Genomic DNA, 288,358 nt, shown 5'->3' on the forward strand with positions numbered 1-288,358 from the left:
ACAGTTCCAGGTGCCTTCTTCTAGTACGCTTTTAGGGCCTCCCCAAAGTAGATATCTATTCAACATCTTGAGAGAACATGTGGCATTAGGGGCACAGTTTTGATAAAAAATGTTATTTAGTAGACCCTTTCCTCCTTGCTGCTTCATCCATTTCATTCTTTTCTCATTGCTTCTGTCTTAGCAACTGCAGGTTCACATGGTCTCCTTCCACTGACCAGCCAGTTTTCAACTTGCTAGCTTTCTGGAAACATTCATAGATCTCTAAATCCACATTCAGGTAGTTATGCTCTTATGTAGATACAGACAAATTCTTAGGCAATTTTGCTAACATGTCAAGTAGATATCTTAAAATAATGCAAAGAACTGTTTAGTATGTCTGCACCATAATGTTCAGATTGTAAGCTTATACACATTTTCATTAAAAAAAATAAAAATAGAAAGTCTTTCATGAATCATCATAGATAGCATGGTGTACATCCATTACAAAAAGATGTTAGAAAGCAGGCCTTTTAAATTCTGCTTCCCCAAATAAAGGCCCTTCCCAGAAGAGAACTACTTCAGCACCAAGACACTGTCTTTCAAATATTGCTCCAGTGGAGAGCAAAAATTATAGTTAATTGGATTCTTCATTCATGAATCATGTATCAGAAAGAAGACTCAGAACAAAGTCTATTATGAATGAAAACTATTGACACATACAGTGACGTAACACACACACTGTAGTGGAGTTATATACTCATAGTTATGTAATTATACTACATAAATACACATACTAATATATATTAGTGTGAATATATTATATACTTTTTAGATTTGTCATATTTAAGGGCAGATTATTGAATCATATTCAGTAGCCATGAAATATATAGTACAGTTTAAAATACCTCCTGATTTATAATTCTAAGGTCTAACCTTATTTCTATCTTATGCAAAACATGCCTTTTTGACTAGTTTCTCGTGAATTCTTCAATTGTACAAAATATTTATCCTAATAGTTTTCACTTATTTTTAATAGATCAAAAGACTGTTGTTGCAATCCCTTGAGAAAATAATGTACATTTTTTTATTATCTCCCACAAACAATGTAAGTGGTTTCATTTAGTTTCAAAAAAGCTGTCAATTTTATCAATGAACCTTGAATTTATAAAATGTTTTCCCTCAATTCAATTGAGTATGAGCCAAAAACAAGTTGTGTGAGATATTTTCTTCAATTATTCATTCACAACAAATTTTTATGTATATATGTATATAGCTCACACTATATGTGTGTGTGTATACATACATATATATATAGAGAGAGATATCAATTTATTACTGACATTCTTTAATTTAAGGCAATCTCTGTGTATTCATCTAAAATTTTCAGTGCAATTTCTGCCTATTACTTACCCAAGCATTGGTGAATTGGAAGCATGGTCTTTTGATATGCTAATATATCACTTTTTTTCTTACAGTATGAAAATCACAAAGAGACCATGACTATACACATTCAGGATTTATCACCTACAACCCAGTACCTGAACCAAGCTAAGCCTTGAATTTTTAACTTTCAAGTGCCAAATAGTTGAACTCATGTATTAATCGTCAGGACCCCACAGTTGCTGCCCCGTTAATGAGATCAAATTCTCCATGGTTCTAACCTTGCTTAAAATGGAAAAGCTTTATAGTACAAACAGGTTTGAGCATATGTAAATGTGTTCTCCATTTGTTAGCCTGTCTTTCAATCTTACTTCAGAAATAAGTCACTCTTATCACAAGCTTCTGTGACTTTCTTGTTTCTGTTACTTCTCACTTGTTACCCAGAAGAAATCTATCCTGCTGCAATGGGTAAAATGTTCTTTATCTATTTCAAAACAGCTTTCCCTATTATTTGCATTTTTAAACCTTTTTCTGAACACATCCAAGCATCTACTCAGCCGTTTCCAAAAAGATGTGCATTGGGGAACACCTTCATTGAACCAGCATGTTAGTAGTAAATGTCTTACCCCTCAGAGAATTTGCAAGTTCAAAACCTCATGGTATACATGGAGAGTTTAGATTATAATTTTTCAATATTCCTTCCTGTACATTTATCAAAAATGAATTTCATCTGCCACTGGACTGCTCAATTCTCCAGTATGATTACAGCCATCTGGAGCATCTCCCAAACCTCATTAGTTTTTAACTAACGAAAATAGTTTAGTGTTTTCAGAATATTTCACCACTTCCCTGTTCATGTTGTTCTCCTCATCATTAGCAAGTACATTGAAATACATAGGTCCCAACACCAAAAGCCATCAATACATCTTTCAAGTCCTCACACTGCTTTATCAATCGTTGTTCCTAATCTCTTAGCCTCTTTTCCCAAAAAGCATATATACTGGTTCATTGCTATGATGCCTTATACATACTCCTAAAACCTGGAGAATAAACAGCTGAGTTAGTATGATAGTAAAGAAGCAACATTTCATTTCCTCCTGACATTTTGGCAATTAGAAATCAAAAAACTAAGAACTTAGTGGAAAGACAAAGAACATTTGGAAAATATTTCTCAAAGAATACTTGGCAGTTTCACAGTTTCTTTTCACCTCTAGGAGCAGCAGGACCTTCTGTAAGACCTTGAAGCTTCTGTTTAGTTATGACTTTAGTTTTGGATATACATTAACTCATCTGACATGTATTGATACTTCTTTTAGTTTATTTGTGATAATGTTAGCTCAGGATATTATCATTTTAGCTAATTAACTGTTGTAAAATACTTATTTAAAAATGTATATTATTGACTTTATCACATTCTAAGATGAATTATTATTTACCAGAAATGCCAATATATCTAATCTATGTATATATAGATGTATAATAACATATACAATAAAATATATACTATATATATGCTAGTGATGCTGTGAAAAATATCTTTATCTATATCCCTATTACCAAGGGAATAGGTGATAATTAGGTAATTATTTAAATAGTTACCTAATTTCATTGAACTTATTTTGAAGAGATTTAATTTCTCTTTTGGATCAAATAAATATTTTGGTCCTCTTATTTTAAAAATCAATAAATTGTTATAGTTCTTAGTGTGTTTACAATGTATGTTATTATTATATTATTGTTTTTCTTGGATTATATTTTTCATATTTTAGGAAACTCATATAACTCATATTTCTAACAATTGACTAATAATGTGTAAGTTTTACAAAGTTCAATCCAATATACATTACATATATGATATAATACATAATTATATATATTCTATATATGTAATAACAAGAGTGAAACGTTCTGCATAACTTATGCCTCCATGGTATCCAGACCCTACGTGCATTCCTATAATGTATGATGGGATGACATAAAAATCAAATGCTTAAATGTCCAATTCATTTTTATGACTCAGTGAGTAACCCATTTTGCACTATATGTCGAAACATGAATTTATATTACTAACTCCTTTGTACCTGGTCTTTACTGCCACTCATTATTTATTGGATCATGTATTTTAGAAATGATGTCTGATGGTCATATTGAAACATGCATAGGTAAAGACCTTAGATATTTTGTGAAATCTTAAACAAATACAAATTAAAAACTAGTTAACAACGTTGATGTGCCCTTTACACAAGAATCATCCAGTGGAAAAAAAAAAGAAATGAAAAGTAAAGCTAAACAACGAAAACAGCAATATTCTAGGAGGAAGTGTCCTTTAGAAGTCTAAATATAGTTAGTTGGATTTTTAAAAGGAAAGCTTTCAAAGTGCTAATAATATGCCACTTATTAACATGCACAGTTTAGTCAGATTTTTTCATTTTCATATGCATTCTCATTTCCAGCACATCCAATATGCACTGCTAACCTGTTGTCTTTACCTCCTTAATTATAAACCTTTGTAATTAAAAAAGTCAATCTTTACAATAATTAATTTAAATAATTTAATTTAATGAATGCTTCTGAAATGGAAGACTTAAAATTCCAGAAATAATTTTCTGGGGCCGCTTATAAAGTGGTGAATATTATAATAATGAGTGCTCATAAATTCATTGTTCCTACTTCATGTATTTCCAACAATGTATTTTATAGCACTTGCTCTTCCTGCTCAATGAATGTGTTATCCTACTCACGTCTGGCCAGATGAAGGTAGATTAGTCATCTAGATAAACAGTATATCCTCTATTACGAACAAATTAAAAAAACTTTTTAAAAGGACATCATACATGACTTGAAATTTGTATGAATTTACCTTTTAAAAATAGCGTATTTGAATTGCTTCCCATGTTCAAATCTTTTCGTTTGCTAAATAACAATAATAATCCATCATAATTAGGGTTTCTTGAGGATTAAATAAGTGTGTGTGTGTGTGTGTGTGTAGTTATCTATCTAAATTTTCCAAATTTCTACCTGTGACTATATAATTTATTTAACATTTTCTTTGCAGAAGCTTCAATCAGACAGAAAACTCAGTAATGACCTCAGAAAAACTCAATTCAGTTTCCATTTTTTTCTTTTCACAAAGACTGAAGTATTAATATTTTGATAAACTATCATAAAATGTTTTTTTTCCCATCATGGGAGTCCTTCAGAATATGGGTGAAATTATTGAGTAAGACCTTAATTGACTGTAATCCAGCTAACCAAAATCTGCATTAAAGGAAATTTTGTGCCCTTCCCTTTTAATGTTGTTATAAGAAACATAATATTATATAAAATATCATAGCCTCTTTTATAATATACATATTCAAGTAAACCACCCATATCTTCTTCATATCTCCTACTGATCATTTAAAAACTTGAACTACATTTAGCATACATAGTTAATATGTTATGAATGGCAGGGATTATACATACAATAAAAAGGTAAATTTTAATACACAGATTTGCTACCAGAAAATTCAACTATTTACACCTTTTTTTCTTCCATCTGATTATTAGCTTATTTCTTGGTCTTAAATTGCACAATAAAGCATGTGATTTCAGCTGTATTAGAATTGAATCTCTGTCATTATCTTTGCTTACTAAAGTAAGCAACTGGATTTCCTATAACTCAAAGTCTTTATTTGTTCTCAGTAGTGAAAAAAATTTAAAATTCATCCACAGTTTTCCATTTGCCTGATAAACGTATGCATTATCCTCACTGAACATTATCTAAGTATAAGTTTTATTTATTTATTTATTTTTAATTTTTTTAATGAGGCAAGGTCTGACTATGTTGTCCAGGCTGAACTCCTGGGCTCAAGTGATCCTTCCACCTCAGTCTCTCAGGTAGCCAGGATTACAGGTATGTGCTACCATGTCCTAATGTTTGCATTTTTTACCCCAACTTTAACTTTGAAATATTTCTGACTCCAGAAAATACACTCAGGTTTACCAATTGTTAACTTTTTATAACATTTGTTGATACATGTGAGAGTTAATTAAAGGTGCGGTAATATTTTACTCTCAATATTTAAGTATGTAACTCCTAAGACAATAGCATTATCCTGCATGAATGCAGTAAAACTTTCACAGTAAGGAAAGTTAACATCTAGTATCTAATATACAGTAAATATTTAAATTTTCCCAATTATCTCAGTAAAGCTTTTTGTAGCTGTCTTTTGCTTTGTTCTTCAGTCAAGGATTCAATCAAGGGTCATTTTGTAAAACTTAGTTGTCATGTCTTTTATGTTAGAAACTAAAGGAGTGGGCCAGGCACGGTGGCTCATGCCTGTAATCCCAGCACTTTGGGAGGCTGAAGCTGGCGGATCACCTGAGGTTAGGAGTTCGAGACCAGCCTGACCAACATGGAGAAACCCCATCTCTATTAAAAATACAAAATTAGCTGGGCGTGGTGGTGCATGCCGGTAATCCCAGCTACTTGGGAGGCTGAGGCAGGAGAATCACTTGAACCCCGGAGGCGAAGGTTGCGGTGAGCCGAGATCGCACCATTGCACTCCAGCTTGGTCAACAAGAATGTAACTCCATCTCAAAAAAAAAAAGAAAAAGAAAGAAACTAAAGGAGTGCTCAAAAGCGTGTTAGGCCACGTTAAAAGGACATAGGAAGTAGAAGAGACCTTCTTTTATTGGTCAAATTATAGACAACTTGCTATGAAATAAAAATTGACAGAATTGGATTATAAAACATTGGTCAAGTGACAGATCCATATGTCCTTATGTATTCTAAAAAACAAATTATTAAAACAGGAGCAGGTGGGGTACTTTACCTAACAAACTATCTGCTGATAAATGTAGAAGGAAAAATTGAAAGAGTAATGGAAAGTCATTCCCTTGCCACAAATATGGATATGATTCCTTCAAGTAAAAATTGTCTATGGTTGCTAAAAGACTATCTGAGAACCATATACTCAGATTCAATGGTCATCCCACAAAGTACATATTAACACGCAAAGAAAAAAGAATTGAAGATTTCATGGACTACATAAACAAAAATATCAAACTTAGCATCACCAATAATGGAACAAACTGACATCCTATGCCCTCTGATGTGATACTGGGAAGGACACCACATCAATTTAATAGCAGGATGAAGAAAGAATTATAATCTATTTTGCAACTGACAGCAACATAACAGCCCAAGAAATTTATCAGAGATGGAACAACCAGCTGATTTAATTTATCATGCTCATTTTGTTATGATGACACGTGTATGGAGTCTAATTCACAATTAAAAAGAGAAATAAGACCCTTTTACTAGTTAAATATCTGACTCCTTGACTGATAGGTTTAGTAAAACATTTAGATATTTCTGAATAAGCAGATGTTCTATATGGGAAATCAATCCAGGTGTGACTCAAATTTTCAGTTTTCCTGGATTCTTATTTTTTAAAATGTCTCTATATAATGAAGTTAGCAAGTTATGTGATTTTTGAAATTAGTTTTCTTTCTTACATAAAAGGGTAGAAATGTGTGGTTTTTGAATCATAAGCAATGGATGAGTGACATGATGCTTGCCAATTTGTCTAATCATCCCACACCATTTACATATTAACTTTTATAAAGATACTTGAAAAATAAATTGATGTAACAGGTATGTCTCTTTGTTTTTAAAACACACCAAGAGAGTCAACTATACTCATATGATGCATACTTATGATAGGAGGAAAGAAAACACCTGGTTTCAGAATAAGATCACAGAGGTGTTACATTCTTACCTCATCTACCTTTATATGCCTTGTTTCGTAGGTACTCTTATTTTAACAAAAAAGAAAAAAAAAAAAAAAAGAACCTCTGCTTTTCCCAGGCTGCCTCAGTACTTTGGCAAGTTAAATACAGAAGGAATTATTTTTCATGGTGAAAAGACTATACAGCCTCATGAACACCAGGGTTTATGATGGCCTTCAGCAACAGTACTGTGCTTGGCGCCTCTATAATTTTATTTGATCCAGGGAAAAACAGCTTAAGTTATATAATGGACATTCTCTTCAAATTTCCTTTCTTTGCAGGCTTGCACATGTATTGTTTTATGTACACCAATATCAGTCTTTGTGATTCAATGCTGCCAAAAATACTCTTTGATGAATGCTAATAAATAATATTACTCTGTAGTTTTTAAGGTTGGGAGTGGGAAAGAACAAAAGCCAAGTCTGAATAAATTATAGTCTACATTTGACATTGAAAATTGGACCAAATACACATGGCATCAAAACATGAAATCTGTCCAGTCAGAATATTTCCTTCTCCTCCTGTCCATGTTAATCAATGGGACCGCTTAATATAAGAGTCTTTATAGTGCATACCAGCAAATATGGGATCATATGTTACAACACAATAATCTATAGTTAATGGATTTGGAGGTTTTAGCAAAATTCCATGACATGTTGGAATGCATATTGTAGCTATGTTTCTTACACACGAAATGTGTAGCACATGCTCTTGGGATTCTGAAATATTCATCTATTCTGGCAATAGAACTCCATCAAGACTTTGCTGTTGATGAAAAAGGTAGAACTTTCTAGTGTCTATTTGTTATTAACTAATTATAAAAGTGATTATAAATTATTAGCCAAGGGAAAAATGACTCACAGATAATAACTAGTAACATGGTGAGTACTCATTTTGAGTATACCTTTCAAAATTGTCTGGCAATATATTTTTTTCATGATCAATTTCAGGTATTCTGTCAAATAATTTGAGGATCCCATGTATCAATGCTCAAGATCCATGAACATTTATCAAAGTGTAACATGGTAAGATTGAAAGAGACTTAACATACATAGGTTGGCAGTATAAATTTTCATCCAAAAAGGGGCACTTTTGAAAGCAAAAGAGAATGCTATCCAGAAAGGACACTGGGTGACTGCAACTATCCTGCAGAAGAATGGGACCTATGGCAACTCAATTAAAACAAAACTGAGGACATTAAAATAGGTCACTCTATCAGTGTCAGACCTGCGTCTCCAAAGACCTTTGCTTTATATTTTCCTATATGTCATGACATCAGCCCAAACTTAAAATGTCTAACATGACAATTATCTACAAATTTGGCTTCACCACTGGCTTGCCTATTTTTGCCAGTGTTAACATCATTCTCCCAACTACTCATTTCCATAGGAAAAAAAAAATCTAATTTGGCATTGTTAATTTTGCTCAATGTGATTGTAATTTGCACTGCATTTGTTAGGCAAACATTTATTTATACATATTATTTATATGGCAGATATTGTAGACATCTTCTAAGTCACATTTGATATTGTTAGATTTCATAATTTTCTAATCTAATTTATTTATAATCATCTCTTACGGTAGTTAAAATGGGCAATTGCCTGAATGCTACTGAAATTCGGTACATTTACCTACGTTTATTGGCCATTTGTGTTTCCTCTTCCGAGAAATACCTGTTCATATCTTTTATCAGGTTTAAAATTTGTTGTTTCTCTTATTCATATTTGCAGTTCTTTTTGTATTTTTATATTAATTATTTTCAGTTATATGTGTTATAAATATGATTAACCCTTTATTGCTTGTGTTTTCACTTTATTCCTGACTTCAACTGAACAGAAGCTCTTAAATTTAAAAATGTCAAACTTGTCAATATTTCTTTTTATGCTTATTATATATTTAGGTGTCGTGTTTAAAAGATTATTTTATAGCCTGAAATAATAGAAAAATTCATCTATGCATTCCACTTAAATTTTAAAATATATCTTTAACTCATCTGTAGTTAGTTTTCAATTTATAAGTGAATATATATTAGCATGGTGAAAGTTGAAATTTTTATAATATTGAGATATTCTTTTTCTTCATTTTTTTAATTATTATACTTTAAGTTTTAGGGTACATGTGCACATTGTGAAGGTTAGTTACATACGTATACATGTGCCATGCTGGTGCGCTGCACCCACTAACTAACTCGTCATCTAGCATTAGGTATATCTCCCAACGCTATCCCTCCCCCCTCCCCCCACCCCACAACAGTCCCCAGAGTGTGATATTCCCCTTCCTGTGTCCATGTGATCTCATTGTTCAATTCCCACCTATGAGTGAGAATATGCGGTGTCTATTAAGAGCATAAGCACCGGGAGATGGTTTAATGGTAACTGCCTTTTTTGATGTCAGGCTGGAGCTCCAACTAGGAACTTGCGTTACATGCAAGATTGATTGGATAGGGAACACTCCCTGACAAAGAGCTACATAATTAGAAATTCCATTACCTTGATATGTCTTTCTATGTATTTGTCTTTTTTAGTGCTTGGCAAAATATTTTATAAAATTCTTCGTACAAATTTTAGTGTATCTTTCATTAGATTTATTCCTAGAAATGCATAGGGTTTTGTTACTATTTCAAATTGTATTCTTTTAATTTTTTTTTGTTTATTGCTGTTGAATAAAAATGTCATAGATTTTTGTACGTTTATCTTAAAATATCTAGAATATATTACTACTAATAATTTCACTGTAAATTCACTTGGCTTGTGTATATAAACAATCATAGCATCTCTGTGTGGGCGTTTTTCTCTTAATACTTTGCCTGTACTTATTTATGTTTTTCCTTATTTTCTTTTTCCTGTGCTGTCTAGGGCATTTAGTATACAATTGAAAAAAGGTAGTGATAATGGGCAACTTTATTTTTTATTTTAGAGAAAATGCTTTGAATATTTTTGATTTAGAGTAGTGTTTACTGAGAGTCTTTTGGTAGATACCTCAATGGGTTACTTTGCTAGAAGATAGATGATAAATAGGTGTTGAATATTATCAAATACATTTTTCTGCTTCTTTTGGATTTATCATATGGTGATTATCATATATTTCTCCTCCTTTAATCTTTTTATGTGGTAAATTAACATTATGTATTTTCTAATGTTAATCCAACCTTTAAATCCTGGAATCAATTCAACTTGCTCATGATGGATAATCATTTTTATGCACTGTAGGATTTGGCTTGTGAGTATAAAGACTTTTGATCTATATTCACAGCAAGATTGGCCTGTAAATTGGTTTTCTCATGCTAGCATTGTCTGGATTCAGAATAAAGATTATATTGGCTTAATAGAAATGATTGTGAAGTATTCTCTCTTGTTTATTGCATATAATGGGAATTATCTGTTTGTTGAAATTGTGTAGAATTTGCCTGTAAAACCATCTAGACCTGGGTTTTTCCAACAAGGTCTTTTAAATTACTTCTCCTATTTCTTAACTAGTTGTAAAAACATTGATATGGGCTTTTTTTGTTTGTTTTTTTAATTTGGTTTTGGTAATTTTTAGTTTTCAACGTATTTGCTCATTTTATCTAAGTGTTCAGATTAACTGGAATACATTTACTAATGCTGCTTTTCACTGCATTGTACAACTTAGGTTCCCATTTTGTGATCCTACGATTGTTTATTTCTTCCTTCTCGTTTTTATTCATTAGTTTCGTAGTGTTTGCCTATTTTATTAGACTCTTCCGAGCACAAACTTTTGCTTTTTTTTATTTTCTATGTGGTTTTTTGTTTTCTTTTTAAAATTTCAAGTGTTACCTTTACTTTGTCTTACTTGTCCTTAATTTAACTTTATTTTGCAGTGTTTGTAGTTTCCTCACTTCTCTAGCATTATGTTAGCACACTTAGTTTTCAGGTTTACTTATCTTCAAATCCATATTTAATGCTATAAATTTCCATTTAATATCCCTTTTGCTAAATCCTCCAAGTTATAACATATAGAAATATCATAATAATTTATCACTAAGCATTTTTGTTAAGTGTATACCTAAGTATTTCTTGCTGTGATGCTATTGAAAATGATGTAATTTTCTATTTCATTTTCCAATTGTTCATGATTAGTATATACAAAAGCAGGTTTTTTTTGTTCATTGATCTCATATATTTGTATCTACATAGTTTTTATTTCTTTTTTGACCTCATTTTGTATCATAAGTTATTTGGAAGGATTTATTTACATTTCCAAATATATGGGTATTTTAAACTTTATATTTTTGTGTGCTCTAGTTTTGTGTGGGTTTTTTTCATTGTTGAGGATTGATAAATGGCTATTCTTTATAAATATTCCAAACATACTTGAGAAGAATGTATGATCTCTAACTGTTGCACACAACAGTGGTATTTTTCTATTTTATTTTCCAAGTGTTCACTACTAATATAGATAGATTGATAAGTAGATACAGATAAATGATAGACATATCTTAATGTTTCATCATGAAATATAATTGAATACATTTAATGAACTGGATTAAACACATTACTTATGCATATATCATATGTATACTCATATGCATATGTTTACAGTTGTGTTTATGTTAATCCACTCTAGGTCATTAAATATATTATTCAAATATTATTCTATGGCTCTATTTTTTTTTTGCCTAACCTATCAATGATTGAACAGATCTCCTGTAACCTCAAACCATGAAATTTTCACAATTTCTTCTTGTACTTAAATCAATTAATTCATATTTGACTTTATGAAGATAATATTCAAGTTTAAATTCATTTGTTTTCTCTGTGAATATCTTTAATAATTATATAGTGAGCCTCTCTATCCATCATAATGCTTTTTCCTTAAAGTCTATTTTAAATGATATTAATATGACTACATCAAGGTTTTGGGGGGACCATATTTGTGTTGTACAATTCAAATAATTTTACTTTTAACTCTTCTATGTATATATTCTCAATAGCATATATATATATAACATATAATAGCATATATACAAATGTATGTATACACACACACACATACACACACACACACCACACATATAGAGTATCCTACACTAAGACTTTACAATGGTGATTATGACCCACACTGTTTCTATTATTGTGGTAGCATCTTCTTCTATTAGTTGCTCTATTATTATATGCTTATTAACTTTAGTCTATTATCATAGTCTACTGTGGAAGGGTGTCATATATCTCCTTCTGGCAAGGCATTCAAATTTCAACCAACTAATCCATTACAAAGAAGTATGAAAGTCTATGTTTGTGTCATATGAAAGTTCTTTAAATGCAGACTATTTTATTAATTTTTATATCCCCAGAATCTAATATAATGCCTGTTTCATAGGAGTCATTTGTATGAATAAATGGGTTTTGAATGAATATAAATGAATAAAGGAGGTAAGAAAAGAAGGAAGGAAAGGGGCAAGGGAGGGAGGAGAGAAAAAAGCAAGGAAGAAAGGAAGGAAGGGAAAAGGGAGAGAGGGTAGGAAGAAACAATGTTCAAATTCCTCAAATAAAAGCCCTTATTTCATACAATATATAGATTACCTAGTAAAATGTGTAATACTGTAACACTGTATTTTCAAGGTAGTTGCTCAGATATAAGAGTTAAAAGTGAATAGATAGTATAATGACATCTTTATTGTGCATTCATTAGTTTTATTGAATGATGGTGGATATACCCCTTTGGACCTACCTCTGAATTACGTTAGTTAGAAGTAAGGTAAAGGTTTAATAAATGCAAATTTAAGTAAGATTTCAAAATAGTTGCATTAAAATGTACTATGTTATCTGTTTAGTGTATTAAATCTACATGGAATGATGATGTATTGTGGGAAAAGCAGTAAAATGTCAGGTTTTTTGAGTGAATTCATAACCCGTCATTATTATTCCTTTACTTGCCTTAATTATTCATTATACCCACAGCTAATAAATAACAGTTTATAAATTTGCTGATAAAAAAGACCAATTGGTTAGGATATAGCCCAGTTAGGATTACCTCTACTTAGTTTAATAATAAATATAATCTCAATTTAATATATGATTATAAAATTTCAAAGATATTCTGGAGATCCTACAATAATTGTTTCATGCATTTGTGTTTTACTAGATTTCCTGTGGCATATCTTTTAGGAACTGATGCCTATAAATCATATACAAGTGGACAGGGTGATGTGAACTCACAAAAATATTAGACAGTATTAATAACGCATTTAATTCATGTCTGTCAAACTAATATAGAATTTCACCACTCCATCACTGTCAAAAATCAATTTAACACATTTTGGATGGTGATAAAACCTTATCTATTAAGTCCTGGTCGATTCTGCTGATTATATGTTGGGGTGTGTCTTGTTTTGTCATCAGTATTAACCTTTGGTTTTTCTTGAATCTATGAGTTGACAGGTCTATTCATATAGCTGGGACCCACTTTACTTTAAAGATAAATGAAAGTTGTCAGTGGGCTAAGAAATTCTGGATCTTTAAAGCCTATATCAAAAGAGGCATGAAAAAAATAATACTAGTGTTTCTTTGGAGTCTATAGTTTTAGCTCTTATTCTAAATCATATGTAAGAATTGAAATCAGGATTTCCAAGAGATATCTGTATGCCCGTATTCATTGCAACATTACTCACAATGGCCAAGATAGGAAAACCACCCAAGTGTCCAAGGACTGATGAATGGGTAAATAAAATGTGGTACATATATAAACGGAATATGTCAGCCCTAAAAAAATTTGCCATTTGTGGCAACAAAGAGAGACCTGGAGGATATTATGATAAATTACATAAACCAATCATAGAAGGACAATATTGTATAATTCCACTTATATGAGGTATCTAAAATAGTCAAACTTATAGAAGCAGAGAGTATTGGAGTGGTTGTTAGAGGTTAGGGAATGGGGGAAGTGGAGAGTTTCTATTCAATGGGTATAAAGTGTCAGTTATGCTGGATGAAAAAATTTTAGAGTTCAGTACAGCATCGTGCCTATAGTTAACAATAGGGTATTGTGCACTTTCTTAACAGGGTAGATCTCATGCTAAATGTTCTTAACACAATAAACAAAGAAAAAAAACAAAGTGAATGTAAGAAAATTTTAAGAGGTGTTGGATATGTCTATTATCTTGATTGTGGTGATGGCACCCCGGGTGTTTGCATATGTCCTAACTCATCAAGTTGAACACATTAAACATAAGCAGTTTTTCGTATATCCACTCTACTTCAACAAAGCTGTTAAGGAATGAATGAATAAATAAGTGAATAAAAGGCATATTGAGGGCAGATACAATTCCTAGTGCAATGCCTTGTGTTTGATAAGCACTCAGTTACTACCATTCCAATTTTGATTCAGTTCACACATAATTTACCATTCTCTTATACTATTCTGTTCAATAATTTAAGAAACACTAGTACATATACCTTTAAAATAACATTTTAAATTTATTGCAGTTCCAGGAAATATAACCATAAATTTATAATCATTAGTCTTAAATACTTCTCAATATCTTTTTAAAATAGGAATTGCCATTAAAACACATAATAATGATTCCTGTGAAAACACTTACACGTTTGTAAACTGTTTTTCAGCACTTACTAATCTCATTTGTTTCTCATAGCAACTCTGCGAGTTTGGCTGTTGTCACCAAAAGTTTCTATATTTTTCTGAGGTAACAGATATTCAGAAGATTTACATAATGTGTCCAAAATCATACATACCTAATTAAGACAGGCTTTATGATTCAAAACCCATTATACCTTTCACTAAAATATGCTTATCATATTTCTCTCATAAACTTCAATAGTCTTAGAACAAACTATTCCTTATACTATTTGATCTGGCATACTCCAGTCAAAGTCTGCATGGTCCATTTTTCTTGAAAATTTCTGGAACCCATGCATTTATAGATAGATTTTTGTTGATTACATCTTGCATATTTATTACTAACAATAGGGGATTTTATTTTTCATGGCCCCATTATCTATGACAATTAAGAGTCAAATGCTTATAAAAATATTTATAAAGTATAATATATTTTTTAGGTTCTTTCTTCTTGTAAGACAAACCTGATAGTTTTTTTCACTAAAGTTGCAAATGTGAAAAAAAATACTGTTTTCTATTCTGTCTTTCTTTTCCAGCATTTGTCTTTACAGGCTTTTCTGGAGTTTTGTTTCTATAGAAGCACTTTGGATCATAATTTATGAGGTAGGTTGAATCAGATAACTATGTATGCCATTTATACTTTATCATACTCACATAGCTTTATGGGTGTGTACCTTAGAGGCAGAGAGGCAAATTTTTATTAACACATGTTTATACATAATTGACCAATTGGGAAGTGGTAAGAAGTAATGGCTGTGATTTACATAGACTAAGATATGTCTTAGAGCACCTCACCCTGTTTGGAGCCCCCACTGTGACAGATGAGCCCATGCCTTTGGGGGATGACAGCATGCTATTTATGGCATTTCCTTCTGAGACAATTAAGTAACATATGCCAGGACCATAGGGATTATCTTTGAGCTACACAGTATGTAACTCTATCTGAAGAGAAATATAATATTTTACAAATTTGACAAACCATAAGAAAGCTTACATTGATTCACCCATTTTAACAAATACAATAACTTCTTTGTGCCTTAGTAAGATTTATCTCCTGATAAGAGTATGTTATAAAACATTAACATATTATATATATATATTATTCAGAAAATATGGCATATTTATTTTGTGGGGGTGTGATCTTCATAATGAACTCTTACATAGGCCTCTTATTTTAACAACTGCTTTATCTTCCTCTATTTAAACCAAGTCAAATGGAAAAGTTGGTTTATTATAGAAATAAAAACTAATTTCTTATGCTGCTATTGCACTATTACCCTGCATGCTACAGTTTGGAAAAGACGATGGGTTGACTGGGACTAATGAGGGCCAAGGAAAGGAGGAATTAGATGTCAGGACCAATACACTGTAAACTTGTCCTCAGTAACATAGTGACTCAATGCAGTGCTGTGTTTATTGGGAGCATTTAGGTGGTCTAAACTATGGCCTCCAGGAAATTTAGGTTTATTGTTTCTATTTTATTATAGAAGTCATTGAGGTCTAGCAAGATTTATTTAAAAATTCAAGTTCCAATGGGAAGTTGATTACAAATTAGAAATTACACATTAGGAAACGCTGGGATTAAAAGATCCACTACAGGTTAACGAAGCAGCTGGTCTTTGGCATGATTGCTTCATGAGGTTTACAGATCTCCATAGTTTAGCTCATTTTCTTGGCACAATATAGTAGCTGAAGAAGTATTTGTTAAATGCATGAATAAAGAGGAAAAGTTGTTCTCCTGGATCTCTTCTCAGATTTCTTATCTCACTCAAGTTGATTTATGATCTGATTCTTCTTGTGTTTCTGAGGTTCATGCTGCACACCCATGGCCTTCCACAAGTAATTATACTTGTAATTCTTGGTATTCTATGGCGAGGTGTGTATGAGGTCATCATTTGTAAATGATTTCAATTATGGCCTAGTTTTTAAAGACCTCAATAAAGACCAGTTTCTGGAAATTGTTAAAAAACAAAAAAAAGAAAGAAAAGCAAAAACAAAGAGGAGGGAAAGAAGGAAGGAAGGGAGGAAGGAAGGAAGGGAGGGAGGAAGGAAGGTAGGAAGGAAGGAAAGAGGGAAACAAGGACAAGTAGATGTGAAAAAGCAACTGTAAAAGAAGTTAACTGACTTTTCTGGCTGCCCAAGAAGTTCTTGTTTGATCTTTCAAATGGTATCAATTTGGTAGAGTTACTTTATAACAACTTTAAGCCTTAAGGATGTGTATACTACATCATTCCTATGATACTACACTGAAATGATATTCCTATTTTGCCAATTGAACAGGTGAAGGACCATGAGACTGAGTGGTGAAATAGTGACAGCATTAGATTTGAATATCAGACCCATAGATCTTACAGTGGGCTTTGTTGGGTTTATGATAACTTGATATGTAATAATATCTTTATTTATATAGTGCTTTGCCATTGAGAAATTATTTTATAAATATTCATTTAATCTCTGTCTCTCTTCAGTAGCAATTTTTTTGCTAGAATCTATGCAAACTTTACAATTCATCAAAGAATAAAGAAGAAATTCCTTCACATTGTGTTATTCAAAAATCCACCTTACATGCATTGTTTATTCCTCCCTGCCTTCTCCTATCCTTTATTCTGTATTTCTCTCTCCTTCCTTCTACTCATATTTATTGAGTTTCTTCTCTGAGCCAGAGCCTGCAGTAAACACTACTCTCCTTCATGCAGGCAATTCTGGACAGTTCCTCCTGGTCCCCTGAAACCCACACCCTTAGAATCACAGCACTCCTTTGGTTCCACAATCCCAAACATTTTCATACAGAAGAATAAGACAAAGTAGCATAGAAAACATTTATTGGCTAAGCTTCATCCTCATTGATTTTCATTGCTATATCTCCTCCCATCTCCAAGAGATGGGAATCAGACAAAAAACAAAGCGAGGCTAGCTATATTTTTTACTCTAAGAATAGTCTAATATTAACGTACAACATCTATAGTGAGAGAAAAAGAGAAAGGGGTGGTTATACTAAAAGTCATAATTTGTTGAAAATGAATATATCAGGCAGTGCAGTTAGAGAGCATTGTAGTACCTGGCACACTGGTGCAAATACAGGGTCTTTTACAATTAGGATGTCATGAATGTTGTCCCTCATATATTAACCACTTAAATAAGTGGACTTCCATCAATTATTTCTAATTATATGCACTTTCATTCAATTAACAAAAGCTGACAATGATGTCGTCTTGCAACATAGGGTTTCATTTTCCCAGCATTTTTCACCCTTCATTTTCACTCTCTTTCAATAGAAGCCTTTCTTATTTTTAATAATTACTCCTGTGTTAACAAGAGTAAACTTCCTAAGAAATAATGACTCACTGGAAAGGCTAGATATAATGCCTAGGAATCCTTGGATGGTAAGTAATATACAGTAAATGTATTTATTTGAAGGATATTTGGGGTTCTCAAGGTTGTAGGAAGACTGGAGAAACAGTAGTGGACAATGGTTAGGAAAAACATAACTCTGAAGGCTGTGAAGTGGGAGGCTCAGCTATCAACACTCCACTGGAATGGACAGATAAGAACAGAGCCTTCCATTAATTATTCAGCTCTTTTCTGTTGAGTCCCTTGAGATACAAGACCTAGCTAGGGTCATTCAGCTGATCCTAGAACAGGGTTTAGTGCACTGGCTACCAAGAGGGGATAGCAAGAAGATTTCCCCTTTCAGTTTCTAAAGTGGGAGGGAGAGCATGGCCTCGAAGCTACTGTGGCAAGGGTGCTGGAGGCAGGCAGTGACAAACCCTAAAAGAGAAAGAGAGGTAGATACTAACAAAAAGGACTATTTATTAGAAACTATAAAAAATAAAAGGAATGTGAAGTGAAAGTAAACTTAATGTAATTTTCAGAGTGCAATTCTGACCTAGGGAGAGAGAGCATGGAAGGTAGCAGAAATAAGAGATCATTAAAACAGTGTAGAGTCCCAATTCAGTGTCAGCCAAAGACAACCTGTCATTCACAGTAGTAATTTTATTAACAATTAATCTGATATTTGGGATGACATGATTTTAAAATTGCCACCAGATTGTTTCAAAGAAGGACTCGGGGGCCGGGCGTGGTGGCTCATGCCTGTAATCCCAGCACTTTGGGAGGCTGAGGTGGGCGGATCACGAGGTCGGGAGATCAAGACCATCTTGGCCAACATGGTGAAACTCCATCTCTACTAAAAATACAAAAAATTAGCTGGGCGTGGTGGCGCGCGCCTGTAGTCCCAGCTATTTGAGAGGCTGAGGCAGGAAAACTGCTTGAACCTGGGAGGCGGAGCTTGCAGTGAGCTGAGATGGTGCCACCATACTCCAGCCTCATGACAGAGAGCGATACTCTGTCAAAAACAAAAAAAACAAAAAAAACTCGGATCCAGTTTTGTGATATCTCTTTCAATGCTTATTCACATTTCCCCAAGATAGCAGGCTCATCATGGATCACAGAACTTCCAGGCCCTCTCCTCACTTATTCAGTGCTGCTAATGCATCTGCAGTCTCACTCGTTGAGTCCTCAGGAACTCCTTCAAAGCAGCAGCCAAAGATCGGCTGATCACAATTAATAAAGTGTTGGGGGAATGCACCTAATAGGTTTACACACAAACTCAGATTTTAATTATTTTAATTAATTGACCATTTAACAACTGGATATTAAACTAATAGTTTTTAAACAAAACTTTTTTCAATGTCTATGTTTAATTGTAATTCAATTTATTTCACAGGAATGTTCAAAAAGCTTTGCCTCTTTATGAGCCTTTCTTTACTCCTCTAAACTGACATAATACAATATCTTTAGTTTCTAGAAACTTATTTTGTTTCTAGCCTATGCAAGCTTGAGTCAGAAAGTATGCCTTGTTTATGTTGGCATATTTGATTTCTCTCTCTGTCTCTCTCTGCATATACATATATGCCATGTAAGCACATTGACATATTAAAGAACTCCATCCAAATCCCCAATCATGTTCAAGCAACAACTTCCCACTAAAACAACAAAAATATTGGACACTCATGAAAAATTCTCAAAGATCCAACAGTCTAAAATAAAATGACTATTTGTAGTATTGAAAAAATTATTTATTTTTTGCTTTTTAGGCAAAACATTAAAAGTATACAATGTGTAGAGAACAGTTTCTATCCTACTCTGAGGACATATACAGTGCTACAACCACATTATAGGGAAATTTATCAAAGCTAAATGCAATTATAAATGTGCCTGTCCCTTGACTCAGGAATTCTGTTTCTGGGAATTTATTCTACAGAAATTCTGTTACCAGTGCATAAAATAAGAACATAAGCAGATTCACTAGGTCATTGTTGGTAATATCAGAAACTGGGGAGCCACTGCTCTACGTCTTCCCCTAAGTGGCCTGAGGTGATATTTGAAAATGGTTCACTATTCGATTGACACAGAAAACCCCACAAAGTCATGCAAATCAAGAGATTCAAATCGTATTCATTTAAGAACACTCGTGAAACTGCCCAGGCCATCAAGGATATGCATGTATGAAAAGCCACTAAGTGACCTGAAAGATGTCACTTTACAGAAACAGCATGTACCATTCCAACATTACAATGGTGGAGTTGGTAGGTGTGCCCAGGCCAAACAGTGGAGCTGGACATAGGATCGGTGGCTTGAATTTTTGCTGCACATGCTTAAATATGCACAGAGTCATGCTGAACTTAAGGCTTTACAAGCAGATGGTCATCGAGCATATTCCGGTGAATGAAGCACCCAAGATATGCCTTTAGCTAATGGTCAGATTAACTCATACATAAAGAAGCCCTCCTTGCTGCATTGAAATCATCCTTACTGAATAGAAACAAATTGTTCTTAAACCAGAAGAGGAAGTTGCACAGAAGAAAAAGATATCTCCGAAGAAAATGAAGGAACAAAAACTTATGGCATGGGAATACATTCAGCATAAAATAAATGCAATTAAAAGTGAAAAAAAAAATCACTGGAAACAACCCAAATGTCCAGCAATAAAGTAGTAGCTTAATGAGTGTGGTATATTCCTATAATAAAATGCAGCTTTTAAAAGAAATGAAACAGACCTCAATGTACTGATTTGGAAAGATAGCCAAGATATATTATAAAGTAAAAACACCACACTAACAGTATATGTAACTATATTATATCATCTATATGGTTGTATATGTAAAGAAAATATTTCATAGAAATATACAGAAAGCTAAAATAAAAATGTTCCCTGAGGAAAGTATTCAGTATATTTCTTCATTTACATTGCTGCATTTTTTAACCTTTTCAACATATATATATATATATATATATATATATATATATATATATATATTAACCTTACAATCAGAGGAGTTTAAAAACAAAACAGGTATTATAGTGTAAAATGAACAAATCAGATTACAAGACAATGAATGCAACATGTTTCTAATTTTGTTAAAAAATAAGATTAATTAAAAACCATTAGTAAGGTATAATCAAAATTTAACAATGTTTGTAGGAGAGGGGAACTTATGTTTCCTATGCTTCTCTTTATTTCTAAAAATCTACATAATAGAATTGCGCTGTTTTTATGATAAAAATACATAACAGCACCCATTTATAAATGATTTAGGTATTATTATGCATGTTATAGATTTTTTTTTTTTTTTGACAGGATCTCACTCTGTCACCCTGGAGTGCAGCAGTGTGATTATGGCTCATTGCAGCCTTCACCTCCCGGGCTCAGGTGATCTTCCCACCTCAACCTCCCAAGTAGCTGAGATTGAAGGTGCATGTCACCATGCCCAGCTAATTTTTTTTTTCTTTTTGTCTTTTTGTAGAGACGGGGACTTGCCATGTTGCCCAGGCTGCTCTCGAGCTCCTGGACTTAAGTGAGCCATCCACACTGGCCTCCCAAAGTGATGGGATTACAGGTGTGAGTCACCACACCCAGCCAGGGAATGATTTGTTTTAAATTCATTGTAATAATCCCATGGAGGTTTTAGAGACCATTTCAATAATTTGTGATAACTTTAAATTTTTTTTTCTCAAACACCTATTTTAGTTTACTCACAATATACACCAAGCCATTTACACGAAGGAAATCTCAATATTAATATCCTATAATGAAGGTCAACAACATGCAAGAATTTAGATTCTCGGTATGCTCAAGAAACTTGAAAATTAACTCAGCAATTGGACAAAAAAAAAAAAAGATTCTCATTTATTCTGGCGAAATAGAATGAGAAGGCAAATATATTAAGAAAGACAATGGTGAAGTCAATAGGATGCCAGAAAATGAATGTGTTCCTGTGAGTATCGTTCATACACATGCAACATAACAGTGTGCCAGCATTGTTCTAAGCACATTGCAAATATTGAGTTACCTCATCCTTATAACAATCTTAGGAGTACATATCATTAAAATTTTTATATTTTCTGAATGAGAAAACTTTGTTTAGAGAAATTAAGTAGCTTTCTCAATGTCAGGATTCAAAATAATAAAACACGTTTTTGATTGAATCAACAAAAGGCCATAGGAACCACTTTAAACAAAGAAGTATTTATTAAGGAGTTTGGTAACTTGTAGATACCACAGTGTTCTGCATGTACTATGTTGTTCCACAGGACAATATCTACACTTGGTGTCACTTAAGTTACCTACTTGCCCCTCTCCAAGTCCCATGCTGTAAGTTTATCTGTCAGATGAGAAGTTTTCTATTAAATAATTTGTAAGAATTCTGAAAAGATTTACCACTCTGAGCTATAATCTCAATATATTTCCCTTATTTAACTCAAGTTTCTTTAATGTATGGATTGTAAAATTGAGTGATTATTTCAAGTCTTGTGTATAATGATATGCCTCCAGGCCAACTTCACTGAGGAGATAGTGAATAAATTTGATATGTCTCCTCTCATCTTCTTTACTAAATGTTGACATTTCAGTCTTTTCCTCTGTTGTTTATTTGGTGTCACAGTTTCTCCGACATGAGTTTTTAGTTAGAAGCCAGCTTGAATATGCCATTAAAATGTTCATTAAAAAGGTTCTTCTCTCATGTATGTACATTTTTGAAATTTTATCTAGAACATTTGAAGACAGAAAATTTAAAGAAATTATTTTCTAACAATAAAAGTTAGTAACCATAAGATGTCTTGGTGTACAGTGGTTTTTGCCATATTCCATAAAACCCACCACACAAAGAAATCTTGTTAATATTTTCAGAAGAATCTCATTAAAATTATTGGTTTTAAATTTCTGGCAGGGTTATAACATGAATATTTGTCACATACAATGTCTTGCAATCCAGAGGAAAAACTACTTCTAATTTTTATTCAGATTCTGGTGCATTAAAATAAAGTAGCAATCCTCAGACTATATCTAATTAGTCTTTGTCTCCTGCACCTTTTCTTACTGTTTCTTCCCTTATCCCCAATCTGGGCAAAACACACACATTTCATTAGTGAATTGAGCAAAACAACTTGATTTGAAATCCACTTCCTGTTCATGTTGGCCATGTTGCCTTGGGCAAAGTTCTTTAACCTATCTGTACCTCAGTTCCCAATTCTACAAAAAGGGAGCAATAATAGTATCCATGTCTAAGGGCTTCTGTGAGGATTAACTTAATATACATAAAGTAATTACTTAGAGGAGTACCTGGCACATAAAATAGTTACATAGTAGTTTGTCATTTTCATTTTACAAAGATTAAAGTAGGCATACTATAGTTTAATGCAGTTCTATAGAACTTATTTTTAATTATTATTTTATTATAAAACCAATACATACTTATTACTGAAAACATGAAAAAATACAAACACAAAAATTAGAAAATTTTCCTTATTTTTTTCCCATACACGGGTAGGGTCAATACTTTAATCTTATTGTTTACATGCACATACAAACAGGCATATGCCATTTTTTTCTGGAATAAATAAGTACAGCTTGAAAAAGACTTGGTTAAAATATGAAATGTGAATGACCATCTACTCCCACTCAACCTGATACGGTTTAGCTGTGTCCCCCCCACTCAAATCTCATCTTGAATTTCCACATATTATGGAAGCGACCCTGTGGGAGGTAACTGAATCATGGGGGCAAGTCTTTCCCCTGCTGTTCTCATGATAGTAAATAAGTCTCATGGGATCTGGTGGTTTTATAAAGAGGAGTTCCCCTGCACAAGTTCTTTCTATTTGTCTGCCACCATCCATATAAGACGTAGTTTACTTCTCCTTGTCTTCCACCGTGATTGTGAGGCTTCCCCACCCATGTGGAACTGTAAGTCCATTATAAGCCTCTTCCTTTTGTAAATTGCCCAGTCTTGGGTATGTCTTTATCAGTAGCGTGAAAACAAACTAAAACAGTAAATTGGTACCAGGAGAGTGGGGCGCTGCTGAAAAGATACCTGAAAATGTGGAAGAAACTTTAGAACTGGGTAACAGGCAGAGGTTGGAACAGTTTGGAAGGCTCAGCAAAAGACAGGAAAATGTAGGAAAGTTTGGAATTTCCTAGAGACTTGTTAAATGGCTTTGAAAAAAATGCTGATAGCAATATGAACAATAAAGTCCAGGCTGAAGTGGTCTCAAATGGAGATGAGGAACTTGTTGGGAACTGGAGAAAATGTGACCCTTGTTAGATTTTAGCAAAGAGATTGGTGGCATTTTGCTCTGGCCCTAGAGATTTGTGGAACTTTGAACTTGAGAGAGATGATTTAGGGTATCTGGTGGAAGAAATTTTTAAGCAGCAAAGTGTTCAAGAAGTGACTTGGGTACTATTAAAGGCATTCAGTTTTATAAAGGAAGCAGAGCATAAAAGTTCAGAATCTGAAGCCTGACAATGTGATAGAATAGAAAATGCCACTTTCTGAGGAGAAATTCAAGGTGGCTGCAGAAATTTGCATAAGTAATGAGAAGCTGAATGTTAACCCCCAAGACAATGGGGAAAATGTCTCCAAGGCATGTCAGAGGTCTTCACGGCAGCCTCTTCCATCACAGGCCTGGAGGGCTAGGAAGAAATAAAATGGTTTCGTGGGCCAGGCCCAGGGCCCCCGTGCTGCATGCAGCCTAGGGACTTGGTGCCCTGCGTCTCAGCCACTCCAGCCATGACAAAAAGGAGTCAAGGTATAGTTCAGGCTGTGGCTTCAGACGGTGCAAGTGCCAAGCCTTGGCAGCTTCCATGTGGTGTTGAGTCTATGAGTGCACAGAAGTCAAGAATTGAGGTTTGGGAACATTCACCTAGATTTCAGAGGATGTATAGAAACACCTGGATGTCTAGATAGAAGTTTGCTGCAGGGGTGGGGTCCTCATGGAGAACCTCTGCTAGGGCAGTGCAGAACAGAAAGGTGGGGTCAGAGCCCTCACACAGAGTCCCTACTGGGGCACTGCCTAGTGGAGCTGTGAGTCCAGTATAAACCTCTTTCTTTTGTAAATTGCCCAGTCTTGGGTATGTCTATCAGCAGCATGAAAACAGACTAACACACCACCCGTGTCCCCTTCCTCTCAAATGTCTTATCAGTAGAAAACATGTTTTTTTGTTTTGTTTTTGTTTTTGTAAATATCATTAACAGTCTAGGGAAACAAGCAGTGTGCCAAAGACTCTCCTAGATATTATGATGAGCTATTAAAGACAGAAAATTAAAAGGGATCTTGTAGAAAGAACAGAGAGAAATTACAGATCTTGAAAAACTTTGGGGAAGGATAGAATATATCCAGAGAAACTAAACATGTGAAATCAACACATCCATAGAAAAAGGTGGGCCTGGGAATAGATGAGTCACTTTCAGTTATGTATTCAAAAGAGCAGCACTGCTTCTCCAAACCCCATCTCATTACCCACAAAAGAACTCGCCCACAAAGGCACTGATCCTGAGACCTGTGTGGAAAGTGTAAAGTGCTTCCCAGGTGGTCACTTGCATGAGTGAGAGAGAAGCTTGGATAGTTACATATTTCATAACAGGTCTAAAGAAAAACAAAGAAAGCTCTATGGAGGGGATAAATACTTGATTTCCAATAGCCAAATCAAGCCATCCTCACTTTAGAATCTAGGGAAGGACAGAAATTGGTGGCTATCTTCACATTTAAACAGCATAACACAAAATCTACAACTCCCCACTGCTCTCTTTATAAGGCGCCTGTTGGCCTTGCTTTTGGAACAGTCTATTTTTGGAAACACTTCGATGAACTCCTGAAGAAATCAACACCACTACTCATTATAATTGACTTCATCATTCATAACTATAAATATGTTGGAAACAAATCTCTTGAAAGAAAGGATCAAAATGAGAACATAGAATAGTAGATATGTGCAAAAGAAAGTAGGCAATAATTAAAAGCAAAATAATAGCTGGCATCTTTAGAATGTTTGAGGGGACATTTCTTTTCAAATAAGAACAGGCTGCTATGAAGACAGAACATTCAGAAAGCAAGGGAGTTACTAGGAAATAAAAACTTCAAGAAAATCTCAATAGAAGAATGCACTTACTAGACAACCTAAAGCTTTGTATTGAAAATGTTCCTTAAGTGCTGGTCGGACTGAATTTAAAAGCATATGCTAAGAGATGGAAAAATAGAAGTAAGGGTCAGACTTCTTATTAGGTAGCTGCTGGATAAGAACCAGCATTTTAAATCTTAAAAAAAGGTGGCTGGGCGCAGTGGCTCACGCCTGTAATCCCAGCACTCTGGGAGGCTGAGGCGGGCAGCTCACAAAGTCAGGAGATCGAGATCATCCTGGCTAACACGGTGAAAATATAAAAAATTAGCTGGGTGTGGTGGTGGGTGCCTGTAGTCCCAGCTACTGAGGAGGCTGAGGCAGGAGAATGGCATGAACCCAGGAGGTGGAGGTTGCAGTGACCCGAGATCGTGCCACTGCACTCCAGCCTGGGCGAGAGATCAAGACTCCATCTCAAAAAAAAAAAAAAAAAAAAAAGTTTCTCCAAACCCTAACATAATGACTTCTGCTTATATTTATTGGCCAGAAGGACATCACACCCCTTTCTGCAAGGAAGCTGTGGGGAAGATTTTGTTTCTCTATTCTGAGACATCGAATAACCACTAGGTAACCTGTAGCCTTTCCATACATAGTATACAATAAAATTAGAGGAAAATAAAGGTCTGGACAGTTCTCACTAACAACATCAGTTGCACCTGGGAAAGCACTGGGTTGTTAGGGTTCGAGAGCTGAAAGGGGATAGGAAAGGTCAAGACATCCAGAAAAAGTACTTTGACATTTTATGCTGTATTTTTGTTGAAAAACTTTGCAACAAGAAGAGATTTTTGCATTGCTTACATAAAGTAAATAAAAACTTATTTGTATTGTGTAAAATGTGAAGGCTATAGAAAAATCAAAAGTAGTAACTAAAATCATGCAAAATTCCATTGCATTTTCACAGGTGATTTTGTGTATAATTTTCACATTTTATGTAAATACCACACAAACAGATAATATACATGTTGAATTTTATTCATAGTAAACACAGGAATGACACGGGTTTTTGAAAGAATATTATAGACACAGGTTCTTCCCAGCAGATAGTGTTCACCACTTGGTAGTCTTTCCAATTAAAAACCCATAAACCCAATTTTCGATGAGTTTTAAGGATGTAGAAATACATTATTTAAGTCCCTTGAAATAAAAATCATCCTTTTGTTACTATAAGTGGTTTTGCTTTGGGGAGATACTTGTTTGATAACTCCATCTATAATGCCTCAATTGTGTAAACAGATAAATAATTTTTGTTCGTAATTTAATAATTTGTGACTACAATAAATATTTAAAAAATCAAAATCTCATGCTATCAAAATTTCTTACCCAGTAAAAAGAAGTGTGTTAATGTTTAATATAATATCAGCTGCAAAGAATATATAAAAGAGATTTTTTTAACTTAGATTGTCATAAACAATTGTGGTAACCTTAACGTAAACTATTAATCCCAACACTAGAGCATTTTTCTCTACTTTGGATTGTACCCATTGGACCCAGTATAAAGGGTGTGACTAATGCATAGTGAAGTATAAAGTCTCTGTCACCTGTTTCTTTCTACTTCCTTCCCTCCTACTCTTGTTCTTTTAAGACAATGGTTAAATATTTATTTCTAAATATTTCTCTATCTCTTTAACTTTATAGTCTTCTAACTTCATTTGAATAAGAGACATAAAAGTAAGACATGAGAATTGGAAAGATGCACTAAAACTGTATTATGTTTCCCTCTAACTTCCCACCCGTCCTCATCATCCAACCAAATCCCTAACACAAAAGAAAACGAGTGCAGGGACTTAGCCCAGGAATTGTCTCTCTACTGTTAGCCTGAGAGGGGAGGATGAATTTAAATCCAAGGGAATTTGTAAAGACCACGTATCTGGGTAATTTTGGCTCTGGCCATGTATAGAAGAATGAACCTCTAGGATACGGTTAATAAGGAATAATTGTGAGTAAGAACTGTCTGATCAGTACTTGGCAAAGTAGCACAGACTAGGCAGTTGCTACACTATGGATTGATGTGTTAATTAATGTTAAGTTAGTGATATATTGTAACTTTTTTATTTTTCAGGTAGGAGGTATGTGTCCATATGTGTCTGGGTCTGTGAACTGTTTATTCAGGGGAGACGTAGGAAATTAAGCCATTTCTTTCTCTGTAGTCACATTAAAAAAAAAAAAAAGGCCCTGGCAATGCAATACACTAGGAAAATATTTACCTTATATTTGTTTATCACAGAAAACTTTAAATTTGCATAGAATTTCCCTAAATTTAACCACAAATATTTTATTTCATAGAACTGGAATTAATTGGTACAAATGGAAACAGTAAAGAAAATGACCCTTTACTTTTATTTCTATCAATATTGTTTCCATTCTAGATTTTAATAATTGGATTATTGTTGTTCTGTGGGATGCAATGTTCCTGCAAGAATGTTTTCAAGTGTTTTTATTTAAAAAATTAGAACTGGTTTAAGAACTAAATGATGCATAAAATTCTTGATAAGAAATGGAAAACATTTCTAAAATTTATTGATAAATTATGTTTTTACCAGTGTTCAACATTTTGAAGAAGAATCTGAGGAATAAAATTATTACCTCTATTATTCATTGATTATTGTCTCATTCATGTTTTAAAAATACACTTAATAATCTCATGATTAAGAAAAATATTGCCAAAAATGAATTCACTTTTTATCTTTCAAGCTTGGACAGTGTCTTCAAAATCTACTGTAAATATTCATTTAATGCTTTTTATCTTATAGGCGAGAAAATTACATACTTTGCCAATACTATGTTTTTAACATGAGTGCAGTTATATCAATATTATTATAATTAATGATTACATCATGCTTTAGGAGGAAAGTACAGAGAAGGTTGGTATTAACATGCACGGTACACCATTGTGATATCAATACTCATTTTACTGTTCAGATTTTTTTAAAGCTAATAGCTGTCAAAAATACCCATTATAGGCTAGTCTATAATTTGTAGAAGTCAAGTAATACATTTTTTCTGAAGGTATAATGGATGCTCCATGGAGCAATTATTTTAGAAAGACAACTTCATCTCAGCTGTCTCGTGCCAGCAGAACTATTTAAGAGCCTGAGATGCATAATTCAACATGGAAGGGCTGTCAGAGTTGAGAATACCTTTAAATTATAAAAACTTAGCACCACGAGTCAGTTATAATTATAATGGAAATGTAGTTTTCTGTCATTTTATCATGACAAACATCTCTCAAGAAGCAATTTTGCGTGTTAAAATATTTTGGCAAAGTGACTTTTGATTCCAAAGGGATACAGATTATCTGGTTTTATACCTGATTTTTTTTTTTTCACAAATTGAGTTTAACAGCTTGCACTGCTTAAGATGGCAAACATCGGAATATTATTAAAAATCCCATTGGAAAATCTTGCAGAGAGACCACAGGCTACAGTAACTCACAAAGGCAGGTCAGGTTATGCATAAAAATATATTATTTTAATAGCAAAATATGACAGGCAGTTCTTCATCTGACATTCAATTATTTTACATGGCAAATTTCTGAATATAAAAATGGTTGCCATTGTAGACACAGTCTCTTTTCCAAGCAAATATTTCCATGATTAAAAATTAAAGTAAAGGGTAATAGTTCAAGATCTTCCTGGATTCTTAGGTTCTTTGCCTTTGATGGCTTCCCAAAACGTTCTGCTCTCCAGATGGTAGCTCTTGTCTTCCTCCTCTTCTACAAAGCTTTTATTATTATGAAAGATCAAAAGTAAAAGAAAATTGTTTTAATAAAATGAGCTGAAGAATAAAAGCACAGTAGCATATATCATAAATTTCAAGTACTCTTGTAAATTCCAATAGACGGAATATTTAAGTGAGTTCAGATTCCACAGTTCTTTCCTACCAATTTTGAATTACAGGACTTAACAGAACACTCAGTTTTGCATACTGTCATCAAAAATAATTCCCTAAGACAATGAGTATATTTGTTAACTTTATGTAAGTTTTCTTTTCATGTCAGCCATGGTAGTAAACTAATATTCTTTTTTCCAAATAATTGGAATGAACTTTAGGTTCTTAATTTATTTCTAAAAATGAGTAGACTGATTCAAATATTTTTGTTTCCCCAGTCCACTTATTGACTTCCTATTATGTGCATCATTTGCTCCTTTTTGTAAATAATAAAAATAATTTTCAATTATTCAAAATATTTAATTGTCCATTTTTAATAAAATCAAGCCAAGCCAAAACTATATTCAATTAAAGCAGACTAAGAAGAATGTGCTGCAAATCAAACTTGATTATACTTTCAGTTCAACAAATGCTTGTTGGGTGCAAAATATGTCTGAGGTATTTTCTAGACACTGGGGATATATCAATAAAAAGGGAAGAAAAAATATTTTCATCACGTGGTTTATATTACTGCTCTCAAAAAAGAGAGAAAATCCAGCAAGCTAAACACAAACTTTAGAGGTAATATATTTAATTGATGTTATTTTATTATAAGCCTTCAATAGTTTCTTAAAATGAAGAGATAATTCCATAAGACCAAGGGCAGTCATATTAATATTCTTATTTTAAGAAGTATAGGAAAATAATTATCCTCACACATATAAAATCCCTAAAAATAAGGACAAACTCATATCTGAAAAAAAGAGAGCAAGAAAGGAAGAGAGAAAGCATACTTATTTATGCTAGTTGGTTTAACTTTTGTTATATCATTTTATCTACATAGTAACATTGAGAAATGCTGTCCTCATTCTAAGGAAAAAACTGAGAATCAAAGAATTAACTTTTCCAACAAATTGTAAGATTTTTAAGAGTAATTAAACTTATATATTTCTAATTCTTCAACTTCTACCAAATTAGTTTTAAAATTTTTCACAGATTAAACAACCTGAAATGATATTTAGAGATGCATTAATTCATTTCTCTGCCTCTGGAGACAATCTATTGTTACTAACTTAAAAAAATGAGTTTTCCAAGAAAATGTTTTATCAACTATTTTATATTATTTTTCGTTACACATGGAACACAATCTTTTCTATTCTGTATTAATTTTTTGCTTAAGCACATATACACTACACACACATGCACATTGCTTAAAAAACATGCTAACAAGGATTTAAGCTAATATTGGAATGCCAAATTTTTCCCCTGGTCCTTATTTTGCCTATTGTAATTCAAGATGATATAATACTTGCAATCAGTCGCTGACTTTTTTCATATACAGATATTAAAAAAGGTATAAATACTGCATTCTTCTTGTTCATAATAGTACAATCTTATAGACATTGTAACGCACCGATTTTTAAATGATTACCAGAATTAAGTGTATTTTGCTGAAAAATTGAATCTAGTTACGGTATTATTCTATAGTATCACAGATGTAATCATTATCTAGAAAATAAGAAATAATGCATTACAGTAATGCACTACACATATGATTACTTTTAGTATAATGCAGTATAATGCTTAAATTAATTCCAAGCAACTTCCTAATTTTATTTCAGTACAACTAGATTGCAAGACACAGGGAAGAAGAATATAAAACATAGGCAATATTTTATTTGATTCATTTTGACTGAATCATGAACTGCTGTAACACATGAAGATTCTGAAAACGTTAACTGCTTTAGAAGTGAATTTAATAATTTGTCTTTACTCATCATTGTGAATAAATGAATGGAATTCAGAACTGACATAGAAACACGCAAAGTTCTATTTGTACAGTACTGGGGTGGAAGAACATTTTCAAGAAGGGATACGGAGGAGAGAGAAAAAAAAATGGAAAGAGGGCCAAAGAGAGGGAAATAGATAAAAAAGAAAGAAGGTGTCAAGTTAATTTGCAGGGTGGTATGAGCTTATTTGTGTGTTCAGCAAATTGGAAAACTAAATAGGCAAAGCTCCCAGCTTAACTTTGAGATTTACCTTTTACCTTTTTTGTATTCTTCTTTAATATAACAGTTCAAATGAGGACTTAAAATTAATGCTATAAATACAGACTTTTAATACAGTGTTGCATTGTTTGGAATATCACATTAGGTTTTCCTAATGAGTCAACAAAATTCCTACATTGCCCCCTAATTGTCTAAAATTAAGAAATTTAATAATAATTAATAATAAATATATGCATTTTAATAGAGGAAGAGTTAGTTGTACAACTTTTATGATGCCAAGCTTTGTATTCAGCACAAACTGCAAGGCAGAGTGTTCGTGGCGTGGGATCCTATAGATAGTAATCTCTCTTTTGAAGACACAGAGACATTTTGAAGCTGACTCACATTCTCATCAACTAAGGGAACAGTGTGTCAAGATTTCAATCTGGGCATAGGATCTTGCTGAATATTACTAATATATCTTTCTCTCTTTTTTCCTTTCTCTTCATCCAACTCTACTTCTGCCTTTCCATTTCTCCCTCCCTTGATTTCTATCCCATTTTTTTCTCTGCCTCTCAAATCATTAAAATATAATTTAACTATTAATTCAGTAGAATTAAGTATTCACATTTACTATCCAATGTCTGAAGCCATTAAACTTACAGTAAACAATATTTTATTCTGCTTTACTTGTGCAATTTATTTTAATATTGTTTAGGTGGTTAAATTGACCTTAAACCACATTTAACCCCAGTTTATCAAGTATTGTGATGCCATATCATGTAAGTTTTAAGATGTCAAATGACAAAAGTATCAAAGACATATTGTAGATAAGAGAGTGGTATTAAATCACAGAAAATTCAAAGATGGTTGAAACATTTTGAATAGCAGACTATTTCGGATGACCTCTTAAGTAAAGCACTGCCTTCCTATGACCTGATCATTATGCTCCACCATATCCTTGTTTAATTAATCTAGGCACTTTCAAAGTTTACTTCTTCACAAGAATGCTTTTGAATTTTCTGAAACTCTGGAATAATATGTATTCAAGTAGAAAGTTTAAAAAACACATAAGGTACAAAGGCAAACACCCCCAAATCACTTGATATCTCACTATACTTCCCCAAAATGATGAGCACCATTCTACTAGATTTTTCCATGCATATATTATGTGTGGCTGTGGGCTAACATACTTTTTTACACATCTAAGAGGTTTTCAAATAAGAATTTTGCAATGTGTACAGAGAAATCATGAAAATGAAATAATGCCTGTTCAAAATCAGCATTTGGATGAATGGTAAGAGACAGAAACAACATTTTATTATTGAGTGGCAAACAGTAACAGAAATTATTTCTCAAACCAAGTTCAAAGTATAGTAAACAAATATGATGTAATGGTGGGGGAAAGGAAGTGGAAGCTGAATAGTACAGAGAAGGTTGTAACTGACAGAAACCTTGGACACTTAGTTTACTATTATTATTTTTGTTTGTTTTGATTGGTGTCTGATTAAAAGACGGCATGTTATAGATAAAGTGGACTTGGTGACTATTCATTTATATCCAGCTTTCTTTGTATCCCAGAAATGATGTTTAGGATTTTCTCTCCCTCTTGACTCCACTTTCTTTGCTTCTCTCCATATACATATACTTCTTAAGTCCACATAACTTTTTAATATAAACTGTAACAAAAATTACAAGTATCTAAACTCTCTTGTGACTCAAGGACTGGTAAAATACTTTTGTGGGCTAAGTTGAGGGAGCAGACCCATCTAAAGAGAACCTTATGCCAATCTATTGTTCTGAAATCAGTAGTTTTAACATGAGTTTCATTTATGAGACTATGCTAAAGCCAGATCCCATTATCCCATCATAGCCAGGCTCAGGCTTTCGCTTTCTGCCTCTTTTCATGGAGGCTTTATGATCTAAAAAAATGTCTTGGTCCACTATTCGTGAATTCTATTAGCAGAGGCATTCTTGCACTTACGTCAAGTAATACTGCATATAAATGGAGGATAAAAGGATTACCAGATTATAAATCAAACAAGAGTTTCTGGCAATATAAATCTTGGTTATGTAGGCTCTTGTGTTAATGGAATTGCAGAATTCCATTGGCCAGTAAGAATTTAAATTCTGTGTTAGAGACCTCGCTAATTTCTCACAGGAGTCCCTCACTAAAATATACTGAAAAATAAAGAGGAAGGCTTGCAAGCAAATTTGTATCAGGTCTTGAAATTATTTTCTACGATAGTGCCAAAAATATTCCTGGCATTTGAAAATGTATTGTCAACATCCATGCTGTACAATTCTAAGACTTGTCTTGGAACTTATTTAGTCACTTTAATCACTCAAATAAATGCAGCCAAATTGTGTTAAATGCAAACCAGAAGTATATGTAACATTGAGATAAATGGGATATGTTAGCCAATGGATTAAAGTTCTGTAAGGTAGTATCTGGCTCAATCAAATGACTGAACCTCTATGTTCAGGTTAATCAACCAATTCAGTCAAATGACCGTGGTAAAATTTCTGTGTTTGTGGTTATGTTTTTTTTTGTATACATAAATGCAAAATTAACTGTTTTTGAGAATTAACATGGTTTAAGCAGTTGTGTTTGAATAATTAATAATTGACTTTATCTCTAAATGTGAATCTAATACAGATACACATGGTAGTATTCTCTTGATTTATTAAAAGTGATATTTAATATGTGGTGGTTATATAATGGGATGGATTTTGAGATGGTGAAAACAACCTTCATATATGGTAATTGTAAAACATTCTTGTTTCTTCAAAATAGTCTAGATATATTTTAAGACAATAAATATTCATTTATTAAACCTATATTTGTTGAGCATCAAGAATATGAGGAGTAAGCTAGGTGTGGGATTATGACACATAATAGGATATCATGTCTATGCAAAAAGCGAGGACATATTGTTAAGGAGACCCTTCAAAAGGAAATGAAGCCACTTCCTTTCCATGTGAGAAATGATGGTCAGATATAATGTCTATATTTTTACTTTTTATCCAAATTCCCTGTAGGGTTAAACATGTGACACGCCATTGTCAGTTTGCACAAGGCCAGTCCCTGATATTCTTTAATTTTATTTTCTGTAGGATATTTCCCTTTATTTGTCCTCTAATATTTAATGGTAGACAAAGTGGAGGGGTCCCATCTATGGCTAACCCAGAAGTACAATACAGCCTAGATCTATTAGTGCATAAGAACAGTGTTGCAGATGTCAAAAATTCATCATAGGAGAAAAGTCTTGGAATACAAACTTTGCTAACTCCTTGCCTCACTACACCTCTTTAAAATTTATTTAAAGCATGTTTAAATCTGGGCAGAAAGCATTTATTACTTTGGGTCCCATGATGAGTCTTGGATATAAAATGTGTTTAAAGAATGGACAACTCCTGACATAGGGTTTTCTCCATTGTCTCCAGGCCTCAAAAGACCATTTCTCCAAAAGTGCATCCTGGCACTGTACCACACACTGGCAAATATTAAAAATAATATAACATGACAGTGAATGGAAAAAAGTTTTACAATAGGTTTCATAATTTAAATATTTACAAAGACTTCAGAAGCACAGACCATATTTTAATAGGCTTTAGAGGCTAGTTAACATGAACCTTCAGGAATAACAAGAACATCAGGCATTTTAGATGAGGAAAGACATCGCAAGTTGAGAAAAGGGAATAGTCAATGGCATCAGGTGGGTGTCAAATTATGGCGGACTGTAATACTGGAAGATCCCATCATGTGGGTAGAGCAGAAAGGGACATGATGCAATTTATGATTTACAGGGCTGTCTTTGGAAACAATACGAAATGAAGAACTGAGAAACTGGACTCAGAAAGAGCAACTGGGAAATTATTGCAAAAATTCACACAAAAGATGTAGAACCTGGCAGTTAGAGTGAGAATGAAAAGGAGTTAGATTCAATAATTAGTTCAACAGAGGAACTGAGAGTGATGATTTCACTATTGCTCTGTACCATCATTTGTCTGTTAATGTAGGAAGGCAAATGGCATAGGAGTTGACTGAGGTCAATATACTGATGCTGCTGCTTATTAGATGTGTAACCTTGGACAAGTTACTTAATCTTTCTAAAGTTTTCTTATAAAAAATGTGAAGATAATAGACCTCAATTTCATGGAATTTTGGAACTTAGCAAGCTATAATAACTTTTATATATTTCCTTCCTGCTATAAGTATCTACACCTGGACAATGGTAGCAAGAAAAATTACAGCTGTTTTTAAAGTTAGTATGGATAATTTTACTTTATCACTTTTTCAGAGAAATCATATGTTTGTGTGTATGTGTGTGTGTGTGCACATGTGTGTGTATATATATACATATGTACATATCTATCTATATCACATTTGAAGTCGATTGGATTCTGTAAAAAATTGGAGGAGACACATCATATATAATGGTGCTAACTGGACTCTAAGTTGGGAGTTGTCAAACTTGGCTACATATTGAGCTCATCAAGAATTTGGGAAACAAAATTTCTGGGATAAAAGCTGAGCCAATGGAATTAGAGTATCTGGAAATGGAAGACAGGAGTCATTTTTTAGAGGATCACAGGTAATTCCAGTGCACAGCTTAAATTGATGACCACTGCTCAAAGTGTTTCAGGTCAGCACTTCTCAAAATTGAATGTGCATCAAAATCACCTGGGAAACCTGTTGAAATGCAGGTTCCATAAACCTGATATGGAGTCTGAGATTCTGCATTTCTGCAAGATCTCAGTGGCTGGCTTGTCACTGATGAGTAGACCAAACTTGGAGTAGAATGGATCTTGATGATTGGATCAGAGATGCTTCTGTAGACCAGAAAAGTTTCCAGGAGCTTGGGCCAAGGGTTGTTGGATTTCAACAGCTGGTAAAGCATGGAGATTCCATTCAGTCACATGGATCAAGAAGAACAGAGGGTACATGGGGGATGCACGGAGAACAACATGACTGATACACAGTCAATTTTGAGGGAGTAGTAGAGGATAAATCTGAAACATGAGGAGAGTGTGAGAATAGAGTGAGGCCTTGAAAGCTCTGGGGAGATAACCAGGCTTTTACTTGCAAATGGTAGTCTCCCTCTAATACTAAAGAGCCTGGGCAAGAGTACAAATGCGGCACTACTCACAATAGCAAAGACTTGGAACCAACCCAAATGTCCACCAATGATAGACTGGATTAAGAAAATGTGGCATATATACACGATGGAATACTATGCAGCCATAAAAAAGGATGGGTTCATGTTCTTTGTAGGGACATGGATGAAGCTGGAAACCATTATTCTGAGGAAACTATTCCAAGGACAGAAAACCAAACACCACACGTTCTCACTCATAGGTGGAAATTGAACAATGAGAGCACTTGGACATAGGGCAGGGAACATCACACACGGGGGCCTGTCATGGGGTGGGGGGATGAGGGAGGGATAGCATTAGAAGAAATACATAATGTAAATGATGAATTAATGGATGCAGCAAACCAACATATCATATGTATACATATGCATCAAACCTGCACGTTGTGCAGATGTATAATATGTGCACATAATAATATTATTAAATATATTATTATGTATATTTAATAATATTAAAGTATAATAAAAAGAAAGTATATATTTTGAAACAGTTTTAACAATTGCAATAGCAAAACATTGATTTTATATATGGTAGGCACTCTGATAAATACTTCATGCTGATTACGTGGTTTTATTCTCATGACAGTACTATGGGATATGTACTATTATCCCATTTTATTGTTCATGAAACTTAAATAGGCAGAAATCAGTATCTTGCTCAAGGTCATATGGCTGATAATGAATTCAGACCGAATTAGCTCATTCTTTCATTCTTTGTCAGTTTTTCAGAGATGGTACTATTCTGGTTCAAAAAAAATCAAGTTACCAAGTTTATAATTTTATATTCATATACTGCTAAAATGGAGTTTTAGTCCAAACTGAGTAAACTATTACAAATTTATCCAAACTCAGCTAAAAAAGCAACAATATCTTGCATGCCTTAGTCTGTGAAACCATATAATTCTCAATATGTGTATGGGTTTATCCAACATGGTTTAGAAAAGGCAATTCTGAAAAATAATATCAATTTATTGATGCTGGGATTACAATACCTACTTGTGTTGGAGCAGATAGATCATAAAGGATCCTTCCTTAAATGATCAGTACATGTATACTGTTCCAGGAATGTGAAAGACCAAAAACAGAGTAAAATTTTCTAGATAATCGGATTCAACATATCTGTCCCCAAGGATCCAGAATCCAAAATTTTTGCAAGTACCCTATGTAAATATTATGGTATGCCATACAACTTGAGAAACACGAATGTAGTTCAATGAATTCTGGCAAATAGTGAGAATTTTAAGACATTTTTAGTAATAGTTATTTGAAAAACATGATCAAGCTAATGGGACAGTAGACATTTTTACCCTGAGAACGGAGGATGATTTTACTATGTGCCATGTATAGTGATTACTATAAAGTAACTACACAAAGTGTATCCTCTATGCCTCTGAATCTCTCTGTCAGTGGCTATCCAGCAAGAGGGTAAACACTGTCACTTTCCTGTGCTGTAACAGTCCATAGACCATTCCGGCTACATATGACAGGGAAAATAATTTAAATAAAAATGTTCCCGAAAACTGCAAAACTTGCCAGCCTAAGGTATTTTCATGAAACATTTTTTTTCCTTCTATCAACCCAACTCTATCATTAAAACGCAATTTTGACATCCAAACATAATGTATTCAAAATGTTTTCTTGCTATTCCTCACTATCCCCTAACTTCTCTTTCAGTATACTGAACCTTAATCTAAGACTATACATTAGAAAGAGCTATCTTGAAAAGCGTCAGTAACTAAAATCTGCATGTTATTAGTTTTATTCCAAGCAAATTTATAATTGCTAGAGAAATGGGAATGAAAATGAAAGCAGTCCACAGAACACTCCCCATTTCCCAAATAAAATGTTAATATTATAAATATAAAATTGTGGAGAAACTTTCACTTATTCAAAAATGTATATCATAAGTCAAGGTGGATGATGGTCTACGAACTGAGAAGCTGTGATCCTACAATGTATTTTACTAGTTCTAGGACAAAACAATTGTCTAAAATCCTTCCACATGAATAGTTTATGAAGAAATTCGGTAGAGTTTATGGCCCCCAAATTTGTCTATTATTCCTAACAAAAAATGTGAAGAAAGAGCTGAAGCTGAAAATTTTTACTTGTTTAATAGCAACTGTTTTTAAAATATCTGATTATTTGAAACTTGAAAAAGGCAGAGTAGAGGAAATTGTCATTAAACTGTGAGCTATATCTTTTCTTGCAACTCACAAGGCCAAATAATGTCAGACGTTAGAAACACAAAAATGAAGATAAACGGGAAATCAGTGTCTTATAGATTCTTCTCAAGATAATAAATTTAAGACATTTCTGAAATCACATTGTAGGGTTTTTAGGAAAATATCTGACAGCTAAGATGATACTTGAAAGAGAAACTAAATGAAAAATATCTCCAGAAAACAGAGAAAGACAAATATAAATTAGTGACTCAAGGGCATCATGAACTTCTTGCCTTGTGATTTTGTTCACAATAACACTTTTTTGCTGATTATTATAAGAAATAAATGTCAATGAGACAATATGGCAGAAGTTGATTCTGCTAGGTTGGTAAAAATGTGAAGGATATTTTTCCTTTGAAAAGTTGGCTGAGAGTTTACAAATATGGTTTCTGGACAGATTGAAAACAAATGAGCTTCAGTGTGAGACATTTCAAGGCATTTTTAATGCTTTTTTGATCTATCAACAATCAGGTATTTAATGTTTAACTAGCAATTGTACTCTTTATTGGGAAACAGGGATAAAATTGAGACTTTAACTTTGCTTTATTAAAACATAAAACAATGGGAAAATCCTTGGAGTGCTATATTATATATAAAATATTTCCAACAAGGAAATTTTGGTAGGTACTTACAAATGTGTGCTATGTACTACTTGAAATAATGACAATGCATTGAGAAGACATGGCCCTAAGCAACTCGGGGAGTGGGGGCAGCTGAAGAGGAGGGCGGCATAGGAGATATTAAATCATGCTTCCCTTTGTCATTAACAATTATGTATTCGGGTTCCAAGTCAATGTTTAATATATCATCACAGCAATGCATTATAATTCTAGTATGGCTGGCACAGCCAAAGTAACATCACTCTGATGTCATATTAGACTCTGGCAAAGAGCCACAATGAGCATGAAAGTTTAGCCATTCTGAGAAGCATTTCTAGTTTTTTTTTTTTTTTTCAAATAAATGATTAACATTAAGCAAACTAAAGAAACAACACATTTGAAGAAGTGGAGGTCATTTTCCAACTGTTACTTCATAGTGTACACTGGATGCATGCCAGAGAGACAGAAGGGAAAGTCCTGTCATAAAATATGTTTCAATAAATTATTAATTTTTTCATAGGCAGGCTAAAGATTTAGAAGGAAGATGGCATTTTCCAACTAGGCCATAGGCTTATTGAGGTTAAAACTCTTTTTCTTTTGCCCAACATTGCAATATGGATGAGTCTTTGCTCTAGCTTATCGTAACTGCAGTGCCCAATCGATATTTAAATCCTGAAAGATCAGCAATAATGGATGCAAACTGAACAGATCAATATTTAGCCTTTTGTGGACTGTAACTTTTATCTTAGCCCCAATTACTCCATGGCACAAGAGTTGATTTTCAATGTCTTGGGTGTTTGGAATCTCACTAATTTTAATTTTAATTTTAAATGTTAAATAATACATTGTGAGACACTTGTAGAAATAATTGTTAATAAAAATATTCAAAACATATGCTTAAATAGGTTCAATGTCTTTTCAGTACCATTTAATAATCATAAATTTCAATTGTGACATGTATATCATTTTTTTTAATTAGAGGGTATCAGATTATTTTTAAATCCATGAAAAGATATTTCCTTGTAATGTCCTTTGGCAATATTGCATGACTACTTGAGAATGATTTGACCAGTTTATCTTTTTAGGATAAAAACTAATTACAGATCTGATATAACATTAACGTTTAAATATTATTTAATTTATTCAGGTATCACAGTATAACTAATCAAATGTGATCATTTGTCTTTGCAGTTCTATAAAGGATCTTAAGGAAATCAAGATTCTGAAGAAAGAAATAACTTTCTCTAGAAATAGCAATTCTCATTTATCACTCAGACCATTTATTCATAAATGTGAGCTCTATTCCCAAATGCCCAAACTTATCTGATGCTAACAAAAAAAAAAACACTGTAACTTTTACCGCTAAGTAAATTAGAACATTTGCTATGAAGAAGTACAAAGTACTCATTCTTTTTTTTTTTTAGGACTTCTCAGTGTATGTGTGCATATTGCCTCAGAATTTAAAAAGAGAGGAGGTGAAAATTCCACTTGATGGAAACACATTAAGGTTGATTACGGCTTAAAAACTGACAAAACACAAAAAGCAACCACCTGAAGAACGTGAAAAGTAGATGACAACAGTAGAACTGGGAAAGACATGAAAACTTGAGGAACAACCAATATGGTCATGTTTGGTTTCATGTAGTTTTTTTTTTTTTTCTTCTTTAGCTCCCCATTGCAAGACAAATAAATCGAAATCTCTTAGTAATCTCTTTCTGGCTAGCAGACCAGGGGGATAAAAAAGCCCTCTATGAGCTGAAGAGAGTAAAGAGAATTGTTTTTCTTCTCCTGTTGTTTGTTTGTTTGTTTTTAACCTTCTAAGTTCCACACCAAATCCAGTCCTGTCACAGAACGGCAATGCAGTAGTGTAGCAGTGACACAAGTACCTAATGACATAAGAAAAAAAAAGTCATCATTCTAGAATCAGAAATGGAGAATGGGGTCCCCTTGCAGAAGATTTCCAATTTTTTCTCTATATTGTCTTTCTTTGCTTGCCCCGAAAGGTAGGCCCAGTTATATGGAACTGCACACCAGCTTGGGAGGCTAAAACACTGAGAGAATCTCATGATTTTGTCTAGACGAACCAGAACAAACCAGCTCATAGATACTGGAGTGTGTGGGAGAGATCTCAGAGAGGAGTGGAGCTGAAGAAAGATACCTAAATTTGTATATGAACCAACACAAGTTCTAAGCTCATCCTAAGCTGTCCATGTACAGAACATACCCTGAAAGCAGAGCAGAAGATTTGGAAAGTGAGTTACTATATTAAACCTGTGCCCAAGTTCTAGCTCATCCTCTGAGTTGCTCAGATGAGAGGCAGATGCAAAAAATATAGTAGGCACTTTAAAAATTGAACTTACTTTAGATTCACTAACTACAAAAGGCAGTTTGACTTGTATTCTGTACTTAAGTTGATTGTCTGCTAAAACTAATGAACAAAACTCAATAGCGTCCACTGGATTTTAAAAAAACCCAGTTTCTCACAACATAGCTTTCCATATGTCCAAGATACAATCCAAAGTAACGCAAACTATCAAGAACCGGGGAAATATGACCAACAATCAAGAGACAGACAATCAATAGATGACAATCCTGAGATGAACCAGATGTTGGAATTACCAAAGACTTTAAAGAAGTATTATAATCATATTTTATGAAATAAACATGAGCAATTCAAATGAACAGAAAGTTGGAGAAAGAGAAACCATAAAACAGAAGCAAATGAAAATTTTAAGACAGAGAAATTTGCTCATTTTCCAATGTGTAAAATAAAATTACACATTGGAATACTATTTAGCTTGTAAAAAGCAGGAAGTTCTGTCATTAGTGACAACACGGATGAACCCAGAGTACCTTATGCTTGGTGAAATAAGCCAGGCACAGAGAGAAAACTACTGTATAATCTTACTTATATGTGAAATCTAAAAAAAAGAACTAATAGAAGTAGAAAACAGAGTGGTGGTTACCAGAGGCTGGGGTGTGGTGGGATGGAGGAGTGGACAGGAAAAGGGTAATGTTTGTCAAAAGGTTCAAAGTTTCAGTGGAATAGGAGAAATAGGTTCCGCTGATTGATTGCATAGCATGGTGACTACAGTTAGTAATAATGTATTGTGTATTTCAAAATAGCTAAAAAATGGATTTTAAATATTCTCATCATAAAGAAATGGCAAGTATTTGAGCTGATGAATATGGTAAAAATCTGATTTTTTCATTTGATTGAAGCATCACATTTTGTTTGCCTCAATATATATATAATTATTATTTGTCAATTAAAAATAAAGAAAACTTTAAAAATAAATAATAAATCATTGGAAGGGATGAATAGCAGAACGAAGATGACAGAGGAAAAAACAGTAAAATTAAACAATAGAAATTATCTAACCTGAACAGCATAATGAAAAAATATAGAAAATACAATGAACACAGCCTTAGAAACCAGTGGAATAATATTTAGATATCTAACATTTTTGACATTGGATTTCCTGAAATAGTGGATAAAAGATTTTTTGCACAAAGTGTATTTAATGAAACTGTGGTTGAAAGCATCCCAAACTTGGCAAAAGGCATATATTTTTACATAGATAGACAGATAGATAGATAGATAGATAGATAGATAGACAGATATAGACAGATAGATAGATATGCAAGAAGCTCAACAAATTCCAACTACAATTCTCTTAAAAGTATTTGCACACAGAGAGCTCCAAAATATAAGAAATATTAAAAACAGATAAAATTAATAGGGGAAATAGAAAAATCCACAGGTTTAAACACTCTTGTCTGTATAATTGATAGATAATTGATAGAACAAAGAGAGAATATTTGCAAGGATATAAAAAATTATAACAATACCGTAAACAAATTAGAACAGAAGTTGGCAAACTATGGCTTATCAATCAAATCCAGACCACCACATTTTTGGTATGGTCTACAAGGTAAGAATGTTTTTCATACTTTTAAATAGTTGCCTTTTAAACGGTTCTATAAGTATCTACATAATGTCCTCAATTTTGCCTCTTGGTCTGCAAAGCCTAAAGTATTTACTGCTTAATAAAAAGTTTTCCAATCTCTGAATGAGAGCTTGATTGACATTTATAGAACATGCCACTTAACCACCGCTGAAAAATGTAAAAAAAAAAACAAAAAAAAAACACAATATTCTTTCAAGTACTCATTGACTAGTCATTACAATGGACCATATTCTTAACCACATAACAAACCTTAAAAAATTAGTAGAATTAAAACCAAATATAATATGTTCCATGATAATATCAGCATCAGTATAGAAATCAGATTAACCAAAATATACCTGAAAAATCCCCAAATGTGTTAAAATTAAACAGCACACATGTACAGTCAGTGGATATAAGAGTATGTCTCAAAGAAAAATTAAAGCATTTTTAATTACAGTATATCAAATGAAGCTAAAGCAGCATTAAGACAGACATTTATGGTAGTAAATGTTTATACCAAAATATTATAGGTCTTAAATAAAAAACAGGAACATCCACCTTGAGAAACTGGAAAAAGAAAAGCAAATTAAACCCAAAGTAAGCCAAAAAATGAAAAGAATAAAAGTAAGAACAAAAATAATGATGTAAAAACAAAATAGAAAATATTTAATAGAAGAAATGGTATTATCTTAGTAAATATCAGGAAAATATGTAAACTACTATTGAAACTGACAAGAAAAAAGAAGACTCAAATTCATAATATTAAAAAGGAGCTATCACTATTAATGCTAAAGATATAAAAGATGAATACAAGCATGTTACACACAAGCTTAAAAATCATTCTTAGAAGAAATTTTAAAAGATCAAAATATTTGTAAACATTCCATATTCATGAATCAGAAGACTCAATTTTGTTAAGATGGCAGTACTAACCAAGTTGATCAACAGATTTAATGTAATTCCTATCAAAACCCCAGCTTTCTTCATAGAACTTGACAAGTTGATCTTAAAATTCTTATGAAAAATCAAGTCACCTAGAAAAGCCAAAATCTTGAAAAGGAAGACCAAAGTTGGACAACTTATACTTTAGAATTTTAAACTTTAGTAGAAAGCTACAGTAATCAAGATAATGTGGTACTAGCATATAGGGTAGAATATAAATCAATGAAATGAATTTGAGAGCCAGAAATTAACCTTTGCATATATGGTCAATTGATTTTGATAAGGGTATCAAGACAATTCAATGGGGGAAAGTTTAGTTTTCAAAAAATTTTGTTGGGAAAACTGAATATCCACTTGCAAAAAAAAGAAAGTTGGACCCCTCTCACTCTACACAAAAATTAACTCAAATGAATCATGTATTTAAACTTAAGAAGTAAAACTGTAAAAGTCTCAGAAAAAAATCCACTGAGTGCATCGAATACACAGAACAACAGTTAATTGTATATTTTAAATGCACAATGTATCTTATGTGAACTATATAACAATAATGCACTTATATCAAAACAAAACAAAAACCTACACAGTGTCTATCGCAGCTTCCATTTGTAGTAACTAAAACCTGAAAACCCAGATACCCCTGAAATAGGGAATAAACAAACAAAAATGGAAAGAAACTTGATGTACGCAAATATATCAATTCCTAAATGCATTATACAACATCATAGAAGCCAGTATCAAAAGTCAGGATATTGTATTCCATTTATATGGCATTCTAGAAAATACAAAACTGTAGAAATGGCTAATGGATGAGTGATTTCCAACGTCATGGATCAAGGGAGATTTTGACTGCAAATGTAGCATGAGGGTTTCTTTTGAGAGGTGACAAAACTATTCAAAGTCCTAATTTGGTTGGTGTATGACTTCATGCATCAGTCAAAAATTATAGTACCGTACAACCTAAAGGAGTTTATTTTACTGTAAGTAAATTTAAAAATAATTCAATTTATAATGGTAAACTTTTCTGTGCCTAATATGTGCTAGCCATTCTTAGATCCTTTAATGTTACTATTCTAGGAAACACAATATGATTTAGGTATTATCATTCTTATGTTCATTTCACAGATGAGAAACTAGGGTTGAAAGTTTGAAAAACTTAACCCAAGTCACAAACCTAATACTTGTTGGATCAGGGGATTTGAACCCAGCCAACATGACCTTAGAAATCAAACTCTTGGCCAGGCGCAATGGCTTCCACCTGTAATCCCAGCACTTTGGGAGGCCGAGGTGGGCGGATCACGAGGTCAGGAGATCGAGACCATCCTGTCTAACACAGTGAAACCCTGTCTCTACTAAAAATACAAAACTTAGCCAGGCGTGGTGGCGGGAGCCTGTAGTCCCAGCTACTCGGGAGGCTGAGGCAGGAGAATGGCGTGAACTCGGGAGGCGGAGCTTGCAGTGAGCCAAGACTGCGCCACCGCACTCAGCCTGGGCAACAGAGCGAGACTCCGTCTCAAAAAGAAAGAAAGAAAGAAATCAAACTCTTGGCTGGGCACTGTGGCTCACTCTTGTAACCCCAGCACTTTGGGAGGCCAAGGCAGGTGGATCACCAGGTCAGGAAATCTAGACCATCCTGGTCATCATGGTGAAACCCCGTCTCTACTAAAAATACAAAAATCAGCTGAGCTTGATGGCGCATGCCTGTAGTCCCAGCTGCCCAGGAGGCTGAGGCAGGAGAATCGTTTGAACCCGGGAGACAGAGGCTGCCGTGAGCTGAGATTGTGCAACTGCACTCCAGCCTGGCTACAGAGCAAGACTCCGTCTCAAAAAAGAAAGAAAACAAAAAGAAACCAAACTCTTAAGCTTTGTACATAATGCATGCATTTCTATACACTATATTTTCTCCTACATGTGCAAAAATGGATTAGAATAATTATTGCTAAACAAATGGAAACTATAAAATCAACAATAAAATTTGTGGTTTTGATGATAAGTCATTTAAAGAGGCTAGAAAAGAACTTAAGTGACCTGAAGTGACTGGATTGTGTCTGAGTGCCTCACTGTCCAAGAAGCTGACCTAGATGTCAGGGAAGAATGAGTATCTATTGATGTGGTGCCAAGGTAACAGGTAACTTCTGCTTCTTTTTGTTCTTACCTCATGACATGAATTTTGTGAAAGTGTTCAAATTGTAAGTATATGTTTGTGTGTACTCTGCATTGTTTGTGAATATTTTTAAGATTACCTCCTAAATTTCCCAGAAAATGTATTTTTTTCTTAATTCATAAATATTTCATCTCATAACCTAAACAGTCAAAAGTTCTCCAAAATAATTAAACTGGCACATATGCTAGCTTTTTATCTCAGGTGTTTTGACAAACACATAACACTAAAGTTGTATATATTACACAATTATCTTAACTGATGAACACCAGTGTGTCTTTGAGTTGGCCCACCAGTAGTTTGATTAGAAATAAAGTTTCTAATAACTAACATTAATGTCTAAAGTCATTCAGGAGAAAATATATCTGATTTCTTCTTCCTTTAGACAACACTGAATAAGACTTATTTTAATTGTTCATTTATCTGAACCCCTTGACTCCAATATAATTTGGAATTTAAACTGATTAGACATTTATTATATTTTAATCTGACATTGAAGAGTTCAGAACTTATTAGTGTCCAAAGGTGGGGAGAGAAAGATTTAAAAAAAAAAAAAAACTTTGGAATTGGCTGTTATTAAGATAAGTGTCTCATCTATATTATTTGCCCTCTCACAATTTCAGTCTGATATAATTCTGATAAAAAACTATCAATATCACATTTTTGGAGACAAACTATATGAAATTCAAACAAATGTTCATGGGAAAGTCTAATGTGTGTTTTTTTCCACCAAATAAAGTCATTTGGACTTTGTCAGTAATCTATTTTTTTTTGGCTTTGGGTTTACATTCCATCTTTAACTAATTTCAACAACCTCCTTTCTGTGCCAATTAATAGATCATCGACATGTAGAAGTGAAGTTCAGTAACTGTTGGCTGTTTTAAATACGAGAGATGATGCATTTTAAGGAGATAAATAAAAATCATCAGTAAATCATTTTGGATTTTTTAGCACTTTGTGGCATAGAAACAGTACACCATTTTCATCCAGTGAAAGAAGTTTATGCTTTATTTATTTGTTTTATCATTAGGTTTCATTGTTTGTAACGATTTTTTACTCCCAAATCCAATTTTTGTTAACATTTCCTCATTCTTTTTGTGGCTATTTGAAATTTGTTCAGCAATGCAACCACCAAATATATCACTGATCCAATGGAATATCAATGTTCAAATTTCTTAAAATATAAACATATTCATTAACATAAGAAGCATATGGACTATCAAACTGGAGTTTGTCTTTATATAAATAAATATTATCTTTTCTCTTTTTGTGGTTACTGAAACCACATGGTATGCACCCATCGAACTGAATGTATTTTCTTTTCCCCTTCCTCAACATATCCAAACCTTGTATCACCACATTGTATTTTGTGTTTACTCCATAAGCTCTCAGCACAGTGAAGACAATAGGCAAACACAAGCAATTAAGAAAGAAAAAAAAAAAAAATCCAATCACCAGTATGCCTGAGACAAAAGGAAGTTGTAGTTAAAGTACATTTTTTTAATAATGATCAACTCCTGTACATCATCTCTGTTCCCTTAACTCAATAATGAACGTCATTTATACTCAATTACTCATTATGATTTTCCATTGGAGTAATTCACATTAGTGTTACTAAAAGACACTCTTCTCCATATACTCCCAGAGCTATGTGGTAAGAGCATATCACAAATCTTTCTGTCCATTAATTACTCCTTTTGTAGCATAAGTTGAAAATTTTTGAAACTTGAGAATATTTCATTCCACAAACCACAACTGTCATTAAGTAGAATAAATGGAAACCAAAAAAACAAGTGTTTCGATTTTTTTGAATATGTCTGAGAATCTGGTTCTTAATATGCTTGTCAGTTTCTTATAATTTTCTGGACCTTAATAACTTGAAGTTCATATGCCAGTGAGAATATTAGTAACATGAAGAAATGTTAAATGTTGTAAGATAATTGAATATATGGTGCCTCTTTTGTGTCAGAGCATCGTATTCCTTATGATTATTCTGATTACTAATATAATTGACTTATGTAATTATTCTGTAGCATATAAAAAGTCAGAATTCTGCACCATATATGCTTTTTCTTTAATTGTTGGAAAGAAATATACTATAAGTTCAAGTTTCAACTTGCCCTCAAGTTTGGTAGCTGTTACATATTATTGTCACTTTGAGGAGCAGTTTGGGATATAATTTACTATTACCTTACACAGGATTCTTTAAGGGCATAAAAGGTTTGAGGGACTGCTGAGGCGTCTTCCTGGAAACTCAGAAACTTTCTGTCTCTCTCTTTGAAACAAAATCCTTTATCACATTTTTTCCAAATTAATTATGAAAGCTAAAAATGAAATCTTACTTTTGTCCCCCACATTAATCCTAACTAGATCAAAGGTTTTTTTGTTCATATTAATGGGAGCATAGCACTAGTGAGATTTAATTTCAAACTTTTGTAATTATAGCTAAAATTAAATTTTACCATGGATGAATTGTCCATGTCTGTAGATGAAAGCAGGCTAGGAGGATTAGCAACTGGACCTCCAGTATAAGTTATGTTATCTTTGGTAATTAATTAAAATCAGTGTGTAGAGACCTATATTTGGAACATTAAGGAGTTTCCAAGCAGGGATTTTTCAAATTCCCTACAAGTTTAGTGTAAGAGGTGGGCAAGTAGCAGTTCTTTGAGGAAACTTGAGAAGATCATAAAATAGCAGGGTAAACCTACAGTATCTTATTCTGTTTACTGAAATAAGCAGAATTAGGAGCTATTCTTGGTGTACTCTAGAAATTTCATAAAGCTGAAAAGCATGATTTTTACTTCCACAAAGGATAAACATTTGAGAAGCCACTACAGAGTGTGAGAAGATAGATAATTTATCCTTAAAATTGAGCTTGTCCAGAGAAAATGGGGGAGGAAGCCTACTGACCTTGAGAAAGCTCTCTAAGAGAAAACAAATACAAAACTAAAATTACTGGTTAAATGCAAAAACAAAAATATTTTGATGCCAATGGCCAGAGTTGAGAATTGTAAAATATGGGTATGTTATAGACACATACTAGCAAAACAGCATTATTTCAAAAAGCATTGCCCAAGAGAAAGTTTTTGAAGCGTTTGAAGGGAAAGGTCCTATAAATTTCCGAAGTAGTATCACAGCAAACAACCATTATGAAGTCCAGTGACCTAGGCCACTAAAGAGTTTTCCTGGTTTTACCTTTTTATAAAAGCCATTCCATAACACAATGCATTACACAAGTGTTACACCATTAAAAAGTCCAACGGAGTATCTGTTTTCCTTAACCTGGCAGCCCCGTGCTTTCCAAGTGCAGGGTTGTACTTAGAAAGGCAGCCGCCCCTTTACACAGCCAGGGCTGAGGTGTAAGTATGAGTGTTTCCTTGGCAGTGACAATAAATGTAATTGGGACAGATGTACACTAATACCTTTCATCTCAACCCAGGCTGCTGTACCCTCATCCAGATTTTATCTTAAGAAAATAATTTTTTGACACTGCCAATAAGAATTTTTGAACTGTTTTTCATAAATCAAATACACTACAAATGCCTAAAATTGTAAGACTTAAGGTTTGCATGTAATCTCATAGCAATTGCGTTATTGTGGGAAAGGAATAGTTTTGCTCATTCTATCCTAATACTGTAGATTTGAGGGATTTATTTCCTTGAACTCTTCCCTTAATATTTTGTTATAACTTTTAGTTCTGATTATTTGAGTTTTCAGGGTGGGCCGAGCCATTCTCCACTACTAGCCTAACCAGCCTTAAATTTGACTTGAAAAATGTTATACACCCCGCTTCGACGCCTTGTCATTTGTTAATATGACATCTATTAGGAAGCACATCCTGAACTCCTTTGCCTGAGCTTTTGCGCGTATTGTCCAAGCTCTTCCTCCCCTCTCAGTTTCATCTGTCATTAATGTCAATGGTAGCCTCAGTCTTCAGAGAAGTGTTTCCAGTCCAGTCCAGGACATTGCCCTCTCTGCTAGCCTGCACTCAAGGGATTTCATATCCTAGTTCTTCCTGAAGAAACATTATCCTGAATTGCTCCGTGACCTCTCGTGCTGTTGAATGAATATCTGATGTTGGTATTTTACCCAGCTTTCCATGAATATGCATTCTGTCTATAACTAGACTGTAAGGGGTGTGATATGCATTTTTGTATACTGCCCATCTTTCCCCCATCCTACCCTCAGATGAACTAACATGATACGTTTGATATAATAGTTGTTGTTCAAAACATTTTTGCTAATTCCCTTTTAGTGGCCAATTCTAAGTAGAAAATATCAAATTCAATTCTCCATTTATAATAGTTTAGACATTTTTAATAATTTAGTCAGAAACAGCAAATACATAATCCAAGAGAATTGCAAAAAATCGTCTGTCGAGGAGCACTAACTGAGTTGGTATGTGTTACTATTTTGTCCAAGTGTATGATGATTCAGTGATCATCTGCCATTCACAGAAAATAGATTCACTCATTTTGTCCTAGAAAGTAGTAATAACATAATAACTTCAATAACATTTTTTTAATGAGAAGCAACATGGTAAAAGCCAAATACACAATGTAGAGATTATGCCCTTCCATAATTATCACCATCTACAATGTGATCCAAATCATCAATGTTACCACTATTAGGCCACTAATAATTGACATTTCATAGTCACAAATTTCCCTTGACAGAACAGCATGTCAGACATCTGTTACCACTCCACTCCATTGCTTCTGCATATTTATATTAACCTCCTTATTGACCTAATATTTGTCTTCTGCTTCCAGCCGCTATGTAAAAAGGTACTCTGAATACTTCTTCTGAGAGTTATAGGGCTCGCCGCCATGCTATGCAGCAGTCTGTGTCCTGAGAACCTATGCCCATCAGCTTGTTGAATCTTCTGTTAGATTTTATGCTGCATAGCTAGAATTTCACTCAAAAGCCATTGAACACATTAGAAAGATTACTTTGCCCCTTCTGACTCTAGCAGAAGCAATAAACCTGAACGCTATGAAAAGGCTATGAATTGATGGCCCCTGAGCTTAACAGTTGGAAATAATAAATGACCAGGCTGACTGTTATGACAGTGTCCATCACTGAAAGTCCATAGGCTCACCGTCTCTATGTGCACAGTTTACTTGGAGCAGACATTTTCCTTTTCAGCCAGAAGAGAGTCTTGACTATATACTTGCCTTTGACTTAAATGGTCAAGTTATATTAACTGGTGAAATGCACATTTCTAAATGCTGCTTCTTTCAGATTTTTTTCTACACTTCTCAGAGGTTTCTAGGGGTTCTCATCTTGAGACTGATTCCACTGTGAAGTTTTTATTTATTCCTTAAATTTTAACTATTTCATTTAATCAGCTGAAAGGGAAACTGTTATCTGTATTTTAAAATTAGCCTATAGAATTTCCTTTTATTCTAAGTGTCTGAATAAAGTTCCAGCATGGGATTATCATTTTTGTCGTTTAAAAAAATCATATGGCTGCTCTCTTGTGCTTGCTCAGAAATGCATTTAACTAATGGTACTTTCCTATGCTAACCTTTTTATTCCTTCTTTTAATCTATTGACCATTTCCTGTACCAGCAAAAGAGTTCACTGTCTCTCAGTTTTTCCTTCACTTCTCAGTCATTAATATTGCATCAAAGTTGTAGACCAAGCTTACACTTTTGCACCTGAGAATGTCCCTTCTACATATTTCCCAGGCTGTCTCGTCATTTACATGAGTCATATATAAAAATCAGTCCCCAAAGACTGATAAAATGGAAAGTAAAAGGTTGAAGGGATAGGCATAAAACCTCCAGACAAAATGTATGCTGAACAAATATTCATGGTTCAATGCTGTTGTCCAGACTATGCATCCATAAGACCTACTAGAACTTTGAAATGAGGCTATGAATGGGAAAAGATAGAGAAAGATTATAAACCGTGGCACATTCCTGTAACCTCAGCACTTTTAGGGGCTAAGGCTGGAGGATCATTTGAGGGCAGGAATTGAAGACCAGCTTGATCAGCGTAGCCAGACCCAGTATCAACAAAAAATTAAAAATAAAAAAAACTAAATGGGTGTGGTGGTGCATGCCTGTAGTCCCAGCTACACGGATTACTGGAAGACTGAGATGGGAGGATTGCTTGAGCATGAAAGGTCAAGGCTGCAGTGAGCTGTGATTATCGCACTATTGCCCTCAGGCCTGAGCGACAGAGCAAGATCCTGTCTCAAAAAATAAAAATAAAAAAAAGGAAAGATTATAAACTTTCAAAATGAATATGGGTGGCAGTCATTACCACACTCCTTCCTGTGCCAAGAATTTCCAGCCCTTGAGTAGAGTGACAACAGGGAAAGGAGCATCTTTCACTTTGTGTCAGGAAGGTTGGTGCCAGATGTAGACAGGGACTATCATAAAATACTTTCACATGTGCTTTGAAAGAGTCACCACAACTTTATGAGGTTTGTGTTGTCTCATTTTACAGAGAAAGAAAAATTAAGCATGGTGATGTTAGGTACCCCTTTTAAGGTCACAGAACTGGGAAGGAGTTAGGGATGAGAATTAAATGCTAGCAGGACTATCCCATCGCCAGAGCTTTTCATTGAGCTAATGCAACCACATTTTAGGGTGATTTAAATATCTAAAGATTGCTTTTTGTTTGTTTGATTTGGTTTTTACTAGATTATAAAAATATTTTACATAACTTTTTGGATTAGAATCTTGTAATGAAACAACATGCTTCCTTTGGTGCTGGCATGGAACGAGATCTTTTATTTCCTTTGTACTGTCTTGGAAGTGTTAGGAGAAAGGAAGATATTTTCCCATGCACTGTGTTATTAGGTGCACTATCTTTGGAGACCAATATAATTTTTTTTTATGTTTTCTCCAGAGAAGACATAATGATACAGGATTTTTCAGTTTGAACCATCCATGCACAATAGAAACAAAAATAGTTTCCATCTGTGTAAACTAGATGACACACAACTGGAATTACTACAAGCCAGGTACTTCCCAGGTTTAAATTAGTGAACAAATATACCTATGTAACAAACCTGCACATTCAGCACATGTATCCCAGAACTTAAAGTAAAATTAAAAAAAAAAAATTCTGTCGTGTCTCAATAGAAGTCTTTAAAAATAACAAATGTAGTAGCTTCAGAAAAGAATTATGTCCAAAAGAGGAAGTTCAAAAATGATAGAATCTAATAGAAAGTTTGAAATACTGAACCATCTATGTTAAAAGTTGAGGATACCTTATTTTATCCCTACCCTATGTGATTGCATATATGCATCTCAATTGTAAATGTTCAGCTGAGGTTTTATCTTTTTAATTTTGTCCCAGTCTTCTCTTTAGATGAATACACGAATAGAGAAATAAAGTATATGGGTTGGCTTACAGGGCCTGAGGGTGTACACAGCTTTCAATGATAGATTTAAATGGCCATGAATTTACATTGACCTTACAATGTCCCCGTTTATCCTGAAGTGCACATACCATTTTCTCCTTTGTTGCCTTGATTAATGACTCTTCAATTCTTTTCTGTAGTTTCTCTTTTCTAAACTTTCCTGTTGATAAGTATGTTTCAATTCGAAAGCAGAGTGTCACCACAGAGTTGGGGTCACTTCCTGTTGGTCTTAGTTACTTGGAATTGCCAGCCCCATGGGTTTAGCTTTTACAGTGCTGCAAATATTTCATCTTGGTTATGTGGTCCCTGTGACTGGACCACATTGTCTATTATTTTAGATTGAGTAGCCTGTGTTCCCTTTTTTGTATGGCACTTGAGTAACATTGTATGACTGCTGACCCTAAAGAAAATGAGATGCGCCACCCACAAGACAAGAACTGAACGCTGAAACTTCTAAATAACGTTTAAATAGAAGTCAATGCACTAACTCTAGACTGTAAATCTACACACACTTTCTAAGTTCCCAAACTTAATTTTCTTTACATCCCCCATATGCCAGTTTCACTTGTGTGAGTCCTGCAAACTATACTATCTTTACTCTGTTCCCTTTAAGCATCCGGGTGTATGGACCTAATTTTATCACAGAGCTGGCTCTACTTTAAAAATTATAACTCAACACAAGACTCTAGGCTGGCAGTTTCAAGTACTTGGTTACAACTGTTTGCCGCATACATAGGATAACCCCATCCCTTAGGTAAAACTTGGTATTTTTCATAATCTGAAAAAATAAAAATAAACTGCAAGGTCTTGTTCACTGTATTAGCAAAAAAAAAAAAAAAAAAAAAAAGAGAAAAAAAACCTTTTGAAGTAATTTGAGAATACCAAAGATGGCCTGTACGCCTGCACACATCTATAGGATCTCTCTTTTTCTCGTTCTCTCTCCCCCTCTTCTTTCCTCTCTCTTCATCATTCCCTCTCTCTCTCCCTTTCTCGCTCTCCACTGTGGAACATGCAATAAGAAAACAAATCTCAACTGCATAATTTGTAACATTTTTTCCCATGATGCAGTCTATCATTATTTGGATGACTAAAAGCTTTAATTATTTACTTTTGGGAGTCCCTGAAACCCATGTCATTACAAATACTGAAGAATTTTCTGGGAAAGGTTTAAAACACTTCCAGTTACACTCTTGACTTAATATCTCAAGAAGGAAAAAAAAATAATGTTTCTACCACATATTTTATTAAACCCTTTAGGTCCTTTTACAAGAGAGGAAATACCAATTAACGTATAATTTAGCAGAACAAAATATTATCCCATTTCAACCAGTGCCCACTTCCTTGAAGTTTATTCAAGCATTAATAACCATTTAATGCAATTTAACTACACTGAGGTATCCATTACATTAATATAATATATCCATCAGGAAATTAGAGTTTTGTCTCCATAAATTTTGTATTACAAGAAGGTCCTTCTAATTTTATTGTGCATTTTATGATGCTTAATTTTAAATCCTTAGTCTCTGTTGCAGGGTGAGATTATCAAAATGTTCCTAATGTTAAATGATGTTAAAAGATTACAATTACTTGATTTATTGGCCCACAAAAAAGAATTTTTTTTGTATATGTAGATAAACATATTATTAACATAGTGGAGGATTTAAATCACTGGATTTGCCAGAATCATCAAATCTCATTAGGAATATAACAATGTGACTACATTTTTGAGACTTAATCATTAATAGTGATCCTTTGAAGGAATACACATTATACACATTAGAATGGTGTCCATAAAGTAATATCTACAGAGTCTATCGATCTGTACAGTGTTTTCAAGGACAAGTTACATTACCTGTGTATGAAAAATTGCATCTGTATGTATATATATATATATTCTTACATGCTTTAGCTTAAGAAATATCTGATTATGGAACTTCAGCTACATTTCAATATGTAAGAAAAAGATGTAACCACATGACTGTATGTCAGAATGTGAGATATTTAGGGGACTTGATAACCTTTCTAATGGACATTCTTATTTTTCAGAGAATGCTTAGAGATCTAAAAAAAGAAGAAAAAAAAACACTTGATCAAAGTGCCTTGGCTATTTACTCTTGGGATCAGAGAACAGGGCTGTCTGTGTCCAGGTTTAAGCATTTCCTACAACCTTCCAAACTCTTATCCAGGTGGGGTATAAACATTTACAAACAGTAATGGCAGACACAAATTTATGCTTCAGAGTGTCTTTCCTTCCATGTCAGGAGGATAGAGGAAATATGCCATCAACCCTTCTGAGCCTTTTGCAAGTTTCCCCATATTGCAACAGCATAAAAACAAACTCTACTGTAAAGAGTTCAACCTATCTCCATGAAGAAAGGGTTGCGAACCTATCTGGGTCAGATTTGTCTTCTCAAGTAAAACTGGAACCTTTATCCCAGGAATTTTATTCTTTTTTCGTAATTATTATGATCTACTGTTTACTTTTTTTTATTATTACATAGCATTTGCTTAAATGGTGTCTGCCAAGAGAAGATTTTGAAAGTAATAATCTGAAAGGGAAAATAAAATGGCGAAGGCTCCTAAAGTCTTGTTAAGTGAATTGCTGAAGTTGTAAATTTGATTAATTCAAGAAAAAGTTTGTTACTAAGGAGGCTGTAATGGTGTTTACATGGGGAAAGCAAATATAAAGCCAGGGAGATATTCCACAAATTTCAGCAAGATAGACCAACCCAATGTACACATCTGACCCCTTATCCACTGCAAAGTTGAGACACTATCCAGGGAAACAGAATAATTTCCTAAGTTTTCCTGCCTACATTTCCTAATTGATTCAGTTCAAGAGGTTACTCACAAACCACTGTTCTTAATGCTAGAAGGCAAACAACTGTACAAAAGATAAATGAATTTTTCAGTGATTTTCAGCTTAGTCTATATGAGTAAGTGTTATGTCTCAAGCTATCGTTTCCTATTCCATCTTCTTTGTTATCTATATGCCTTGTAATGAAATAAAGTGAGATCATAAACATATGTTGTTTGGCTCTATTTATCTTGCTGATCAAACAGTAAGGATGAGGTCCTAAAGAGTAATGCCTCAGCAAGAATAGATCAATAGCTTTAAATTTAATGAGTAGGGTTTTCTTCCTTGACAACAAGGAAGAAGGAGAGAAGAGAATGAAGAGAGGCAGCCAAGTACTCACTTTGACAGAGAAATGAATCCTGGAAAGGGCTTCCGCTGGAAGGTGAGTTCGCTCTGTTTCTCTCATGCTTTCTTTTCTGTTTCCCATCTATTCTCTACCATTTTAAAATATTCTTACATCTATCGTCAGGTAAAATAAACATAAAAGCTCTTGCCTTATTTTTATTTTTAAATTTGTGTTTACCAAACCTGTAAGCAAACTTTCACAATATTCATTCAATAAACATTTATTGGGCACCTACTGGGTACCAAACATATCCATCTTATGGCTCTTGTGCCACTTCTTAGCATAATCATTGGCTTCCTGGCTTGTCTTCACCGGAAGATGTGCTCAGATGCTAATTCTGGATCTGTACTATCTAAACTTCATAGGCCTGGCACAGCGGTTCACGCCTGTAATCCCAGCACTTTGGGAGGTCAAGGCAGGTGACTCACTTGAGGTCAGGAGCTCTAGACCAGCCTGGCCAACATGGAGAAACCCTGTCTCTACTAAAAATACAAAAATTAGCCGGGCATGGTGGCAGGCACCTGTAATTCCAGCTCCTCAGGCGGCTGAGGCAGGAGTATCTCTTGAACCTGGGAGGCGGAGGTTGCAGTGAGCTGAGATCGCATCACTGCACTCCAGCCTGGGCAACAGAGAGAGACTTTGTCTCAAAGACAATAAAATAAAATAAATAAACTTCATGTTCAGGCATTCAGACACTATGCATGACCCAGGACGTCCAACTCAAAAATTATTCCTCACACTTTACCAACTCCACAGTTGTACAGAGGTTAATTTAACAAAGACTAAAAAAGAAAAGTATTACTTTATTCATTCAAAATAAGATGTGTCTGGCATATGAAAATCCTTACCAAGAGTATTTGTATTCAATTTTTTTAAATGTCTTAAATAATTTGTAGATGAATCTTTCACTGGTAAATTATCTCAAAGTTTTGTACAAAATCTCCCCACTACCACATCCTTGTTGAATCCTGAGATCCCATTTCTACAACTTTGAATTGTTCTCCTCTGCTGATGTTTAAAGTGAAAACTGACCTACTAAATCAGACATTTTGACTGGCTATACAGAAAATTGATAAATTAATTTCTAACGTATCTGATTATCTTATACTGGGATGATGTGGCCTTAAATTTGAGAGGAAGTTTTAAAAACAGATGCCAGATTTCATTTCTCATATAGAAAACAGGATCAGTGAAGAAAACAAAGCACAAACATGAAAATATTGGTTATCTCTATGGAACAAATCATGTGAGCAAAATTGTTTTTAGAATGTAGTGAACATTGTGTGTCAGTGTATAACAGTAAGGTCTATGTTACATAAATTTCATATTCTTCTTCACTGTTGGCTGTATTTACTAAGACATCTTTATTGGAACCCATTGATAGTTATTAAATACTTCTTATTTCACAGAATTTCTTCTTTCTTAGAATGATAGCAGTTCTGAATTCAATCATTTGAATTTACCAAGAAAAAATATTACTACTTCTGCATCTACCAATGGAATAAGCAGGTAGAAAAGTAAAAATCAACTAACACTTGAATCCCTGTTTCCCCAAATCAATGGGAAATGTGTTGATTTATCAATAGTTTTATGGATGATGAAATTGTACTTGACAAACATAAAAAAGATATTATTTAGTAAAATATTTAACTTTTTAAGAAAGAAGACGCATGCAATTCCAGTTTCAAGAGGCAGTGATAGATACTTAGAGATTTCATGTTTAGTTTGACTTGGCCTGTTTAGATTTAACAGTTAATTTCCAGTTAGAATTAATGTGGAGATGCGGAGATGCCCTTCATTTATGACCTAAAACTTAAAGGTTTCAGTTTAAATTATTTGTCCAAATTAAACAACACAAATTATATCCTGAAGAAATTAAAAATAGCTTTGGTACTATGTTCTTTTATGCAGTAATCTTTTACTTTTTACTCTAATATAATAATTACTAGCTTCCAAAATGTTTAATTCAACTCTTAAGACCTTCTGTAAAATCATAACTTTTATTCTCTGTATGCTTACAATGTACCCAGCATTGTGGGAGACACTATCAACAAATTTATCCACAACACATGAAAGACTTGTTATCATCTCCAATTTTCATTGTTCAAAAATAAAGCTTCAAACAAGTAAATTAGCCTTGGTAACCAATGTTATGCACTGCAGAATCGGACCATTCAAATGTGAATCTGGCTGTTCTAAACCTTGTGTATATTCAATAAGGATACACAAACTTTGGCAATTTGATGTCTGTGGCTCTGGAAAGTTATGCCCTGTCTTTATTCTAATTCTAACATATTTTATTCATTGTAAATGACTACTGAATATATAAGCAAGCTGTTCTTTATGACTTCATAAATATGAAACAGTGAATACAACAGAATGGATTCCCTATTACATGAATTCCCAATTAGAGAATCAAATACTGGGTATAGTAATCACAGTCACTGAATCAGTTTGCCTGCACACACTCTCTCTCTCTCTTCCTCTATTTGCTTCTTCTAGGCATCCAAACTGTAAGGTATGGCTTAACTACAGAAAGTAGAAATGTCTCAGGTTGATGTTAAGAATATGATAACACAGAGAAGAAAGTATTTTGCAAAAGGAGCTGTTCTGCTTTTCTGATGCTGACTTGTAACTGTTCATTCTTAAGTCTACTTTTCAAAACAGACTCAGTACATTTTCTCCAGCAATTTAGAAACTTAGAATTTTTTATCCTGAGGTTTACTATCCATTAAAATATAGAATTAAAACTATAATCAAACAACTCAACACGGCAGAAGTTGAAGATTTGTATTTACTTTTATATCCATTTCTTTCAGAATTAACAAGGAAAAAAATGTTCTTCAATTGCTAATATGATTTTTATCTTGTTATCAATTTAAATATCAATGGTAAATAAAAGAAGACTAGATATGCTGTTTTCACAAATTCTAGTTTCATTTTATTTTTTTTTTTAACAAGTAAAGCTATAGGATTTTAAAATATTTGTGCTCTGGAGCCAGAAAGACCTCTCCTGTAATTCTAACTGCTCCATTTATTTACTCCTACCACATTGAAACATTACATAATCTCTGGAGCCTCAGTTTACTTGTCTGTAAAATGAAGATAATGTTTACTTTTCAGCGTTGTCAAAAAGGTGAGAGACAACAGGTATGAAACATCTTCAGATCAGTAAGCATTCAGTAAATGGGTGGTCATTATGATCATTTAGGATTTAGTATAATGGCAATTTGTCTACTAGAGAGGTAGGAAAAAATAATCCAATAGAAATTTAACAATATGAGCATTCTATACCCTTTGAGAATGCCACACAAATATATTTTTTATATCACAGCTTTCTGTAGAAGGAGTCAATGAAGTATTATAGAGCTATGCTGTTTTTGTTTTGTCGTGTTGTGTTTTCTGTTAATATAGAATAGAAAGGCTAGAAGACAAGGTTAAAAGGGGATTGTAACTAAAAAATGAACTTATGCTTGGTGTTTCATTTCTCTTTCAGTTTCTACGATTTCTTTTTCTGGGTGTTCCCCTAAGTGGCATTAAATAAACATTACAGACTGCAATAGGATAAAGGCTGGCCTCTACTGCAATACAAAAACCATCTTAGGAAGACAGGGTGTAGCTATGCAGTTCCAATTGGGGCAAGGAAAAGTATATATAAAAGAGGGGAGTTTGGATTGCTGAAATGCGACTTCTCATCATCAAAAAAACATTTGTTAAACTTCCATACATAGGATACTTGGCGGACAAATGCTGCTGTAAATTAAATATCCAATATGCAGGTGCTTGTTTTCAAATACAGGTATTTAGGATTTATATTTCCTTGAGTTTATGAAATTAAATGAGTAGAGGTCCAGAATTTGTGTATAGTATTATTTAGCAAATAAGTCAGTGCTTATCTTCTAATCATGTTTATTGTCAATGGATTTCGGCAGGAAAACCTGATGAAAAGATTCTTACAGCTCACAATTGCCAAGCATAGAGCCTCTTCCATGCATTTTAGCTTGAAAATGATCATTTATGGCAAAAGCAATTGTCTTTATAATTTGATTGAAACAAGCATATTATGAGGAAAAGTTATCAGAAATGCAGAGACACTGTGTGTCCTCTCTATTTGAACAAGTGAGTGGATTATTGTGCCACAGGCTTTGGTAATCTTTGCTAATTGCCCTCACTACTTAGATGATACCTCACCACTTTTTGTGTGCAGTACACAATTATGCCTTTCATTCAGACAATTCGCTATTATTATCTGCTTCCTAGTTCTTGTTTCAAATAGGTGATAAGCATCTTGGGAACAAGGTTGTGTCTTATCCATGTTAATCCTGTGTACACCACAATCTCCATAGTGCTGAGCAAAAGACACTCAGCTAGCGGTTAGTTAATAAATCTTAAGATTTCTAGCCCTAGTGAAACATGTGGGAATATGGACCTGCTTGTGCACTATCAGTGGGAATATAAATTGATACAGCCTTTCTAGGGGGTAATTTGTCATGTATCAAACATAAAATGTTGAAGTCCTTCAACCTAGCAATTTCTAGCTAACATGTTTTTCTTGAGATCTTTCTCTGTGTATCATTTCCCCATATCACCACCACTTCATTCTCTACCCCACCTATTTTTCCAAATTCGTTAAATCTCAGTCTTTATTTTTTTTAATTCTAACTTTATTGAGGTATAAGTAACAAATTAAAATTGTATAAGTTTAAGGAGCACAATGTGCTCTTTTGATATAGGTATATATTGTGAAATGTTTATTAATCAAGCTAATTAACATATTCCTCACCTCTCATTGATGTGTATGTGTACATTGTGAGAATACTTAAATTCTGAGGTCAAATGCAACCTCCTATTGGAAGCTCTTCTTAATCTTAAAAATGTCAGGTGGTTTTATTTTGAATTCCCCAATATATCTCTTATCTCAGCATTCACTATTTAACTACATAACTGTTGTATCCTCTATGCTGATCAGAGTGTCTATCATATTGTATATACTAATACATGCCTATTAAATTAGTGCATAAATGATTGAGTAAATGAATGAATACTCTGACATGTTTGTATCCATGGTGTGAATAATTGTCTGTAAATATTTAAAAATTACTTTAAAACTTACAAACCACCATAAAAATACTTTTTACATAGTGGAATGTCCTTATTTTATTAAAGAATTATTAAAGTATAAAAGAGAAGAAAAAACAAATTTAATGTTCTTTTTCTATAATCACTTCATCAAAGAATAGTCCATATGCTTACTATAGACATTGTCTTAGCAATTATGATACAGATGTCTATAAATAGAAAATGCATGGATCTGGGTCCTCCATTAGTGAGAATAATAAAACTGAGAATGAATTATCCTGTGATCTTTGAATTGTTTATATCCGTGTTCTACTGTAGTCTAAAGTAGCTAGGATTTACTCCTTAAAAACGTTGAACAACAGCATGACTAATAAGAGGACCCTCTTGGATCATTCCAACCAAAATGATTATTCCTTTTTTCCACTTCTTAAACTGCTAAGAATCCTTTAATAGGAACCCTCTTATAAATCTATAGTAAAGATAAAGAAGGCAACAAAGCAGCTATTTGAAAGAAAGTTCATTTTTTTATTTAGTTTTCTTATATGTTGCACATATTGAGAATAATCACTTTACTTATCTCTATTTTCCTTAAAAAGAATCTAAGATACCACTTTGTAAAATAGTAGACTATCACTCCTATGTGTGTGTATGTATGTATGTATGTATGTATATGTATGTGTATGTATATGAATGTATATGTATATATGTATGTGTGTGTGTATATATGAAATTTTGGGGAAAACAATTATACCCTATCACATCTAATCCTTAGCCAATTAATTAAATGACTTTTATATCTACCCAGATTCTTAGCATTCATTTGATACAATTGCCTAATTTATAAGTGGGGAAACTCAATCACACAGAGAATTTTTTGTGTCTTTCATGGAAACTGAACCCAAGTACCTGATAGACATGCCACTGGTAACTACCTCCTCAGACCCAGTCCAGGGCTTCCAGCACCCATAAATTCCCTCCCACTTCAATCAGTGTGTGATTTTAAAGTATTTTAAGTGACAATTTAGATCTCATACTCTGTACATCTCAATCTAGTACTCACTTATCCCTGAATTCATTCTAGTAAATACTCACAAGTTGAAAATAATATTTTCCAAACTTTTATTATACTGATTTGCCAAAAATAACACACAGCAGTAACCAAAACACATCACAGACTCTCTTCTCTCTTTCATGCACACACACGTACACAATCTCTCTTTCTCTCTGTCTCTACTAAACCAACGGTAGTAATAGTTCCTGTCTAAAAGCAAGAAAACTTAAAAGAAAAAATATCTATTCTACAGCATGCAAATATTTCCTATGACTCTCTTATGCCATCCCCCCACCCCTTTGGTGAGATTAATTGTGTGACAAATGACATGAGATGGCCTTATGAAATTTCAGTCTGGAGCAATTTTTACTGCTAATGGAAATTATAAATAATATGTGCCTTTCGTCAACTGCATTCTTCAGTAATCTAATTGTATCAAGCTAATGAGACCTGGGTTAGGAAATGTTCTGAGGTTCCCATGCCCCAGGTCAGGGAAGGCTGAAAACATCTTGGAGCAGATGTGCTCAGTCTCAGGAGGATGGCGGCTGGAGCACTTGGTCACTCCACAAAGCACTGGCTGTGCAGGAGCCTGTGCACTTGACCTCTCTGCTAGAGGTAAAAAGCCTTCCTGTTGGTTAGCAGCAAAAATGAGGAGGGAGGAAGGGCAGAGGAAGATAAAATTCTCCCCTTCTTACCCTCTGTACCTCCATCTTTTATTAATTTTGTAGAAGATTATCTCCATTTCTTCCCAGGGATAATGGCTGTAAATTCTGCCTTTTCAGAAACTAACACATGTCTTGGCATCTGCGTGTGCTGAAGTGTCCAGGTCAGGGGAGGGTTGCATGAAAACTAAAACACCTCTTTTCTTCATTTCTCCAAATCAATATTGTTTACTCTACAATTACAAAGGTTGATGCAACACCACTCCAGGCTGTTATAGACTTCAACTGCTTCAAAGAATATTTTATATTATGGTTGGATGACAGGCATTTAAATAAAAAATTTCAACATGTTACTAAAGTGGCATATGCTATAACCTCCACCAGCCACACACACACACACACACACACACACACACACACACACACACAGCCTTGGGGTTAGGATGTGTGGGCAGCTGAGCTGAGATATAATTACCTACATCCTCCGAATGATGTCACATAAGGGCAAGATGATCTTAGAGGTTGACTTTCATATTTTGGTCAATATCCAAAATCCAATATGAGATTTTTTTCCCTCTCATTTACTCATAAGTTGCTTTTGTTTTGCTTTTTTTAGTTTTCTCATTTCAATTCAGCTGGAAAATAGTTTTCTTACTCTCTCTTTTTTCTTTGTGTTTTTATTTTAACCAAAGTACAATCATTCCTACTCTCCCATCTTTCCCCAACCCTATGTACCATGAGAGTGAGTATACACACACACACACACACACACACACACACACACACACATCTGTTACATCTGTGCTGCCTTTGTTCCTTTGACCCAAGGCAACACTGATTTCATAGTAGCATACTAGCAAAGAATTGTTCCTTTAGTAAGCCTCCTGGGGTTTTATTTAAGATGTTTCAAATGTCCAAGAATGAGGACACTCACTGCTTTTCTACGGATGTGATCAGTTCTCACGGTGAGCCTTTTTCCCTCTCTCTTCTCATGTTCAACCAAATTCTTTCCTTGCCCTTTGTGCTGTCCATTTGCAGTCTGCCAAAAGATTCTTCCTCTCCTGAGACATTTAAATCTTTCACATATTTGTAGACTGTTATCATGCTCCTCTTAGCAATCACTTAGCCAAAATATACATTACTTTGTGCTGTTTTAATCTCTCCCCATAAATCAAGCCTCTGGTCCCCTAGTCATTTTGTTGCTCATCTATGAAGTCACTCCAATTTGGCTTTGTGTTCTGAGGTGACAAAAATGGAAGACAGATATCCCTGCTTAGACTCAATTCTGTCATGTTGAGACACCATTACCTCCTGCTCCTTAACATGAAGCTTTTATGTATGCCAACTAAACCAATACTCTTCTCATATTGTTGGATTGCATTGCTGTCACATCCCTTTCTCCCTGAAGGTCTAACCTGGTGGGAACCTAGAAGTGGTTCATTATATTGTTTTCCAGCAACAATGAATATAGAAATCACATTTATATTTCTTTAAGACAGCAGAAGCAGACCCTCATGCCCCCACCCCAAATTCTCCAAACATTTACTGGAGCTATTAATTTTTCACATTTTTCCAGGGAGTTTCCGTTAAGAATGAAACCAGACATGGAAATTTCTAGGCCTAACATTTTAGGAGAGGGAAGCAAAAGCTTTTAATGAAAATACTTCTTGCAACTTTACCAAATATGCTTCAATATAGGCATAGAATCAAAAGTAGTTTCTTTATAAGCACTTGCTAAATTTCAGAAAGAAAATTAAATAAAACCTGAATACTTATGGAGTTCTTTGGAGGCACTTTCTTCCAAAAGTGTATCAGATTGCTTCTCTTAGATTTGTGTCATTCAGTGATAATCCTTCAGCTTCCTGATTGGCTAAAGTATTTGGAACCTGCTGGCTTTTGAATCACTCTTTATGCTGAAGGCGGGTGTGGCTGCTAATCTGTGGGTCATTAACACCTCATATATGTTAGTTCAGAGATGTGGGGTGTGCCTCTGTTTGCACTGCCAACATTCGTAGCATTTCTTGGAAATTCAGAGGTTTTGTTTTCTGAGGGTTTGGTTTGAAATATTTTCCACATAGGCATTTCACTCTCACTCTGAGTAATCAGTTATTTTAGAATTTGATTTTATTTAATTCTTCTTTTCTGAACTCATTGATTAGTAGGGATATGCACCAGCTGGAAAGTCAGAAGAGGAGGTATAAGTGTTGCTTAATTGCTCTCTGGAGATGGTATCTTGGATAAAATGAGTATATCACATGTTTCAGCTCCATCTTGATCCTGATTCCCAGTCTTTATCTACAACATTTTCATTCTTGTGGAACATATCCACTCCAAGTTTGACTCTCGTGATAAATCTGAGACTGTTGTTCTATTAACATTAGAAAACTGAACTAATTCTCTTTCTCATGCTTTCTTTGGCATTTGACCTTGTATGCTACCTGTTAAATTAAGTTTAGCTTAAAGCTGCCTCCTTACATATTTTAAGTTCAGCCTAAAGGTTTCTCTATACATAGTGAACTCTATCCTAACTGGTTGTGTAAACAGACTGTAGCCTACTCTTGTACCAATCACTGAGTTTTAGCCAATCAAAGGAGAACAACTGTTCAAACCGTGCTCAAATAAAGCAAATGCCAAGCTGTAAGCAATCCAGCTGTTTCCACAACTCACTTCTGTTTTCTGCATGTCATTTTCCTTTTTTTGACCATAAATCTTCTTTGCCCATGTGGCAGCTCTGGAGCCTTTCTGAACCTATTCTGGTTTGGGGATGGCCTGATTCTCAAATCATCCTTTGCTCAATCCAACTCTGTTTAATTTAATTTGACTGAGTTTTTTTTTTCTCATACCTCTTAGGCCATCGTATCTTTAATTTAAATGTTATACATAGGATATATATCCTAACATACAAATATATAGAAGCCTTGGGGTTTTTTTTCTTTAGTTCCTATATCCATATATATTAATGTATATTTCTTGCTTTTTCTCATTAGAATAAACATTCAAAATTATAATAGAGCAAAGTTCTTATCTGCTTTGCCCAACGTTTCTCAGAAACCAAAATAATTTATTGAAAAATATCAAGGTAGGGAATGTCAAACACATTGGAGAAAAGGTTTGTTTTGAAAATTTCATGAGTATATTTGCTTTTTAGGATATAGATCATTTTATGATACCAAATGAATGATACAGAACAATAGCAGCAACACCAAACTCAACTCCTTACTGCAGCAAAGTAGTAATCCCAGGCACTAACTCACTTAGGCAGTGGTTACTGCCACCAAGCTTTTGTAGTCGCTGTTCCTTCTACCTGAAATGCTCTTCACTCAGATACACGCATGACTTGTCACTTTTGCTCTATCACATTTTTACTTAAATGTTCCCTTCTATGTGAGGCTGCCTTTGGCCAATTTAAAACTGCAACATTGATACAAGCACTTCCATCTACCTTCTCTGATTTTTTTATTTCCTCTATCCCTTATTAATATTGAGCATGTCTGATGTTTGACATATTTATTCTGATTTTTTCTGTCTTTTCTGCTAGAATATAAGCCTATAAAGGAAGACATTCTTGTCTTGTTGTTATATCTTTGGAATCTATTGTCGTCTTTAGCCCACTGCAGCACTTGGTAGGTATTTGCTGAATGAATAAATAAAAATAAAATTCCAATACGACCCAGTGAATTAGAAAGCACCTTGGAGTTTACTGTAACAGACTGACGTCTAACAGACATATTTCTCTAAAGCAAAACTAAAAATGAAGTAAATGTAATTGAAATGGCAGAATTGAATTTAGGGAAATTAATATGTTAATAGGAATTTTTTATTTCCTGTTTACATTTGCATTATACATACACACATATAGTCAACTTGCAAATAAATCATTAACTTCTAAGTGATAGTCTAATCGGATGAGGCATGTAGCCCATTGCTAATGTTATATCTCCCAACATTCTATAAGATATAAAACAGAGAAGAGTATTCATTTAAGTAGGAGTGCTTACATAGAAGTAATGTTTTCCAAATCTCTCCACGTCTTCAGAAGTAAATGAAATCACATTTCTCCCATAAAACCACTGCCAACTACTTCAGTCCATATACATTATTCTATTCTCTACATTCATATTTCGGTTGATAGGTTTTGAGAATTTCTTTGTGCTAGATACCACTGAAGTGCTGGAAAGACACAGCTAAGGAGACATAATCTTATGAGACAGACTCTTGTTTAATTTAATTTTACCATGATCATTAAACAAAAATCCACTTCTTATTCACTTTCCCTGCTTTGATGTTTCTCCCTTGCACATATTATTATCCAACATACAACATATTTTACTTATTTATCCTATTTACTTCCAGCTTGTTTACCAAAATGAAAGACATGCAATCTTACAGCATACAGGACAAGATTCAGCACACAGAAGAACCTTCTCATCCTGCCTTTCGTTGACATTATGTGGAAATACAACAACTGTACTCCTGTATTTGTCAGGATACAATCAAAGAGCATAGACCATTCTGAGTATAAAAAACAAAAGGAATTTAAGACAGAATCACTGATTACACCAAGATTTAGAAGAGGCAGCAAAGGCAAACTGGGTACGATGAGGCAATCCAGAGATCAGCAACAACAGAAAGTGTCCATCATCTGTACATTTGAGGGACAATGGGCCAGGTAGGCTATTGGAGCCCAAGGCCATGTTCACATGGAAGAACTGGAACCTTACTGGGCTCCTTCAGCAGAAACTGAGCCACAGAAGAAATTGAGCTACTGCTGGAGATACTGCTGTGGGTCAAAAAAGGGAAATCATTCTGCTTTCCCCTCACATACTGTCCAACCTCTCAGCAGCACCTCCCACTGGTGAAACCTAAGCCAAAGTCACCCCGCTCTTCTTGTGGGAGACGGGCCAGAGGCAAACAAAACATTTGGTCAAAGGGGCAGGATGGATGCTTCTGAAGGCAAGGAGGCTCAGCAACTGACAACACCTAACATGGCAACACTTTTGACATGACAGTTTGAACATTAAATTCAACTACATTTTTCTTCAATGATGATTATTATCAGAGGATAATTTACAAATTGACATTAAGAAAAAAAAGTATTGGCCAGGAAAGGTGGCTCACACCTATAATCCCAGCAGTTTGGGAGGCCAAGGTGGGTGGATCACCTGATGTCAGGAGTTTGAGACTAGTCTGGCCAACATGATGAAACCCCATCTCTACTCAAAATACAAAAATTAGGTGGGTGTGATAGCGGGTGCCTGTAATTCCAGCTCAAGAGGCTGAGGCAGGAGAATTGCTTGAACCCAGGAGGCAGAGATTGCAGTGAGCCGAGATCACACCACTGCACTCCAGCTTGGGCAAAGGGCAAGACTTCGTCTCAAAAAAAAAAAAGAAAAAGAAAGAAAAGTCTTAAGGTTTAATCTCTTCTGCTTTTTACAGATCTCAACATTACCCAAGTAACAAATCTGTTTAATTTGATATTTATATTTTCTGTGTAAATAAGTAAGAAGTGGTAAGAAAATGACTACACTAGTTTAGCTTTTTTAAGGAAAATTAGGAATAAAAAACCTAATGCTTTTATGCCCTCCTCAGGGGAAAAAAAAATGCATAACAAAGAGAAAGAGACTGAAATCTGGAAACACCATATCGAAGGAAGAGCCTCTGTAAATACAGAAGTTTGGTGGGTATTTTTCAAGCTGCTTAATACTGCTGACTGGGCATCTTTACATGACAAACACCAGATGGAAAAATCAGTCGAGAGTCACAAGCTGAGGATGATTTCATTATAAAATGATCATTTACTCATAATTATCCAGAAAAGTCCAAAACCCTTCAGTGCTTTTGTAATAACATTTGTGTTACCAAAATATAGCATGAGTGTACTTTTGCTAAAAGTTTACACTCTAATCTGCAGGAGAAACCTAATTATTCTAATATGACACATAAAATGTCTGTCTAATTTTAAAATTGAAATTCCGATTTCCAGTAAAACATTTCACCATCACACCATTTGCAGTTTTTCCTCCTAAACTGCTGTCTACAAAAATACTGTAATAACACAGCTTTTCTGATTAACCAAACAACCAATAATCAAGAAGACAGAGTGACTTACTTTCATCCTTATGTAAATAAAAAGCTTATTCTCATTCTCTAATAGCTGCACATAACAATAAAACGCTTTTAATAAGTTTTAAGAGACTTAGACCAAAAAATCAATTTAGCCAATGTCACTTCCATTGACCACACAGCGTGTCTAGGGCTGCATCATGACATGTTTGCATTGTTATTTGGTGGTAAACAAAATGAAAAGATCTGTCATTGGAATTTAAATAAGAGAGACTGGTTACATAAACTACAGCATTCTAAATTTCAGTACTGTACAGTCAACAGCTTGAAGCTCCCCCTGCCAGCTAAACACAGTTGAATTGTTTTTCCAGAGAGGAAAGATTAATAGCTACAAATCACAACCTTTGACTTTTGACATAAATTCTAAGTGAAATGCAATTGGAAAAGCTGGTGAAACCTTAAGTTATTGCTATAAAGGAGTATAATGACCGCATATCTACAATAACTAAATATATACACCCAATTTGGAGTCAGATTTTCTCTCCAGCTTACATTAGAGTATGTCTTATGAATGTACAAGTTTTAGGTTTGCATCCCCACTGTACTTCTGCAAAGGAAAGCCTCAAATTGCTGACTCCTTCAATAATGCAGATTGTTTACAAGTATGATATCCAAAGAAAATAAACCTGTATAAATATAAGGAATATATTTCCTTTGACATTTTAATTGCCTTTATTTAAAAGTCATTTTGTACATTACTTTGTGGTATTGCAATTCTGAGCCTTCTCGAGGAACAGAGAGGCTGATGATTTTCCCTAAACATTTTAGTTAAAATTGGAGAATTACCATAAAGTTGGGATATATGTGTGTTCTTTGAAAGAAAAATATGTAGCTTTTATTACTGACCATGACATTCAACAGTAACTTATTTATCATATTATCATTACTAAAATGAGAATGACTTTATAGCTTAATTATAAAATGATATAATGCATTATATCATTCATAATTCATTTATGATAATAATAAAATATCAGTTACAGGCAACTACCAAAAACAGGTCAAATCAGTAGCTTTTTAATTGTAATTCAACTATGCTTTCTATAAAGAAACAATTAAATTAATACCTGTGTACCAAATGAGTGTGCAATAAAGAGTTAATGGCCCATTTCACTGCAATGTAAAAATGGAATTCCAAATACTATTCAGTGGCACAGAAGCACCACACCAAGCTGCACTTTTCATATCCCTTTAGGAATAAGAGTTATCCTATTATAAATTCTGGAGGAAAAAGATCCCAGGATTACAGAACTGATAAGTAACAAGCCATGTACTGATGGGTCAGATAAAAAGCTTTCTGTAAAACAATAAAACACCCTTTTTCATAAATCTCATAATCCTGGATAGGCCTATGCAATGTGACATAGGCAGTATCACCAGTTTCCAAAAGAAAAGAGAAACACACACAGACACACACACACACACACACAGAGAGAGAGAGAGAGAGAGAGACAGAGACAGAGACAGAGCCCATTTTTATGATTCTGAGATTCTAATGCTGAAATATGACTCATGCTTCATATATCACATTCATTCAGTGGTGGTTACAGACATGCACTAGTCTTGAAATGAAAAAAAAAAATTCCTTAAAAGGGAATTTCTGTTTGTTAGCTCTCTCTTAAAATTCATCATTTTGTTTGTAAGAGCATTAAAATAACTTGTTATAATCCTCTAAGGAGAAAGAGGTAAATGCTCTGCTGTTGTTAATCTTAAATGTGTGTCATTAATATTTAGTTGTTTCCAGATGATGAGCTATTAGAAACCTGAACATTTGCATATCTCTTCTTGGCTTTCAATTCTAGATGGTGTGCTGAGAAAATGGGTTCGTTTCCTTTTCCTCCTGAGACCTAGATGAAAAATATGACACACGTATTTAATAGGCACAGAGGACGTAAGATGACTGGGTAGTTATCAACATCATAATAGATACTTCAATGAGGTTTTGGGAGATGGAAAGTGGACACAAGTGTGTGAATCAATGAGCACTGCAGAATTTGCTACAAATAGGCTGCTCTGGGAGATGAGATCAAGTCTTCTCCTCAGACACTAAAGTGGATTGGGCTCAGAGGAGAAGAGTGCATGGAGCAAGAGAGGGAGAAGTAGTCACAAGTGTGGATGGAGTGAGAGAGGGAGAAGTAGTCATAATGATGACTTAAGGATCAGTATTGGTGATGGTTGTGTCAGGCAGCACAGTCAGCCCCTATGCAAAGCCTAGGCAGTCCAGCATTTGTCTCTGTGGGGACAAAACAACAGGAATTATTTACCAAAGAACTTAAATGAACTATCTGGGGAGGAAACAGTCAGAAGACAAGTGTGGATATCAGACTTCTAAATACAATTCTGACCATTCTGACATTTGACATGTAGCCACACACCCAGCACCTTGTTGCTAATCCTGTAATAAAGTATGACAGTAGTCCTGCCCCTCTCATATGCACAAGGCTGACTGCCTATTCAAGGAAGGAGCACAAATAGAACTATTTGCAAATTTGCCAGAGAAACCCACATCTGCTGACCAACTCTGCATTCTTAACTATGAACAGGCAAATAAGGATCATCAGGTGTGTGAAAAAAGCAACAGCATGAAAAATGCCAAAATAAACAGAAACAATGACCGCAGAAGAAGGAAAGAGAGCAGGTACTTCTGTAAGCAAATAAAAAGGTATAAACAACAAAAGCCTCTCTTGTATAAACAGAAATCAGAGGTGATATTATGTCAATATAACAAAAACATGATGTTATATAAAAGAAAGAAAAAATCAGAGAGTGAAATTAGTATGCTTGGATAATTAAAGATGTAAATATGATATAAAGAGAAAAAAATCAGAGAGTGAAATTAGTATGCTTGGATAATTAGAGATGTAAATATGATATAAAGAGAAACAAGAGGGGAAACAAGAGGAGGAAGAAGTTTGTCCCAACATGTAGAACAGAAAGACAAAAAGTGTGAGAGAAAAAATATTAGTCAAGATGAAACAGTAACATTCTACTAAAAATATTTCTTAAAAAATAAAATTGAAAGCAAAGCTGGAAGGAAATTATCTAATTATCAGAAGAATAACAGGGGAGAACTTCACGGACTTAAGACAGGAGTCTAGGTCTAAAGATTCAACGAGTGCTCAATACCTAATGAAATATATATTTCTAAACTATTCTTGTGAAAATTTCAGAACACCAAGGATAGAGATACTGTAAACTTCTAAAGAAGTAAAACAGCTAACATACAAATAAAACTGAGACTAGCATAGGCATTCTCCCCAGAAATACCAGATTGTAGAATAAAACACTGCAGATAAAACAAAACAAAACAAAACAAAACAAAACAAAACAAAACAAAAAAAACACAGGATTTTTATTTCAAACTCCATGTCATGCCAAAATATCACTCAAATGTGCGGCCCAAATAAGGACATTTTCAAACAGACATGATCTTTTAAAATGTACCTTGTGCATATCATTTTCTAGAAAGTTCTTTGAATATGTGTTTCAAAAAAAAAATACCTGCAAAAGAAAAAGAGGCAAATATTGGATCTAAAGAAGGGTGGACATAGCCCAGGCAATCCTTAAAGGCAAGTGTGGGCTGATGGCTGTACATCAGGTTTAAAAATGTGCTGGTCAAAATTGAAGCACACAGGTAGAAGGACTAGAGGGGGAGGACTTCAGGTAGAAAGAGGGTGTTAGAGAGGTTGGAAATAGGACATAAGATAGCATGTATGAGAGGATGGAAGTCTTGAGATTTTGATGAATTCACAGAGAGAGTAGCATTAAAGTTTTCAAGAAAATAAAAAGATGCACAAAATAATATGCTCCAAATAAAAGATCAAACAAAATGCTTCTTAGCACTTGGATGAAGTATAAGAAATGAGAATCCAGTTGTCCTCAATCCTGGAAATGTTTTTCTTTAAGTGTCCCAGACATCATGACACCAGACTTTCAGGAAAGAAAATTTAATCCCATTTGCTGTGGCAGTGAACAATGTTTATAGGGTCACAACAATGCAAACACTGCAAATTGGTTTCCAACTTCAAAAATCAATCTACGGACAAAAGATGAAAAGAGTACCAGTTTGATAAGTTAAAATAAATCAAAAGAATAAAGGAAGAATGAGGCAGATGAAAGGTGGAGGGAAGGGTAGTGTGAAATACTGACTAGAGCTGACGGTTTATACATACCAGAGTATGCATCCTATTCAAAGTCATAAACATAATGTATGGAAAAACTGAAAGTAATGATAAAACTGTCAAATATTGAAAGGAGGGAGCAGGAGAGAAGATGATATAGAATGAAATAAACCATATATATACTTTTTCTTTCTTTCTTTTTTTTGAGACGGAGTCTCGCACTGTCACCTAGGCTGGAGTGCAATGGTGTGATCGCGGCCTACTGCAACCTCTGCCTCCCAGGCTCAAGTGATTCTCCTGCCTCAGCCTCCCGAGCAGCTGGGACTACAGGCGCCCACCACCATGCCCAGCTAATTTTTGTATTTTTAGTAGAGATGGGATTTCACCACGTTGGCCAGGCTGATCTCGAACTCCTAACCTCATGATCCGCCCAACGTGGCCTTCCAAAGTGCTGGGACTACAGGCGTGAGCCACCGCACGCAGCCATAAATCATAGATTTTTAAGAAAGTGAACAGACATTGTCTCCAGTTGGAAAATTAAGAAAAACAGATGTAAACATACCTAGAGTTAAAACGATAACCTACAGAAAAATGAAAACAGAAATGATTAGAGAAAATTTTTCCTGGAGATTGGGACTAGGAGCAGAAAATAATGAATTGGATGACTCTGCTTTTCATTAGAAGCCTTTTTGTACTATTTTCTTTGCTATAATGCACATATAACCTTGACAACATTTCAAAATAAAAATAAATTTAAATTCTTTTAGAACATTTCCACCCAGTTTTAAATGACTGAAATTTAAAAACCACATTTTTAATACTAAAAAATACTCTACCAATTTTAAAAATTTCTTTGTGAAACAACTTACTACTCTGAACTGTAACATATATACTATTTCCACTAGAAACTTATTTCAGAATGTGAAAGAGCATTTAGGAGCACCCAAATTAGCTATGAGTTCAACCTAATGTAATTTGTTTGAATGTTTGGGAGCATGATCAAAGCGATTCATTTTTTTTTTTTTTTCAGCATCTGCTTGCATACCTGTAACTTTTTCAGAAAACTCAATATTTTATTATTTGGAATTATTTCACTTGACAAATTTTGTTTCTAGATTAAGATAGAAGGCTGTAATGGTTCTCGGAGATTTGTGATGATTTCCAAGATCTCTAATGTGTGAATTAAAGAGGATTTGTGAGTCTAAACGTGGCCTAACAGGTTAAAAAACACACTCCTTTAAAAGCTGCTACATATGAAATTGAGTAAATATAAGCATTTTTCACATTGAGTATACCCCCTGTTACTTGGTTTTTGAATCAGTAATACAGTGTCAATAGAGCAAATATTATGCCATAAGTTTTGTTTTGCTTCGTTTTAAGAGACTGGGTCTCGCTCTGTCACCCATCCTGGAGTACATTGGTGCAAGTGTAGCTTACTGTAGCCTTGAACTCCTGGGCTCAAGCAATCCTCTGATCTCAACCTCTTGAGTATGTGGGACTATAGGCAAAGACTGCCACGCCTGGCTAACTTTTTTGTTGAGACGGGGTCTCACTATGTTGCTCAGGCTGGTCTTGAACTCCTGGCCTCAAGTGTTCCTCCTGCCTCAGCCTCCCAAAGTGCCAGTATTACAAGCATCAGCCACCATGCTTGGCACCATAGTTGTTCTTAGACAGTCAGCAAAGGTCAACCAGTGACCTATTGCATTGGCATACTATTAACTACTTCAGGCCAAGTAGCAATCTGAGCTGGATCCATATTAATGATTTCAAGAATCATACTAATTATGGCGTTTGGTGAAACTTACTGCTTTTGTATAGGATACAATGAGTGTTACCAATTCATCTCTAGTCTCTCCTGATTTCACCAATGGCTAGAAGAGAAATCTGGTTCGTGTATATGTTGAAAATTGGACCATACACACACACAATTAGGATCAATATATAATAGGACCATATGTTAAAAAAAAAGGAACATTGTATATTTTACATATATAATATATATGGACCTTTCTATGCTATATATATGGTTCTATTCTATATTTAATAGGAACCTATTAATCTGCTGCAATCTTATATATCAAATCTATATATGTAAGTCTTGTAAACTTATGAAGTAGATTCTAGCTACTAAAATCTAGTGTTCTCCAGTGCTGAGCTGTTCAGTGCAATTTTGTAATACTTGAAGAATAATTTAGAAAAGTTATAATCCAATGGTATATTTACAGAAGTAGAAACATTTAAAAAGGTGAATTTACCTGCCTCCTGTGAAATTAAATTGTTTTGGATAATTCCATAATTGAGCTGATAGGAAGATGTCAGTGGACTATTTCAAACATGACGGATTTTCACGTATGGAGTCTTTTTTATTGGAATCCAGATGCAATACTATACAAATAAAAGGCATATTTTATAACTGAAATTTCAGTTTAGAAATCCAGAGATGCCTTTATTTGCTGATGTAGTCCTCATATTAAATAGAAGGAATTTCCAGTATATACTTGCCACTTACAGTTTTTGGTAGTCTGTCATCAAGGACTGGGGCCTCTGAACCAGGGTTACAAAAATGGTTAACAGTTAACAGCCTTCCATTTGTCAAAGATGGTACTATGCATTTTGCATGCTTTATTTCATTTAAACCTCACTGCAAACGCCTGAGGTTTGTATGGTTTGAATATTTCTCACAGAAGGAAAATGAGTCAGAAGCTTGTAAGTGACTTACCCGAGGACATACACAACTAATAAGTGTCTGAAACAGAATTTGAACTGAAGCCTCCCGGCTAGAGTACACAGTATCTCCTTCTTATGCTATCTCTACTGCCAAATATACCAAATCCAGAATTTTATCACTAAAGATATTTTTTAAAAATTTTTACTCATATAATTAGAAAATGTTTTTCATGCGTCTGACATAAAAATACTGAATAAATGTTATGTTTTTGCTACAAAAAAGTATAGACTCTGGTGGTATTCATTTCCTTTGCTTGAAAAATCTTTCTTACCATATTCATATGATATACTTCATTCAAATCTCCTAAATGTTACCATATCAGAGAGGCCTTCATAAAAATAAGCATATAAAATTTACTCTTCTGGTTGGGCATGGTGGCTTCTGCCTGTAATCCTAGCATTTTGGGAGACTGAGGCCAGAGGATTGCTTGAGCCTAGGAGTTTGAGACCAGCTTGGGTGACATAGTGAAACCCTGTTTCTAAATAAGGAGAAAAGAAAGAAGGGAAGGAAGGGGAAGGGAAGGAAGGGGAAGGGAAGGAAGGGGAAGGGAAGGAAGGGGAAGGGAAGGAAGGGGAAGGGGAAGGGAAGGGGGAGGGGAGGGGAGGGGAGGGGGAGGGGAAGGAAAGGGGAAGGGGAGGGGAGGGGAGGGGAGGAGAAGGAAGGGAAGGGAAGGGTAGGGAAGGGAAGGGAAGGGGAGGGGAGGGAAAGGAGAAAGAGAAAATGCTATCCTTCTGCTTCTAGCTCTTTTGAAGTAGTTTTTTGTTTGTTTGTTTTGTTTTTACCAGAGTGTAAACTCCATGAGGAAAAGCAATGCATCTGTTTTGTTCATCGATAGATTGTGAGCACATGGGGCTGTCACTGCCTAACATGTAGCTCGTGCTTAATAAATGTTTCTTGAGTGAATAAAGAATTTTAAGTCTTACTTTACCACTTGGGTAGAAAATAATTGTTTTGCAGTTGAATAAGCATGGTCAGCAGCTATAAACCAAACCAGACATTGATTCCATGTGGAAATGCTTGGGAGAAAGAGGAATGGTCAGCAGGATGTATCACATCTCTTGGAAAGAAACACCCAAAGACTAACTCCAACAAAAGAATACAACAGGAGTGTCAGGAGCATCATTATTGCAATAAAGGCAGAACACTTATTCTAAATCCATGTCTATCTCTGTGCATTCTGGATATGATAACCAGCAACTTGATTTTTACATATTATGTCTATGTAAAAATAAATTTTAGTTCTTTATAATACTAGGGGAAAGATTTAGCTCACTATCAGCCTAATATTAAATCCATGTCAGTTCCCTTCCTGTTTCTCACATTTTTCTTAGAGTTTATTATATTTTACATTTAATATTGAAGATTTCATAGAATATGCTTCTATACATGAAATTGTATTCCATGCAATTCTTCTTTGCACTGAAATGTTTTCAATGTTTAAAATATAGGAAATACATTGAAAGCCTATGAAAACAGTATTAGCATGCAAGATAAGGTCACTGGGGCTGTGGCTTCTCATTTTTTCTGATGTATTCTATAACAGTGGTGCATGGAGGACATAATTTCACACACAGCATAAAGTAAAAGAGTGAAAAGAAGCCCTGCTTTATAGTAGGACTTTAAGTAATATAAATGTAACTAAGATTTCTGTTTTATCCCATTGGGCCAATTTGATCAACTGGTGAAATTTACTATCTGATTAGACAGCTAAGAAAGAATGATTATTATTATTAACAGTAAGGAGAGAGTTTCAGAGCAACTGAACAAAATGAAACACACTTTAAATTAATTTGATGTTTCTCTAGAGTCTGGAAAAGTAAAGGATGTATATTTAAGCAGTCTAACAGCTGAGAAAAAACACCACAACCTTTCTCAGTCAATTGCATTACCAAGCAGAATATATTTGTAAATATCTTTTAAGACACTAAAATATGCTACTTAAATTAAAATTACAGTGTTACCATAATTCATAGCTTATAGTAAAACAACTAAAGGTAAATTACTGATGTCTACAGGAATCAAGACGAAGAAGCATGGTAAGATTCTTAAGAAAAGGTGTTTTGTCCTCTAGAAAGCTGTAGTTCCCATGCTAGGGCTGGAAAAAGGTAGATGGGCAGTAAATCTACATTGTGTGAATGAGTGTTAGATGGCTCATCTGTAATTACAAAGTGGCACTGCACAGTTAGCCTATCCTGGTTCAACTCCTGAATGAAGGATTTACTATTAACTGTGTGACTGGGGAAACAAAGTTTACATTTCTGGGTCTCAGTTTTTTCATATGCAAAGAAAAGAGAATGTAATAATTCCTACCTCCTAGGGTTGCTGGGAGAATTACATAACCAAATCCATGAGAAGTTGTAGATCTCTACCTGGCACAGAGTAAGCACTCAATAAATGTTAAATTCTAATTTTATGTATACCCAAGGCCAAATATTCTCAACCCAATATGCACTAAAATGTGTACTCCATCTTTGTGTGGGTTTTTTTGTTTGTGTTTATTTATTTATTTATTATTTTATTTTATTTTTAGTGATAGTGGCTAATGAATTTGTTTTGCTTTGGTCCCAAAAACTTTGTCCTAATATGTAGAGAAAAATGCTTAGAAATTCCAAAAGTATGCCATGCCTATATATTATCCACATATTTGTCTGTCCAGGCATTCTTTTTCAGCAAAATTTTCAAGAACTGACACAAATGACTACTTTTATTGATGCTGGATACCTTGGTGCCCCAGTGTTACACAGAGAGTGACATATTCAAAATTCTAGAGAAATGGCAAATTTCAACTTTACACACTGTTGGTAAATGTCCATCTATAAGATATAATTAAGTAGGGTATAACTAATACTTACATAGAGATACCATTTTATTGCTGAACTTTTCTATTCTCAATTAACATTGCTATTCTTATGTTTTTATTTTCTTTCTTTCTTTATTACATTATTTTTTCCACAAATATTAACTGAGTACATGTATTATCCTATCAACCCACTAATTAAAACACTTCAATTCCTTCCCATTGCTCTGAAGATATAAACTAAATACTTAATTTACTCTATAAGACCCTGCAGAATCTGTACCCTACAAATCACTCTGGCTTCTTTTAGAAACATGGTTTCCATTGCCTCCTTCTTTCAGCCCCTGGTCCCCCTTCAGTTCCTCCAATGTGCTATGTTCTTTTCTGTTATAAGATTCTTGAAGTGCTCTTTTTCTCCTCTGATTACTCTCACAGCCCCTTTCTTTTTCTTCTACAAGAAGGTATGTCCCATAAAATAAAATAGGTAGTGGCAACACTGTACCTCTCTCTCTTTTCTCTCCCTCTCTCTCTAAATATATAGATAGATGATAGATAGATAGATAGATAGATAGATAGATAGATAGATAGATAGATGATAGATTGATAGATAGATGATAGATAGATAGATAGATGTGTGTGTATGTACGTGTATATATATATAGACTTGTGTATATATAGATATATGTGATGTTTGATGAAGCAGAGATGAATAATAGCTTATGAGCCCCACTCAAAATTTCAGGTCCACGAACAAAATAAATTATTATTGTAGTTTTTAGGCATTAGGTATGAAAGTAGTTTGTTAAGTACCAATAGATAAACAAAACACCTTGCACCCATGTGGATTAACATCACTAGAAAAAAGCCACACAGCCATGCAGACTAGTTTTGATTTAAATTCCAGTCTACTGGAATACATGCATTTGTCTACTTGACATCTTCACTTTGACGCCAAATATGCAGTTAAAACTTAACATGTCCAGTTCAAATTCTTAATGCTATTCCTCTGAAAAGCTGCTCCTTGAGATTTTCCCATCTCAGTCGATTATAAATCCTCTTCCCAGTTGCTCAGGCCTAACAAGATTGTGGTCATCTTTGACTTCACTCTAATGTTCAACAATAAATCCAGCAGCAAATCCTGTTGGCTCGTGCATAATAATATATCCAGAATTTCACCATGTCTCTCTATGGCCAAAGCTACCAACATCTTCATCTCCACATTGATCTCTGTGTTTCCTAAAGTCTTGGGGTGCTTGGTGAGGGGTGGTGGGGAGGGAAGGTTGTGCTCAACACAACAGGCAATGTTATCATTATACAACTGTGAAGTCATATCACATCATCAGATCACTCCTCTTTCCAGCACCCTCCGGTGGCGTCCTAATTGACTCAGTAAAAGCCAAAGTCCTTAAATGTCCAAATAGCCCGTGTGATCCAGGTCTTTTATGTCTGACTCATCTCCGACCCAAGTTTCCCTCCACTCACTCACTTCTAGCCATACTGGCTTCCTTGCTTTTCCTTGAATTTACCTGCCTAGTTCTAGCTCTTGGGCTTCTTGGTGCTGTTTTCTATTCTACCTGGAATCTTTTACTTGCTGTTGGCTTCCTTGCCTCCATCAGGTCTGTGTTCAAATGTAAAATTCTGATCATCTTATTTAAAATTGGAACACTTACAGCCCATCTCTATCTAGCAACCTGCATAGGTTTGTTTTTCTCTATAACCTTTATCCCATCTGGTATTAAATATTTAATTTTATTCTTCACTTTCCCAAACCCTTAGAACACCGGCATCATGGCTTCTTCAGTCTGTTTTGTTTACTGCAACATCCCATCCCGCAGAGAAGTGGAGACGCCTACAGTATTTGCCTGATGAACAACAGTACATGTGTCAGTCTTGCCTTCTTCCTGATTAAAACCCAAGCTCCTCAAAGATTGGTCCGATGCCATGTGCTTCACAAATACCCTCATGATATCTAGCACATATTTGAGGATAGGGAAGTTTTATACACACTTTCAATGCTTGCAATTAAATAAAAGGATTCTCAGGAATTTAGTAGCAACCATAGGACTCTACTGATAGTCTTAAAAATATTTCTTCCTACATCAGTGCTCATTTACAAGAAAAATTATATTATAGAATTGTAATTTAATTATATTATAGAAATAGTTTCTTGCAGAAAGTTGGTCTAAAGTCACACAGGAAACGGCAGTTAATAATACTTGCTAACATTTAAACCATAAATCAAAAATACATATTTGTTATTATGTATTATTATATTTCGTTTTGCAGCAATGTTCTTCAGAACCACCTTTGGATGGTTAATTTTATGTATCAGCTTGACCGGGCAAGGGATACACAGATAACTGGTAAAATATTATTTCTGGATATGTCTGTGAGGGCATTTCCAGATGAGATGAACATTTGAATTGGTCGATTACAAGCTTAGGATATCTCCAAAATTAGTGATCTTCAATGTCAGATGATGTTGCTTCTCTAATATTAAACACATGTACAACACATCTCACACACATATGCACACATATGAATACCATTCTAGGAGTAAGTAAAAGAGATACTTACGTATTTTTTCTAACTGAATTATTGGCATATTAGGAATGTCAGAAATGGTACGACACAGCACAAATACGTCCTGTACATTGCAGAACTTTCTATTCATGGTTCTCATTCACTATGTGATGCAGCATCCCCTTCAGTCATCATAAGATCCAAAAGCCCCTCACACTTACAAATGCCTCTGGGATGGAGAATGCAGTGCAGCACCAAGCTTAAAATTAGCCCCATTCCTTAAGTTCTTATCAATAATCTTCCCAAGTAAAATTTACAGGTCAGCTGGGCGCGGTGGCTCACGCCTGTAATCCTAGCACTTTGGGAGGCCGAGGTGGGCAGATTACTTGAGGTCAGGAGTTCAAGACCAGCCTGGCCAACATGGTGAAACCCCGTCTCTATTAAAAATACAAAAAATTAGCTGGGTGCTGTGGCATGCACCTGTAATCCCAGTTACTTGGGAGGCTGAGGTAGGAGAATCTGTTGAACCCGGGAGGTGGAGGTTGTGGGGAGCTGAGATCCCACCACTGCACTCCAGCCTGGGCTACAGAGCGAGACTTCGTCTCAAAACAAACAAACAAACAAAACCTTATAGGTCAATGTGAGTCTATCTTAATTAAAAATTATATACATAAAAAAATTGTCTAGCTTTCCATATGGATGCCACTCAATGTTAAATAATCTTCCTGGTTAAGAGTCTCCTATATTTCTTTATTGAGTTATCCCATTCAGCTAATTGTATTTCTTTTTCCTCTATTTGTATTGAGATGTTAAAATATAAGGTGAGTATTACCCTGGCATGAATTTCATACTCATAGCACATTATCTAATCTGCATGTCTACTATAAACCCATATTTCATATGAAAACCTTCTATAATTTGTCATACTTCTCTCAAAAAAAAAGTTGATGAAAATAAGGAATAGAATTGTATTTGCAACCAAGCATCCATTCAATTAGGTGAGTGGAGTCTGGAAAGAAATAGAGTTTCTTTCACAAACACCTCAAACAGTGCTTAAAACAGATTGGGCTGACAATTCTCACAACCTTAGTGTCTCCTCCAAGATTTACAATGGCATACCTCCCCTTTTTAGCAAATTAAACCTTATGTCAAGGCTTAAAATTAAATCCAAACCCCTTCTTCTTTCTCTGCAGAAGGAACAAATTGGCCCCACATGCCAGTAGTCGAGGAGTGCTGATAGAAAACAGAGTGAAGTGAGAGCTCCCCAACCTGGAAGGCGTCACGTGGCCTAATCACCCGGGATAAACAGTCAATTCTACTTAAAGTTTTACATAAAAAGACTGGTAAAATACAGAGGATTTAAATATAAGAAGTTTTTTATACCACATAAAACTGACTGGATGCCAAAATTTTACATTTCTGTGCTGTGCAAGCACTTTATGGGGAATGTGCTTTTTATTCCACTTTTACATGTTTGTTATGAGTCTGTTTTGCAAAGATTGCTCCGAGCCTAGGTAATAAAAATAAAAAATGCACACAAATGGTCATGATTAACGCATAGAGCAATCTATGCTTTTATACATATGAAATGCATATCTGTTTCTAGATATTTCAATATAGCAAAATATGTGTAAGTTGCTCTAGTTTTCACAAATTCATTGTAACAGCAGATCTTGCTGTGGAATTATTCTAAAAGTCCTAGAACACAAAGTTCTTAGTTTTTTAGACTTATTTTGCCAGGAAAATATTCCGAGTCTGTTTCTTATATGTTACTTGGCATTAGTCTATATTGAGAATTGACAGGAATTTCTTCTCCATAGGAATCTGAGAATGTGGCATGCATATAAAAAAATCTCTAAATGTATCATTAGATTATCATCTTAAAATGAAATGTAGTATATTGATCACTACACATATCACACTAATTTACCAAATTAGTGTGAAGCTTTCCAATGACAGTGGAACAAAATCTGGTTTTAAACACTGTAACCAGTGAGAAATGTGGTGGATGTCCTGATGAGCCATCACTTTTTAAGGGAGTTTTATTTCCAGGATGCATTTCTAGATGTGAGTGTGTGTTTCTTTACTGTTAAGATAGTAGGGAGAGATATGCAAGCTCTTCATGGAAAACCTGAGGTATAGAAAATTAAAGTATAAAACAGCTGTATGCTATATTGTTTTCGAGGTTGAGCACTGCACAATTCTAAAAGACTGTCATTAATATGTGTGGTCATGATAGACTTTTATTTTTATTAAGGTCTTGTGGAAAATCTGCTCTTTTTCTTGTGCACATAGGTACCACCTGGGCTAGAGAAGACAGGTATTTTGCAAGCAAGAGAGACAACTATCTTTATAATCACTGAATGGCTGGGGCATAGATGAAACTAGAGAATGAAAATACTTCCTGTTTTTTGTTTGCATTCATACAGAATGTTTTAAATAATCTGAGAAGGTATTTTCTATTAATTCTCTCAATGGCATTTTGGGATTTTGAGGTAAATTTTTAGAAACTAGTATCTAAATGTGAGAGTTTATGAAAGAAGAAATAAAAAAAGATAGAGGCTTTCAGTGTATTATTACAATAAGTTCTTATCCTGTCTCTTAGTTCTTTCCGATTCTTCTGGCTTTCATTTGTAATTAAATCCCTGGTTTAGTTTATCTTAGCTCCATAATGGGCAGCATATTAGAAAGTATATGGTAGTTGCCAATTTATTTTGCAGCGATTTGGGTTTAGAGTTACATATGGATTAGTATGAAATGATTGATCTCTTTGTCTTATAATATATACTGTCTAAATTCAACTTCAGTTTCACAAACTCTTAGATGAAAAACAATATCAGGTTTATTTTACTATGGAAATTTCATGTTTAATAGGTAAACTAGTAAGATGTTTGAAGAAAGTGAAGAAACTTGATTCATCCCACAATACGCAATTTTTTTGTAGCTGCATGCACATATGCCTCTTTAGGACTAGTAAGTCAATTCAATGATGATCTATTTGTTGTGATCCAGTTCTATATAAGTCATCCTGTGAGGCTGCATCAGTTTCTGAATTGTCCCTGAACAAGTGACCCTGCAATTTCTTCCAGTCATTGCAGAGAATCCTGTGATTAAAACTGTCAGGAGTTCTGTGAATGATTATTTTCCATGGCTCCACAGCCTTGCACCCACTAAAAGCCAATTTTTAAAAAAATATTGGATCAGTTATTTTACGTATGAATCACAACTGCCTTAGAGGATCTATTTCAGTTTTGCCTATAAGTTGAAATGTGAGTAAAGTAAACCTTTTGCCCCAGCTTCTTCTTTATATTTAGACCAGATACATTCCTGTAAGATCCTCCTCCCTTAGGAAAAAGGTAAACAGAAGAATCATATACTACAGAATGCACTTTTTTCCAATTAATTGGTGGTAAAATGGAAGAAGATGTGTCTCCTAGCACTACTTAGGACAGGACATCAAGATAAAACCAGAAAATGTGAAGTTACGAATGAGACACACTGTCTGCAGTTTCAGCTGGTTTTCCTCTGGCTGTTTCTCCAAAACATAAAATTTCTATGTCCCACCAATACGGTGCATTGGCAGAGACATTACTGTTTCAATAAATCTTAATTTTGGAACAGATTCCCATTTGACATCTGAATCATTTCAGTTCATTTTAGTTCCATCACCTTTTGCTTCCTGCAAACCAGACACGGGTCCTTTAAATTTTTACTATTGCCAAAAGTCTGTTACTTCAAACTAGACATCGTCTGCCTGTTTTCAAAGGGCAGTGAGTGACTGCCTACTTGGGCTTCATGGCTCTGGGAAGAATTCCTCTGAGAATGGAAAATTCATTTGGGTTTGCATCCATTGTTTGGATTTCATAAAAGGAAATGAATTTTAGGATGATCACACACACACACACACACACACACACACAGTCTTACGCTGTAAGGCCTCAGGAATTAAAATATACGTTGAATGTAAAAATTGGACCATATTTCTGAAGTGAGGAATATACGTGAATGTAATTTGCATAGATTTTTTCTAAGACTAGTTGGTTCTAGAAGAAACTGCAAACTGTATTATTATCCATCACCTTGTGAAGCTGCATTTATATTTAACAAGTTTTTTAAAAATTTTCCAAGATTTGTTTTCTTGTACCTAGCAGCAAAACTAGTGTCAACAGAATACTAAGTAGAAATACAATTTATGAATTCCCAGGGTTAGCGATAGGATGTATGTGAGATAAGAGTCTCTATGAGTTTATTTTAGATATAATTTTATCAAAAATATTTTTATATTTACATGTCTGTTATAACTGCAAGTTTAATCCTCAACTTACAAAATGCCTTTATGATATGTAATATTCAATAATATTGCTTTATTAATTATAACAATTTTTATATATATTATATATATATATTTTTTTGAGACGTAGTCTCGCTCTGTCACTCAGGCTGGAGTGCAGTGGTGCCATCAAGGCTCACTGCAAGCTCCGCCTCCCAGGTTCACGCAATTCTCCTGCCTCAGCCTCCAGAGTAGCTAGGACTACAGGCGCCTGCCACCACTCCCGGCTAATTTTTTGTGTTTTTAGTAGAGGTGGGGTTTCACCATGTTAGCCAGGATGGTCTCGATCTCCTGACCTTGTGATCCACCCACCTCGGCCTCCGAAAGTGCTGGGATTAGAGGCGTGAGCCACCACACCCGGCAAAAATAATATATTTTTTAATGTTCTACTTGAAATAAATGTTTCATTTTACAGATGAAAAAATACAAATCAATATAATGTATTGACCAGAACAATAGATTTTTAAGTAGAATAGATTTTTAAGTATAATTTTTAAGTACAATATATTTTTAAGTACAACCAAATTTCTCATGAGTCAAAAAACTTCAGTTGTCAAATTTTTATAGTTCTCAATTCTTCTCTCATTCTTTCTCTTTTCCTCCCCTCAGTCCCCACCCCCCATTCTCCTCTCTCTTTTTTCTGTTATTTCTATAACTGCACTTGAAAGTGACTGCTATGGGAAAACATCTTGGGCAAATGCAAAGAAGATAGATCCTATTTTCCAGTTCCTCCCCATTTGCCATTACTTTTATCCATGCATTCCCCAGCCTGCCTACCATTATTTGCAATGTCAAATTAAAACAGTTGCCACTTGGAAAGACAATTTTATTGTTTTGAATGAGTTGTCAAAACATTTCTGTAAATAGAACAGATTATATTTTAAATAAGTTCTGCCAGAATCCAAGTGACTGCTTTAAAAGCTACACTTCCAGGCAGACCAATACATTACTATTTAGTTAATCTCCATATCATGGACCTAATCTAATATCTGGAGAAGGCTGCTTTGTTTTCAATGCCACCACAAACAACTGACTTTCTCAATTTGGCAAATTAAAACAAACAAACAAACATTGACTGTCATGAAGTGAAAACAATATTCTTGAGGAAATGCAATTTAAATAGCCAGTTGTAATGACCATGATAAACATAATAAAACTATTTTGGCAAATGAGATGTTTGAATATCTTTGAAGATCTGCAAATATTTAAGCAAAATAAGTTATAATAAGATTCTGAAATCAAATTATTTTTTATAAGTACTGTTTTGATCAGGGTCCTTGTGGGGAATGGATGGGAACATTTGAGAAAAGTATAATGAATGAACTACTTTCAAAGATATAGGCAATGTGTAACACAACTATCAGCAGAAACCTGGGGCTGATAGGAATGAGATGACAACAGCATTAGGCCTGAATGGTGAAGGGGAAGGGGGACGCTAGAACCCAGAGCCACAGAACACAGAGTGCCAGGTGGAGAGGGCGCCTGCCAAGAGCTGCTGACCTCAGATCCTGGAACTCTGCCAGCTGAGGAGATGACCCCAGGGCTCAGGTGCCAGGGCCGTACATTCCCTGAGTGAACTCTCCTCCTCTAGTCTCCTGCCAGTTCTCTCCACCAACTACCCCACCTTAAGCCAGAGGTCAGTGGACCTGATGAAGTGTGATGAATGATTCTGTATGAATCATTGTGCTGGACCTTAGAGCAGAGGGAAGAAGAGCTTGGATCACGAGAAGCAAAGAAGACATAAAAAGCTGATTAAATGCACAAATATTTATATTTTTGGATATATTAGGATCACTGATGGGATTGTTTCTTTTGGTGTCTATATTTGAGGTTGATATAAAGACTTACTTTTACATAAAGCTTGCTACATACTCTCCTAAGAACTTTATATCTATTAACCCGTGAAATCTATCCCAGTGATCTTGTTTTATTATCCTCATTTCACAGACGAAGAAACTGAGGAACTAGGTGGTCAAGTTAGATTTCACAGCTAGGCTGTCTAGCCAGAATTCATACAGTCCCTGCTGTGTAATTGTAGCAAAGTCCTTTTGATTATTTCAGAAATCTGAGGGGACCTGACAGCTCAAAATACTATCTGCATTTTTATTTACTATTAGAAATACTTCTGTATATTAAAACAATATTACAATACATAAAAGGCAATATATGTTTATTCAACCAAAGTTATTGATTATCTTTTATGTACCATATTTTCCACTAGCTAATTAAAAAACTGAACACATATAGAGTTCAAAGGCTTACTTATGGGGAAGATGGCAAGTTTTATTTATGGGGTATATAAAATCATTGCATGAGACATATACTAACAAATTATTCATTGTTTATTAGAAATTCAAATTTACCCACATCACCTTTATTTTTATCTGCTAAATCTGGCAACCCTGGAATAAACAGATGTGTGACCCTTGGAGAATGTGTGGAAAGACATTCCAAACGGAATGAATGAGAGAAAACCCTCGTGCATAAAAGTGTAGGTATATATTGAAATGCTTATTTGGAGAAGAGAGAAGCACGAGGTGATTTCATAGTGTCCAGAAGAAGGCAGATCAGAAAAATTTTACTGAAAACACAGATTGAGGTTAGATGATTAAAGACCATTTAGTCTGTCAAGAAGAAATGATCTGAATCACGGAGAGATTTTAAGTAGGGACAGGATGTGATCATATTTGCATTTTAAAACCATAACTTAGATGGCAATGTGAAGGATTAACCAAAGTAGAAAGGGGAGACATTGGAGAAAGCTCTTGGAATCCTCCAGAAAAGCCTGTAGTAGAATGAAAAGAGATTAATTATTTATATTAAATATGACAAAAGTTTTTCTTTTTTTCTTTTAACATTTTTGCCCATTTCCAGCCAAACTTTGGACCACCTACTGCCTCATAAGGTTGCTGTTGTTGTTGTTGTTTTTAAATCTCCACAAGTCTTACAAAGTGTGGAAACTGGCCTGTGGACAGTGACCCCTGACCCTTCTTGGATCTATGAAGAAAATGATAAATTGTCATTTGATGAATGCACTTGGCCCTGGCAGTTGGTGAGTGCTGTGTATTTGTGAGACTATCCAGGGGCTATCACAGCGAAATGGATGTCTAAAACAAATGATTAAATGTGTTAGCATAGTTTCATCTCTGCAATATTTTAAGTTAAATTTTCAAGATCACTTATTATAAGTGTACTCTCTAAAGGTAGTTTCATCCTAGTTAAGTATACCAAAATTGAATTTCTGTTATTTCCACCAAGTACCTTCTTGAATAGTCTCAAAATAAGCAGTTATTCTTTTTTTTTTTTTTTTTTTTTTTTTCAGACGGAGTCTCACTCTGTCGCCCAGGCTGGAGTGCAGTGGCGTGATCTCCATGATCTCTGCTCACTGCAAGCTCCGCCTCCCGGGTTCATGCCATTCTCCTGCCTCAGCCTCCCGAGTAGCTGGGACTACAGGCGCCCACCACCACGCCAAGCTAATTTTTTGTATTTTTAGTAGAGATGGGGTTTCACCATGTTAGCCAGGATGGTCTCGATCTCCTGACCTCTTGATCTGCCCGCCTCGGCCTCCCAAAGTGCTGAGATTACAGGCGTGAGCCACCGTGCCCAGTGCAGTTATTCTTAATTATAAAATTGATCATAGCAACAATATTTTTAAAAATAAATTTCTCGTATGAAATGGAGGCAATATTCTGTACTTTCCTTTTCAATGAAATAATCATTCATGCAAAACATATGTTCTTCTTATCTTACCCATACAATTCCTGAAAATTCACAATTTGATGCTAAATGCAATGGTTACAAAAACACCTTAATAAATTTGTGTCACATAATATTAACTCCTAAAGTTGCTCTTTTTAAAAGATGCTTTTTAAAAAAAAAAAATAGCAGAAATTATTTAAAGTCTCGATTTTTTCACACCGCAACACAGTATGACTTGAACAAGAAAAACCAATATATCAAAAGTGCCTAATAATAGTAATAAAAACACCCATTGTATTCAATCTATAGTGTAAGAGAGCATCTTATGTACTGAGAGAGCATAGAAACAGCGAGGGTCTATATCTTATTAATATAAAAGAATAGCTGAGTTTTACCCTCATACAGTTGAAATCATTCTGGATTGACTGGAAGTAAAGTTTACCTTATTGAATACATGAATGTTTCTTATAAGGAAAAAATAAATCAAGAGCCCACTATTTAAAAGCCTTTCCATTCATTAAAACAAACAAACCAAATACGAACATATTTGATATGATTCCATAAAGAATGAGACTTTGCTCTAGTTTGTCATGCAGCCATTTCTGTATGTGACCCATACGGACACTAAGAATGGATTCTATACTAACTACTGGTGCTTACTTTCCTTTAACGGTAATTGTCTTAATGCCTGTTTTAATCAGTATTAACTACTAGCAATAACATGCTTTTAATTATGTTTCAAGCGAGTCCTTTATTGGGCTGTTTTGGGAAGCAAATTAGTCAAAAGGAGCTGTTAATCAAAAACGTGTTACTGGCACAAAATAATTGTCCATTTAAGGAGCCATTTGAAATAAACCTGGCTCATTGCCTCTGACAACCTGCAAGGACACCAGGGCCTCCGGAGGATAACTTCTTCAGTACTCACCTCGATACGCCTTGCTGCTCAGAAGTTATAAGGAGAAACATTAAGCAGTTTAGGTCATTCATCAGCGAACTTTTACTACTGTACTCAAGAAAATGAGCCTCCTAGGAACTTCACAGCAGATCTATCCCTTCATTAGCCAAGCAATATTGAGAGAGATGTTCCTGTCACTTCCAATGGAGAAATCTATTGCACTGAATTTTAGTGGTATCCCTTTTGTCTATGAGCTGTCTTTGCAAATTCCAAGGTATTTATTTTCTGTTACTCTGTAGCCTTAGGATTGGGCTTTTTCACTATTACCCTCTATTAGCAAGCTGTAAATTGAAATACAGATCTGGGAAAATATCTCAGAGAAATTGAATGGATGAATTAATTCTTAAATTTTGAAATTAAGCTACATAAAGAATATTCCACCACATTTTGATTAAAACATTAATTTTAAAGTCTATGTATATTTATTTGTTGGCCAATCTACTTGTCCTTAAGGTTTTGGGTTACATTTTACTATTCTTCTCTACCCTCCATGTTTGAAGGTTAATTTTCCCCCTGTATCATAAAATATTTTTGGCAATCCAATCTCCAAAGTGGAAATACTCCTTTTGAAAAGATTATTATGTATGTGGCCACTATATTGTTCCTTATATGGCCAGTCAATTCACAACAGCGTCTGGTACGCAACGAATAAGTAGTTAATGTTTGCTGAATGTTTGTTCAACATGTACATATATGGAGCACCGACTATGTGTCCCATTAAGAAAGGCATGCGGGATACATAGGGAAGAAGACAGGGCAGCAATCCTCACTGACCCGTACAGTCTGGTATAGGGTTTCAGAAGTTTCCTACTTTCTCAACAATGACAGTAATCCAATATAGCATTAAGAAAGTTCCACAGGCTGTCTGAGGGTGTCACCATCTGTGGTATCTATTTGCCACTTTCTGACTTTCTGGAAAGTGTTGCCATATTCGTAGACTTCCCACCATGGACTTTTTGTTTCTTTTTAAATTGTTGTTTCGTGTTTCTTTTAGTTTTCTCTGTTTTGACTTTTGATATGTGCATAAAAAGAGTCAAACAGGAACAAGTATCCCCATAGACACCCAAGTGTGGTCCATTTTGAGGACTGGAAACAAATGTGAGAATCCCAATGTAGTTCCCAGTAGGAAAATGGAAAGGACAGGGCTGGTCTCGTTCTCTATTTCCTTATTCAGGAGGTGGCAGGAGCCTACAGTAAGGATACTCCAAAATAATGCCAGGACATAAGATGTAGTGTGATCAGGAGACAGAGCCTGAGAGGCTAAAACCCCCAGTAAGATGTAGAGGAAAAAAAAAAATCAGGAAATTTACTCTGAAGGAAGAAAGAACACTGAAGCCAAAACATCCTGGGTTTGGTTTGGCCAGCCCCAGAAATATCTGGCACAGAAAGAGAGAATCACTAACAGCATGTCCAGAGTACAGTACAGCTGTAAAGAATGCAGCTTTTCACTTTGACTCTCAGACACCAGAAGCTGCAGTCTTGGTGAAAGCAGGATGAGGAAGGTGGGTTTTGGGGGGTGAAGGAGGGTGAGAGGTGCTCAGGAAACATGGATGCAGTTTTGTTCCCATAAAGATTAGAAGTGAGAGAGAGCTTTGAGGCATCTTGCTTGAGTTTATTATTACCATACACCCTGACTTTTCCCAGAAAAAAATAATGACTCACATTAATTCACCTCACATTAATTGGTGAAAAGTGCTTTATAAACATTATCTCATTTAATTTTCTCTCTAGGTAGCTCTTATTTTTGTCCTCAATTACAAATGATGAGATTGGTAATTTAAAAGATTAAGTAATTTCTCAATCACACCTCAGAGATAGGACTTGAACCCAGGTCTCAAACCCAACCTCATAGCTTGGAGAACAACCAAGGAAAGACACAGATTTGCATGACTATGACATGAACTAGAAATGAGCATTTATTGTATTACTCTAGTGAGCTATTGCAGTTGCTATCTCTAAAACACAGCTTTATCTTATCCTGAATAATATAGGAACTTCTCCAGCGTCACATACACAATAATCTCCAAATAGTTGTGAGTTAGATGGGTGAATGGATAAGAGATTAAATAAATTTAAGCAGTTACCAGGAGTTAAACTTTTTATTTATCTAACATACCAGTTAAATATAATTAACCCTGGCTGCTGGTGGGGAGTGTGGCTCTCAGACTGGTCCAGACTGTATAATAAAGCTCATTCCTGCTGTCCTGGCTATATATCAATTTCTGCTGCTGTCTTATATCTATAAATTATTTTTCTTATAAAAATTCAGTGATGAAAATTTTATTATCCTATTTGTTTGTTTTGTTTTTACTGGTGAGGAAACTAAGGCTTAGGTATGGTAAGTAATTTATAAAAGGTCACATAGTTATTAAAAATAAAAGCATAATTTTAAATGCAGATGTTCTTATTCAAGGATTTTTAGGTTTTGCTTTCTTTCTTCCTTTTTTTCACTATTAATGTCTTCTCCAATTGTAGCGCTCAATAGTCTGAACATCCTAAAAAATAAATGAGGCAAAGGTTCTCTTTTTCAAGCCTTGTCTCCATTTATTAACTAACTAACGTTGCAATGTGAATTTGAGTGATTTAGAAATCATTTCTGTATATAATGGACAATTAATATATCAAAGGATTATATACTTAATCTGTACCATAACAGTTATTTTAATGAAAATATATTTCAATTTAAGTTGTGTCAATTTAAATCATGCTCTCTCTTGACTAATTCCTGTCATAAATGAAGTACTTCTATCATAAAATTTTTCTAACAGTAGAACTCTTTTAAAACACTTCTCCCTAAAGGATGTAGGCAGACGTAAGAGATGATCAGAAAACAGGTGAGAAATATGCAGAAATAGTCATAAGAATTGTACTTAATTTTCCTTTTTGTTTTCATTGGTCCCAATTCTACCCTGCCCCCTGCAAAGCACTGCTATGGTTTCTCTCTCATAGCTGTGAAAGGTGGTGGAGGGGAAAAGGATCCTTCTAATCCTTCTGCAGAAAACTATAGATGATCAAAGGTGGGATGAAAAGTTGAGTTCTTGTGCTGATACCATATAGCTGCTCAATTAACATGTGCTAATTGACTCAATATAAAAGAGAGTTAAGAATTGAAGGCTGGGATTATGGTGGGTGACCTGGGCAATACTGATTTTATTCATTCCCATTAAATTCTATCATGTATCTAGTCAGAAAAAAATGCTTTTAATTATTAAACATTAGAAGTTTAATTCGGCATTAAGAACGACTCAATTTTACTATATATTTAAACCTATGAAACATCTCTCAGCCAAATATTTTAATAAAATTGGAAATTACTGAAAGTTTCTGAAACTATCTTTATGAAATATACAAAGTTCTATAAATTAAGACATAATTTTGACGATTTTTTTTCTTTGATATTTAAAAGCTCGTTACTTTTTGGAAGAACACTTGAATATATCAACAAAAAATCTGGGGTTGTAGGAAAAGTGGATCTGCACATATGATAGAGACTGACCACTTAACTTTTCAAATGATCATTTTGTTCATTAAGTGTTATGTTAGACATCTCTAGTGATCATCATGTCACACAAGCCACAGTGAGAGATTACTCCTGACTCCACTCTAAAGGAGTTTCCAGTAAATGATACAACCACAATGTGCCTGTCTTAGACTTCTGGACCTACGGAAATACGATATTTGCAATATAAAGTAATTTCCAACTTCCTTGCCTATATCATATGATGCATTTATTTCAACCAGCACTGACGATAACTTTCTTTTGGTTTTAAAATTCCATCAAACTCTCCTTTTCTTTCTTGTGGGTATAGAGTCAAACAGATACCACTGGTGGAAGACAACGGGGAAGCCAAGGACTAAGCCCATGCAGGTCTCAAATTAGAACTACCAAGCATCCATTTATAGAGCCAATGTGGAACGAAATCTTATTTGGAAAATTTTAATAGCAAAATAAAAGCTTTCATTTTCAAAGTGACATGTTTTGGCCCTTCTGCATGTAATTCAGAATAGAACCAGATGTTATAGAAATTTGTTTGTGAAAATCCTATATAGAATTTGTTAGGCCTAACAATCCTAATTATTTATTAGGCCTAGTATTTAATTTTTTAAGTAGTAATTGTATCATTTGGGTTTCTCATCTTTATTTTTTTGGGTGGGGGGGGGGATAAACAACCATAGTTTTGATACTCCACAAAAATGAAATTTAACTGTCACATTAATTATTATTTCATGGATTCTCACAGGGGGTGATACTGCCCCGAAGGGGGCGATCATTCATTCTTTGGGAGGTGAAAGAAAAATTTCTCTTTTTGTATATGGAACACAGATATACTTACAGTATATAAACAGACATACAGTACATACACTAAAATGCATGAAGGGATTAGACAAAAAATGCATGACGGTATTAGACAAAAAAAAATTAGACAGTATAAAAACAGACACACAGTACATACACTAAAATGCATGAAGGGATTAGACCAAAAAAAATGTCTAAAGGCTTCTTAGAGGAGCAATAATAAAAGCAAGTTTGGAAGTTCCTGCACTATTCCATTACATTCAAAGGTCAGGGGAAAAGCCAACATAGGATATACATTTCATAGCAATTTACACAATCATTCAGTTTCCTGTTGCTGCATTTTGTAAACTAAGACAACATTATTATTTCAACTTTATTCAGTTTAAATATTTTTCAGTAAGTTATGTTCTAGGAACAGAAATCTGCCAGCTCTAAATAATCTATAAATACCTTATTTCCTTCCTTGGAGTTTTAAGTACATGTTTGACCAGTATAAAATATTTTTCTCATATTCTAGATATTTTTAAGGATAATTTAGAGTTTATAGGAATTTTTTCATCACTGTCCTTCTTCCTACATGAGTCACTTACTGACCTTGGATAAACAGTACACTAATGCACATCTGGGTACCACTATTTTCTAACTAGGTGAAATGCTCATTCAATATTCTCTTTTATGTGATATACTTACATGAGTGTAAATGATGTCCTTCAAACTCTTAGACAATAGACCCATACTGTTTAGTTCACAGAGAGTATAAATCAAGTATAAATATGGAGGTTAATCATCAGTGACATGTAAACCTGTTACCACTACTATGTTTATCTGCCTCACAATATTTAACCTTCTATCACTTCTGTTCATAACCAAATCTCCAAGAGTAAGATGAGCAAAGAAAAAAAGAAAATTGGCACATTATTTTGAAAAGATTACCAATACTTGTCCTAAGTCTAAGGATGAAGTAACTTTTTGTAATCTAAAATAATAAAAAGAAAAATCAAGAATGTCTTAATTTATATATGATGGAAATATTAATACAAATAGTAACACAATATATAAAATACTTTCTCACAATTTTTATTATAGTTAATCAAAGAATGAGTCATGGGAAAATATGTCAAACATATTACATCAGAAAATACTTATAATGCTCTCAATGCTGACTTAAGAAAATATTACATTTGGTTGAGGGTGATTCAGAATAAAATACCACAGTATTTCTATTATAAATCCATATTTTAAATGCTTAAAAGGAACATTGGAAGGAAATAAAATAATCTTTAATCTCACACAAATTGGAAAAAAAAACTACTGAAAGTATACATTTATAGTAACTATAAAGACTGTATGGCATATCCTAGACTGAATTTATGTGTTAAAAAGTCTAAAACAATCCTTTGTTTCATTCCTTGACTACAGTTTACATTCCTGCCAACAGTGTAAAAGTGTTCCCTTTTCACTACATCTATTTTTTTTTTATGGCCATTCTTGCAGAAGTGAGGTGTTATCACACTGTGACTCTGGATTTGCATTTCCTTGATAATTAGTGATGTTGAGCATTTGTTTTTGTTTTGTTGTTGTTGTTGTTGGCCACTTGTAAATCTTCTTTTGTGAATTGTCTATTCATGTTCTTAACCCACTTTTTGATGAGATTGTTTGTTCTTTTATTGCTGATTTGTTTGAGTTCTTTGTAGATTCTGGATATATTTGTCTTTTGTCAGGTATATAGACTGTGAAGATTTTATTCCACTCTGTGGGTTGTCTGTTTACTCTGCTGATTATTTCTTTTACTGTGCAGAAGCTTTTCAGTTTAATGAAGTCCCATCTATTCATCTTTGTTTTTGTTGCATTTGCTTTTGGGTGCTTGGTCATAAGTCCACCTAAGCCAGTGTCTAGAAAGTGTTTTCCAATGTTCAGGGAAAAGTTGAAAGCATTCCCCCTGAGGACAAGGATGCTCACTTTGACCACTTCTATTCAGCATAGTACTGGAAGTTCTAGTCAGAGCAATCAGACAAGAGAAAAATTTTAAAACATGCCAATTGGTAATGAGGAAGTCAAACTGTTGCTGTTTGCTGATGACATAATCGTATACTTAGAAAATCCTAAAGAGTCATCCAAAAAGCTCCTAGAACTGGTAAATGAATTCAGCAAAGTCTCAGGATACAAAATTAATGTACCCAAATCAGTAGCTCTGCTATACACCAACAGCAATCAAGATGAGAATCAAATCAATAACTCAACCCTTTTTACAATAGCTGCAAAAAATAAAATATAATACTTAGGAATAAACTTAACCAAGGACATGCAAGACCTATACAAGGAAAGCTACAAAACACTGCTGAAAGAAATCAAAGATGACACAAACAGAAGAAAATATATCCCATGCTTATGGATGGGTAGAATCAATATTGTGAAAATGACCACACCACCAAAAGCAATCTACAAATTCAATGCAATTCCCATCAAAATACCGCCATCATTCTTCAGAACTAGAAAAACAACCCTAAAATTCATATGGAACCAAAGAAGAGCCCACATAGCCAAAGCAAGACTAAGCAAAAATAACAAATGTGGAGGTATCACATTACCCGACTTCAAACTATACCATAAGTCAATAGTCACCAAAACAGCATGGTATTGGTATAAAAACAGGCATACAGACCAATGGAACAGAATAGAGAACCCAGAAATAAAGCCAAATACAGTCAACTGATCTTCAACAAAGCAAACAAAAACATAAAGTGAGGAAAGGACACCCTATTCAACAAATGGTGCTAGGATAATTGGCTAACCACATGTAGAAGAATGAAACTGGATCCTTATCTCTTACCCTATACAAAAATCAACTCAAGATGGATAAAAGACTTAAATCTAAGACCTGAAAGCAAAACATAAAGTATTTAAAGTTCAGGGGGATAAACACCATTGATGAGAGCAAAAACTTGTCAGAAAGCATGAAAACACTTTCTGTGAGGTTCAGTGTCATAGCGTGATAAGCACTATAATTTAATGCTGCAGTTTCTACCTACAGTTACACTTTCGGATTAACATATTGCAGTAGCTCCTTAATAGAAAAAAAAAAAAAAAAAAGAACACTACAAAATGCTGGGTGACTACTGGTTGCTTTTGGAGTGATCGTTTTTTTCTCAAACCTTCACGAATTACTGTAGGCCAGGCATTTAGGATCAAGAACTCACAGGGTTGCCAGAGACAGACAAGAAATAACCATAGAAAGAGAAATATCCACCTGTAATTGTTCTAGGCAATGAAAGCACTTCTTTTTCATTGTCAAGTTATAACAATGAATTTTCATAGTTTGATTTTGGATATGCCAAGGAAAGTTGATTAAAGGGAATCTCAATGGAACCATTAACCATAGTGTGGGATTTGGTAAGCCTTGGACCCTATCCATAGTGCTTTAGTGACCCAGGTAACAAACATTTTCTCATATTTTGTAGTGTCTCATCAGTCATTTAAGAAGGTTTCCAGGGTATTAAGTTGTAATATCAATTCAGTAGTAATGAATCCATTATACATAGTACTGATTGGATAAGCAATTTACAATACACCAGAAAAATCAGCAGATTTCTTAGAAAATAATGTTATTGAATAACATCAAGAAATTACAACAGAAAAAAATTAAGTTATTTAATAAAAGTACCTATATATTGTTTCTTTAAGCACAATACACAAAGTAGCTTTTAGTATAAAATGAAAAAATATTTCAGGGGATGATTTCTTAAAGTATTACTATCATATAACTAGTACTCCAAAATTATTCAGGAATGTGATTTTCAGAAAACAAAATAAAATATAGCACAATAATTTGAATGCAGCCTCACGTATCTACATATTCTTAATAAATTTACTTATTCCCATAATCTTGAAATCATATGTACTTTTTTATTTTAAATTCTGACGAGGACACATGACAATCTGATCAATACTTCACAGTCCTTGGTTATGGTTAGTGATTTTACAATAATTTATCTGTTAAAACAAAAATCACAAAAAGCCTCAGGAAGAAGCAGACTAAGAATGTTACAGAAAATGGCCATGGCATGTGAGGAGCTATAAAAAGTGTATTTTAACCAAAGTGATGCCATATTGAATTATGTGTTCTTTAGTAAATTTTTCTGCCTGGAGCACTATTTTCATTTTACACATAAATTATAAACTAGGTCTTACTGTCATTTCATTGTCCCATGTAAATATCAGTACTGGGAATATTTAATAACACCTATTTTACTAAATATTATAATTGTCTGATCAAAGTTTTGCCATAATACTCAAATTAAATACTTTATAGAGCTTATATTGAATAAAGAAATTACAAGGAATTAAACAGAAAAGTAATTATTGGGAAGCAAAACTACCTTTGTTTGGACTAGAACTTTTTGTCTCGCCATTGGCTTGCTTTTAATCAGTTTTAACCTCTATACTTTTACAAGTGTAAGCAACAAGGCAAATGTGGTAGGGAATATCCACCAAAACTTCTTGTGCAAACTTAAATTTTAGGTTCTTCTTTGTAGCAAAATAGGCTCTTCACTGTTTACAAAGTTATCCCAGAGTTTTGAAAATTCTTTCTGTGTTTCCCATGTATTCCTCTACTCAATCTCAGCTGCTACAATCAGACAGAAAGCATGAAAACCCTTTTTTCTTGTGTCTGCAAGTTGTATTAGAACTTTCTATGTGACAAGTTTAAAGTTTAAAGAAAAAACAAGGGTATTGGGGGGATAGAATAGAAATTCATCTCTACAATATGCTAAAGATAAAAAGTACTTCCACCGTTGTCATTTTTTTACTCTCAGTTGAAATTTTTTCAAAACTAAAAATAACTTTTATCATGATAATCTCCATTTTCATTCTTCTTTAGCTGTACTTAGTTCTGGTTGAAAGTAACCCTAATATAAGTACTTGGACTGAATCATACTTTTTCACATTTGTTTTGACACAAGTTACCTTATTTAAAAAACAAACTAATGGCCTAAAGTGTCTCTTATCCTCCCTTTGCAATAAAATTCTATATTGCTATAAACTTTACACACTTTTTAAATACAAAATTGTCACCTGAAAACATGAATTTACTTTTTAATCTCTATATATAGCCTACTAAGAGAAATGTAAAAATGAATCAAATCCATCATATCAAGAATAGAATTGAAAAGCCTAAATGGACCAAAGACATCGGTTAATTTTCTAAAAACTAAAATTAAACTGCAAATTACTGTAGAATATGCCAGAGTTGAAAGTTAAATCCACACAAGAGAAGACTGTAGCAAAGATGGGAATGTGACAGCTGGAAGGAAAGAAATATATGCTCAAGAGGCATATTGACTTTATGTTTTAAGATGAGAGACATTTGGGAATGTTTAATTATTGATGAGAAGGATCCAGCCATGAGATTATACCCAAATAAACAAAATGCAAAAAGAAAAAAAACTACTTGAGGTTTGTGTTAAGATGTTACGGGATTTTTTTGCATGAATTCCTCCACTTAAGCTGAGATACTTGGGCATGGGGCAGAGAATAAAGATTGCAGTATTTACCCAGCTTTGAGATTTCACTGAGTAAGCGTGATGAAAAGGCAGAAGATGGAAATTGATTACTGGCAAGAATGTTCTTAAAATAATAAATCTGGAGATCTAAATTGGATAAGACACGGAGTAATAAAAAGAGAAGATGAGGACAGATGAATTTAGACAAAGGAAAATAGTTAATAAACTGAAGGCTTTGAGTATGTCATTGAAGAAACACAGTTGCAGAGGATCTCGAAAAGGCAACTGAGAAGGTACCACATCTTCAATCAAGCATGAAGTTATAATAGTGAGTTTTAAACATGCAGTTATCTACATGTTTTTGTTATCTAACATATTTTTGCAAATAAAAACGTATTTGATGCCCTCCAGCAAATTAAATAAGGAATCTATGGAGGTCAATATCATAGGGACCATGAAGAAATGGAACTTACCCAGAAGTGTAAAAGAAAAAGAAATCCCAAACTGATTTGGGCCACAGGCATGAACTGTAATCAATATAAATGAGAACACGAAGACAGGGGTCTCTTAGTTGAATATTTTCTTGAAGAAAGAGGAAATTTTTTTTAAAGTATGATTAAGAATCTATAAATTCTTAGTTATATAAGAAATGCTTGTCTTAAAAATTACAGAGAAAGAAAGTGATTAAAATTTCAGGTAAAATAGAGTTGACCAAGATGAAGCAAATATGAATGAGATGAAAATATAATAATTTTTAACATTAGTATCTTATATTTTTTATTCTGCACTAAATAATATGTGGAACAGTAATATTATAAATAATGTATATTGGTTTTTCAATGTCTATGGGAAGTTATGAGTAATAAAACAGAATATAAATGGCACAAAATCTGACAGTGTAAAATGATCTATATAACTAAAATGTGTCTGGGGATGAAAAGGAGAATATAGATCAATATAGATGAGAGTGTAATAGAAAATCAAAACAATAGAGGTTTGATTTATGATCTAAAATAGGGATATAGTTACTAGAAGAAGTAGAAATTGTAACATAACCAACCCAACTTGAAGAATGGAAGAAATGAAAGTGTAAAGTAATGTACTTCATTTCACTTCCTCATCCACCATGTAGATAATGTGGCAACATTGATCAACTAGGATTCAGAGGTAAAATAATAATTTTTAGAATTATTTTTCCAAAATGCTGAAAAGTTTTAACATTTTAGTCATATGAAAGAAGATGAAGTGTGACAGAGAAAATGATGTTCAACTAATATCACTTTTAGTCTTTGGGTGGTTGTTTATAATCTATTTGTTTATACTTTACTATACAGAACACAGGATCTTTTTATTTCCTGGTTCTGGAAACCATTTTGGCTCTACTTTGGTTTATTGCAAGCCACTCTCCTTGGGACCTATCCATGAAGACCACCCAAAAGTCAAAGGCAGGAAATGGCATGGCTGAGTAATTTCTCAATGATTTGCATTATACTATAGCTCTACATTCCTTAAAAATTGCCTATTTTACTTTAGATAAAGTTCAAGGTGTAAAACTGTGGCTCATAAATCCCTAAATAACTGAGTCCTAACTGCTTTTGAGGTTGTGCTCCTCCCTGTGCTCATTGGGAAAATGATGATGATCTGCACTTCTGGCAGTTCCCAAGGTTCATCCTTAGGAAGTTAGACAGGATGTCTCTCATAACAGACCCTTCCTGTAGAAGTCCCTGACTTGGGCAAGCTTTAGTCTCTAGAGAAGCAGAATGAATGTGAGTGTATATGTGCAGAGAGGATAGGGATTTATTTTAAGGAACTGGCTTATGTAATTGTGGAGGATGACAAGTCAAAACTCTGCTAAGCAGGTCCTCAGACTAGAGACCCAGGGAAGAACTGATGTTGCAGCTCAAGTCAGAAGACAGTCTGGAGGCAGAATTACCTTTTTCATTGGGACTCAGACTTTTTTTTCTTAAGGCTTTCAACTGATTGAATGAGGCCCACATACATTACGGAGGGGGACCTGCTTTACTCAGAGTCTACTGATTTAAGTGTTAATCTCATCCACAAAATATCTTCCCAAGGGCATCTAGATGGGTATTTGACCAAATTTCTGGGTCCCATGGCCTAGCCAAGTTGACACATAAAGTTAACCATAACTTCTAACCATAGAAGACAACTTTTTGACTATTTAAATACTGTATATGACTTTAATTTTTAAATTGTTACTTAAGATATCTACTATAAAAAGCACAAGCTAAATGATTAATTAATTATTGCAAATAGAAGCAGTGAATTTCGGTGATCACTACACATAATACTAAAATAACACGAGGACGCAACTAACAAAAGGCTTGTTCCTGGTCTCCAAAGATTTTATTTTTCTTTTCCCATACTTGAAGATTATATTAGCCTTAGTTGTCAAGGCTTCTGGACAAATATGAAAAGGTTATTTGAAAATGAGTAAGTGGAAATTTGTTCTACTTTGTATTTTCTGCTATAACTTTTATAAAATTCTCATGCATGGTTTCTCAATCCCTGTTTCTTCTATGCCATGTAAAAAATTAGCTGTAAAAATAGGTCATCACATCAACTCTGCCTTTGACTTCACTTATTCCCATAGAAAGCTATTTTTAAAACTGTATACTTAACCTAAAATAATTCCAGTATAGTTTAATTTACATTGTTCTAGCTTACATGATACAAATAAATTTTTACTGTAAAAATATTATATCTTAATGTGAAATAAGAAAAACTGATCTAGTAATAAGTAGCCTTTGCTTTTTATCCACTTCGTAGTAAAATTGGCAAAAAAAAAAAAAAAAAAAAAAAAAATCCTACTGACCAGCCCACTTTGTTTTATGTGCTGACACTGAATTAGAGTTTGATTGGAGATTATTTCTTTCTTTTCCTGCATTGTTGATTTCTATGTATAACTAAATTGCTGTCATGTTCTGATTCTGGGAATATGAGTTTTAGGAGAGTCAATGAGAGAACAATGTATGTGCCCACAGTCAATTTATATACATTCTATTGTGTATTTATATGAAATACATATAAACTTTATTTATAATTTCCTTACTTCTTCTCTCCAGGCTCTATGATAACATTGAGCATGTATTCTGTGTCCACATCTTTGCGAAAAACATCTATACTCACTGTTTCAAATGATTCAAAAAATAAGAAATTAATATATAAATCTCTTTGTGTGGAGGAAAACATAGAACAGGCATCCTATCAAGTATGATTTATAACTTGGAAGATATAATTATTCAGTGATACATGTATAAAAGGTTGATGTTTAGAGAAAATATTCAAAGTATCTTGCTGAAACCACTAATCTTAAGTCCAAGGATTCTGAAGCTTGTAGAAGTTGAGTGATTGTCCAAGATCGTATGTGGAATCAGTGGTGGGGTTGAGATTAGAGGTCAACTTTCTTGAAGATTAATGTAGACCCACATCCCTATTCTTCTCTTGTGACTCAATTTTCCTATTACACTTCATACTCGATAGATTCCTATGTGCAAAGATATTTAGAATAATTCTAAAGGAATTTGGGAAAAAAGAAATTGTTTCTACAGAAACCAATACAGGTTTTTAATATTGTTAAGAATAAAAAATTAGCTAAATATATTAGACATAATTAACAGAAACTAGTGTAACTATGAGACTTAACTGATAAAAATATCCAAGCAGGAAACTTAAATCCTTAGTGCTGTAGGTTCTACCATGTTACAGAAATAGCAATGCATGTTCTGACTGACAAAACAATTAAATCATCTATTGGACTGAGCAATAGTCGGCTCTTTCATGAGAGGCACAGAGCTTGAAGTCATACAACAAGAATGAGTTAGTTTGAAAAGTCAGAAATTTACCAGAAGACTATAAAGATTATAATTAGGCTGGGCATGGTGGCTCATGCCTGTAATCCCAGCATTTTGGGAGACCGAAGCAGGTGGATCACTTGAGGTCTGGAGTCGAGTACCAGCCTGGCCAAAATGCAGAAACCCAGTCTCTACTAAAAATACAAAAATTAGCCAGGCAAAGTGACACAGGCCTGTAGTCCCAGCTACTTGGTAGGCTGAGGCAGGAGAAACATTTGAACCTGGGAGGCAGAGGTGGCAGTGAACCAAGATCACGCCACTGCACTTCAGCCTGGGTGACAGAGTGAGACCCTGTCTCAAAAAAAAAAAAAAAAGATTATAATTAGTTAACATATAAATGTTATACTGATGATTGATGGCTGGGCACGGTGGCTCACGCCTGTAATCCCAGCACTTTGGGAGGCCAAGGGGGGCGGATCACGAGGTCAGGAGATCGAGACCATCCTGGCTAACACGGTGAAACCCCCGTCTCTGCTAAAAAATACAAAAAAATATCCAGGCGTGGTGGTGGACGCCTGTAGTCTCAGTTACTTGCAAGGCTAAGGCAGGAGAATGACGTGAACCTGGGAGGCGGAGCTTGTAGTGAGCCGAGATGGTGCCAGTGCACTCCAGCTTGGGTGACAGAGCGAGACTCTTGTCTCAACAAAAAAACAAACAAACAAAAAAGTTATATTGATTTTATGTTTGAACAAAATCTTTCAGGAGTGATTTAATAACTATACTTTGCAAGTAGAACAAGGACTTTCATGAAGAATGATAACCAGCTATTTTCTAATACCATATATAAGGCATGTAATTTTATGATGATATACCAAAATAGAACATGTTAATGCAATACCATGAGGGCTTTGGCAGTTACACGAAAGCACTAATAATAAAGTTGGTTATATCTTGACGTCAGCAAAGAGAGGTGATTCTTTTGAGCTCTTCAAAAATGGGAGAGAATCTTGATGTGAGGAAGAAGTGTAAGGTTTAGCTTGATTTGCTTAAATCTACTATGACAGACTCCTGTTTAAGGTCCTTTTGACTCTATGATTGTGCCATAATTTAACAGTAATATGTCTCAAGAAATATTTTCACAGGTCTCAAATGGAAATTGAATTTGGTATGAACTTTGGCAAGATATTAAACTCTCTGGGCCCAGTTTTTAATACATAAGATTAGGAAGCTGGGCTAGGGTGAAATTTTCAAAATGTGTCTTCTTTAAGCATAGATACTGAGATATGCCACAGTGCCAACTGAGTGATGCTCACAACTCTCTCCTTACTTCAACCTGTGCAGGAAAAGAGATATTATTCATAACCTTGTTGGGATAACAACAGTAGCATGCTTATTATTTTACTGCCAGTATGCTTTCATATGGCTAGTTCCAGAACTGAAGTGATTGTACTGTATTATTTTTCTTTTTTTAAAAAAAATAATAGAGATGGGGGTCTCACTATGCTGCCCAGTCTGGTCTCGAACTCCTGGGCTCAAGTGATCCTCCCACTTTGGCCTCCCAAGGTGCTGAGATTACAGGCGTGAGCCACCATACCCTGCCAGAGTAATTTTTTTTCAAGTTTTTCATGTTGTTACAACATTTTTATTATTATTTAAATAAATGCATATTATTTTATTTTTATTGTGCTACTGGTAGATATTAAATTCATTTATTTATCTTTTTCAAAAAATATTGCCATGGATAGATATATCTGTAGCTTTTTCCATCTTTACTGGTTTTTCCATTTGATATATTTGCAGAAGTGGAATTATTAGGTTCAAAGGTGTGAACATTATATAAATCACCACATTGTTAAAAAAACTTATATATGATTCACCAACAGAGTACTGAAATCCCAATTTCATAGTATCTTCACCAGCACTGGAAATTACTTAAACTTTTCTTTGCTAATGTAATATGGAAAATAAATTGCACTTTGCTATGTTTATAGTATTTCTTGGGTTACTATATTATTTTTCCTCTGAGTTATATTTTGTCTATGATGATTCATATGAGTAGATGATAAGTGTTAACCAGAAAACAATGATAGTTAATATTCATAGTGTTTTGAATATATTAACTCACTTAATCCTTAAACATCCCTATGAAGATAGCACTGTTTCAGGTTTCTAAAATAGATATGGACATTTCGACATAGGAAGTAAAGTCACTCAGTTCATACATGTTGTAACTCTGGTATTTCAGAATTGTCCAAGTGTCTAGAGAACAGGATGGTAGGTGTGAATGAATACACACAAGATAAATGAGACTACTTAAGTCTCTGTGGAGTTTTACAAGTCTCCTAACTGAACTTTCATATTGTTTTATTTGGCTTCTTTGTTAGTTTTTTTTCATTTTTATTTTTTTTTAATTCCTGTATATGCTACAATCACTTCTTAAAACTCATATGCTGATATGTCATCTGATATCCTAAGGAAATCATAGTATGAAATTCTCTTTCTCTTCATAAACAATATTCTAACAATCTATACTAATTTTCTAGGTTGAAGAAAACATGGGATGCTTTAGTTCAATGTAGTAATACATTTTTAGCTGAATAGCTTGAGATCTAGCAGGTCAAGAGATTGGCCCAAATCTCAGTTAGCAAGTGATAAAACTGTGACATTTTGTTACCCCACACTTCATTTCTTTATCTTGCTATTGACTCTTCTTTGTCTAGAAATATGTTTGCTGTAATTATGGCAAGCATGATGGCAGAGTCTCTCTGTTTTAAACTCTCTTACAAGCAAGGTGTTAAATTCTCATTATTCTAAGGCCCCACCTGTGCATTAAATCCTCATGCAGAGGCAGAATGTGAGAGTACAGTACATGCTTCTGAGGAGGATACAATTAACCCCATTCCTATTTGTACTCCATGTCACATGGTCACATTAAAAGACTTTATTGTTTTGCAGATCAAGATTATTTGAGGCATCCAAAGTTAATCTTGAATTATTCATGAAATAACATTATTTATTCATTAGTTCCTGGGTAATTTTGCTTAGCCCAAGTACCTACAGTCTTTTGTTTCTTATATGAAGATGTGTTAGGACATTAGACTTATATGAGATGTACTGTATTACAGGGCAGCTTCTAACCATTTAACCTAACATAGATACTTGGAGATGGGATGCACAGTTAAAAGAACAGATAAGAAAATTAAGCTATGGGATGCTAATCAGAAACAAAGTCAAATCTTTTTGCAGTGATGGACAATTGCTCAAATGCTAGTATCTCACAATTATCAGTGCTTCTTGTAACCTAGTATTCCAATCTCTGAAAGGACTCAAATATTGAAGGGACTCAAAACATCAGTTCTGGACAAGGAGATTACTCAAAACCCTTAGCCTGAGAACATATCTAAATGCTCCCAAACAATGCTTTATCAACCTGTTTACTTGAGAATAGCATAGAAACTCTCTGGTAGCATATAAAGTAGTGTTTTAGGCATTATCATGTAATAAGAAATGGTCTGTGAATGAGAAATAGAGCAGGCGAAAGAAAGAGGATAAAAACAGAAATACAAGAAAAATAAGGTGAGGGTGCTCAAAAAGGTTTTTATGATTTAGAAGATATCCCCATTTATGAGAATAGAAAGGAGTTACAATTGACACACACAAAATTAAGCACATGAGGTTATAGCTGGAATAATTATGTGATGTATTTTTCAACCAATCCCTTTTAAAAGTGAAAGGGGATGGCTCTATTACACCAGGACAACAGATAGAATCCAAGACTGTGTTGGGTATATCAGGCCATGTCACTCTGCTAAATACAGAGGACTTAAGTGAATACTTAAAATGAATAGTATTGTATTTATCAGGATACACTGGAATACACACCTGGAACCTTTGGAGTACCATACTTTAATAGAAATAGTGCCAGTAGAGTACATTTAAAGTGAAATGTCTTGGATGGGGGTGGTGGCTCATGTCTGTAATCCCAGCAATTTGGGAGGCCGAAGTGAGAGGATTGCTTGAGCCCAGAGTTCAAGACCAGCCTGGGCAACATAGCAAGGCCCCAGCTCTAAATATATATACATATATATATGTATGTGTGTGTGTGTATGTGTGTATATATATATATATATATATATATATATATATATATATATATATGTATGTGTATATATATATGTATGTGTATATATATATATGTATGTGTATATATATATGTATGTGTATATATATATGTATGTGTATATATATATACACACATACATATATATGAAAAAGAGAAGAAAATAGAAAACAAATATAAAAATAAAGTTAATGTCCTTTAAAAATATATGTGAAATTGTTGAAGAAACTCAAAACATCTAGCTGGACTAAACAAATGAATAAATAATGATAGTCCTTTTAAAATGGTTGAAGATATATCAAATAACCTGTGAATGAGACTCACGTGGTCTAGATACATAGGCTATAACTGGAGCCAGTGTGTGTGATGCATGAAATATTTTAGTACAACATAAAAAGAGCTGAAAATACAGTGTCATGTTTTAGGGAGTTTGAGTTCACCTGGGTTAGATCACAGCTCTGCTGTTAGTTATGTAGGTGACCTTGAGGAAGTCACTATCTTTTTGTGTGTGTTTTCTCATACTAAGAGAGTCACTATCTTAGGATATGCATGTAGCCTTCTTCTCAGATTCCTCACTGCTAACCATGTCTGAAAAATCTTTGTATAAACAGAAGTAGCTACAACACCAACCCCCATACTTGGTTAACCAAGATGTCTCTTGGTTAACAAGATGAGAAATTTCTCTCTAATCAAGATTATCATTGTATATTGTTAGAGTTGGACACATTGGTTTTCTTTTAACCTCATAGTCTAGAAGTAGGCATACAGTCCATCTGACACCAGGCTAGGGCACCCAGAGAAAACCTGCATAAAGGGTAAATGTTAAAACAATTAAGGAATAGCAGGAAACAACGTGGTCTAGAATTCAGAAAAGCCAATATAGGTTCAATATAGCCCTACACCAGGAAATTCTTGGTCAGCCATCACTGAGCAAGTACCATCTTGAACCTACACTAAACTATAATTCCTTTATATATCTGAAAAGAACTCAAGGTTCTGATGCTAAAACTGAGTTTTTTCTCCTTCTTACCTGACACATGTGTTTCAAGTATAAGAACCATCCTTTCCAGATTTCTGAATGAAAGAACAATGCCACCTTCAGAGAACACCAAATCTAACACCACCAGTGTGTTTTTACCCTCCAGGCTACAAGAAAGGATTATTGTTTCAATATACTGTAAGGATGAGTTATATAAACATTTCCAACAAATTATCCTTGATAGAGCAAGCAGAATAGTAATGGAGCTTCCTGTGTGTACGTGCGTGTGTGTGTGTGCGTGTGTGTGTGTCCACTCATGCAAACTTTGAAGAAGGATTGTATGTGACAATATGTGTGTTTTCAACGATAGGTTATCACACTGAAATTGTCCTCAGAAACATCACATTTGTTATATTTTTATACAATATATTTTAATAATTTTGTGCATAAAATAAACTTTGTGTTAAGTACTTATGTGAAATTTTCCACTTGTGGCATCATATTGGAGCTTAAAAAGTTTTAGATTTTGGAGCACCTTGGATTTTGGAATTTTGGATTAGGGATGCTCACCCTAAATTATCTATCTATCTATCTAGCTATCATCTATTAATATCTATCTATGAAATTACTGAGTCATATGTCAACTTCATATTGAACATTTTGAAGAACCAAACTGTTTTCCAAAACAGCTTTCCAATTTTACATTTCCATTAATAATGTGTGAGAATTCCAATTTCTCTACATCCTCAGGAATATTTGCTATCTTTTTGATAATAGCCAATCTAGTTGGTGTGAAGTAGTATCTCACCGTGGTGTCGATTAGCATTTTGCCATGGCTACTGACTTTATCTGCCATTTATATATCTTCTTTGGAAAATACCTGTTTTGATCCTTTGCCCATTTGTGATTGGGTTATCTGTCCTTTTACCAAAGGGTTATAAAAATATAAAAGTATACCAATGAGTTTTATACTAATGGGTTATAAAAATATATAAATATACCAATGGCATTCTGCCCCTCTCTGCCTTCTGATCGGTGAATTTAATCCATTTATATTTAAAGTAATTACTGATAAGGAACAATTTACTTCTGCTGTTTTTCTTTTTGTTTTTGTATGTCTTTTACCTTTTCTGTTTTGTTTCTCATTTCTTCCATTACTGCTTTTGTTTGTGTTTAATTAATTTTGCTTTTAGTGTACTACTTTGACTCCCATGTAATTTTCTCCTGTATATGTATTTTAAGATTTTTTTTTGGTTGTTAACAAGGGAATGATGAGTGATAACTTAAACTTCTAACAATCTAATTTAATTTGTTCTCAACCTAGATTTCATAGCTTGTGAAAACTCTAGTCCTACACAGATCAGTTCATGTCTCCCTTATTTTACTGTTGCAACAATTACATCTTTGTACATTGTGCTCTCATTAACATAGACTTTTTGTTGAGCATTTGTCTTTTAAATCATACAAGAAATAGAAAAAGAAGTTTTAAACCAAAAATACAGTACTCCTGGCTTTTATGTTACATATATAATTATTTTACTGGAGATATTTATTATTTACTCACGTGGCTTTGAGTTGCTGTCTAGGATCCTTTTGTTTCACCTTGAAGGATACCCTTTAGTATATTTAGTAGTGCAGATTAGCAATGAACACCTTCAGTGTTTGTTAATCTAGGAATTTCTTAATTTCTTCATTTTTGAAGTTTTCTTCTGCATTTTGAAAATTTTGCCAAATAAAAATAATTGGTTGGCATTTTTTTGTCTTCCAGCACATTAAAGATCATCTCACTCCCTTTTGGCTACCACGGTTTCTTACAAAAAATTGGCTGTTAATATTATTGAGGACTATTTATGACAAGTCATTTGTTTCTTGCCACTTTTCAGATTTTCTTTTTGTCATTTGCTTTTGACAACTGGATTATAATGTGTTTTAATGTAAAACTCTTTGACTTTATTCTACTGAGAGTTTAATGAGCTTCATGTATGTGTAGATTCATGTTTTCCATCAAATTTGGCAAATTATCTGCCAATATTTTATCCAATATTTTTCTTCTTTCTTTCAGTGACTTTCATAATGTGTATAAGATATACTTTATGATGTTGCAGAGTCCCTTTAGGCTTTTTTTCTTCATACTTTTTTTTTTACTTTTCCTCATTACTTTTTGCTACTTTTCTTCGTTCTTTTCTTCATACTTTTTTTTTTACTTTCTTCTCTGCAGATTGAATAATTTCAATTGTCCTATGTTTATGTTCATGAATTCTTTCTTCTGTCTATTAACATCTGTCTGTTAAATCCCTCTAGTGAGTTTTTGATTTTAGTTATTACACTTCTCAGGTCCAGAATTTTTATTATATTCTATTTTATAATTTCTATCCTTTTGTTGATATTCTCATTTTGGGCACACATTGTTTTCCTGGTCTCCTTTAGTTCTTTATCTATGATTTCCCATAATTCTTTGAGCACTTTTAAGACAGTGGACTTAAAGCTACATCTAGTGAGTCTAATGTCTGGGATACTTAGGGTCTGTTCCCGTCAATTAGTTTTCCTTTCAATTTTCTGTAGTATTCTTTTTTTGAATGCTTTATATTTTCTTTTGGTGGAAACTAAATTACAATGTGGTAACTCTGGAATGAGATTCTCCTTCTTCCCCAGAGTTTACGGTTGTGGATTGTTTAAAGTTGTACTTGTCTTTTGTTTTGTGACTTTTCCATAGAATTTTTTCAAAGAATATATTTATTGCAGTATGTGGTTACTGAACCCTCTATTTCTTCATTTAGTGGTCAGCCAGGGACCAGGCAGATATTTCCTTAAAGGCTTGAAGTGAAAAACAGAGAGAGAAAATATTCTTCAAGTCTTTGTAGCATAAATCTGAGCTAGAACACTTTATCTTTTATCCCCTGCTTACATGGAGCCTGCAAATCAGCCAGTTACAAGCCTAAAGTCTTCTCATATTCCTTTGAGCATGAAATGTCTGGTATTCGGATGAATGTTTTAGTCTTCCTCCTGCTATATATAATAGATGTCTAAGCTCTTATTCTCCACCCATCTTAAATACTTTCTCCTCTGCCTCCTTATTCCAGGGGCTTTTGGGTCTGTCTCTATCTGGCCTCATCTGACAGCCCTTACCTCAGGTAGGCAGAAGAGGTATATGCCTTTAAATCTTTGGACAGACTCTGCTATCCAGAAATCCACTTAAGTGTAGGAGGAGGTAAACAAATATTCTGTACTGGTTTCCCAATGATTACCCGATGAGACAAAACTCACAACCACAGTATTTTAAGAACAAAGCTCATGGTAGCCTCTTGGAAACAGCAAGCTGTATCAGGAATGTGAGTTGTCATCAAGACTGCTAGAACACTTCTGGGGATGAGAGATGGTAAGTAGGTGAGCAAAAATGCCTCAAAGCTGTTACTAAAAATGAAGTGCCATTTTCTTATTAAGCATTCCTCTTATTACACATTTTAGATTAAATTACAGAGTTTCACAAATTTGATTCTATTTGCCTCTGCCAGTTTATGGTTGCTTTAGTGGAGGGACCAATTCTTTGAGTTCTCTATTCTGCTATATTCTGTGTCTTTATTTATTCACCACATTGATTTTTTTAAATTTTGCATTCTTGGGAAAAGGAGGGATCTGGACAGTTTCAGAGGTTTCTGTTTGGCTTTCCCCACTATAATAACTACTTCTCAATAGATGAATGGCAAATATAGAATGGCAAATATAGAATTACAAATACTGCAAAGTATATCAATTCTAATTAAGCACTCAAGGATTTGAGAAATACCACTGCATGGATCAGTGGATTCTTTGGGTTTAATGGAAGCAAGACTTAAGGCAATCCAGTGTGATTACTAGAAATCAGGACTCCATTGTTACCTGGCTACCAAAGACTCCTACTCTGTGATAATTTTTTGAATCTTCAGACATCACTGTTAATTCAGAACCTATACTGAATAATCTTTGAATAGTCTGGATATTCCCATTTTTTCCTATATATAGTCACCCAAGTAAATAGCTGTAGGCTCCTTTGGGGAAAGATGTGAGGTAATTAGCACAGTATATACCTGCCATAATGTTCAATGTTCTTATTTCTAGAGACATTTTTAAGTCAATAGAAATTGGTTCATATTTAGAAACTCAGCAAAGAATTACGATTTTTTTTTGAGATGGCATCTCACTCTGTCACCCAGGCTGGACTGATGTGGCTGCAACCTCCACCTCCCAGGTTCAAGTGATTCTCCTGCCTCAGCCTCCCAAGTAGCTGGGATTACATGCATGCACCACCACGCCTGGATAATTTTTTTGTATTTTTAATAGAGACAGGGTTTCACCATGTTGGCCTCGAACTCCTGACCTCAAGTAATCTGCCTGCCTCAGCCTCCCAAAGTGCTGGGATTACAGGAGTGAGCCACCATGCCCAGCAAGAATTGTGAGTTCTATTAGAATATGGATATCACTCTCCTTATCTTTCATTCTTGATTTTTTTTTATTTTGGTTATAGATGTTCAGCAGTATCTTTGTTGGCCATCTGTTTATTTTTTTCTCCTAGTTGTCCTGTAATCCATTTATTTAACTCTCTGTGGGTCAAGCCTCCATGGGTACCTCTGCAACCTTCCCAGTCATGATAATAATTGAATTCTCCTGGCCCTTAGTAGCTAAGCACAATCATTTCCTCTTTATTATTTTAGGGGTACCATCAATATCCCTAAGGATGGTAGCAAGCACAGTGTTGGTATTGCCTCCCCAGCCATCCTCCCCTGCAGAAGAGAACCATCAACATACTTAGTGATACTGGTGCCTCTCTTATAATATTTCTTATGGCGGTAAACCAAAGGAATGTGAAACAAGTCTAAATTAATTTAGAAAGTTTATTTTGCCAAGGTTAAGGATGCATCTGTGACTCAGTTTCAGAAGGTCCTGATGACATGTGCCCAAGGTGATCAAGGTACAGCTTGCTTTTATAAATTTTATGGAGACATGAGACATCAATAAATATATGTAAGATGTACACTGGATTGATCTGGAAAGATGGAAAAACTTGAAGTGGGGGCTTCTATGTCATAAGTAAATTTAAAGATTTTCTGATTGGCAATGATTAAAAGAGTTATTATCAGATGAGATCAGGTGCATCCAGGGTGATATGGCCATAGGAAACAGTTTATTATCTAAATAAAGGAATGTCTAGGTTACAGTAAGGGGTTATGATGACCAAGGTTTTATCTTGCAGATGAAGTCTCCAGGTAGAAGGCTTCAGAGAGAATAGATTGTAAATGCTTCTTGTCAGACTTAAAAGGTCTGTTTTATCAGTAATTCCAAGAGGGAGGAGGTTATAATGAGGTAATGAGGCATGTTTGCTGCCCCCATTCCCACCATGGCCTGAACTGGTTTTCAGGTTAACTTTGGAATGCCCTTGTTGAGAGAAGGGGTATATTTGGGTGACTGGGGGGCTTAGAATTTTATTTATGGTTTACATGGCCTTAATAAGTGTTGCATCCACTTGGTTTTCCCATTGAATATAATCCTTTGATGGGTCTTCTGGCCTTACATGATATATAAATTTTGCCATTAACTTCCTATTAATAGTACTCAGTCTCATTATTCTCTGCAGAGTTTCAATACAATGTAGCAGTAACCAGCCAACCCTACTGTCTTTGTAGGCATTGCTACTCTCATATTTTTCAAATGTTCACACCTGTATACCTGTCATAGAATTTCCTCTAAGAAAACATTTTCCCAGGTTACTATTGGTAAAATGTACAGCTATAAAGCCAACACATTGTGTTAGGTGATATCTATGCCCTATATACCAACCAAGATGCCATCCTGTTTGTTGGGCAGTGAGTGAGTCAGTTCCAAATTCCAGTCTTGTAACCTGTTTACTCAGACTACTCCAGTTGTGGTATCACTTGTGTTAGTCCAGTTCTTTCAAGAAGCAGGTATCAACATTAGATGAATTATACAAGAATTGTATTAGGGGACATACCTGTGAGAGAAAATGGAGAAGCAGCAAGAAAAGGCTGGGAGATCCAGTATACCAGAATGTAATTCTGGTCCTGAGTGAAGAAAAGGGGGAATGAAGACTTAGTAGAAGCATCAAATAATGTCATGAAGTTTAAGAATGCTGTAAAAAGACTTTCAGAGAGAGTTTGAGCCAAAGTCTACCATCAGAGGAGTCTACTCTTTCCAGGATTAGTTTCATGTTATTATTATATCCCTGGTATGCTTAATCATTTGCTGTTAGAAAGCTGTGGCCTTGGGAAGCACGGCCTTACTGCAGGTGAAGCAATGGATTCTGGAGTTCAACTACTCCATGGTGGTTGGAGGTCTACAGGCACTCTCATGGCAGACACACAGTACAAGGTATCAACTCAAGTTTAGCTATTTATTTTAAAAATTGATCAGGTTGGGTTTTATGGATGTATGAAGCTATTCAATTATATATACTCTATTAACATATCTAATTAAATTAATAATTAAAGAAACAAGGACAACATTCCTAGCATTATTGCTTAGCATAAAAAATACTGTAAGACTAGAAAAATAAATGAATGTGTATAATTCCATATATATCCACCTATGTATGGAAAGGAATGACCATTATGCCATTATTCATAGAGGATAAGACTGTCTGAATAGACTATTGAAATAATAAGAAAATTTAACAGTATTTATTAGACATAATCAAAACTTAAATTTGTTCCTGTAATTAAAACTAGTCAGAAATTGCCATTGAAATGCATAAAATTTCAAAGTAATTAAAAATAAAAATAAAATAAATATTAGAAAAAACACTTAAGAAATTTATTTTAAACATTTATAAATTCTTATAAGACTACTTTAAAAAATGGAGAGGAAAATTATGCTCATGAATGGGAATGTTTAATATTTTTAAGTTCCTCAAGTTAATTTCTAAATTCAGTGTAATTTCAATCAAAATCACAACAGAATTTTTTAACAATTTAAGCAAGCTAACTTTAAATTTTATATTAAAAACAGGGTTATGAATCAATAAAACAACTTTTAAAGAAGAATAAACTTGAAAATGCAATTGCTCTATTAAAACATAAAATGTATTCATAAGTCTATAGAATGAACAGACTGTAGAATTTGTATAGAGACAGATAAAGTAGATGAATAGTTCAGAACAGAAAGCCACATATATGGAAATTTAAAATATGACAGAAGATCAGCTGGGTGGGGTGGCTCATGCCTATAATCCCAGCACTTTGCGAGACCAAGGCGGGCGGATCACGAGGTCAAGAGATGGATACCATCCTAGCCAACATGGTGAAACCCCATCACTACTAAAAAATACAAAAATTGGCCAGGTGTGGTGGTGCACGCCTGTAATCCCAGCTACTTGGGACGCTGAGGCAGAAGAATAGCTTGAACCTGGGAGGCGGAGGTTACAGTGAGCTGAGATCGTGCCACTGCAGTCCAGCCTGGCAACAGAGTGAGATTCCATCAAAAAAAAAAAAAAAAAAAAAAAAGACAAAAGATCTTTCACTTCTAGTGAAAAAATGGTAACAAAGACTATATTTGCCCTCTGAGCCTAACACCACTAAAAAACTGAAAAATATGTGAGAAAATCATTTTCAGTCATCAGATATTAGGCAGTGCAGGACAGTCATCCCTCAGAGAAGGGAAACAAAAAAAGGGAGCTTGTGATTGCACAAGATTGGTGCCCAGAAAAATATATCTAAGCCTTGAAAAAAGCAGCGAAGGGGAGGACCTGGTAGAATCTAGCAGTCTCTTTGAGGTGAAGAGATAAAGTTGTGAGTCCAGGAAGTGAGTTGGGAGGGTAAATAGCTAGAATTCACAGATCAGAGGACCAGTAAGGAAAAAATGACAAAAACTACAAAAAGGCAGAGCTCTGAGCTTCTGTCCTCACTTACTCAGAAATTTCCTGAGGCTCAGGAAACATTCACCTGAGAAAATTAGGGAAAATAATTCCTGAAGTTGACAAGGAACCACGAGCAGTTTGTGTTTCCATCAACCAGACTGGAGAAAGCTTGTAATTAATTTTCCTTTTTTTGAGATGGAGTCTTGCTCTGTCACCCAGGCTGGAGGGCAGTGGTGCCATCTCAGTTCACTGCAACCTCTGCCTTCCAGGTTAAAGCGATTCTCCTGTCTCAGCCTCCTGAATAGCTGGGATTACAGGAATCCAACACGACACCTGGCTAATTTTTTGTATGATTAGTAGAAATGGGGTTTCACCATGTTGGCCAGGCAGTTCTTGAACTCCTGACCTCAAGTGATCCACCAGCCTCGGCCTCCCAAAGTGCTGGGATTACAGGCATGAGCCCCATGCCTGGCCCAAAGTTTCTAATTCATGAAAATTCAGGGCATATGCTTAGAAGTGTCTGCCTTAACAGTAAGTCAAATTTAATTCTAGACTAAAGACTACTCTGATCCTGATCCTTACAGCAAATTTAAATGTAGAACTTGAAAGGAATAAACTGTTTTCAAGCCACTTATGTGCACACCAATAAGAAGCTTAAACTTATTTGCAGAAATACAAAAGTATCCATCACTCAAAGTTAAATTCACAGTGTCTGGCACCACATAAAAATTTCCAGGTATGCAAAAAAGCAGAAAAGCATGATCCATAGTAATAAGGAAAATTATTCACAGAAATTAATTAGTATTGAAGGATACAAAAACAAATTATATAAAACATATATTCCAAATGTTCAAGAAGGTATATGGATCATGTTTTATATAGACATGAAAGATACAGAAAATATACTGAAACAAGTTTCTAGAAATGAAAAATAAACTAACTGGGATAAATAAAACACACACAGATTGAGATTAACAACAGATTAGACCTGTGAGCTGAAAGACTGGTGAACCTGAAGACACAGCAATAATTAGCATCCAAAATAAAACACACAAAATAAATACTAAAAGTAAGTGAGCAGATCATCAGTGAGCTGTGTGGAAATTTCAAGCAGCATAATATACAGGATATTGGCTTCCCTGAAGGAGAATGTATATATATACATAAAGTGTTTGCATATGGGCAGACATTTTATTTTTGCATTTATATATGTTTTTGCATTTATAAATGTGTTTGCATCTATATAAATATAAATATATACATATATATATAAAGTGTTTGCACATGGGCAGAGTGGGCAGAGTAGAGTGGGCAGAGAATGGGAAATTGTTCTTTACAAAAGGAAATAAAGAATTTGGGGATAACTGATAAGTTTATTTTCTTGATTTTAATTATGATTTTATTAATACATATGTAATAATATGTAAAAACTTGTCCCTTTATACAATTTATGCGCACTTTATTATATTTTATTGACAAATTTTAAAACTTAAAAATCAGTGGAGAAAAAAGTGACAAATAATCTGATGATGTGGGGACATCTTGCTATAGGCAAGAATACTTTACATTTCATACAAAAATATATACCAAGTTTGAAGTATAAAATTTGAAACATCAAGAAGATATCTTTAGAACTGTAAAGTAGAGAGCAAATTTTAAATAGGACCTGAAAATGAAACCATAAAAGTGAGGGATTTAAAAATTTAGTTAGATTGAAGCTAAAATATCCCATACATGAAAAGACTTCAAAAAAATGTGAAAAAAGACTGCAAAAAACTATTTACAATGCAGAGAATTAATATATGTAGCATATAGCAACTCCTTTCTAATTGATAACAGAAAGACAACTCATTATACTTATTACTAAAACTGATGAAATATGAAAATAGCTGATTCATTACAGAAATTAAATGTCCAATAGATATAGAAATGATTCTCAAACTCACTAGTAATAAAAAGCTGTAATTTAAAAATTACAGTAAGATTCCAATTATATTTCAATAAGTTTGTCAAAAAGTTAAAAATCTTGATATTATAGGAAGAATACAGGATAACTATAACTAACATTATTATATACTCCTAGTAGAACTGTAATTTTCTTTTTTCTGTTTTTGTTTGTTTGTTTTTGTTTTTGTTTTTGTTTTTTTGAGATGGAGTCTCGCTCTCTCACCTAGGCTGGAGTGCAGTTGTGCAATCTTGGCTCACTGCTACTTCCACCTCCTGGGATCAAGTGATTCTCCTGCCACAGCCTTCCAAGTAGCTGGGACTACAGGTGTGTGCAACCATACCCAGCTAATTTTTTTGTATTTTTAGTACAGACGGGGTTTCACTGTATTAGCCATGATGGTCACAGGGTGTAATCCCAGGGTGCTGGGATTACAGGCATGAGCAACCGTGCCTGGCCGAGTGTAAATTTTTTAAACACTTTGCAAAGCTATATGTCAATATCTATTAAACATTTATAATACATACTCTTTAACTGAAAATTACGCACCAAAACTTATACCACAGAGAAAAATCTATCAGCAAGAAATGGATTTTAAAATTGATGTTACAGATACAATAAAATACCCTACAATCAATAAAATAGATGAACTAGTTATGTACATCAACAGAGAACCCTCGAAAACATAGCACTTAGTCCCTATATATAAGTAACATGAAAAATGTAAAGCAAAATAACATGTACATACTACTTTATATTTGGACTTTATTTTGGATAATATTTTTACTAAGTAAGGGATTTTGAATTGGCTTTATTTTTAAATTTTGGTACTGTAAAGAAAACCATTGTCTTCAGGTTTGCATAGTTTCTCAGGAGAAGTCAGCAGTATTTCTTATATTTCTTCATGTGTATATCACTTCCCTTTCTTTCTGGCTTCTTACAAGATGTTCCCTTTATTTCCTGTGCTGTTTTTAGGAATGTGAATATTATATCTAGGAGTGTGTGTTTGTATCTATTTGTACATGCACATGCATGTGTGTGCTTTCCTAAAAGAAACCCAAGCTTCTTGGCTCTGTGTTTTCATATCTTTTACTATTGTTGGAAATTTCTTAGCTATTCTCTCTCAAACTTTTCTTCTGACATATTCTTTCTCTGTTTTCCTTGAGCGGTTCTAATTACATGTACATTAGAATATTTGGTGTTGTATTACAGCTGTAGATGCTTTCTGTTTTTATTTCATTACAGCTTTTGGAACCTTTGTTTTCTTCTTTTTCTTTTTTGTGATTATATTTAAATAATTTTATTGTCAAATTTTCAATTTTGTTTACCTTTCCTGAGCTGTTTTATGGGTTGGCCATTTAAGTAAATTTTTCACTGCTATTACCTTTTCCTTTCTATTATTTTAATTTAAATCTTTGTTCTAGTTTTCATCTCTGCTGAAATGCCCTATTTGTCCTTCATGTTGTATGTCTTTTCTATGAAATCTTTTAACCTATTAATTAGAGTTATTTTAAAATTTAATCCAACCTTTAAAAATCTAGATTTTATATATATGTCTGTATTTTTCATAACTTTCTTTCTTTATTATGGTTATTTGTTTTTATTTTTTCTTATAATTTTGATTAAATGTTGGTCACAATGTATAAAGCAGTAGTGACTAAGAGAAAGAGTAACATGCCTGAAAACAATCAATTTGTCAGGCTCTTAGTATGAGGTATTGGCTGGTTCCTTGGTATGTTTTGCTAAGAGTATGTTCAAGACACAACAGTCTTCAAGTCTTTTCAGCAGTGAAATTCTATTGCCTAAGCTTAGAGTAGGGGCAGCAGAGTCAAAAGAATTTTCTCCTTTTTCTTGGCCCATCCTCAGCTTTCAACCTTACATACATGCCTTTGTCACAGATGTGGTTTCTCTCCTCTTGCTTGCCCCTCCTCTAGTGCTCTGCTGCTCTTGCTTGTTACTAGATGGTTACTCAGCTGATGGGCAGGAGCAGAGATTTTATATGTTGTCCTGGTTCAGCCTCAGTCTTATGTGTTTATGCCTCAAAAGTGCGGTTTTATATTTGAAATATACAATATAAAACTAAATATTATATATTGAAACATACATATATTTTGAAGTATATAGCCATATATATTGAGAAGTATTAACAGTACATACAAGATTGTGGCTTACATCTGCAGAAAGAAGGAGGAGAATAAATTTCAGCAAGAAACCCAGAAATATCAATAATATGCATAATATGTAATTTCCTAAGCAGGTTAGTTGTTAAAAGAGTGCTATTGTATTATTATGTTTTTGTGTCCATTTTTTGTGAATATTATGCACACATAGTTTACATTTAATAAGATAAAAACTGCTAACTTAGTTTGAAATTTTATTCTGATTAGTTTTATTCCTTCTTTCAGCAATAATAAACATGTATTATGAACAGACACAGTATTCTTACCAAGACCACTCAGATTTTTTTCAACTTGACAGTAGAATATAAAAATAACAGTATATTTTAACCATCTGCGAAAGAATTGCATAATTGCTATTTCTCTACAAATACTTGTTCTGAGTGAAGTAAATTTTATTCAATTAATTGGCAGTCCTAATCTCCACCAAAAAAAGTTATAAGGGAAGGTATGACTTGTGAAGTATCATTTAGAATACAAAACTAGACCAATCTAAGAAGCTATACAATTTGAAAAGACTGGCCTTTAAAGTCAGCCCTAGTAAGATTAAAACCTCAGATTATCACTTACTAGTTGCATAAAAATGGGCAAGTTAATTAATTCTAGACTTCAGTTTCCTCAAATGTAAAGTAAAGATAGAACCAACCTTGAAATAGGGATGAAATAACCAGGGCAATTACTCTCCTTAATATTTTACTTTGTATGGAATGAAAATAAGAATTAATTATCAATTAGTTCGGTGATTTTAGTAAACTCACTTCCTTCTTATGTGCTTCAGTTTCTTTCTTTCAAACTGAGCATAGCATTTTCCACATATCTCTGTAATAAAAGAAGGATAAAACAAGACAACATACAAAAGCTGCTTGGAAAAAGTATGCTATTATATAGTTAATATATTTCAGTAATCAGGTGTTTGCTTTCTTTTAGAAAACTGAATACCTGGTTAGAGGAGCACTAACTTGAGAGAAATTAGAGACTTATCATTTTTCAGTGGTGAGATAAACACATAATAACTTGTTTCTCAGTCCAAAGGAAACAGAGCTGTGGAAAAAATTTAAAACACACACACACACACACACACACACACACACACACACAAAGAGCAAAATAACCTAGAAATTTTGGATTTTGTTGGTAGTGCTGTTGCTTTTTTTTGGCTTTCATTTTGGACATCATGATTGTATTTTTTTTGTGAAATAAATTTACGTCTTTTTCAGTTGAATGGCAGAATGACGCATAAACAGGTCTATAATAAATATCAGCCATGGGTCATACAATCATGTATATGGAACTGTAACGTTCCATAGGAGGAAATGTTAAAATATTCTTCAAATATATATTTTTGAATATCAGGAAAATTTTGATTGTATGGACTCAATGATAGATGTAATTTTAGAAGCAACATGAATGTGTATTTCCCAAATTTTAACCAAGGACAGCTTACTACTTAATAAGAATGTGTGATAATTTCTCTACCTTGAGAAGAGGATCATCATGGTGGATGGGAGGCAGGACTAGATTGCAGCTCTGGACAAAGCAGCTTGCAGAAGCTCGCATTGTGAATGTTAGCTCCAGATCTAATGCAAGAACAAACCAGCAGTCCCAAGAGGACCCACAGACCCTCTGAAAGAAGAAGACTGTTTCTGCAGGACCTGGGAGCCACCCCAAATTGTCTGAGTGCCCCGACTGCAGAAGTGGAAAAGAGAGACCCTCCTCTCCCAAACACACACCTACACTGGAGAAACTGGAGCTGAGCCAATTTAGAGAGCCAAGCAAAATGCAGGGTTAGAGGAGGCAGCAGAGAGGCCCTGGGAACTCTCTGTGTCCCCTAGCAGGCCATTCCTGCCTGGCACCACAGAGATCTATCAGGTGGGGGACCAGAGGGAAAGGTGGTAAAACTTCACCAGGAGAAGAAAATCTCTAGCTGAAATTTTTAGCAATTTGAATGGGGTGAATAGCCTCCTGGCCAGAACTCAGGGGAGGATGCAAATCTGGTGCACAGACTCCACAGGCAGGGAAAGAACCAAGCCCTTTTCTCTCACAGCTGGGAGGTGGGTAGCCTGGGACAATTTTTAAAGCCCATCATGCTCTCTACCTAAAAACAGACTCGGGACTGTTGGTGGGGCATGGTGGGAGTGATATCAGCCCTTTGGTTTGCATGGAGCTGGGTGAGGCGTGCGACTGCTGGCTTTCCTCCACTTCCCTGACAAACCGCATGACTCAGCAGAGGCAGACATAATCCTCCTAGGTACACAACTCCAGTGACCTGGGAATCTCACTCCCATCACCAACAGCAGCTGCAGCAAGACCTGCCCAAAGACAGTCTGAGCTCAGGTACACCTAGCCTCACCCCCACCTGATGATTCTTCCCTATTCATCATGGTAGCAGAAGACAAAGGGCATATAATCTTGGGAGTTCTAGGGCTTACCCACCACTGGTCCCTCTCCATACTACCACAGCTGATGCTTTCTGGAAAGCACCACCTCCTGGCAGGAGGCCAACCAGCACAAAAATAGAGCATTAAACCACCAAAGCTAAGAACCGTCACAGAGTCCATTGCACCCTCCACCACGTCCACCAGAACAGGCGCGGATATCCATGGCTGAGAGATTCAGAGATGGTTCATATCATAGGACCCTGTGCAGACAGCCCCCAGTACCAGCCCAGAGCTGGGTAGACTCGCTGAGTGGCTAGACCCAGAAGAGAGACAACAATCACTGCAGTTCAGCTTAAGGAAGCCTCATCCATAGAGAAAGGGGGAGAATACTACATCAAGGGAACACCCTGTGGGACAAAAGAATCTGAACAACAGCCTTTGGCACTAAACCTTCCCTCTGACAGAGCCTGCCCAAATGAGAAGGAACCAGAAAACCAACCCTGGTAATATGACAAAACAAGGCTCTTCAACATCCCCAAAGTATCACACTAGTTCACCAGCAATGGATCCAAACCAAGGATAAATCCCTGATTTACTTGTAAAAGAACTCAGGAGTTTAGTTATTAAGCTGATCAGGGAGGGACCAGAGAAAGGCGAAGCCCACTGCAAGGAAATCCAAAAAAATGATACAAGAAGTGAAGGGAGAAATATTCAAGTAAATAGATAGCTTAAAGAAAAAAAAACAATTAAAAATTCAGGAAACTTTGGACACACTTTTAGAAATGCAAAATGCCCTGGAAAGTCTCAGAAATAGAACTGAACAAGTAGAAGAAAGGAATTCAGAGCTCAAAGGTAAGGTCTTTGAATTAACCCAATCCAACAAAGACAAAGAAAAAAAATAAGAAAATATGAACAAAGTCTCCAAGAAGTCTGGGATTATGTTTAATGACCAAACTTAAGAATAATCAGTGTTGCTCCTGAGGAAGAAGAGAATTCTAAAAGCTTGGAAAACATTTTCAGGGGAATAATTGAGGAAAACTTCCCTGACCTTGCTAGAGACCTTGACATCCAAATACAAGAAGCACAAAGAACACCTGGAAAATTAATTGCAAAAAGATCTTCACCTAGGCATGTTGTCATCAGGTTATCCAAAGTTAAGATGAAAAAAAGAACCTTAAGAGCTGTGAGACAGAAGCACCAACTCACCTATAAAGAAAACCTATCAGATTAACAGCAGATTTCTCAGCAGAAACCCTGCAGGCTAGAAGGGAATGGGTCCCTATATTCAGCCTCTTCAAACAAACCAGTTAACAGCCAAGAATTTTGTATCCAGTGAAACTAAGTATCATCAGTGAAGGAAAAATACAGTTGTTCTTAGACAAACAAATGCTGAGGGAATTCGCCATTACTGAGCCACCGCTACGAGAACTGCTAAAAGGAGCTCTAAATCTTGAAACAAATCCTGGAAACAAATCAAAACAGTACATCTTTAAAGCATAAATCACACAGGACCTATAAAACAAAAATATTTGTTAAAGAGCAAAAACAAAAAACCAAAGTACACAGGCAACAAAAAGCATGATGAATGCAACCATACCTCACATTTCAATACTAACATTGAATGTAAATGGCCTAAATGCTCCACTTAAAAGATACAGAACTGCAGAATGGATAAGAACTCACCAACCAATTATCTGCTGCCTTCAGGAGACTCACCTAACACATAAGGACTCACATAAATTTAAAGTAAAGGGGTGGAAAAAGGCATCTCATGCAAATGAATACCAAAAGCTAGCAGGGGTAGCTATTCTTATATAAGACAAAACAAATTTTAAGGCATTAGCAGTCAAAAGCGACAGAGAGGGATGTTATATAATGATCAAAGGTCTTGTCCAACATGAAAATATCACAATCCTAAACACATAAGAACCTAACATTGGAGCTCCCGAATTTGTTAAACAATTACTAATAGACCTATGAAATGAAATAGACAGCAACCAAATAATAGTGGGGGACTTCAATATGCCACTGACAACACTAGACAGCCTATCAAGACAGAAAGTCAACAAACAATGGATTTAAACTATACATTGAAACAAATGAACTTAACAGGTATATACAGAACATTTCATCCAACAACAGCAGAATAAACATTCTATTCAACAGTGCATGGAACTTTCTCCATGGCCATATGATAGGCCATAAAATGAGCCTCAATAAATATAAGAAAATTGAAATTATATCAAGCACTCTCTCAGATCACAGTGGAATAAAATTGGCTATCAACTTCTAAAGTAACCTTCAGAACCATGCAAATATATGGAAATTAAATAGCCTGCTCCTGAATGAGCATTGGGCCAAAAACAAAATCAAGATGGAAATTAGAAAATTATTCAAACTGAATGGCAATAACGACAAAACCTATCAAAACCTCTGGGATAAAGCAAAGGTGGTGCTAAGAGGAAAGTTCATAGCCCTAAGTACGTACATCAAAAAGACTGAAAGTGCACAAACTGACATTCTGAGGTCACACCTTAAGGAGCTAGAGAAACAAGAACAAACCAAACCCAAACTTAGGAGAAGAAAGGAAATTACCAAGATCAGAGCAGAACTAAATGAAACTGAAAAATACAAAAGATAAATGAAACCAAAAGCTGGTTCTTTAAAAACACAAATAAAATTGATAGATCATTAGCAAGATAAACCAAGAAAAGAAGAGAGAAAATCCAAATAACCTCACCAGAAATGAAACAGGAGATGCTACAACTGACAACACTGAAATACAAAAGATCACTCATGGCTACTATGAACACCTTTACATACATAAATTAGAAAACCTAGAAGAGATGGATAAATTCCAGGAAAAATACAAGCCTCCTAGCTTAAATCAGGAAGAATTAGATACCCTGAACAGATCACTGAAATAGTAATTTTAAAATTTCCAACAGAAAAAGTCCAGGACCAGAGAGATTCACAGCAGAATTCTACCAGACATTCAAAGAAGAATTGGTACCAATCCTTTCAAAACTATTCCACAAGATGGAGAAAGAAGGAACCTCCCTAATTCATTTTATGAAGCCAGCATCATCCTGAAACCAAAACCAGGAAAGGATGTAACCAAAAAAGTAAATTACAGACTAATATCCTTGATGAACACTGATGCTAAAATCGTTAACAAAATATTAGCTAACATAATCCAACAATAATCAAAAAGATAATCCACCATGATCAAGTGGGTTTCATATCAGGGATGCAGGGAAGGTTTAACATATGTAAGTCAATAAATGTGGTACACCACATAAAGAGAATTAAAAACCAAAGTCACCTGATCATCTCAGTAGATGCAGAAAAAGCATTTGATAAAATCCAGCATCCCTTCATGATTAAAACTCTCAGGAAAATCAAGATTTAAGGGACACACCTTAATGTAATAAAAGCCATCTATGACAAACCCACCGCCAACAGAATACTGAATAGAGAAAAGTTGAAAGCATTACCTCTGAGAACTGGAACAAGACAATGATGCCCACCTTCACCACTCCTCTTCAACACTGTACTAGAAGTCCTAGCCAGAGAAATCAGACAAGATAAATAAATAAAGGGCATGAAAGTTGGTAAAGAGGAAGTCAAACTGTCACTGTTTGATGACGATATGATCATTTACCTTGAAAACCCTAAGGACTCCTCTAGAAAGCTCCTAGAACTGATAAAAGAATTCAGCAAAGTTTCCAGATCCCAGATTAATGTAGACAAATTAGTTAGCTCTTCTATGCAAAAACAGCGACCAAGCAGAGAATCAAATCAAGAAATCAATTCCTTTTACAACAGCTGCAAAAAAAGTAAAATACTTAAGAATAAAGTAGAATACTTAAGAATATACCTAACCAAGGAGTCAAAAGACCTCTACAGGGAAAACAACAAAACATTGCTGAAAGAAATCACAGATGACACAAACAAATGGAAACACATCCCATGCTCATGGCTAGGTAGAATCAACATTGTGAAAATGACCATACTACCAAAAGCAATCTACAAATTCAATGCAATCCCTATCAAAATACCACAATCATTCTTCACAGAATTAGAAAAAAACAATTTAAAATTCATATGGAACCAAAAAAGAGCCTGTATAGTCAAAGCAAGACTAAGCAAACAGAACAAATCTGGAGGCATCACACAACCTGATTTCAAACTACACTATAAGGGCATAGTAACCAAAACAGCATGGTACTTGTATAGAAATAGGCACATAGACCAATGGAATGGAATAGAGAACTCAGAAATAAACCTAAATACTTACAGCCAACTGATCTTCAACAAAGCAAACAAAAACTATAAAGTGGGGAAAGGACACCCGTTTCAACAAATCACGCTGGGATAATTGGCTAGCCAAATGTAGGAGAATGAAACTGGATCCTCATCTCTCACCTTATACAAAAATCAACTCAAGATGGATTAAGGACTTAAACTTAATACCTGAAACTATAAAAATTCTAGAAGATAACATTGGAAAAGCCCTTCTAGACATTGACTTAGGCAAAGATTTCATGATGAAGAGCCCCAAAGCAAATGCAATAAATACAAAGATAAATAGCTGAGACCTAATTAAACTAAAGGGCTTTTGCACGGCAAAAGGAACAGTCAGCAGAGTAAACAGACAACAAATATCCAGAATCGACAACAGATTCAAACAAATCAGTAAGGAAAAAACAAACACTCCCATCAAAGAGTGGGCTAAGGACATGAATAGACAATTCTCAAAAGAAGACATACAAATGGCCAACAAACATATGAAAAAATGCTCAACATCACTAATGATCAGGGAAATGCAAATCAAAACCACAACCCCATACCACCTTACTCCTGCAAGAATGGCCATAATCAAAAAATCAAAACATGGTAGATGTTTGCATGGATGTGGTGAACAGGGAATACTTCTACACTGCTTGTGGGAATGTAAACTAGTACAGCCACTATGGAAAACAGTGTGGAGATTCCTTAAAGAACTAAAAGTAGAACTACCATTTGATCCAGCAATGCCACTACTGGGTATCTACCCAGAGGAAAAGAAGTCATTATTTGGAAAAGATACTTGCACACACTTGTTTATAGTGGCACAATTCACAATAGCAAAATTGTGGAACCAACCCAAATGCCCATCAATCAATGAGTGGATAAAGAAACTGTGAGATATGTGATATATATATATATATCATATATAGATATGATACAAATTATATATATCACATATATGATATGTATCACATATATGATATATATCATATATATACATATATCAATGATACAATGGACTTTGGGGACTTGGAGGGAAGAGTGGGAGGAACCAATGGATAAAAGACAACAAGTATGGTGCAGTGTATACTGCTCGGGTTATGGGTGCACCAAAATCTCAAAAACCACCACTAAAGAACTTACTCATGTAACCAAATACCACCTGTACCCCAGTAAGTTATGGAAATAATTAATTAAATTTTTTCTCTACTTATAATTGTTGCCATTGTATTTAATCCCAACAAGACTTAAAATCTAAATCTATCCCACGAGACTTGTGTGTGTGGTGTGCGTGTTTGCTTTTTCCCATCTAAAAGACAAATTATTCTTACAAATCCAAGTTAGAGTGTACAGATTTTACATATTTTGTATGACTTGATTTGATATTTGGCAACTGCCCATTAGTAGCTATTCTGACTTATCCCAGTCCCATTTCATCCCAGATTTTTAAGAGTGATGTGAAAGAAAGGTTTCATGAGGTGCATTGAGATAATTGTTTTCACTTTCTTAAAATTAAAAAAAAAATCAAGGCACACTTGAGATTTCACAGGACGATAGCATTGGTCATAACATGAGCTCATAGTTTCTCCTAAATGTAAGCAATACATATAATGACTGACTTGGATACCATTTTTTTTAAAGAAGAGATAACATTTGATTGAACTTTGGATCAGATTTCAAACCTATCTGACTTATCCCTCTGAAGAAAAAAATCTGACTCAAGGGGAAGAATTTTGTTTAATTATCAAGCACTTATGTCAAGGGAAAATTATTGTGAAAAATTCGAACCTTTTTCTAAAGTTCACCATGAGGCTATGGTTGTAACAGGAAGAAAACATTAGTGACTTGAAGCTCAATTTACTTAGTTTTCACTTCGCTGGGAATATGTGACGAAAGTTGAGACATGTGTTACCCTTTCAACAACAAAAAAGTTTGAGGTGCTGACTTTTTGCCCCCATTTGGGCACCCATAGATGGAAAAAAGGAAAAGAATTTTGAATCAGAGCCACAACATGTAAATGTGTTTTTCTTCTTCCCTTTTTGGTTAGTGGCCCTCAGGCATCAAAAGCATAAGGTATCTCCGTGTCTTCTTCTCACAGCATGAAAGTCAGTAAAGCTTTCAACAATCTCATGTCCATAATAGCTTTCTTTTCCTGTGAGTGTGTATGTATAAAATTCCGCACCACCCCCCTGAAGCCCCAAAGCAGCCATTAAAAGTAACCATCATCTATCCAGTTACAGAAGCAGAACAGAAAAGAGCTGAAGAGAACTGTGAGTTGTTGGTACGGAGCCAGGAATCCAAGTCTGATTTTCTGCTTCTATTTCTTGAATTAAAAAGAAAATACCCCAAAGTAATTGCAGTTTAAGAGGACTTCTCAAAGCACAACATATTTGTATGAGAAAAGGAAGAAATGTACGTAAAATGAACTAAGAACTGACTTGATTCCAACATTTTAAGACCTAACAAAGAAAATAACATTTAAAACTCCATGTTCAGGATGAGTAAACCTTTCAAATTAAAGTTTCACAACATTGCTGATGTTTCTACACCTGCCTCAGAACTGGTTAAGCATGCTGATTTAAAGTAAACTCTTTAACTACCTTCAAGTTGGCTCTTTTAGACCAAATGACTATCCAGTCATCTAAGTTACCAACCCTCAAGCATAAGATGGAATTTGAGGGCAACGGATGCTTGTTTTTTAATGCTAAATTTACAATCTCACAAAGCGTATCTTATGTGGGCTCCCCATCTATGAAGTCCATTTGTTCTAGACCATGATATGACAGGTGTAATCTTATTGGATTTTTTTGTTTCGTTTGTGTATATATGTACATACATATGTGTGTGTGTGTGTGTTTGTATATGTGTGTGTGTGTGTGTGTGTGTGTGTATTCACCTTTTCCTGGTCCGATCCTTCTATTACTGACAAATACGACACTGTCTTAAACATTCTGGCTAAAATGTGTAGAGAAACAAGGTTTTTTTTTTTTGTTTTTTTTTTTTTTGTTTTTTTTTTGAGACGGAGTCTTGCTTTTGTTCCCCAGTGGCGCAATCTTGGCTTACTGCAACCTCCGCCTCCTGGGTTCAAGCAATTCTCCTGCCTCAGCCTCCCAAGTAGCTGGGATTACAGGTGTCCACCACCATGCCCACCTAAATTTTTTTGTATTTTTAGTAGAGACGGGGTTTCACCATGTTGTCCAGGCTGGTCTCATCTTCCTGACCTAGTGATCTGCCCACCTCAGCGTCCCATAGTGCTGGGATTACAGGTGTGAGCCACCGTGCCCTGCCAAAACAAGGTACTTTAAAACTGTGTGCATGTATAATAGGAAATGATCTTAAATTTACAGAATATTTTTACTTATTGAATCTGTTACTTGATAATAAAAGAGGAGCAGGAAATTGATTTGTTGAACATGAATCCATGCCTATAAAAGAGAATTTATAAATTAATTTTTCATTAGGAATGATGGCAAAAATGTAAGCTTTTCTATTATATTTGTGCAACCATTTAAAATGCCATTACAATGAATTGCTTTAAATCCAACTGTTCTCTAAAAGGACCTCACTTAACATTTCTTTTAACAACTGTCAATAAATGAAGTAAAACCAGATCACCCTGTAGAAACAAATCTACTAAAACCCAGAAACATCTTATCAAAGTCTGAATTCATGTTTTCATCAAGTGCTAAAGATATCTCCAATATACATAATTCTTCCCTCAAAGTTCTATGATAAATAAAAATGCTGCGAGCAGCTACATTCCACTTTTATTGGTTAACCAGACATATTTCAAGCACAATGTCTTGAAGAGGCTAAAAGAAATTAGAACAAATCTTTAAACCAACATTTCTTGTATTCATATGCCAATTATAAAGTTAAGGAATCTTCTTAGATAGTTGAAGTGTAAATGGTGGGGTAAAAGTTCAGAAAAGGAACAAAGTCTGGGAAAAATTAAAAAGCCACCAAGAGAAGGATGAATAGGGGAAGACAAAATAGAGAAGTCTAAAAGGAAAGGATGTTCTGAAATATATTGCATTCACTTAGAACTGGGCCAAAAACCTATAAATACAAAAGGAAACGAGAAGGTTTTCTTTTGCCACTGTTCCCCATGGCAAGCATATTGATGGAAGTTGCTTCAACAAATTTCAAAAGCTATTATTTTCATTCAATTACCTTCTCATGTTTGGTAATGGTGTGATTTAGTCACATGAACAGTCACTGCTTCCTAATAACACTTTAAACGTAATTTTATCAGTTTAATCAATTGGGGAATAAACTGACCACTTTTTTAGTTTAAAAAAATATATAGAATGAAAATAAAGCACTATAATTTTTGTTTAAGTATTTTCTCCATAGAAAAATACACGGATTTTGGAAAATGTAAACTTATAAGTTACATTTTAAATTGTAAAATTAGGTATATGCACAACTTTATGCTTCTTAACTAGAACTAATTTTATTGGTTTTTCTCCTGAGTTGACACCAGTTCCTCTTCTTAGCGGTATATTAATGGTAAATCTTGACTACCCAAGGAAAGAGCAAAAGACCATGCCCCGAGTGCTGAATGCAACCTTGTGTTGGAGTTCACTTGTCCCAACTTGTGTACAGAGTCGATGTCTTAGTCAGTTCAGGTTGCTATAAAATGTACTTTATACTGGATAATTTATAAACAACAGACGTTTGATTCTCATAGTTCTGGAGGCTAGGAAATCCAAGATTAAGGCACTAGCAAATTTGATGTCTGATAAGTGCCTGCTCACTGCTTCATGAACAGTGCCTTGTGGCTGCAAACTCAGGTGAGAGAAGGAACGAAAGGCCATCCCCATCAAGCTACCAATGACTTTCTTCACAGAATTGGAAAAAACTACTTTAAAGTTCATATGGAACCAAAAAAGAGCCCACATTGCCAAGTCAATCCTAAGCCAAAAGAACAAATCTGGAGGCATCATGTTACCTAACTTCAAACTATACTACAAGGCTACAGTAACCAAAACAGCATGGTACTGGTACCAAAACAGAGATATAGACCAATGGGACAGAACAGAGCCCTCAGAAATAATGCCACATATCTACAACTATCTGATCTTTGACAAACCTGACAAAAACAAGAAAAGGGGAAAGGATTCCCTATTTAATAAATGGTGCTGGGAAAACTGGCTAACCATATGTAGAAAGCTGAAACTGGATCCCTTCCTTACACCTTATACAAAAATTAATTCAAGATGGATTAAAGACTTAAATGTTAGACCTAAAATCATAAAAACCCTAGAAGAAAACCTGGCAATACCATTCAGGACGTAGGCATGGGCAAGGACTTCATGTCTAAAACACCAAAAGCAATGGCAACAAAAGCCAAAACTGACAAATGGGATCTAATTAAACTAAAGAGCTTCTGCACAGCAAAAGAAACTACCATCAGAGTGAACAGACAACCTACAGAACGGGAGAAAATTTTTGCAACCTACTCATCTGACAAAGGGCTAATATCCAGAATCTACAATGAACTCAAACAAATTTACAAGAAAAAAAAAAACAACCCCATCAGAAAGTGGGCAAAGGATATGAACAGACACTTCTCAAAAGAAGACATTTTTGCACCCAACAGACACATGAAAAATGCTCATCACAACTGGCCATCAGAGAAATGCAAATCAAAACCACAATGAGATATCATCTCACACCAGTTAGAATGGCGATCATTAAAAAGTCAGGAAACAACAGGTGCTGGAGAGGACGTGGAGAAATAGGAACACTTTTACACTGCTGGTGGGACTGTAAACTAGTTCAGCCATTGTGAAAGTCAGTGTGGCGATACCTCAGGGATCTAGAACTAGAAATACCATTTGACCCAGCCATCCCATTACCACATATATATCCAAAGGATTATAAATCATGCTGCTATAAAGACACATGCACACGTATGTTTATTGCAGCACTATTCACAATAGCAAAGACTTGGAACCAACCCAAATGTCCAACCATGATAGACTGGATTAAGAAAATGTGGCACATATACACCATGGAATACTATGCAGCCATAAAAAATGATGAGTTCATGTCCTTTGTAGGGACATGGATGAAGCTGGAAACCATCATTCTCAGCAAACTATCGCAAGGATAAAAAACCAAACACCGCATGTTCTCACTCACAGGTGGGAATTGAACAATGAGAACACATGGACACAGGAAGGGGAACATCACACACAGGGGCTTGTTGTGGGGTGGGGGGAGGGGGGGAGGGATAGCATTAGGATATATACCTAATGTTAAATGAGGAGTTACTGGGTGCAGCACACCAACATGGCACATATGTATACAAACCAGCACGTTGTGCACATGTAGCCTAAAACTTAAAGTATAATAAAAATAAAAAAAATTAAAAACATTAAAAAAAGCTCCCTCATGCCTCTTTTGTAAGGGCTCTGATCCAATTCATGAAGGCCAAATCACCTCCCCAAATCCCATGTCACATTGGGTATTAGGTTTCAACATATGATCCTGGGGGGAAGGCCAACATTCAGAAGAAAGGACATTAGAGACCTTAGAGGTATGGCTCTGAATCATTGAGTCTGATTTTAAATAATAATTCAGATTTATACATCCACATGTATGTTGCCTTCTTAAAAGGTGAGGTTATGCATCTCATTTCTTTCCAATCATTTTGCTATTGATCAAATATGCCAGTACCTTCTTAAGTAATTGACTTATACCTGAGACAGAATTAATGCCAGAAACTGCAGTCTAAGTGATTATCATAATGGGTATTTTTTTTTTTTCAGATACAGAAACTGAGACACCCAGAGGTTAAAACCTTTGATTTTTTCACTCTATAAGACTGAGTAAACACTGGAGACAACACTGAACTCTATGACAGAGAGAAAGAGCAAGAGAAAAGGTTATAAACGGCATCAGAAGATATTTCCAAATGAAGTTGTAAGTATTTTTTTGTAACCCATGATTCTACTCACTATACTTGAAATAACTACATTAAAGATCAATCCTGTTTTAACTTTGTGCAGTTTGTTTATCTTTAAAAAATCAGTATTGCTTCTTTATAGTCACACCTATTCAAGGATCAACGTGACAGGAATCATACATTTTTACTGTATCTGCAAATGAAAGGTAACAAATCCCCGTAATTTCAAAACAAAATAAAATCCTCAAAACCAAACAGCATTACTATTTTCTCCACACACAGTAAACCATGTGTTTAAAATTTAGGTTCATATATATGTATGTGTGTGTATATATGTGTGTGTGTGTGTGTGTGTGTGCATGTGTATACATATATTTTTTGATTATTATTTTTAATTTCTTTTTTTTTGAGATAGAGGTCACACTATATTGCCCAGGCTGGTTGCATAGGTCAGTATTTTTTATTCAAGAACAAAATAAGTCTAATTTTTAAATAGCATTATCAACTAATTTCTGTGGACAATTTCCAATAGTGTCTCTGATCACCATAAGCCTTAGACTATCATGAAAGCAATTCTGAGAGCATCATCTAAATTTCTGATTTAAAAAAAAATTTTAAATAGCAGTTTTCCACATCATCCCCTTCTCTCTTCTCCCTCTGTCTTATAAAACAATTGGTATTGGGATTATATTGATGTATTTCAGAAAAAAACTCAGTTACAGGAATATATGTTTACATATTCTGACAAGATTGGTTTACCATCTTCAAATATTCTGAGTGGGCCCTCAATAAATATTTACTGGCCTGAAGGGAATTAAACTTCAACATGATATGTTTCAGCAAGTGAAAAAATCCTGTAAATTTCACAAGGCCACTGCATATAATGAAGTACCTTATGTAGCCTTAAAGCAATCACTGTAACTATTGCAGAACCTTCATCTAGATATGAGGATAACAGTTAAGTTTGCTACTAATTTTCCAAGTTCAAATCCAAGAGGGTGTCATTCTCAGCACACCATGTAATTCAGAGACAACCTGAACATCAGCAAACCCAGAACAACCCAGATGCTATCAAGAATCTAAGAGTCATAGATTCCTAAGACTTTATGATCAACAAAGGTCATGGAATGTTTTTATTTAACTATATAAAATGTTCAGAATACCTCATTTTGGAAATTTCCTGGGCTTCATATTCGGTCCAAAGACAGCTGGGAAAAAACTTTTCATTAAAAATCCTTTTCACTGTTGGAAATGTGAAATGTATTATATAGGATGCAAAGTGATATTTACCTATGTACATGAAGTCATAAAATCATTGAGATTATTCCTGTTACCAGTAAGTTATTTTCCATTATAACAGAAAGGGCCTCTTTTTCTCCAATTCTCCAAATAACCAAAAGTTTGATCTCCGTAAGACAGAAAAATAAAACAAATGACAGACATTAGGGAGGTGCCTTAGATTCTTTGACTTCAATTTAAGGAAAAGAGGCATTTACAGCCATTGACAAAAATAGCCTAGAGCCCATGTAGTTGTGATTTTGTGGGTGACAATGTCTCTCATTCATCTAACAGCTGAAGGTTAGTCTCTGAAAATCAGCCACTATTTACCTTAGTCTCAGCCTGACAGAAGCATCCACTGCTTAGAAGGATCCAAGTGTGCAGGGCCAATATTTACTTCTGATGTGCTGAGAGGTGAGAAATTATAAAACCTGCCCAAATAAAAGCAATTTAAATTTTCCAGACATTTATACTCAGTGTTAAACTCTTTATATATGACTATCTTCAGCTACCTGAAATTTTATCCTATTAATAAAGGTTAAGCACCTTGACATTTATTTTTGCCTGCTCAAGTTTAAATTTACTCAATGAAATAACATACAGATCCACTATAATAAGTATAATAATTATTTCGTATAACCTCCTTCTCAGTTAGAAGTTAAATTTTATTTTGAAGTAAACTAAATTAGGATAATTAAGATATAATATGGTGAAAACTTGACTAAATACATACAAAGAAAAAATAATGTGGTATTTTAATTAAAACATAATATCTACATGAAATATATAATTCTTTTCAAAACTATTTCTTCTTTCTACTTAAGTACCTCATATCTACAAATGCTTATGAAGATGTCAGATTAACTATAAATCTATAGACTAAAATAAAATTGTGCCACTGGAAAGTAAAGAAGGAAGAAGTTGTAGTGCCTGGTTTCTATTCAGCAATTTTCCTTGAATAGTGCCTCCACATCTCCACATGATGATCATGATCATTCATTTATTTCCCAGCATGCAGTCTGGTTTCAGATTCTCAGTTTTGCTCTATATATTTATAAAAGTTTTCAAAAAAGGGAAAAGAAGGTCATGGACTTTTACTGAAGAGATTAAACGTCCCTTCAGCTGGTATATACATAGAAATCCACTTTGATTTAGAGAAAGATCCATTTATGACATATGTTGTCAAGTGTTTTTAAAAATAAGTTTGAGGGTGGAGTAAAGATTAGAAAGACCTCATATTTTACACTAAATGAATGACATGTTTTGTAGTGACAGGCCACTATTAACTTCCTTGCTCCTGTATTGAGAAGGAAACAGCTGGAAATTTAGAAGAATGTTTAAGAAACATTCATAGCCAATACAAACGCAATGAAGTAGGCTGAACATTGAGTGTAGAGGGAATCTCACACCTACAAATATCATTGAAACTCCCATTAATCACTGCATCAAAGTAACTAAAGCATTTATACAGAGTTTATTGAAAATAAATCACTTTATCATATGCTCAAATGTGGGGATGATTTTCTCATAGAGATTTCTTCTTGGGCTTCTGTAGTTTTTTTATAGAGTATCTCCTGCCCTCTTTAGTCCAGATTTTATAACTACATTTAGGAAAAAGATTTAATTCAACGGCATAATTCTGACTTAGCTTCTTTTCTTGCTTGATGAAAATAGGTCATGATTAGCCATTTCTGACAGAAACAGTTGACAGGAAATAGGACAGGAAATGATATAATGATTCCAAAATTGTATATTTCCCCAATGCCCTGCGGTTTGGGGAATGACCTTACAGTTAACCAGGAAATTGGGAGGAGGTATTGAATCACAAATACTTACAAAACTGAATTCACTTTTTCATCCCTAGGTCCTCTTCATGTAAAGAAATACATTCAAACTCTGGAACTGAAAGAGATAAAAATAAATTTAGCTGAGTAAATATTTATTCTTCTTATAATTTATATATATTTCTAGATTTTTGAGCGGACTATTTAAAGCATACATTAATATCCAGTTAGCTAACACAAACATAGCATATAAACCACCTAAATATTAAAATAAAAAACTTCTAATGCTTTAATATTTATGGAGTTTAACTATTTTCTCATGGAAATAAAACTTTGACGCTATTTATTATTAAAAGCCTAGTCTTTTTATTCACAGTTAAATCACTATGTTTTAAAACTGCTTTTTAACATGTGTTTTTATATGCCATATAATGATAAATTACATTAATATCTGGTCCATTGTTCATTTTTTTTTCTAAAATAGACAATATCTCCTGGGTGAAAAATACTCAATTAAAAACAACATGCCTAAAACTCACACAAACACATAAGCACAAGAATATATAAGCATAAAATGCAAACTACTTCATTTAAAATTTTACTCAAATACAATGTTAATAATTCCATTTATACTTTTTCTTTTGTTTAAAGTTACTTTATATCTTTAAAAATAGATCTCCAATTCAGGACCTTCCTAAGACAATTTATAGCTCTACAAACAGAAAGTGCAAAATCCATCACAGGAAGTCCGATTTTCACAGTGTGAAATAAACCTTTTTGTGTTACTCCAGCATGTTCTTAAGCCTTTTAATATTTTAAAATACTTAACCATTTTGTTTATATTCCCTTAGTCATTAACTTCAACCCGTTTTAAATTTATGTCACTGGAGGATCAAGAGTAACAAAGCTGTACAAATTTAACAATTAGCCTTACTATGTAATTGCTTAGAATAAACATCCTGATTAGTTAAATCACTATTAAATTTTAATCAATGTGAGTGGGTGTTTCTATTTTTGATTGGGGAATCCACATAGATTGTCTGAGAGACTCCTTTTTGTACATGAAGTTGATATGTTTCCTCTCTTCATATTATGCCTAATGGATTCCATCTCAATCTCATATAATGCACGATTAGTGAATAGTCAAAGACATTTTTCTTTAATATGATCTTTCTTTTCATGACATTAATGACATATTTTTCTCTGCTGAATTTATTTCTCTTACTGTTTAAATAAATAAAGATGTTTATAGATATTAAAATGTGACAGTTTGTTAGAACAGTATTTTAACAAACGGAATTTGGTTTCATGCAAATATTTGGGGTTATTTTAAGGGGAAAAGTGTTATTATTTATTTTAAAAGAGTAATGCTAATTATTTGGAAGATAAAATTAAGTGAAAAGAAAATACGCTGTGATTTTACCTACAGAATCTAAGATGATAATATCTAACAGTCCCAAAAATTCAAAAAGCAAGTGATTCTTTCAGTAAGATTCATTTAATTAAATGTGCTTATGAGTTTACTTTTTTTCTTGGTTTAACAATTCTTCTTTCAGAAACAATCAATCAATATAAAATAACATTGTGTTTTATATTCTGCAGAAGTCATTTCAGTGTATTACTTTAATGAATGCTTTTGAAGTCCTTCAGGTGTTTTCAGATGAATAACCCATTTCCTATACATTCTCTTATGCCATCATTGTGAGAGCATTATTCCTGAAGTCAAATGTTCAGAACTACTGGACCTTTTTTAGCAATCTCTGCTAATTCAATATAGTCTACCAGGGGACAGGTAGAATGGCTTTTGGAGTAGCAGGCTCTACTACAAATACAATCAATTCTGGGAAACAACAGGTTTCATTTTTTTCAGAAATGTATTTGGTTAAAAGGCTAAAATAAAATAATACATACACAAACATTGCATTTATGAAAATGAATAAAATATTTTCTCTCAATCACAGAAATCATATTTTCTAAATGCAGTCTTTGCATTTTCTTTGCCTTTTATAACCCAGCCAGTTCTGAGTATGGCGTTACTTTGAAACTTATCAAAATAATGCACTGTTGCAAAGGCATTCTGCTCCTTTGTTGCTCAATGTACAGTTTGTGTTCAATAATTTCCATTTAGCCTCTTTTCCTAAATTAAATAATTATTCCTCTCTTTGAGAAATTACAACTTTAATATGTGACTGTGTAAATCTTCAGATAACTAAATGTAGTTCCACTGTTATTTACCATTTCCAGAAACATTTTCATGGTAACAATACAGACCTCATTTTTTTAAAAAAAGGATGACAAAGTTGTAAAACTGTATTATTTACTAAAGCTAAGGACAAATTTAAATGTGCCTTCTGCTTTTCATTTGGATCGTTAAATGGTTAATCCTAACAAGCATGGGGGGAAGGAAAAGAAATTAACTAAAGTAAGGCCCTTGTGAAACAATGACACTTGCTCTATGCTCTTACAGAGAAAAAACATGATGATAAAACAGCACAAAGTGGAGTGTTATGAATTTTATTAATGACTAGAAGACAGTGTGCAAAACATCAAAGGTCTGTGGAAAAGATTAATGACCCCGTGTGAGACTGTTTAATTACCTCCAGCTAATTAGATTCTTGACCAAATTTTTAATATCTGCATTCCTTCTACAGCCTAATTGAGATTCCACATTATTTATCAATCTTTCAAAAAGCCCTTAGTGGGCTGCTTTTTTAGTTTCTCCCTTTGCACTTTGACTCCATTTATGGTCAATTATTAAATAAATAGCAAAGTAACTATTCCCCACAAATTGTATATGCGGAACACTTTATGCCTGTTTATTTTGACTAGAAGACTATCATTGGCATCTTTTATACATAATGAAGCACTCCAACTAATAAACTGATAACTCCACTGTAAACAATGTGGATAATATTTTTGTTATCTCGGCTGTGCTCAGGAACTACTCATGCGGTTTCCGTAAATTAGGCTTTGCAATAGTCAGTTAATCCTTATTTCAGTTTACCTTGGTTGGGGACCAGAGACTCATGGAATGCTGTCATACAAACTAAAGAGAACAACTCAATCAATTCTTTCTTTCTCCTTTTCTTCTCTTTTCTTTCTTTCTTTTCTTTCTTTCTTCTTCGTTCTTTCATTTTTTTTTTAGAATTAGATTGTCTTTTAGTGTCCAGAAAGTGCTAATTGCATCATAATTTGCATTAACAAATATCAAGCTATCAAACAGCTCCTTCTGAAATGCTGGAAACCCAAATCCAGTGATAGATATATATACAGTGTGATATATATATACACTATATTTGGTATTTATATATATTTATATCACAGACATTTCTGAAGGAGAAATATTTGAGATAGTACCTCAATGAAAAAAAAGAACATTGTTGTGGAAAACTCACTAATCACCTAGAAAACAGTAGTGACATGGATTGTCTTTGATGTACATGGAACAAAACAGGAAGTCCAAACTCAGCAGCAGCCAGCTGAGTTATATTTGTCTCGGCATCTTTGTTTTCTGGACGATGCATAAAGTCTTCTCTTTAAATTTAGGTATTTTATAAGATAAATGCACTAGCATGACAGAACAAATATTACTCTATAATCTGTATACTTACAGAATCAATGAAAGAAAAGAAAAACTGTAACAATACAAGCACATTGATCATGTTAACACATGACAGCCTGTGAATCTAACAATGTAATTCTATTGAAGGATTACAGATATATTTCACCTTTGATTATAAAACCTGGAAAATATATATTGGGCTTTATAATACTCTTAATAATGATTGTCTTCTATGTGTTTCTCAGTATGTTTTATATTCAAGAGGAAAGAAAAAAATAGAAAGAAAAAAATCACCAATTCAGCCAACATTTATAAATAGGATGGAGTTATTTTCACTCGTTATTTCATAAAAGTTGTAACTCCTCCACCATAACATATTTAAGCATGGCCAGAAGAATCAGTCAACATTTCTGATCTTATACTTAGTGTCTGATACAGTCCATTGTGCCTCAATGTTTTGTTTATTTATACTGTTGATCATCTTTAGAATAAATAATAATAATGACAAGATAATTTCTAAGATCACTCCTAAAGTTCTATGATTTCAAAAGATTCTTACACCTGTACATCTCAGATACTTCCTTCAAAATAGCAAGTTTCATACCAACAAAGTCTAGAAACTCATAGTAAGCCTTCACCTTAGGTCTGCCTTATACTCATATAAAAATTCATTTTTAGGTAACATTAATATTAATAATAAAATGTAGAGCACCAGCCCTCCGTGAAATCTCATGGAAGTGAAAATAAAATCAGGGAAATTGTCATGCTTTTTAGGAGTGACAAAATCCCACAGCAGTGATATGATTTGAGAAAGTCCAAAGAGGATAGAGTGCATGACCAAAGTAGCATGGGGCAGAGTTAATCTCCCCACTGCAGCTGAGAGAGATATAAGATCTAAACCAGATCCAAACCAAGAGCGATCAGACAATTACATCGCTCGAATCTCTGAACCCCAGCAGATCTTCACTTCTGAGGCATAGATACTTATATTTTTACATAGGATCTTATTTTTCTGGCAAAAGACAAACAAGAAAGGAGGAGAGGGCTTTTTTTATCTAATAATGTAAAAAATGGCTGTGGGAGGGGCAGAACTTTAGTCATATCAGTCATTTACACTTTCATGAAAATGAAATTTCAAGATTCTTTCTTCAGAGCAAGTTTGGATGGGAGGGAGACAGCATGAGGAAACTGGACACAAAATTCAAAACATGAGAAGCAGAACAATAGGACACAGTATAGGAAGTACAAAAGTAAACCTTGATTTCTTCTTTATAACTTTGACTAAGGCTGACCCAATGACTACCTCACGGCAGGATTCAGTTATTGCAAAGGAAAGTGGTATAATTGCACAATGCCTCACGCAAATCCCTTGGTTTTTAACATACTGATGAGATGATCTGGTCAGGAACTTCCAGAAGGTATTAGGCCAATAGAGAAACCTCAGAACAGCTCCACACTCTAGATCTGGCCTTAGCTAATAGCATTCATTTATTCTTTCAGTCCACACACTCATTTACTTGTTGTTTTAAGCAAGCATGTTGTGAGTGCCAACTATATGTGTGATGGCATATAATGTTGAATCATCCATGGCTCCCATCTTCCAGGAGTTTGCCATGTAGCATGTCCTCATGTAGTATCTACAAAACTGAACAGATTTTCTGGGTTCAGTCTACTATAAAATCTACATCCAAAAGAAATGCAGAGGAATACTTAGTGAAAGTGAGAACTTACTTTCTTTTCCCAAAAATCCATGCACTACCAGGAATTCTTATGTATATGTTTGGCCTTAGATTCATATTTTGTTTATCACAGATTTTTTATCTTTAATATCATGACAATTTAAAGATCACAGAATTTTTCTGCCATCAGCAATATTCAGATAATTTTGACATGACAATGAGGATAAAGATTCCCCCTTCCTCAATTCTACATCTACCTGAAGTAACCCAGTGGAGTACCTCACTAAATCAGAGACATTATCTGAGCCAACTTCCAGATCATTAGAGAATCCATTTCACAGCATCCTTCATAGGTTTTCCTTTCAGAGCATTACCTCCCAAGAGCCACCTCTGGTTATATTTTGACATAGTGTTAGTTGTAATGCTGCCATTCACATTTTTCACACTGCAGCAATTATTTTAACAAACATTCTAAATTTCTTCATATAATCGTTATAATTTTAACTTCATATAATTAAATTCTCAGTAACTGAAGTACTAATCTGGGAATAATATCTCTCCATTCATTTTTCTAGCTGCCATGCTTTTTCTCCATACTAAATCACTCAATAATATGAGAATGCTAGTAAGAATATTTTTTCTATCATTTAGCACAAAATATAAAAACTGAGCTTATCAGTGGGACCATCGAAGTAGGAAATTTCAGGGTAACAAGTACTCTCTTTAGCTGTAGGTATAAACATGGATTGCGTTGTGTAATTATTCAACAGAAAACATGAACCTGAAAATTTGTATTTTTTTTTGGTTAAATATTTCCCATTAATAAGATTCAACATGAAGAAGAACAACAACACAGAAAAAGGCACAGATATTTATTCCTTATTTACAGGACAAAGCCTTGATTAAATTGACATCAAAATTATGGAAATGTTTATTTCTAAATAGTACAATGGTCTGTTATAAAGTTTTTTTAAAGATTATAGAATACTATATAATGAGAAATTATGTTTATCATGATAAAAACATACACAAAATAACTAACCATAATTCTATATATCAAAAATATACATAAAATATGCTCACCTAGAAGTCTATATTTTTATTTGTCTTTGAGGAAAAAAAATATTTCAAAAGAGTATGCATAAAATAAACCCACTTCTTTAAAAATACTTAAATATGACTTGCTATTACATTTTAAATCTCATTATATGTTTTTAATTCATAAGAAAAACTTGCAAACTATACAAGCTATTGAAATTTATTAATTATATGAATCAAATGTTCAGAAATATTTACATTTTAGCATAAGTTACTGTAATATTTGAATTGTTTGCTAAGTATCTATTTTGTAATAAAAATACATATTTATGGGTAGAAAAATTAAAACTCATAGCCATAAACCTGAAAACATAGAACAATAAAATGTTACAGAAGATGTCTATGTGTATCTTATTGTTTTTCACTATTTTTCAAACTAACATAACCATATTATTTCATAATTGCAAAAATACAAATTTTAATTAAAATGAAATTTTTTATAAACAAGCCAAATGGATTTATGAATTCAAATCTAACTTCAGATGAAATGCAAAAGTAAAAAAATTAAATAATAAACCACATATTCATTAATACCTTAAATGTAATGCTAAGATAAAATGAAGATTTTATTTGTGATATTGTTATATATTACTTTTATTTATTTATTTATTTTTGTAACAGAGTCTGGCTCTATCACCCAGATCACAGTGACTGACAGTGGCGTGATCTCAGCTCACTGCAGCCTCCACCTCCCAGTTCAAGCAATTCTGCCTCAGCCTCCCAAGTAGCTGGGACTAAACATGCCCACCACTATGCCTGGCTAATTTTTGTATTTTTTTTTTTTTTTTTTTTTTTGGAGAGACAAGGTTTCATCATGTTGGCCAGGCTGGTCTCAAACTCCTGACCTCAAGTGATCTGCCCACCTTGGTCTCCCAACATGCTGGGATTACAGGCATAAGCCACCCTGCTCACCCTCTATATTACTTTTAACTATCCCATACCATTAAATTTTGCACTAGTAAAATCTCAGTCAATCATATTTGGAAAGATGTGCTTACGGATATAAGAGGCAGATAATTTTAGATCTTTCTTTTTCAAGACTTGGTAGAACTGACTTCACATTGAATATAAATTACTCCTAAAATGTGAAGTGCTCTAGTAGTTTTAAATTGCTCTAGATCATGCTTGTTCAACTTCTCAATTATTCGTATATTTTCTCTAAATCGAATATATGTAAAACAGTAAAATGTACACTTGCAACAAATAAGTTATTAAATCTAGATCACCATGTTGTTGACAGGTTGAAGGACTTAAAAGGAAGAGTGTGAGTAATATACCAGGTTTTCACTGGTAGTTACACTATATAAAACAAATCTTCTCTTCTATACATAGACAAAACGCATACCTTAATCAATAGAGACTTCATAAAATGCACATTAGTTATTTTATACTATCTGCTCTCCAGTTTAGATAATTGCTGCTACCTGTAGCCTAAACCATTAACCTCTCAACCTTAGCAAATTGAGGTTTCCTAGCAAAAACCACACTACCAAAAGGAAGCCACATTTCCAACAGGACAGAGAGAGCAGTTTGTTAATCAAGAGAGACTGCACCACACTGCATTTGAGAACTCATGAAAAATTGCAGTGGCGTTTTGTTTTCTTTCGAAAACAGCTTCTTATAAGCTCCTAAATGGACTCTCCTTATCCCCAGCCATGAAAAACAGCAGTGTTTCCAACTTTTCACCTTTCAACCAATGTGTCCCTGTAGTATTCACAGTACTATGAAAGAGATTCTTGACAATGTCACTGCAGACCACCCCAGAAGTGGAGTCCTGCCAATGTAAACCATTATTACAGTTCTGACCGCTCATCTCATGCTGTGAGGTCATTCAGAAACTTCCCCTGCTTCCCTGTTGCTCACACTGTCTCTGAAGAGTGACATCCTCCCTTGAACCATAGACAGTGAGGCAAGCCCCCTGCTACTGATTCCCATCCAGATTGCTATGGACAACATCCACACTTTGATGCTACTGAATGGACTTTCTTTCTTCGGAGGGAGAATCAAAGAACATTCAAAGAAGAAAACAACTTGGCGATGACACAGAAATGTTCAGAAACTATTGCAGTCTTTGCTGTGGAATTTTCCTCACATCCAAAGCTTATAACAAGCAGTGAAGCTCCTTGAGCATAATTATCTAATAATAAAAGCACCAAATAATATAAGAGCTATGTTTTTGCCAGAATCACATTTAACTTTTGGGGAAAAAAATGATTTGGATGCAAATTTAGTTTTTAGTTACTGACATTGGAGGACTTAAATGAAATGGATTGTAAGACATGGCGACTATTAGTTAATATTAAATAACTGACCTGTCATACACAATTTGTATGGTGTGCACAGAAAGTTGAAGTTGTTATATTTTGAGAAATTTCTATGCAAAAGTAAGAGAACATGGATAAGCATTCAATGCTCCTAAGGATCAACTTATCTAACGATTTTTTTCCTTAAAATAACTCTCATATATTAGACATTTTCATATACTTGCCCAGATCTTGCCAGGTTGCCCTTATGAAGACAGGGAAAGATAATACACTTTCGGTCTTTAATAAAAGTGCCTTTTCCCTCTGATGGATTGGAGAACCTGTTCCTTTATGTTCCTATCTTATGCCTTTGCGTTTTCATTGCCTTTCATTAAATGTTAGTACAGAGCCAAGAATGAAAAATTGTCCACTTCATTCATTTACCAGGGAACCAACTGAATTTAGGCTCAGCAGCACTTACATTCCATCCAGAGTGGATAATCTCCATGGCCCTGGATGAAAAGAATCATATAAGGTTAAATAATCAAGAGAAGGAAAATGCTGTGTTCTCGCCCTCCTGGAAATAAATCACTCTATAGAAGAAGAGGCAAAGTGTAAAAAGATAGGTCCCAAATGATGGGAGGGATTTTGGTACAAATAATTAATAATTATTCCTGTCTAAAATTGGAGAAGAATTCACAGACGAGCTTACACACAAAAAGGGCTTTAATGGAAAATTAAGAGTTCTCCAAATGGAGGAAGCAGAAGGCAAGTGTTTCAGGGTGGAGACACAGATGACAGCACATGCTAAGGTACAAAGCCATGGAGAAAAAGCATGGCAGGCTTCGGTTGGAAGTGATGCAGTGATGTGTTGGTAAATATTTAACAACTGGCTCTCTGGAAATAAACAAAAACAGCAACATGATGTAAGTGAGTGCAGAGTTTGGAAAAGATACACAACACGGGCTGTCATGAACCAGTATGACTAGCTCCTGCACACTACCGGTGTTGGGAAACACGGTAGTTGGCTCATCACTTTCTTACATAAAAGATACAAAGGTAATTGAACCTTTATGAAAATGCTTAATTTCATCAAGCAGTCATTCTAAACTTCTAGCTTTTTTTTTTTTTTTTGGCTTAGAGGTCTTCAAACATCAAAATGTGTTTTGTTACCCTGTCATTTATAATTGTGTTGTGTTTAACAATATATCTACTCTGCTCTGGGCTGATGAAAAGATAATCAAGCTTGTTAGAATACTATGTTAAGTAGGAGTTACTAGAACTAGAACCCTCACTGAGGTCAAAAGATTCTAAGACAGGTTTCTGATAACTATTGTAAGGCTTTATTTCCAGATTCAGAATTGGGATTTGAAGGGTTGAGGTGGCTAAACTAATAATCCCCAGATACATGAAATTACAATATACGGATGTAAGTATCACAAACATATTATTTTTCTGGTTTACACTATAAAATATCAGCTAGTTCAATTATGCTAGAAAGAAGCAAAAGCAACAACAAAAAAAGTATTTCATTATTCTACTAATAGAAAAAAAATCCAGCAAATGTGTGTAATTAAATTGACTGTAAATAAGTTAATTGTAATTAAAATAATTGTAAGTAAGTTAATGTATATTGGTCATCTCATTAATGCAGGAGCCCCAAGCAAAATCCTTATAGTGTCTAGCAGGTCATATAAATTAATGCAATGGAGCCAAATGAAATATGGCAGAAATAAAATCAAGTGTCATGGACTGAATGAAGTTGGAAAGAGCAGCTACTGCTCAAGTGTTGCTATCATGGAATGGAGGCTCCTTTAAGAAAAACTGGGATTTTGTGTAAAATTTTCTGATTCTTAAAGGTTAGCAAGTAATTCATACTTTAAACATATTGTGTGGGCCAAACAAAACATGTCACTGGGCAGGATTCTGCCTGTTAGCCACCAACTCCAGACCTCTGCTTTCATTCATTCTAAACAGTGCAATGTGGTTTGTATTATGTGGTATTGGCAGGCAGGTAGTATGTGGAGCTAACGTGCCTGGATTTATTTTACTTATTAATTACTTTATATCCTGCCTTGTTCCCAGATGTATTTGAGATCGTTTATTAAAAAAATCATACACTAATATAATAGAGTCTTGAGGTGAAGGGAAAAAGGATTAAAATCATAAGTAGAGTCCTGGGGAGAGGTAATATAAAGAAATAAAAGACATAAAGTGCAATAAAGTTACTTAAGATGAGATGATAGCACTTCATTGAGCTTCATAGCAGCTGAAGCAAAAAGTGGAAAAAAATCTGTTATAAGATTTATTTACATCATGTGTGAGGTAAAACACACTAGGTAATCAGGAGAAACAGCTTTGCAAAGCACTAAGGTCATAGAATGACTTATGCTAAAGGTCCATTTTTTGTCAGCAATAGAATAACTTTTCTCCCATACGAATGATCTGGTAGTCTTATCTCTAGTAACGAGGTCAGTGAAATCACCGCCTATACTAGAAGCACAATATTTACACACTATTTTCAGGCGCCTTTGTCAAATAATATTATTTTCTCCTTCCTGCCCAAATGGATACCTAAAAAGGGAAACTTCTCTTGCCCCTGCCATGGATTCACCCATCCCTACTGTCAGTAAACTTTGTGGCCAGAACTTTAATTAAAACTAGGACAGTTGTCAAAATTAAATTCCATTTAATATTCATTTAACACCTACAAAAAGTCAAGTGTGGTGTTAAGTGCTTGGTAATTTACAAGGAGAAGTAAAGAAGAAAAAAAGCAACCTGCTTTTAATGAGCTTCCTTTCTAGTAAAGGAAACAAATAGGTTCTCAAATAATTATAAGATGGTATGCTAGGTCACCTTTAAAATGTATACAAAGCACAGAGGTAACAGAGAGAAGAGCATGATTATTTCTCTCTTAGAGAGATAAGAAAAAGCTCCCAAGAGTATACACAGGATACTCAGGAACTTATATTAAATGATGATTAGAAGTTTGCAGGTGTCTTTTGAGAAAGATAAGGGACTTACTGATAAATGAAAAAATACTTTCTATCAATCCCTCTTGGTAGCATCCATCTCATTCTTAATTATGTTCACATCACTCCATTAAACAATTCTGATGGCTCCCTTTTATTATTTCCCTTGCCTCCATATAACTCACTCCTACTGCCCACATGTCAGAATTCTATTCATTCCAATTAGCTCTCATCCCTCTGGCATATACATAGCTCCAAGAAAATCAGTATTTTCTATTCTGGTTTCCCTACTCTATCTTTTACGACTTTAAGTTACACGGCATATGTGGCAGCCACACTTACCCTGGAACTTGCACAATACCTATGGAACTAAGAATGCTTGTAAACATTGATTCACTGGTGCCTCATTATTCAGATATGCTGGCTGCTTTAATCAGACTCACTGTCCATAGTTAGCTCTCTTCCTACATCTTTAGTCTTTGGGTATTATTTTTTTTCTTATTAATTCTTCCATTCCTTCTCTATGGCTAAACAACCTCTCTTTGCCCATAACTTCATGACAAATCCCATTACTTCTTTGAAAATCCTCTCACTTTGCCCAGTGTGATAGATCTAACTCCTCTTCAGGAAACATTGCATCAATTTCTCAGAGTATTACAGCTGTTTAACCAAACAACTATTGTTTTCCAAGAGAATACTGATGTATTCTATCTATTGCTTTAATATACCTGGTCTTCCCATTCTTACCTCTTACCTTTATAGTAGAAATTCTGCTAATGAAATAAAACACTCTTGATTAGAAAGACAAGACACTTAAAGTATAGAACTCAATTGCATTTTAACTCTACATCCTAAGACAAGGAAAACAGATTCAGCAAAAGAGCATCAGAGATACTTCTGTGGTTATCTACAAAGGTCAGATTCACTTTCATATATATTGAAATTCAAGGAGGGGCAAAGGAATCAGAAAAGAAAAGCAACCAAATATTAGAAGACCAGATAGATAATTAAATTCAATGTCTAAGAAAGTTCATAAATGTTGAGAAGAAAATAAAAAGACAGTTCTAAAGGCACAAATTCAGTCGTAAACCTCCCACTTTGAGGAGCCAACATGGTTTGCACTCTAAATTGGTTATGAGTTCTGCTTTTAATAAGATGCAGAGGATCTCACAGGTAGGTGTTTTTAGACAGGAAGAAACATTACCTCTAATGAGCTGGTGTGCCTTAATTTAGAGAGAGTGAGGGGTCTACACTTCAGAGCAGTATCTTTCCCTAAATCCACAAGTTGACATAGAAGCACCATAGTTGAGTAAAGGACAGTACACATTTAAGTTGTAAAATTTCGTGTCTCTTGACTTAGATTTTCATTCCTTATACATTGTTTCTGGCTATCCCTTAGAGCACTATATAACTTTCCCCTGAAAAAAGTTTCCAAGAAGAAGAATGGTCCCAAAGAGGAAGAAGGTTCTCATAAACATCAGGAGGACAAAGAGTAATTTCTCCTTCATCAAAAGAAGGGATTAGAAAAAGGAGATTCAAAGAGATAGGAACTGCAGGAGATTATATGACCTTTAAAGTATAGAGGAAGAAGATTCTTTGCCAAGGGTTGAACGTAAAAGAGTGCAGAATGTGAAGAAATTCAAGCAACAGAAAAGAGACCAATATACTTCCTGAGCTAATTTGCTTTTGCTAGTAATTCATTTTCACTCCAATTTCAAAATAATTTATTTCTGTCATGGGCAATGCCAGCTATTTCAGTATACAGGAAGAACCCAGGAAGAACCAAAGTCATTGAGATAACAAACAGCTACTCCCTGTGTCTGTTAATAGATCAGCCTCAGATCCTAAATTTGCACCCTGTTGGTGAGGAAGTAGATATCTCGGTGCTGTTGCTCCAATAGTTTCAAAAAGAGGGTGAGGAATAGAAAAAAAAAATTGCTGATTCAGAGAGGAAAGACATGGAGGAGGGTTTTATTGACCTGGGGTTTGCATTTATTTTTTTAATGGTTAAAAATAAACCCGTTAATTTAAGTCTCTAAGAACATCTTTGGTCTTAATAACAGAGTTGGCAAAGCTGCTGTGAGAGAAACAATAAGAAATAAACTTAGTTTTTCTTTTAACATACAATTATTGCCTTACTAAATGTAAATTTAATCCCTATTTGAGACATGTAATTTAAATTGTGACCAAAAATATTATAGGCATGCTGAATACTTCTAATTAAATCAGGTGGCCTTATTTTAATGAAGGGAGAATTTGGAGGCAATACCAATTGCAGTAACAAGCTGATGACTTGTTTTTCACAGTCAACATATCATTAGCATTGGGACCCCAGAAAGAGAGTAATTATTTTTTTAAATAAACTTTTACAATTAAAGACTAGGTACACATAACGTAGTCTACCCATGGGTTTCTTTCTTTCTTTCTTTCTTTCTTTTTTCTTTAAGTGCTATTTGAAATAGACATAGACTAAACAAATTAAATGTGCAAAAACACACCTGGTCCTTATCTAACCAACAGCTAAACCTTGGTATAAAAACTACATAAACTTATCAGCTGCTTTGTTTGCTCAGTTAGCATTGTCTTCTGAGTTTATTTTTTAAGACGTAGGGTATGCATGGTAATCACTTAGACATTTAAGGCTTTTTTAAGCTCTATGGAATAAAATATAAATTGTTTACTGAATCAGGGTATGGATAGGAGATCTAAATTCTCTTACTTTTAATATTTCTTTTTGAAATCTGCCCTTCTGGACAGAAATTTCAAGCAACAGTTCCCAGCAAACATATGGGGAAGCCCATTGGAAATATTGTAAGGTAAATTAATAATGGCAGATGCCAGCATGTCTGGATGTTGTTTATGCTGAACAGTCCTGCATTCTTTATGTTTTGAAATTATTCTGTTGTAACCACTTTCAGATTCTTTTAGTTTGGCAATGCATTCTACTCTCAAAAGGTGTCTGCATTTATTTGACTACAGAAAATATTTACTTTAGTAAAGGGCAGCTTAACCTTTGTTTAAATTTGAGGTGAGTTAAAGGTCACTGTAATTATTTGCTGTATTATTTGTGTCAGATTTGAATTACTAAGAATACAGCACATGCATTGCCCTTTATTATGAAATAAGCTAAAAGAAACTCAACTTCTGCATACAGCCAGCATATTTTATGGAACCAATCAGTGTTGCAGAACATTTTCAAGGTTCTCTCTTGGACTGTGATTGACTGAAAGTGCTTGAGGTTAAGGTCCTTTCCCAGAGGGAGGGAAAGAGGCGACTTAACATGGCAGCTCAGTCTTCCCCCACCTCTAGCTATGTTTTTGATGGCTAGCAGCCAGCATATGGACAGAGTGGGGTTCAAGGCTATTAGAGAAAAACTGCAAGCAGTCACTTTTGAAACAAATATATACACAGGGGACTAGAGGATTGGACTTACTGAGCAGAGGATGATTTCAGAACAGATACGCAAGGATCCTCAACTATTCAATGAGGAAAAATTCAAAGTTAAAACATGAAGACTGAGATATGCAAACTCGGTGAAAAATAAGGAGAAGATGATGGAAAAGTTTTGAAATTAAATAGCTTAGGGCATAAAAATGGGTGACCCTTCATTCTTGGTCTTTATCCTTCAATTATGGAAAGGAAATGATGTATCACAACATGTTGACCCCAACTTTAAACACATACACCCATGTCAACCAAAGATATCTATGCATGATTCTGATGACAAAGAAATATCAAGGTTCAGTTAGCGACTGAACTACATTAGTGTGGAGTTTGTTTACTTGGGAGGATGCATTATGGGATATAATTTAGTAGCACATTTAACTACAGTGAAAACAATGAAATTTGTACTTCCAAATTAAACGGATATGGAAAAGTGGCAAGTATCTTTTGCTCATATAAAGATACTATTATCCTTTCTGGATGATTAATTTATTTGTAGTACATAGAAAGTGACTGGCACATAGTCAGCATTTAATAAATGTCAGCCATTACTTATTGTCACTGTCACTACTACTGTTATGAGTCAAATGCTTAAGACTAAAAACTATATCTATAGGAAATGAAGACTTTTGGCACAAGCGAAAGAGAAGGTAAAATGAAAGCCAACTGTATTTCTCTACCACAAAATTATTCAGTATGGATAAGATTTGGTGAAAAGTCTCACTCAAGACATGGGGAGAAGATATCCATATAATTAACACTGATCACAAAAAGGGAAGAAAATATGGCCAGAATAGAAAGGAAAAACTCAAAAGCATAGGTAAACATTGATGGTGATGGTAATTATAGCCCAACAGCTAGCCAGGGTTTTATTTATTCAGGATGGAAACTCAGTATTCAGTTATGGCCAAAATTGTCTTCCTTTAAGATTCTTAATCAACCTTTTTGAAACACAATAAATAATCTCAAACTAAATGAGCTGTCACTTAAATTTTACAATCCAGTGGTTTTAGTTTATTCACAGAAAGACTTGGATAACCATCAGTACAAACTAATTTTAGAACACTTTCATCATCCCCAAAAGAAACCTTCTACTCATTAGCTTCACTTCTATTTTTCCCAAATCCATCTTCCCCTAGTTTTAGGCAATTACCAGTCGACAGTCTATCATGACAGATTTGACAATTATGGGCATTTCATATAAACAGAATCACACAATATGTGCTATTTAGGAGGGATTTGCTTCTTTCATTTAGCAGATATTTTCAAGGTTCATCCATGCTGTAGCATTTTATCAATCCTACATTCCTTTTTATTGTTGAGCAATATTCCATTATATAAATATATTACATTTTGCTTATCTATTCATCAATTAATTAATGTTTGGGTTTTTCTACTTTTGGCTATTAAAAAGACACTTCTTTGAACATTCAAATGTACATTTTTGTGTGAACATGTGTTTTCATTTTTCTTGCACATGCACGTAGGGATGGAGTTCTTGGGTCATAAGACAAATCTATGTTTAACATTTTAGGACACTGCCAAATTATTTTCACAGCACTTACACAATTTTACATTCTCGTGAGCAGTGTATGAGGATTCAAATTTCTCCTTGTCAACACTCATTTTTTAATTTTTTTTGTAATAAGCATTCTAGTGAGTGTGAAGTAGTATTTCATTGTGGTTTTGATTTGCATTTCCTTAATTACTAATGACATTTAACAACTTTTCATGTGCTTAATGGCCATTTATATATTTTCTTTGAAATAATGTCTATTGAAATATTTTGCTCATTTAGATTTTTTTCTTTATATTCTTGAATTCATACGTTCTGGATACTGGACATCTATTAGATATATGATTTACAGATATTTTCTTCCATTCTATGGGTTGCCTTTTCACTTTCTAACATTGTCCTTTGATGAACAAGAGTTTTTAATTTTGCAGGGGAACAGTTTATCTCTTTTCTCTTTCACTGTGCTTCTGAAGCACAACGTGCTTCATTTTGAAGAAACCATTGCCAATCCAAGGTGAAAAAGATCTACACCTGTTCACTTCTAAGAGTTTTATAGTTTCAGCTCTTACTTTTAGGTCTTTGATCTATTGGGGGCTATTTTTGTATGATACGAGCAAAAGATTTCAACATCATTCTTTTGCATGTTAATATCTGGTTGTCCCAGCATCACGTGTTGATAATATTATCCCCACCCTTACCCCCAGTCTTACATTGAATTGTCTTGAAATCATTTTTGAAAATTGTTTGACTATAAATAGAAGGGTTATCTTATGGATTATTATCAGTTCCATTGCTGTTGGTTTTTTTTTGGGTCTATCCTTATGCCACTACCAGATTATTACTATAAATTGTAGCGAGTTTTGAAATGTGAATCCTTCAACATTGTTTCTATTTTTCAAGATTATTTTGACTTTGCTGGATGCACTGAATGTTCACATTAATTTTAAGATCAGCTCACCAATTTTGCAAAGAAATAAAACAGCTGGAAATTAGATAGGAGTTGCATAAGTCCTTTGATTGATTTGGGATATATTGCCATCTTATCAATATTAACTATTCAAATCAATGAACATGGGACGTGTTTCAATTTATTTACTATTTGACTTTCCTTAATGTTATTTTATACTTTTAGAAGTACAAATTTTGCACTTCTTTGGTTAAAATTATTTCTATTTTTTTCTTTTTGATACTATTACAAGTCAGATTGTTCCCTTAATTTAAATTTTGGTTGTCCTTTATGAGTTTATGTAATTAAATTGTATATGTTCATCTTGTTCATCTTGTACTCTGCAACCTTGGTCAAACACGTTTATTAGCTCTAATAGTTTTTAGTGGATTCCTGAGGATTTTCTATATACAAAGTTTCCATCATTTGCAAATATTTTTACTTCCTTTTTTCAGGCTGGATATTTTAATTTTATTTTACTGCCTAATTCTAGAACCACTAGTACAATATTAAATAAGTGTCAATAGAACAAACAACATGCTTGTAAAAAGAAGATGATGAAGGAACTGAAGTCAATAATCTAATCTGTCATTTTAATACAATGGAAAAAGGGAAAAAATTAAAGAAAGCAAGACGAATAAAATAATAAATGATATTAATTATTCTTTACATATTGGGTAGAATTCACCAGTAAAGGCATCTTTAACTAGGATTTTCATTGTCTGAAGTATTTAGGTTACTAATTCATTGTCTTCACTGGTTATAGGCCTACTGTGGTTTTTTATTTATTCTGGAACCTGTTTCAGTGGTTTGTCTTTCTATAAATCTATCCTTCTAAGTTAACATAAGTGATACCTCCTTTCTCATTCCTGATTTTAGTAATATGACTCTCAGTAATTTGAATTCTATTTTTCTCTCTCTCTGGTCCATCTAGCTAAATATTTGCCAACTTTATGGATGTTTTCAAAGATCCATTATTTCAATATTTCATTCCTTTTGCTTTGTTTCCATTGTATTAAAATGACAAATTAGAGTATCAACTTTAGTTCCTTCATCATCTTCTTTTTACTTTACTTTTTAATATAGACTTTTACAGCTATAAATTTCCTTCTAAGCAACAATTTAGTTGCATCCCTTAAGTTTTTATACATTGTGTCTTCAATGTTACTCATCTCCCTTAATTTCTCTTGTGATGTCTTCTTTGACTCAATTATTATTTAGGAGTATGTTGCTTAATTTTCTCACATTTGTCAATTTCCACATTTTTTTCTATTATTGATTGAATTCTATTTTTTCATTATACACAAATAACATACTTTTTATAATTTTAATTCTTTTAATTATGCACTCCTTTTAACTTTCAATCATTTTAAAACCAAGCCTCATTGTTTGTTTTATGGCCTAGAAATATGTTCTTTCTTGGAATAGTTTCATATGCCCTTGAAAAAAAATATGTATTCTGCTGTCATTGGATGAAATGTTCTACAAATATTCATTAAGGTTTATTAACTTTTAAGACTTGTGTTGAAGTCTTTTATTTCCTTGTCTAACTTCTGGCTTGGATCTATATTGGAAGTATAGTATTGAGGTATCCAATTACTATTTTTCCTTTGTTCCCGTGAAGTCAATTTACCATTTAGCTTTATTGCTTTATTCCAGTATAGCTTTGCCCCCAAGTCTGCTTTGTTGTATTTTATCAAATATAAAAAATTTCTCTATCTGGTAAAATAAAAAATACAATTCTATACATATTGCTTTCTACAGTAGCTTTTAAATTAGTTAGGAGAACAAAAGAGGACAAGTAGATTATATTCTCTTTTACAATTACGTATTACCTTTTTGGTTCTCCTCTCTACCTCTCTTTCTTGTTGTTTTATCTTGTTTTGGGTGTAGGTGCATGCATTCGAACAACTATCTGGGGTTACTTACTCTCTGCTTGAAGAACTTATTTTAGTCTTTCTGCTAAGACAAGTCAGCTAGCAACAAATTCTCTGTTTTTGTTTATTTGGGAATGGTTTTATTTTACCTTTATTTATTTATTTATTTATACTTTAAGTTCTAGGGTACATGTGCACAATGTGCAGGTTTGTAACATATATATACATGTGCCATGTTGGTGCGCTGCACCCATTAACTTGTCATTTACATTACATGTATCTCCTAATGCTATCCCTCCCCCTTCCCCCCACCCCACAACAGGCCCGGGTGTGTGATGTTCCCCTTCCTGTGTCCACATGTTCTCATTGTTCAATTCCCACCTATGAGTGAGAACACGCGGTGTTTGGTTTTCTGTCCTTGTGATAGTTTGCTGAGAATGATGGTTTCCAGCTTCATCCATATCCCTAGAAAGGACATGAACTCATCATTTTTTATGGCTGCATAGTATTCCATGGTGTATATGTGCCACATTTTCTTAATCCAGTCTATCATGGTTGGACATTCGGGTTGGTTCCAAGTCTTTGCTATTGTGAGTAGTGCCACAATAAACATATGTGTGCATGTGTCTTTATAGCAGCATGATATATATTCCTTTGGGTATATACCCAGTAATGGGATGGCTGGGTCAAATGGTATTTCTAGTTCTAGATCCCTGAGGAATCACCACACTGTCTTCCACAATGGTTGAACTAGTTTACAGTCCCACCAACAGTGTAAAAGTGTTCCTATTTCTCCACGTCCTCTCCAGCACCTGTTGTTTCCTAACTTTTTAATGATCGCCATTCTAACTGGTGTGAGATGATATCTCATTGTGGTTTTGATTTGCATTTCTCTGATGGCCAGTGATGATGAGCATTTTTTCATGTGTCTGTTGGCTGCATAAATGTCTTCATTTGAGAAGTGTCTGTTCACATCCTTTGCCCACTTGTTGATGGGGTTGTTTTTTTCTTGTAAGTTTGTTTGAGTTCTTTGTAGATTCTGGATATTAGCCCTCTGACAGATGAGTAGATTGCAAAAATTTTCTCCCATTCTGTAGGTTGCCTGTTCACTCTGATGGTAGTTTCTTTTGCTGTGCTCTTTAGTTTAATTAGATCCCATTTGTCAATTTTGGCTTTTGTTGCCACTGCTTTTGGTGTTTTAGACATGAAGTCCTTGCCCATGCCGATGTCCTGAATGGTACTGCCTAGGTTTCCTTCTAGGGTTTTTATGGCTTTAGGTCTAACATTTAAGTCTTTAATCCATCTTGAATTAATTTTTGTATAAGGTGTAAGGAAGGGATCCAGTTTTAGCTTTCTACACATGGCTGGCCAGTTTTCCCAGAACCATTTGTTAAATAGGGAATCTTTTCCCCATTTCTTGTTTTTGTCAGGTTTGTCAAAGATCAGACAAATGGAAGAACATTCCATGCTCATGGATAGGAAGAATCAATATCGTGAAAATGGCCATACTGCCCAAGGTAAGTTATAGATTCAATGCCATCCCCATCAAGCTACCAATGACTTTCTCCACAGAATTGGAAAAAACTAAAGTTCATATGGAACCAAAAAAGAGCCCGCATTGCCAAGTCAAACCTAAGCCAAAAGAACAAAGCTGGAGGCATCATGCTACCTGACTTCAAACTATACTACAAGGCTACTATACTACAAACTATACTACAAACTATACTACAACTATAGTACAACTATAGTACAACTATACTATAGTACAACTATAGTACAAACTATACTACAAGGCTACAAGGTTACTACAGTAACCAAAACAGCATGGTACTGGTACCAAAACAGAGATATAGAACAGAACAGAGTCCTCATATAACACCACACATCTACAACTATTTGTTGTTATCTTTAAACACTCTTACTAGGATGTTCTAGAGTGTGGTCTTTTGCATTTTTCCTACATAGAGTTTGTTGAGTTTGGGGATGTGTAAATTAATGTTTTTATCTTATTTTTTAAGTTTTCAGCCATTATTTCTTCAAATATTTATTTGTTCTTTTCATTTTTTCCTCTCCTTCCAGTTCTACATTATGCATATGTTGGTGTGTTACTGGTGTCCCACACTTCTCTGGGGCTTTGATTATTTTCCTTTATTCTTTTTCCCCCATTCATCTATATCAATTTATCTTCAAAGTTGCTGATTTTTTTTTTCTTATGTTAGATCATATCTGTTGTTGAGCTTTTTGGTGAATCTTTCATTTTGGTTCTTGTACTACTAAGTTTTGGCATTTTCTCCTCCTCCTCCTCTTCCTCCTCCTCCTCTTCCACCTCCTCCTCTACCTCCTTCTCCTTCTCCTTCTTCTTCTTCCTCCTCCTTCTTCTTAATATTTTTTCTTCTTCTTCTGAATATTTTGTCTTGTTATTGCTAATAGTCTCTATTTGATGAGATATTATGATAGTGTGATCATGCTTTCCTTTACTTCTTTGGGCATAGTTTCCTTTAGCTTTTTTTTTTTTAACATATTTTAAATAGTTGCTTTAAATTTTTTAAAACTTTAGTTTCAGGGGGCAATATGTGCAGGTTTGTTACATGGATAAATTGCATGTTGATGAGGTTTGCTGTATGAGCAAAGTAACCAATAGGTAGTTTTTCAACCCACCTTTTCCCCCTAGTAGACCCCAGTGTCTATTGTTCACATCTTTATGCTCATGCGTATTCAGTGTTTAGCTTCCACATATTAGTGAGAACATGTGGTATTTGGTTTTCTGTTCCAGCATTAATTTGCTTAGGATAATGGCTTTGGCATTTTTGTCCTCTAAGTATGACATTTGTAGCTTTTCAAAGACAGTTTCTGATGCCTGCTATTTTTTCTGCAAAGGTGTTGCACTTTCCTGTTTCTTTACATGTTTTGTAATTATTGTTGAAAAGTGAGCAATTTAGATAACCTGTTTCAGCAACTCTGGATACTGATTCCCTACCCCCACAACCAGCCTTTAATGTTGTTTGCTTCTTTATTTGTTTAGTGACTTGGCTAGACTATTTTAGTGAAGTCTATTTTCCACCTCAATGTGTAGCCTCTAAAGTTTTCTTCAGAGAGTGAAGCCTTGGGCATGTGCATAGTCACCTAAGGATAACAGAGGTTTTACAGGACTTTCTTAGACGGCCTTGTTCACTGTCTCTCTTTTAAATTGTTTGACTCCTTTTAGTCTACACTCAGGTGTTAGCCTTAGCTAATTAATTGCTGCATTGTTTTCAATACCGCCCTAAGACATAATTGTTTTACAGTCTGATCCATTTAAATTTGGGCCCTTTCACAGAGATTATCTTTGAGACCAGGCTTTCCAGTGAATTCCAATCCCCAAAAGACTCTTAGTTATCTTTTCCCCTGGTTGTCTCTGGTAAACTTTTAACTGGTTGATGGTTTGCCTTGTTATTCTGATGAAACTAACAGCCTTCCCTTAATTTCCTAAGAGATTCAGGGAATTAATTTTCCTTAATTTCCATATTTGCCATTATTTTCAACAGCGTATGTAAGCTTGAACTTTTCCACACTGCTCAAAATACTCAATTGTTTTGGGTAGAGATTCAAAGCTCTCTTTTCTTACCTTACCTCTTCCCCTGCACAAAACATCTGCACCAATACTCTGGAGTTGGAGTCATGGAAAGTGACCCACTTCAGTTGGAGTAACACCCTGGCTACATGCACAGGACATTGTCCTGGGGTTGGGACAAGGGAATAGCCTTAATTCTCTTCTCAACTTTCTTCTCCCAGCATGAAAACTCTGCTCCACAAGCAAGCTGGAGTAAAGGCAATTACAGCCATAGTATTTTCAGCCTGTTACACCTAGGGTAGAGTTTCTGTCCTTTAAGTTGGTGCTGGTGGAGAAAGAAACCCCAAACCTCTCAGCTGTTCTTGGCTTATAAAAACTTTCTGCCACATGGAGCTGGAAGGGTAAGAAATGCTGGTGTCCTCCCTCCCAGAGCTATACTGTAGCTCTTGATTGGAAACTTGGAGGAGAGGGTGCTTTATGTTCTTGGATGTACCTGCCTAGAATAGAGTTTCCATCATGCTGAACTGAGAAGAGAGAGGGAGGGAGCTATTGGTAGTGTGACTGCTACAAGCTTTTACTGTTCTTTCAGAGATTGAGTAGATTTTCTTGATTAAATATTTCTTCATTTGTTTTATGTTTTCAGTACCTTTTCCAGAAACTTTAAATGGTTAGTTTGGTTTTTAAACTAACTTTCACGATTTCATTAGGGAGAGAGTCCACAGAGCTCTTCACACTACCATTCTGGAGTCATCTTCCCATTAGTATGTTTTTTGTTTTTTTGTTTTTTTTCTTTGAGATACAGTTTCACTCTGTCACCCAGGCTGGAGTGCAGTGGCACGATCTCAGCTCACTGCAACCTCCGCCCCCCAGTTTCGAGCGATTCTCATGCCTTGGCCTCCTGAGTAGCTGAGATGACAGTAGCGCACCACCAAGCCTGGCTATTTTGTATTATTAGTAGAGACAGGGTTTTGCCATGTTTGCCAGGCTGGTCTCGAACTCCTGACCTCAAGTGATCCATCCACCTTGGCCTGTCAAAGTGCTGGCATTACAGGTGTAAGCCATCATGCTTGTCCCTGCTAGTATATATTTATATATATTGAATTGTGAGACAAATGCTTAGTCTTCTGAAATGGGGCTTTATTTTAAAAAATAAAGCACACAGAAATTCAGGTAAAGGATTGCCATCAAAAATCGTAATTGGTGAATTAACGTGACTAATGTAAAGTAATGTTGCTTACACTTGAGTAGGGCTGAAGATCATCTGGGTGTGTGGAGAGTCAAGATTTTTGATACTCTCTCCCACAAGCTACTGAGTAAATAGTTTTCAAGAAGAGTCCTTCAAAGTGTATTTTTAAACCAGTGTACCCAGTCGATATTAAATGAGGTTGTCAAAGTATTCTACTTTGAGTAATACGGGATTAGTAAGTTGAAGATGAAATAACTGCATTCAAACGTCTAAGAGATATGTAAAGGAAAAGGAAAGTTTAAATTAAAAGATACGCATTTTGAAGAAGACAAGAGGACTGTAGAAAAGTAGAGAATTGTTTTTTGGCAATGATTGACCAACCCTGGAACCCAGTAAGTGAAAGAACAGGGCTGATTTATAATATCTTGAATTAAATGATGGACTCTAGGTAAAGCTAAATTGTAAAGCCGTAGGCATATCAAAAAACAAAAACAAAACAAAACACAAACAAGGGACACCACCAATAACCCATTAATAGAAATAAGGGAAGTGAGTCTCAGATATAAATCAATAACCAAAGTATCAGGCTGACAGCAGAAAACAGTAATGACATTAATATTGTGAACAGACCAAAATACAATTCTATAAATGAGTCATTGATCAAGCTATAAATGTAGAAATCACTGGGATTTCAAATAGTAAGAATTCTTCAGAATTTTAGAATTAGGGAGACTTCAGATGCTGCCTAATAATTCAATATTGGAATAACTCATTCATTTCTTCATTTATTTATTGAACAAGATTTTATTTTGGAGTGGCTACTATGATCATGCACTGAACTAGGGGCTTAAAGCATGTCAGTGAACAAAATGAATAAAGATTCCTGCCATAGTAGAGTTGAATCCTAAGGCCTAGAGAAACATAATAAATTCTTATGAGTTAATTACTAGCACAAGGAAGAGTAGAGCTCATAATTATGAATATTCATTTAGTGTCCTAAGACCCTAATATTGGTGAGAATAGACAGAAAATGATATAGACAGAAAAGTTATACCGGGTGAAAATGGTGAAAATGAAGACATTTAAAAACTCAGGTATTAGGTTTTTACAAGGACCACCAAAAACAATAATTCAGAGCTCAACTAAAATCTATTGTTTCAAGATACTACCGATCTCACAATGATTGATAGAGGTAGTCTCCTCAACTACATAGGATGTGATTCAAGATTTTAAAGAAACAGGTGTTTAGAAGCCTCTGGGCAATTATGATAATAATTTTAGTTAATACCTAATGAGCACTTACTATATACTAAGCACAATGATCCAGACTACATCTGTTACCTTATTTAATGCCCGCAACAATCATGTGTGCTATGAAATAGTATCCCTCTAACTTTATTGGTGATAAATTATGGTTTAATTTCTCTGCACTCACAGACAGACTCAATGGGAGAGGTGGGGTTGGCTTAAGATTGCTTTCAGCTTAACCATTATATCATCCTGAACATAATTATACTTAAACAAACAGATTGTTCTATACTCAGTAGCAGGAAGAAAACAGAGCCTTTAAAGAAAAGAAATATATGAACAAATATTAAGATAAACCTTTTCTAAAAAATTGGGATGTGTAAAATGGCAAAAAGTGACCATCAATTTTAGTAACTACGTGAACATACAGATTATGTGTGGTTTATATAAATAGCCTCCCTCTTATATGATTATAAGATTCCACAAGTGTGATTGAGTTGAATCTTCAAATGGTTAACAACTATATCCTTTAAACTTCCTTACAAGCTTTAATATATGAAGAAAAAGAGAAAGAATTATCTATTTTCTACACTGGAAAATATTCATAATTGATTAATAAAGATTGAGCAGCACCAGGCTAAGCTAAGCAGTACATCTTAGATACCTGAAGCTCTGCTCAGTTTATTAAACCATGTTTCCTCTTCTAGTTTTTTTATTTTTTTTTGTAGACTGAAAACTTGATCCCCTAAATAAATATGAGGTGACTTCAGATTCTTAAGCACTAGTAAAAAATATGTCTGCCTTTACTCATGTTCTTGGGCTAATTGTAGGCTCTTTGGGTAATCGAGTGAATACTATACCTTATTCAACACTAGGTTTAAACTCAGGCTGCATTCTAAAATACATGAGCAAACTTTGTCATCTACAGGTGGGAAATTTCTATCTCCCTGGCTACAGAAGGATATTAATCTTGGGAAAAGAGGTCAGTCAGTGTTGTCACAGGATGCATGGATAGCTCCATTTGGTAGGAGTCTTGAGTTGGAATGGGATATAATTCCCATTCAGAAAATGTCTGCCTCCTTTTAGAATTGCTCCTTATAATTCTATTTTCTAGGTAAATTTGTATTTAAGATAATGTTTCTGGTTCATGTTTGCCATTTTTAGATGGCAATGTTGTACAAAGTTGTTGACTCTCCTCATGAAAATACCAAAACATGAAGACCATATTTAGAGAATGGAGGGGAAATTTATATAGCAGAATGTTTTATAATGAGATAGTGGCATATCCACATCCTCATTTCAGGTTCATGTGATTTCTCTTCCTTGTAGTCCTCCGTGTAACTGCAGTATTAAACACCAAATAGTCATATAATATTTTTGCCCTGTCAAATTTTAGGACATGGAGCCAAAAAAATAAATTCTGTCCCAATGCATTGTTGTAGATGAAACAAGGACTCAGTTGGATGACACCTCCTCTCTTTGAGAGGTCACAGTGCATTTGACAAGAGTGCTTATCTCTTGAACTACAGCTGAGCAAATGCTTAACTACAGTATGGTTTCTCATACTGTATATCCAACTTTGTTAAAACAACAATAATAAAAACAAGTGCATTACGGACTGGAATTCAGAGTAAAAATAAAAAATAAACACGTTAAAAAGCTTTTAGCAGACGGAAGCCCATTTTGAATTTATAAAGATGCCCAACTGGTGTAAAGTGAGCAAAAATGATAAACTCAAGAGACCCAGATGTTGTTTTATAGCCAATTTAGTGAAGAGAAAATAAACCAGCTTATTTTGTAACTTAGGAAAAAAGCAAGAAGTGTAAAGGGCTGATATTATAGAATTCTTCATCAAATTATTTCTCTATAAAATAATAGGCTGTTTAGTAACCTAACTATACATAAATGAGTTACTTATTAACAAAATATATGATGGGAGAAATGGGCATTTATTAGGTAAGCAAATTATTTGCCATTCAAATAAGCTTACTTTGATAATCCTTGTGAACTTGAAAAAGGTCAAAAGGTTATGCCAAAAACAAATTATGTCTTCAAAACAGTACCCAACATTTATAGTACTACTTAACTGCATTTGTTTCTCTTATTGAAATTCACAGAAGAGGTTCACAGGTCACAGACTAAATCAGTTTGTCTAGCCTTTAAGAAATAGAGAAAATGAGTTAAAATTCAACTTGTACATCAGCAATAACACCAGGCATGTCTGGCTATGCTATTAGATATGAGGTTGGCAGCTACCATAGCCATACATTATGTTTTAGCAATCATTCAGACATCACAGTCATTATAATAAATTAATTGATTCAACAAAGAATCTGGAAATTTGTATAGTCTGGAAATTGAGAGCCTATTTTCAAGGTTGCAAAGGGTTATAAATGTGAAGGAGTCAGATCATTGGCTGTCTAGGCTTCTCATACTTCACCTGCCTACTTCTTAGTTTTCTTTTCCCAACCAATGGAGAAAAACACAGGCCAACACAAAGACACCACCATTCTTTATCTCTATTCACCTTTGACAAGCTAGAGATTCTGAGGTTTTATCCCAAAATTCCCTCTGCCTGTAACCACCCTCTTATCTTTCTTAATTTGAACAAGTCTTCTTCAATCATTAAGAACTAAACCCTTTATTTTAGTTCAGACATTATATCTTATAGATAATATTTTCTGGACTCCACAGATTGTGCTATATGTTCACATTTTATAAACCTTCTTCACAGCACTTTTACATTGTGTGAAAATTAAATGTTTATGTCAGTCATTAGAACTAGCCCGACAACATTGTGAGGGTAAGGAATTATGTCTTATCTTGGCATAGTCCAGGCCTTTGATAAATATTTGACAGACTGTATTTAAGTTCAGAATAGTCTTTTGGGAAACAATTAACAGCATATTAAGTACTAAATGTATTAGGAAGACATTAAAGCTGATGTGAATTTGTAGTCATCTGTATGAAAACATTTCAACTGCTGACAGTGGAGACAATACACTAGAATTCATATTAAGCACCAACACTTAAGCTATTATATCAAAGCTATTTAACCTCTCTGAACCCCAGGTTTTTCATTCATATAATTGATATTGGTAATATTTAGCATACTATGTTCCTTATAATATAATCTTTAAAATGCCCTTAACTAAATCATTGTAAACTCCTATTATAATAGCCACTCTTGTAAATATTATCATTGTTGGTAAAATTGGTGGTAAATTTTCCACAGGTTGTAGTAAGATAAGTAAAATTAGGAATCTACAGATAGTACCAGGCAAACATTCAAGATGGCTAATGAAGTCATTTTAACATGTTTAATCAAAATAAATATAACTATAATGTGTCTTGTAACTTTTTATTAAAAGTTTTACTTTCAGGGATAGTCTCCCAGTTTGTTTCTTTCAGAGTGTATGTATACCTCCTCTTCCTGCAAACATAAAGTGTCCAGTACTTGTTTAGCTTCTTCAATAACTTTACTTGGATGTTTTGGAAATTTTTAACATTTTAACATTTGAAAAACTTTATATGCTACTCTCAATATTGAAAACAGATTCTAAAGGTGTGAATATTTTCCAGTCAAAATTTAGAGAAATAAGATGAAGGATATATTGGATTAAGCATGTTCATCTGAGTCTATATTTATAAGGCAAACAAGAAAAATTTCACTGGTAAAGGATGATTGTTTTCAATTGCCATTTATTTTAATTTAAAAATAATTTCTGATTAATAAGCACTTTTTATAAGGAATCCACTTAATCTGTGTGTGAATATTCTCTAATGTACAACTTATGAAAATATTCAAAAATGCATTTTCAGCAATTAGATTTAAAGGATTTTTTTAATTGAAAGCAAACACTGCTCTCCCCTCATGATAAATTCATTGATTAATCAATTTTCTTTCATTAAAATATTAGCAGAGAATTTAAAAATAAAAAGTAGCTATTAAAACATTCTAGGCAAATTGTCTTCACAATACAGTCTGCTTTAATTATATAGTATCTGCCTTGGGAAGATTGCTGTAAGACCAAGAGACTCCACGGGCACTATATATTCCCATTTTAAGGATATTATAGAACTGAAGTATCTATCATTGGTTACAAACATATTGGAAAATAGCAATTTTGTGCTTAACTGTAAATTTATTTGATTTGTATTAATCGCAATCACATATTCCTGTCTATCTAATCTTAGAAGATATAAACTCAATGAATTTATACCCTGCTTCATTCACAAATGAATTGTGCTCCTGAATTTTAACATGCTATTCCTAAAACTATTAGCTGTGTATCTGCTTTATGGGATGTTCCTACATAAGCTGGCTGTTCATCAATTTGGTGTCCATACATTTCTTTGAAAGCTATATTATAATTAGAGTTTAGGTTAATACTATTCAGTAACCATAAAACAGACATAAAATAATTATAACTCATTTAGTTAAATTAGAAAAGGAGCAATTATTAGACTCCCATTGTGAAGCTTTGCTGTGAGGGATAGATAATCTATCTGCAAGATGTACTTTAAGAACACCATTTTCGAAGAAATAAACTAGATAGATTACTGCTTTGTTTTTGTGCACTTGAGGCAGAAGGGGTAGAACTAAAAACTTGCGTATGTAAGTTTTTTGAACTTTCCCGAATATTTTTAGGCAGATTGAAAAAATCATTCAAAGGATAGTAAAGGCTATAAGAGATTTTTGCTCATTCTAATACTTGTGAAGCTAAAAAATTAGATGTCTGAGAATTTGTAAATACGTTACACAAATTGATTTGTATTTGTAAAGTACATTTCCCATACTTTTGCAAAAAAAAAATTGTTTTTCACATTTTAATGCGTTTAAACCCTGTCTGAAAATCTTAATGATCATCCATTGTCTTCAGTGTATTTCAGGGGATTGATTTGCTTCAGTGCCAAGAGAAGTGTACTGGGCTTTACAACTTACTTATTATCCTACTGTCCGCACCCTGACAAAGGTATCGTCATTCACCCAGAGATAAACGAGAATAGATAATGTACAACTTGAAAATTTAAAGTAGACAAAGTAACACTTTTTCTGCATTCTCTTTCCTAATGTCTTGTTTCATTGAAATAGCTGTACTGCAACATGAGACTTCAATGTCCAAGGAAGAAAAAAAAAGCTATCTCTCCATTAATATTTATGTACGATCTATCTATCTGTTATCTATCCATGTATATTTTATAGAAAATAAATCAGACAAATCCAGTACATCTGTACATTTAATACTGTTCCTGCGAAGGATGTATGATGGCAAGGATTTATATTTCTGAGCTGGGTGAGATGGCACTTTCTTTGATATGAAAGAACCTGGTGACACATCAACACCAACCCCATATGGCACTGAGGGAAAATAAAATCTCTTAGCATTGGCTTTAAATGAGGCAAGAAGAATGTCCACTCTTTATTCCCGGATTTCTTCAACAATATGTTAATATTTTCCTTGTGTTATAATGTTGTCAAATCTATAGTGTAAACTCAATAAAACAGAAAATAAATTGTGCCACATATCACAGTTGGGGGACCATTGGGAAGAATAGTAACAAATACAAAACAAAAAACATGGGGTAAAATGTTTTTAACAAGTTGAGTTTATCACTAATTTTATTTGTATAATATATAAATTCTGTTTTGATTTCTGCTTGATGAAAGCGAAGATATATCCAGAGAATTACCTCTGACTGCTATGAACAAAAAGAAAGAACAAAGGCTTCCTTCTGAGAGTACTTTTCTGTCATTTAAGTCGTTTACATGTTCTTTTGCTTTTACCTTTCTTTCTTGCTTTCTGATCACCAGGGATCCAATGTTAGCACAGGGTCACTGGGGCTCTGTCCAGCCTTAGACAGATGTTGCCATAGTCAGGGCTTTATGATAACAGAATGAGATTTCCACAACCCACTTGGTGAGTTCTGTGACAATAGTTAAGCTTGTCGTTTAGAGCAAATAAAAGACAAGTCATTGATTATTTTCAACACTCACTACCTTTTCTTTGACTTCATGAACACTTTTCTTGTTGCCATCCAAAAATAATAGTTAGCAGCTCCCCCAAATAGGCCCCATTATTCATAGTCCTGGGAAAGATTCTCAGGCACCATAATTTACTTTGAGCCAGAGGAATTAAGACTTTTAAGATGAGTTCAGTCTTGCTAGACAAGTAAGGCGAATTAATTGAATGAAAATGCAAAATTAAAAGGAAATGATGAATTTGGCTAATTTCTTCCCCTTCCAGTGTTCCAGTATATTCCTCTGACCATTCTCCAGGAACACTGCTTGAACTAACAGCTGTGAATTATAGGTTTCCAGTAAAGTATAGAGATTTTTTTTTCTTTTTTTAAAAGAGCAACTGATGAATAGTTGTCTCAAAGATTTAGAGGATTCATTCCAGTTTTTAATAATCCCATGTGGCTTTAATATATTTTAATACTTTCTCTCAACATGTTTCCCACCATACAGCTGAGAAATTAGTAGGGCAATTGACACAGGAAAAACAGTGTTCTTATTTTTTTTATACCGCGAGTATTTTTAGGGCTCAGGTAAGATCTTAATAACAAAAAGAATGGCATTATAAGCCAATGCTTATAGTTTGTTAATTTAATCAAATTGATCAAATCTTTATTAAAAATAACCATGCCTGAATTTTTTGATTTGAAAAATTAAAATTATAATCCATCTACCTATCATTAAAATGTCATCAATTTATAAAGCTTATCAAACATATTAAGTCTGTAAGATACAGCATGGAATAAGAAAATCACTTACTCTGGCCAACTGTTTTACATTTGCTGTGGATGCTTTCCCTATCACATTTCCCTTAGATAAATAAGATAAATGATGTTTTAATATTGATAAAATTTCATCTTGTGATGGAGAGGAGTTATAAAAGGGGGGAAAGGGGAGACTATATTGATTATCCAAATAGATGTATTAATAGCTTCAAATAAATCAGTGCTAAAACCTTTAACAAGATATCTAAATTAAAATATCCATAATATTTCATATGAACATTGGTGGGATTAACCAAAAAAAAGCTAGATATTTAAAAAATCAGATTGTAATAAGGAAAAAAAGTTTTATAAAAATATCTAAGAGATGATTCTTACTATTGGTAGTGCATTCTTTATTATGAGCTCTCAGCATTACTGTATGTATATTTTAATGATATCAACAGTGGAGAAATAAAAAGTAAGTCACTTCTTCCTGAAAGTGAAAAAATATATTTGAAGAGTGTTATATTTTGGGGAACTTATTTTGAAAATTAATATAAGTTGATCTTTCAAAATTTTCAGGTAATTTAAATCTTCCAATTTTGAGAAAAAATACAAATATACGAAAAATTAGGATTCAAAATAACCTTAATATCATGTGTTTCCTTTAGCATAACATAATGACAAATTATTTTAAAATATTTTACAAATTGTATGTGTAATATTTATTTGTATAATTTATAATGTATATAATTTATTTGTAATACAACTAATTTTTAGGCACTTAGGTGTTAATATTCTTGAAATTTATGTAGAAAAAGAACATGCATATATAACATATATTTCTAATATACCTAGAATAAAAAATAGCACCTTAGTATATTGCCAGCATATTTTGAAATGTTGACATTTGTCTTTGGCAAAATCTGAAAGATTTTAGCATAAAACAATATTAGTTTTCATTGTGAATATGTGAGAATTGTGCTCTGTATATTTTCACTGCAATCCCAACATGATAAAATAAGCATGACCCTCCATCTCTCCCTTCTATTTCCAGACCACTTCAGAGCCATGTGGTGCCCTTCAACCTCAACCTTGCCTTTTGAAAGACTTTTTGTTAATTTATTTTATTTTCATAATTTTAGTTATTTTTACTTTTCATTGCACCTCAGTAAAATATTTTGAGATTTTGAAGATGAAAAACAAAGCAAACTCATGAAGAAATCTGCAACTGTAAGCAGTGAGAGTTAACATGATGCTTAGGTCCCAAGACTTGAATGTCCTTTCTGATCAGTAGCAATAATATTGTTAGAATAAAAATCTAAACCTATGCCATTCTCAAAACCAAAAACCATGACTGGCCTTTCGGTGTTCTAAAATGTTTCTTTTATCCAAAAAAAGAGTATCTTCTAGGCTACTTAATCAAAGTGAAATATGAGATTGAAGCCAAAACTAACCAAGATTTAACTTTAGTCATGAGATACAAATAAATTTCCAACTGCATGTATTTATAATTAACTACCAGTTGTAGGAAGCCACATTTTTATACCTAAATAAACTTCAGCCATAAGATGGATAACTGACAAAACAATACAAAATTTGCTGAGCTAACTTACATCTAAAACCATAAGTCTATTCAGGTTAGAAGTAAAATAAAAGCAGACATGTGCCGAGGAAAATTTATCATACACTACACATAATGTGAATGTATTGTCAAATGTAGTAAATTTGAAGTGATATGATATATTATTTCTCTAGAGTCCATTATAACATTAATTGTTTGAATTTATGTCAGGTTTACAGGAAATTAAAAGAAAGAAGAAATGAAGTTGGAAGTGAGGGAGGTATACAGTAAAAGAGAAAATGAAGGAAAATTGAAAGCATGAAGAAGCAGAAAGCTAAATAAAATCAAGCATTGCTATAATTATAATATAATATGTGACCAATTGATCGGGGTAAATGCTCATTACATCAGACTTAGAACCTTTCTAGGATGATAATTCTGATATTTAACTAACTTTCCTTCTCCAAATCAAATTTGTACACTTTGTTTACTTTATTATATTCTTTCTAGTACCTCTCTCGATTTTTATAGCAGTAAATTAGCACAAATGTCTGTAACAGAAGGAGACTCTCCAAAAAGATGAAGACATCTGTCTTTGTGAGGAGGAATAGAGAGCCTACAAGAGGAATGAAGCAAAAAGAAGGATTCCCTTGTGTAGGAAGAAAAGAGCAGAGCCAGAGGCTGGGGCATTCTGACTCCAGTTTACTCAACAGGGAGTGTTGTATTAGCAGCACTATGAGAAAGGTGGAAAACTTAGGTGGGATGTCTCACACACATACACAAGCAGTATCCAAGACAGAAGAAGTATTGAGAAAAATATTTCAGTACAGAGGTAGAAATGACTGCACATCTTGAAATTACTATGTGTTACATGAAAGATTAGAAATTCAGACAAAAGGTACATTTTCATGATGTTGATCTAATTTTATAACATGTTATACCAAAAACAAGGTGCTGGGTAGTGATTAAAACAAGATGATAAAATGGGTGTTGATTGACTATGTCCAAAAACACTTTGTTTAAGCAATATAATTCCTTCCTATGATCAAATATAATTCATGTGTAAGAACTACACTACCATGAAAAGTTGTTGCAATAGAAACTGCCTGATAGATAATGTCAGAGTTAAAGAGTTTTAAAGAGAAAAAAATACTTTGAAAATCATGTAGGACATATTTTGGACATGAGGCAATCAAAATCTAGAGGTATCAAACTTTCTTATCCGGAACTCTCATAACCACTGATATACATTGATAGATAAGATTAGATATACATATAGAAAATAGATAAAAATAGACAGAAGAGATATATATACATTACATAATTATATATGTGGGATATATATGTATGACAAAATATAGTTACATTTGTAGTTAAATGTAAATATATATATTTGGGATAAATTATAAGTTTCTTTTTTGCATGCTGTTAGCTCTTTAAATAAGAAAATTTATAATTATATCATAATCTCTTTCTTTTAAAGTAAATATTTAATCTAATACGTTTCCTAAATTTTTTTTTATTTTATGAATACTGAATGTTAAAATGGTCCTCCTTTGGATCAACTTAGTCATTTTATATATGAATTTTACAATAGTGAATCAGATGATGAATGGCTTGGATGTCATAGATGTCACCTGCTTTCCTTTTACCAAAGTACATATGTACATACATATATATACATACACATATATATACACACACACACACATATACACATACATATATATATATATATGCATGATTTTTTGTAGCCTCAAATCTCCCATCCTTCCAAACCAAAATAATTTATGGTGTTTAATTTAAACATGAATTGGTATATTTGAAGCAGTGGATAGCCCTTCTATGTCAAGAATATCATCAGCTTATTAGGAAAAGGATTCCATTCTAATTTCTAACAATATTGACATTTTTCCTGACTCTATCTTCAATGATTGGTCCAATCTATATTATCTCTTAACTTTGCCTATTAACATCACTAGCACTTCTTTTTATTAGTCTCTTGGTTCTCACTGATGTCTCTTTCATACATGATGATGCTTCAATTTAGTTGAGCCATAAGTTTCAGTTTAATTTTGAGGCTCCGTGATACCTTCAGCACTTTTTCAATCTATGATTACTGCAACACTTTCTCTACAACCCCTTTAAAATTCTTTATTAATTCTCTAGTAGACAAGCCATTTTTAAGAGAAAGACTAATTAGAATATTGCAATTATCTTAATGTATTGTTGGCATTTTAGCAAAAAATTTCTTTAAATACACCTTATGGAACAGTCTAAACACCGACTTTTCATGAATTTTACTAGAAAATTCTTTGGCTTGTAAATCAAAGAACATATTTAACCATAAAAAAGTGCCATGTTTTAATCATGCTTAGTTTTTTTGCCCTGGTTCAGTGGTGTTTTTTGAATGATGGTTATTATTCTCCACAGTTGGTATCTCAGTATGAGAGCTAATCTGATGGCTTAGAGGTATGGGATTTTCAATTGTGACAGATATTCAATCAACCACTTCACAGCTAATCCGGTGAAATCTCTGTCTTATGTGATGTCCACAGATGAACTTCCAAAACAATTGATAAATTATCTGGATAACTTGTCTTCCCATTAAAACATTCACCTTGACATTTAATGTGTGTTTTTTTTTTTTTACTTTTGTTGAAGGATGCATAGGCAGGCATCCAACAAAGATTGGAAAGTTAAATTTTGAGTCTTCCAACCGAATTTCGAAAGTGAAAGTGGTTATGGAGGGAATGATCATTTCTATGGCCTCTCAAGCTAGGCCATAATTCAAAATCTACAACATCTCCATTAATGTGTTTAGTTAATTGGGTTTGAGGAAATCAATATAGCAAATAAGTTTTTTTTTTCATTTTTTCATGAGAATCACCATTTACTTAATCTATTTCTTAAATTTTACCTGAATACAGAACTTACAGTGAATTGGATCTTGCTGGATAAAGTTTGGAGATAGTATTCTATGACTTCTCTGCTACAAAATGTTTATGAATGTATTATTCTTCCTCCACTATTTGGACAAAAGTACCTTAAGAATGAATTAAATGTGCATGAGTGAAATTCTTGTCTTCAGTTGGGTTTCCTAAATGTAGAGCTTCAGATAGGAATTTAATTGTACACAATGCATTGAGAGTGTGTTTATCAGGAAAAACCTGTAAGGAAGAGAGAAGTGTAACATAAAGAAGAGAACAGGGAGCAGTCCAGGCAAGGATGTAGTCTGTGGTGAAGTTAAGCCTTGGGCTTTTACCATAATGATAAGGTTCTCCTGATGGTTGTCCCACATTGGGTCAAAGGGATCTCAGGTGTTTGTGGCTCATATGAGTTCCCATTGGAGCATTTGGAAAGGTCATGTAACATTCTACATACCCTCTGTGAGGTAGGTTCTCACTAAACTAGATGAAGTCTTTTGAGAAGCTCATGAATATTAGTAGTTAGCTGCAGAAACTTATGCCTATTGGGGAAATCTGAGTAAGGTAGCAAATAGCAATAAATACACCTAGACTTTATTATTTAAAGCAGTGACTCTCAAAGTATAAAGTATGGAACAGCAGCATCAACAGCATATAGGAACATAGTAGGAATGCAAATGTATTGGTCCTACCCCAGACACAGTAAGTCAGGAACTCTGAGATGAGACCCACAAATCTGCGCTTTAAAAAGCATTCCAGGTGACTCTGATGCATGCTCAAGTTTGAGAATCATTATTCTAATGTAATCTTGGTAAATCTATAAAAAAAGACAATAGCTCTGAAATAATATTTGCCCAACTTATCCCTCTTCCACCTTTGGAAATGAAAGAAAGACCACTGGCTGTATGAATGAGGGATGCTGAGATAGAGAGGGGAGGAAAGAAAAAGAGTGAGTTACTGGTATTGATTCCTGAAAGAGATCCTTAGCTATGCCTCCTTCTGAGACAAAGTGGCAAGAGGAACAGGAATGACAGAATTCCTAGGTGAGTATGGGAAATTCTAGAGCAGAGTAGAATGTTCTCTTGAGAAGGAATACTAAGTTCCTAAACCTTTATAATGTCTACAGATTTTCCTAGTATTGCTACTGCAAAAATCTTTGACACAAGTTTACATAAAAATAAAAACCCGACAACCATGCAAAATTTATATGAACAAATAAAATGGAGAGCAAAACTTTATCATTTGAGACTTCTAATTTTAGGCAAAATGGAGTAACAGAAACAATACTTATCATCCCATCTTAAGCCAATAGAAAAAATACAATTTTTTTAAAAGATTTTCTTTTCAGACATTGGACAACGTGCAATATAGGACTCTGATTCTTGAAAGAAGGAAATAAATAAGGTTAGCCCACAATTGCCCAAGTTTATTGCCTGAAGGCTCTTTCCAGGACAAGTGTACAGAGGTGGAATCTAAATGAAGCTCAGAAATCTTTGTCATCTGAGTTGAAGAGAGAGCAATTAGTCTTTTGGGAGGCTTAGACAACTAGAAATTTTTAAAGCGGAGTAGGAGAGACGAAAGTGGTGCATGGAGAGAGAATTCTAGAAATCTGCAAATAGGGAACTCTAACATCTTTGACTGAGTGCTGACATTCTGCATGTGTGTGAGAGAAAAAAATACTTAAGGCTGGGGATAGGAAGAGCAACAGAATAAAGGAATGACAGAAAAAATTCTGGAGCTTGTGCAGGACTAAAAAATAATCCTCAGCCTTAATAGCCAATATTTTTTAAAAACCTTGCAATACATGGGATATCAGATAAAAATTCCAAAAGGCATCCCTTTAATAGTGGGGTTAAGTTAGTCTTAATTTAAAGTTTGCTCTAGAGCAAACCTTAAAAAGCAAGTCTTAAGTGGATCCAGCTAAATCAAAGTAATCTAACTGATCTTCAGGAATTACTGTAAAGCTACAGTTATCAAAATATCATGGCATTAGTGAAAGGAAAGACATATAGATTAATGAAATACAGAGAGTTCACAAAGATACCCACACATTTGTGGTTAACTGACTTTCACCCAAGATGTTGAGGTAACACAATGGTGAAAATAATAACCTTTTCAACAAATGTTCATGGTATAATTGGCATGCTAATTATTAACTGCTGCATAACAAATTACCACAAACATAATGCCTTTTAAAATAATAGTATCTCACTATTTCTGTGAATTAGGAATCATTGTTAAATTTAGGTGAGTTCCTCTGATTTGAGGTCTCTCATACACTGTGAACAAGGTGTCAGCTGTGGCTGTTGTTATTTCAAGGACCCAATGGGAAAGGATTTTTTTTCAAACTGACTTTCATGGCTTGGACAGAATTTAGTTCCTCATGGGCTGCTGCACAGTTTCATTTTATCTGGGACTTTTTCATTAAGGAAGCTCACAACATAGAGTGAGATGGAGAAAGAAAAAAGGAAGTTATGGTCCTTTATATCCTAATCATAGAAGTGACATCCTATCCCTTTTTTTATTTTTTATTCATTAGCAACAAGTTACTAGGTCCAGCCCACATAACAACCAGAAAACAGAGATTATTGGAGACATTTTAGAAGCAGCCTACCACAGTCTACCCTCTTGTCCCAATGTTTCATGTCCCTTTATGCACACCATACATTCACCCTTTCCCCAAATTTGTAAGTCTTATCCCCTTACAGTAGTAGCTTAAAGTATGGAATCCCATTATTTCTCTCAGGTCCAGGTCCAGAATCTGTCCAGGTACAGATTCTTAAGTGGAGCTCCTAGACTCTAGTTCCACTCAAACACTATATCTGTAAAATTAATGATAAAAGTTATCTGCCCTCAAATACTTCATATATAATGGTGGGACAGGAACAGGATAACTGCTAAAAATGGCCATCAATATATTAATAGAAAAAAAATGCCTACTCTTGTCTTTGTCTTGTACCATATATAACAATTAGCTCGAGGTAGATCATCAACATAAATGCAATCAATAAAATTGTAGCAATTTCAGAAGAAAACATAGTAGAAAATCTTAATGTCCCTTTGGGAGGCAAAAATAGCTTAGTTACATATATTTGCATTTATGTTTCTATATCTATATGTTAGTGTGTATATATATAAATATTATATATAATAATATGTACATATATATTATATATAGTAATATGTACATATATATTACACACACACACACACATATATGTTGAACTTTATCATAGTTACAAGCTTTAATACTTAAAGGACATTCTTAAGAAAAGGCAAAGACAAGTTATAGTAGAGAGAAGATCTTTACAATGTATATATCTGATAAAGGGCATATATTCAGAACTTCAGAACATAGAAAGTATTTCCACAATGAAAAAAAAAAGAAACCCAGTGAAAAATAGAGGGGCAAAAGTTGAATAGCCACTTCACTGAAAAAGACATGGATGGCAAATGAGCACATGAAATTATTCTCAACATTGTTAGACATTAGGGAATGATAATTAAAAGCACTATATGACAACTAGAATGGTTAAAATTAAAGACTGAAAATATTAAGTGTTAGTGAAGATGTGGAACAAGTGGAACTCGCATACGTTGCTAGTATGGGAAACAATGTAACACCGTCCTACTGGAAAATAGTTCATCAGTTTCTTATGGAGTAAAATATACAACTCACTATTTCTATTCCTAGTTATTTATTCCTGGGAACTAAAACAGACCCATCCAAATACCTGTATGCAAATATTTATAGCAGCTTTTTTATAATAGCTAACAGCTGGAAATAACCCCAATGTCCTTTAACCCAATCCTAAAGGTATAAAAATGTATGCTTCATATATGAACTTTATTCATAATACCAAACCTAGAATCACAAATATCCAACAACTCGTGGCCAATAAAATAATATTCAGCAATATTAATGAATAAACTACTGATATATGCAATAATAAGGATGAAGCTACAAGTCTTATGCTAAGTGAAAAAAGACACAACAGATTACATACTATATGAACCCATTTATATTGTATTTTGATTTTGGATTAGTCAAAACTATAGGAAGAAAAATCAATCACTTCCCTGGGCTAGCAGTGGAAAGAAGTCATTGATGGAAAGGTACACAGAGAAAGTTTGAAGATAATGAAAATACACTATGTTATGAATGTGGTGGTGATTATATGGATGTATACATTTGTCTAAGTTCATTGAATGATATACTTAAATTAAGAGTAAATTTTACTGCATTTAATTTGTACATCCAGTATACCTGACTTAAACAAACAAAACTACACTGAGAACTCCCACTATGAGAAGGCTGCAATAGGTGTCACTGCAACAATTAGAAAAAGCTGAATATATTTCAAAAATCATTTTTATACACATGAACTTTTTTTTTTTTTGAGAGAGAGTCTCACTCTGTCGCTCAGTCTGGAGTGCAGCGGCTTGATCTTGGCTCACTGCAACCTCCACCTTTCAGATTCAAACGATTCTCCTGCCTCAGCCTCCCGAGTAGCTGGGACTACAGGCACTTGCCACCGTGCCCGGCTAATTTTTTTGTATTTTTAGTAGAGACGGGGTTTCACCGTGTTAGCCAGGATGGTCTCAATCTCCTGACCTCGTGATCCACCTGCCTTGGCCTCCCAAAGTGCTAGGATTACAGGCATGAGCCACTGCACCCAGCCGACATGAACTTTTTTTTTTTTTTTTTAAAGAAGCAAAGATCATATGAAAGACATTCCAGAGAAAACTTTTCCGAGGAAACTTCATGTCTCCCAGATATTTTTCCCTCTAGGAGAATTTGCCAAATTAGAGTCATTTTTCGGTTCTAGGCTGATGTTCAAATTATCTAAGTTTACATAGTTTGATGAGATAAACCAGCTAAACATTTAATGTTCTAGCAGTACAGGAGTTACAGTCTGGGAATTTGAGAAAACCTCATCATTATGCTAGTGCTTCCTAAAGAATATTATAGAACTTCAAGACTGTGCAGAAGGATTCAGAGTTAATGTGAAAGTTTCCAAAAGCCAGCACAAAACCTAGCAGAGTGTTGTGGACATTGGGAAACAAAGACCTGGTAGAGGAAGAGATTGGTTCAAACACTGGTCTGGTTTCTCCTTCAAGACATTTGCCATACTTTAATGCTGCGTTGGTTTAAAAGTTTGAGAGCTGAGTTGGGAAACTCTGGAAGCTAAACTCAGTTTCCTCTAATCTCAAAAAGATAGAGTCAGAGAACAACCAGGCTTCCAATCAAAGTCTCAAGAGTGATGCCCAGGAAACAAGGCCAACAAAAGATACAAGGAACCTTAGTGAAACCATCTAAGTTCTTTTTTTTTTTTTTTTAACTTTTCTTTTTTTTTTTATTATACTTTAAGTTTTAGGGTACATGTGCACATTGTGCAGGTTAGTTACATATGTATACATGTGCCATGCTGGTGCGCTGCACCCACTAACTCGTCATCTAGCATTAGGTATATCTCCCAATGCTATCCCATCTAAGTTCTACAACAAGTCAATCATAATTTTATAGAAGTTTCAGCCCTTTGTCTTTCTGTCTGAGGGAAGGCGAACACTCTCAGGTGGAGAATAATAATAATACTGTAAACTTCTGTTTCCTTTTTACATAATATTTGACATGTAATAAAAAGTATTATATTCTAGATCTAATTAGAGACAGGGAGTTATGCACACAAATCAAGAAAAAATACACGCAAAAGGAATTTACCAACATATTACACAGACATTGGTGTTAGCAAGCAAAGACATCAATTATCCATGATTACTACGTTCAAGAAAATAGAGAACAAATATGAAAAATGTAGGTGAAAGGGAGATGATTTCAACCGAATATCAGAAGATATAAAAACAAACAAAACATCCTAGAACTGAAAAATAAGATATCTGAATTTTAGAATTCAATGGATGGGTTCAAAAGAAGACTGCAAACACAAAAACATAAGATTTGTGAACTGGAAGATAATTCCGTAGAAAATATAAAAACTGAAAGGGAGCAAGGAAAAAAAGAGAAAAGAAAAAATATAGCAATAATGTACAACATGTTTAAAAATGTTCAAAATACCTGTAATGAGCATCAAATAGGAATAGGAGAGACTAGGACATAAAATTTGCAGAAATAATGGAAATACATTTCTAAACCTTTTGAAAGATGTCAACTCACAGATTTATGAATCTCAAAAAAATCTAAGGATAAATATTAAGAAAACCACACCAAGACAGCTGCAAAAAGACATTTTAAAAAAGAAAATCTTAAAAGCAGTTAGAGAAAAGTGGACACGTGATCTTTAAAGGTACAATAAAGAGACATAAAGATGATTTATCAACAGAAATTATGAAAGGCATAAAACAAGGGAACCGACATCTTACTGCTGACAGGAGATAACTGCTAACCTAGATAGCTAGCAAAATACCTTTCCAAAATGAAAGGTAGGCAACAAACTGAGAAAATTTATGATCACCAGGTCTTCACTAAAAGAAAAGCAAAATCAAATTCTTCAGGCAAAAGAAAACCTGTTCCAGACGAAAACAACAAAATCAGAGAATGAAGAAAAGTAACAAAAGGATGAATATATCATAAAACATAAGCATATAGTGATTATACAGAACAATAATTGTGTAGCTTTATGTGATTTAAGTGATAAATAAAACTAAAATGTATGAACATAATGTAAAATCTTAGGGATTTGGGGGAGGTAGAATGTAAATGGTCTGATCTTCTGGCAATATGTCAGAAACAGTAAAAGTAACAATTTTTAATAAAAAGTGAAATAAATGCTGTCTTCTACAGTAATCACTATGAGAATAATTAGATAGCTAAAATGATACAATGGAAGAAAATATGGAATAGGAAAAAAGTTGGTCAATCAAAAAGATGGGAGGAGAACAATAAGGTAAAATAAAAAGTGGCCAAATAGAAAATTAATAGTATGGTTGTAAATAAATATACAAATATATCAGAATTAATTTAAATATAAATAGACTAATTACCCAAATAAACATCTGAAATTTTCAAAAATATTTAGAATACACACTTACATGTATTCTGCTCACAATATGTGGGAAGACAGGGAGTTTGAAAATACAAGATTAATGAGAGTATGAACACTGACTAATGGAACATTTGCATAGCTATATTAATATTAGACAAATAGCCCTTAGGCCAAAGGCATTACTAGAAATAAAACATGGTTATTTCATTATAAAAGAGTTAATTATTTAGTGATCCTAAATTTGTATGCACTCAAAAACAGAGTCAAAACATATAAAGCGAAAATTTACAGAAGTAAAATGAGAAACAGACAAATCTACAATAATGAGAGAGTTTAACCCTCCACTTTCAGATAAAGAAATTTTCAAATATTGTGAAAGTAATATACCAGATTTGGATACAAAATTTAGTTAATCTAAGGAAATAAATCTTAAATTCACTGGCAAAATATCTGAAATTTTACCTCAAAGCTTGGGAATAAAACAAAGTAATAAAGAATCTAATCTCCATTTTTGATATGTGATGTTTGACTGCTGAGAGATTTCTAGCTCCACTGCTTGCTCCTCCTTCACCTTCTGCATCATATTTGGTCAAGCTGATAAGAAATCCTGTTTCTCTCTTTCTCTCTCTTTCTGATGGGGTGTTCAAATGACCCCATAATCAGCCTCCATGAGCGGAGGCTCACCCTAGTACCACCCCCAAACCAATATAAAATCTTAAACTAGTCACCTCTCCCAGCTTTCTCTCAAGCCATGTTCAGCCCTGCTTTGAAGCCTGCCCTTCTTTCTCTAGAAAGCCAATAATAAACCTTTTCATACCTACTGGGTGTGCATGTGGTGCCATTAGTCTCAACATCCAAACCAAATATTGGATAAAGTGTCCATCTACTTCCATGGGGTGACTACAAAAAGCGTATCTGTTAGCACCCCTTCTAATAAATATTTTACTGCATGTCTTAGCTAGTGAAAAATGGCACACACACACAGAGAGACAGAGAGAGAGAGAAAGAAAGAAAAAGAAGAAAAGAGAACATAATAATTGGAAAGGAAGAAATAAAACTCATAACAGGGATAAAATGGTTTTATACCTCAGAATTTAAAAGAATTTACAGAAAACTCTTTAGAATAAATGTGTGAATTTCATAAGGTTTCTGGACACAAGACCAATAAATAAAATAAACTGCACTTTCATGTACCAAGAAGCAAATGGAAAATGAAATTCTGTGAAAAGATAGCAATTACATTAGCATCATAACCTTTCCAGGGAGCATGCACTTTAAGAAAGAAAGAACAACATCTGTTATTTTTTTTTTCTTATAAGGACACTAATTCTAGCAGATCAGGGTCCTACTTTTATGACCTCATTTAACCTTAACTACATCTTTAGAAGTCTTAGAAGTCCCAACTCCAAATAGCCAACCATAGCCACCTGGAGTTTAGAGCTTCAGCATATGAATTTGGGGGTGACACCAATATTCGGTTCATAATATTCCACTTGTGGCCTTCTAAAATACATGTCCTTCTCACATGAAAAATACATGTATTCCATTCCAACAGGCCCGAAAATTCTAATTCCAGCATAAACTCTAATGTACGAAGTTGAAAGTCTTATCTAAATATGACCTAAATCAGATATGAATGAGACTTCAGTTATCACTTATCGTGAGACAAAATTTCTCTTCAGCTATGAACCTCTGAAACCAGACAAGTTATATGTTGCAAAATACAGTGGTGGAACAAGCATAGGATAGACATTCCCATTTCAACCAGGAGAAATAAGAAAGAAAGAAGTAACAGGTTGCAAGCAAGTGCAAAACCCAGTAAGACAAATTTCATTAGATCTTAAGGCTTGAGAATAATCCTCCATGGTTAGGTTCTCCACCTTCCAGACTCACTGGGGTGGCAGCTTGGCCCCCAGAGCCCTAAACAGGGGCCCTCTGTGGTTTTGTGACTCTAATGGGATATCATTTCTGTGGTTAGATTAGATTATGTTGTGTGTCAAAACTGAGGGAACTTTTTAGACATAATTAAGATCTCCAGTTTAAGTTCATAAAAAGTGAGATCATGATGTCTGGGCCTGATCTAATCAGAACAGCCCTTTAAAATAAGGTGTAGTGGTGCTATGGTCTGACTATGTGTGCTTGCCTTAAATTCACATGTTGAAATTCTAACCCCCAAGGTGATGGTATTAGGAGGCGGGGCTTTTGGGAAGTGATTAGGTCATGAGGGTGGAGCCCTTATAATTGGGATTAGTGCTCTTCTGAAAGAGACTCTGGAGAGCCCACTGGCTCCTTCTGCCATGTGAAGTTAGAGTGAGAAGACAGTCATCTATAGATCAAGAAGTGTGCCCTCACCAGGCACCAAATCTGCTTGGACCTTGATCTTGGACTTCCCAGCCCTCAGAACTATGAGAAATACATTTCCATTGTTTATAAAAATCACTCATCTTAGGGTCTTTTGATACAGCGCCCAATTGGACTAAGACAAATGGTCACACTCAAAAGAAGTCAGAGAGATTCCAAGCAGCAGAGATGCTCTCTTCTTGGCCTTGAAGAAGCAAATAGCCATATTTCAGAGACAGTCACAAAACAGAGAATAGTGTGCAGCTCCTTGGAGCTGACAGCTTCCATCCTACAACTTCAAGCAAAGGAACCCTGGCAACCACCTTGGATGAGCTCAAATCTATTTTAAAATACATTCATATATCCTCAAATCCCAATAGTGTATATATAAAATACATGATAGAAATTCACGAAAATAGATTTGACACACACAGAACATTTAATAAAGAATTATTTTGCTCAATTAGCCTTAACAGGTAACTAGGTGGACTGAGATTATTGATATAGCTTTCCAGCATGCTTATGAGCACTTAATTTACATATTAAAATGAATGTTCATTAAAATATCATAAGTTAGAAGAAGGTCATTGCTTACTGTAGTATATTTTTAAAACTGTCTGTGAAAATAGTGGTTGTATTACACATTTAATTGACATCTTATGCCCCTAAAGGATTCCCTGGAACCATTGCAGCAATGTGCAAAAAGCAAACTACTTTTTTGACATCTCGCTCTCTAATTTTTATTATGAAGTTTCTCTAGAAGTCATCAACTGTATTATATTTTTGTGATGATTAATTCTTACTTAATGTGATTTCTAAAAATAAGAAAGTTAGATGGATAGTGTGATTCTTTCAAAATACATCTAGTAGCTGTCAATGATAAAATCACTTAATTCACAATTCCAACATGAAGTGTAGTAAAATATAGTCAGAAAATCTTCAAGTATTTTTTAAAAAGATGGGAAACAAATTATATTCTAATAGTACAAAGCATAAGGGGCAGGATATGAGGCAAGAGGTAGAATATTAGCATTTCCAAGAAAATATGTATAGCTTTTAAGAAATTATAAATTCATAATACACACTTCAGAGAATAAAGCTTGACAAAATACTCCTGTTTGTTGAGACTGCAGGAGTGAGCAAATGACATACTGCATGAGGATCAGAATTTTTTAAAAGAATGACAAACACTAATTTGAAGCTGGACATTACAACTTTCTCTAGGACAGAGCAGACTGATAATCTAAGAGGAAGCCATATAACCTTCCTCTTTGTTATCTTAATTCTGAAAAGTGAGCTTATCAAAATGACTTATCTGGTTCTGATAAGGGGGTCTTTCTTCCCCTGTGCCTAAATAAGTAAGGTAGAACTTTATGACCCACAGTATGGTATGTGAACCTACAGTACTTGGAAGCTTGGTAGAAATAAAGAATCTTGTGCCTTGCCTTCACCCTACTGAATCAAAATATAGCAGTTCCTAGGTATCCACTGGGCATTGTTTCCAGGATCTCTCATGAATACTGAAATCCACAGGTGTTTACGTCCTTTATATGAAATGGTAAAATAGAGTTGATTTTCTAACAAGAGGTTAGGGAAACCAACCTCCTATATAGTCAAAAATTTACCTATAACTTTTGACTCCCTCAAAACTTAACTACTAATAGCCTACCATTGACCAAAAGCCTTACTGATAACACAAACAGTCCATTCAAATATATTTTGTATGTTTTATGTATTATCTCCTGTATTCTTTTAATAAAGTAAGCTAGAGAAAGGAAAATGTTATTTAAAAAATCATAAAAAAGAGAAAATATATTTAATATTAGTTAAGCGAAAATGGATAATCATGAAGGTATTCATCTTCAACTTAAGTAGGCTGAGGAGAAGAGGAAAAAGGAGGGGTTGGTCTTGCTGTCTCAATGGTGGCAGAGGCAGAAGAAAATCCACGTATAAGTGGACCTGCAGAGTTCAAACTCATGTAGTTTAAGGATCACTGTATTTGTATGTAACCTACACACATCCTCCTGAATACTTTATATCATCTCCAGATTACTTATAATATCTAATATAATGTGAATGCTATGTAAATAGTTGTTATACTGTCTTGTTTAGGGAATTACAAAAAAGAAAAAAGCTTGAACATCATCAGTATAGATGCAATTTTTTTCCAAGTATTTTTGATCATGAATTGGTTGAATCCATAGATGTAGAACCCACAGAAGCACAGGGGGCCTACTGTATGCATTTCCATAAAATTCCTGGGTGCCCTGCAACTGCTGTAGAATAGGGGCTGTAAATCCTGATTGTCCACTAGAATTACTAGAAACTTAAACCATAAAACAAACAACAAAAAACAGCAAAAATATTTATAATGTTCCAGCACCATATAATTGGTCTGGGGGTAGGTAGTGACATCTAGATATTTTTAAGTCCTGCCAGGTGATTCTAATAGGCAGCAATATTAAGAATAATTGTTCATGACCTGCTAGGTACATACCTCAGTTACTTCCATGTATGTTTCCCTTTTAGAGACTGAATTCCTGCACTTGAATCATAATGCTAAATTAGAGCCTCATTACTTTGCAGAGAGCCCAGAAAACAAGCCTGAACTTCAAGTACTACCTTTCTTACGATTTCCCTTTGCCTTACTTTTCTTGTCTATCAGGAACTAAAGTTATCATTATTCCTGAAATTAACAGCAATCCTAGAATATAGTCATATATTTCCAAACATTACCTACACCATAGACTTTCCCACACTATCTGTATATAAAACCTGGAAAAGAAGAACTCCAGGCTCTGGCCCTATGAGATCCTTCTCATGCCCATCCTTCTGTAACTAGCTTAGACATCTATTCCATGGGCTAGACAATGACAATCTACTTTGTACCTCTCTTCTGTGTTTTTGTGTTTTTTTAATTCTATTTTCTTAAATTGCCGATAATTGGTTGTAAATCACATCCTTGCTAATTATTTTACATGCACTAATCACTTTATTAATCACTGCAACAAAAGTCTATTTATTGTTGGCACTGGTTTGGAATTCAATAACTTACATGAAAATTGATACTTCTTTGATCACTGTGATGGTTACTATTGAGTGTCAACTTGATTGGATTGAAAGATACAAAGTATTGTTCCTAGGTGTGTCTGGAAGGGTGTTGCCAAAGGAGATTAACATTTGAGTCAGTGGACTGGGAAAGGTAGACCCACTGGCAGTCTGGGTGGGCACAATCTAATCAGCTGCCAACGTGGCTAGAATAAAGGCAGGCAGAAGAACATGATAGTACTAGACTGCCTAAGTCTTCTGGCCTCCATCATTCTCCCCTGTTGGATATTTCTTACTCCCAAACACTGGACTCTAAGTTTTCAGCTTTTGGACTCTTGGACCTACACCAATGGTTTGCCAGGGGCTTTCAGGTCTTCAGCCACAGACTGAAGTCTGAACTGTCAGCTTCCCTACTTTTGAGTTTTTAAGACTGGGACCGCTTCCTTGCTCCTCATTTTGCAGATGGCCTATTGTGGACCTTCACCTAGTTACAGTGTGAGTCAATATTCCTCAATAAACTCCCTTTCATATATACATCTATCCTATTAGTCCTTTCTCTCTAGAGAACCCCGACTAGTACAATCATCAATAAAATTAACCACATGATGCTGTACTTTAAAATAATTTATTTACATGAATCTCATCCTTTCAGTCTACTACAAATGTTCACTTCTTGCAGGCAAAGAAAATATATACACCCTATTTTAAAATGTTTGTTTCTATTTCAAGATAATTTGGTCAAATTATTTTGTAATGAAATATATTTTTACACCCATGAATATTTAAAACATATCACTCAAATTCTTTAACCCATTGATAATAAAACATTGAACATTACTCTCTTGCTAAACTTGCTAAACAATTTTATTTAACCCATATCATTCTAAAATTAATCCAATTAATCTTTTTTTTTTTTGAGACAGAGTCTCGCTCTATCCCCTGGACTGGAGTGCAGTGGCACCATCTTGGCTCACTGCAACCTCCGCCTCTTGGGTTCAAGCGATTCTCATGCCTCAGCCTCCCAAATAGCTGGGATTACAGGCATACACCATCACGCTTGCCTAATTTTTGTATTTTTAGTAGAGATGGGATTTCTCCATGTTGGCCGGGTTGGTCTTGAACTCCTGACCTCAGATGATCTGCCTGCCTCGGCCTCCTAAAGTGCTGGGATTACAGGTGTGAGCCCCTGTGCCTGGCTAATTCTACAATTAATCTAACCCTACCCCTTTCAGATGAGTTTAGATAAGTGCATTTCTTCATAGGATAATCTTGGTTGAACATCTCAACTCAATTCTACAAACATGTTTTGAATGCTTTTTGCATGCCTGCATTAATACTTGTATACAGCATTCAGTGTGTGAAGCATTCTGAGACCTCTGCAGATTCCATCAGTACTTAGGCAAAAGAAATCTGAAATGTAGGGCATGGGTAAGGAAGACATTGAGTGGACAATAAACAAAATAGTTGTAGGGTTGATGCAGGAAAATAGAATACATAGTGCTTTGTGTTTTTCACAAGTCTAAGGAGAAGTTTTTTTTCCAGAATAAAAGAGAGGAACTGGATAAGTGAGACTGGGTCTGAGGAAGTAGTAATTCCTGCATATATTTTGTTTGAATGGTAAGACAGTTTGAATGTTTCAGAAGGGATTCCCCTGAGATACTCGATTATTGCATTGTGATTCTGTATGATTGGCCCATTTATGGAAACACACACAGATACACACACAAAAACCCATCCCATTATGCCAGATGCTAAGGCTGACTCAGAAATTAGAGAAAAATGAGCCTACATAAGTAATGTGTCAGTGTCTTTTACTTACAAGAGGCTGCAAAGAAGGCACTGATGATATAGAGTCAGCAAGATAAATGAATCACCCTCCCTGCCTTTTAGAGTTTCCTCACTTAGGGAGTAAGATCCATAAAAAAAGATACCCTAGTAACTTAAAATAACTTATGATAGCAAATACAACTGTATTATATGGAAAGTAAACATGAATTTTTGTGGACATCTCTATCAAAAGTGATAGAGTTTAGATTAGATACTAAATCCAAATATCAATCTTTTCCCTATAAAAACTCTAAAGCTTTGTGGTTGCCCATGCATTAGTATAAGGCTGAGAATATCTGCATAGTAAGTAATCAAAATTCTAACACTGATATTTTCAAATCTTCTATTTTAAAAGGGACTTTGGATCAGATTATCTGGGTTTGACAAATGCACCACTTATTAGCTGTATGTGCATGGGCAAGTTTCTTAATATATCTGGGCCTAAGTTTGCTCATTTTTAAATTAGACATATTAATAGTATATTAATAGTAGCAACTTCTTGGGATCTTTCTAAAATTAAATGATTATCATATATAAAAAGCTTAGAATTATACCTGGCATATAGTACAGGTTACAAAAAATACTTGATATTACTATTTCAGGTAGAAATAATAAATAATGTATTAACACTGACATCTTAATGATTACTCCTTCATACAACCCCTGTCCCCAAATTTTGGTAATATATTTTGAAAATTATTTTCCTATAAACACTAAAACTACTAAATACTGATAACTAATGCTTCTGAATAATGTTATCATAATTTTCAGTATTTCTCTTAACAAATCTCATTGCAAAGACATAATACTATTTATATTGAAATTAAATTTCAATTAAAATGTTATACATGTACATGAAGAATAATTAGTCAAGCACACATCTGGCATGATAACACATTGATACCTGAGATGGAAACTTGAATAAATTAAGACAAACTGAGAAACAAAAATGAAGGAAGTATAAAAGTAAAACCAATACAAATAGATAAATATTCAGAAAGTTTTAGGATTTCTTATTTCAAAGCCTCAGGCTCAACAATACAGAATGCAGACTAGTGGTTATGCTTTGAGGCATAACAGAAGAAAAAGAAAAAGGAAATTCTCATGATTTATCCATGCAGATCCTGCCCTTTCTGACACCTTAAAAGCCTCTGACAGTTTTTCCTAATGTACATTCTTGGGTAATGTTGCAATAGCACAACTTGGATCTTTAGTTTTGAAGACCCATATTTTATCCCAGTCTTCTTTGGGTCAAGAGTGGTATGGAGGATGAACTAACCTCATTACAAACCACACTATCAAAAGGTGGGAATAGTTAGAAGGCCGCCTTGCAAAATGCATGAGCTATTGAAATGCCACAGATAAACTTGATGGACAACTCATAAAACAAGGGAATTTTAACATGAGCTAAGGCTGTTTTGAAGAAAGCAGATGAAAAGTGAAGTAATATCTCACATTATTTAGAAAAGTGGTTGCAATCCAATATACTAATAGGTATTTTCATCAATGCTGATGGCAGTGAGTGATGTAGCAGTGGAAAGAATGAAACCTTCATTTTAGGGCTTCACATACACAACCTCCCATTTGTCTAACACTTGAAATTAAGAAACCATAGGCCAAATCTTTATTTTGACTTCTCTTTTTTTCATTAGTTGGTCTGTTGCGCATCTAAACCACCATAGGTAATGCCTGTTTGGCCTCACATTTCACTGGGAAATGTATTTGCTATCCTTTTATATCCTTACTAAAGAAAGGTAAAAAAAAAAAAAAAAAAAAAGGAAAAAAGAGTTTAGATTAAATATTCCTGTAATAGTTTTTTCCTAGATGGTCCTCTCAAAGCTCAGTATCTTTTAGTAACCAAGGTTTACTCCTTACCTCTGGTGTGTCAGGTGTTGTTCTTCTTTGTTTCTCACGTCTTCTTCATTACAGGATCCAGGCTGAAGGAGCAGCTCCTTTTTAGGACATATTAGATTTCATGGGTATGCCTCATAGAAATGGGCTGCATAAGTTAATGCCACCCACAGGGAGTCACCTTCACTCACCCAGCAATAGGAAGATGTGATGATTAACTTAATGCATCAACTTGACTGGGCTAAGGGATGCCCAGATAGCTGGTAAAACATTATTTCCGGGTGTGCCTGTAAGGGTGTTTTAGAAGAAATTAGCCTTTGAGTTGGTAGATTGAGTAGGGAAGGTCACCTTCATCAAGGTGGGCAGGCATGATACAATCCACTGAGGGCCTGAATGGAACAAAAAGTGAAGGAAGGGCATATTATCTCTCTTTCTTCTTGAGCTGGGTTACCCATCTTCTCCTGGTTTGGGACATCACAGCTCCTGGATCTGGGGACTTTGAACTCTGGGATTTATACCAGTGGCTTCCCAGTTCTTAGGCCTTCAGACTCTGACTGAATTTCTATGGTTCTGCCCCTTCCTACACTTTAGTTACATTACAGTTGAATTATTCAGCTTTCCTCATTTTCTGCTTGCCAGCAGCAGAGAGGGGAATTTCTCTGGCCTCTGTAATCATGCAAGACAATTCTCATAATAAATCTATTTTTAAATATATATATATTATGTTTCCATGGTGAACTCTGACTAATACAGAAGATACATATAATTCAACTACTGAATGGAAGAGAATGACTAAAAACAATAATACAAATTTATCATATCTTACCCTCTTGGTCACTTAAGTACATTTGCTTTCTACCTGCACACATTATAAACACATCTTTCCCCCAAATAAGACACCTCAAAAAGTCTCAATCGATCATGACATTAGACTCAAGTTCAGGGTCTTATGCATAATTATAGTACTTATAATATCTTCGGTTTTATTGCTACTTCATGTTAGGATAGTAAAATTGCAGACAAATGTGTAGTTAAGATGCTGTAACTCTCAAAACAAAGAAAAAATATAGAAGCATCCATAATTAGCATAAAATTAAAAACCCAAACTGTCCAGATTTGGTGACAAATTATATCTGAATCTTTTATCTGTGAGGATTTGGAAATTAAATAATACATATAGTAGGCTAGGCATTGATCAGATACCTTTTTACAGATAATCTTACAAAAATAAAAGTGTTTTAGATGTTAAAAAGTGCATACACTGTGCCACCCAACAGATGTTTCATAGAAATAGAAGAACATTCAGATCTGGATTAAATGAATCTAGTTTCTAGTAAAGGAACTGCAGAATTCTCTCATTCCTGCACCAGCTGCCTGAGCCATTAACAATGTTAGCAGCTAATGGAAAAGGTGACTTAGAAGCATGATTCTGTTGGGAGCACCTGTGGGGCTTATTCTACCCTTGATAACCACTACTAAATATAGTCTTCACAGTTCTGAACATAAATTGAATGTAGAATCCAACAAAAGAGCACACCTAATTATATCAAATTAGCATCCAAGTGTATGTAATCATGGAGTTTAGACCAGAGTTATTAAGCTGTCCTTTGTAGCACAGTGGCAACAATTGAAAATGATCCCATAGTATAATGTAAGGGGTTTTATGAATGCACGATGGCATCCTTTATAATGTTTGGATGCTGGATGCTGACACTGAAGTTTTATAGAATATTTTCACATAAGCAGGGCTGAGAGGAAAAATCAGGCTTCATCTTTTCCAAGTACTTTCTGATCATTTTAAACTTTGCCATCTGACAAAGTTTGTATTTTTATGGCAATTCCAGATTTAGAAGATTGGAAGCAGGAGTATGACAAATAGAGATAAGTGTTCACACTACCCGGATCTTCAAAAACAAAAATCATAATAAAAATAACAGTACTCTAAAGATCCCAAAGCTAAAATGTGGCCTCAACTAATTCTCCCCACATGACAAAGGAAAAAATGGTTTCTGAATAAACACTATAGAAAGAAAAGGAATGAGACCAAGAAGTCTGACTTGCTGTTGCAACCAATATCTTATTTTTTATTTTTTTATTTGCAAGTTTTATTTTAGATTCAGGGGGTACATGTGCAGATTTGTTATAAGGGTATATTAGATGATATTGAGGTTTGGGGTGTGATTGAGCCCATCACCCAGGCAGTGAGCACAGTACCAAATAGGTAGTTTTTCAAACCTTACCACACACCCCCTTCCCATTCTTACAGTTCTCAGTGTCTGTTGTTCCATCTTTATGTCCACATGTACCTAATGTTCAGTTACCACCTATAAGTGAGAACATGCAGTATTTGGTTGTTTTGTTTATTCACTAATTCACTTTGGATAATGGCCTCTGGCTGTATGCATGTCGCTGCAAAGAGCTTAATTTTGTTCTTTTTTTATGGCTGTGTAGCATTTCATGACAACACACATCTTTAAATAAATACCTGCAGGCCAGGCACGGTGGCTCATGCCTGTAATCCCAGCACTTTGGGAGGCTGAGGTGAGTGGATCATCTGAGGTCAGGAGTTCCAGACCAGCCTGGCCAACATGGTGAAACCCCATCACTACTAAAAATACAAAAATTAGCTGGGCGTGGTGGCATGCAACTGTTATCCCAGCTACTCAGGAGGCTGAGGCAGGAGAATTGCTTGGACCCTGGAGTTAGAGGTTGCAGTGAACTGAGATTGTGCCACTGCACTCCAGCCTGGGCAACAAGAACAAAACTCTGTCTCAATAATAATAATAATAATAAATAAATACCTACGTCACTTATGGTGATGTTCCTGTGACACTGTCTCATAATTTTTACGTGGGCATAGGGCAATTCTAAACCAATTCAAAGATAAAAAAACTAGGGGCTCCTGTTCTTGCAACTTTAGAGTATTGATAACACTGTATTGCTCTTGTCTCTGTGATTTCATTAATCAATCAATTAATCCTGAATTGAATTATATAATGTTTCCATAAAAACCAGTATGGGGTATGTGCTAATCATGAATCCACAATATAGATTTTTCTCCTAAAAATAATCACCTATAGATAGCCAATGAATGTACTTGACCTCAAGAGGATCACTTATGAATTCTTGGATGATCGACAAAATTCAGGCCTGATATGGTTTGGACCTGTGTCCCTACCCATCTCATGTCGATTGTAATCCTCAGTGTTGGAGGTGGGGCCTGGTGGGGGGTGATCGGATTATGGGGGTGATTTTTCATGGTTTAACACCATCCCCCTTGGTGGACTTGTGGCAACGGTGTCTGGTTGAGTTTCATCTCATTCTTTTGTCACAGCTCTCTATAACCATGAGACACAAACGTACACAGAAAAAAAAATCAATGATGCCATCACTTCTAAAATATTTCATTGTCTTCTTTATCCTTCATTAAATGTAAAATTTTGAATACCTTAAAAATATCTGCAAGTGAAAGTGAGATACTAAAAGCCAAAGAGATTATAAAATAATTCCTTGAATTATTTTACAAAGAAATTTAACATTCTTAACTAATTATAAGATGGTTTGGATCACTTTGAAAAAAATCCTAGATAAATTATTTGGTCCAAATCTTTCATGACCACAGATGAACTGACAGAGTCATTGAGCATTGACATATTTGACTTGAGCTGAGAAAAGTGAAATTTATATGGCAATATAGAGACCAATTTTTTTTTTTGAGATGGAGTCTCAATCTGTCACTAGGCTGAAGTGTGGTGGCACGCACGCAGTTCACCGCAAACTCCACCTCTCAGGTTCAAGCAATTCTCCTGCCTCAGCCTCCTGAATAGCTGGGACTACAGGTGCACGCAACCACACCCAACTAATTTTTGTATTTTTAGTAGAGACAGGATTTCATCACGTTGGCTAGGATGGTCTTGATCTCTTGACTTCTCGATCCATTTGGCTTGGCCTCCCAAAGTGCTGGGATTACAGGCGTGAGCCACTGCCCCTGGCCGAGACCAATATTTAACACATATATTCTGCCTTTAATTTATATAATCCTCCAATCTCAGTATTGACATACTCCCTTTTGCCTCCAAACATGGTAGCTTGAAAACTGAAGGAAATTCTTGACAACAAAAGATCTTTAATTGTCCAAAAGCAATGCCTCCAATACCTCATTCCAGCAAAACATAGTCTTTAAAAATTCAAGATGGTACTCTAATTCAACATACAATGTAAAATGCCATCTTTACTTACCAAAGTTTATATATAACATGAATTAATTCTGTTTAATTATATGACTTGGAGCTTTAGCTGAATTTCTAAGGCCAAAGTATCACTGATAGATTATCTAAAATGCACCAATCAATTTTTATCAACTTCCTGGTCACCTTTCAAGACAGTCTTTACAAACAATTAAAAGTTACAATTACTTGTTGAAAGCCAGATATTCTGCTGAGAACACTCAGTTGAAGAAAAAACAGTCTCTATTTTTGGAGAGAGGTGGCCTAGTGCAGAAAAACTTATATGTACATTTGTTCGCATACATCCTTAGTGTTTCTCAAAAAATTCTATTGTTGCTGCAAATAATTCTTAGTGTTTGGATTGTGAGAACAAATTATGCAGCATGTGGCAGAGTACAAGAATCAATAGTTTTCAAAAAAAGGTGATTTATTGGAATGAACAATGGAAAAATCAAAGTCATAGAAGCTGAAAAATGCATAGTATGAGAGAAAAGAAGCAAGTATTTGTTCTTTATAGAGCATGTAGCAGGGAAGAGGCAGGAATGTAGAATATTCAACATGGGCTTTAAAAGGTGCACTAAATAGTTTAAATCTTATTTGAGCTAGAAAAGGCATGTTTTGTAGAAAATATCTCTCTGATGACTAAAAGAAAATTTATTGGAAGAAGAGTGTTAGGATCAGTAAGCCTCTGCAATAACATATTCTATAATAGAGTGCCTCAAACACTGTGGTATTTTCTCTCCCTTTCATGTTACAGTGCAGGGAAGGTGTTCCTGAGAAAACTGGGAAGTGGGGGTGGCTCTGCCACATTCAGAGACACAGGCTGATAGCAGCTTTTCCATCATCAATATTTGGCTTTCAGTGGCAGAATAATCATCACTTTCTACCTCATGGGAAGGGCTTGGGGCAGGGGAGGAGCAAGAAGGAATACACACAGGAATTTTTATGGAAATAAGAATGTGGCAAATATCACATCCACACACATTCCATTGAAAAGAGAGCTTAGTCATGTAGCCAGATTTAACTGAAGAGGAGGCTGGAAATTGAGCTGTCTGGCTGGGCAGTTACATCTCAGATACAACTCAATTGCCATGGTAGAAAAAGATCACAGATTATCCTGGACAACTAGCAGGCTGCATCACAGATTCTAATGTCTCCTCTATCTCTCTTTTTTTAAACTTTTATTTCAGGAGTACATGTGCAGACTTGTTATATAGGTAAACTTGTGTCATGGGGGCATATTGTACAGATTATTTCATCATCCAGGTACTAAGTCTAGTATCCAATAGTTATCTTTTCTGCTTCTTCTCCTCATCCCACCCTTCACGCTCAAGTAGGTCCCAGTGTCTGTTATTCCCCTTTTTGTGTCCCTGAGTTCTCATCATTTAGCTCCTACTTATAAGTGAGAACATACAGTATTTGGTTTTCTGTTCCTGCATTAGTTTGCTAAGGATAATGGCCTCCAGCTCCATCCATTTTCCTGCAAAAGACATTATCTCATTCTTTTTCATGGCTGCATAGTATTCCATGGTGTATATGTACCACATTTCCTTTATCTGTTCTGTAATAGATGAGTGGAATCATAAGATTCCACTCTTATGAATAGTGCTATAATGAATATTTGTGTCTATATGTCTTTATGGTAGAATGATTTATATTCCTCTGGGTATATACTCAGAAATGGGATTTTTGGGTGTAGTGGTAATTCTGCTATTAGATCTTTGAGGAATTGTCACACTGCTTTTCATAATGGTCGAACTAGTTTACACTCCCACAAACAGTGTATAAGTGTTCCGTTTTCTCTGCAACCTTGCCAGCATGTTATTTTCTGACTTTCTGATAATAGCAGTTGTTACTGGTGTGAGATAGTATCTCATTATGGTTTTGACTTGCATTTCTCTCTAATGATAACTGATATTGAGCTTTTTGCATATGCTTGTAGGACTCGTCTATGTCTTCTTCTGAAAAGTGTCCATTCATGTCTTTGCCCATTTTTTAATGGGGTTGTTTATTTTTCCTGTAAATTTGTTTAAGTTCCTTATAGATGCTGAATATTAGACCTTTGTCAGATGCATAGTTTGTAAAAATTTTCTCCCATTCGGTAAGTTGTCTGTTTACTCTGTTGATAGTATATTTTGCTGTGCAGAAGCTCTTAAGTTTAATTAGATCCCATTTGTCAATTTTTGCTTTCGTTGCAATTGCTTTTGGCATATTTGTCAAAAATCTTTGCTCATTCCTATGTCCAGAATAGTATTTTCTAGGTTATCTTTCAGTGTTTTTATAGTTTTAGGTTTCATATAGTCTTTAATCCATCTTGAGTTGATCTTTGTATATAGTGTAAGGAAGGGGTCCAGTTTCAATCTTCTATATATGGCTAGCCAGTTCTCTCAGCACCATTTATTGAATAGAAAGTCCTTTCCTCATTGCTTGTTTTTATCAGCTTTGTGGAAGTTCAGATGGTTGTAGTTGTGAGGCCTCATTTTTGGGCTCTATTCTGTTCCATTAGTCTATGTGTCTGTTTTTGTACCAGTACCATGCTGTTTTGGTACCAGTACCATGCTGTTTTGGTTACTGTAGCCCTGTAGTGTAGTTTGAAGTCAGGTAGTATATTGCCTCCAGCTTTGTTCTTTTTGCTTAGATTTCCTTGGCTATTTGGGCTCTTTTTTTGGTTCTATATGAATTTTAAAATAGTATTTTCTAATTCTATTAGAATGTCATTTGTAGTTATATAGGAATAGTGTTGAATATGTAAATTGCTTTGAGCAGTATGGCCATTTTAATAATACTGATTCTTCCTATCCATTAGCATGGAATGTTTCTTCATTTGTTTGTGTCATCTCTGATTTATTTGAGCATTATTTTATAATTCTCATTGTAGGATCTTTCACATTCTTGGCTAGCTCTATGGTGAGGTATTTTATTCTTTTTGTGGCAATTGTTAATAGAATTGTGTTCCTATTTTGGCTCTCACCTTGGCTATTGTTGGTGTTTAGGAATGCTATAATAGTAATTTTTGTACATCAATTTTGTATCCTGAAACTTTGCTGAAATTGTTTATCAGCTGAAGGAGCTTTTGGGCCAAGACTACAGGGTTTTCCAGATGTAAAATTATGTTTTCTGCAAACAGGAATAGTTTAACTTCCTCTCTTCCTATTTCTATGTCCTTTATTTTTTTTCTCTTACCTTGTTGTTCTGGCCAGGACTTCCAATACTATGTTGAATAGGAGTGGTGAGAGCAGACATCTTTGTCTTGTGCAGGTTTTCAAAGAGAATGCTTTCAGCTTTTCCCCATTTAGTATGATGTTGGCTGTGGGTTTGTCACAGGTGAGGTATATTCCTTCAGAATCTAGTTTATTGAGAGTTTTTAACATGAATGGATGTTGGATTTTATTGAAAGCCTTTTCTGCATCTATTGAGATATTCATGTGGTTTTTGTCTTTAGTTCTGTTTATGTGATGAATCACATTTATTGATTTGCATATGTTAAACCAACTTTGCATCCCGGGAATGAAGCCTACTTGATTGTGGTGGATTCGCTTTTTGAACATCTCCTGTCTTTACGGCAAAGATTCCCATTAGAGAACAAAGAGCCTGAAAAACCTCCCTCCCCTCTTGGTGATGTTTTTTGATTTCCCCTTTCCAATTGTTTTGTTAACGGCATTATCAACACTGCTCTGATCTCCCTTCCTCTACTGTGTCTCCCACCCACTCCCACCTCATGATTAGACTACAACTGTTGAGAAAAATCTAATTAAAAACAGAAACAACAAACAAACACCCTTGCAATTAGATACTATTATTTGAAAGCTTAGCAATGTGGCAAATTCTATTACTGCATATACATACATACAAAATTGTATTATTACCTCCAATTATTCCCTATTTCCTATAAAAAGAGTATACCTTGCAATGCATTTTGCAGTGATTTGCAGAGGCTCCTTGTGGGAAGAGGGTTCTTCTTTTCACATAGAGATCAAACTTTTCATAAGACTTTCTCTGGCTAATGAAAGTGAGATTTGACAGAATGGTTTAAGAGTCACCATATTGTTTCTTTGTGATTTTTCAGCCCCAATCCAAGATGAATTTAAGCTAGAGCCACAGAAAATGCACAACTGCAGACATGTAATATGGTGAGAAATAAACATTTAAATTTGATGCTTACTTGTTACTGCCGCATAATCTAGCAAAAGCTGACTAACACATTAGAACAGGTCTCATTCTAAAGGGGGGCTTTCTTCATATTAAATTCTGCAGTGTAAATTTCTCCATGGACATAAAAAAGTAAGTCTTAAGATACCATTCTTTGTTAAACAGAATGAGCATTTCATTAAAACAGCTTAATTATGATATGCATTAAAGGCTATAGCCAATGAAAGAACAATAAAACAAAAGATTTTTTCCACAAAAAGCAATTCTTTCCACTCTTCTTTGAAGCATAGAATGCATTTTCAATTATTTATGTTTATTTTCCAGTTCTATGTGCCTTAAAGATAGGGAAAAGTCTGAACTTACTCTACCCTTGCTATTTACAGCCTCTCAGTGTTCTTCATATATGAAGATTTAATTATGATTTATTTTTCCAATGACTTGGCATTGAAGCATTATAGTTGTATCAATTCAGTGACTTTCTCACTCCCTCATGATTCATCTCTTTCTCATTCTGTGTATGTGTAATACAGACTTCACTAAGACCTTTTCTTCTGCCAACACTTAACACTTTTGTCTCACTCTATTTCTTTTCCCTACAATTTAGTTTCTATGTCTATACTATTTCTAGTTAAAAAGGATTTGAGCACACTAAGAATGCTTCTTTTCTCAGTATTCGTAGTTTCTCCATTGTATCTCTTATGAATTTCCTATCCCTGGGTCTTTTTGTTTTCCTTGCAGCAAATTAACAAATGCAATGAAAAGTATTTATTTCATAATTCTGCAATGGAACATGACTGTCAATAAACTTACTGCTATGGATGACTATTGCTTTTTTAAAGAGGATAAATATCACTTTAGTCTATCTGAAAGATTTTGAGTATATCACAAAATGTTTAAAATAATTACTCAGAACAATATAAGCAATATCTATGAATGAGAGTTATTATATAAATCAGTAGCAAACATTATTAAGATGAGGTCTATTACACAAGCTTAATATCTTATTGGAAGTCCTTTGAATTTAATTAATCTAATTTTAAATGATCCTGAATTTTCATTCTATCAGATTCTGTAGGTTTTCTACTTAGCCACGCTTTGGTGATCTACAGCTCATTGGTTGTATGTGCCACAACATAATAATATTGTCATACATTTTTTGAAAGTATATTTCTATAACAGTATGAATAGAATAAAAATTTTAAGATTTTTTTGTATGTATAGATATACATATATTCCTGGGAAGAATAATAAATATAATAATATCAAAAATGGCTATGTTGCTGTTACAGAAACTAAAGTTATTTTTATGCTTATTTATATTTTCTTGTATTTTTCTCTGACAAACAGCTTTTACTTGCATATGAAAATGTATATCTCTGACTTTGAACTAATACAAATTTGCGTTGTCTCAGTTTATAATGTATTTGTGGAGTGTTTGCTCTCATAAAATTATTTTTTATAATTTTTTATACCAGTCATTCCATTCTTAAATGTTAAAATAAATTATTAGAATAAAATTGAGCCATTACTCTAGAAACAAAGATTTTCCTACCTAAACTTGCCAAGATTGAGTTCTACCTAAATAATTATGCAACAATATAGGATGATTTCAGAAATTCTAAAGCCAGATTTTTGAGAGAATTATTAATTGATAAAAATAATATTTCTCCCATAAACTTGATGTTCGACTTCAAGTCAACATAGTCACCACCGAAAAGATTACCTTCTTTATGTAAATTATTCATTAATGCTCACTAATAATTACTGGCTCTTGCCTTTCTCTAAGATATAATTTTTCACCGATTTTGCTACAGAGCTACTACTATTACTAATAAAACCTTATCTTTTAGTTATATATCTTGAAATAGTCCAAGAAGCCCCAAACCTGTTACTAATTTAATGGTTATTTTAGCAACACTGCTTTGCCATGACTGTCATCTGAGCAAAATTCTGTAACAAAGCTAAACTTTAGTTTCTATCTGCTATTCTATTTTGAAAAAATATACTATTCAAGATATACGGGTCAGCCCCTGTTCTCTGTGTACAACGTTCTGCCTTCAAATTGCTAATTTAAAAGAATAAGAAGTATCTGCAGGCACTATTTATACCCAGTGTCTAATAGTGAGTAAAGTTTTATTTAGCCTTTGAAATGATAGACTTTCTTAGGAACACATACACACACACACACACCCATACACACATATCTGTGCAATCAAAAGAATGTGTCTCTCTCTGAAAATCTTATCTGATAATAAACTTTCCTAATATTTTCCTGCTAAAGATTAATAAACTTCTTTTGAAACTTATATCTAATTTATGTGACTTTAAGGGTCATGCTTTAATAACAATGATGAAACACGATTATTACTTCCTAATGCTGAAATTACAGTTTTTACATTGTAAATTTTTCCTGCTATGCGCCCTGTGGCACTAACATCTTTATCACTCCATGTGTTTCTAGTTTTAAAACCTTTACCCCTGCTGTTTGAAAAATATTTCTCATTTTCGTCCCCTATGGAGTACAGAAATCCCTAAAGGCAAAGCCATTAGTGATCTCTCTGCCTTTCCCCAAACACGTATTATGATCACCAGTGCTGTTCCCACTGCCTCATTGGCTTTTGGTAAAGTATGCAAATGAGATGTTCAAAATACACACTTTTTGCAACTGTGCAAGTTCATACTGATTTATAAAATGGGCAGGCTATTAAAGTGACTGAAAATGTCAGCAAGATTTATGCATGGGTGACAAATTGTATTGGAGATGTTCATTTTTAACATGCTGCCCAAGGTTTTTTTTTAACAACCTAGATAGTCTCTGTGATACATTTGTTTTAAGGCTATTTTTCCCTCCCCAAACATACTTTTGACAGTGACTTTTTGACTGGAAAAATAAACAATGCTACTTCACAATCATACAAATTGTATTTTATCACAGAAAGCAGTACTGGAAGATATAATAAATTTCATTTTGACACCCATTTTTCCTAAGTACCATTAGTCCACTATGGTTAAACAGTTTCCCTTTATAACAGATAACTTGAATTGCATGCATAAATATTTCATCACTAGGATATAAAATTATGTAACTATCAAAACAATTACCCAGTCACCGCTGAGGAAAATATTTCATTCATATTAAAAATGCACAACTTAGGGAACAAAAGATAGGAGTGACAACTGACATACATCTTCTGGAGTTTATGATTCCGTCTTTGGAGAATTCCACATTAAAAATGGTCTAAGTGATACTCAGCTTTTCTCTATTATTTGTGAATTAGTTCTAGCATATCCCAGCTCCGTCTGTGACTCAACCAGGCAGTTGTAGTACTCTTGCCAGCCCAAGTGTGGTCTTCGAGCAGAGGTGTTCATATTTTATATCTCTGGATGACAGACACTCATTCATTGAACAAAGCAAAAGACTAGGAAAAAATGATGCTAGAACCAGTTCATGCAATACTATTTAAGAAATTATCTAGCTCATCCTGGCAGACCTCAAAACATATATGCACACAACAGAAATATCACAAGTAAAACAGTGTGGTGTAGCACAATTACAAAAGAATGGATTATAGAAATCAAATGCCGTAATGAAGAACAATCTATGATTAATTTCTACAAAACACAGATCTTATAATAGCATTATTATGCAGTCTTTCTAGTTGGAAAAGTTTGGTATTAGAATTCTAATTCTACTTTTTATATTCAGATCAGTTTGTACCAATACTATTATTGCAACTGATTTTCCTAATTAGTTCATTAAGTTGCATAACAATTGGTTTACAACTAACAACTCTTCTTGATGTTAAAACAGTGAAGATAAAATTGATTTAAAGCCCACATCTGATCATTCATTCTTACAAATTCATATGTCCTGGTGTTTGATGAACCTCTCCTTATATGACTGTGCCAGCCTCTCTGCCCTGTTTTCACTTAAGTGCCATGGCTATGTTCTTGCTTATTAAAGAGAGTTAACATTATGCATTATACTTAAAAAATCCAAACAGGGTTGAAAGGAAAAAGAAAACAACAAAAACATCTGCTTTTCATCAAGGGGCGCCATCTTATAGCTTCTACTAGAATGAAGGTTTTGAGAGAAAGCAATAGAAGTTATGACTAGGCACAGACTTGCATAGGTGAAGATGCAGCTAGCAGAGACTGAGAGAAATAGTTTTATCTTTTTTGTTGTTGTTTCTACCTAAAACTATTGTACTTTAAAAGAAAAAATGCTGCTTGTAAGATACTGTTCGTTCAAATATTTTCTGTTGAAGAGAAATACTACTTAATTTTAATGCTGAAATAACCTCATAATCATGTTTTCCTCTAGATTTTTAACTTTGCTTCCACAATTATTAAATGCACCCATCACCCTATTCACAACAGTAAGTTTGCCTTTAAGTTATCAAAAACAAACTTTGCTGACTATCATTCCCATAGAAACATTTTTACCCCAGAGGATACAAGTGGAAACATTAAAAGAGAGAGAGAGAGGGAGGAACTAAGAATAAATTCGAGAACATCTGGTATAGTATCAAGGAGATCTGTCTATGATATAAGGAAAGTCCATCTCCTTTTTTTGTCCCTGCACAGAGATACATTCAAGAAATAATTTACTATTAGGTCAGTGTAAAAGTAATTGCACTTTTGGGCATTACTTTTAATAGAAGTGGTTCAGTCAGAAATCTAACCCATAAAGCTTAAGATAAAGTTAACAGATTGAAAAATAAAGCATACATACTTACACTTATGGGTATATGTATGTGTGTACGTAAATATAATTACATAAATATAATGTTTAATAAAAGAGCACTTTTCAATCTCAATTTTGTTGTTATCCTTAAAAATTAAATATAATAAAATAAAACAAAAAACTCCACCATGCATGTTAAGACATTGCATTCAAACTACTAATCGCTCCTCCCACGCAACTGGAAAGGTCACCATTTTCTTCACTGTGTTGTCTCTTCCTCCAGAAGTCATACATTAATGTATTTCCCTAGTAATAACTCCTTATTTGCAGAGTTAGCTTTACCAGGTCAAGAATGGTTTGGTTTGGTTTGGTTTAAGAAACATTAATTGAGCATCTAATAAATGTTAAATACTGAGTTAGGCTATGAAAATACAAAGATTAAAAAGGCATGCTTCCCACCTGTGAGGGAATGAAGAATAATGGCCATGAGTACAGTGCCTAGGCTATCCCTTGAGAAAAAATTCCTTTGTCAATGCAGTCATTGTTTATTGAAGGTGGAAGAAGTGATGATGCTCATCAAGAGTTAGAATTTTGGTGTTATCCTTTTAACCATGAAGAGTAGTAGTCTTTTGCATAAATTGGTGAATCTCTAATGAGACCATCTATTTTACTTAACCTATTTCCATGTTTTAAAATACACGTCTTCTGCAACCCATTCCCCAACAATACAGACACATTTCTAATTTTTTTCAAAAACAGTTCATACGAAAATAGGCCTTTTAACTAAGTGTCACCCTATATGTACCATTCTCATTTATCTTGTGAAACCTCAGCCTTGATGTTATTGGACAGTAAAAAGGCTGCAATGGGACCCCTGTCAAAAGACAATTTTCTTCCTTGAATGATAAGCAATGGAACATGTAAGAACAAAAAGCCAACTGATTAATGGCATGCAATTCCTCTACAATTATCTTGCCCATGTTACACAGTCATTGTATAGATTGGACTAGATCATTAAATTATGTGATGGCAATCAGCCATCTAACTTTAAAAGAGGTGGGAAGAGCCAATTTAAAAACTTAATATCTCAGGATGATACAGTAGCCTTAGAAAACCAGCCAATTTAGAGAAAATTACCATATGTACCAATGAGAATGATATATGTGAGCCTTAGCTAAGCATTTGTCCTTGTGCTGATGATGTTTTGACGTCCGTAAAGAAATCTGTGCTTCTTTAATATTTGAGAACAGTGGTAGACCAGGGCATTAAACACTTGGAAAAAGAAAACACAGACTCTGGGAGGAAATATGTTCTTGTGGCGACTTTCCACTTTCCACAGCTCTACTGGGAGCTTTGGAATTATATTCGGAAACGTGAAGATCAATGTTTTATTGTTCTCTTCTATGTTTGCTTCTTAGTTGTGTCTCATATGTCTTGTGGCTTTTATTGAACATACTTATGTATTAGCTATGCATTCTGCAAAACCCATAGCATGGGGTTCTTACTCAAAATGGGACTGAAGGTTTTAGAATACAGTGGAAGGGTCTAATGTAATTATTCCTGTAATTATTATATAATTATTATTGGTAGTCAGTAGATATGAAAGTGGCTTATTGAAATTTTTTAAAAATACAACATATGTATCTCCTTTTCATTCTTTCCGTTAAACATTATTTAAAGTGTGACTTTGTATAAGATACAGTAGCAGGAAGTAGGGGTTCAGAGAAAGGGAGTTGTAAAAGAGCTTAGAACCCAGTGGGAAACAGAATCCATAATTACAGGTGACTTTTATAAATGCTATTCTATGGAAAATAGCACATTGGGAGAAACATGATAGGAGTGAGCACACTGAAGGGAAACCGAGCATAGGTCACAATCACAAAGAATGACATTATGTCATATTAAATAGTATAATGGAGCCAACTATAAGTTCTCCTAAAATAATTGAAGGATAAATTCCAATGCATACTAACTTAGTTAGCTTGGCTGACACAACAAAATACAATAGTCTGGGTGAATTAAACAACAGACATGTATTTATCATAGTTCTGAGGGTTGGAAAGACCAAGATCAAGATGCTGACCAATTAGTTTCCCATTGAGGGCCTGCTTCGTGGTTTACAAATGGTGCCTTGTCACTGTGTTCTCACACGGTTGAGACAGATTGAGCTTTGGTCTCTCCTCCTGTTTCTGTAAGACCGCTAATCTCATTATGGGGAGCTCGCTCTCATAACCTAATCTACACCTAATGGTCTCCCATAGGCCTTACCTCAAGATACCATCATATTGAGAGCTAGGGCTTCAACATAGCAGTTTGGGATGGATAAAAACATTCAGTCCATAACACATACCTTATCTCAGACAAACATCACATTTTTTTCAGTGATGATTTCATTATACACAAAGTAATTACTTTTTCCATACTTTAAGTATGCACTTGAAACTATGTTGAATGCTTATCACCATATATTTATGTTGAATTAATGGATGTCAGAGAAGTTTGCAAGCAGTTTCTAGGTTTAGTTAACATTTTATTTCCCATTGAGTCAGGCACACCTGCCCCAAGACCATCCAAACTGATAGCCATCCAAATTGTTTTCCTGTGGTGATGAGTAGCAATTTGATTCTGGCTCAACTGTAGAGGTACTGTTTAGTGGAACCTAAGCAAATGTGTCTGTAAATGGTATGATGTTTTTGAATTGTTTTGACATTCTAAAGGAGGGAATCATAAGCTATGATTTATTTTTCTCCTTTAAATTAAAAAAAAAAAAAAAACTCCTTTACAGAATTTCTGTCTGCTGACCTCAAGTAGTTGGTAACGGACTCAAGATCACAGCAACTCTTTTTTCTAAAATTAAAAAGAACCCAAGATTCAGAAGACAGACCAAATACTGGATGGTTCTCATTTGATGCTGCAGAGAAAGAAACAGGAGGTCACACATTTTTCTTTGAGCTACATTATCAAAACCTAACTATCTTTATGTAGACACTTTCACAAAATAACTTTTAATTGATTCATGAGATTGTGAATGTAACACACTTTCATTTATACCATTCGTTTTAATTGAATTATATTAGGTGAATTGTTGGACTAATGATAACACTGATAACAACAGTAATAATATTATTCAAAACCGACAAAGCCTTTTCAATGTGTCAACTATTCTGCAAAGTTTGTTACATTATTATCTCACTTAGTCCTAACAATCATCTTATTCACTTCACTGAGGCAGCTGAGCAATTTGTCTCAGGTTATAGTGGTGAAAAGAGAATGGGGCCTGCATTGAACACAGGCAATCTGACACCACAGATAATTCTAACCATCATGCCACAGTAGTTGATAATTGACTCAAAATCAGCTGCTTTTTTTCTTCAAACTGAAAAGAATCAAGACCTAGAACACAAACCAAACACAGTACAAACATAGCCCTATGAGTCTAAGGGTGGCTCTCATGCCATCACCCCACGGTTTTGCTTTTACAATTTTGACATTCATCTTTAAAGAAAGAACACAAAATTGTGAATATGTAAATATATATTTAGAGTGAAAAAGTACATCCAAATGCCATTTTCATAAAAAGCAGTTGAAGATGGTAGCCAACACAAAATCCTGAAAAATAATAGAGTCGTGCGTCACTTAATGATGGGGATATGTTCTGAAACATGCTTCCTTAGGTAAATTGGTCATTGTGGGACCATCATACAGTGTACTTAGACAAACCTAGATTCTGTAGCCTACCACACACTTAGGCTATATGGTACAACCTATTGCACCTAGGCTACAATCCTGTACAGCATGTTACTGTACTAAATACTGTAGGCAATTGTAACACAATGGCATTTGTGTATCTAAACTTATCTAAACATAGAAAAGGTAATGTGTTGCACTGTTACAGTACTATGGTACAATGTCACTAAGTGATAGAAATTTATCAGCTCCATTATAATCATATGGGACCAGGATCCTATATGTGGTCCATCATTGATCGTAACGTCATTATGGGGCACTAGACTGTATCTTTTTTTCCTTACTTTTTTTTAATTTCTTTACACTTTCTTTGTTCATCTCTCCATATAATTTTTACATAATTCTCATTTTCTATACAATGAAGAATTAGAATTTTCCTCTAATATATTTAGTTCTTTTTTTTTTAATAGATACTTTAGGAAAGTTACTGTCAGGCTTACAGCTCACTGTTGGTAAGAGCATGAGAACTTTTAGGATTGTTGTTAAATGTGAGGAAACTTCTTTCAAAGTCCTTTTTTCAAAAAAAAATTATAGCACACACACATGTATATACAAATACATATATAGATATACATGCACACACATATATACATATATACATACATACACATATGTTGCATATATTTGTTACATATATGTGTGTGTGCATATATATATACATATACATATACATACACACACATATATACACACATATGTGTATATATAGACACATATGTGTGTATATATGGTGTAAGTTTGAGGAAAACTTCCTTCAGATCAGCTTTTGATTTAGAAAATTCTGAACCTTGTTCCTTTTCTACTACCTGTATTCTTCCAGTGCCAGGGCACCATAGCCCATGATCATTTTGCAGCATGATCTCTGAGAATACACCTTTGGGTGGGTCTGTCTGCATAGAGAATAGGTACAGAGGGTGGCGAAGCACACCTGATGGCCATCCTTCATTAGGTCGACTAGCAGAAACCAAACACAGGAGTATATGGTAGTAAGATTTAGCAGATAAAAATACAGGATACCCAGTTAAATTTGAATTTCAGATGAACAACAAACAATATTTTCTGGATACACTTACACTTAAAAATTATCCATTGTTCATCCAAAATTCAAATTTAACTGATGTCCTGAATTTTATCTGTCAACCATACAGAAGCATCCGTGAAACATGTAAGTATTTAATATAAGCCACTAAACTGAATTTAAGGTATCACCAACTAGATTTCCTCAGAGCAAAATCCCCAAATGGGATCTGGATACTCTAACACTGCTTGACCAGATAAGGGCAATGCAGAGGAAATCAAAGGGGAAATAGGCAGGAGTTTCAGTCAATTATAGTTAAAATATTTCACTTTTGCAACTTTATGACCATGTATGCAAAAATAGGGACTACACAAACACATTGCCACGGCCACTACCAGTACCAGGGACCCATGCAAGTGAAGAACCCTAAAGCTTAGCCTGATCAGCCTTGAAGTTAAGTCTACCTACTTCACTGGATCTATAAAAGACCACAGCATATTGGCCTATGTCAAAGTACTGACCATGCACCAAAACTTCCCCAAAAGTTCTATCAGCACAACTTCTGAATTCTAAATTTTTTCCTCTCTGATCATTCATATAATATTGTACTACATTAGCTCATGCTTATTTGATTGTAATTAAAAACTTGGTGATTTTTTGATTCCCAACTAGGTATCCAGATGTATATCTATGTGTATACTGTATTTTTTTCACAACTAGGTTTTAAATTCCTCCAATGCATTGTGAAGGCTTTGCCCCCTCCTGATATGCTTCTTGGAGTTATCCAAATAGGACCTAAGTGGAGGAAGGGAACAAAAATATTTAGTACAATAATGTATTGGTGTTCTTTTTGAATAATTAGACAGTAGTATAATTTAAATGAGGTAATATGACTTTTTTGTTTAGGAACTTCCTGAGTGTCTCTTTAGATGTTTAAAATAAGCCCAACTGCATATGATGTTAGGGAAGAAGGCAATACACATAGAAGGACAAATAATTCTGCATAATCATAGGAAAAGAATGTTTCTACAAGCAGCCCAGGACACAGTGTAAGAGGGGAGGAAGGAAAAGATGTCTTAAAGGTCTGAATGAGAAGGGAGAGCCCAAGTTTCACAGAAAGAGGCCAGAGTTCTGCAGAAAAATATAGTCAGTTATGTTTTTCCAAGGTGTTGGATAGTAGATATTCTTCACTTCTAAGTATGGAAGTGCCTAATACTGAATTTTAAGGATCTGTTTCACACTAGTAAGTTCTGATAATTCTTTTCTAATTCAGCGGTCTTCAGTCAACATCTATTGCACACAACAAATTTGATCTAGTAGTACTTTGGAAGAATTAGAGGATAGGCAGTCTATTATGTGGCAAGATGGAGCAGTAAAATAGGAAGATCTGGATTTAGTCGCAATGTAGCTACCTTCCTTAAAACAGGCTAGATTTTGGTCGCTAATTTGGTCCAAGGGACCACAGAAATGCATGCGAAAATTGATTGAGGCTGTATAATACATGAAATACTGATCTGGAGCCATTGGTTTTGAATGTCTTTCTTTTTATAAAAAAGGAACTGAAAGTGAAAATAACATGCAGATACTATCAAAGTGGACAACAGTTAGCAATCTATGCTTGCTGACTTACATCTGTCCGTCCTTTCTCTCACCTGCTTTACCTTCTAGCACACTGATTTATTTTTGTGTTTTATCCCTTATCCATCAATTACTTGGGCAAAGCTGGGAGAAAAAGGTCTTTCCTAGCTCATACCACTTCGAGCCATGTCTATCACACACTGCATTTTATTCCCAACACTGTTGAGAATCTCTTGTTTCCTTGCTGCCCTTTATTTATAGACCATCTAGCTACATTCCCAACACAGGTAAAATGTCAGGCAATGTAAACCATATTTCCCTGCAGCCCTTTGGCCATAACGTTATAAAGAAAGCACCTTTAATTTATCATGTCCTCCTTGAGTGCCCACAGCTGTTTCACTTAGGAGAGCCCAGCATCCTTCTGTGGAGAGCTTGGAGCAATTTGACAAAACTAAATCAAGGGGTTGCATGGGGTGATCTCTAAGATCCTTTCCAGCCTAGAATTCTGTGCTGCTAGGACTCCATCCTCCACAGATAAATGTTCAGCTGAGTGCAGAGAAAAGAGCCATACTTTACTATTATCTGATATTAAGGGCAAGAACACTTGGCAGTTTGCATAATTCCTGGCTAAATATTTGTCAGCCTAAGCTGTAATATATGTTAGGTTATAGTTATCTAAAACTAAAATTAAATGTCTAGAAAAGTCTATTGTGGTATATAGTCTATCCATATACTTTCTTGAGGAGTTTTAATTGAAGAGGTAAGGGCTAGGGTAAAGGCGATATGTGCAGGGGTTTCTTAAAAGCATTATTTGACACCTCGTGAAAAAGAACTTGAAAAAAATAAATATATTCCTAAGAGTAATTTTATATTTATTGCACTTAATTTAACAAATTATTGCGGGAAACACATAGACAGCATTTTCCCAGTAAAATTATTATACTTAAATGAACTTTTGACAATGTATTAATTACAAGGACATGACCACATTTATTCTGCTGATCCAGTAATTACACACATTAAAGAAATATTTATCCACAAACCATGCAGTGTATTTCAAAACAGCACTTATTGCCAAACTACATTTCCTGGATATCTGTGCCTGATTTCCAGTTACTAGTAATTTTTTAATTTTAAGAGAAAGGGAGAAGTGATGAGAAATTTGAAAAATCTTGTATAAATAAATGCTTATTGATTTAAAAAATTGAAATGCAGATCTTTTTAATCATAGACCACTTCTACTTGGAAAAATAATTCTGAGGCAACTAACACCATGTGTTTCAGATGGGAAAGGGAGAACAGTAATCATAATATTTCAAGCTCGTTCCTTCTTTCCTATCTCTAGTCATGAATAAAAACATAGCTAAATTTTAAACTAAAATATGACTTCATACTATAAAACAATCAGAGAAAAATTAATATAATTTGCAGCTGTCTGGAAGATTCAAATATACAGTTTATTCCAGAAAGTTTGAATACTTTTTATGAAATCTTAGCAATTGTTTACAATACAGTTGGACTAGTTCTACACTTGTAGTAAACCATAGATACAAACATGCTCATCTTCACTTTGAATGTTATAAAGCACAGTGGGAGAAGGGAGGAAAAGAAGCCTTTTTAAATTCAGGTTCTAAAGTTAGAGGTGTAATGAATGCGAAGAACTGGCAGGTTGAACTCAACCAAAGGGACTGTTTCTTTCTCAGTGGCATACTTTATTTAGCTTACCAAATAATGAAAACATTTCTATTATGATATTTGAAGATCTGATATTACATTCACTTCCCTATGTCTTCGGAAAAGTTCTTATTAACTGAACATTTCAAACATGACACTTAAGAGATGCCCTAACCCCTTGCCCTAACCCCTTGGATAATTGGATGAAATAGCAAGATCTAACTTGATTTTTAAATTTTACATGAAAGGAAAACCTAGAAGCTTTTCTTGTTCCTTCTTCAGGTGAAAAAGGAGGAAATATTATCAAAAACTTAGTACTTCATGTGAAAATAATAATAAAACTAGAAAGAACAATGGAAAAAACTATGTTTTGTTGAATGCCTTCTTTGAGCTAGCATTTTATATATATTAGGTCATATAATCCTCACAACTTTTTAAAAATGGGGTTAACTGCAAAATACACATCTAGATAAGAAGGTTGAAACTAGTATAATGTAGGTCATGAGGTGATTAAGTCCAAAGGTATCCTCCAAACAGTAGAAAAGCTCCAACATACTGGTTTTTTAACACACTCAAGGTTTACAGAAATTAAAACACATCATCAAGTTGATGCCACAATGTGGCAGTGTATCCACTCCTCCTACATTACTGTGCCAATTCCCAAAATCAAATGGTACATCTTAGTACTGATGAAGTAGAGGAGAGTGTTTCCTCAAATACCTAGAAGAGACAGGCATGGAAATTGTTAGGTGATAAAGGTCATCACCAGTGATCATGCAGCTTTGCATAGTGCCTGAGACACTATCAAATGAATTCAAGTCTATAATATCACCTTACTCATTGTCAGTGGGGCTACATCAGAACTTGGCAGAAAACAGATCAATGAGATGGTTACAAGGCCTAAACACAGAGCAGGAAACCTCACTTTTGATTGTGTGTCTGCTGTGGGAACACAGATAAATTTGGGCAGAATGAAATCTATAATACTTTTTAGCTCTAAATTCATCAAAGATATTTCTTAAATTATAAAGCTGCTTAAATAGACACATGAATGTCTTTTGAAAACCCACTTGTAGATATAAAAATACTACATGCTTTAAGCTGCATAAACAATTCCTGCTATAAAATTTAAAATATTACTCTTATTAAAACACAGAAGTAGGTTCTTATAAAAGTATGTTTTAAACGTATTTTTAGGTATAAAGTAGGGAATATTGTTCTTGCCTTGGAGAGAACAAAGTAGGGGAACAAAAGAAAAAAGTAATAGGACTTTCATAACCCAAACTATATTTATTAAAATTAGAACATTCTGCTCCCCACCAAATCTTATTAGAATACCCTCATTGTAATTCTGCCTGGGTTACTACATAATCTGTTTCTAGTGTTGTCAGTGATTGAGAAATAATACGAATTAAAGTGCGTTAGATCAAATAGATAAATATAGGTATGACTAAAAAGGCAAATGAAAGATTGATATGAATTCTCTTCATTTATTTATTTATTTTTTTTTTTTGAGACGGAGTCTCGCTCTGTCGCCCAGGCCGGACTGCGGACTGCAGTGGCGCAATCTCGGCTCACTGCAAGCTCTGCTTCCCGGGTTCACGCCATTCTCCTGCCTCAGCCTCCCGAGTAGCTGGGACTACAGGCGCCTGCCACCGCGCCCGGCTAATTTTTTGTATTTTTAGTAGAGACGCGGTTTCACCTCGTTAGCCAGGATGGTCTCGATCTCCTGACCTCGTGATCCACCCGCCTCGGCCTCCCAAAGTGCTGGGATTACAGGCGTGAGCCACCGCGCCCGGCTTCATTTATTTTTTAAATCCTTCATTTTGATAGCCTACCTTTCTGCAAAATTACATATAGAGAAATAAAGAAAAAACAAGAGCTTAAAATGTATTTTAAACTTTTCTTGCAACTAATTATGTATTTGTTGCTCCTGAGTCACAACTACTGATATTTTTGGCTTCCAGAGCATTCTATGAAAAAAGTTGTGATAAATGTTTTGCTTTGACTTCATACACCAAAGCCTTCACTATCTGGCCAAAAATCTATTTTCGTGGGTTTTGTGGTTATGGCAATTAGGCTCCCACATTTGGCTATGTCCCAAGAGTCAGAGAATCCGGCCATTAGAAAGTAAGACTCCAAGCATAGAATCCTACTTCTGTGCAATTAGATTAAAAAGATATGCTTTCCTCCCCTCCAAAGAAAGTGTTAACTCATGAAACTCTCAATCAAGGATTCCTCCTTTCTAGCATTTATTTCTCATCATCCATCACAACCAAGGTGAGTGTAAACTAAGAACACCAGGATTTCAATAAGTAATTGATCACTGATTACATGCTACATGAACAGACAGAGAAAAGAAAATACATTAATATATGCTTAAAATATGATAAACTTCAACCTTCGTTCTTGTTAAAAAAAAAACAAAAAAAAAAACCACTATGCAATACTAGGTTAATTTGGTTTTGTCTGAAATCCACAGTCAATACCATATTTATTGGTGAAAATCTAAAAGCAAAGTTAAATGGGTTTATTACATCAGTACAGTTTCTAAACATTGCTTTAGGAATTCTGGTCACAGGAAAACATCATGCGATGTAAGTAAGAAGTAAAAATGCTGGAAAGTGATCAAAATGTATTTTTTTTCAAAAATTTTTCTCCACATCAACAATAACTACTGAAGTAGTAATAGCAGGAAAAAATTGTGGCCACCATAGAAATTCTTTTCAAATAAACAAAATTATTCTAAGAATAACTCTAAAAATGTTTGTAAAGGGCCAATGTATTTTTTAATAATTTCTCTAAAATACTAGGTATATTTTAGTAGATACCATAGAACATAGAATCCAGATTTTCCTAAACCTTAAAAAATTAAATGTGTAAAAAAAATCACAAGTCTTCTTGAGATTTATAAGTTCAATATCACAAAAAATAAAATCTTAATGGGCCTATTTTGTAGATACAAAACAATTCTAAAATTGTTTTGTCAATACAAAACAATTCTAAAATACATAAGGAAGCAAGTAAAATGTGGGTATGTATGTTGGGCGTTTGGTTCAGTGTAAAGAGGTATGTACCCTATACAGCTAAGGTAATTATAACAGTGAAGTAACAAATCAAAAATCAAAGGACAGATTGTTTGCCTTTAAGTCCTAAAGAATGCTAAAGAGGCAAGGTTAGCTTTTTGCAATGGAAATATTGGAAACTCTAATGAAAATACTGAGAATTAAGTATTAACTGATAACTAAGTACTTATACCCAACTCTTTGCTTTATTAAATAAATATAATTCTCTAACAACGGTTTCATAAAAGAACAAAATAATAATAATAATGAGACGGAATAGTTCCCTTGACCCCTTTGTGGGACTCATGAAGGGGTGGCTTGCTTATTCAGCCAGCAGCTCTCAAACCCCTTGCAGGAGGGGAAGCATGCAGGTGAGCGGTTGCAGAGGCCAGAACAAGTGCTTCTGCGCACAGGCAGGATTAGAATTCTGCGCGGCTCTGTGGCAGCATCTAGGAGTTGCCTGAGACCCTTGGCGCCCCAGAGGGCATGTGTTACAATCAGTGCTCCTTTTAGCATTTGCCATCTGTGGACAGTTAGGTGTTAATCAGCTCAGGCTGGTTTTAGCATTTGCCATCTGTGGACAGTTAGGTGTTAACCAGCTCAGCCTTTTACACCCTTCCCTCTTGGAATCCAAGTTCTTGTCTAGCATCTAGGAAGAATCAGGTTAAATGAATGAAGAGTGGGTGAATGTGGAGGACTTTATTGAGCAGTGGATGTGGCTCTTAGTAGGAAGGGGAGCAGGAAAGGGAGTAAAGTGGTAGGATAATCTTCTCCTGGAGTCTGGCTGCCGGACTGACCTCTCTGACCATAGTCCCCAGTGTCCAGCTGCTTCTTCTCCTCTTGATGTTCAGACGCTTCTGTCTTCTGTGTGTGTGTCTACTGAGTCTGGGGTTTGGGGTTCTTATGGGCACAGGATAGGGGTGGGATTGGCCAAAAAGGTAAGATTTGGGTGAGAAAACAGGGATTGTACTCACTTTGGGCCATGGGTACAGGCTTGAGGGTGGAGCCCTCACAGGGACCTCGCCCTCTTCTACCCAGTATTTCCCTGACTGTCTATATCAATAATAATGGCATAGACTAGAAGAAAAGAAATACTGGAATATTAAGAGTTGTTATGCCACTCTTAGATTATAGATAAGATTATCTTTACTTTCTTCTTTATATAACTATTGCATTTTACAAACATTTTTCAACGATAATGTGCATTATATAGAATTTTTATTTTTTAGAAAAAGCTACCTTGAAAATATTATTTCCAAATTTACCTTACCCAACCAAGTCAGCCACACTGTGTCATTTACTATGGGTCAAATATTATTCTAAGTAATTTTACAAAATTAACTAGTTTAATAATGCCAACTATAGATTAGAAAACCTAGGTAGCATTTCCTCTAAGCTAAGTGGTAAAACAAGAATATGATCCTAAGCAATTTTTCTCTAGAGGTCAAACTTGAGCAAGATCTAACCAATGACATTAGCTTTAAGGTTGCATCAGGTATTTTGACTCAGTTTATGGCATTTGCACACATAATAAAGTTAACAGAGATAATTTCATCGCTTTGCTTTCAGTGCATTGCAAATACTTCTGTTCATATATAACTAGTTAAATAGATTTACTGCGTCTATTTTTTTACCTAAATTACCTAAATACTCAAATAATTTCCAAGTAAGATAGAGTATGGAAACATTGATCTCTAAGCATATTTTAAGTGTATATGTTTTTTTGCTTTGTATTTTATATGCTATAAAGAGGCTATAGTTTTTGGTCATGATAATAAAACTGCTCATATTTGACACATTAAGAAGGTAAGAGCCAGATGTGTGCAGCTGCAGAAAGGCATGATGTGTGTACCCATGAGTTCTGCTAGGCTGCTCACATGCTATAGTTACTAGGCAGTTCTTGAGTGTCCAAGCCTAATTCCTCTGTGAAATCGAACTTAGTGCTGGGCACGGTGGCTCACGTCTATAATTCCAGCACTTTGGGAGGTCAAGGCAGGCCAATCACCTGAGGTTGGGAGATCGAGGCCAGCCTGACCAACATGGAGAAACCCCATCTCTACTAAAAATACAAAATTAGCTGGGCTTGGTGGCACATGCCTGTAATCCCACCTACTCGGGAGGCTGAGGCAGGAGAATCGCTTGAACCCAGGAGGCAGAGGTGGCGGTGAGCCAAGATCATGCCATTGCATGCCAGCCTGGGCAACAAGAGTGAAATTCCATCTCAAAAACAAACAAAAAAAGGAATCATCGAAGCTGGTTCCTTTGACTAAAAATAATTATAAGTGGCTGAAGTATCCTAACAGTAATAGTGACTAAGAAAAGGAAACTTCCTTGGGGAAGTAGAATCGTCTTTGGTTTCAGTAACACAGGGGGCCCCACAGCCTTGGCTGACTCAGCCCTGGCAGCCTGAATCTGTCCAGACCTGCGGGACCGGCCCCACCCCCACATCTGCTGTCTTTCATCCTCCCGAGACCCTGGGTCTGGGCTAGGGAGGGCTCCCACCCACCACAAGCTCCCCCGCAATCAGCCACCCCCCAACTTCACCCGCGACCCCCTTAACTGCTGCTCCTGTCTTGCGGGATTTGCCACCTGTGCTTGGAGGCGCCCCCACCACCTCCATGCTGGTGGGCTTTAAACCATTTCCATGAACTCTCCAACCCCCTCACTCTTATCTCCTCACTTGTTCACATCAAGTACTTTCATTTAAAATATAAGGACATGGTTGCAGAAATGTAATTCTCCATGTATTATAAACATTGATATTTTAGAAACTGCCCCGTCCTCAGTGTCTCCAGTAACGCCGAGACCACAGCCACTCCCTTCTCACCATCCACTAGAGACCACAGCCACTCCCTTCTCACCATCCACCCGAGACCACAGCCACTCCCTTCTCACCATCCACCCTTAAAAGTACAGCGGGAAAACCACAGCGTCCTTTCTACTCCAATTCACAGTTCACTGCACCCCGTTTCTCCAGGGAGTGAGTACTCAATGCTTGGAAGTATTTACTAATTGCCAGATTACATTCCCCACAACAAAAAACGTTTTTGAAATTTAAATAGCAACGTAATTCTTGTGTCTAAGAGCTGCAAGTGTTAAAATACTTTTCTGGATCCGGTTATGGTCCCATTTTTAGTAACAGGCAATTCTTCCAAACTACATGAGGAATCAAATATTTATATTATGTCATGTGTACATTTCCATCGCATATACATGCTTATATCTATATAAATATATGGCATAAATCTATTTACATAATGCATGTGTAAATATTGACATGGGATATGTAATATGGTATGTGTGCTATTTATTTATGTAATTAATATATCAAAAATTTTTAGAGTTATTTTAAAGGAAAGTACACCTTGTGGAAATGGATTGGGAAATTTCAGGAGTCTCATTTGGAGGGCACCCTAGGGTCCCTGCGGCCCCTCCCAGGACGTGCCTCTGGAGGATTCGGGATGGGGGGGGTTGTTCTTCCTGGGAAAAACAGGAGCTGGGAAGTCTTAACGAGTGTGTGCTGAGTTTTTATTTGTTTATTTGTTTATCCAAGTAAAAAGAGTAGTCTTGTCCTAAAGACATGGTTGTCATTTTTTTGGTCTCTGGACCAAAATTCTTAAAACTTTTTAAGGATCCTAAAGAGCATTTACAGCTATGGCTGGTTAAATCCTGTAGTTTCCTGGGCTTCATTTCTTTGTGTTGGGAGAATGAGTTCTTTTAAAAGTCTACTGTGAGAGCCATTTTGAAAACTTCCAGAGAGAATTTATGGCTGTAGTAATTTCAGTATCTTAAGTTTATTCCTTATGGGTTAATCTTTGAGATTTTTATGATCATGAAGGGGGAGCTGGTCAGTTAAAATTGCGAAAGACTTTGAAATAGGCACTAAAGATCACTGGATGCCATGATGAATGCACCACTCTAGACCATCTGACCTTCCATTGTGTCTGAATCATTTTACAATTTAGTGAATTGTAGAAAACAAACAATACAAATGATTCTTGTACCTAAAAATGCAAACAGATTTTGTCTAGTGGAATGCAATTGATTGTTGCCCTGTAGATACCTGATCAATGCTCTGTGGATATTGATCAGTTTCAAATCTATTTGTAAATTTATTTCAGCATTCCTCATTGGTACTTATTCTTCCTCTCTCTCCACATGTAATACACACATGTATATATGCATATAATGCATTCTTTGAATCCTTTGTATTGTATTTGTATGTATATATCTTTGTATGTATTTAATGCCTTCTTTGACATTTCTTTTTAATCAGTTATAAATCTTACTAATTCTCTCATTGATTAATTAGTTAAAATCTTGGATATGCAGTGATTAAAAAATAAACTACTTCAGAAATCATTTGCTCAGACAACAGTAGGAGGCAGGAGGAAATGAGATGCATTCCAGAAGAAGAAACAACATGTGTAAAACCCCCATAGTAGAGACAGCAAGACCTACTGAAGAAACTGACAGAAGGGCAGGTACATGGGACAGGTAGTATGAGATAAGGCTAGGGAGGGTAGACAGGATTCTTGCATGCTGGGAATTTCAGGCCATATTGAAGAGTTTCATTTCTATTTTTATCTCAAAAGAAATGGAATTCCATTAAAGTGCTTTAAGGTGGGTAAAGGGAAATGGATTTTAGACACTTAGGTGTGATTTCAAAAAGATAGTCTTGTGCAATATGGGGAATGAATTGGAGAAGAGACTGTAGAAGCAGACTGCTGTAGTTCAAGTGAGATATTACGGAAGCTTGAAAAAAAGTGTTGGCCTTGGAGCTGCAGAGAATTGGATCAATTTGAGAGATATTTTCTAAAGCAAAGACTTATCTATTCATTAATCCACTGATGAATAACAAATATTCTGACATTTCAAATATAAAATTAACATAAAATTTTCTTTTGGATGTGCTTTTGAGTCACTGTTAGTTTGCTTGATAGAGTAGTGACAAGAAGGAAAGAGAGATGGAAGCATTTGACAAATCACTAACGACAGGCAGCATTTGTTGCAGATGAGTTTTTGAACAAGGATTGAGGCAGAGTTGCAGGTTGCTGACATTGACCAGAAAAAAAAAATGTTTACCAGAATGTAGGAAGGATGTGATTGCTTTATTATTTTCGAATAATTATGTGTGTATAAGTATGTGTGTGTGTGTGTGTGTGTGTGTGTGTGTGTGTGAGTGTCTGAGAGGATATAGTGTTGTCATTAGTAGAACCTTTAGTCAGTCACAGAGATATAAAACAGGCTCCAGTTTCATGTAATTGAAGAAGGTGAAGCTGGGAAAGTTGTGTTTCTGTCATAAGCACAGCATTACTTGTCTCAAAGGAACTTGACATAGGACTGCAGCTACCAGCTTCCTTCATCTCCACCACAAGCACTTTGAATCATCATTGAAAATAAATATTCAAGAACTCACAAATGTATTTTTTTTAGAAAGAGAAATCTTGAAAATTTTACCCCATATGCAGAAGATACTTTTATTCCAGTTTCTAATACCTCCATGCATGAGGCTTCTTTGGCATTTCTAGAGTGTTCCCTACACACGTCAAGAGAAACAAAACAAAATGAAACCAAAGCACACAGTTTGGGTTTAGAGGGTTGAGTTTATTGCATTAGGGGAATGGCAATGAACATAAGAGATATTATATTTAAACTGGCATGCTTCTTGTTTGGAGTATTTTAAGAACCCTATGTCTACAGAGTTAAGAAAAAAAAAACTGCACATAGATATCTGAGATCCCAAGCCTTTAAAAATGGTCTTTTAAAGAATTCTGTGATAACCTTTTATAAAACAGCATGTTAGCACCACCAAGGATTGCTTATTATTCACAAAAGTAAAAAGGTATCTTTGTAATTGGGAAATTAGGCAGATACCATCTTAATTAAATGGTCACTCAACCTCCCCAATAGTGGGACCAACTGACATTGATTCCTTTCATTGATGGACTGAGAACACATCATCTAACTAGTAGTTCAGCCAAAAATGTTTAACTAGACTCTAAACATGAGGAAACAATCTAATGAATCCAAATCGAGAGATCTTGGGGCCTTAAAATAGCAGTTTATTAATTTTAAAATACTGGAGAACCAATACATGCAACATGCGGCCCTTGGTTGCATCCTGAAAAAAAGCAAAATGAAAACACAAAGAAACAACAAAACAAGTTACAGAGAACATTATTACAGTAATGGGGGGAAACTGAGAGTGGAATGCACATGAGATAGCAGAATTGGATCAATGTTAAATTTCCTGAATATTTTAGTGTATGTGGTTATATAGACGAATATTCTTGTTCTTTGGCAATACATGCTCAGGTATTTTAGGAGGAAGCAAGAGACTGAAGGGGAGGTTGATATGGCAACATGGTAACAATTAAATAAACTTGCTGAAGAGTTTACATATGTCTGTTGTACCATTCTTTCAACTTCCCCGAGGGTTTCATTTTTCTTGAATAATAACTTGGGAAAATAAAATTATTAAAAATTAAAAATCCATTATGTGTTTAGTGCATGCTTGTTTTGAAATAAAAATCAGTGCTAGGCGATTTCATATAGTTTTAGGTGCCTTGTTTAGTTTCAAAACAAACCTGAAAGTTACATGATCATTTCATCATAGATGAAGAATAGAAACTCAAAGTAACAGGAGCGATAAGTCAGTTCCTCATTTCCTGACTCCAATGCCATCGATGGGCATGCTTTTCAGAAGGAAGGCTACTGTTTGGCAACTATCCTCAAAAGCACTTCTTTAACCTCTCTCAAGACCCACATGAGAGAAATTATAATTCTAGAACTGGGCATCTGAAAACCAGAGAATGCCCTCAGAGAAAGAAAATTGTTTCTTTCTGTGTCTTCATCTAATCCCTAGTCCATAATTTTTACTATTTTTAAAGCAGTATTCCTTAAAGCCCTTCTTACATAAACAATAAATACCTGTCTCTCAACATTTGCCTTGGTTCCTCCACAGAATCCTTACTAGCAATTTTCCTTGAAGTCATCAACTTCAAGTTTCCTAGTGAGCTTATCTACTAAAATATCAAACAACTTTTTCCAGTTTAAACTTCACTGTGGCCTATCTAATTGATTTTTCAAATGCAGCTAACAGCTACGTAACCTCTGGTGTACACCCTGCAGTTATTATTGTGTTATCCTTATAGGCCTTCCCTAGGGGGCTGCTCCAACTGCTGCTAACATTAGACCCCACCATTCTCTTTCCCAAGTATCTGCTACACAGAGCCACTGGCACTGCAGACATCAGCACTGTGCAGCTTCTGTCAGAAAGCCTCGTTCCTTTCTTCTTGCCATTTTGTAAATTTTGCTATAAACTTGGAGTATGTACAATTACCATTTTTTTTAAAAAAACTTCCAGCATGATACTGGTATGTGTACATGTGTTTCTTTTTTTGTTAGGACTCATTTTGAGATAAGTTTCTGAAATATAAGACAGAACACAAGTCATTTTGATAATTTCTTTTTTTCTCCCTGTTTTCAGTGGAGGATTCAGCTTGACTATAACATAATTTTAGAATTCAAGGATATCTACATTTATCTGAAGCCCAGGTCAAAGGCGCTCATTAAAAGTGAATTTGGATAAGCTGAGATGTGAGTGTGGAGAGAGAGGACATCTTAAAGGAAAGAGAATAGGGCTAGCTCAAAAACAATGGCTTTGTCAGTGAAGAGTGATTCAGAGCAGAACAATGATGTGGGTCACATGTATCTCTGCTGGCCCATCTCTTGTGAACTCAGGCCTGGTTCTTGAGGGAGAGGGTACAATAAATGAATGAAACTTTTTTCTCTATAATTTTCATAGACACTGAGAACACTTAATCAGTATCTCACCACAGGTGGAAGTGACAGAGGCTAAAGCAAGCTTGGCAATGGCAAATGACTGAGACAGAGGTGATGGCAATAGTATCATTGCCTGCTGCAGCCATGCTTGTGATTGCAATGATCTCTCCGGGGCTTGGGCTATAGAAAATGTGTACCATTGGCACAATTCTGGCCTTAGGTAATAGCAACCTTCATTTGGCTTCTTCAGGCCTAAGTAGAAACCATTGTAGGGATTGGTGAAATCTCTTTAGTTATTGACAATTAGTGGGGCAGTATCACAATGAGTCAGAAGAGGAAAAAAGACAAAAATATTACATTCCACATGCTAGCATAAAAAGCTAATTCCTAGAGCATGTACATACAAGGTCCCTGTGGAAAGTCAACCAATTAATTTAGAGGTAATTAGAACTTCTAGAGTTCCTATATACTGGATGTAGGGGAGAAAGGCAGAGAAACAAAATGGTTGGCTCCAACTCTCATCCTATTATTACTTCAAGTTGGAATACCCATAGGTAGGAATGCTAAGCTTTTTCTTTTTAAAAGAAAAGAAAAATAAGCCTATTTTTATGACACCATGTTGTCATAGCCTGCAATTTCTTCTTGACTAATAAACAATAGAAATGCTACCTTCCTCTGAAGAAGTTATTAGAAATAGCACAAATTAGAAACCAATCATCAAACATCTGAGATCCTAGAGATTTGGGGATAAAATGTAAAAAAATATAGAACTCAATAAGAGAAACTAAATTCATTGTCAACTGATAAATTTGGTTTAAGAAACACCAATTGCAGTGTCACCATGCTATTTATTAATATATTATAGTGAATAGACAATTGAGGTAGAGACATATGAAATGTCTACATCTGGGAAAAGATCAGTTGTTATTGAAACAATAATGATGGGTTAGCTCTGTTCTATAACTAATAAAATCCAACTAGGCATTAACTCATATCAAGGGCCTCCTGGAGATGCAATGACTAGGTGCCTACGATCAACTTGCCAAAGACCACCAGAAACACCTGCTGATCAAACAAAGTTTAGTAGATCTAGAGCAGTAGGAAAGAATACTACCTTGACACAGAGGAAGTGTATTTAAATGGTTGTAGTTCCTAGTCTGGATGAATTAAGGTAGGTCTTGAAGACAGGGCTTGTGTAGGATGGACCTAAGGGCTTTGGATTGTAGGCACTAAGAGATGGGTTTTGATGAGCAAACTGTTGATCCTGAAAAGCAAGCTGTTTAGTTGGTTCACATTACTATCTCCTGGACAAGTATTAGCTGAAACAAGTAGCATTTGTTTTTCTATGATCCCAATAAGATAGAAACAAAAAAGTGACAGAAAAATACATTTGATTTTAGGATTATTTAAACTGAGGATAGAAACATATTTGGGTTTTAGTTTTCATTGAAAACCTATGTTTGTAGTTTAAGACTCTGGGAAGGTATATATACCTTCAATTCTTTCTTAAGGGATATACATTCATTGACTCTCAATCTTCCCAATGTGGAGATGTAAACTAATTTTTAATTTAAACAAAATATTTTGTCCAATGAAAGACATAGTATTTTTATATTTTTAAGTTTTGCTATCAAAATTTCCCTCTGTCATTCCTATATTAGGTTGGTGCACAAGTAATGAATGGCAAAACCCGCAATTACTTTTGCACCGACCTTATATAAAAAGAAGTGTGGGAGGGGAGCAGTGGCTCACACCTGTATTCCCAGCACTTTGGGAGGCTGAGGCGGGCAGGTCACCTGAGGTCAGGAGTTCGTGACCAACTTGACCAACATGGAGAAACTGCGTCTCTACCAAAAATACAAAATTAGCCAGGCATGGTGGCACATGCCTGTAATCCCACCTACTCAGGAGATTGAGGCAGGAGAATCGCTTGAACCCAGTAGGCAGAGGTTGAGGTGAGCTGAAATCACGCACCATTGCACTCCAGCCTGGGCAACAAGAGCGAAACTCCGTCTCAAAAAAAAGTGTGTATACAGATGTGTGTCTTCAGTGTTTATATTTGTATTACATATGTAGTGGATATAAGATAATATGTATATATGTGTTTGTTAACTTGCAAATATAGCTTATGTTTTCAAATATTGGGCATATATAAATAGGGAGGCATTATTTTTTAAAAATAGATACGTTATTGGAATTTGTTTTTCTTACAATATGTCATAAAGTTTTCACATATATGTGCCTCTATGTGTCTATAATGCCTAAGATAGGGGGAAATAATTCTTACTTGATAATTCTATTATTAGGATTAAAAGGGTTAGCATACATAAATTACTTGGAATAAGACCAGGCACATAATACATACCATATATGTGTTTAGTAAACACATTTATAGTTTTGTCATTATTATTGTTTTATATTTTCTATAGAAACTTCAGTCAAAATTTTAGACTACAAAAAATTCTGTGACTATTTCAATTGGAATATTATCTACACTTTTTAGATTAGTAATGTTAGTGAGAATTAACATACAAAACTACCTAGATTTTCTTATCTAGGAACATAATGTATTTTCCTCATTTATTCTAGTCTTCTTTTACATTTTTAAGATATTTTATAGTTATTTTGATACATAATTTGCAAATTTTATATATTTAGCTATTGGGGTTTGTTATTTCTTTGTATATGGACCCACGTTTTTCTTAAACATTTTCTATGTGTACATTCCTGATGTATAAGAAAGCTATCAATTTTTATATTATCTCGTATCAGGTATCTTCTTGGACTTCCTTATTTCTTCTAGTTGTTTTTCTGTTAATTACCTCAGATTATCTAGGAAAATCATCATATCACCTAGAAATATGATGGTGCCATTTTTCTTTGCCTTTTTCTTGTCCTAATTTTTCTTCTTAATATTGTCATAAATTGAACTTCCAATCTAGTGCTCAAGAGAAGTAACAAAGGACTGAGTAACCTTTACATTATTCACTGTCTTTTCTTCATTACTCTTCCTCCCCAAATTTAAGAATCTCATTAGGATATTTTCATTTGTCTTCCCCCATTTATTATCACTTATATTTAATTCAAAAGCATTTTACTTTTAAAAAATTATTACTTTATCATTGTGCATCAAAAAAAATTAGTCATAGCTGTGTATTTACTCTTTTGTTTTTTCTTAATTTTTCTCTTTTTCCCTATATCTTCTTTTTTGAATTAAAAAAATTGCTGGAATATCACCTTTAGAATTTATTTCTGGTACAGCATGCATAGGGAAGTTTTCTAAACCATTGCATTTCTGGAAATGTCTCTTTCTTGCCCTGTCATTTAATGCTAGTTTGACTGTATATAAGATCCTATGTTTAAAATCTTTTTTCCTTCTCGACTTGGAAGATGATATTTCCATTGAGAAGGCTGATGCCATTCTGATCTTTGCTTATTTATTCAGATTTCACCTCATGCTTATTTCCCCATATAAAATCTGAGAAATCAATAGGCATATTTGCACCATTCTTTGAGGATATGAAAAATTACCCTTGCCCCTCCCTGCTTTACTTTTCAACAGTAGGCATAACAAGAGAACTGTATCAAAGTTCTTGAAAGTGTAAGGCAACTTAGAAGTGATGCTAAAGCAGAAGCTGGAGTTCTGGAAATCAGCTGTAAGCAATAAAAAGTGCTGACTTATTTGAGTGAAAGAATGGAAAGAGTAGAGAGCCAAATGAGGAATGTCAGGACAATTCCACAGCTGGGGAGACAAGGGCTATTTCTTTGTGCCTGTTTTAACAGTTGATGATATTTTTTCTCCTCCCTCCTATGAATATAATAGCCACGTCTGCCTGACAAGGTAAAGAATCACCTGTAATTAGTGACATATTATGTTTGTTTCTCCAGCAGCTCATTTTCTCCAAAGTACTCATTTTTTTTTGCATTGTTTTATCAACAGCTCTAGGAAGCAATATAGAAGCTTTCAATCTCAAACTTGATGATTTATTTATGATACAAAAGTTTATTTTACTGTGACACTTTGAAGGCTTTTCTCATGTGGGTGGTATAATGATTTATGTTTTTAAATATTTCCTTGAAATATTAGAGATATCTATTGATTTACAGAACTATATACAGAATGCTACATTGGAATTTAAATATGATTAAATACTTTGTATTTGTCCATTTTTGCATTTTTATTGTTTTTGTTATACATTGATTATAAAAACAATAAAAAAAAGATATAAACAAGAAGAAAATAAAAATCACGTGTTCTATTATCCAGAAATAGGTACTACAGTATTTTGGTGAGCACATTTTCCATTCTTTTCTTTTTTTTTTTTTTTTTTTTTTTTTTTGAGACAGAGTCTCACTCTGTTGCCCAGGCTGGAGTGCAGTGGCGCAATCTCGGCTCACTGCAAGCTCCGCCTCCCGGGTTCACGCTATTCTCCTGCCTCAGCCTCCCGAGTAGCTGGGACTACAGGCGCCCGCCACCACGCCTGGCTAATTTTTTGTATTTTTAGTAGAGACGGGGTTTCACCGTGTTAGCCAGAATGGTCTCGATCTCCTGACCTGGTGATCCGCCCGCTTCGGCCTCCCAAAGTACTCTAAGCCTAATTGTACTGAGACTTGAAGACGGGAGACTTGTGTATCAGCAATGTTTCTTAAGACCGTGATTGAAATCATGTTTTTGTTTATGTTCTGTTTATTTCCCTAAATATAAGTTTAGTTTTGATTTAATAAGTCTTAAGATATAGTAGTATATAAAGGAAAGGGACTTTGAATCTCCCCTATTCTGAATCCAATTTACAAGGAAACTATAGGGTATTTCTTTCCTAGAAGCATCTCTGCTTGGATGTCCTGGACCTGCTCGTGATTGAGTGTCTTTATGACCTTTCTTCTAACAGGGTGGTCCAAAGAGAGATAGCTTTGGAATTACCTGAGGGCTTGTTAGAACTGCAGAATGTGCGTCCCGCTGTGTCCGGAATTGGTGGGTTCTTGGTCTCACTGACTTTAAGAATGAAGCCGCAGACCCTCGCGGTGAGTGTTACAGCTCTTAAGGTGACGCGTCTGGAGTTTGTTCCTTCTGATGTTCGGATGTGTTCAGAGTTTCTTCCTTCTGGTGGGTTCGTGGTATCCCTGGCTCAGGAGTGAAGCTGCAGACCTTCGCGGTGAGTGTTACAGCTCTTAAGGCAGCATGTCTGGAGTTTCTTCCTCCTGGTGGGCTCGTGGTCTCGCTGGCTTCAGGGGTGAAGCTGCAGATCTTCGCGGTGAGTGTTACAGCTCATAAAAGCAGCGTGGACCCAAAGAGTAAGCAGTAGCAAGATTTATTGCAAAGAGTGAAAGAACAAAGCTTCCACAGTGTTGAAGGGGACCCGATTGGGTTGCCAATGCTGGCTAGGGCAGCCTGCTTTTATTCTCTTATCTGGCCCCACCCACATCCTGCTGATTGGTAGAGCCAGTGGCCTGTTTTGACAGGGCGCTGATTGGTGCGTTTACAATCCCTGAGGTAGACACAAAGGTTCTCCACGTCCCCATCAGATTAGTTAGATACAGAGTTTCCACACACAGGTTCTCCAAGGCCCCACCAGAGCAGCTAGATACAGAGTGTCGATTGGTGCACTCACAAACCTTCAGCTAAACACAGGGTGCTGATTGGTGTGTTTACAAACTTTGAACTAGATACAGAGTGCGGATTGGTGTATTTACAATCCCTGAGCTAGACATAAAGGTTCTCCAAGGCCCCACCAGAGCAGCTAGATAGAGTGTCGATTGGTGCACTCACAAACCCTGAGCTAGACACAGGGTGCTGATTGGTGTATTTACAATCCCTGAGCTAGACATAAAGACTCTCCACGTCCCCACCAGACTTAGGAGGCCAGCTGGCTTCACCTAGTGGATCCCGCACTGGGGCTGCAGGTGGAGCTGCCTGCCAGTCCCTCGCCGTGTGCTCGCACTCCTCAGCCCTCGGGTGGTCGATGGGACTGGGCACCGTGGAGCAGGGGGTGGTGCTCGTCGGGGAGGCTCAGGCCGCACAGGAGCCCATGGAGTGGGTGGGAAGCTCAGGCATGGCGGGCTGCAGGTCCCGAGCCCTGCCCCATGGGAAGGCAGCTAAGGCTCGGTGAGAAATCGAGCACAGCACCGGTGGGCTGGCACTGCTGGGGGACCCAGTGCACACTCCGTAGCCACTGGCCCGGGTGCTAAGTCCCTCATTGCCCAGGGCCAGCAGGGCTGGCCGGCTGCTCCGAGTGCAGGGCTCGCCAAGCCCACTCCCACCCGGAACTCCAGCTAGTCCGCAAGCGCCGCACACACCCCCGGTTCCCGCTCACGCCTCTCCCTCCACACCTCCCTGCAAGCTGAGGGAGTGGGCTCCAGCCTTGGCCAGCCCAGAAAGGGGCTCCCACACTGCAGTGGTGGGCTGAAGGGTTCCTCAAATGCCGCCAAAATGGGAGCCCAGGCAGAGGAGGTGCCGAGAGCAAGCGAGGGCTCTGAGGACTGCCAGCACGTCTCAGAGTGCTGCCAGCACGTCACCGCCACAAAGCAACAGAATCATAATCTTCCATTTAACAATACCCCAATGTGATTTTCATACACATGAAATTTGGAGGAATAGTTACTCAGCTACAGCTTCTGTCGGACTTTCCTGGCCGATGCTCTAGCTCTCTCCAAGCTCTTAAAACACTAGTCCCTCCTTTGCCGTTTCCAACTTAGTAATGGTAATGGTTGCCATCTTTCAGTACTCCCTCAGTTTATGTTCCCTCTTGTGGATCCCTTCAACTGTACTCACACCTCCACAAATATCTCCTTCTGTAAAGTGTATTTAGAATCCCAGAGGTGTGTGCTTTTGGTTTCCTTCCAGAAACACAACTGATCACCTCTTGATGTGTGTACCTGGGGATATGCAGAGAGTTGGCAGGACACTGCCTCTATCTCATTCTTTTCTGAGGTCTTTCAATTCTGAATTCATAAAATTGCACTTCATCGATTCTGCCATACCTTGCCTCTCAAACGTAATCAAATTTGTCTGAACTCTTTTATGGTTTAAGTTAGTTTCTCTCCTGGTTTTTGTCATTTTCAAGTCAACATAGATTTACCACTTTTTCATCCAAATTCTGGCACGGTGTAAACATTCTCTTTCAGAGATAATTTTTTAGCAGATATGTCAAAATTTGTCGTGTATACTTTTTTGCTTTGATGAGATGTTTTACTTAGTCCTCATAATGAACTCATGTTATACTTTTAAGGGTGAAAAAACTGAAAAAGGAGATTACATAACTTTTCCAAGATCACATAGTTGTAGATGGCAAGCCCTTCTGATTCTAAAAGACTTTCTCTTAATAGCAATGGTATCAGACCCACCTGCATATATTTTTGCTCATTACTTCCAGGTAAACCTTTGCTGAGAAAGTCATCTAATTTTTTAGCAAAACATACACTAGACTCCTAATCATTTGGATAGTTTGAGCCACAATTAAATAGTCACACCCTGTTCACCAATCTCACGTTCGTAGTCAGACAGCATTCTGCTAAAAGTTAGTTTCTCTCTTCAATGGACATCCACTCTGCTAAGGATGATAAAGCCAATTCTGTACAGCCATATATGTGGCTTTACGTAAAATCTAATGTACCCTCAGAAATTGAGTCCTAGGCCTGTTCGTAGGAAATAGGGAAATTCTGGAATCTCATGATAACATCTTAACTGGTCTTTCCAACCATCTGCCTACTGTATCCTATTAGAGCACCACCTCCCTTCCAGTTGCTCCCAGGATCTTTGCACTTTCATTATCCTGAATGTCTTATGCCTTCCAAGGTAGGACTAGGTCACAGGACTCAGTCATAGTATTTACTGGGGCTAGGAGGAGTACTGTTTTCTTAGGATCAGAGAAAACAGTCAGTGTCATATTTCATGAGCCTGCTAAACCATGAGTCATGCTAAACCATCTACCCCAAATGACAGGAGCTGTAATCAAGCACCATCAATGATTTCACCTAAGAAGACATCTTGGAGGAGCCAAGACGGCCGAGTGGGAACAGCTCCGGTCTACAGCTCCCAGCGTGAGCGATGCAGAAGACGGGTGATTTCTGCATTTCCATCTGAGGTACCGGGTTCATCTCACTAGGGAGTGCCAGACAGTGGGCGCAGGTCAGTGGGTGTGCGCACCGTGCGCAAGCCGAAGCAGGGCGAGGCATTGCCTCACTTGGGAAGCGCAGGGGGTCAGGGAGTTCCCTTTCTGAGTCAAAGAAAGGAGTGACGGACGGCACCTGGAAAATCGGGTCACTCCCACCCGAATACTGCGCTTTTCCGATGGGCTTAAAAAACGGTGCACCACAAGATTATATCCCGCACCTGGCTTGGAGGGTCCTACGCCCATGGAGTCTCGCTGATTGCTAGCACAGCAGTCTGAGATCAAGCTGCAGGGCGGCAGCGAGGCTGGGGGAGGGGCGCCCGCCATTGCCCAGGCTTGATTAGGTAAACAAAGCAGCCGGGAAGCTGGAACTGGGTGGAGCCCACCACAGCTCAAGGAGGCCTGCCTGCCTCTGTAGGCTCCACCTCTGCCGGCAGGGCACAGACGAACAAAAACACAGCAGTAACCTCTGCAGACTTAAATATCCCTGTCTGACAGCTTTGAAGAGAGCAGTGGTTCTCCCAGCACGCAGCTGGAGATCTGAGAACGGGCAGACTGCCTCCTCAAGTGGGTCCCTGACCCCTGACCCCTGAGCAGCCTAACTGGGAGACACCCCCCAGCAGAGGCACACTGACACCTCACACGGCAGGGTACTCCAACAGACCAGCAGCTGAGGGTCCTCTCTGTTAGAAGGAAAACTAACAAACAGAAAGGACATCCACACCAAAAACCCATCTGTACATCACCATCATCAAAGACCAAAAGTAGATAAAACCACAAAGATGGGGAAAAAACAGAACAGAAAAACTGGAAACTCTAAAAAGCAGAGCGCCTCTCCTCCTCCAAAGGAACGCAGTTCCTCACCAGCAACGGAACAAAGCTGGATGGAGAATGACTTTGAGGAGTTGAGAGAAGAAAGCTTCAGACGATCAGATTACTCTGAGCTACGAGAGGACATTCAAACCAAAGGCAAAGAAGTTGAAAACTTTGAAAAAAATTTAGAAGAATGTATAACTAGAATAACCAATACAGAGAAGTGCTTAAAGGAGCTGATGGAGCTGAAAACCAAGGCTCGAGAACTATGTGAAGAATGCAGAAGCCTCAGGAGCCGATGCAATCAACTGGAAGAAAGCGTATCAGCGATGGACGATGAAATGAATGAAATGAAGCGAGAAGGGAAGTCTAGAGAAAAAAGAATAAAAAGAAATGAGCAAAGCCTCCAAGAAATATGGGACTATGTGAAAAGACCAAATCTACATCTGATTGGTGTACCTGAAAGTGATGGGGAGAATGGAACCAAATTGGAAAATACTCTGCAGGATATTATCCAGGAGAACTTCCCCAATCTAGCAAGGCAGGCCAACATTCAGATTCAGGAAATACAGAGAACGCCACAAAGATAATCCTCGAGAAGAGCAACTCCAAGACACATAATTGTCAGATTCATCAAAGTTGAAATGAAGGAAAAAATGTTAAGGGCAGCCAGAGAGAAAGGTCGGGTTACCCTCAAAGAGAAGCCCATCAGACTAACAGCGGATCTCTCGGCAGAAACCCTACAAGCCAGAAGAGAGTGGGGGCCAATATTCAACATTCTTAAAGAAAAGAATTTTCAACCCAGAATTTCATATCCAGCCAAACTAAGCTTCATAAGTGAAGGAGGAATAAAATACTTTACAGACAAGCAAATGCTGAGAGACTTGGTCACCACCAGGCCTGCCTTACAAGAGCTCCTGAAGGAAGCACTAAACATGGAAAGGAACAACCGGTACCAGCCACTGCAAAATCATGCCAAAATGTAAAGACCATCGAGACTAGGAAGAAACTGCATCAACTAACGAGCAAAATCACCAGCTAACATCATAATGACAGGATCAAATTCACACGTAACAATATTAACTTTAAATGTAAATGGACTAAATGCTCCAATTAAAAGACACAGATTGGCAAATTGGATAAAGAGTCAAGACCCATCAGTGTGCTGTATTCAGGAAACCCATCTCACCTGCAGAGACACACATAGGCTCTAAATAAAAGGTTGGAGGAAGATCTACCAAGCCAATGGAAAACAAAAAAAGGCAGGGGTTGCAATCCTAGTCTCTGATAAAACAGACTTTAAACCAACAAAGATCAAAAGAGACAAAGAAGGCCATTACATAATGGTAAAGGGATCAATTCAACAAGAAGAGCTAACTATCCTAAATATATATGCACCCAATACAGGAGCACCAAGATTCATAAAGCAAGTCCTGAGTGACCTACAAAGAGACTTAGACTCCCACACATTAATAATGGGAGACTTCAACACGCCACTGTCAATATTAGACAGATCAACGAGACAGAAAGTCAACAAGGATACCCAGGAATTGAACTCAGCTCTGCACCAAGCGGACCTAATAGACATCTACAGAACTCTCCACCCCAAATCAACAGAATATACATTTTTTTCAGCACCACACCACACCTATTCCAAAATTGACCACATACTGGGAAGTAAAGCTCTCCTCAGCAAATGTAAAAGAACAGAAATTATAACAAACTATCTCTCAGACCACAGTGCAATCAAACTAGAACTCAGGATTAAGAATCTCACTCAAAACCGCTCAACTACATGGAAACTGAACAACCTGCTCCTGAATGACTACTGGGTACATAATGAAATGAAGGCAGAAATAAAGATGTTCTTTGAAACCAACGAGAACAAAGACACAACATACCAGAATCTCTGGGACGCATTCAAAGCAGTGTGTAGAGGGAAATTTATAGCACTAAATGCCCACAAGAGAAAGCAGGAAAGATCCAAAATTGACACCCTAACATCACAATTAAAAGAACTAGAAAAGCAAGAGCAAACACATTCAAAAGCTAGCAGAAGGCAAGAAATAACTAAGATCAGAGCAGAACTGAAGGAAATAGAGACATAAAAAACCCTTCAAAAAATTAATGAATCCAGGAGCTGGTTTTTTGAAAGGATCAACAAAATTGATAGACCACTAGCAAGATTAATAAAGAAAAAAAGAGAGAAGAATCAAATAGACGCAATAAAAAATGATAAAGGGGATATCACCACCGATCCCACAGAAATACAAACTACCATCAGGGAATACTACAAACACCTCTACGCAAATAAACTAGAAAATCTAGAAGAAATGGATAAATTCCTGGACACATACACTCTCCCAAGACTAAACCAGGAAGAAGTTGAATCTCTGAATAGACCAATAACAGGAGCTGAAATTGTGGCAATAATCAATAGCTTACCAACCAAAAAGAGTCCAGGACCAGATGGATTCACAGCCGAATTCTACCAGAGGTACAAGGAGGAACTGGTACCATTCCTTCTGAAACTATTCCAATCAATAGAAAAAGAGGGAATCCTCCCTAACTCATTTTATGAGGCCAGCATCATTCTGATACCAAAGCCAGGCAGAGACACAACAAAAAAAGAGAATTTTAGACCAATATCCTTGATGAACATTGATGCAACAATCCTCAATAAAATACTGGCAAAACGAATCCAGCAGCACATCAAAAAGCTTATCCACCATGATCAAGTGGGCTTCATCCCTGGGATGCAAGGCTGGTTCAATATATGCAAATCAATAAATGTAATCCAGCATATAAACAGAGCCAAAGACAAAAACCACATGATTATCTCAGTAGATGCAGAAAAAGCCTTTGACAAAATTCAACAACCCTTCATGCTAAAAACTCTCAATAAATTAGGTATTGATGGGACGTATTTCAAAATAATAAGAGCTATCTATGACAAACCCACAGCCAATATCATACTGAATGGGCAAAAACTGGAAGCATTCCCTTTGAAAACTGGCACAAGACAGGGATGCCCTCTCTCACCACTCCTATTCAACATAGTGTTGGAAGTTCTGGCCAGGGAAATTAGGCAGGAGAAGGAAATAAAGGGTATTCAATTAGGAAAAGAGGAAGTCAAATTGTCCCTGTTTGCAGACGACATGATTGTATATCTAGAAAACCCCACTGTCTCAGCCCAAAATCTCCTTAAGCTGATAAGCAACTTCAGCAAAGTCTCAGGATACAAAATCAATGTACAAAAATCACAAGCATTCTTATACACCAACAACAGAGAAACAGAGAGCCAAATCATGAATGAACTCCCATTCACAATTGCTTCAAAGAGAATAAAATACCTAGGAATCCAACTTACAAGGGATGTGAAGGACCTCTTCAAGGAGAACTACAAACCACTGCTCAAGGAAATAAAAGAGGATACAAACAAATGGAAGAACATTCCATGCTCATGGGTAGGAAGAATCAATATCGTGAAAATGGCCATACTGCCCAAGGTAATTTACAGATTCAATGCCATCCCCATCAAGCTACCAATGCCTTTCTTCACAGAATTGGAAAAAACTACTTTAAAGTTCATATGGAACCAAAAAAGAGCCTGCATCGCCAAGTCAATCCTAAGCCGAAAGAACAAAGCTGGAGGCATCACACTACCTGACTTCAAACTATACTACAAGGTTACAGTAACCAAAACAGCATGGTACTGGTACCAAAACAGCAACCCTTCATGCTCCAGAATTAGCCCTCCAAAGGGCTAATATCCAGAATCTACAATGAACTCAAACAAATTTACAAGAAAAAAACAAACAACCCCATCAAAAAGTGGGCGAAGGACATGAACAGACACTTCTCAGAAGACATTTATGCAGCCAAAAGACACATGAAAAAATGCTCATCATCACTGGCCATCAGAGAAATGCAAATCAAAACCACAATGAGATACCATCTCACACCAGTTAGAATGGCGATCATTAAAAAGTCAGGAAACAACAGGTGCTGGAGAGGATGTGGAGAAATAGGAACACTTTTACACTGTTGGTGGGACTGTAAACTAGTTCAACCATTGTGGAAGTCAGTGTGGCGATTCCTCAGGGATCTAGAACTAGAAATACCATTTGACCCAGCCATCCCATTACTGGGTATATACCCAAAGGACTATAAATCATGCAGCTATAAAGACACATGCACATGTATGTTTATTGTGGCACTATTCACAATAGCAAAGACTTGGAACCAACCCAAATGTCCAACAATGATAGACTGGATTAAGAAAATGTGGCACATATACACCATGGAATACTATGCAGCCATAAAAAATGATGAGTTCATGTCCTTTGTAGGGACATGGATGAAATTGGAAATCATCATTCGCAGTAAACTATCGCAAGAACAAAAAACCAAACACTGCATATTCTCACTCATAGGTGGGAATTGAACAATGAGATCACATGGACACAGGAAGGGGAATATCACACTCTGGGGACTGTTGTGGGGTGGGGGGAGGTGGGAGGGATAGCATCGGGATATATACCTAATGCTAGATGACGAGTTAGTGGGTGCAGTGCACCAGCATGGCACATGTATACATATGTAACTAACCTGCACAATGTGCACATGTACCCTAAAACTTAAAGTATAATAAAAAATAAAAAAATAAAAATAAAATAAAAAATAAAAAACAAAACAAAAAAAAAAGAAGACATCTTGATCAATCCCATTTAAAATCAGGACACTGCACTTTTCACATTTTGTGGTGAAACATTTGAATTTCTACTGAGTGCCAGATAGCATGCTAAGTGCTTTCATATGGATTATCACATTTAAATCTAACCACAACTTGTGAGGGGGGTATTATTATTCTCTTCATTTTATAAATATGGGAATTGTCATTTCCTAATACATAAGTACTGAGCCCACCAGGTTGGCAAAGGATTTAAAAATCAGACAATGCAAATAATGAGGACAAATAGTAACTCTAGCACATTTCTATCAAGTGTAAATGCACACCATATAGAGAACTATTTGCCAATATTTAGGGAAGTTGTAGATGTACCTATCTTATTATCTGACAAGTACACATCTAGTTATACATCCCAAGGCAACTCTCTCACATTAAGAATATCCATTGAAGACTCAGTTGTAATCATGGAAATAACCTCAATGTTCAACCCAAAGCAAATACAGTAAGTTATGCTTACCTACAGAATATTAGAGAGCAGCTACAAAGTATGATTTAAAGTTATAGATATTGAAATTGATAAATATCAAACATAAAGTTGAGTGAAAAGGAAAGTGCAAAGTGAATATACTTTATGATACCATTTATTTAGAATTTGATACCAGTAAAATCTTAACAAATATTTCTTATTTCTAACTGTATATGTAGTGAAGTATTAAAAATGTTGAATATGAAATGCTACATACTTCTGAGGGGAAAGGAGGAAGAATGGATACCTAAGAGATATACTTAGGAATTTCACCTTGTTATTAGATCTGTGTAGTGGGTACTCATGTGTTCTGCTAAGTTAGTTTATATACTCTTCTCTAATTTTAATAAAGAAGGGAGAAAAGTAGGAAAAGATCAAAAGCAAAAAACAAAACAAAAACAATAGGATGCTAACAAAAAACACGATGACACACACAAAAGAATGAATACAGGTGAAACTGGGGGAATCTGAGTAAAACCAGTGGGTTATACCAACACCAATATCCTGGTTGCCCTGTATTAATATGATTTTGTAAGATGTTACCACTGAGGGAAATTGGATAAAGTATATTCAGAAACTGTGTAATTTTGTACCACTGTTTGTGAATTAATTATCTCAATAACAGTTTAAAATAAAAAATTATAATAAAAAATAAATTTAAAAATATAATGTTCCCACAAGTCTACCTATCATTGGCTTTTACTAAAAATTTAAAGACTAAATAAATAAATTCATAGGGATCAATAAAATCTACAACATTTGTCAGCCACAAAACACTGCTTTTGCTTTTCAAGTTAATTCTTTTCTGAAAAGCACCTTTGTCCCATAGAGATAGTGACACGGGCAAAGTTCCCTTGTTCCCCTTGCAGGGCTGCGATGGGGAAGTGGTGTGCTTCGGTGCCCCTGTTGCTCAGACCTCTAGGGGGCGCATGCGGAGGGGCAGGCTGTGGGGCTCCAACCGCACAGCAGCATCTAGGGGTGAGAGTTTACAGCTGACGCTCCAGTGGCCGTGTGTTACAGTGTGCTTTTTCAGTTTACCCATCCATTGGTGGCTTGTGTTAACCAGCTCAATTAGACCCTCTGACTTATTGCAAGGACAGAGGGCTTTGCTGTATCCTGGGTTCCTTTCTTACTGTACCAGAAAAATCGGAACACACGTGGGCTTGGAGAATGAGTGCAAGGTTTTCAGTGGAAGCAACGCTCAGCAGATAGATGGGCTAAGCCAGAAGATGGATAGAGTGGGAAGGTGGTTTTACCTGGAGTCAGGCCGCTCAGCAGCTGGGCTCTCCTTTGTCCACCCTCGGCGGAACTCCATGTTGTACCACCGGTCGATGGCCTGGTGGCGTCTGCTTGTGTCTGCCCGTGTGTCCTTCCGCGGTGTGTGCCACTGAACATCCAGACGCTTGTGTGTTCTTCCGCTGGTGTGTTCCTCTTGACATCCAGCGGCCTGTGTTTCTGCCTGCTAGGGTCCCTGGGTTTTTATAGGCACGGGATGGGGGCGTGGCGGGCCACGGTGGTCTTGGAAAATGCAACATTTGAGTCCTCACCTAGGTCCGTGGGCACAGGCCCGGGGGTGGAGCGCTAGCTAGGGACCCGCCCTTCTCCTCCAAGCACTCCCCTTCCCCCGCTCCCATATCAATAGCATGTGTGCTAGGCTTGCTTACTAGGAAATAAAATGGTCAAATGCCTAAGAAAATCACCAAAAAGTTGTTTGCCTTCTGGAAATTACAGATATAAATGTGATCCTTAATGAATTATTAAATACATAAAAAATAATATTGTGGCTCAAAATCTTGTATATATAAATAAGCCATCTTTGTTGATAATTATTAATACACTTTACAGTGAGTCTACATCAGAGAATCTTAATACAAAAGTTGACAACCAAACCAGAGTATTTCAAGGTTGATCTCATGGTAACTCCTAATAATCTTTGGTGACTGAAAAATGCAGAATTCCAGTCAGAATTCAAAACTTTTGAATTGAGATCTCTTATGATGTGGCCCAAAGGTTTATACATTGACATAAATGTTCTTTTAATATGTATTATTGCTGTACAAAGAAACTTGAGAACTGTTTATTTGAATACTTGAATTATCCTTGTTGGCTATCACAGTTTATGAAATCAACCAACTGTAATCAACACTTTATAGCTTGCATTGTAAAACTGTAAAATCCATCCCCCTTTAATCTAGCAGTTTATTTTGTGTCTAACTAGGCATGGGTAAGTAGTGCCAGTGTGTAACCAGGTGAGACCATTAAAGCTGCTGTGATGTTTAGACCTTAGGTGTGAGCTTAAGGGCAATTCAAGGAACAACAGGATTTGTGAACATTTGTATTAGTACAAAATAACTTATCCATGTAAAAAAATGTGTTTTTGTCATGTGTGAGAGCAGGAACACTCATAAGTTTCTCCCTAGCAATGTCTAGCTCATTGTAATGTTCAAAAAAAATTTTTTAATTAAATGAATGAGATCTTGGAAACACAATATTCCATAGACAGAGCTTGGAAAATATTTTTTGAAATACCTTTTAAAAAGTCCTTGGAATAATTAGGCTTTCCTAATTATTTCACAACCACACTAATAATCTGAGGTAGATGTTTAATTTCGTGTCTTTCCACACCCCCCAACTATTTGGAGATCACCTGGTTTTAACCTGCATCCAGAGCTGTCTTGCTGGGCTAATGGAGACTCGTGTGGCACACGTCAGGCGGCAGTTAAATAGGGTTGCTCCTGCTGCTTCCCTCATTGCCCAATTACCTGACTGACTCTTGCAAGTCATAGCTCATGGAATCCTACAACTGGGCACACCAGGGCACCTGATCAAACATGATTTTTCAGGCCCACAAGTCACAGTTCTGCTCTATCTCAAAGCAAAGATCTGCCAAGCTCTTAAGATGATTTAGCCTGGAGTATTTTAAATAACTTCAGAAAATGCAAAGCTTTCTGTCGGTTTGAACACTTCCTGTCACTTTTTAGAACACCTGGCACTCAAATATTTAAATTACAATTCCAGCTTTAATGTGAAGGAACTAACAATAAATCCTTTCTCTTCCCATAATACTTCGGGTCTGACTTTTCTTTAATTTTCTAAAAATGCAGATTTGGGAAATGAAATTAGCAATGCAAGGTGAACCTAGTGTGAATTTTACTGAAGATTATGCAAATGCAGGAAATTATAATTCTATCAGGATGTCATTACATGTGTCTACTTAGACACACATTTTCTGCTATGTTTAAGTTAAACAAAACACTAAATGACTATGTAGTATGACATCTCATTAATATGTTTCCATTCACATCTGTGCCTTTAGTATAAAAAAAAAGACTGCTTCAATGATAAGAGATTAGGTCCTTTAATTAGAAACAAATGACAAATCACTGTTAACCCCATGTGATGCTTTCTAAAACTTCCATCACATATTCCTCTTAAAACATTATTAAACATAAGTTCCCCAGATCTACTTCCTAGAAAGTGCCATTTAACAAAACCCAGGCAGGATGTTAATACTGAGGCGGAATTACAGGTTGCCAAAGCATTTCCTGTGAGAGGATTGACAGGGGATCATTTTGTTATGGGGCCACCTCCAGTGTGTTGTGACAACCACTCATTACACCTCTAAGCAGAGCACTCAGCTGTAGGTTTCTACAAGATGCAAATAGCTCCAAATGGGTTCAATTTAGAGCGAGTGGATAATGTATCACTCATTTCTCTAAGGTAGAAGCTTTTAATTTCCCAAGAACAGGAAAGAGAGGAACATTTCAGTTTCTGGAAAAAAAACATTCAGTTAACCAACTATGCCTGAGAAATGGAGTCACAATAGCAATATCTGTTACATTGTAAATAAAAACACTTCACCTGCCTTGTTTCCCCTTGGCCCAAAACGAAACACCAAGTGGTCAAGTGAGCATCACCTCTCAATAAATATAATTACCCACTTAAGAGCTCAATGTCAAAAACTAGTAACCTCTAAGTGATGGTAGGTTTTTCTCTTACAAAAGGAACTGCTTACAAAGCTACTATAGTTAATTATAATAATACTCAAAAAGTGTTTAAAACACATTTTGATATAGAAAAAATATCATGGAAAGCTTTCACAGTTGGACTTTAATATTTTAGTGTGCTAGTTTTTATACCCCTCTGTGATTTTACTCCCACTGTTCTATTACTGATTTTAGTAAGTGTTGCTAACAATGGAATACAGCAGCCTCTACTACCAGCTATTTAGAAGAGAGGTACGCTGATGTGGATTGGAAAAAGTCAATAAGCCCATTTAAGATTCCTGTGTTTAACAAAGCCACAGGAGAAGCCAGCGAGCTACAAAACATGCCCATGTTACAAGACGGTTGTTTTTTGCTATGAGTACATTAATGAGCAGAATGTTCTTTGCTATAAAACACCAGCATCACTCTGGCCATGATTACTGAAATACTCTCTGGATGTCAATGTCCTTTTGTTTTGAGTACTTTACTAAGAAATTAATTATCCACTAGGAATCCACTGAGATGGGTCTATAGCTGACCTATGTAAAAATAATAATGAATCTGTCTGAAAAGATATGAACTGAAAGTACAGAAAGAGGGTTTCTTTAAGTCTGCTATATGATGTAGAATACTTACTAGTGATCCTGAAAGTTTGCTCTTCATTTTTATAAAATTAAGTTTTAAAGATTATTTTTCCATAATCATATATATTTTTATAATATATATTTAATTTATATGTATGTTATAGAAATTATATGTATAAATATAAATATATATGCCATTCTCTGTCTCTCTGAATATATATTCTAAATAGCTGATGCATATATACCCACACACACACACAAACACACATGCATATATATATATATATTTAAAGAGACAGAGAACAGTTTATTTGGGAGATGGTCCCAGGAAACACAGGTAGGAGAGAAAAAAAGCGATACGGGGAAGAGAAGGCAGTCACTCAAGTATGTGTTATCAAGAAAGTTGTTTAATTTTGCTGAGGAGCTCTGGGGATTGGTGCAGATTTCACTGGCTGCCCAGTTACCTAGACATGGAGCAAGGGAAGCTTGCATTTACAGACCTGTTTCCAGCAGTTACTGGCCTGTTGCTATTTCTAAAGTGTAACAGTTCTCCACCATTTAGGTAACTTAATTAAATAAATAATAAAGGGGCAGAAACTGTTGGCTTTCTACTATTGTCCCTTCCTTCTTTAGTAATAGAATGCATAATTTTTAGTTAAGTCATGTGGCTTTCTGTATTAAAATAATATTTCCCAGCCACCCTTAACCAAGTTTTTTTTTTGTATATAATAAGATATAATCAGAAGTGTCTGTGTAGCTTTTGAGCAGTGATGTGAAAGAAAGGAGTTTCTCTTTCTTGAACTTGGCCTCCCTCCTACTGGCTGTTGGCATATATGTATAGAGACACACACATATAACACTGGAGGTGGGGCCTGGTAGGAGGTGATTGGATCATAGGGACAGGTTCTCACAAATGGTTTAGCACCATCCCTCTTGGTACTGCCCCTTTGAGAGTGAATGAACTCTCTGAGATCTGGTCATTTAAAAGTGTCTAGCAGCTCCTCCCTTGCTCTCTTGCTCCTACTCTGTCTGTATGAGATGCGTGCTCCCATTTTGCCTTGTGCCATGATTCTAAGTTTCCTGAGGCCTCCTCTAAGCAGATGCCAGCATCATGCTTCCTATACAGCTTGCAGAACTATGAGCTAATTAAACATCCTTTTCTTTATAAATTACCTAGTCTCAGGTATGTCTTTGTAGTAATGTGAGAATGAATTAATAATTAATACAATGCATATAGAAACTCTTGCTTAGAGTGCTAGGAGAAATGTTTCATAATGTCCATAGCAGCATTTTTGAAACAGCAAAATATGGGGGGTAAAATCCCACCAATAGAATAATGAATAACTGTTGATATATTCATACAGTTGAATACTGTAGAGTAGGGAAGTAAATGAAGAATAGTTATATACAGGAACATGTGTGAATCTCTAAATATAATATTGAGCAAAAAGAAATAACAGAACACATATGATTCTATTTACTTAAAGTTCAAAATAAAAGACAAAATATAAATAGATTTCTACTTCTGTCCATGAATTATTATCTGCAATAGAAATTTCCATTCCATCATAAAAAAAAAAAACAGTAAAAACAGCATAAAATAGATGGAACTGTTTACAGATATTTGACAACATGCTGCACAGAACTGTGATTCATACGAGAAAGAAAGCAAACAAGATGAGCCATACAGTTGCCCAGTTTACTACCAGGATTCAGTTTCTAGGCCACATCCCAGGGAGAAAAAAATGAAACAGAGCCTGGAGGTTACACTGAGGTGAGAAAACTTGTAGGAGTTCAGGAAAGCTGAGACAGTTGTAGAGAATATTGAAAATGATGGTACCGAAGAGAAGCAAAACTCCCAAGATCTTCAGAAGGGTCCCACTGAGTGCCTTTGGCCATGTTACTGATGGAGTCATGCATAGACAAACTCCACAAGAAGAGGGTAGAAATAATGATTCCCAGCATCAGTGAAAAGCTAGGAGTAGTTGAAGTTATCGCTACCAGAGCAACCTCATAACAAGTAAATAAATAATCAGTCCAGGCAAAGTGGCCCGTGTCTCTACTTCCAGCACGTTGGGAGGCCAAGGTGGAAGAATCGCTTGAAGCCAGGAGTTCAGGACCGGCTTCGGCAATGCAACAAGATCCTATCTCTACAAAAAATAAAAATTAAAAAAAGTATTCAAGAATGGTGGCATTGTGTTTGTAGTCCCAGCTACTCAAGAGGCTGAGGCGGAAGGATCACTTGAGCCCAGGATTTGAGGTTGCTGAGGTTACAGTGAGCTATGATTGCACCACTGCACTACAGCCTGGGTGATAGAGCAAGACCTTGTCTCTGAAATAGTAATAATAAAAACTTTGGTTAGAATTCTCAGAAGGGATTTCTATTAGTGGCTAAATTAGCATCAGAATAAATGCTACATTGCTCTTTCCCTAACAAAGTTTAAAAAATAAGCCTCAAAAAAATCAAATTGGTCTACCTACTTACTTACCTGCATGCCAGAATAGCCTAACATTCTTTTCCTTTTTTTTCTTTCTTTCTTTTTTTTTTTTTTTGAGATGGAGTCTCGCTCTGTTGACCAGGCTGGAGTGCAGTGGCACGATCTCGGCTCTCTGCAAGCTCCGCCTCCCGGGTTCACGTCATTCTGCTGCCTCAGCCTCCCAAGTAGCTGGGACTACAGGTGCCCGCCACCACGCCCAGCTAAAATTTTGTATTTTTTTAGTAGAGACGGGGTTTCACGGTGTTAGCCAGGATGGTCTCAATCTCCTGACCTCGTGATCTGCCCACCTCGGCCTCCCAAAGTGCTGGGATTACAGGCGTGAGCCACCGCACCCGGCCTAGCCTAACATTCTTTAAGAGAATATTACAAAATTCAGCACTCAGCAACATAAATTTCAGAATGCCTGCCATGCAAAAAATATCCCAGATATACAAATCAGTAAGAAAAAATAATTAATAGAAATAGCTATAGAGATTAGGGAGAAGATAGAATTAGAAGACAAAAATCTTAAAACAACTTTCATAAAGTTTAGAATAGGATACAAAGGACCACGTGGATGTAATGAAGACAGAGAATGAAGATACAAAACACTCCACTGGAACTTGTAGAGATAAAAATAAATATACAACTTGGAAAATATATTCAATAGGATTAACAGGTGATTAGATACGGCAGAAGGAAAAAAATCAAATTTGAAATTAACATAGGAATAGAAAGTATCCAAAATAAAGCAAAGAGAAAAGTAAACACTATAAAATAATAGAGTATCAGTAATCTGTGGGACTGTATTAGTTTTCTATTGCCACTGTAAAAATTACCAGAGATGTGAATTAACCAACACAAATTCATTATTTTACAGTTCTGTGGTTAGAAGGTCTACATAGAACTCACTGGGCTATGGTCAATGTTCAGGCAGGCTACATTCCTTCTGAAGGCTCTAGGGTACAATCTCTGCCTTTTCCAGTTTCTAAAGGCTATCCCCCTTCCGTGGCACATGGCTTCTTTCTATTTTTAAGCCAACAACAGTGAGTTGATGTCATACCTTACAATTATATTTGCAAAGTCCCTTATACCATGTAAGATACCATAGTCAGTCTCAGGTTCTGGGCACTAAGATGTGTTCTTGGGATGGGGAGGCATTATTCTGAGCACCATGGGGACAAAACTAAAGAGTGTGTGTGTGTGTGAATATATAACTGGAGTCCCAGGAAGAGGAATGGGAGACAGCAAAAATATTTGAAGAAATTACAACCAAAATTGATAAAAAGTATAAAACCACAGATCCAAGAATCTCATAAAAATTCTAGCAGAATAAGAAAAAATAAAATCATCTAAAGGCATATCAAAATCAAATTCCTACATACCAATGATAAAGAGAAAAATCTTAAGACCATCCAAAGAAAAGAGACACATATGAAAACAAAACAAAACAATCAAACAGATAGATAAACAGAAAAACTTGTTGCCAGAAACCATGTTTGCTTAAAGATAAGGGAGTAACATCTTTTAATATTGTGGGAAGGGTGGAAGTTGACAACTGTCAAACTAGAATTCCATCTTCTTTGCAAACTATATTTCAAAAGTAACAACATAATGAAGCCTTTTTCAGAAAATATAAATTGAGAATTCATCACCAGATAATTAAACCCCAACAAATGTTAAAGGAAATTCTTCAGACAAAGGAAAATAATACCAGATTAAAATTTGAATCTGCAGAAATAAATGAAGTGGACCACTAATGATAAACAGGTTGGAAACACATTTTGTAACACACACCCACAGACACACATACACACACGCCCACGACACACAAATCTTTTATTTTAATCTCTATGAAATATATTTAACTGTTTAAATAAAAAATGCCACATGATGTATTTTGGGTTTTATAACATGTAGAAGTAAATTATGTAACAAAAAAGCACAAAGAATAGGAGAGATGCAAGTAGATTGCTGAAAGTGCTTACATTTTATGTGAAGGAGTATGATGATGGTTAAGATAAACTATAAGCAACAACTTTATCTTGTTAAACCTAAAGCAACAACTAAAATTATAAAAGGAAGTGCAGTTAATAAAGGAATAATGGAGATAAAGTGTAAGGATAAAAACAGATGATACAAAAGAAAGAAGAAAAAGAGGGAAAACATAGAAAGAAAAATTACACAAATAGAAAGGATATAACACAACGGTAGATTTTAAGACAACCATATCAAGAATTTCATTAAGTGCAAAAGATCTAGATATTCCAAATAAAAGACAGAAAGTTTTACATTGGATGAAAAAGTAAGACTAAACTATGTAAAAGTTTACACAAAGACATGCTTTAAATATAAAGGCAATATTTATTAAAAGTGAAAGACTGGAAAAGCTACACTATAAAACAAGAAATCAAAAGAAAGCTGAAAATGCTATAATGATGTCAGAGAAGTGAGATTCAAGCAAAAATTAAAATTAACAAAAGTAAAGCAGGACTTATTAAAATGAAAATGAGGTCAATTCATCAAAAAGTCATAACTGTCTCACAGGTGTATGCACCTAATATCAGAATAAAAATCGTGAAACAAATTGAAATAACTAATAAAAGAAATACACTAACAATTACACTCTGATATTTCAATTCTTTTTTCCCAGTGTTGGTAGAATATGTAGTCACAAATTAAGTAATGATAGAAAAAGCTTGCATAAAATATTAGTCAATTTGACCTAATTGACAGTTTAGAACACTTGACCTATCAATAGCAGAATACACAGCATATCAAGTAAACATTAAATATTGACAAAGATAAATTATATTTTGAACTAAAAAGCAAGGCATAAGATGTCTTTCTTTTTTTTTTTTTTAACACAGAAGTTCACTCTTGTGGCTGAAGCTGGAGTGCAGTGGTGTGTTCTCTGCTCACTGCAACTCCGCCTCCTGGGTTCAAGCAATTCTCCTGCCTCAGCCTCCTGAGTAGTTGGGATTACAGGCGCGGGTCACCACGCCTGGCTAACTTTTGTATTTTTAGTAGAGATGGGGTTTCACCATGTTGGCTGGGCTGGTCTCTAACTCCTGACCTCAGGTGATCCACCCACCTTGGCCTCCCAAAGTGCTGAGATTACAGGTGTGAGCCACAGCGCCCGGCCAAAATGTCTTTCTTAATCACACCAAAAGTAAACAAACAAAAAACTAAAATGAAAACAAAACAAAAAACCGAAAAGTTTAAATGGAAGAAAGATAAGATAATCTATAAAAATTAAACAATCCAAGAAACCATGTATAATATAATTAATTACGAGAAAAAAACTTAAATAAAAACACATCATATCAAAATGTTGCAGAGAAAGCAAAAATTGACAAATGGGATCTAATTAAAATAAAGAGCTTCTGCACAGCAAAAGAAACTATCAACAGAGTAAACAGACAACCTACAGAATGGGAGAAAAAGTTTGTAATCTATGCATCTGACAAAGGTCTAATATCCAGTATCTATAAGAAACTTAAATTTACAAAAAGAAAACAACCCCATTAAAAAGTGAGTAAAGGGACCAGATGCGGTGGCTCAGGCCTATAATCCAAGCACTTTGGGAGGCCAAGGAGGGCGGATCACGAGGTCAGGAGTTGGAGACCAGCCTGGCCAATATGGTGAAACCCGTCTCTACTAAAAATACAAAAATTAGCCAGGCATGGTGGTGCACATCTGTAGTCCCAGCTACTTGGGAGGTTGAGGTGGGAAAATCGCTGAAACCCAGGAGGCGGAAGTTGCAGTGAGCTGAGATCGCACCATTGACTCCAGCCTGGGTGACAGAGCAAGACTCCGTCTCAAGAAAAAAAAAAAAAAAAAAAAAAGCCAGGCTCAGTGGCTCACACCTGTAATCCCAGCACTTTGGGAGGCCGAAGCAGGTGAATCACCAGGTCAGGAGTTCGAGACCAGCCTGGCCAAGTAGAGCTGAAACTCCATCTCTACCAAAAATACAAAAACTAACTGAGTGTGGTGGCATGTGCCTGTAGTCCCAGCTGCTAGGGAGACTGAGGCAGGAGAATTGTTTGAACCTGGGAGGCAGAGGTTGAAGTGAGCCGAGATCATGCCACTGCACTCCAGCATGGGCAGCAGAGCAAGACTCCATCTAAAAAAAAAAAAAAAAAAACAACAACAAAGGGGGGCAAAGGATATGAACAGACACTTCTCGAAAGAAGTCATCATGTAGCCAACAAACCTATGAAGAAAAGCTCAACCTCACTGATCATTATAGAAATGCACATCAAAACCACAATGAGATACCATTTCATACCAGTCAGAATGGCTATTATTAAAATGTCAAAAAATAACAGATGCTGGAGAGGTTGTGGAGAAAAATGAATGCTTTTACACTGTTGGTGGGAATATAAATTAATTCAACCATTGTAGAAGACAGTGTAGCAATTCCTCAAAGACCTGGAAACAGAGATATTATACCAGTTGACCCAGAAGTACCATTATTGGGTATATACCCAAAGGAATATAGACTGTTCTATTATAAAGACATATGTGCAGATATGTTCATTGCAGCACTATTCACAATAGTAAAGACATAGAATCAACCTAAATGCCCATCAGTGATAGACTGGATAAAGAAAATGTGGTACATATACACCATGGAATACTATGCAGCCATTAAAAGGAGACAGGATAATGTCCTTTGCAGGGACATGGATGGAGCTAGAGGCCACTGTCCTTAGCAAAGTAATGCAGGAACAGAAAACCAAATACCACATGTTCTCTAAGTACTTGTAAGTGGGAGCTAAATGATGAGAACACATGGACACATTGCAGGAAACAACACATACTGAGGCCTGTTGGAGGGCTGTGGGTGGGAGGCGGGAGAGGATCAGGAAGAATGGCTAGTGGATGCTGGGCTTAATACCTGGGGGATGGGATGATCTGTGCAGCATACCACCATGGCACACATTTACCTATGTAACAAACCTGCATATCCTGCACATGCACCCCTGAACGTAAACTTAAAAGTTGAAGAAAATGTGGCAGAGGCAGTTAAAACAATGTGTATTACTTTGCTAGGGCTGCCATAACAACTACAACATACTGGGTGGCTTAAATCACAGATATTTTCTTACAGTTCTGGAGGCTAAAAATCTGAGATTAAGGTTTTCAGTGGAGCTGGTTTGTTCTCAGGTCTCTTGCCTTTGCTTGTAGATGGCCATCTTCATTTTCACTTGATTTTCCCTCTGTGCATGTCTATGTCCTAATTTCCTCTTCTTATTAGTACACCAGTCACAGGAGATTAGGGCTCATCTGTATTACCTCATTTTCCCTTTATTTCCAATTAAAAAGCTCTATCTCCAAATACAGTCACATTCTGAAATACTGGGGGTTAGGACTTTAACCTATGAATTTTGGGAGTAGGGAGACACAATTCAGCACAAAACATAATGCTTTTATTTAAAAAGGAGAGCTGTCTAAAAGCAATGATGGAGGCTTCCACTGTAAGAAATTAGGAAAATATCAAACTAGAGCATATTAAAACCAAAGTAAGCAGAAGAAAGGGAATAATGAAGTGCAGAAATTGACACAACTGAAAACAGAAAACAGAACAAAAAAGTCAATGAAACGAAAGGCTGAATATGTTGGAGGTTCAGTGAAATTGATAAACCTCTAGCCAGACTGATAGAGGAAAAAAAAGAGACAACAAACTATCAGGAATGAAAGAGGAGACATCACTACAACTTCAGCAAAAATTCTAAAATTATTAAGAAAATAGTATTACAAAATTGTACATTCAATTTGATAACATATGAAATCCATTAATGAGATAAACTTCTTGTTATAAACCTTTCTACAACACACACACCTACAAACACACACAAACAACAACAACCAAAATCTCACCAGGCTAAGAAGGGTATACCAGTGAATTCTAAAAAGATAAAACTAATATCTTCGGACTTTGGACTTTTTACTTTGAATAAAGCAAATATTGCTAAACTACGCTAACCACAAAAGATTTTAAAAGGTAATAAGACTTTCTTGAAAGTAAAAACTTCTGCTTTCTGTAAGGTATTATTTTAAATACAAAAAGACTCGGGAAATATTTACAGAAAATGTAGCTGATAAAAACTTGTTTCTAGAGTATATAAAGAACTCTTAAAAATCAGTAATAAAAAAGCAAACAACATAACTAACAATAAAATGTGCAAAAGATTTGAAATTTAAAAAAATAAATATATGAATTCTACCTAAATATTATTATTAAAAATGCTCAACAGCGTTACCAGTTGGTAAAATAGAAATTAAAAGTAGATACCACCACAAACCAATACAAACTCACTAGAATGGTAAAAAACAAATAAAAAAAAAACACCTCCTCAGCCTGTACTAAGTGTTGACAAGAATTTGGAGAAACTGAAACACTCATACAGTGAGAATGCCAATGATACAGTCACTTTGGAAAACAATTTGGCCATTCTCAATGAATTTAATCATATATTTACCAAATTATTCAGCAAATCCATAGATATTTACCAAGAGGGAGAAAAACATATGTCCGCACAAAAAAAGTATGCAAATGTTTATAGCATCTTTATTCATGCTAGCTAAACACTCGAAACAAATAAAGTATCTATGAACTTATCAATGGAAAAATGGAAAAATGAACTGTAGTATATCCATACAATGGAATTCTAGTGAGCAATTTAAAAAATTAGCTACTGACAAACAAAACATGATGAATCTCAGAAGTGCCTTGTTAAGCAAATGAAGCCAGACATGGAAGATACTATACCAAATTAGTCCATGCATATGGTAGTCTAGATGTGACTCCAGGGAACTGGTTATGGATAAATTCTACATCTGCATTTTCCTGATAGTTACATAGCAATATACGTAATGTATTAATAAAAACTCGACAAAGTATAAAATTGAACTGATATCCTTTTCTTATTTGTAACTTGTACCTTGATTAAGTTGATTAAGGATTATGTTGTTTTACGAAACCAAATGTGGTAAAATTATAAAGGATGCAGGGCATCAATGAGCATAAATATGGAATAGTGGTAACTGGAATTGAGGCAGGAATCCATAGGGGTTTTCAAAAGTTTAGTAATTTTGTGTTTATGAATCTGAGTACTGAATATGTGAGAACTAATTTATTTGTTTATTATTGTATATTTATTATTAACATTAAATACTGCAGGGTAATGTTATATACAATCTTTTGTACATAGGCTATATTTAACAGTGAGAAACAAAATAATATATAGAAATAGAAAACTTAAAAAATGAGTAAATAATCTACTAGGATTGGATCACACTGCCAAAGAGCATTATTTAAAGAAGCAATAAACTGTCAGCAGTACTCCAGAAGAAAATGTTTTAATGGGAAACATGGCATGGCAAATGCAGTACTACTCTTAGAAAGCTGGAGTCTAGAAAGTTCTTCCCTCAGAGTGTACTAGAAATCTGGAAGAAGGAGGAGGAAGCACAAATCTTACTATATTTGGTTGTTTAAAAAAGGAAAGTAAAGGCCCTAAAGGAAAATATCTCCTCAATATTTTTGCTTATCCAGAAAATTAGTGGTCTAAGAGTGAAGAACCATAGATTTATAATTCAGTTTGATTGTGTATTTCCATATATGTTTCATAAGCAGATTCAGGTTACTATAATTTTTAACATTCTAAATTTAGTTTAAAATTGCCTGCATTAGTTTATTGTCCTTCCACCCCAAAACAGAAAGTACACATGAATAGAATAAATAAATAGCTAGGAATTTACATGTTTCTGAAACTCACTGTTACTCATTCAATAAATATCTGATGCCGAGTGTAGTAGCTCATGCCTGTAATCCCAGTACTTTGGAAGGTCAAAGCGGGTAGATCACCTGAGGTCAGGAGTTTGAGACCAGTCTGGCCCACGTGGTGAAACCCCGTCTCTACTAAAAATACAAAAATTAGCCAGGCGTGGTGGCATGTGCCTGTAATCCCAGCTATTCGGGAGGCTGAGGCAGGAGAATCGCTTGAACTCAGGAAATGGAGGTTGTAGTAAGCCGACATCGTGCCATTGCACTCCAGCCTAGGCGACAACAGCAAAACTGTCTCAAAAAAAAAAAAATTTTTTTAAATAAATAAATATCTGAATATACTTCATTTGTACTATTATCAAAAACATTCAGATGAAAAGATCACCAGATCTTCATGTCTACATTACAGTTGAGCATCATACTAATTTTTTTTTAAAGCATAAATATGAAGTAATAACAAATAGAACAAATGTGGCAAGTAGGTTTCTCAGACTCATTGAAAGTGACTGCCTAGTGTTCTGCTTTGATATGGGCTATAGTTGAAATCTAAGTTTAGTAACAAAATCGCTTATGAATAGCTTCGGAATGTTTGCCCTTGGTGTGTAAAGAGAAAAGAGGCAACCCCTTTGCCAGGTATTACCATCTTTAATGTAGCCAATTACATGACTGATGTCAGAAAGTTTGAAAATAATCATTTAACAAACTCTTCCTTACCCATCTTCTATTTCTATTGGAGTATATTTGATTAATTCTTATCCAGTAATTTGATGGCAAAGTTGATATTTGTTTATTTACTCATTCAATTGTTCAGTCCTTCATTTTAGCAATTATTTTTTTAATTTATTTTTTAATTGACAAACATTGTACATATTATGTATCGCGTGTTTTGAACGATGTATATGTTGTAGAATGTCTAAATTGAGCTAATTAACATATGCATTAACTCATATACTTAGCATTTCTGGAGTGAGAATACTTAAAATATACTCTCAACAATTTTCAAGAATACAATACATTGTTGTTAACTATAGTCACCATATCGTGCAGTAACATTTATTGTACTGTGCAAGATTTTGGATATAAGGATATGAACTAGCCAGGCATTGGCTTAATTGACAGGAAACTTGAGACAACGAAAAGCTAAGGAAGAAAATGCAAAAGAAAAGGAACTGAAAATGACAAGGAGCATTATGAAGGAAAAATACCAATCACGGAATGTAGACTAATGGAGCAGGGTCCTGCAGATAAGATATGAGTGTGAAAAGGAGCTTTGGAGGGAGAATTCCAGTCAGAAGAAACAAGCCTGTGAAGGTCTCATGAAGGGAATGCATTTGAAGGCTTGAAAAATGTAAAGGAAGCCAGTGGTAAAAAGCAATGTGAATGAATGGAATAAGGATGAAATATATCAACCAATTAATATTTGTGGACCCTGCACACATTGAGAACAAGAAACTAGATAATCTCAAAGATTTCTTGAGATTAAAAAAACAAGCTGTCTTCTATATATAAAATAGCCTGAATCTCTAACCTGGTAGATGTATTTAGTAAAAATGTCACCATAGTTGTGACCAGAATGATTCAGTAAAATAATTGGAATTTGGTGTAGGTGTTCTTTAAGTTCAATTGAAAGAAGCTCTGCACACTTTAAATAAATTCAGAATATGTAAAAAGAAAATGCAGTTTGTTTTTGTCTCACAGTGAGACAAAGAATATAACTGAAAAGTATTCTTACTTGCTATTGAGCCAAATCAAGCTGAGAAATGTGAGAATTGGGGAATATGTTCTCTTTTAAACAGACCAAAAAAGCACTGCTTCATAAATATTTGGAGCAGAGTATAAGAATAAAGCTTTGGAATTCTATTCAAGTGGTCTCTGCCACAGTTTACCAGTCAAGCAAATGGGCATATGAAAATGTATACTTTTTTGTCAAAAATCATTTTGTAGCTATTTCTTTTTCATTATGATTTACAAAGAGATTGAAATCTCCACTGGAGTTCGGGATAGAAGGGGTGGGTCATTAGGTTTCTGCCTCAAGGAAATGGGTCTCAGCATGCCACCAGCAGAGCTCAAATAGTGGTAATAAGGTCATCAATTATCTTGGCCTGGATATAGTTTGAAACCCTGGGAGGTGAAACATACACCCAGAAAAAGATAAATTACCTTTCTGTGGGATTAAGCACCATCATCATGGAAGACAGGTGGCTTGAGCGTCTGTCGTACACACCCTATGAAAATGACTCCAAAGGATTAAAGGTGAAAATCAACATTCCATTCTCTGAGAAATGGGATTGTTTAAATGCCCCGAACCTGGAACTATTTCCTGGACACCCAAACAATATTTATTTATGTTGATATGTAATTTTTTCCCAAAATTTAAAAAATTAATAATAATAATTTGCTTATTTGGGTTGTATTTATTGCTATATAAACAGGTGTATTATTTTTGACAAATATACATACAAACACGAGTTCAAGGCAAAACAAACAGACAAACAAGCAAAACAATTTTAGGAGCCACAAAGAACGTGAAAAATTAAATTCATTAAAGCAGCAAATTAAAACACCATCTTAAAAAGCCACTACCCTGAAATGCACCCCCTTGGGGGACACATCAATTTAAATAAATGGGCTATGTATGCTGCCCTAAACTCCTCCAGAGCAGAGTGGTCAGAATATTCCATAAGGGTCTTAGCAAGAAGGCCAGTTCTCTGGGGATGCACTCTGACCACTGGGATCTGTCCTCCACTAATTACTTGAGAAGTAGTGATTTCCCTCAGGTCTCATTGTATTTACACACAAACTCTCACTACTTAGCACCATGCCACTTACATTTAACAACATGCACATGTTGTTAATGACTTACTTATCCTTTGTGTCAGTGCACTCTGTCCTTAGAGGGCTGTTTGGCTTTAATTCTATTTCACATTGCTAACTTCAAAGGACCAGGGACTTGCTGATAAATATGCAGAGGTATGAAGGAGCCTGCTGGTGCTGACTTGCAAGAGCAGAAACTTAAATTTTTAGGAATTTGGTGAGCCAGTTTTTAAACAACATCATTATTAGCAATTACATTATATAAATATTCAGTTAAATATGTTATATTAAAAATGAGCATATTAAATACAACTTACCACTCCCTAATAATTTTACTACATTCCACTATTATCTATGCCCTTGAAGTTATTTACATATTTTTATCTGTATACTAGAAATACTGTATCATGATGCATTTCTTACCAGCTGGACCTTTAGTGTTGTCACATTAATAGTTTGAAGTAGACTATGGTGGGTGTATTTACACCACAGATATCAGCAAACATTGCAAAGCAGAACCCCTACCAACTCTCTTCCACAAAGCCATTTATTAAAGACTTACCAACGCGTCATGGCATATATGCTTTGTACAATGACTTACCTGAGACAAAATACCAAAAAACCTTAAGCATTGCCTTTGATAATAACACTGGCATCATCAATAGGTCACCTGAGCTCTCTCCCCAGCAAGTGTGCATGAAAGGTGGATGAATAGAGGGGTCTAGAGAGCTTGCTTTGTGAACTGTACTCCACTCATGTCAGCTCTGTCAAACCTCACCAAAAAGGAGGAGTAATCACATTTTGCAAATGCATTAATTGAAGTATATAAAGATTTATAATGTACTAATATATTGAAGGGTATCTGGCTAAAAGGTAGCAATGCCTGAATCCTCAACCAGAGCAGACTTCTTGATAATGAACTCTTTTCCACCATGCCACACAGAACTTCAGGGTTGTTGACTCTAATCAAAGTCCCAAACTTAGAAAATTAGCAACCTAAAATTCTCATTTTATCTCAGATAATCTGAACAAACACATATAGATGCATCTAAAAAATCAAGAGGGGGCAGACATCATGTGGCCTTCTCAGGCAAAAAACAAAATAGATGATGTAACAAACACATAGAAAAAGCTCCCAGAGAATGCAGAATGATCCCAGAGAATGCAATGGAAATGCTGAATGATATAATTTGAATATTTGTCCCTGCCTAAATCTCACATCAAATTGTAATCCATAATGTTGGAAGTGGGGCCTGGTGGGAGGTGATTCGACCATGGGAATGGACCCCTCATTGCTTGGTGCTGTTTTCACAACAGTGAGTCAGTTCTCATAAGATCTGGTTGTTTGAAAGTATGTGGCACTACCCCCCCACTCTCTCTTGCTCCTGCTTTCGTCATGTGAAGTGCCTGCTCCCTCTTTGAGTAAAAGCTTCTTGAGGCCTCCCCAGAAGCAGATGCTGAAAGTACGTTTCCTGTACAGCCTGCAGGACCATGAGCCAATTACACCTCTTTTCTTTTAAATTATCCAGTCTCAGGTATTATTTTACAGAAATTCAAGAACAGCCTAATACACTGAAGAACTCATCTTCAAATACATTCTATTACTTAGAGAATGAAATAACAGCAGAAAAGCGTATAAAGCTATTTTCATGCTAAAAGGGCTCGATGAAAACTTTGCATACATTTGTAATTTTTCATTTTCCTCCTATGGTTATATTATACCTGCTATAACAAAAGAAGACTGTTCATATTGAAATAATGCTGAAAATACCATTCCCCAGGAAGTTGGTACTAATGTCTATCCTTTACTCTTTACAGAATAAGTATGTAGCAAGCATTCATGCTAAATGCCAATGTACTTGAAAACTGACATGTTGATTATCATGTTTGGATATTATTCATTTTATTTATCTTTGAAAATACAAACATGCAGGCCCATTCTATAAATATTATCTCCATTGGAGAGCTACTACTAATAAAAAAATCTACATTTTTTTGGCTACTAAATGCTCTGAAACTCATTGTACATGCAGTATGTATTATAAAAATATTTTTTTTTCAGTACACACAAAGGACGATTGGGAAGAAGGGAGAGGCAGGGAGAGAAGGGGGTGGAAAGATGCAATTAGAGCTATGTTGGTTTGGCAAAGCCCCATCGAGCAGCAAGCTTGAGACTTTTTTTTTTTTTTTTTTTTTTTTGGCCAAACCACTCCAGGCTTCTTGGGGGTCTTCTATCTGTTAAGAGGGCTTCATTCCAATAAGTATCTTCTGTAGTAGGAGGAAAATAAAGATATAAAAGAATCACCAAACTAAAACCAACATGTGAGTGCACACATTGACACATATACACATAACCTGGGTGGTAAACACACTCAATGGGAAATATTTAGCCTTGAAGGAGATAAAACTGAGTCTGAGAATCCCACTTATGGCAGGTTAAAATTAACAAATCATCAACAAAGAGTAACCTGCAATAATGTACTATGGTTTTGAAAGTGGAAACATTAAATCGGTATCTTAATATTACCTATATATTGTCCCAGCTAGGATTATGATTGAAAGCAAAACATTTTTATAACAGGTTGTACAATGGTTTATGCATGCTCATGGAGGTGCACCAAATTGGATTTTGAAAAAGACATATGTGCCCCGAAAAGCAAAAAGGTCAATTTTTGCCATTAGGATGTAAACACCATCTTTATAATTGCCATTATCACTATTATCACCACCAAGAACAATATCATCACCATCACCATCATCATCATCACTAGCAATTCCTGAAAGTTACTAAGTCAAACAAAACTGTTTTGGTGTAAAAATGTGATTGAGTTTGCTTGCATATTCCTTTTAGTTGAGAGATGGAGCCACATCGAACTGCATTAGTGGATCTCAAACTTATCTACACATTACACTCACCTACCAGAAGTTTAAAGCAATATCTAATAAATTACTAATCTAGCCTGTTTTTTTTTTCATGGCCATACTGAGGAAACAACCAGAAAGGTGAAGAAGTATTGGATTTTGAATTTATTTGAGTGTGATAACTACAGCTAAATGCAAACTTACTGAGTTATTTCTCCTACTTTCCCTGAGTGGTGTCCAGAACTCCTTTGGAGCTTTTGTTCAGGTGGGTAGTAGGCCTGCCTCTTTCTCACCTCTGTCCTGCCACTTAATTTGAGACACATAAAGTAAAAAGTGATCACTTTTCTAAGAATACCAGCAGGTAAGAGGATCAGAAGTAGGGCTCTAATAATAAAATAATAGAGAGATTTTAAAAATCATTTTGTTTTCTATTATGAGATATCATAGATATTATTATTAATATGTCATAGCTTTACACTTGAAGGCTTTGTAAATAGTTACTAAATTCTATTAATAATTACAGTGATAATTATTTATTAGTCTTAAAAATAAAAAAAGGTTTAACAAGATCAGTTTAAACAATTAAGCATAAAGTGTGAATGCATAGGGATGGCAGCTGGATGGAGATAGGATTGTTCAACACTGTTGCTTTCTCAAATTTCTTTTTTTTTTTTTTTTTTGAGATGGAGTCTTGCTCTGTCATCCAGGCTGGAGTGCAATGGTGTGATCTCAGCTCACTGCAACCTCCGCCTCCTGGGTTCAAGCAATTCTCCTGCCTCAGCCTCCTGAGCAGCTGGGACTACAGACGCACACCACCACACCTGGCTAATTTTTTGTGTTTTAGTAGAGATGGGGTTTCACCGTGTTGCCCAGGTTGGTTTCAAACTCCTGAACCCAGGCAATCTACCAGCCTCGGCCTCCCAAAATGCTAGGGTTACAAGTGTGAGCCACCGCGCCTGGCCACTTTCTCTAATTTTTAACAAAAAGCACGCTGGTTTGAAATAGCGTTTTAGTGAACAAAACTTGAAGACAGCAATGGCTTTAACTGGTCTCTGAATACTCTAAGTGGGCATCTTGAGTCACTGCTAAAATGATATTTTTTAAATGTAATACTGAAGAAGCTGATTCACTGATTAGAATTTCCCTTCTTCTGCAAGATTATTATGAACTCTGTGCTTATTCCTCTCTTGTCAGCAGGGACCATCCCTTGAACTCACAGTGCACACATAAAAACTCCATGTGCTGAAATGCACACATTTGAATTCCATGCATTGAAATGCACATATGTAAACTCCATGCACTGAAATGCATATATGTGAATTCCATACACTGAAATGTTGAGCACTGGACCTGCTCACTGTCAAAGCCTCCAAACAGCCATTTTCCTCTGCCTGGAATTAGCAAGTTCTTGCTCCTTTCACCTATACAGTTAACTCCAAAGAAAGTGCCATCTCCTGTTTGGGATGTGGATGAAAAAAAGGTTCATCATCCATTTCCTCTTCAGTGTTCCCCCAATTGCTTAATGTATATCTAATGTTAATATTTGTTTACAATTCAGACTTACCTACTAGAATACAAATTCTATGAAGGTAAAAATGTTATGTTATTCATGTAGTTTTCTCCCAATGCTTACCACTTAGGCTTAGATGCATATTTATTGGATAACTGACTAAAAATATAAAAAGTACACAAATAACCTATTAGACAGTAACTAATAATTCAAGAATAGAATAAGCACATTGTATATGCACTTTGGGAGTTATGATTACCTCACGGAATGCTATTCCATTATGACTAAATTATAAAATTATAAACATCTTCTGGATATGACACACTTGATGGAGATGTTCTAGGTCAAAGCCAGAAGTCTAAGACATTAAGAAATTTAGCAGGGGAGACAACATGTACTTCTTGATATTTATATTAAGAAGCCACTTAGGCCGGGTGTGGTGGCTCACGCCTGTAATCCCAGCACTTTGGGAGGCCGAGGCAGGCGGATCACCAGGTTAGGAGACTGAGACCATCCTGGCTAACATGGTGAAACCCCGTCTCTACTAAAAATACAAAAAATTAGCCGGGAGTGGTGACGGGCACCTGTAGTCCAAGCTACTCGGGAGGCTGAGGCAGGAGAATGGCGTGAACCCGGGAGGCAGAGCTTGCAGTGAGCCGAGATCACGCCACTGCACTCCAGCCTGGGCGACAGAGTGAGACTCCATCTCAAAAAAAAAACAAAAAAAAAACACAGTCAGATAAGATATTACTTAGCATTAAGAATACATGTATCAAAAAAAAAAAGAATACGTGTATCACTTTTCTATATGCTCTTTCCTCTTTCCATTTTCTTCTACACGCATTTGTTCAGTTAATTGTGTTCAATGTCAGCTGTATCAATGTCAACTGCAGAAATATCAGCACAGCAAGGATACCATTTATGAAATTAGCATTTAACTAGTTCTCCAAATACCACCATTGCTATGATTTATTTTAGCATGTGGCAAAATGATGATGATGACAGATGACAACTCTCATTTTGGAAATAGATATCTAACAAGTCATAGGTCAACAAACAAATTATTTTGTTCATTTCTTTTGCTCATAAAATTGCCCAAACTAATTATTTCCTGTTTTGTAGAAATAATATAAATCACAGAATCATACATAGAATGATAAGATCATCTAGGGTAATCTTTGCATTTTACATCTGAAGAAACTGAGGGCCAGCAAAGCAATGGGACACATCCAGGGACACAAAGTGTGGTGAAAAAAGGGTTAAGACAGGTAGCTCTTGATTTCCAAGTGAGTATCTTTTAAGGTGCCTAGAACATTCTTAGATATTAATACAATCCAATGTACACACTACTGTCATCAAATCATTTCAGGTTCTTTCATTTACTATATTTTTTCTGTCATTAAACAAAACATTAATTTGACCAGTCCTCATTTCTATTTTAATATCTTAGTTCTATAGGAAATAAACTGGAACACAAGAGAGATTTGATGGAAATCTCACTCTCCCTCACAACTTACTTCCAAGAGAATATGCCCCTGCTCCTTGAGCCTTCTATATGGGACCTAGGTTAAAAAATCCAGTTATTTTGTCCTCAACAGATGCAGATTTGACCACAGGTGGATACTTAAAGAAAAAAAATTATTGGCTGGGCAGGGTAAATTATCTTTTTTTCAGTTGATAAATTGAGATGAAAATTTGTGGTGCTCTGCACTTCTAACGTCCTGTGGAGTTGAACAGAAAGATAGCATCATTTATTCATTAATTCAGAAAACATTTTATTGAGAGCTTGCTACGTGCTAGGCACTCTTCTGAGCAATTGGGACACATTGGCAAATAAAAGAGATAAAGATCTATACCCTTGGGAACTTACAATCTAGTGGGAGAGAAATAGATAATAAACCATACACTTAATAAATAAGACATGATACAATATATTAGAAAGTGATAAAACCTACGAAACAAAGGAAAAACAAATGGGATAAGCAAAGCCAAGACTCTTGGGGTAGGGAGGGGAGGAGTCACAGGACATGAAGATATAAGAAAAGATTTAAAAGATATAAGAAAGATTTATCCAAGAGAATATATTATGAAAAAAAAGCCCCAGGTAGAGGGAACTCCCAATAGTAAGTGTCCAGCCTGACCTGTTCTGGGGACTTCAGCAAAGAGGCCAGGGTAAAAGGAGTAGAGGAGGCAGGTAGGAAAACAGCAGTGACGAAGCAGAGAAAAAATAGAATAGATAGCGTATGATATTGTGTGCAAAATTTCTCATATATGTCAAAAGTAAGAGGCAGAAGAGAAAAACTATTTGGGAGAGAAGAGAATGAAATTAATATGCTGAAAGAGGCTGAGAAATTGCAACCCTAGAGTGGGGAAGCTACTGTGAGTCTTGGTCACATTTTTCACAATTTGGATATTTCAGATTACCCGCTATTCTACTAATAGCCTTTTATTCCCTGGAGTTGGCTACAGAAGGTTTAGCAACAAGAAGACCTGGAATAGGTGCTATTAGTCTTAAACAAATATAATAAAAATGGCTAGTATAACATGAGTTTTTCATACTCAGAAAGCATATACCAGAACAGTATCTATAACAACATAAAACTGTAGAATAACATTAAGGTGGATATTAATATATTGAATACATTTTAAAATAATATTTAAAAAGTATTTTTCAAAGTTAATTTCTGATGGGCTATTAACATGAGAAACATGAGTGTTTAATGCAACCAAATTTATATACATTAAAATGACACAATTTCTGCATTAACGTTACAAACAAATAAACGATCCAGGCTATCATCTTGGCAGAGGATATATGTAGGCAGCTTTGATCCAGTACAAACTAACCTTTTGGAGATAATGATGATGAGGGAGCCACAATAGGACAAAATGGCTGAAAGCCTGTATATAGACTGAAACAATTAAAATAAACACTGGGAAAACTCAAAACGCCGCCAAAAAGAAATATGATTCTTAGAGGTAATTCCCTTCTGAGATAAAAACAAGTTGAGCAGAAAAGAGAAAAATAATTAACTAGTTAACTGAGCTTTTGTTAACATTTCTGCAAAATAAAAATCTTCAAAAGGTCCTGCCCAGCACAGATATCTATGCGACACCCAAGCACATTTACAAACTCACCAAAATCTTATATGAAAGTTTTTTTTCAAAGATAACCATTATGAACCAAACCAGTAAAGCCCCAAAGAACAGAACATGGATAAACTCTGGGGGTCAGGAAGTGATTCTTGACTAAATAAGAAAAAAGTCTATGGATTCCTAAGAAGAAGGAATCTCAGCCCTCTGTGTCTAAAGAGAAATGAACAAAAAACACGAACTTAATTTTTATAGCTTATAGAATTTTTTAATTATAAGAAAACCACAAGATAGCACAAAACAAAACAAGAAAAGACCATCACAAATTTCTCTCTATTCTAATAAGAAAACTATAACTCAGAGAGATTAGAGAGGGTTGTTCAAGGTCATACAACTAGTGACAGAGCTGGGATGTAACCTATGGTCACTTGATACTCATTGCAGAGTTACTTTCCCTAAACACACAATTCTTTAGAGCTTAACAGCACAGACCTCACGCAACTCCTGATCACTAAGTCAACTGCCCCATAGCAATGTTCTAGCTCTACATGGCTTACACTGAGAAGTTCAACATAGAGGATAAGGAAAATTAAACTAAAAATTGACAAAAAAATTAAAATTCTGAAATATAATAAATACAAAAACCACTGAAGTAGCCAAAGATAAACATTAGTTGGAACCCCATCCTGAGTCTTGGCTTCAAATGAAGGGAGTTTCCAGAGAAATGTAGAGAGAGATCACACTGGGACCACGTTTTGAAACCTCCCATCTTTTTGGTCTGAGAAATTTGCATGTGCAATTACTACATTTGCATGCCTAATTACACCACAGGAAGACACACATGCCAATTGGCATTTGAAAATGTGTTAACTGCACACACAGAAGGGTGGCCCTTTAAAATGTTGGCCATAAGAATCTATTCATTAGGAATGGGTCATGTGAGTCACACTGGGGAGAGAAAGATGGTCCATTTTGAAGCGATCTGAGCATATTCAGTTTGGATGCAAACAAGGAGAATTGATTGATGCACAAGGAGAGGAAATACTGGGTTTTGAGTAAGTACTTTGGAAACCAGCAGAATCCACAGGGAAAGCATTTCAGGCATTAGCTAATTGGATTAGCTGTGGTGTTTTCTGTCGATCCTAAGGAATTTATAAGCTATAGATTAAAATCATCAAACAACTCTGGTCACAGAGGTGAGGAGCTTCTTTTATTGTGCTAGTAAACATTTAGTCCTGTGGACTAGACTATAAGTATATTCAGTCTCCTGCCTCATCTAAAGCAGATGAAATATATTCCATGGAGTCTGGAGCATATGTTTTTTTTTTTTCTCCTTCATTTGTAAACAAAAATCCTGGGAGAAAACAAATCATAACTTTGAATGCTTCATAGTGGTAGATTACAGATTGCCTGTTCTCCCAGAATTGTGTAATTTCCCCTCAACAGGAAACAATGGGATATTTCCTCAGCTCTGGATAGCTCTATTGAGCAGCTTTCTCTCTCTCTGCTGTGCAAAAATAATAATTTGAAGATTCTTGCAGAGTCATATATAACCTTTGGAAATACACCAGTAATTGTGAATTAGTAAATGCCTTAGGATATAACAGTAAAACATAGGTTGAGGGCATGAACTCCAAACATGATGTGAGCTGGTGTCAAAAAAATATCTGGTTTTAAACACCCTGAAATTCCACTGTGGGGAGTTTATTCTGGACTCTTCAAATATCATTTTGGAGCTTAGATCAATGGATTTAGAGTTTCATAAGCAAGCCATGGACACATTCTATTGATTAAATCATTTAAAATGGAAAGGGAGAAACTGAGTGGTGTTTTAATACTCCTTTCCTTTGAAATCCTCTGTGTATCATATAAATGGCTTTCTGTAGTGACTTTATGTAAACATTTATTGTAGCCTATCCTCCCAGAGGTCAAAGATACATCTTTTCAGATGAGAACCCAGCAGAACTTTATTGTCCACATCATCAAATTTTATTCACCTAGTTACACTAATTAAAAAATAACAAACTTCAGGATCATCACAATGCTGTCTTCCTAAACTCAATTACTGCCTAACTTACCTCCAAAAAAAAAAAAAAAAATCTAAAACAAGCATTGCAATTCATACACACTACTTTAGTACTCTCTTATAAGGGCATAATGAAATAATTGAAGGAACACTGTTCTGGGAATGTACAGACAGAAAGTCTATGAATGGCTACCATGACTTCTTCCAGTCCATGCTCCTCTCAGATGTAATCAATACTTTTTAACATTCATGCCCCATTTATGTGTCTCTACTTGAGGACTATCTTCCCTGAACACCATATGGAAAGTAGCCACCTTGCGCCTGAACCCTTACTGATTAACACTATATTTGGTTCCGTGGCCTTCCTAGTAATTTTCTGGCTCTAAGATGATCTGTTTTTTGGTGTGTATCTTGCTCACTCAAACTACAAGAAGGTGATTTCCAGGACACTAGAAATGAAATCATTATTTTCTTTTCTTTGTAATCCACATCTCCTAGAGCAAAGCCTGATACACATTATTCCTATGGATGTTTGTTCAATGACCCCCTTGGGGATCTATTAAATACTGGGTAATTTTTCAAGCATTATCCCATCTAATCCTCAAAACAATTTCATGGGAAAATACTGTAAAAGAAGACCGAGATTTCTATAATTTGAATATTTTGTACAAATTAACATAACTAATAAGTGGGGGAGTTGGGTTTTGCTCTCAGACCTGCCCTACTACAGACACTTTCCATGAGCATACTGTTGATTGTGTCCCTATCTGTGTCATGATTATAAGAGTAGCTCTAGATAAATAATATGGCCAAATATTAGTTATTTACCCCCAAAAAGGAAGGCTTTGGACTAGATGTATTTTTAAATTCTCCACTGTTGTGGAAGTAGAAATCCATGACTTTATTATTCCACTTTTCTCCATGACAACTATCATAAATATTTTACATTTCTAAGGGGCAGATATGCCTATTCAAAGGGCAAATACACACCTTGAGTTTTTCGAAATTAATTAAATTTAAAGTAAGAGCTTTAATATAAAAGTGACCTTTTTATATCGAAGTTTATTAATTCATAACTCTTCCCCTAAAAGTGATGAAAATAAAGACATACTTTTGCCAAAACAAGCAGACTTACAAAAGGAGTGGTGATTCTGAGGCTCACCATCAAACATGCAGAACCTTAGTGAAATTATATGAATGTCAGAGCCTCTTTTGTTCTTAGATAAATTTTAGTTAAAATCAAATGTAATCTTATAAGGGCTGTAATATCTTCCTCATTTTTCAAGCATGTTATTGCCAATGCTGTTTGATTTTTATATGATTCCAGTTTTTAAAGAATAGTTAGACTTGTTATCAAAATTTTGATTGTTTTGAAAATTCTGTTTGCTAAAAATAAATACCAAAATGCAAATAAGTTTGCCCTTTTCACTTTCATTAAACTCTTGTATAAGGAAATATACAAATTTTAGTATAACTTGTGATACTCTATGAAGTTTGTAACAAAGTTTTTGAAAGTTAATTGGAAGCAATTATTGATTTTTAAAAAGCTCACTTTGTCCAACAGTTTTCTCTCTCTTGCTCATTTCCTTATGTAAAAGAATTTAACCAAAGAAAGCCAGCATTCTAATTCAATTTCTCCTCCAAAGTATATAATTTTATTTTGTCATAATGGCTGCTTTTATTTCCAGGGTCAGATTTTATTTAAATTTCAGTCCATTAGGAACAAAAACTTGCCATTTTCGGATAAACAAAATCAGCAGGGGAGCCTCTTCAAAAGAGAAATGTATTTCCATCGACCTTTGTTTTATTTGATCTAAATGACAGGTATATACCACTTTTCCTGTGTTTACTTTTAAAGAATCTTAAAAAAAAGGGGGGTGACATTTTTAACAACAAAACTAGCAATCACCCTAGTAGTCCTGTGACAGGCAGATGGAAGAAATGATAAAAAGATGTAATCCATTGCTTTAGACCACCAAAGAGGCCTAATATGAGTCATTAGCAGAAAACCGTTAATTTTCTTTTTTCCCTATTCTGACTGTTGTTTGTAGAAGTGCTCAACCTCTTAGGAATTGGAACATTTAACTGTTTCTTGCTATTTTGCAAGATGGAGGCCAAAGCATTAAGAGAAGGGAATTAAGCAATATGCCATTACATAGTTTAAGAAATCTGAGTGATATAGATAACATTTTAGAGCCTCTTAGGTTGAACTTGATAATAGCTAATGAGAAGAATTAACACTAGTAGAGCACTTTAAAGATTATAAAGGGCCTTCACAAACAATATCTAATTTCCTGGACATCCTCCCAAAAATCCAACTCTCAGAAAATCTATTTCCTTGAACATAGAGAACTAAAACCCAGGTCCTCCTATTTCAAATTCAAGACTATGTTAATCCACACAAACTAATAAAAATATGATGATGTTCCAATCTAATATGGATGAAAGCAGTCACTTTCCCCAGGTTTGTCTGGCAAAACACCAGTTCTCCATGATGCTAAAAGGCATCAATTATGGGGGGAAAGATTCATGGATATCTATACCTGTATAACTTATTAAGGTAAACACTCTTTTCTGCAGGATATCTCAGAATATTTAATATCTAATATGCACTGATTATGGCCAAGAGATTGATTTAATATGTGGTCCTTTTCAACTTAAAATGATCAAGAAAACTTTTACTCTGAGGTTCTCTAAGAACTAACACTAAGGGAAACCCTCGGTGAATTCTTTTCCAGAATGCTTTAATATTTTGAAACAGTCTTTTTCCCTATCCCTTGATATAGGTCCTATAGACATAGAGTGATAGATACATATATTTTTTATATATATATACACACACACACACAATGTATGGCTATCTAGGTATACAAAACTATATATGTATTATATATGTAAACACATATAAATATACACTATATATTTATACATGTGTGTATGTCTGCATGTGTGCATATTTTTTTCTCATTGTGAAATTCATGTATTCATTGTTGACTGGCTTTTCTGCCAATAATCTTGGATATGTAAATGTTTTCCAATCACTCTGATATGACATGTAATTAGCAATACACTTCAAAGCACTATAAATCTTAGTGCTTTTCAGTCAATAAAATTGTGTCAATTACTGGCTATGTTTGATTTTGAAATGTTTATTTTAACAACTTTTACGTTAAGTAACCAATTTTTTTGCATAATTATCTGACTCTGATTTAAAACCCTGATTTTAAATGTGAAGCATGAAGGTTACTTCTGAAAGATATGATTGCTTTACTTACAGAGTCAAGATACTGAACGCATGGAAATTCCATTAACTTTACTCTGTATGATGTATTCCTGAAGTTCTCAAAAGACCAGATCCAGCCTCACAATATCTTTAAAAAAAAAAAAAAAAGGTAGAGCAAATAAGTTGTTCCCTTATCTGAGGCCACTTGTTATGTATTGATTATTTTCTTGTTTTGTTTATATGTATTGATAATGCAGAGATTAAAGATACCTTGTTTCTTGAGATCAGAACAGGAACAAAATGAAATCTTTGGAAAATATTTTCCCAGTTTGCAATTATCTTTAGAGCTATCTCGTTATTCAAGGTATTATAAAAATATTATACTAAGTAAGTAACATTTTATTTCTGTTACCTTTTCCACCATACATAGGGGTACCAATTTAAATATGAAAAAATGTAACATTAAATATTTATGGGGAAGTCTGAATGAAGCTATGATCTTTTCTTTCAGTTTCATAACACTCATAATATTTTTAACAGTCAGTTCAGTATTCAGTAAGTCAGGCCATTAAAACTTTTGAGCGGTAAAATCCTTGGTTTTAAAACACTGTGAAAAGCAACTGGCTGGAAAAATAAGCTCGCTCTTAAAAGTTTACAAGACGTTGCTAATGGGAAAAATATAATCCTTAAAATGTAAGCTGAAAACAAACTCATGGATGATCACTTCACAGCAGTCTAAGGGAATCTAGAGATCTTTGGGAAACCCACACAATTTTGCCTTTAATGAGATGAAGTATTTCTTGCTAGAAACACCATTCCAGTCAGGGTAAACAATAAATAACAAGTCTCCTGTATTCCATCACATCTGAACACCATATTTTACCAGTTTGGTCATAAAAACTAGATACTAGATCAATAATGAAACTTGTATGAATACCATTTCTAATATTTCTGAATAAATTGAAAAGACCAGATGGTCATATTTGAGCTTTCTATATAACAATTTCCCACTGACAGCTCTACTATAATTTTTAAATATAGAGAAAAATAAATCAAACTGATTCTCTCATATATTTTCAGTAAATTAAGACTTTGCAAGTAATCTAATCCAGTGGTTCCTAAACAAGTACAATTTTCCCATTCCTTCCACCTGAAGATATATGGCAATGTCTACATTTTTGGTTGTCACAATTTGGGAGTGCTACCAGCTCTAGCGAGTAGAAGGTAGAGATGCTGCTAAACATCTGACAATGCAAAAGACAGCTCCCACAACCAAAAATTACCTGGCCCAAAATGTCCTTAATGCCAGGGCAGATAAATTCTGCCCTACGTACACAAAGAATATTGGGAATTTAAATATTTAATTTTACAAAAACTTTTCCCCAAAGAGATTAAGGTGCCTAGGGGAAAAGTTCATCAAAGAAATAGAACGTCCCGCATATATCACTGTGCAAACAAAGTGTAAATAAAAACTACTTTATATCAAAACCAGGAAGAAAGTGAGAATGAAGTTCCATAGTGTATGGTCTAAGTCTGGGAAACAGTGGTGAGTTTTCACTTGCTAAGCAACTATCAAAGTGACTTATTCTTTAAGCCAATGTTAAGGCTCAAACTTTAACTAACAACAAAATTATTCCTGCTTAATCTTAGGGAGTCCATGTATTGAATGCTTTTTTTTTCTCTGTTTAAACTAGAAAATGCCTTCAATTTGTGCTTTACTTAGTTTTCTGCCATTCACACTTTAGGGTGTTTAATGCAATATGATAGATTTATTTTTAAATGCTTTTAGTTTGCTTTTCAATTTAATGATTTGTTACATTATTTACAGGCTAATTTAGTGAACCTACATAAGATTAATTACATTGTCTTTTAGGACACATGACAAATCATTAAAAAGTGATAAAACCAGGCAACTGAGAAACAAGCAGCTTGTAACATATGAATGGGATTTCCAGTACCATTTATTAGTGCACATTTTGGTTATATTTGTTACAAGATCTAAAGTAATACTAGCTCAGAATTGAACATGGGATTGCACAATATTTGAAAGTAAAATACCTGGATAATTCAATAGATTAGAACAGAGTAATAAATTTAGTTTTGTAAGTAGAAGAAAACTGTGACATACAATTCAAAATAACCAGAGTCTTCAGTGTACCATTTCTTTTAAGAAAGAATGGACAAAGTTTTCTGTGAGAAATGTATTTATTTCTCAATTTAAAAATAAGTTTCTAACACGTGCATTTTTTTATCCATCTTGTGTTTTGGAATCTGGATAAGGTTCATGCTAATATGAAAGAAGGGTATGTGCAATAAAGTTGGATTCTACCATAAATTATGGGGGTGGTGTTCACCTTATATGATTAAATAATCTTGTCTTCTATATACATATAGGGAATGTTCTACAGGTAGGCTTCAGGCATGTTTTGGGTAGCATCAGGATTACTATAATGGAGTATATATATATATATATATATATATTAATCTGGACATTTAAAAGCAGCTACTGCTGCATGTCTCATTTTTTATTCCAATATATTTGAAGCCATGCATTTTACACCTATTTTCTAAACCTCTTTTAAGGCTCTAATGGGTGTGAAATAAGGCCAGCCACCTTAGTATGCTTAATGCGGAAGTACTGCCCTAAATGCCAGACTTTCAGTACTAAAACTGGGATAGTATTGGGCAGACAAGGATCACTGATCACTCTAGTTTGAGGTTTCTTAGTACAAAGTGTTGTGGAGGATTCCTGGAGTTGAGATAATTTAAAGTAGTATTGAAATAAAACCTGAGACCATCTACACATAACACAACTATAGAATGGGATTAGATCATTGCTCCAGGAGAGGGAGCAAAAAGAATCTATGAAAACTTGGATAACAGAGAAATCACCAGCTCTCTAGGTAAGGGGAAAGTCATGCAGTTATTTGGACTAAAATTTAAAGGATGAGTAATAAGCTGACCATTGCAAATGCAGAAAAGGACTCTCACAAAAGGAGAAAAAATTACTCATTATTTATCTAACATTCAGATTTAACTGAATGCCTTTTATTTTATATGGCAACTTTAGAAGAAAATGGACAAATAAAAAGAAATAGAAAGTAATTGTTTTTGGTTTAGAGGAAGTGAGTAGCTGGATTTGATTGGCACAATTGTTCTCAAAACTGACTACATGTTGGAATCGCATGAAGAGCTTTCTAAAATTTATATGCATTCAGAGTCACATCCATGGATTCTAATTCTATTAGTATATGGCAGGGCCCAACTGGTGATGTTTATAAAGCTCCCATCCTCAAAATTATACCCAACTCTTTTTTTAAGACTTTATTATTTATTTGTTATTATGGTTGTTTGAGATAGGGTCTTGCTGTGTCACCTTGGCTGGTGTGCAGCGACATAATCATGGCTCACTGCAGACTTGACCTCCTAGGCTGAAATGATCTTCCCACCTCAGCCTCCCAAGTAGCTGGGACTGTAGACACAAACCACTATGCCTGGCTAATTTTTTTTTTTTAATTTTTGTAGAAATAGGATCTCACTATGCTGCCCAGGCTGATCTTGACCTCCTGGGCCCAAGTAATCCTTCTCCCTTGACTCTCAAAGTGCTGGGATTATGGCGTGAGCAACTGCATCAAGCCCATTTTTAATAATTATTTATATTTTAAATTTATAATTGACACATAATAATTATACATATTTATGGTATGTAGTCTGATGTTCCAATGCATGTATACTTTGTATAATGATCAAACCAGGGTAATTACCATATCCATCATTTTAAACATTTATAATTTCTTCATAGTATAACTTTATTTTTTAGAGCAGTTTAGGTTCACAGCAAAATTGAGAGGAAGGTGCAGAGATTTCCTATATACCTCCATATACCCCTTTTCCCAAGTCATGCATAGTAGCCTCCTTCATTATCAGTACTCCCCACCAGAGTGGTATATTTGTCAGTTGATGAACCTACACTGACACATCATAATCACCCAAAGTCCATAGTTTATACCAGGGTTCACTATTACTGTTGTATATTCTATGGGTTTGGACAAATATACTGACATATATTCATTATTGTGGTATCAGAGCATTTTCACCGCCCTAAAATTTCTCTGTGCTTTGCCTGTCATCCCCCTCCCTACCTCAACCCCTGGCAACCACTGATACTGTCTCCATGATTTTGCCTTTTCTGGAATGTCATGCAATATTATATAGTCCATTCTCATGCTGCTAATAAAGACATACCCAAGATTGGGTAATTTAGAAAGAAAAAGAGTTTAATGGACTCACAGTTCCACATGGCTGGGGAATCCTCACAATCATGGTAGAAGGCAAAGGAAGAGCAAATGCACATCTTACATGGTGGCAGGCAAGAGAGTATGTGCAGGGGAACTCCCCTTTATAAAACCATCAGATTTGTGAGACTTATTCACTGTCACAAGAGCAGCACAGGAAAAACTTGCCCCCATAATTCAATTACCTCCCACTGGGTCCCTCCCATGACTTGTGGAGATTATTACAATTCAAGATGAGATTTGGGTGGGGACACAGCCAAACCATATCAAGTTTGTAGCCTTTTCAGATTGGCTTCTTTTACTTAGTAATATGCATTTAAGGTTTCTTTATGTCACTTCATGGCTTAACAGCTATTTTTATTTTTAAGTGCAGAATAGCATTCCATTGTTTAGATGTGCCACAGTTTATTTATTTATTCACCTCCTGAAGGGCATCTTGGTTGTTTTCATATTTTGACAATCATATCTAAAGCTACTATAAACATCCATATGCAGGTTTAACATTTTCAACTCCCCTGGTATATATCAAGAAGCAAGATTGCTAAATCAGACAGTAAGAGTATGTTTATGTTTGTAAGGAACTGCCAGACTGTCTTCCAAAGTGGTTACAGCATTTTGCATTTCCACCAGCAATGAATAAGAGATCCTGTTGTTCTACATCTTCACCAGCATCTGGTGTTTTCAGAGTTCCAGATTTTGGCCATTCTAATAAATGTGTTAGTGGTATCTCATTGTTATTTTAGTTTGCATTTCCCTGATTACATATGATGTGAAGCAACTTTTCCTATGCTTGCTGGACAACTGTATATCTTCTTTGGTGAGGTGCCTGTTACAGTCTTTGGCCCATTTTTTAATCAGATTATTTTCTTATGTCAAACTTTGAATTTTGTGTATAATTCAAATAACAGTCTTTTGTCAGATGTGTCTTTTGCAAGTATTTTCTCCCAGTATGTGGCTCCTTTTCACATTCTCCTGGCATTTTAAAAGAGCAGAAGTATTTAATTTTAGTGAGGTCAAGCTTATCTATTATTTCTTTCATGGATCTTGACTTTGGTGTTGCATCTAAAGTAATCACCATATCCAAGGTCATCTAGGTTTTCTCTTATGTTATCATCTAGTTTTATTGTTTTGCATTTTACATTTAGGTCTATGATTCATTGTGACTTCATTTGCATGATCATTGTAAGGTCTGTGTCTAGATTCATGGTTTTACAAGTGAATGTCTAGTTGTTCCAGCAGTATTTGCTTTAAAAACTATGTGTTCGATTGTACTATCTTTACTCCTTTGTCAAAATCAGTTTTGTGTTTGTGTGTATGGGTCTGTTTTGGGCTCTATATTTTGTTCCATTGATTTATTTGTCTACTTTTTCACCAATGCCACACTGTATTGATTAAGCTTTGGCTTAACTAGAATAAATCAGACTGAGCCAATCTCAAGGTATTCTCTTGCAACTCCATCACAAAGTGTCTCAATTCTGGCAACATTTTTGGCCCAACATAATTTGGATTCTGTTTATGGTACCCTTTGTTATGTGTTTCCTCAAATAAGTTAGACTTAAAAGTGCATTGAAGAGTTAGTGTACGTGGGGTACAGCCCAGGTCACAGTGCTCTAGTCAACTTGAGTGCCACTTGCAGCCACAACAGGGCACAGGTTCTGAGACAGGATTAGATGTCGGGAACAAAAATAACACTTTTGAAATGTTAAGTCAGTGTTAAGCAAAAGTGTTTTTTACCTATAGGTTAGATAGATTTCCTTTAAACATTTCAATACCCAAATCTAGACAATTTATATAATTTCTTTTTAAATATTTAGTGGAATTCACCAGTGAACCTATATGGACCTAAAACTTTCTATTTTGATTCTTGAATTTTAGATTCCTGAAATTTTGATTATTGGTTATAAATCTTTCTTCCCTAATTATTGATTCAATTTTATTAATAGATAAAAGTTTATCAATATTGTCTATTTCTTCTTGTGTGAGTTTTGGCAGCTTGTGTCTTTAAAAAGATTGATCCATTTCATCTAGGTTATCAAATTTGTGGTTATAGAGTTGTTTGTAGTATTCCTTGTTTGTCCTTTTAAACTCTATGGGATCTGTAGCAATGCCCCCTCTTTCATTTCTGATATTAGTAATTTGTCCTCTCTCTATTTTTAGTGTGGCTTGAAACTTATCAATTTTATTGATTTTTTTAAAGAATGAGTTTTTTTAGATTTCCTATTTTCAATTTTATTGATTTCTGCTTTAATTTGTATTATTTCTCTTTTTGTACTTACTTTAAATTTAACTTGCCCTTTTTTAAATCATTTCCTAAAGTAGAAATTTAGATTATTGATTTTAGATCTATTTTTTCTACTACATGCATTTATGCCTGATTTTGACAAAGATTTGGGTGCAGCACACCAACATGGCACATGTATACATATGTAACAAACCTGCATGTTGTATATATGTACCCTAAAACTTAAAGTATAATAATAATTAAAAAAAAAAAAAAACAACTCAAGATCAGTGGGGGAGATGAACCAAAATTAGAAACCAACCTTCTTTTCTACCTTCTGTGCTGTTCTTAATAAACATTGCCCTCATTGAAAAAATTAAAAAATAAGAAAAAATCATAGTGAAGGAAGGGTAAAGTTTTCTACACAAATGGCTGAAGCAATTGGACATTCTAGGCAAGAAAAAAGATCCTCAACCTAAACCTCGCATCTTATTTAAATATAAATCCAAAATAGATAGAGGCTTAAGTATAAATAACACTACAAAAATTTTAGGAAAAATATAGGATAAAATCTTCAGAACCTAGAGTCAGGTAAACAGTTTTTAGACTTGACACGAAAAGCACAATCCATAAAAGAAGAAATTGATAAATTGGATCTCATCAAAATTTAAAACTGTTTCTCTTTGAAAGACTCTATGAAGATGATGAAAAGGCAGACTACAAACAGGAAGAAAGCTGTTAGCCATCTTGCTTAAATTTGCTACTCTTCTCACCTTTTCACCTGCTGTGACTAAGTTTGCTTGATTGTCCTGTGATTTGGTCAGCACTCATGCCTCCCTTCTGTGGGCAATACCTTGTACTTGTGGAACTAGGCTCTCTATCCTTCTTTCACATGGTGTAACAGTCAGGGCACCAGGAGGAGAAATAAATTCAAATTGCATAATTTGAGAAGTGTTCAATAAATTCTCTATGGACAAAAGTATAGCAAAAGTGTAGGGAAACCACAAGGGAAAATACAGCAATAGCACCAGGAGGTAAGCTCCCCTCTCCCCTTTATCCCAGAAGGGACAAAGAGAAGGAACTGTTACTAGAATACCGAATAAAGGAGGAATCTTCCACAGAATGATGCACCCAACCTAAAACAAGCGAGCAAGAAGAGAGATTGGAAATGCCTTGACTTCATTTTCCTTTCTTTCCCAGATTTCCTGCTTGTGTTCCCCACTGGTTAAACCTAACCAAAAGGCACAGAGCAAGGGAGCCCATTGACGTGGCCCATGGAAATCAGTAACCAGTGATCAATGAAGAGGCAGAAATGAGAATGGCTCAAATTATTATTACACCTACCATTTTTTGATTTCCAAAGCCATAAGAATGATCTCTGTTGATTTAGAGATATTAGTACATAAGAGAAAAATGTTTCAGCTGGGCTTAAATGTTATGATAACCTACAACTGGCATGTGCCATTACAGTGTGCAGAGCATTCTGTAAACCAGCCTTAATTTTTATTTCTCAGTTTACTCATTCCATAAAGCCAGGAATGTGGGTGGAGGTAAAGGAAGCAGAGGAATAAGAATAGGTACATTAGGAAATGATTTGCTTACTCATACAAGTTACAACCAGCTTTAGGATAGATGAGAATATAACCTATCACCTAAACCATAACCCTTTTGATCGATGAGTATATAACCTATCATCTAAACCATAACGTTTTTGAATGCTGAAATGGTAAACTGGATGAAATGCTTAGACAATAAGCACAAACTAAGACTTTCCTAGACAAATTGAAATGTGTAGTCTTTCTAGTCATGAATCATTTTCACTAGATGATCAACATACCTAACTTTATAGACTGTTGAATTATAATAAGCAAAGGTCACAGGGTTATTTGTTGTCTTATGGCCAAGTTAAATCTTACTAAGCAGAAGCAAGAAACGTTTCTGAAGGTGAGGATAGTTATTTTACAAAGAAGGCATGGTTTTCTCCTAACTTTAGGACCTTGAAAATAATTGTTTCTGTTTCGTATCCAGGCTTGCTACAGATTCAGTGTAGCATTCCAATATACTACAAACACTTCATGGAATACTGGTTTTGATAGATCATTATGGCTAAATGGCAGAGCTACTTTAACTGCAGTCTAAGTTAGCCAGATAGCCTTCTTCTAGTCAGTGATCTATTCCAAGATGACAGCTTTAAAGCTGTCAAAATGTCTCCCACAAATCCACCAAACACTGTACTTCTTTTTTAGTGGTAAGATGTGTGAGTTTCAACTACTTTTTTTTTTCTTTGTAGCAGATATTCCAATATCACCAAGACCACTGGCTGCCAGAAATTTCACAAAAATATCATGCTTCTTAATTTTCATGGGTTATCTTTCCCACTCTGTAACACAAAAGTGTCTCACTAAGACATCAAAGTCATACGCAATTTTCTGCTTCGCAGGTCTTATCAACATGATACCATATAGAGGGTTAGCATGATGCCCTTGATGTTAAGATTGTCAAAGTCTCCTTGAATTAAATCATGGTCCATATATATAGTATGTAAAACTTTGAGGCAAGATAATGAAAGTGTACTGCTATCTCTACCAGGAGGAAGCAAATTCTTTCTTGCTCTTCTATGCATATTGGATTAGGAAAAAGAAAATATATTTGTCTCATCAGTAACTAGATACTCAGTGCCAGAAGCTGTGTTGATTTGCTCTAACAATGAAATTGTATCTAAAACTTCAGTATACTTCTGGTTACATCTTGTTGAATGTACTCTAATCTCTAAGATTCATTTGTCTCCTATGTGGGACAAGCGGTCCAATTAAAGGAAGATATGATGGAGATTACGCCACTTTGTCTTTCAAGAATCAGTTGGTGGCACTAACTTGAGGATTCCCCTAGAAACATGATACTTTAATTTTCCTGGGAACATGATACTTTAATAACGACTCTAGGTCTTCAAGTTGACTATTCCAATCATTATAGTCTTTACTTCTGAAACCAATGTCAGGATTCTGCCAGTTGCTGAAAATATTTTCATCATATAACACAAGAACTAGAGTAAGGATGGGTGGGTTTGATGACTCAAAGGATTATATGAGACAAACTTAAGCCTAGGGCTATTTATTATATTATGCTTATTTATTCCTACAGATCTCCACTGTGACTGCTGGACAGTAGTAACATTATGGATCTCAAGGATTAGCATCAGTTCAAAGGCAGTGCCTAATAATCTTTGAGTGGCAAGGGTGCTTTCCTGTCCTTAGTGCACAGTCATAGTAGTAAGTGGCCCCAAAGTTATTAGAGTCATTCTCAGAGAAAACTGATCTCTATTTAACATGAAGGTTCTTACTTTATAAAACCAGTGAGATGTGGTTTGCTATTGTGAATTAAATCATGTGTGTGGTTACCAGTCACATTATTTAGAGTTCTTCTGTTATGACTCTAGTTGTGCCTTAAGTAGTTGACTCTTTAATTCTTCATTAGAGACTTCGTAATCACAGCCATTAAAATGATGCATATGAGTCAGGCAATTCTGTTATGACTTTGCCCTTGTTACCTGTTGGGTAACTTATTTAGCTTCTATCACTCTCAGATCCAATCACTGTCATTGAAATCATGGACCTTCTATCAATAACCACAGTTCCCACTTTCATCTTTAATCTACAAAGATCAAGCACTTTTCAAGAATGTTAGTGTTTTACTCAGGATTTTCGTAAAAGGAATGTCCTCTAGGTAGGTCCCATAAGGGCACATAGTTAGGGTGTTGTAAGATGAACACACATGAAAAATTTACTCAAGGTTATTCACATAATTCTGTCCACAATATACCATGAAATCTGTGGCATCTCAGCTTTAATTATAGTCACCTTTAAGTATCAATTTCCACAAGAGCTAGCATACCGAATTCATAGCAGTAAACCAAGCCCAATCTGAAAGTACATTTGACCTTTGCTGGCAATTTCTTTTACATATTCACTTGTTTTGTTCTGATATAAATATACTCAGTTTTGTAATCTTTTGATGAATAAGCCTTCTGTTATGAAGTTGGACTTAGTATTGGGCCCTATGATATGCAGATAGCTGGCTGGAATTGTAGATCTATAGGTAATGGGGTGGTATGGGTGTAGCATACAAAGAATTAGTATCTTGCTATAAGGTATCACTCGAGTGAAATCAGAACCAGGTATTTGTGCACAGCAGACTCACTTCATTAGACAGAGGAGAATAGAATAATTTTGTTGACACAGAAACACCAGGCAAGATTTAGCTTCAGCATATGTTTAGTTGCAATTCTCCCAACTGCTGTCACTCTAATTCTTGGGGTGCCTCTCTTCCAAGTACTGTCTTTACTTTTCATGTAGTGAATGAATTTGATCTACATTAATTCAGTAACCTGTAGAAACAAATTTTGTGTCTGATTTTTTGCTGCCTCAATGCTGGAAATACAAAATACAAGAAGTTCTTTTAGAAAAGTCTCAGAAAATCTAGGTTTTCTAACATTCTATGACACCAATAATTTAAACTTAAAGTTATGAATACGACATTTTTGTTTTTAACTCTTGATGGTGCAGTTAGACATGGGCTACCAACCACACAGTTCTTACAGTCCTTCTCCCCATCATATTGTTTTTGCATCTGTCACTTGATCCTCTAAAACTATAATCTTAATAGGTAACTATACATGTAAATTTAACTATTGTTTGCCTCCAGGTAAAATAAACTATTAGTATCTCATCCTCTAATGCCTTCAAATCCAGCCACGTCAATTAATCAATTTGAGATTCTGATCCTTGAAAATCTTGTATCTACAACCACTTGTGTCCCAAATATTGTAGAAAGCACAGTTTAGTTGCAGTTTTCATATAGCCCATAATAGCTATTTTAATCAGAATAATTTTAAGATATAGCCAGTTAGGTATTTACCAAATCATTGTAAGGGATAGAAGAGCAAGCTATAAATTAGGCCTGCAGCTATGACCCTCACAATGCCACTGCTGAACTGATTCTCAAGGAAAGCAGATACTTTTACCACAGTGCAGAAGCTGGGGAATTAAACGTTTTCGGAACTCTTGGCTTTAGAACACAGTATCTAAGCTGTGAGCTGCAGATCATAAAGTCACTAATGACACTGTTGTTTCCAGAGTCAACATTTGAGCCAAGCAAATAGATGTTTTCACTTTATTCAGTTACAAAATAAAATCTCATGAGAGTGCGTTGATTGGAAGGATCTAAATTACATCCATATTGTACCTGAAGGAGATATAAGATTTACCTTCCAAACATCTGTAGTAACGATGACAAACCAAAAAGAAATGAGAACAGATCTAAACTCGATCTATTGTAGCTAACATAATGAAAGAATTGTTGATCATCCAAGATTCTATCAATAAATACACTAAAGGCTTTCCCATATAATGTATTATTTATATATTTTAATATATTATATATGTTTAACACATAATATATATTAATATATTATATTTAACACATAGTATATATTAATATATTATATATGTTACTTATAACATACATATTTACATATATCTATACATAACATAAAATATATAGATATATGTATATATGTGTAAAACATAGCATATATATTCTATATGTGACACATCTAACTTATGTATTAATTGTATAATTGTATTTACAATTAATTATATAATTGTATATATAATTAATATATATCAATGAATATGTTAACATATGTTTATATATTAATATGTATGTGTTACACCTAACATATATATCAATATATCATGTGTTATACCTGAAATATATTATTATATATACACTACACATTATGTTATATACATTATATATTATATATAAGAAATTTATATATAACATATGTGTTACACATAACATAAAGATATATAACACAAATATAAATATATAGTGTATATATTAACATATATGTTAAGTGTAAGACATATGTTTATATATAAATATATTATACATGTTATATAACATATAGTGTATATAATTTAATAATATATTTAATATTTAATAATATATATACTTTATATTATATGTAATACATATAACATATTGTTATATAGAACATACACAATTTAATAGCATATGTTTACTATTTAATAACATAATTTTGTTATTAAATGTATAAAATATATCTTTAATATGTAATTACATGTAAATTATATATTTAATAATAAAATATTTAATATGGTAATTAATTAATAAACACATGTAATATATTAAATATGTGTTATTATATAGTATATTTAATAATTTAAATAGTAAATTATTTATTTAATACTTAATATATCAAATATATAATAAAACTTAATTATTTTAATAATATATACTTATTAAATGTATACTATTAAACATATAGATATTTAATAACATAATATATTTACCATATAATAACATATGTTAGATGTAACACATATAATATATTTATATATAATATATATTAGTTATATATAATCATTATATATTACTATATATTAGGTGTGACACACATATGCAAATATATGTATATATTAATTAAAAATAATTAGTATGTAATTGATATATAGTTAGGTGTAACATATATGTATGTATATATGTAAATGTTATATGATTTATATGTTTCTTTTCATGTAATCCTGAAAAAAGCTTAGTTACCAAGTCATATTTTAAATTGTAGATTCTCTGTTGAAATTATTCCTACAACCCCTTGGGTCCTCTTAGAAAACAATCACATCACTGCTCACTCATCATTTCCCTCAATGTGACAGTATGAAGAATTCAATTTTAGTCCTTGCTATAAGGGAGTGACAGTAGAAAACTGGGCCATGATGGATCAAGCATTATCAATTCCACAGACGCTCTTACCCAAAACTCAGGTCACAACCATCAACAGATTCAATGAATTCCTGCAAAGCTTGTTCAAGGAGTGTGAAAACAATTGTTGATGTAGAAAATTTACAAAAAATATGAGAGAATACAATATCAATGTTCACAGTACACACAGATAGTGAAGTAATTAAATAGCATTGTCGGGAAAAGCCAAAAGCCAAAATTTTGTTATATAGATAGAGAAATATTATGCAAATCCTGGAAATATCTGACAGATGCCCTGCTTGAAGGATAAGCTTATTAGAAAATAAATTACAACTACTAAAGAACAACAAATGTTTCTTGGTTTTTGGATAGTATGGATTGGTACAGAGAGGTCAATGAACTGTGTGGTGGCACAGATGGTCTAAGACCTACCCTGGCTCCTAAGCACAGGTAATATTCTTTCAGACCCCACCTACATTGTTAGTGGATACTATGATATATTTTGGAGCACATATAATATTAATAATAGACTTGTGAGCACTTAAGAAAAATACTTGGCAATTTTCTAAAACATTTTCCAAGTGAATTCCCCTAAGTCACATTTCTTTATCACCTAAATCACTATTTCGTATTTTGTGTCTCACTTTCTTCCTATTTTTCACAAAGTATCAAAGGCGACCTTAATTCCCCTGCTTAAAAGTACTTAAGTACTTCTCCTGGGTCTCAAAATAAAATTCAAATGCCTTATTTTATAAGACTGTATATCAAAAGTCATGAAACTATGGCATTCTGAACAAATACAGTTTGCTGCTTCATTTGTAAATAAAGTTTTATTGGAACAAAGATGTGGTCATTTATTTATGTATTATCTGTTTTTGTATGACACAGGCAAAGTTGGGTAGTTGTGAGACCATATGTCCCACAAAGTTTAAAATATTTACTATGTGGCCCTTTACAGAAAATGTTTATTTGTTCTTGTCCTATATTACCAAGCACCTGCCTATCTTTCAATTCTGTCCCTCATTCACTAAGTTCTAATCATGTTAGCATTTTTTAACCTTTATTTTAGGTTCAGAAAAACATGTGCAGGTTTGTTATACAGGTAAACTGCATGTGTCACAGGGGGTTGCTGTACAGATAATTTCATCACCCAGGTAATAAGCAGAGCACCCAATAGGTATTTTTCTGATCCTCTCCCTCCTTCCACTCTTCATCCTCTAGTAGGCCTTAGTATCTATTGTGCCTTTCTTTGTGCCTATTGGTTCTCATTATTTAGCTCTCACTTACAGATGAGAACATATGGCATTTGGTTTTCAATTCCTATGTTAGTGTGTTTAGGGTAACGGCCTCCAGCTCTATCCATGTTGCTGCAAAGGATATGATCTTGTTCTTTTTAATAGATGCATAGTATTCCATTATATATATATATATATATATATATATATATATATCAGAACTGTATATATATATATATATCAGAACTGTATATATATATATATATCAGAACTGTATATACTGTATATATATATATATCAGAACTGTATATATATATATATATCCCGCATTTTCCTTATCCAGTCTACCACTGATGGGCATTTAGATTGATTCCATGTCTTCACTATTGTAAATAATGCTGCAATAAACAAACTTGTGTATGTACCTTTATGATAGAATGATTTATATTCCTTTGGGTATATACCCAATAATGGGATTGCTGAGTCAAATAATAAATCTGTTTTAAGTTAGTTGAGGAATCACCACAGGGCTTTCCACAATAGCTGAACAAATTTACACTCCCATCAGCAATGTACAAGAATTCCTTTTGTCTCACAACCTCGCCAACATCTGCTATTATTTGAATTTTTAGTAATAGCTTCTGACTGATGTGAGATGGTATCTCATTGTGGTTTTGCTTTGCATTTCTCTAATGGTTAATGATTGTATTAGTCTGCTTTTGCACTGCTATAAAGAAATACCTGAGAGGCCGGATGCCATGGCTCACGCCTGTAATCCCAGCATTTTGGGAGGCCAAGGTGGGTGGATCACGAGGTCAGGAGATCGAGATCATCCTGGCTAACACAGTGAAACCCCGTCTCTACTAAAAATATTAAAAAATTAGCCGGGCATGGTGGCAGGCACCTGTAGTCCCAGCTACTCAGGAGGCTGAGGCAGGAGAATAGTGTGAACCCGGGAGGCGGAGCTTGCAGTGAGCCGAGATTGCGCCACTGCACTCCAGCCTGGGTGACAGAACGAGACTCCATTTCAAAAAAAAAAAAAAAAAAAAAAAAAAGAAATACATGAGATTGGGTAATTTATAAAGGAAACCGGTTTAATGACTCACAGTTCCACATGGCTGGGGAGGCCTCAGGAAACTTACAATCATGGTAGAAGGCAAAGCAGGCACTTTCTTCACAAGGCAGCAGCAGGGACTCAGTGAGCACAGGAAAAAACTACCACTTTTAAAACCATCAGATCTCATGAGACTCATTCTCACAAGAACAGCACGGGGGAAACTGTCCCCATCATCCAATCACCTCCCACTTGATCCCTCCCTCCACACATGGGGATTACAATTCTAGATAAGATTTGGGTAGGGCACAGAGCCAAACCATATCATTTCACCTTTGACCCCTCCCAAATCTTATGTCCTTTTTACATTTCAAAACCAATCATGCCTTCCCAACAGTCTCCTAAAGTCTTAACTCATTCTAGCATTAAATCAAAAGTCTATGACCAACCCACCTATGAGCCTGTAAAATCAAAAACAAGTTAGTTCCTTCCAAGATACCATGGAGGTACAGGCATTGGATAAATGCTTCCATTCAAAATGGGAGAAATTGGTCAAAACAAAAGGGCTACAGGCACCATGCAAGTCTGAAATCCAGCAAGGCAGTCATTAAATCTTAAAGCTGCTAAATAATCTTCTTAGACTCCATGTCTTACATCCAGGTCAGGCTGATGCAAGAGGTAGGCTTCCAGAGCCTTGGGCAGCTCCACCTATGTGGTTCTTCAGGGTACAGTTCCCCCTCCTGGCTGCTTTCATGGGCTGGTGTTGAGTGTCTGCAGCTTTTCCAGATGCACAGTACAAGCTGTCAGTGGATCCACTATTCTGGGGTCTGGAGGATGGTGGCCCTCTTCACACAGCTCCACTAGGCAGTTCACCAGTGGAGACCCTGTGTGAGGGCTGTGGCCCCACATTCCCCTCCTCACTGCCCTAGCAGAGGTTCTCCATGAGGGCTCCACCCTTGAAGCAAACTTCTGCCTGGGCATCAAGGAGTTTCCATACATCCTCTGAAATCTAGGCAGATGTTCACAAATGTCAATTCTTGACTTCTGTGCACCTGTAGGCCCAACACCACAAGGAAGATGCCAAGCCCTGGGGCTTTCACCCTCTGAAGCAATGACAAGAACTGTACATTAGCCCCTTTTACCCAGGGCTGGAGCAGCTGGGACACAGGGCACCAAGTCCCAAGGCTGCACACAGTGGTTGGGGGCACTGGGCCCAGCCCAGGAAACCATTTTTGACTCCTAGGTCTCCGAGCCTGTGATGGGAGGGGCTGCCATAAAAGTCTCTGACATGTCCTGGAGATATTTTCCCCTTTGTCTTGGTGATTATCATTCAGCTTCTCATTACTTATGCAAATTTCTGCAGCCAGCTTAAATTTCTGCAGCCAGCTTAAATTTCTACCCAGAAAATTGATTTTTCTTTTCTATCTCATGGTCATGCTGCAAATTTTCCAAACTTTTATGCTCTGTCACCTCTCCAATGCTTTTCTGCTTAGAAATTTCTTCTGCTAGATACCTTAAATAATCTCTCTCAAGTTTAAAGTTTCACTGATCCCTAGGGCAGGGGCAAAATGCTGCCAATCTCTTAGCTAAAGCAGAGCAAGAGTAACCTTTGCTCTAGTTCCCAGTGAGTGCCTCATCTCCATCTGAGAACACCTCAGCCTGGTCTTCATTGTCCATATCACTATCAGCATTTGAGCCAAACCATTCAACAAGTCTCTAGGAAGTTCCAAACTTTCCTACATCTTCTTGTTTTCTTCTGAGCCCTCCAAACTGTCCCAACCTTTGCCTGTTACCCAGTCCCAAAATTACTTGCACATTTTTTGGTGTCTTTATAGCAGTGCTCCACTACCTTGGTACCAATTAACTGTACTGGTCCATTTTTGCACTGCTATAAATACCTGAGTCTGGGTAATTTAAAAAGGAAACAGGTTTAATTGATTCACAGTTCCACATGGCTGGGGAGGCCTCAGGAATCTTACAATCATGGTGGAAGGTGAAGCAGGCACCTTCTTCACAAGGCTGCATGAGGGGTTGAGTGAACACAGGAAAAATCTACCACTTTTAAAATCATCAGATCCCATGAGACTCACTCTCTATTACAAAAACAGCATGGAGGAAACTGCCTCCGTGATCCAATCACCTCCCACTGGGTCCCTACCTGGAAACATAGGAATTACAATTTGAGATGAGATTTGGGTGAGGACACAGAGCCAAACCATTTCAGTGATGTTGAGCATTTTTTCACATGCTTGTTGGCCACATGAATGTTTTCTTTTGAAAAGTGTCTGTTCATAACCTTTGCCCACTTTTTAATGGGGCTGTTTTTTGCTTGTAAATTTGTTTAAGTTTCCTATAGATTCGGAATATTAGACTTTTGTTGAATCCATAGTTTGCAAAAATCTTCTCTCATTCTCTAGGTTGCCTATGTACTCTGTTGATAGTTTCTTTTGCTGTGCAGAAGCTCTTTAGTTTAATTAGATCCCATTTGTTAATTTTTGATTTTGTTGCAACTGCTTTTGGTATCTTGATCATAAAATCTTTGCCAAGTCCTATGTCCAGAATGGTATTTCCTAGGTTATCTTCCAGGGTTTTTATTTATTTAGGTTTTGTATTTATGTCTTTCATCCACCTTGAGTTGACTTTTTTACATGTAGTGTCAGGTAGGGATCCAATTTCAATCTTCTGCATATGATTGGCCAATTATCCCAGCATCATTTATTGAATGGATGGTCCTTTCCCCCATTGTTTTTTGTCAGCTTTGCCAAAGATCAGAAGGTTGTAGGTGTGCAGCTTTATTTCTGGGATCTCTATTCTGTTCCACTGGCTTATATGTCTATTTTTGTATCAGTACCATGCTGTTTGGTTAGTGTAGCCCTGTAGTATAGTTTGAAGTCAGGTAATGTGATGCCTCCAGCTTTGCTACTTTGGCTTAGGATTGCCTTGGCTATTTGGGCTCTTTTTTGGTTCATGTGAATTTTAAAATCGTCTTTTCTAGTTCTGTGAAGAATGTTATTGGTAGTGTGATAGGAATAGCATTGAATCTATAAATTTCTTTAAGCCGTACGACCATTTTAATGATATTGATTCTTCCTCCTATCTAGAAGCATGGAATGGCTTCTCAATTGTTTGTGTTCTCTCTCATTTCTTTGAATAGTGTTTTGTAGTTCTCATAGAGATCTTTTATCTCCTTGGTTAGCTGTATTCCTAGATATTTTACTATTTTGGGGGAAATTGTGAATGGGATTGTGTTTCTGATTTGGCTCTTGCCTTGGAAGTTGCTGGTGTATAGGAATGCTACTGATTTTTGTACATTGATTTTGTATCCTGAAACTTAGCTGAAGTTGTTTACCAACTCAAGGGGCTTTTGGGCCAAGACTATGGGGTTTTTAAAATATAGAATCATGTTTTCTGCAAACAGGGATAGTTTCACTTCCTCTATTCAGTGCCTTTTATTTCTTTCTCTTGCCTGATTGCTCTCAATACTATGTTGAATAAGAGTGGTGAGAGAGGGCATTCTTTTCTTCAACTGGTTTTCAAAAGGAATGCTTCCAGATTTTCCCCATTCAGGATGATGTTGGCTGTGGGTTTGTCACAGATGGCACTTATTATTTTGAAGCACATTCCTTCAAAGTCTAGTTTATTAGGGGTTTTTAATATAAGGGGATGCTGGATTTTATCAAAAGCCTTTTTTGCATCTATTGAGATAATCATGTAGTTTTTGTTTTTACTTTTGTTTACGTGGTGAATCCCATTTATTGATTTGTGTATTTTGAACCAACCTTGCATCCTATGGATAAAACCTACTTGATCATGGCAGATTAACTTTTCGTTATGCTGCTGGATTCAGTTTTGTTAAGAATTTTTGAATCTATGTTCATCAAGGATATTGGCCTGAAGTTTTCTTTCTTTGTTGTGTGCCTGTAGGTTTTGGTATCAGGATGGTGCTGGCCTCATCGCATGAGTTGGAAAGGAGTACCTCCTCAACGTTCTGGAATTGTTTCAGTAGGAATGGTACTAGCTCTTCTTTATACGTCTGGTAAAATTCAGCTGTGAATCTCTCTGGTCCTGCACTTTTTTTTTTTTTTTGGTAGGTAGGCTTTTTATTACTGATTCAATTTTAGAACTCATTATTGGTCTATTTAGGAATTCAATTTGTTTCTAGTTTAGTCTTAGGAAGTTGTATGTGTCCAAAAATTTATCCATCTTTTTTTCTAGATTGTCTAGTTGGTGTGCATAGAAGTGTTCATAGTGGTCTCTCGTGTTTTTATTTTTGTTTGTATTTCTGTGGGGTCAGTGGTAACATCCCCTTTGTCATGTCTAACTGTGTTTATTTGGATCTTCTCTCTTTTTTGCTTCATTAGTCTAGCTAGAGGTCTATCTATTGTATTTATGTTATCAAATAATCAACTCCTGAAATCATTGATCTTTTGCATTTTTGGTGTGTGTGTGTCTCAATTTCCTTTAGTTCAGCTCTAATTTTGTTTATGTCTTGTCTTCCGCTAGCTTTAGGGTTGTTTACTCTTGCTTCTCTGGTTCTTCTAGCTGTGTTGATATGTTGTTAACTTGATAGCTTTCTAACTTTCTGATGTGGGTATTAAGTGCTATAAAGTTTCCTCTAACACTGCATTAGCTGTGTCGCAGAGATTCTGCTATGTTGTATCTTTGTTCTTATCAGTTTCAAAGA

The 288,358-nt window shown here is 35.0% G+C and overlaps 1 long non-coding RNA gene and 1 pseudogene across 2 annotated transcripts, besides 3 other annotated features; one reads left to right on the forward strand and one right to left on the reverse strand.

The window, feature by feature from the left end:
- Positions 20,117–20,642, forward strand: RPL17P12 (ribosomal protein L17 pseudogene 12; annotated as a pseudogene).
- Positions 28,945–239,172, reverse strand: LOC105373667 (uncharacterized). Of its 2 annotated transcripts, none has more exons than XR_923422.4 (3): positions 238,973–239,172; positions 139,092–139,157; positions 28,945–29,896 (listed from the first exon to the last, which is right to left on the reverse strand). It is a non-coding gene; the product is annotated as an uncharacterized LOC105373667 (long non-coding RNA). The 2 variants fall into 2 exon arrangements; XR_923421.3 differs by lacking the exon at positions 28,945–29,896 and adding an exon at positions 136,352–137,686.
- Positions 217,772–218,273: an enhancer, noted in NCBI's record as "H3K4me1 hESC enhancer chr2:147149519-147150020 (GRCh37/hg19 assembly coordinates)". NCBI's record gives its function as "activates a minimal SCP1, AML or CMV promoter by ChIP-STARR-seq in primed H9 embryonic stem cells {active_cell/tissue: H9 hESC(primed)}" and the evidence as "EXISTENCE:reporter gene assay evidence [ECO:0000049][PMID:30033119]".
- Positions 231,786–232,362: an enhancer, noted in NCBI's record as "OCT4-NANOG-H3K27ac-H3K4me1 hESC enhancer chr2:147163533-147164109 (GRCh37/hg19 assembly coordinates)". NCBI's record gives its function as "activates a minimal SCP1, AML or CMV promoter by ChIP-STARR-seq in naive and primed H9 embryonic stem cells {active_cell/tissue: H9 hESC(naive and primed)}" and the evidence as "EXISTENCE:reporter gene assay evidence [ECO:0000049][PMID:30033119]".
- Positions 240,257–242,055: an enhancer, noted in NCBI's record as "VISTA enhancer hs609". NCBI's record gives its function as "enhancer in: forebrain[9/18] | limb[9/18]" and the evidence as "EXISTENCE:transgenic organism evidence [ECO:0001131][PMID:17130149]".

This window comes from Homo sapiens, chromosome 2, assembly GCF_000001405.40.
Source record: "Homo sapiens chromosome 2, GRCh38.p14 Primary Assembly".
Taxonomy (NCBI): domain Eukaryota; kingdom Metazoa; phylum Chordata; class Mammalia; order Primates; family Hominidae; genus Homo; species Homo sapiens.